Here is a 282,419-nt window from a genome sequence, read left to right as displayed (position 1 = left end):
CGATTCTGAAGCGAGTTATTAACTTTACACTGCCATTCAGAAGGCTTTCTCCTCTTTTATCAGGAAACATATGGTTTTAATCCATCGAATGTACCGTAACCGCAGATCTTCTAGTTGCTATGGTTATGTTATGTAATTTCATCTAAGGTATAATATAGAGGGACAGAAATTAGTGCATTTTGTAGGTTGTAGGGGTTGGACATATGGATTTACTGAAGAGAAAATGGAGGTTGTTATTTATCCCCCCGCCAAAGGCGAAGGGGATATTAGAAATGCCCTCCATCCGTCCGTCCGTCCGTGCGTCCGCAACGATCTTTGTCCGGAGCATAACTCCAAAAGTACTGGAGGGATTTTCTTCAAACTTCATACACTGATAGAACACATTGGGAGGAAGTGCAGTGTGCAAGAACAATAACTCTACCTTGCCTATTTTTTGAGTTATTCCCCTTTATCATATTTTCTTAAAAAATTTTGTCCGGAGCATAACTCCAAAAGTACTGGAGGGATTTTCTTCATACTTCATACACTGATAGAAGACATTGGGAGGAAGTGCAGTGTGCAAGAACAATAACTCTACCTTGCCTATTTTTTGAGTTATTCCCCTTTATCATATTTTCTTAAAAAAATTTGTCCGGAGCATAACTTCAAAAGTACTGGAGCATGGGCGTAGGAGCGAGTTTAACTTTGGGGGGGCCAAACCTTTTCGACCGGCGGCAGTGAGGGGGTGGGGGGGACGGGGTGTGGCAAGGTATCCTCGGTGCATTATTCATGACAAAGCCTCAAAGCCTTGTACAGGGGCCAAATGGGCCATAGGCCCCCTCAAGCCTCTATGTTTTAGCAATCATTGAGTTATTCTGATGATACTACTAGGCACTGAACTGTCTTAATCAGTCATATTATGTATTGTTCTAATTAAGTGTGCCATTTTTTTTACATTCTTCCGTCGAAGCCTTGGACATACAATCAATTAGCGCTGCATTTGTCTAATTTTGATATAACGTTGTGGAAATATCATTTCCCTTTAATGGACAATGAAAAACAAAATAAAATACATAACGTTTATAAACATGCATAAACAGGCTTAAAAGTTACACAGATTTTTCAGACGCTCAAACCGGAACTGTAGTTATTGCGCTCAATGATATAGTTTTTATAAAATGTAATCAAAAAATCCTTGGCGTGGCACGTACAGATTTCAGTACTCACACTACGGAAAGAGACAAGTCAGAATACAAGGGAAGGCCAAATGCAAATCAGAAATCAGGTTGAAAAGAATTATATGATGCTAAGCAAATGTTATATTAGACTCTCTTTTCCAAAATATTTGGGGGGCCAATCTATAGTTTGGCCCCCCCTCTCCTAGCTTTGGGGGGGCCTGGCCCCCGCTGGCCCCCCCTGCTCCTACGCCTATGTGGAGGGATTTTCTTCAAACTTCATACACTGATAGAACACATTGGGAGGAAGTGCAGTGTGCAAGAACAATAACTCTACCTTGCCTATTTTTTGAGTTATTCCCCTTTATCATATTTTCTTTAAAAATTTTGTCCAGAGCATAACTCCAAAAGTACTGGAGGGATTTTCTTCAAACTTCATACACTGATAGAACACATTAGGAGGAAGTGCAGTGTGCAAGAACAATAACTTTACCTTGCCTACTTTTTGAGTTATTCCCCTTTATCATATTTTCTTAAAAAAAATTGTCTGCAGCATATCTTTTTCATGCATGGAGGGATTTTGATATATCTTGGCACAAATGTTCACCACCGCAAGACAGAGTGTCATGCACAAGATCCAGGTCCCTAGGTCTAAGGTCAAGGTCACACTTAGAGGCCAAAGGTCAGATACAAGAATGACTTTGTCCGAAGCATTTCTTCTTCATGCATGGAGGGATTTTGATGTAACTTGGCACAATTATACACCATCATGAGACGAAGTGTCATGCGCAGTTCCCTTCTTTAGAATTACTTCCCTTTGTTGTTACTTTAAATAGCTTTTATTGTAACTTTTTCATTACTAGTCGTAGGGAAAAATCGAGACCACTTTTCAGTAGTACAACATGCATGCTACATCCAATTTTGAGGTGTATTTTGACCAATCTCTACCTAGTAAAGATTTTTGTGTGGACTTACAATTTTTTTTTTTTAAGATTAACTTCCATTAGTTGTTACTATAAATAACTTATGTTGTAACATTTTTATAACTGACCACAGGGAAAAAACAAGACCACTTTTCTGTGGTACAACCTGGATGTTACTTTCCAATTTTAGGTGTATTTTAAGACATCTCTACCTGGTAAGGAGTTTTTTTGTGGACTTAGAAAAACAAAAGACTTACAATGATTACTAAACAACCACAAAATTAAAATTCCATTTGCAAATACAGCTGCTAGAGTAAAGAAATTTGCTGTGACGGGCATATATTGTGACATTCTGGCACTCTTTTTCCCTGTTAGCTTTCCATTCCTTCTTTTTACAGTAGCCATATAGAAAAACATCATACAGCTATACTGTTCATGAAAATTAATAAAATTTAGCAGTAAACCACTTCACCACTGAATAATTCTTTCCTCCACATCTTTAAAACCCGTGATGTGGACCACAACTAAACGGTTTTTCAAAGCTTCTCCAAAAAAAAAATACTTTCAGACACTAACTTACCAGGAACTTTAGCCTTCAATTATAATATGCCCGGCGGGGGGATTGGCCATGTCTAACATGGCTCTTGTTTCATTTAATTTCTATGATTTACAACTAAAGGTATTTTCTTAATACATGTACTTACAATTCAGTATAAATAAATGCATGTTAACAGGTTAACATTGTGATTCTTTATAGATTTCATTGTATGTTAGAATTCAAAGATTTATCAAATGCATGACACAATAGTTTTTGAAATGCTTATTCAAATGACCTGTATATTACTTTCTTATATTGAAACTAGTTAATAAATATATATGTTTCTCTTTGTCTATCTATATTTCACAAAATTTAGGCTGGAATTTCTGTTTGCTGCATGGTTTATCAAATGATTTGTATAAAACTGCATCCAAATGATCATGAAAATATTGAATGATTGCTATATACATTATTTAACAAATTAATATTTGAATAACTTTAACAGTTCTAAAAACCTTTTCAACAGTTACTGCACATCTCTGCATATCCAGGCTATATTATATATCCAGTCACATAAACGATTTGCCAACACTGAATGCATCAGGTTTCAATTAAATACAGCCTGTAGTTAGGAATTTATCAGTTTGATGAAATGCATTCATTAAGCGATCTATTATATATGCGTTCCATTAAGCGATCCATTATACGATCTATTATGCGTTCCATTGAGCGATCTATTGTGCGCTCCATTAGCGTGTTGTTAAATGACACATTTATGTTAATTAGCGATCCATTAGCACATCTGCATGTGAAATTGGAACACGGTTTTGATGGTGTTTATTGGATTAACAACTCGCTTGCGGATCATGGTTTTAGTGGTGTTTATTGACAGTGTTTATTGGGCCTTTTTTTTTGTTTGGGGGCCAGATAAGGTCACGAAACTCAAAGGCAAAATTTGGATTGCCGGAGACTTCAATTTCCCCAAACTGTCCTGGGACTCCGAGGGCACACCAACTCTGAAACCTGGCTGCTCTCACAGTAGAATTTATGAAGAATTCCTCTCTGTCATAAATGATTTCTCCCTCCAACAAATAGTTAGTCTCCCTACACGGTTAAACAACACTTTAATAAGACCTCTTCCTCACCTCAAACCCAACTCTGGTCAAACATGTAAACACTATGGCGGGATTGTCCGATCATGATATAGTACAAGTACACTCGGATGTTAAGCCAAGGTTCAATAAAATGAAACCCCGCCTATAGTTCACTTATATAAAAAACCAGATTGGTCAAAATTTCAGCAGTTCATAAAGTCAAAATCCTCTTCCCTGTTTAAAGGTTTTAACACACGGTCTGTTGAAGACCTATGGTCAGAATTCAAAGAGGTTCGTACCTTCAATTCATTCCAACCAAGAGAATAGGCTCAAAACCCCAACTACCATGGATTACCCAAAGCATTAAACGTCAGATTAGGAAACAAAATAAGATGTTACAAAAGGTCAAAAATAACACAAACCCAAAGGTCAAACAACATTACATAAATTTTAAAAATCTTGTCAGGAAAAATATCAAACAAGCCCATGATAGTTACATAGATTATGTCCTGGAATGTCAAGATGATCCGGATAACCCACAAACAGGTCAAAATTTCTCTCGTAAGAAACTTTTCTCCCTTGCCAAAAATGCCAAGCAAGACTCCCAAGGCATTTCCCCACTCCTAGAAAATGGTCAAATTCATACGGATGATAAAAAGAAGGCCAATATCCTCAATCATCAATTCCAGTCCATGTTCACCCCAGTGCCACCTCTCAAATTGGGCCAACTCTGTAAAATTAAAGTGCAGTCTCTACTCTCCATACCAACTGATTACCAACCAAAATATCCCCAAATGCCAAAGGTCACTATAGGCATAAATGGTGTTCAGAACTCCTTTCATCCCTAAAAATAAATAAAGCATGTGGTCTTGATGGTCTAAAGCCAATCCTTCTTAAAATTCTTAGTGAACAAATCTCACCACTAGTCACTAAGCTCTTTCAAAGGTCCCTTGACACGGGCTCTATCCCAGCTGACTGGGCCAAGGCCAATGTCACTCCCAAAAGCAATCCTGCAAATTACCGGCCTATTTCCCTAACTTGTATTCTCTGTAAGTTACTGGAACACATCATAGCCTCTAATATTACCAAGCACTTCCAGGTTAACAATGTCCTCTATGACCTACAGCATGGGTTCAGAGAGAAAAGGTCATGCGAAACGCAGTTACTCGAACTTGTAGAAGATCTATCCCAAAACTTGATTCAAGGCCACCAGACAGACTTGATCCTTCTGGACTTCTCTAAAGCATTTGATAAGGTTAACCATCTGAAACTTCTGTACAAACTTCATCAACATGGCGTTCAAGGCACCACGTTGCAATGGGTCAAGTCTTTCTTGATTGGCAGGCACCAGTCTGTCCTTGTGAATGGTGAAACATCAGAAGAAGTTCCAGTAACGTCCGGAGTCCCACAGGGCTCCGTCCTAGGCCCCCTTCTATTCTTACTCTACATTAATGACCTGCCTGAAAATCTGATTTCACAGGTTCGTTTATTCGCCGATGACACTGCTGTCTATACTGTAAATAGTTCTGCCCAAGAAAACATCCTCCAGCAAGACTTAAATAGGTTACAGCTATGGGAAAGTGGGACATGGAGTTCAACCCCTCAAAATGCACTGTTATGAACATAACAAGGTCAAAAAACTTTTTCAAATCAAAGTACACATTCCATGGCCAAGTTTTGGAAACAGTTCCTGATGCAAAGTACCTTCAACCTTGGGGTCACTATATCCTCGGATCTGAATTGGAATAAACACATCAATTTAGTCACGTCCAAAGCTACCCGAACACTAAACTTCATCAAGCGAAATATCCCATGCAAGAACCCAAAAGTTCGAGAAGTAGCTTATAAAGCCCTAGTCAGGCCACAGCTAGAATATGCTAGCTGTGTTTGGAACCCTTACACCCGACAAAACATCCACCAGATCGAAATGATTCAGCGGAGGGCAGCGCGATGGGTAAATCATGACTACTCCCCTTACAGCAGTGTCACAAACATGATATGTGTGGTGAGATGCCATACCCTTGAAGATAGGAGATCTGATTCACGCCTCCTTATGTTCTACAAGATAGTGAATGGTTTGGTTGCTGTGCCACTCCCCCCCTATGTCAGCCCCTCATCCCGTCTAACAAGACATATGCATCCCCACTCCTATACTCAGATCCTCACTCCCTGTAATTACTATAAGTACTCTTTCTTTCCAACCACCATAGTGCTTTGGAATTTCCTTCCAGTACAACTTCAAACTGGCCATAGCTTTCGCAGAAGCGGTGGCTCCAACACCGCGGCGGTGGAGGATTTGTCGCAGAAGCGGTGGAGAAATATGGCCGACTGACTATATTTACGCTCTCTTCGGTACTTTTTCTAATGAGTGTTTCACGTTTGACTGAAAACAACCAGTGAGACAGGAGTCCACATGTGTATTCTCCCAGCCACAAACTCTTGTTCAGTGCAATTCTTTGTCATTAATGTAAACACTTCTGTACAGTTTGACGAGGGACTTCCGTTTTTGTAGAATTTCTATCAGAAATGGTAAAATCTTGTACAAAACGACCCCTGAGCACGTTCGCTTCAAAATGTAAGTCTGACAATGTCAAGCAGAAACTTTTTCTCCGTAATCAGTGATTTTTCATTGCAAGCATACAAAATGATCAATCAAAAATCATTCCAAGGCAGTGTACGGTGGGTACAGTTGCAACGCATTACGGTGGTTCTTGTAATGTTTCTTTAACGTTCGCTGTTGACTTTAAATTGGAGTAAACAATATTTTCTCAAAATTTTGATTGGGTAGGGCCATGAAATCACTATGACATTAGATAGCAACAGAAACTGAAAGTTTAGAATAAATATGACATTGATTTGCACATCCGTAAATACATAATATCAAGTGACACTATTAATTTTCTGATTTTACCACATGCTACTTCTGCATCGTATGATAAACCAACTTGACTAAAGTACAATACAATTACTACACACTGTGCATGGAATTTTTATCTTAATAATCTCTAGATCAAGTTCGAAACTTTGTCATGTGGGGTCAAAAACTAGGAAACCAGGTCAAATCAAAGGACCTATACACGCCACATTCATGACCATATCTTCAGTAATGTTTATCTTGATGATTCTAAGGCTAAGTTTAATATTGAAAGATAAACAGAGAAACAGAGTACATGTACAAACAATTAACAACAGACAAGCAGAAAGAAATGTTACAATAAATGATAGACAAAAATATCATTCTCCTGTGAAAACTGTCACAGCGCCAATCAAACATATTATAAGAGACCTTTAACTCCTTGTTCTATTGCCAAGAGGACGACAAGGAATCAACTCATTTCAGTTATTCTTATTATAACAACTGAAGAGAAATTACAGCTGGGAACATATTTAAATATGCTAAAACATAATTAAAAAACCTATAAAAATGACAAATGGTTGCAGCATGTGCAGTGTGTTGGAGAATACTCCCCCGCCCTCACCCCAATGCGAACCCGACTTCGATATTATGTCACCAAAACAAAAAAAAGGACAGCGGAAACCCTGTCAGTTTGTATATTAGATAAGTTGATCTGTTTTATGATGTAAAACTCGCATGTGGTAAGCATTTAATCAAACAATCGGTATTGTCAGTTGATATTTTGTATATAATAAGGGAAAAGGAAAATGAAGAAAACCTTCATGCTTTAATATCAATAATCATATCTGAAGTGTATTTAGTACGAAAGAACATGCCGTTATTATTTAGCAGTTGGTTTAGTAAAATAATTGTGGTTTAAAATAAAGCTTTTCTTGTGCGCATCCAACAGAACGGAACAGCAAATCAACAGTATATTATTACTAAACATTAAGTTTCTGTTGCTGTCTGATGTCAAAAGTGATTTCATGGACCTACCCCAATTAAAATCCCAGGAAATGCTGTTTACTTAAGTTAAAAGTCCATAACGAACATTAAAGAAACAAGATCCACCGTAATGCGTTGCAATTGTACCCACGGCACACTGCGTTGGAATGATTTTTGGTCGATTTTTTCTTATGCCTGTAATGAAATATCACCCTTACAGAAGAAAAAGGCCTGCTGCGTACTCTTGCTGTGTACATACAGTGTATATGATGCGTACATGATGTGTACTGAAATCAAGGGCTTTAAATAGTACGCAGGATATACACCGCACATACACCGATAGTACGTTTGTAGTACACTTTTGACATGCAAATGAGCTCTGCCGCGTACTACTTGCTGCGTACATGCTGTGGACTACATAGTACACAGGCTGTACGCTGGAGGAATTTAGTATGCGGGAAATAGTACGCAGCATGTACGCGGCACATACACTTTTCACATGCAAATGAGCCTGCGGTGTACTACCCCTGCGGCGTACATGCTGTGTACTCCTGCGGCGTACATGCTGTGTACTCCTGCGGCATACATTCTGTGTACTCCTGGCCCATTCCTGCGGCGTACATGCTGTGTACTCCTGCTGCATACATGCTGTGTACTCTTGTGGTGAAACTGCTGTGATAATGTAAATTCCTTACCCCACCAACTTTCTTATGCAAATGCTGATCATTTGGACAGAAAAAAAAACAGAAAAAAGATAAGTGACATGCATCAATAAGTATTTACCCTTACCAAAATAATGTAGATTGATGTTATCAAATAAATTAGTATGCTTTTCTTCATCCACTTTTCAATGAAATAAATCAATTTTTGTAGCATGTAATTTGGTAAACATCTGAAGAAAATGGCGTAACTGCATCAAGGGGAAACAACTTTAATGCAACTAAATATAAGTGTTATAAATTTCGAAGTATCTGCGGTGTACATGCAGTGTACTATTTTCTTGTACAAGTCCCTCCTGCGTACATGCAGTGTACTCCTTAAATTTTCAGAGTCTGTCCTGCGTACTTGAAGTGTACTAGTGACCTCCTGCGTACATGCTGTGTACTCGTCGAAATAGTATGCGGCATGTACGCGGCATGCGGTGTATGTAAAATGTACTCCTCTGGCGTACTACTGTGTTCGCGGCATATACACAGCAAATACGCAGCATGTACGCCACAGAGGCTTGCTTCTGTAAGGGCACCTATTACGAAGAAATAGTTTTTGCTTGACATGGCCGTACTTACGATTTGCTGCAAACGTGCTCATGGGTGGTTTTGTACAAGATTTTACCATTTTTAATGAGAATTCTACAAAAACGGAAGTCCCTCGTCAAACTGTACAGAAGTGTTTACATTAATGACAAAAAATTGCACTGAACAAGTGTTTCTGGTTGGAAGAGTACACATATGGGCTCCTGTCTCACTGGTTGTTTTCAGTCAAACGTGAAAAGGACATTAGAAAACGAACCGATGGCAGCATAAATGTAGTCGGTCTGCCATATTTCTCCATTGCTTCTGCGACGAAATCTCCACCGCTTCGGCGTTGGAACCACCGCTTCTGCGAAAGCTATGGCCAGTGTGAACTTGTGCAAGCCCCCACTCTGAATCAGTTTAAGCAGGGTGTGACCAAACTTGTACACAATGCTTAACATGATAGACCTGTTTTTAAACTGCTTTTATCTGTGAATCATTCTTGTTTTTAACACTATCAACTGTATTCATACTTGCAATACACACCGTGTATTACTTTTATCCTCCTATCCAATCTACTTTTAACTTCTTGTACAGGCGCGCAGCTGCACAAAATACTCGCAGAGAGGAGTGTTGCAGTATAAATAGATAGATAGATAATTATCGTGGAATTACTATCCTAACCCAGGAGTACAGTAGAATGCCTACTGGAGTACAGTAGGCAAGTTCTAAATAATACTGTAGCGTGCACGGTCTAGCTCAGTATATTAAATATAATATAATTTTCCTATGGGCTTCCTTGCCGAATGATTGGAAAACAAATGATTCTTAAAATGATTGGTGAAATATAAAATAATTAATGCTAATCAATCTATCTCAATTTAACTGATGACGAGCACTCAAAATTAGTGGATGGGATCTCTTGTAGTATGGCGATTCACAACAAACTATGCCTGAGGTGAATACCATACATTAAGATTTTACCTAAATACTACCAGATGTCGAGTTCCTATCGTCGTGGAACTTAAACGGAACGCAATGTTCTGAGTAAGAACCCAGACTATGACAGGAGGTCAAGAACCCAATAGTATTTGGCAATTTATTATATTATTTATTATTCAGCGATGTTATTCGGTCGGTAGCTTGGCAGATTCTGATCACTTCGTGATGCTGCCCTGGTATTTATAACCTTTTTCCCAACTGTAATTAATGAGCGCTCAATGATAATGACAAAATCAAGCTCCTTAGTACAATGATCATCTAAGTGCGTAATTTGACTAATCTTTGTATATTTTCCATTATTAACGCCTTAAATATTGGTTTTATAGTAGTAGTAGATAGAACTTTCTCTCTTCTATGTTTTCATGAAAGATTAATGTTTACTTAATTAAGTCTACGGAATTATGACGACTCATCGGTGGGTCGAAAACGTGGTGCGAATATTTTAGGTACGAATCTTAAGGTATGTGACTACTAAATCAAATCAACATAGGTATCTCGCCACATTACTCCCTCCTCCAAATTCATGCGTCCCGCATGATATATATATATATACAAATATAACAATCGTCACACTAAACTTGATTAACATTTATAGAACAAAGTACACCACTATAAATATGAGACCATTATTTTAATGTTTCAACCTGGAACACAAACATAAACTGAAGCATTTATAGTAACTGTATTCAGAAAAGTTCATTTTTGTATTATCATTGTAACATTTCTTATAAGTCAAACCTGGCTAACAAAGCCATTTCATATATCTATTTTTAAGACTTTCTTCAAATACTGTTTTTTTTTTTTTTTTACTACAAATTACTTCTCTACCAGCATTTTTATGGTCATCTCACCATTCTGATTGATAGCAATATTTATATCTGAAGGCCTTACATGACCCTCGTCAACATAATCTCCTAGATTAAGATCCACACCAGCTAATGATTGCTTTGCTGGGCATAGAAGGTTTGATTCGTAATTAACCTCTCCTTCTTCAATTATAACAATCTTCTGTCTCTTCATACTTCCTTCATCACTTCGACAGATACTAACTTCAACCTCCCTTTTTCCTGAATTTTCATCTTCATTATCTGTATTCTCATCCACTGATTTACTTTATCTACTTTCTCCGTATCTTCGGGAGCACTCACCGTATAACATTTGCTTCCGTTCTCGGTATTATAATTTGCATCACATTTTTCTTCATTCTCACTTTCACTGTCCTTAAAATCCAATTCTATATCTGGGTTCTTATCCCAGTCCTTTTTGTCACCATGCCTCTTCTCTATATATCCGGATCCATCTACTTTGTGTACTAACTTCATATGTTTCTTAAGATACGCATACTTCATCATAACTTTGTTACAGACTTTACATGTCCTTTCTAGTTCGTCCATTCTATTACATTTTTCAACATGAGCTTCAATCTTCTCACTTTTCTGTATGCTTGTCTTACATACAGGACATATGGGCAAAAGTGGATTTGTACGAACTGTAGTCTTTATCTTTGGCATCTTAGACCTTAAATAAGAAAAGACATAGTCTTTAGCCCAAACCGGTTTCCTACGAGTTCTAGTGTTACTCTGGATGTCTGTCAAATCGTCATTTTTATCAATATCATCTGTACCCGGTAAATCTACATCTGAGTTTCTGCCAGTACTACCTTCATCATCACTATTTCTATCAAAATTGATCTCTGTTTCATCAAGTAAGACTTGGTTCTTACATTTTCTAACTCTATCACAATGAATGACTTGTGGAGCCCGATTTCGTCCACAGTCAATATTATACAGAACTTGGGATAACTTCCCAAGCACTGTATAAGGACCTCGCCAGAAGGATGTGAACTTAGATGAAGTTCCAACCTTCTTTACTGGGAAATAAACATATACCTTATCCCCTATCTGAAACTGTTCAAATGAATTTCGTTTGTCATGCAATTGTTTCTGCCTATTTATTGCTTTTTCGGTGTTCTGTCTTACAATGTTATGTGCAGTTTCTAACCTTTCGCGCAATTCCCAGACCCATTCATGATCTGGTATTGGTTTGATACCTGATGGCATTTCAAATATCAAATCTAGTGGTGTAGATACTTCACGACCAAGCATAAGCATATTTGGACTCATCCCAGTTGTTTCGTGTTCAGCACTTCTATACGCCATCATCACATATGGTATTTGCTCATCCCAATTTCGATGATTCTCATTTACAAATGCACTTAACATCGTCGTTAATGTTCTATTAAACCTCTCTACCATTCCATCTGACTGAGGATGATATGGCGTTGTTCGTGTCTTTACTATACCTAAAACCTCACACATCTCCTTAAATAACTTTCCCTCAAACTGTCTGCCTTGATCTGAGTGTATCTGTGATGGTATTCCGAACCTAGCTATAACTTCTTCTACTAAAATTCTGGCAACAGTAGCAGCTTCCATGTTTCGCATTGGAAAGCATTCTGTCCATTTAGTGAAGTAGTCAGCTATCACTAAAATATAACGATTTCCTTGTTCTGTCTCGGGCAACTCTCCAAGGATATCAATAGCTATCCTCTCCATAGGATAGCCACTCCTTACAACCTGCATTGGGGCTTGCTTGGTTTTATTAGGTCCCTTGCGTTTCATGCATATCTCACATCCTGCAACGTACAACCGAACATCATTTTGCATGCCTGGCCAATAAAAGTTCTGTCTAATCTTTGAAAGAGTTTTTCTGATCCCTAAATGTCCGGCCGACCTTATGTCATGTGCGCAGGTGAGCACTTTTCTTCTGTGACATCTTGGCACTAATGACTGGTATCTTGATTGTTTAGTTTCTGTATCTTCCATATGTCTCACCAAAAGACCATCTTTCATTTCAAGTCTGTCAAACTGGTTCCACAAGGATTTTACAGTGTAGCCCTCTGCTCCGATTTCCTTGAAAAGAGGCTTTTTCTTTGAAGAGACCCATTCAATAACTGTACTTAAGTCTTTATCCTGTTTCTGTAATATTTCTAGTGTATCTTTGTTTTGGTTTATCTTGCCAATGAAAGCCACCTGATTTACAGTGATAGGAACTGTATTTGAAATTTGCATTTTCTCTGGATCAGTTAAACCACACTGCCGACATGGTATCCTACTAACGCCATCTGCGTTTCCATGCAGTCTTCCAGGTCTATGTTCTACCTTCATTTGATATGATGACAAAATCTCCATCCAGCGAGCTACCTGACCCTCGGGATTCTTGAAATTCATCAGCCATCGTAACGATCCGTGATCTGTTCTGACCAGAAATTCACGACCATAAAGGTAGTGGCGGAAATATTTGATAAAATATACTACAGCTAACATCTCTTTCCTGGTCACACAATATTTTCGTTCCGACTTGTTAAGTGTTCTACTAGCATAGGCTATGACTCTTTCTTGTCCATCAATTTTCTGTGAAAGCACTGCTCCGATAGAATTATCACAAGCATCCGTGTCTAAGATGAATGGCAAAGAGAAGTCTGGATGCGCCAATATCGGAGCTGTGATCAACTTATTTTTTAGAGTTTTGAAACTTTCTTCGCAATCTGTATCCCAAGAAAAACGAGTATTTTTCTCTGTCAATCTTACAAGAGGTCTAGCTATCTGTGAGTATCCCAAGATGAATTTCCGATAGTATCCACAAAGTCCAAGAAACGAGCGAACTTCTGTAACATTGTGAGGTGTTGGCCACTGTTTGATGCATTCGATTTTCTTTGGGTCTGTTCCTACCCCATTTTCATTAATAATGTGTCCTAGAAACTCGACTTCCTTTTTAAAAAGATGACATTTCTTGGGTTTCATTTTAAGTCCAGCTTCTTCAAACCTTTCAAAAACTTGCTGTAAATTTTTGATCATATCTTGAAAGGTTTTACCAACTACAATAATGTCATCCAGGTAAACGAGGCATATTTCCAATGAAGACCAGCCAACACATATTCCATCAAACGCTCAAAGGTGGCAGGCGAGTTGCAGAGACCAAAAGGCATCTTGTTAAACTCGAAAAGACCCTGTCTTGATGCAAACGCCGTCTTGTGTTTATCTTCATCCGCCATCTCCACTTGCCAGTACCCAGAAGCTAGATCTAGGCACGAAAACCACGAGGATCCAGCAAGCTGATCAAGGGACTCATCAATTCTGGGGAGTGGATACGCATCCTTGATCGTGGCTTCATTTAAACGACGATAATCAATACAAAACCTTCTAGATCCGTCCTTCTTCTTTACAAGAACTATCCCACTGGCCCATGGACTAGTTGAAGGTTGTATCACATCATCTTTTAGCATTTGGTCAATTTGTTTTTCAACCTCATCCTGCAAATGTACTGGTATCCTCCGAATTGGTTGTTTGATGGGCTGGACATTGGCTGTTGGGATGTGATGCTTTATAATTCCTGTCCTACCTAAATCACTGTCAGATTTCGAAAAGATATGTGAATACCTTGTTAAAAGTTCCTTGACCTTTTGTTTATTTTCGGTGGCCATCCCAGAAGTTGAACGTTCATATAGATTTTGAAGGTGCTCAGGAAGAATGTTGTTTTTATTATTGTGTGTCCCTTCTCCTTCTACCCTATCAATTTTGCATATAGTTGCGACATTAGTCCCAGGATAGAAAGTTTGTGGCTGCTTCGAAAAATTAGCAATTCTTACAGGAACCATTTTATCTGCTCGAACTAGAGTTCTTGCGACCATCCCCTGTCCTAGCTCCCTGAATGTATCACTTGCTTCAATAAGACCCCATCCTATCCTTTTAATACCTGATTCAGTCACCATCCCTTTGGTTATCATCTCAGTTTCAGCAGGTATCACAACTTGTTCTGATAAGACTATCCTAAAACATCCTATCTTGCCAGAACAGAAGATATTAAATGTTTGATCATGAAGTTTCATGGTATTGCTGACAACGTCTATGCTTACATCGTGATTCTGCATGAAATCTAGGCCAAGTACTATATCTATGTCGATTTCTGCAATGATAACATCAACTTTGCAATATTTATCACCAAACAAAATGGAAATCTCCGTTTTTCCTTTGATATTCAAGTAGTTTCCACTGGCGGATACAATCCGGGAGTCAAATGGTTGAACTGGACATTGTTGATCAATTACACTCCACAACTTCTCAGAAATGATTGTCAACGTGGCCCCTGTATCGATCAGACAATCAACTGACATCCCATTAATGCTAGCTGTTACGTATAAACCAGAAGATCGCACGCTCGTCCTCTTACAACTGTGTTCGGTATTCTTATCCTTCTTTTTATCTGTCTCAGATCTTGTTTCTGAGATGCCTGACTTAGATTGATTATATGGGTCATGTCTCATATCCTTTGGAGGAGGGTTTCTAACTGTTGGATTCGAAGGATAGTATCTTCTTGATCTATCATCATATCTGTATGGCCGAGGAGGTGGATGTCGGTATTGTCCTCGTTGAGCATTTCGTCGATCATAACCATAAGGTCTATGCATAGGCCTATTTTCAGGCTTATTATATTGTCCTTGGCGTTTCAGACTATCTACACTATCTTTCAGATTTGAAACTAACTGTTTGAGATTTTCAATATCTTTTGACTGTCCTTCATTTACTGCAGTTCTAAGAATTCCTTGTTGCTTCTTCTCTGCACGATAGAATGCCTCCAGCTCCACCGCATGTCTGACGGCATCGTTTAGATCCGTAGGCCTGGCCTGCTTAATCCTGAGACGCATTTCTGAACTCACAAGGGCGTCGATGAATTGTTCCTTAGCCAGGGTCTCACGAACATCGGCTGGGGCATTAGGATAAGCCAAGTTAGCTAGACGTCGGATATCCTGTCCCAGTTCGGCCATAGACTCTGTAGCTTTCTGTTGTCTGTCTCTCAACTGAACCCTATATAACTCGGTTTGATTTCTCGGTGAAAACCTATCTTCTAAAGCTCTTATCAATTCATGGTAATCGGTAGTCTTTGAATTAAGGTTGCCAAAAACTCCCTGGGCTTGTCCACGTAGTGATACGGATAGATATAAGCCTTTCTTGTCATCATCCCAGCCATTTAAAGTAGCACATGCATCAAAGTGTGCCTTATAATCTGTCCATGCACTTGTCCCGTCGTATGTGGCTGGCTTCACCAAAGTCGTCTTACTGGAGCTTGATATTTTTGTTCCATCACTTGAATCTGAAGTTTCCTTATCTTCGATTTTTGGTGGATGGGAAATTTTTTCTATGCGCTCAGTCACAAATCTATCTGGTTTTAATGACTCTTCTTTATCTTCTGATGTAGGTGTTTCTGGTAACAGACGTCTAGGTTTCAAGGGTCCTTTATGTATCGTAGATAACCCTTCATCAGGTCTACCTGGTGGTATCATTTCAAAGACATACTTTTTATCACTCTGTATTGGGGTCGAGGTGCCAATATCACTCAAGGTCTTATCTATTTCTTGTTGTAACTTTGAAATCTCTCGTTCAAGTATCAAAATCCTATTTTGTCTCCTCAACCTCTCAACCTCTTCAACCATGGTTTCGTCGTGATGAGGTAACCCAAAAGTGTGCTCAGCCATCTTTTAGCGTGGATAAGATAGCCTATATGAAGCTATGAATGGCCCCACGTTGGGCGCCAAATTTTGTAGCGTGCACGGTCTAGCTCAGTATATTAAATATAATATAATTTTCCTATGGGCTTCCTTGCCGAATGATTGGAAAACAAATGATTCTTAAAATGATTGGTGAAATATAAAATAATTAATGCTAATCAATCTATCTCAATTTAACTGATGACGAGCACTCAAAATTAGTGGATGGGATCTCTTGTAGTATGGCGATTCACAACAAACTATGCCTGAGGTGAATACCATACATTAAGATTTTACCTAAATACTACCAGATGTCGAGTTCCTATCGTCGTGGAACTTAAACGGAACGCAATGTTCTGAGTAAGAACCCAGACTATGACAGGAGGTCAAGAACCCAATAGTATTTGGCAATTTATTATATTATTTATTATTCAGCGATGTTATTCGGTCGGTAGCTTGGCAGATTCTGATCACTTCGTGATGCTGCCCTGGTATTTATAACCTTTTTCCCAACTGTAATTAATGAGCGCTCAATGATAATGACAAAATCAAGCTCCTTAGTACAATGATCATCTAAGTGCGTAATTTGACTAATCTTTGTATATTTTCCATTATTAACGCCTTAAATATTGGTTTTATAGTAGTAGTAGATAGAACTTTCTCTCTTCTATGTTTTCATGAAAGATTAATGTTTACTTAATTAAGTCTACGGAATTATGACGACTCATCGGTGGGTCGAAAACGTGGTGCGAATATTTTAGGTACGAATCTTAAGGTATGTGACTACTAAATCAAATCAACATAGGTATCTCGCCACAATACGTTACTGTAATAAACAATTTCTTTGAATCAGTGGGGCTACTTTGTGAGGAACAAGCAGGTTTCCGAAAAAGATATGGCACTATTGACCATATTTTCTCCCTAAAATTGTTAATTGATTTCTATTTAAGTAAAAACTACCGCCTGTATTGTGCTTTTATAGACTTTAATAAAGCGTTTGTTTCTGTTAATCGAGTTTGCTTATGGAAGAAGCCACTTCAACATAACATTGATGGAAAAAAAAAAAGTTATTTAGATCTCCTCAATTTATGATAGAGCAAAATCTTGTGTTAAAAGCAGTCAAGGTCTCTCAAACCTTTTCATTAGTGCATCTGGTGTTTGACAGGTGGACAATTTGTCACCAATACCTTTTTCTATTTTTCTGAAAGATTTATGACACATTTTTACAAAGGTCTAAGGACTTTATCAAATGCTGTTAAAGAGGTTTTAAGTGATAAAACTATTTAAGTGTTTTTCAAATTATTTTTCTTACTCTATGCAAATGACACTGTAGCCTACTTTTTGTTGAGACAGCAGATGAATTACAAACATCTTTAAACACAATGTCAGAATATTGTGATATGTGGAAACTGACTGTTAACTCTAATAAAACTAAAGTTTTTGTTTTTCTCAAGGTAAAATAAGAATAAAGCCAGTTTTCTACTATAATGGCAAAGTACTTGATATTGTTGATAATTTTAGTTATCTAGATGTAAAGTTTAATTATAATGGCAAATTCTATGAAACAAAAAACATTTAGTAGACCAAGCTGCTAAAACTATATATTCAGTCTAAGGGATCTTGGTCAGATACAGAAAATATCTGTGGTTTGCTGCCCAGCATGTTGTCTCATTATCACTGACAAGCTAACTGACCACTGTGAATTATGGCCCAACACTGGAGGCTGACTAGTATAATGTTGAACATCTTGGTAAACTGTAATCTAAAAATCTGTAACACATAAACTTTCTTTGTTTTTTTCTGGATCAAAACTTGAAACCCTTTGTCTGAAGAAAAATTAAAATGGTGATGTGCACGACTTCAGTCCAGATGCACATTTTACAATATCAGTGAACTTCCAAGCATGTCTAAAAAGCATAAAAACACAGCATTCATTAGAGCACCACACAAAAATGTCTCACACAGAAGCAATCTCTGAATTAACCCCTAAGTCTATCAAATATTACGTAAATTGATTATGGAAGTGCATGTTACACTGACACTACAGTTTATGTGCAAATATAGTAAATGTATCATTTATTGGACAAACTAGACAGAGGGAAGGGGAGTAGGGCATCAGACATAGGGCATAGTGTGTAGTTTGCCCCCACCTCCAACAAGTTTAGTGTTGATATGATGTAAGCTCAGGATCTAAACTGCTTATCCTTATTTCATGTGGATATATTTTATTTTATTATAAGTTTGAACCCATACTTCCAGACTCATATTTGTGTCCTCCCTGATCCCCATGATAATAGGTCCCTCGTCCTCCTTGTTGATATGGCTTCTACGTGGGTATGTATGTAATTAACATATTACATATTTATACATGTACAAATTGTATACATGTAATTGTTAGGTTTTATTAATGTATTTTAGCTCGACTGTGAAGAAAGCTTGTAACTAAATTATTGTTCAAGCAAGGTCAAAAGTTCAAAAGGTACATAGTAAGAGTTAAAGCTTCAAAAGGTTCGAATTAAGACATACTTTTAATTATCATTGTTACTTATTTTTACTTTTTTGTTCTAAAAACATGAAAAGCTGTTTTTTTTTATTGTAAAAGCATAAAAATGTTTGAGGTCAGGATGTTTAAATTAATGTCGACCAGGAGACTCAAGAGCACCAAATTCATTCTTGTCTGACGTTATACATGTAATAAGACATTATAAGACATGTACATCCTTCTTATTATGCCTATTCAAATGTCAGGCTGGTCTGGATCCATGATGGTCGCAAAGCCACTATGTTGGTTTTCTCATGGCGCGGCTCATATTTTGTTTCATTTTCATAAAATGTTACTATTTGTTAACAATATATATTTTGTTACAGAGACTCTACATATTATAATTAAAAACTATAACTATTTAGGGCCTTTGATTGTTAGCAATGTTTTACCTATATTTGACATTGAAAAAAAACCCAAAAAACTGAAATTAAAATATAACAGAATTTAGAATGATAATTTAAAATTATACTTTAATTTTGACACCCTTTTTTTAAGCAGCAAAATCATTTATTAACAATAACTGTATATACAAAAGCAATCTTCAAATAAAGAAACCTTGAGATAATTGTTGCTATACTGATGTATAAATTATGTCCATAGGTCTTCTTTAATATTGTTTAGCTTCGGCTGTGTGCTTGTAATTCTTATCAGCCCCACTCTATCCCTTTGATTGCTGACCACCAGCTAACTGTCACGGTATGTTAGATCAAAGGGTCTGTAGAGTAATTATAACTGTATTCCTGTTGAGGTGTTACTGCTCAGAGCTGAGCAGTTTTTTGCCAAGATTCCTTAGACTGTATTCTCCATTGAGAAAAGCAAGAAACTTCAACTCAGTATTGATTTACAATTGCATTTATTTGAACAGCGCCGTAGCCACACTGAGGCAAACCGAGGCAGTTGCCTCGGTTAAATTTTGAGAGGCCAGAAAAAAGAGAGTAAAAAGAAGGCCACTGATAAAATTCAGTTATAAAAGTTCAAAAAATATATTAATATCATTAGAATACATCAGAATATCATTTGCCTCATGACATCATTGAGGCAAGGTGAGGCAGAAATCCTAGCGGTCATATTGATAGCCGGATCAAGGCCAGACCGAGGGGGTCCATGCCTATACTCATCAAAGCTGCACCAAATTATTTATTACTATTATCAAATTTAAACCCAAAAACGCACCAGAAGCCAGTATTTCATACCATTATTTCAAAATTTTCGAGGGGAAGAGTCCCCTGACCCCATTTAAATGAGGGTGGAACCCATATAGTACCTCAAAAAATAGACCAAAAAATCACCAGAAGCCACCGTTTCGTATCTGTATTTCAAAAATTTCCAGGAAGACAGCCCCCCTGACCCAACTAAAATGATGGGGAACCCCCCAATACCTTAAAATTCAGACCAAAAAATGCACCAGAGGTCACCATTTCATACCTGTATTTCATTTTTTTTTTCGAGTGCGAGAGTCCCCTGACCCCCTAAAATGAAGGGCTTTCCCCTACAGTGCCTCAAAATTTAGACCAAAAAATGCACCATAGGCTACCATTTCGTATCTGTATTTCAAAGTTTTCCAGGAAGAGAGCCCCTGACCCCACTTAAATGAGGGGTAACTCCTTCCCATACCTAAAACTTTAGACCAAAAAAAAGCACCAGGGGCCACCATTTTCTACCTGTATTTCATTTTTTCCAAGGGTGAGAGCCCCCTAACCCCCATAAAATGAGGTGGTTCTCATACAATTCCTCAAAACATAGACCAAAAATGCACCATAGGCCACCATTTCGTATCTGTATTCAAAATTTCCTGGGAACAGAGCCCCCTGACCCCTACCCCCCACCCCCACTACCACCCCCAAGACCCTAAGAATGAGGAGGTTATCCCCTTCAGTACCTCAAATATAAAAAAAGCATCAGAGGCCACCATTTTATACCTGTATTTCAATATTTTCTAGGGGGACAACCCTGATTCCTCCCACCCCACCCCTAACACGGACAGAGCCCCCTCCCGTACCTACCCACTCTCAGGCTATAAACTAATAAACTACTAGTAAACTGATAAATAGCATGTTGTTGTATGTCTTTACTGATGTGTGTCTGATTTTATTGCCTTTCAATTACAAAAATGATCGTATCCGACCATATTAGACTAGGATAAATGCAGAATTATCCTTGTTACCAATCAGTGTCCGACAAATCCAATGCTCGGAGCCCGCGGGCTACCATAAATTTTCGTCGGGCTACCAAAAAAATCCTGACGTAAACCCGCCGGGCAATATATTTTTTCTTAAAATATGAAAGTAACTGTGATAAATAGGGCTAAAAGGATGATTTTTACTGTGATATAATACAGTCTGAGAGTGCTCCAGAACGCACCAGAGACGTCCTGGGGAAAACAAATTCCGGGGGGGGCATGTCCCTGGACCCCCTAAATTGCCTCGGTTAAAATTTGTGTCTGGCTACGGCACTGTTGAATCAATGATAATGCCTATATTTTTGTATGGATCGAAGTTGTGGGGTAGTGGTGATATTAGTTTAACATAAATTGTTGCCCTTGGATTTCATATGTTAAGGATGCATTAGAACAGCTTGGACTTCCAGAATATTAGATTAACCAGTCAATATCATTGCCCTTTCATTTTTGTAAGAGTATTAAGCTTAGATTAAAGGATCAGTATATAAATCTGGACTAGCACGGTTCAAAATTCAAGAAAATATGAGCGTTATAAAGTATTTAAAACAGTATTTAAGTTTGAAGACTATTTCAAATTATTACCATCAAGTCTTGTATTATCATTATGCCATTTCAGGTGCTGTAATAATAAGTTGTCTATTGAAAAGGGTATATTATTGAATATTGTACATGATGAGAGGACATGTCACTTGTGTAATAATGCTGCCTTAATTGGGTGATGAATATCATTATAATTTCGATTGCTCATTTTTTTAATCTTGTTATACAGAAATACATTCCAATTCATTGCCAGATTTCAAATGATAACAATTTTCAATGTTTGTTTCAAGGTTCTGATGAAACTCTTCTTCTGAAGCTGGCATTATTTATACAAAAAGTTATGTATGTTATTCTGTGACAAAAAAATTAAGAGAAGACAACAAAAAAAACCAATCACATCTTGACTCAAAAAAAAAGAAAGAAAGAAAAAATGCCAAACAAGAAATGGAGTTCCTGTAATATGTCCTACTTAATCTTAATTAAGCATACTGAAAGTGATCGTCCTCGTCGTACTGTATCGGATAATATAAATACAAATACAAATACATGGCATTTATATAGCGCAAAAGTTATAAAATATTCTATTGCGCTTTACAATTACATAACACACATTTAAAATATATACATACGAAATATGGACAGGATTCTAGAACTTAGATTTAGAGATTTGGACATGTATAAATACCATTTTTCACCACTTCTGATATTTTATATTTTAACAAGACTTCACTCATTGTTCATGAAACTGCCTAAATAAATGTGTTTTCAGTTTTGATCCAAAGCTGGCTTCAGACTGAATGTTTTTCAGATTCCTAGGGCCAGAGTTCTTTGATTTTTCGTTACTCAGACCCACCGACCCTATTTTCCGTCATTTTCGAAAAAAATAAAAATTGAAATTTCAAAAATTTCAAAATTATTTTCAGGCGACGATCGATGTTTTGCTGCATTCTGACAACGACGACAACGTCGATATTCGTCAGCGCATTATCCGTCAGTGTCATATAGACGCAATTTCCGCTCAAATGGAAGCGTCTCCCGTACGTAAACAAAAACTTGAGTGAAATTTCAGATTGTCTTTGAACGATTTATGCGCGATGGAAAAGTGGAATATTTGGTTTGTGATCTAGTATACAGACAATAAAACAACGAAAAACAAGTTCTGTAAAGTTACGGTCAGTAACGGTGTCTCAAAATGTTAGGAAAACATAGATTTACCCGACGTAAATAACAACGGCAACATTGAATGTGAATTTGATGCGCCTTTGGCAGTTATATATTTACATGAGGATGACGTATAGGAGCAACAAAGTGCTGCCAAAGGAGTCATCCGTTTCAGATGTTGGGGTTTTTTTTTAACCAGGAGGGAAAGGGGCCCAGGCCTGTGATCTGGAGCAAAAACAGCTCGGTGTTTTGGCAAAGGGGAATAAAAAACGTTATGTAAAGTCAGTTTTTGGGGAAAACTGCATAATTTAAAAGATATTTTCTGAGGGAAGGACCCTATTATGAAGGGGATAAAACCCTATAATATGCTTATGAAGACATATACATATATATTACAAGTTGCCTGATTGGAGGTATTTATCTATATATTCTATTGCATACAAATCCTTTTCAGGGACCTATCTAGCTACTTATGCTTTCAGTCATTTTCTGGCCATCGAATACAAAATAAAGAGTGGCCCGACTTTGAATCACTTGCCCCTGACCACTGTGGGATCGAGCCCCACTCAGGTCATCATGTGAAAAAGATATCCAGCTGGCTGACAGAAGGTAGGCCATTCTACCAAGATGCCAATTCTTGCCTGAGATGATGCCCAGAGGAGTACCTGGGATCTTCCAGCACCATTTAAGTCTGGAAAGTCACCATATGACCTATAAAATTGTGTCAGTGTGACATAACACAACAAATAAATATTAAAATGTATTAAATAAAGATCTTGGTCAGAAAAGTTTAGGAATTAAAAATAAAAGTATGCACATGCTAAAAATGAAACCAGCCGATCAGACCATTGAAAATTGCTATTCAATCATCAATTTAATACTCGCCGGAGATGTTATGACCAATGGCAAATAGTACCCATGCCCAAAGAGTGATTTTGTTAAAGTTTTTGAAATAATCAATTTTATGTCCAAGATAATAAAAAAGTTAAACACAGAATGGTAATTTTCTTTGTATTACATGTTAAATGCGTATTAAAGTAGTGTTAAAATCCTTTCAGGCAACACATTTGAAGTGATCACTTATCGTCTGTTGTTTTAGTAATTTTACTGCCTTTTTATTTTTATTTTTTTCCCTCCTCCTGTCAACATTTTTCTGCCCAAAATCCGAGTAACAAAAAATAAAAAAACTCTGGCCTTACTTAAGAAGTAATATATCTCATCCAGTGATATGTCATTGAATAAATCATTGTTTGGAGTTCAGATGCGAAGGAATTATATCACGAGGACGCAGCCCGAGTGATATAATAATACGCATCTGAACGACAAACAATGATTTATTCAAGAGCAAATCACTAAATGAGATATATTATTTCGATTCTAACACGTTACCAAGGATTTTTAAGTACATCCTTGATGACATTCATTAAATATTTGCCCGTTTTCAATCGGTTTCTTTTCCAGCGCGCCGCTATGCCGTTTGACGCCATGACGTAATAATTGTGACATCAGAACAGTGATTTGTTTAAGAAATAATATATCTCATTTAGTGATTTGTCGCTGAATAAATCATTGTTTGGAGTTCAGATGCGAAGGAATTATATCACAAGGGCACAGCCCTCATGCGAATAGCATGGATCTTGACCAGGATGCGTGCATGCGCAGGCTGGTCTGTATCCATGCTGGCTATATACCAATAAAAGAAATTGTTCTTGTGTTTCATATAAAATTCAGCTACTTCAGAACAATTTGTTACAGTTTCTAGATTTTCACTCAGTCGTTGACCTATTTTCCACAATATATCCATACATTTGCCTCAAGAAAAGAAAAAGAAAAAGGAGTATTGAAAAGTATGCAGTGAAATACAAGTCAACTTAAGTCAGGTACCCTCATGTTTCCGCATTTCTGAAAGCGGTTCGCAGAATAAACACCCTACACAAGAAACAACTCGAAAACATGCGAATATTAGCATGAAAGTGTCCTATTTTATGTCAATTCATTCCATGAGTGAAATAATGCCCATTTGGCCCCCGATTTACGCGCAAATGCGTGAAAAATGGAAAAATAAGGATCTATTTACTAAGGACTTTTTTCGAGTACACCACGAAAGCACATTTTTGACAGAATAACTGCAGTATAACCTGCTGATCGCAAAGCCACTATGTTGGTTTTCATGGCGCGACTCAAATCTACAATAGAAAACAATTAAAATTCGTAAAAAATGTTACATGTACGTGAAATAATCTTAGAATAAAATCAATGCCGATAAAATGGTCCACGCCGGTAATTTGGAACCCATGGTATCAAGCGTAGACACCACTACCCCATCGTGTAATGTGTTTTCTACATAATTATGTAAATACTTTCAGGATACGATTCTTTCGTAAGCTAATGTAAACGCCCGAAAATATTGGCGAAGATTAATGAGTGCCAGGTAAATGCTTATTGACAACTGACTGAAAATTATGAAAATGTAGCTCTACAAACACAGTAATTTCATATATTAATTGAGTCAAGTTTATTTGATAACATTTGATATTAAAATTAATATTTTAAAACAGACTATTTGCTAGGAATTTATCATTGTACGCAGTGGTGGGGTTTATGTATCTTTCCCGGAAATTCCTTACAATAATGATAGTAACTGTTGCATTTGAGATAAAGATAACGGCCTTTTTATGTGGCGTACTTCTGTAGACGCGCCGTTTTATAGGGCGTACATCGCTAATTTTGGCATAAAGCTCCCCTAAAACAGGAATTTACGCCATGATATATATTTTTATTTGTAACTTGTTATACTATTCTCGCGTATAGAATGATTTAAAGAGACAGAAAATGAACCTGAAAGTGAGTTCGAAACTGACATCGCACGTCAGTTTACTCGAATGTTTGAAGTAACTGGAGAATTACTGGCCAAAACCACATTACCATGGGGAGCGTGAATGATCTACAGCTCGTACTGAATATATCGCTTCTTTAAACACGCCCTTACAGAAGCAAGCCTCTGTGGCGTACATGCTGCGTATTTGCTGTGTATATGCCGCAAACGCAGTAGTACGCCAGAGGAGTACATTTTACATACACCGCATGCCGCGTACATGCCGCGTACTTTTTCGACGAGTACACAGCATGTACGCAGGAGGTCACTAGTACACTTCAAGTACGCAGGACAGACTCTGAAAATTTAAGGAGTACACTGCATGTACGCAGGAGGGACTTGTACAAGAAAATAGTACACTGCATGTACACCGCAGATACTTCGAAATTTATAACACTTATATTTAGTTGCATTAAAGTTGTTTCCCCTTGATGCAGTTACGCCATTTTCTTCAGATGTTTACCAAATTACATGCTACAAAAATTGATTAATTTCATTGAAAAGTGGATGAAGAAAAGCATACTTATTTATTTGATAACATCAATCTACATAATTTTGGTAAGGGTAAATACTTATTGATGCATGTCACTTATCTTTTTTCAGTTTTTTTTTCTGTCCAAATGATCAGCATTTGCATAAGAAAGTTGGTGGGGTAAGGAATTTACATTATCACAGCAGTTTCGCCACAAGAGTACACAGCATGTATACAGCAGGAGTACACAGCATGTACGCCGCAGGAATGGGCCAGGAGTACACAGAATGTACGCCGCAGGAGTACACAGCATGTACGCCGCAGGAGTACACAGCATGTACGCCGCAGGGGTAGTACACCGCAGGCTCATTTGCATGTGAAAAGTGTATGTGCCGCGTACATGCTGCGTACTATTTCCCGCATACTAAATTCCTCCAGCGTACATCCTGTGTACTATGTAGTCCACAGCATGTACGCAGCAAGTAGTACGCGGCAGAGCTCATTTGCATGTCAAAAGTGTACTACAAACGTACTATCGGTGTATGTGCGGTGTATATCCTGCGTACTATTTAAAGCCCTTGATTTCAGTACAAATCATGTACGCATCATATACGCTGTATGTACACAGCAAGAGTACGCAGCAGGCCTTTTTCTTCTGTAAGGGCGTTGAACTTCAATGAAAATAAGTAGTTTTTCTTACCTCACCATACAGAATGTTGACAAAATCAACAGGAAATACCGGTAATGGAGCGTACAATATACCATTTATGTAGCGTACCCGCCGTAAATGCGACGTTTACGTTGGACACGGTGTATACCATCAAAGATATAACACTTGTTTAAAATCCCCCACCCCACAAATTTTTTTTTTCATTTTGTGACCGCTGGGCAGAATTACACCAAACTTCACAAGAATGATCCTTGGATGGCCCCCTTTCAAAATTGTTTAAAGAATTAAATTCCATGAAGAACTCTGGTTGTCATGGCAACCAAAAGGAAAAACTTTAAAAATCGTCTTGTCCAAAACCACAAGGCTTAGAGCCTTGATATTTGGCATGTGACATTATCTAATGGTCCTCTATGAAGTTTGTTCAAATTATGCCCCTGGGGTGAAAAGAGGGGCGGGGGCAGGCGGTCCCAAGTTTTACATAGACTTATATAGGAAAAAAAACTTGAAAAATCTTCTTGCTTGAAACTGCAAGGCCTTTGCTTTTGATATTTGGTATGTTTCATTGCCTTGTGGTTCTCTACCAAAATTGTTCAAAATTGCCCCTGGGCTGAAAAGAGGCCCTGCCCTGGGGGTTCCAAATTTAACATAGACTTGTATAGGGAAAAACAAAAAATCTTCTTTTCTGAAAGTTGAAGTCCTAGGCCTTTGATATTTAGTGTGTAGCATTGCCTAGTGGATCTCTAACAAGATTGTTCGAATTATGCCCCTGGGATGAAAAGAGGCCCCACCCTGTTATTTGAGTTATATAGGAATAAATACTTAAAAGATTATCAAATTATATTTCCTAGACAGTTTAATTATAATTACCTGATGACCCAAAGTGATTAGGAGCCACTTGACTGTGACCTTGACCTACTGACCTACTTTCTTGTTTTTTAGCTCACCTGAGCACAAAGTGCTCAAAGGTGAGCTTTTGTGATCGCCCTGTATCTGTCGTCGTCTGTCTATCGTCCGTCTGTCCTTCGTCAACAATTTGACTGTTAACACTCTAGAGGTCATAATTTTGGCCCAATCTTAATGAAACTTGGTCAGAATGTTACTCTGAATAAAATCTTGGATGAGTTAGATATTGGGTCATCTGGGGTCAAAAACTAGGTCACAAGGTCAAATCAAAGGAAAAGCTTGTTAACATTCTAGAGGTCACAATTTTGGCCCAAATTTAATGAAACTTTGTCAGAATGTTGCCCTTAATAAAATCTTGGAAAAGTTTGATATTGGGTCATCTGGGGTTAAAAACTAGGTCACCAGGTCAAATCAAAGGAAAAGCTTGTTAACAATCTAGAGGTCACAATTTTGGCCTAATCTTAAGAAACTTGGTCAGAATGTGACCCTCAATAAAATTATGGACAAGTTTGGTACTGGATCATCTGAGGTCAAAAACTAGGTCACCAGGTCAAATCAAAGGAAAAGCTTGTTAACACTTTAGAGGCCACATTTATGACTGTATCTTCATGAAACCTGGTCAGAATGTTGATCTTGATGACCTCAAGGTCAAACTTGAATCTAGTTAATTTAGGGTCAAAAACTAGGTCACCAGGTCAAATCAAAGGAAAAGCTAGTTAACACTGTAGAGGCCACATTTATGACTGTATCTTCATGAAACCTGGTCAGAATGTTAATCATGATGATCTCAAGGTCCAGTTTGAATCTGGGTCATGTGCTAGGTCACCGGGTCAAATCAAAGGAAAAGCTAGTTAACACTGTAGAGGCCACATATATGACCATATCTTAATGAAACTTAGTCAGAATGTTAATCTCAATAATCTATAGTGCATGTTCAAATCTGGGTCATTTAGGATCAAAAACTAGGTCACTAGGTCAAATCAAAGGGAAAGCTTGTTAACAGTCTAGAGGCCACATTTATGACTGTATCTTCATGAAACTTAGTCAGAATGTTGATCTTGATGATCTTTAGGTCAAGTTCGAATCTGGGTTATGTGGGTAAAAACTAGGTCACCAGGTCAAATCAAAGGAAAAGCTAGTTAACACTTTAGAGGCCACATTTATGACTGTATCTTCATGGAACTTGGTTAGAATGTTAATCTTGATGATCTTTAGGTCAATTGGTCAGGTGAGTGATACAGGGCCTTCATGGCCCTCTTGTTAAGATACAGCCTTGAAATTTGGATGACATGTACAGTTTTGCACACCAATCTTAAAACTGACTTTCAGTGACCATGAATTTGACCTACTGACCTACTTTCTAATATCTTAGCATCAGTTTACCATTTGAAACATGTGGCTCATATTACTCAGGTGAGCGATTCAGGGTCATCACGAACGTCCTGTTTCTTTTTTTAGCTCACCTGAGCACAAAGTGCTCATGGTGAGGTATTGTAATCATGCTGTGTCAGTTGTCCATGCTTGCGTCTGTCCGTAGGTGTGTGCGTCAAGTGGTCCGTCGTCAACATTTGTGTTTAAACGACATCTCCTCCAAAACCACTGTATGGATTTTGATGAAACTTGGCCATGATGTTTCTTGGGTGGTCCTCTACCAAAGTTGTTCAAACGGTTCCGCTGGGTTGCATTGCACATAGGGGCTGCCAGAGCTAAAAATAGAAAAAATTCAAACAACATCTCCTCCTAAACTGATGGTCCAATTTTGAAATAATTTCAAACAAATGGTCCTTATGTCACCCTCTACCAAGATTGTTCAAATCATACCGATTCCTCAAAAAACATGGCCACTAGAGGGCGTGATCACTTTTCCCTATATGTATATAGTGGAAACTTTAAAAATCTTCTTGTATGAAACTGCTTGCCCAACTTTAGAATAATTTTACACAAATGGTCCTTGTGTGACCCTCTACCAAGAGTGTTCAAATTATTTTGATTCGTCAAAAAAACATGGCCATCAGAGGGCTTGGTCACTTTTCCCTATATGTATATAGTGGAAACTTTAAAAAACTTCTTGTGTGAAACTGCTGGCCCGATTTTAGAATAACTTTACACAAATGGTCCTTGTGTGACACTCTACCAAGATTGTTCAAATTATTTTGATTTGTCATAAAACATGGCTGTCAGGGGGTGTGGTCACTTTCTTCTCTGAATCAATAATAACTAGAGCCTTGATATTTGGCGTGTGATATCAGATTTGTAATGTCTACCATAATTGTTCAAATCTTTGCCCTAGGTTCAAAAGTGTGTGTGTGACATGTATAATATAGGCTAACATAGAAGAAACCTAACTCTGTACTTATACAAACACACTTGAAGCCTTGTACACAGGTGAGCGCTTTAAGGTCAATGACCCTCATGTTTTAAACTTTAAACCTTCCATGAATATTCATTAACATGCAAAGTTATACTCTCCCTCCACCTCTCTCTCCCCCACCAGTCCCCCCCCCCCCCCCCCCAAAAAAATATAAAAAAAAATTCTTTTTTTTTTTTTAGCTCACCTGGGTAAGCTTTTGTGATCACATTTTGTCGGTCGTCGGTTCACAATTACCTGTGAACACGATAGAGAGACCACATTTTGCAATCAATTTTAATCAGAATTGCACACAACTTGTATTGGAATAAAATCTCGGATTCTTTCAAAAACTGGCCAGATCCCGTAATGGGTTCCAGAGTTATGGGCCCTTAAAGGACCAAAATTTGCTATTTTTGGCTTGTGAACATGATAGAGACCACATTTTGCAATCAACTTTAATCAAACTTGCACACAACTTGTATTGGCATAATATTTCAGTTCCTTTCGAAAACTGGCCATATGCCTTTATGGGTTCTAGAGTTATGGCCCCTTAAAAGGCCAAAATTTGCTGTTTTGGCTTTTGCAGCCATATAGAGACTTCATTTATGGTTTGATTTGATACAAACTTGCAAAATATCTTCAACAACAATAAATCTTGGATTCCATGATGAATCTGTCAGATCCAATCATAGGTTCCAGAGTTATGGCCCCTGACTGACCCCTGAAAGAGCCAAAATTTGGTAATTTTTACCTTGTGAACATGATAGAAGTGACATTTTATATTTGATTTTAACCACACTTATACACAACTTAAGTCACAAAAAGATCTCAGTTCCTTTCGAAAACTGGCTATATTCCATCATGGGTTCTGGAGTTACTGCCCCAGAAAGGGGCAAAATTTTCTAGTTTGGTCCTTTCAGCCATACAGAGGTTTCGTTTATGCTTTGATTTGATACAGACTTGCACAGAATGATATCTTGATGATTTCTAGACCTGGATTTAAACTGTCTGGTCAAAAACTAGGTCATCAGGTCAAATCAAAGGAAAAGCTTGTTAACAACCTAGAGACCACATTTATGACCCTATCTTCATGAAACTTGGTCAGAATGTTTATCTTGATGATTTGTTGGTCAAATTCGAAACTTGATGGGGTCAAAAACTAGGTCGCCCGGTCAAATCAAAGGAAAAGCTTATTAACACCCTTTTGAGGTCACATTTATGAACTTTGTTCATGAAACTTGGTCAGAATGTTTATCTTGATGATTTGTTGGTCAAATTCGAAACCTGATGGGGTCAAAAACTAGGTCGCCCGGTCAAATCAAAGGAAAAGCTTATTAACACCCTTTTGAGGTCACATTTATGACCTTTGTTCATGAAACTTGGTCAGAATGTTTATCTTGATGATTCCTAGGCTAATTTTGAAACTGGGTCTTATGGGGTCAAAAACTAGGTCACCTGGTCAAATCAAAGGAAAAGCTTGTTAACACTCTTGTTCATTTGATGTGCATGAAGTAAAGTCAGAATGTTTGTGTGCATGAAATATCGTATGAATTTTTATCTGAGTCATGTAGGGTCAAAAACTAGGTCACCAGGTCAAATCAAAGAATAAGCTTGTTTACATTCGAGAGGCCATGTTTTTTGGTCCAATCTTAATGAAAATTGGTCAGATTATTTGTCTCCATGAAATCACTAGGTAAAACATGTTTACACTGTTACTGTGTGTTACTCAGGTGAGCGACTTAGGGCCTGTGGCCCTCTTGTTTCATTCACATTCCTTTTTTAGCTAGACTTTTCGAAGAAAATGTAGAGCTATTGCAGTGTTGTTGTTGGTTAAAATTTTTGATAAAGTCAAACATATCTAGCAAAGCTTTTGACTTGAAAATTAAAATAGTTACTATCAAAGTCTTCATCATGAGAAACAGTCCCCATAACACTGATTTGAATTTTGACAGAGTTTTGCCCCTTTTTAACTTAGAATTTTTTTGGTTAAAGTTTTCGATAAAGATTTTACTTGCAAAGCTCTAATTCAGAGTCAAGTACTGAGAAAAGTCGAGCGTGTTGTCTTTTGGACAGCTCCTGTTTTTTTAAAATTTTTTTAAACCTTCCATAAATATTTGTCAACATGTGAAGTTGTAACCCCCTCCCGTCCCCACCCATGTTCAATTTTTTTTACTTGATTGTGCTCTCTTAAGGACATCTGTCCTTTAAATTTAAGTTCAAATATACATGTTAAACAGCGACACCCAGTTGGCACAGGATACCAATTCATCGAATTTGCTTGTTGTACATAGAAAATTTGAGTTTCTTGGTCCACCTTTTCTCAAAAGCTATAAAAGTGACAGCTTTGAAACTTTGCACACTTGTTTATCATCATTGGATGACTATATAGGATAGGCCAAGAACACTAACTCGAACTTGTATTTTGTCAGAATTTTGGCCGTTTTTGTGCTCCCCCATGTGTGGTGGGGTCTTGTCCATCCGTCCGTCCGAAGTTCGTGATGCACCTAGCTCGAAAATTATTTGATATAAATTGATGAAACCTTGCATGAGTCTTTATTATGATATGAACTTGCACACCTATTTTTCGTCTGGCTCTGCCCCCTATTTTCAGAGTTATGGCCCCTGAAATAGTCAAAAATGCACATTTTCACCTTGTGACATGCCTAGCTCAAAAAGTATTTGATATAGATTCATGTAACCTTGCATGAGTCTTAATCATGATATGAACTTGTGCACCTCTTATTCTTATACCCCCACAAAACGAAGTTTGGTGGGGGGGTGGTATATAGGAGTGAGCTTGGCAGTCGGTCGGTCCTTGGTTTTTATGGTTTCTGGATAATGACTCTTGAAAGGCTTGACCGATTAAATAATTTGTGGTACACAGGTGCAACATCAGAAAATACAGGTCAAGTTCGACTTTGGGGCCAGTAGGTCAAAGGTCAAGGTCACAGTGACCCAGAATAGTAAAACGGTTTCTGGATGATAACTCATGAAAGACTTGACCGATTTAAATAATTTTTGGTACACAGGTGTAACATCATAAAATACAGGTCAAGTTCAACTTTGAGGACTGTAGGTCAAAGGTCAAGGTCACAGTGACTCAGAACAGTTAATTGGTTTCCGGATGATAACTTGAGAACGCTTGGGCCTAGGATCATAAATTTAAGTACACAGGTGTAACATTATGAAATACAGGTCAGATTCTACTTTGAGGTCAGTAGGTCAAAGGTCAAGGTCACAGTGAATTGGAACAGTTTAACAGTTTCCGGATGATAACCTAAGAATGCTTGGGTCTAGAATCATAAATTTTTGGACACAGGTGTAACATGATTGAATACAGGTCACATTTGACTTTAAGGTTAGTAGGTCAAAGGACAAGGTCACAATAATACAAAACAGTTAAACAGTTTCCGGATGATAACTTGAGAATGCTTGGGCCTAGGATCATGAAAATTGATAGGGAGGTTGGTTAGCACCAGCAGATGACCCCTATTGATTTTGAGGTCAGTAGGTCAAAGGTCAAGGACACAGTGACTCAGAAGATTTAAACTGTTTCCGGACAATAACTTCAGAAGGCTTGGGACTAGGATCACGAAACTTAATAGGGAGGTTGGTCATGACCAGCAGATGACCTTTAATGATTTTGAGTTCCAAAGGTCAGAGAGACCTGGAACATTTAAATCTTTTTAGGACAATAACTTGAGAACGCTTGGGCTGAGGATCTTGAAACTTCATAGGGAGGTTGATCATGACCAGCAGATGACCTCTATTGATTTTGAGGTCAGTAGGTCAAAGGTCAAGTAAGTTCAGCTTTGACATTGGCTTAGTTCTGTGACAAGGCCATATTGTGGGGCTATAATTCGTCACTCCTGTGACAACTCTAGTTCATTTGGGTCCGCCCCCTATTTTCAGAGTTATGGCCTCTGAAATAGTCAAAAATGCACATTTTCACCTTGTGACGCACCTAGCTCAAAAAATATTTAATATAAATGGTTGAAAACTTGCGTAAGTCTTTATCATGACATAAACTTGCACACCTCTTATTTTTTTGTCTGGCTCTACCCCCTATTTTTAAAGTTCTGGCCCCTGAAATAGTAAAGAAATGCACATTTTCACCTAATTATGTGCCTAGCTCAAGAAGTGTTTGATATAAATTCATGAAACCTTGCTTGAGTCTTTATCATAATGTGACCATGCACACTTGGCATTCTTCTTGAGAATCATAGTGCTTATTACAGAGTTATGGCCCTTGAAATAGCCAAAATAGTGGATTTTTTGTTTGTGATGCTAATAGCTCAAAAAGTATATGGCCTAGAATAATGAAACCTTTTCATAAAATGTTTGTTGAGGCTATATACCCCATTAAGACCGCAAACATTTGAATTACTGCTCCTTATTTGTGACAAATGTACCAGTGGGGGGCACACCCTGTGTCCTACAGACACATTCTAGTTGTATTTAGAAAATCTGAACTATAACTGTTTTCATAGATATTGCCCAGCACTAGCATATGTGCGATGGCACCCGTAGGCAGTGCTCTTGTTATAACCTGTTTTGGAAAAAAGGGTGTATTAAGTGATATCACATGAGTCTGTCTGTCTGTCATATTTTGTATCCGGAGTATAACTCAATAACCATTCAAGGTATTGACTTTAAAGAGCACATGAACCATTATATTTGTTTTAAAACAATATTTTGGACATGTTTCCTACACTGTTTTAACAGATACTACTCTTCAAGCTTGTTCTCGGCAGAGTGTGAAGAATCATTTGGGTGTCCATGGACTTGATCATCATACTAACACGTTTGAGATTTAATAACGGAATAAATGGAAATAAAAAAGATTTTGGGTCAGCTTTTTTGCACCAGTGGAATTTTTTTTGGGGTAAAGGGCAAACAAACCTTTTCTATTCCCAAAAATGTCAGTATTCTTGCTATCTGACAAAACTAAATGTTTCTGAGAAGTGCTTAGACATGGGAATCAGCAAATATTCCACAATGATGATTTTATACACTGTGTGTTTGTTCTTTTGTTTTTGTAGAAACTCACTGAAAGCCAAGATCATGGTCTATAGACATCTCCCACAAGACTTCTGTCAATAGAGGAAGCTGGAGTGACGGCACTGCTAGCTGGATGATTGGTACATGGATTTCGATGGTGGACCAGTCTCCTAGCCCAATACCATACTGTTCTAGATCTACTGTAAAATCATTTAATTTCGTGGGCATAAAACTTCATGGTTTTGGTCAAAAAGCCAATTTCTTGGGGATATGAATTCATGGATTTCAAATTTTGAACATAAAATGAATGGGAATTTTACTTGTTTGTTGGGATAAAATTTCGTGAAACCACGAAATCCACGTAAATTAGTCGCCAACAAATATTAATGATTTCACAGAACCTGAATACATGTAATTTATCATACTGATTGTTGATGCTGTAAAATCAGATCCCAATAGATATCCAAATTCCCATAAATGCTTAACATGAAATTCAAAATTTCCAAATTCATGGCCTTGCAAAGTAAGTTTTGCCAAACCCTCTAAAATTTCATGGCCATGAAATGTTCACCATTCAGGTGAGTTTTAAGGTGATCAATCATCCATCATCCTGGTCAACATTTTTAGCTCTACTATACGAAGTTAATGGAGAGCTGCATTGCATCCTACTCATTCAAGATCTTCCAAGTCCACACCTTGGTTGAAGTTTTAATGCACTTTCACTTTATCGCTGTTATTACAAGATGGATTTGCTTCAAACTTAAGATAGTTATTCATTATCATCCCCAACATCATATGACCAAAGGGCCATAACTCTTGCACCAATATTTCATTAATTATCCCACCTTTTTACTTAGAAATCTGGTTTCCTGCAAGTGCATCATGCCCAAATAAGAATTCTAACACGATCTGCAGCAACTGGTATATAAATATATAGCCAAATCGCCTATACATGAATCTACGATAAAATATGGTTGGCTGTTACATTTCACCCCCTATGACTGTGGCATAAGAGATTCTACTTCAGTTCCATTACATACAAATTATTTCAGGGCCAAACGGTTGAAAACAGCATCTCAAAAACACAAATATGATAAAATGTCATACTGACTTATGTGTAGGACCGTAAAACACGTTTCGATCTCTACAAGTGAATTCAATTAGCTTTAGATTCAGCGGTGACTTCATAAATGTATGACATAAAGTATGACGTCATAATGATGTGACGTCAAATAAGTTAAGCTCGTAACTTGTAACACAGGGTCAACTCGCCTAATTTGATGATTCTCTTCATAATTAGTTTGCGAGCTGTTAGACTACTAAATTATAAATATTTCTGTAAATTCTGATAAAAAGAAACAAATATCTATACGTTCCATTGGCTATGCAACTCTTTCTAACTATAGGGGGTAAATTGTAACAGCATATGACCCAAATGACGTATTACGCTGAAAATGCAGTACTGTAAAATGCGAATTTTTTGCGTTGTTAGAATCGAAATAATGAGTATGTTCCAATAATTTTATCAATTAATAAAACATGGGCAGTCGTTTGGATGCGAATAATCAAATTACTCGTGCTACACACTCGTGATTTAATTATTACGCATCCAAACTCCTGCGCATATTTTATTAACTGATAAAATATAGGAACAGATTTATTATTTCTTAAACAAATGCAGTAGCTTAAACAATTTATTCATAAATCATCTACTTTATAATGCACAATGTACATGGGGCATTTTGTGTGAAGATTCTAAACATTTCCTCTTTCACTGTCCATTATACACAAACCAAAGATTTCAATTAATTACCAATACTAGACAAAATTGCCCTCTTAAGAAATTACTGTTTGGTATTGATTATTTATCTGATGAAGAAAATTCTACTCTTTTCAAAGAAGTCCAGTGATTTATTAATTCCATACTGGTTGAAAACAAGGATTGTGCTTTTTCGACTGACCGCAGTTTCATGTCTGGTTCATATTTATTTATTTATTTGGGTTTTACGGCGCACCAACACAGTATAGGTTATATAGCGCCAAACAGGACTACAAATTTTGGTTTCACATCTCATTTACATCAAAATGAAAACATGAGGTATGGAATCAAAATTTGCATACCTGCTGGAATCACAGAGTTATAGCAAAACCAAGTGTTAAGACCCTATTAGTCGCCTCATAACTCTTGCCATTCATCAAGGGATTTTAATATTACATGGTACAAATTTTCACCATGATGCGACAATCACCATGATGCGACAATGTGTCATAGCAAAACCCAGACCACTAGCTCAAAGGTTAAGGTCACACTTGGAGGTCAAAGGTCAATAAGGCTTTTCTTGTCCGGTCCATAACTCCATGAAGGGATTTTAATATTTTTGGGCACAAATGTACCCCATAATAAGATAATGTGTCTTGCACATTTTTCAGACCCCTAGCTCAAAGATCAAGGTCACACTTGGCAGGCAAATGAACAGGGTCTGTATCAGGTCTGGTCCATCTAGGGATTACAATATTAGTTGGTATAAATATTCCCCATAATCAGACAATGTGTCATGCGCAACACCAAGAAACCTAGCTTAAAGGTCAAGGTCACACTTGGAGATCAAAGGTCAATAGGGTTTGTCATGCAAAACAGGATTTAAATATCAGTTGGCACAAATATTCTCCTGTATGTGACAAAATATCATGCACAAAACCCGGACCCATAGCTGAAAGGTCAAGGTGTCCCACTTGGAAGTCAAAGCCAACATGGCTTTTTTTCTGTCCAGTTTGTAGCTCAACAACCCTTAAAGGGATTATAATATTACTTGGCACAAATGTACCCCATGATAAGAAGACATGTCATGCACAACACTTGGAGGTCTAAGGTTGATAGTTTTTGTATATTTCATTGTATGATCAATAACTCTGTCATTCATGAAGGGATTTTACTTAGCACAAGTGTTTTCATTTTCACAAACATGTCGTAAGCAACCCCTTATACCTAACTCAAAGGTCAAGGTCACTGTCATAGGTCAAAGGTCAGTAGATTTATTTTTCCTTTCTGGTCCATAACTCATCAGTTGAGGGATTTTAATATTACTTGACACAAATGTTCCCATGATATATGCAAAACCCAGTCCACTAGTGCAAAGGTCAAGATTACACTTAAAGGTCAAAATTCAACATTGATCTCTGTAAAATATTTTGATATAAGATCAGGATATGGAACTAACTGAAAAAAATTGTTGGTATATTTTCTTCAGAATTACTTCCCTTTAATATGATGATTTCTTACATTTTTATTTCCCCGAAGGTGGGCATATTAAAATTGCACTGTCCTTCGTGTGTGCGTACGTCCATGTAAATTCTTGTCTGGGATGTAACATTCCTAGGGGGATTTGAAAATAATTTGACACGACCGTTAACCATATTGAGAAAGTGTGTCGCACTTATTACCCATGTCTCTTGGGTCAAGGTCACGAAATGATGTGTGATTTTTTTTTTTGTGTCCAGTCCATATCTTTTTGGCACATGAAAGGATTTTGAAGAAAGTCTGTACAAATGTTCATCTAATCCCAAGGGTGTGTCATGTCAAAGACCTGGATCTCTTGTGTCAAGGTCAAGATCATAGCTTGACAAATCATGGTCACCACTCAAATCAAAGGAAAAGCTTGTTAATACTGTAGAGACCACATTTCTGATCCTGTCTTCATGAAACTTGGTTTGAATTTTTGTCTTGATGATTCCAAGGCCAAATTTAACAGGTGAGAGGTATAGGGTCATCATGACCCTCTTGTTAAGTGTCATACTTATAGCTTAAAATTTACACCTAAACTATTCTGGCATATTTTGCAAAGACAACTGTAGCATTCTTGGGCAAGCTTCATGGGCATTTGTTACTAAATTGACAGCTCTTGTTGCTCATATTTTCCCACCAATTTCAAAATGAAATGTTATCAAACTTCTATGTATTATAGATGTTATGAAATAATGAACAGTTGTTTTTAGCTGGACTATACAAAGTATGGAGAGCTGTCCAACTCAACCCGGCATCGCCATCCTTTCGCGTCCGCACTTTGGTTAAAGTTTTGATCAAATGGCACAAGGGCCATAACTCTTGCACCAATATTTCATGAACTATCCCCTCTTTTGACTTAGAATTTCAGGTTAAAGTTTTGGTGCACTTTCACTCTATGGATTTAATTCAAATTTAAAATAGTTGTTTCACATCATCACCCAGATTATATGACACAAGGTCCATAACTCTGGAACCAATTTTCCATGAAGTATGCCACCTTTTTACTTAGAATTTCAGGTTAAAGTTTTGGTGCACTTTCACTCTATCTCTGTTATTACAAAATGGATTTTATTCAAACTTAAAAAATAGTTGTTCCACATCATCACTCACATCATATGACAAAAGGGCTATAACTCTTGCACCAATATCTTATGAATAATCCCCCTTTTTACTTAGAATTTCACGTTAAAGTTTAAGTGTAGTTTCACTCTATCTGAGTTGTAACTAAAATTTGATTCAATCTTAAAATAGTTGTTCCACCTTATCACCCACATCATATGACACAAGGTTCATAACTCTGGCACCAATATTTCACGAATAATGCCATCTTTTACTTTAATAGAATTTAAAGTTAATTTTGATGCCTTTTCCCAATATCTCTGTTACTTTATGAACTATCCCCCCTTTTGACTTAGAATTTCAGGTTAAAGTTTTGATGCACTTTCTCTTTATCTCTGTAATTACTTGATGGATTTGTTCCAAACTTATAATATCATCATCATCCACGTCAGATGGCCCAAAGGCCATAACTCTTGCACCAATATTTCATGAAATATCCCCCTTTTTACTTAGAATATCACGTTAAAGTTTTGGTCTCAGTTATAACTAAAATAATTTGATTAAGACTTAAAATAGTTGTTCCACCTTATCACCCACATCATATGACACAAGGTCCATAACTCTGGCACAAATTTTTCATGATTAATGCCATCTTTTGCTTAGAATTTAAGGTTAATTTTGATGGCTTTTCCCAATATCTCTGTTATTGAGGATTTGATTCAAACTTAAAATAGTTGTTCAGCATCATCATTCACATGACATAACACAAGGACCATAACTCTAGAACCAGGATTTCATGAATTATCTCCCCTTTTACTTAGAATTTCAGATTAAAGTTTTGGTGCACTTTCACTCTATCTCAGTTATTTCTAAATGGATTTGATTCAAACTTAAAGTAGTTGTTACACATCATCACCCACATTATATTACATAATGTGCATAACTCTTGCACCAATATTTCATGAATTATGCCCCCTTTTTGCTTAGAATTATACTTATTTAATGTTTTGATAACTTCATCTTTATATCTCTTATTACTTAATTCTTTTGACACAAACAGAAAGTTATTGTCTAGTACCTTCATCCGCATTTGAGTCATCAAGGTTTAGCAGTATATCACAAAACAACAGAAATTATTAGTCCCCTACTGGTTGAAAACCAGTTTCGGGGATTATAGGAATGCGCTTTTCTGTTGATCTGTCATTCCGTCCGTCTTTCCATCCATCTTCAATTTCGTGTCTGCTCCATAACTCTGTCATCCATGAAGAGATTTTTAGCTCGACTATACAAAGTATGGAGAGCTATCCCACTCAACCCAGCATTGGCGTCCTTCCGCGTCCACACTTTGGTTGAAGTTTTGATGCACTTTCTCTTTATCTTTGTTATTACTTAAAATGGACCTACTTCAAACTTAAAATAGTTGTTCCTCATCATCATCCACATCATATGGCACAAGGGTCATAACTCTGGCACCAATATTTCATGAATTATCCTCCCTTTTTACTTAGAATTTCAGGTTAAAGTTTTGATGCACTTTCACTCTAACTCAGTGGTGTGGGAGACATATTGATTTACTCCAGTCTGTGTGTGTGTGTGTGTGTGTGTGTCTGTCTGTGTGTCTGTCACAAACCTAAGTCAAACATTTCTCATCCGATCTTCAAACTTTTACAAAATGTGTTTGACCATAAGACCTCGGCCAAGTTCGATGACTAGCCAAATCAGTCCAGGCACTTCGGAATTGTAGCCCTTGAATTACTGAAATATGCTCAGGTCTTGGGAGCCTAAACGGCCCATATACTACTAATCATTAGTAGTATAGGAGTCCCTTTGGGGCACTTTATGTGCGTTTTAAGTGCAAGCTTCACCAAACTTGAACAAAATGTGTTTTACTATAAGACCTAGGCCAAGCTCGATATCTAGCCAAATTGGCCCAGGCACTTCGGAATTATGGCCCTTGAATTACCGAAATGGCGTTTTTGCTCTTGTCCGCACTCTAAGTCGAACATTTCTCATCCGATCTTCACCAAATTTGAACAAAATGTGTTTGACCATAAGACCTCGGACAAGTTCGATAATGAGCCAAATCGGTCTAGGCATTTTGGAGTTCTGGCCCTTGAATAGTAGTGAGTAAACAGTATATAAAGACTGACTTGCTATTTAGATGATTAGGCAGTTGTGGGAGACATTCGCTTTTCTCAAAAGCAGCTCTAGTTACTGAATGGATTTGATTCAAACTTAAAATAGTTGTTCCACCTTATCACCCACATCATATGATGCAAGGTCCATAACTCTGGCACCAATTTTTATTATTCCCCCACTTTTGGGGGGGCATATAGATTTGCCCTTGTCCATCTGTCCCTCCCTCCTTTCGAGAATGTTGTGTCGCGCCTAGCTCCAAAAGTATTTGACGTAGGGTCACAAAACTTTACAGAAATGTTGGTCAGCATGTGTAGTTGTGCACCTGGGGTTTGGCGTCCGGATTCATTCAGTCGTGTAGGAGTTATGGCCCCTGACTCAGTAAAAAATTGGTCATTTTAATGTTGTGTCGCACGTAGCTCCAAAAGAAATTTGACCTAGAGTCACCAAAGTTTACAGGAATGTTGGTCAGCATGTGCAGTTGTGCACCTGGCATTTCACATCTGGATTCATTCAGTCTTGTAGGAGTTATGGCCCCTGACTTAGTTAAAGATTGGTCATTTTGATGTTGTGTCGCGCCTAACTCCAAAAGTATTTGACCTAGAGTCACCAAAGTTTACAAGAATGTTGGTCAGCATGTGCAGTTGTGCACCTGGGGTTTGGCGTCCGGATTCATTCAGTCATGTAGGAGTTATGGCCCCTGACTTAGTTAAAAATTTGTCATTTTAATGTTGTGAAGCGCGTAGCTCCAAAAGTATTTGACCTAGAGTCACCAAAGTTTACAGGAATGTTGGTCAGCATGTGCATTTGTGCACCTGGCATTTCACATCCGGATTCATTCAGTCTTGTAGGAGTTACGGCCCCTGACTTAGTTAAAAATTGGTCATTTTGATGTTGTGTCGCACCTAGCTCCGAAAGTATTTGACCTAGAGTCACCAAAGTTTACAAGAATGTTAGTCAGCATGTGCAGTTGTGCACCTGGGGTTTGGCGTCCGGATTCATTCAGTCATGTAGGAGTTATGGCCCCTGACTTTGTTAAAAATTTGTCATTTTAATGTTGTGTAGCGCGTAGCTCCAAAAGTATTTGACCTAGATCGAGTCACCAAAGTTTACAGGAATGTTGGTCAGTATGTGCAGATGTGCACCTGGAGTTTCACGTCCAGATTCATTCAGTATTGTAGGAGTTATGGCCCCTGACCTAGGAAAATATTTGTGTCCTTTGTCATGTAGTGGGGGCATCTGTGTCCCATGGACACATTTCTAGTTCATGAATTATGCCCCTTTTACTTAGTATTTATATAAGCATTTTCACTATATCTCAAGTTATTACAAAATGTATTTGATTCAATATGATACAAGGTGCATCACTGTTGCTCCAATATTTCATAAATTATGCCCCCTTTTTGCTAAGAATTATACTTAATATTTAATGTTTTGATACACTTGATGTTTATCTCTCTTCCCTTACAGAAGCAAGCCTCTGTGGCGTACATGCTGCGTATTTGCTGTGTATATGCCGCGAACGCAGTAGTACGCCAGAGGAGTACATTTTACATACACCGCATGCCGCGTACTATTTCGACGAGTACACAGCATGTACGCAGGAGGTCACTAGTACACTTCAAGTACGCAGGACAGACTCTGAAAATTTAAGGAGTACACTGCATGTACGCAGGAGGGACTTGTACAAGAAAATAGTACACTGCATGTACACCGCAGATACTTCGAAATTTATAACACTTATATTTAGTTGCATTAAAGTTGTTTCCCCTTGATGCAGTTACGCCATTTTCTTCAGATGTTTACCAAATTACATGCTACAAAAATTGATTAATTTCATTGAAAAGTGGATGAAGAAAAGCATACTAATTTATTTGATAACATCAATCTACATTATTTGGTAAGGGTAAATACTTATTGATGCATGTCACTTATCTTTTTTCTGTTTTTTTTTCTGTCCAAATGATCAGCATTTGCATAAGAAAGTTGGTGGGGTAAGGAATTTACATTATCACAGCAGTTTCGCCACAAGAGTACACAGCATGTATGCAGCAGGAGTACACAGCATGTACGCCGCAGGAATGGGCCAGGAGTACACAGAATGTACGCCGCAGGAGTACACAGCATGTACGCCGCAGGGGTAGTACACCGCAGGCTCATTTGCATGTGAAAAGTGTATGTGCCGCGTACATGCTGCGTACTATTTCCCGCATACTAAATTCCTCCAGCGTACATCCTGTGTACTATGTAGTCCACAGCATGTACGCAGCAAGTAGTACGCGGCAGAGCTCATTTGCATGTCAAAAGTGTACTACAAACGTACTATCGGCGTATGTGCAGTGTATATCCTGCATACTATTTAAAGCCCTTGATTTCAGTACACATCATGTACGCATCATATACGCTGTATGTACACAGCAAGAGTACGCAGCAGGCCTTTTTCTTCTGTAAGGGTTATTACTTAATACTTTTGACACAGACTCAAGCTATTATCCAATATTTCATCCACGTCATTAAACGCTCCAGTGACACCTCCAGCTTCGTCAAATGTGCCCAGTTTCACTATCCAGCATTGAAATAGTCGAGCACGCTGTCTCCTGTGATAGCTCTTGTTGGCGATCTGTAGATCTGTGCTCTCCCTGTTGAGCTAAGTTGCCAAGTCATAGATTTTTGTACATGCAAATTTTAATCTAAATGTTGTGTTATAACATATTCTATATATAGTGTTGCAGGGTCAAGTTATACGCTGCCCTTAGTTTATGTTTTCTGTATATTTATTTTATATTCTGTATTGTCCTCCATAGTTATATTATTGTATTTAGTTCGTTAATGTCTTCTGTAGTGTAGTTGTTGTATTTAGTCATGTTTAGGCATTATTCTTCATCCAATACACCTCATATAGACCATTTCCAATAGTCCAGTCTTTACCCATATTACTTATTCGTAATTCATTAACTATAACTAACCACTTGGATGGGCCTCTCTTCTAATGTTAAGAATTCACAGCTAATTTGCACAATGCATGCACACTTTGAATGAAATGTTGATGGTATAGGCAACAGTTTGTGTTGCGGACAATAAAAATATTTATATAGGGACATATTTGTGTATTTCCAGACCCGCTATCACTTGACCTGAGTCTGGAACTGATATGAGCAGGACTAAACTAATAAGCCAGGGCCTGTAATTTTGGACTGCGACATAGTACAGTATTGTTTAAACATCATTGATAAGTATCAGTTCATTATGTCATACTGCAGTAGAGAAAATTAGGTGCCTTCCATTAGTGGACTTTGTATTGCATGGCAATACTTCATTTACTTGTTAAGTTAACCAGACGCTTTGAAACAGCATGCAGTATGTGTTGTAAAAATGTCTGTAGGCAGGGGTGTTGCTACCATATGTTGTGTTATACTATGAATAAAATATTCTTTTCATAAATCCCCTACTGGTTGAAAACCAGTTTCGGGGACTATAGGAATACGCTTTTCCGTCAATCTGTCATTCCGTCATTCTGTCCGTCCGTCGGCAATTTCATGTTCGGTCCATAACTCTGTCATCCATGAAGGGATTTTAATATTACTTGGCATAAATGTTCCCCATGATGAGATGATGTGTCATGCACAAAACACGGACCCCTAGCTCAAAGGTCAAGGTCACAATTGGAGGTCAACAGGGCTTTTTTCCTGTCCGGTCCATAACTCTCCCATCCATTTAGGGATTTTAATATCACTTGGCACAAAAGTACCTCATAATAAGACAATGTGTCATGCACAACTTTCAGACCCCTAGCTCAAAAGGTCAAGGTCACACTTAGCAGTCAGATGTTAACATGGCATTAACAGGGTCTGTTTCGTGTCCGATTCGTAACTCTCATTCATTAAGGGATTTTAATATCACTTGGCACAAATGTTTCCCATGATGAGTCAAATTGTCATGCAAAAATCCCATACCCCTTGCTCAATAGATCAAGGTCACATTTGGGGGTCAAAGGTCAGCAGGGCTTTTTTCCTGTCTGGTCCATAACTCTGCCATCCATGGAGAGATTTTGATATTAATTGGCACAAATGTTTCCCATGAGGAGACAATTAACGTGTCATGCACAAAACCCGGACACCTAGCTCAAAGGTCAAGGTCACAATTGGAGGTCAAATATCAACAGGGTTTTTTTCCTGTCCGGTCCAGAACTCTGTAATGCATCAAGGGATTACAATATTACTTGGCATAAATGTTCCCCATGATGAGACCATGTGTCAAGTGCAACACCCAGAACCCTAGCTTAAAGGTCAAGGTCATACTTCGAGATCAAAGGTCAATAGGAATTTTTTCCTGGCCGGTCTATAACTTTGTCATGCAAAACAGGATTTAAATATCAGTTGGCACAAATGGCAAAATGCGCAAAACCCGGGCCCTAGGTCTAAGGTCAAGGTTATACTTTAAGAGGTCAAAGGTCAAATTCAAGAATGACTGTCCGGAGCATTTCTTCTTTATGCAGGGAGGGATTTTGATGTAACTTGGCACAAATGTTCACCACCATGAGACAGATTGTCATGCCCAAGAACCAGGTCCCTAGGTCTAAGGTCAAGGTCACACTGAGAGGTCAAAGGTCAAATACAAGAATGACTGTCCGGAATCTTTGGTTTCATTTAAAATCATTTTTCCCATTTTAGGTCACAATAGCCTAAATAGTTTTCCCTATATATTCTATATAAAACTGACCTTTTTCAAAGAGCTACCAAACATAGCTAGACCCATTTCAGAGAACAAATCCTTACCTCATTTTAAAGAGTTATGATAAAACTGATATAAAATGAAGAGAAAAGTAGGGGTCATGTATCTTCTAAGAGAGATTTCTCTGGTCACATTTGCTTACTGTAAACTGACCTCAAAATCACACTGCCATGACCTGGAAGTACTACTCATACTAAAATTGAGCTTGACTTCACCAAATACAACATACTCTCCCAACAAAATGTCAAAAATACATCCACAATGAAATTTAAACAGAAACTAGCCTCAATTTAGACCTCTGTTGCCATGGAAGAAAATGCATAGAAATTTTCGGGGTAAGTATTTGGTACCGTAAGTCTCTCAATATATACAATATATATGTTCTTCAATCAAGGATATGTCAGTGTAAATGAGCTGAGCGTTAGTTTTCTAAGAAAACGTTGTTAAACTGTATTACACGAATCACACTTGCACCGCTCTTTTACAAAAATATGTCTGCCATGTTTTCTTCAGTGAACGAAATAAAAGGAGTATTTTACCTTAGATTTCCTTATTGTATAGTACGATTGACTTTCTAATCTAAATAAAGCATCACTTTTTTATAACATCCCACTGTCCGATCTTTCTGATCACTTAACGATCACTCACAATTAAAAAATAAACGTGTCATCAAAATTATCACTTTACACGGCTTCATGGACATCACGGCCTACTAACATTAAATTTGTAATGATGCGCCAACCAAACAAATGATGAAATATCGGTACTTTTTCATAGATATGTTTTATTTCCTGTAATTTTCTGATATTCTAACCTTTAAACAACCGAATTGTATACACAGAAATAACGAAAAATTTATGCAATATAGCTTTTAGTTTAAATTTTGGACCTATCTTTTTCCAGCCCAACTACAGACATGTATATGTCACAAACTCGGCTTGTCCTCGAAATCATTGTCAAAGGTTACTAGAACATAAATACAATAAATAAACAACCGCTTACAATGTTTTTGTAAGTCCTGTAAGATGAAACGGCTCATTTTTATACATTTATATATATTCTGTATCGGGAACATTGACAATCACAAGTCGATCCTTACCACGAACATGAAAACAGTTACTTTTATGCCTTTGTTTACATTTCAAACATAACTATTCACATATACGTTCAAGAACGTAAATTTTGTGCTTTCCGACCCACATGGTGTGTAAACTTTTGTATTTAAAAGTATGGTGTATTCGGCAAACCATTTGTAATTTCCGACGTGGTAAATGTCATCGAATGAAATTTAATTGATTATTTATGTTTTACAAAAGAAAAACTTGATAGTCATGGTCGCTGGCTTCGAATTCCTCGCCCATCACCGATGTGGGATCAAAGTTCATTGTGTCGTTTCGGTGTTACTCTCAATCAAACAAAATAAACATTGTTCCCGTTTTTGTTTGTTTGTTTGTTTATATTTTTATATAAATGAATGCAAAAAGGGTTTGTTTGTTTGTTTGTTTCAGTGTAACGTCATAATATAATATTACAATTATATATCAACATGCCACATGCATTATATTTTCACGAGGGGTTAATGCTTTAATCTTACAGGTAAAACAAACATATTCCTAATGTATAAAAGGTAAAGGTAAATATATATGTATATCGTACGTCGCACGCTATTTTGCACAAATGCGTAACGTCATTTTGACATCAGTTTGACGTACAAATTACTAATTGAGAAAATAAATAGCAAAACATGCGTTGAGATAAATCTGCATATATTCTTTAATGGTATCGTAATTTACAGTTATTGCTTTGAACACACTGTTATTGTTATTTATCTTTTTTTTTTGTTATTTATGTTTTTTATCATAAATTATTACCGCCCGTTTCTTCAAATTAAATATATATGCATTTTAAACTGCAATTAATTTTATCATGTTGTACCGTGTTGATCGCAAACATAAATATCAACTTCCGGACGTTAACAAACCTAGCATCAACAGTGATCAGGATGATTACAACCGACAAAGAGGCAGTGCTGTCGCACGAAAATATTTAAAAAAAATATTTTCATTAAACCGTAAAGCAGTTAATTTTAGAAAATTTTTATGCATTTAAGAATATAACAGGTCCTGTGGATTTAAAACTTTTTTCATGCTTAATTCAGTTTTGTACTCTGACTTTTGTTTAAAAAACACCAAAAATTTAATTCTAACACGACCAACAAATAACCCTACAAATAGAAGAAAATCAGACAACTGTTATTTTGTGATAATCCTGTGCGTGCAGTGACGTCATCCGATCCAGGTGCGTAGCACAGTCGTAAAACGTAGTTACCTTTTTTTCTAACACTGTTAATACTAGTATGTCTTGTTAGAATCGAAATAACAAATTCTCAAGTGTGATTTATCATAGGATAACCTGAGTTTTTCTTTCTTATACGAAACAATATATCACTTAGTATGAACTGTGCCACGAGAAAACCAGCATAGTGCGTTTGCGACCAGCATGAATCCAGACCAACCTGCAGCTCCGCTCAGTCTGGTCGGTTTCCATACTTTTTGCTTTCAAAGCCTATTGGAATTAGAGAAACTGTTAGCGAACAGAATGGATCCTAATGCGCAGGCTGGTCTGGATTCATGCTGGTTGCAACCGCACTATGTTTGTTTTTCTCGTGGCGCGGCTCATATATTCGTTTGCATAAGAAATCAAAAGACGTGTTATCTTACGTTAAACAACGATTGGGAAGTTATTACTTCATTAAGAAATTATTTAGGCCCTATAACCAGTTCTGAACCAGCTTAAGTACCGTTTAAATAACACCTTTTTTATTCACATCATGTGCGACACTACAAATGAAAAATGTTTCGTGCTCAAAATGAAATAAACTGTTAAAAAAAAGTTTAATAATCTCAGTGCTTTGGACAAACTTACATAGATCTATAGACATTGTGTGCACTATCATAATAAATTAATAAATAACGGCGTTATCGATTAAATTTTGTTTATTGTCTTTATCAAAGACCGTGTATTATAAGCAGTAAAAAACATAGTCCGGTATCTAAGTTTGATGATTTCTTTATATCTATTCAAAATACATGTAAAGCATCAAAATGTCAAATCAGCTTTTTATATTTCATATTTGTGCGGAAAACCTTGAATCTTCACATCCGATACTAGTCACAGTTCTGCATCTAGCATTCACGTTTCTGTTCAAGTGGCCGTTTTTTTTTCTTTTGGCGGTACCACTCTCGCTTCTCCGCAATGCTCAGACAAGGGTGGGGTGGCGGATGTGGGGAGGGGGTATCACACTTCATTTGTGTAATATCAATAAGATAGAGTAATCATTGACAAAATTCATAACATTTGTATATCAACTACGTATAGAAACTGACCGACATAATATCTAGTAAGACAGACAGATAAACGGACATACTGAACAAATCTTTCAGGCTGACTAAATGAATGATCAAGTAAATAATTACCAACTGGTCATGAATTCGTGCATACTCATCGGCTATTTGACTGCCAAAAGACACGCGGATGGATTGAATGGTCGATTGAATGTTGCATTTCATTATTTGTTATGTATATTCATTTATATTGTCCGTAAGTATTGACTTGGCACTCATGAATATTCCGTATGTTTCTGTAAATTAATTTTCGGTTTCCGGACCCAAACAACGATATAACTATTGAAAAGCCGTCAAGTATCATGTGCAGATATAGCTGTGCGGACAAAGCGTTTTGCCAGTAAACTCAGGGTTGAGTGTTTGAGCCCTCTGTCCATTTTTTTATCTGTAAAAGACGGGACCTTGTCACACTGATCATGATTTATCAACAAAATACTCTACTGTTGATTACCGTTCTTCTACATACATAAAACAGTTATACAAAATGTCGTTTAAAATCTTCAGGACCTGACAAGCATTCATTCATTCATTCAACGGACAATTCAAGGAATTTTTGTTAGTGACACAAAATGCAATGTTTCAAGAAAAATATATAATCATAGATTCAAATACAAACACAAGGAATCATATTTCGAAAAATGGTTAGAAAAGAATTCGAACCCATAGTAACGTGTTTCCAAGTTGGAGAGCTTACCACTACACCACTGTGCCGTTGGTTCTCTAAAATGATTATTTTGATAAATCTAGATATTTTCAGGACACGAATATCACGTAAAATAAAGAAAACACCCGAAAATATTGGCGAAGATTAATGAGTGCCAGGTCAATACTTACGGACAATACCTACTATTATTACCGCAGTAAATAATACACAATTTGCACATTTATTCGGGAAAAATAGAGCGAAAAAAAAACGAAACACTAAAAATTGGACGGCTATAGTTAAATTCGGACACTAAGCTGTGTACGAACTTTTTCGAATTTTATATTAGCAAACGAAATATACAACAGTGGAATGATATATAAAGATAAGTATGTCAAAACATACATTAATCTAGGTTATATGCTTATGAAAGAAATTTAATATACAATTTAGCTGCTTCAGGTCCTTTTTGATACAGGTTCTAGTCACAGTTTTCACTCCGTTATAGACCTATTTCCAAAAAGACATTTATGAATATGCTTTAAGAAAACGAAAAAGAAAAAAGGGTGTTGATAAGTTTGCAGTGGAATACAAGTCAACTGAAGATAAGTATACCTCATATTGCAGCATAGCAGAAAGCGATCCACAGAATAAACACCGTACTTTCGTTTTTGGGGTAATAAAAAATTAAAAAGAAATAAAAAACAATAATGAAAGGTATCCTCTTTTTTTGTTCCCGGGATTACGCGCAAATGCGCTAAAATGAAAAAACAAAAAACAAAAAAAAAAACTCCATTTATGAAAGATCTTTACGACTACGCTACACTGCGGAAGCATATTTTTGACCGAATTACTACTGTATAACATAAAAAAAAAACCCCAGCAAAATGACCTACGCGAGGGAGCAGTTATTATGTGACTATGTGCGTGAGGGACTGCGGACGAAGCAGCCTTCATTTGAAATTTATCAGTTAAGACACCATGACTGTGCCTAATGATTTTTATTCTTTTTGTGTGCTCATTAGAACATAAAAGTATATTTTACCCTCTTTGATTTATTATATTAGAAAAGTATCCAAGAGTGAATGTTCTACTTTTGAAAGCTGTATAATTATGATACATACATGCATATGCGTATATGATATGATAAAAATCATGTAAAATCGACTCCGAGCAAAAATGCAAAATGAAATTGTCTTAACTGAAGTGTAGATAAAAAGTATTACTTTTATTTATTTAAACTTTGTAGGCTAACTGATCGCCTTAATTCTATCACGGTATTACAGTTCCTCGAATGTAATGCATTCATACAGACCTGTAAATTACCACTTACAACACTATTTTTTATGAAAAACTAAACGGGAAACAGAACATTTGATTAGTTCATAGGTGGTAGGTCTGTAGGAATATGTAATATAAATTCGTTGAGAAAGTAATTTAAAAATACTTCCATTTTCGTGGCACATCAAATAAAATGACGCTTGCCATGCAATTTTCTCTTTCTTTATAGGTTCAGTACAATTTTCTTACAGAACATTATTATTTGTTTTTGGACTGGACCTTAGATTTAAATGTAAAAGTGATTTGTTCAAATTATCATAGATGAGACGTTCATACTTTAAGTTTACTTCTAGGCACAATGTTCAGAATAAATTATTTCGAAGATACTGAAAATATAGAAGAAAGATGAAAAGATCTATAATATGCGTCACAGATTTGTAAAATGAACCAAATACTTTAAAGTTATTTAATGGAAATCAAGCTAATAAAATTGTCAAAAACGTTGCGTTTTTATGTACAGCAAAGTGAAATTATACGACGTAACGTTATTTGAAGCTTTACTGTAAACGATGTAATTTTTTTCACATAATGATGGTTCATGAAAGTTTTATACTAACAAGATAAGTCAGATATCTTTAGAAAGTTCATAGAATGCACTTTTAGCCATCTATAAAGATCAATGCCAACTTTCAATAATAACTCCCATAAAATGGGGAAACTCACTTTTGAAATGGACTTTTTGACGTAAAATTTTCAGTATGTAATTTTTTAAAATATGCCGTAGTCGTTTAATACTTGTTAATGACTATTGATTTAAACATGTACATAATTGTTAATGTATGCATTTTATGATAGTATAAGTTTTGGTATTTTTTCCGATAAATTATTACGATATAATTGAATCAATACGCACCAGGATGACGAGCGTAACACTTGTAGGAAAAGCCGTCAAGGTTTTGTTAAAGCGAATAAATACAGAAATGCCGTGAAATAAATGCAATGAATGATGCGCAGCAAAATTCAATGTTGTCTGCTGGTTATTTTGTCCAGATATCTTTAAAATTGACAGATTTATCGTCAAAAAACTGACTGCCGTACTAACATCTTGTTACGCGTAACGTTACATTTTTCGTCATTTTTGTTGATGATAATTCGATTTTTTATGTATTTTAGGATTATAAATTCTCTAAAAATTAAACGGGGAAAATTGTAATTTAAATTTTTTAATCACTGTAGTAAAAATATACACGGACGTCAGTTACTCACAATTTAAATAGCTGCATACACTTCAACATGTATCTCGAAATCGCCTATGTGTAAAATAGCGTGCGACGTACGATAAGTGTGTGTACTCGTGGAATTAAATGTTAAGTGTAAAAAGTATATATTCACAGTGCAAATCATCCATGCTAAATAATACGTACGATATGTTTGCTTTCTCACTGTCTAACATGTCCGAAATGATTTATTCGATTTTTGTCATAGAGTTCTAGTTTATTTTTAACCTTAAATTTAGCAAACGTGTCCAATATAATTTTAAACAAACTTTGAAGTTTAGTAGGTTGTAGCATTCTCTAGGTCAAGGGTATTTTTATTACCTTCTATAGTCAGTCATTATCTATTGTAAAAACTCTTTTTTAACCAAAGTGGAAAATTTCAGGTACTTGAAAATGCAGCTTTCTAAAGTTAGAATTCTCGATGTCATTTGTCCGACATACCTTGTAAATAAATAATATTATTACAAAATTAATACTGCTATTTCTTTTGCTGCACTTTGGGGACTTATGATATATATATCTGAGCAGTACAATTCCTGTAAATGAGCACTACGTAAGCGCTCAGGCCCTTCTCGCACACCATACCTATAGTTCGGACTTCTTTCATGTGTAAAGGCATGTGCACAAAAATGACAAGTTTTGCCAACACCTGGTAAATTGCAATGTGTTTTTTAGAAAAGTAATAATCGGAAATAGAAAAATAGCTCTCAGCTCATTTACACGGATAGGTTAGCTTCATAGGCGTAGGAGCAGGGGGGGCCAGCGGGGGCCAGGCCCCCCCAAAGCTAGGAGAGGGGGGGCCAAACTATAGATTGGCCCCCCCAATATTTTGGAAAAGAGAGTCTAATATAACATTTGCTTAGCATCATATAATTCTTTTCAACCTGATTTCTGATTTGCATTTGGCCTTCCCTTGTATTCTGACTCGTCTCTTTCCGTAGTGTGAGTACTGAAATCTGTACGCGCCACGCCAAGGATTTTTTGATTACATTTTATAAAAACTATATCATTGAGCGCAATAACTACAGTTCCGGTTTGAGCGTCTGAAAAATCTGTGTAACTTTTAAGCCTGTTTATGCATGTTTATAAACGTTATGTATTTTATTTTGTTTTTCATTGTCCATTAAAGGGAAATGATATTTCCACAACGTTATATCAAAATTAGACAAATGCAGCGCTAATTGATTGTATGTCCAAGGCTTCGACGGAAGAATGTAAAAAAAATGGCACACTTAATTAGAACAATACATAATATGACTGATTAAGACAGTTCAGTGCCTAGTAGTATCATCAGAATAACTCAATGATTGCTAAAACATAGAGGCTTGAGGGGGCCTATGGCCCATTTGGCCCCTGTACAAGGCTTTGAGGCTTTGTCATGAATAATGCACCGAGGATACCTTGCCACACCCCGTCCCCCCCACCCCCTCACTGCCGCCGGTCGAAAAGGTTTGGCCCCCCCAAAGTTAAACTCGCTCCTACGCCCATGAGCTTTATTATGTATGTTATAGTTTTTCGCAGTTATGCACAATGACATAGAATATACTTACCCCGAAAATTGTGACACGAACGTACTGATAACTTTTCCCACTTTACTTTTTGAATTAAAGTAAGAGTTCAGCACTCCATGGTTTTGATGTATTGTCACATTGGAATAACGTTTGTTTTACAGTAACTTTGAAATTCCTCAGAAATAATATCATGTACCCCACCCACCTAATTCATATTTTCAAAATAGCATAGGCCTTAAGTCTGTTATTTAAAAGTATGTGTTAAATTTAACCCATTTGAAGTTTCTGCATGAATATTGATACATGTATTTGATTTAATTGAGCAAGTAAGTCTGAATTTTATGACCTTTTTTTATTGTTTACGCCAGTTAACAAGGAACAACGGTAACAATGCAAATCAACGTTTATTGGCAGAGAAACGTAAATCAACTCTTTATGATTACAAATGGAGGAGATAGACAAAAGGGCCACAACCCTTGCAACATAAAGCTAACAGCTGTATGTCGTACTAATACCGTACAACTGTGTATACAGTGCACAACCTCTTCTTCTATCTTTAAAGAAAAACTATTCTCAATTATTAAAATAGTTAAGCATTCCAATTATTAAAAAATTACAAGTACGGTAGTTCAGAACATGAATTTATGTCTCAAGCTGATAAAGGAAAAATACGTAACATGTGCCGCATAAAAATTAACCATAAGTAACTGCTAAACAAAAAGTATGTCAGTATTCAAATATGTAGGTTATTAAACACTTGTTTAGTAAATATACCTATTTTATACTTAATGAGATTTCCATAAAACAGAAAAGCATAGTACAAAGAAATGTTAAAAAAATACACTGTCACATGGAAACATACGGATTCTAGTCCTATAACATGAAAAACATTTCTCAACCAAACTCTTAAGCTATCATAGATTAATTATCAATATTCCAATGAATGTACACTAGTGTGTACTAGTGGTAAATATACCAGGTTTACAAATACTGGTATGTAGTTTATAGTCATGAATTGTTTATGTCTCATAATCCTCCAAGTACTTTGGAGGTTTACGACATCTTTGTGGCCTAGACTGTGGAGTTTCATCTATATCTTCATCAGAATGCCCCTTTTCCAAAGGGGGGCTTTCATCAAGTTTGCCGATTAACATTTTAGGTTCAGAAGGCTCACGAAGGACATTATCATTTAGTAATGGTATAGTTAAAGTCGGAGGCACTGGAACCATATCAGAAATGCACGTGTTTGATTCAGTGTCCTCATTATCACTCTCATTTTCAAAATCTTTCAGACTTGAGGAATAATTAGAATGAATCTCACTCTCAACGCGGTAACATTCAGACAGTTTTATTTTGTAAGATGTAGCGCGTAACTGATTTCCAGTGAACTTTTTTATAAAGCACCATTCATTGTCAATAGAAACAACAAGGTATCTGTCCCTCGCACGAGATTTCTGCTTGTCTGAATACAAATATACTAAATCTCCTACACTGACCTGGTTTGAACTGTGTGTAACATTAGGACATTTAGATTTCTCACTGTGTTTATGATTACTTTCACGTAAACTATGCTGATTCAAAATGATGTCATGATCTATAAATGGGATCTGTTCATGTGTGAACTGATCTCTATGAGTCCATAGTTCACGTGCTGACAAGCCCTGATTGCGAATATGTGAATTAAGTCGTGAAACACAGATTGAGAGATCTAAACTAGACACTGGACCCCCTCTTGGTTCAAAACGCAATAGTTCAGTTTCTAGCTCTGCAATGGCTTTTTCAGCCACAGGGTTCTTGTTGTGATTTTTAACCCGTCCAATCTGAAGTGAAATGTTATACTGTTCAAGAAGTTTGTTATCCTTCAACGAAGTGAATCCTGGAGCAGGATCTACACGGACGACCGCGTTTGGGCCATTTAATGGATGCATTCCAACCATTAGGCTGACTAAGTTATCGCGTAATGTGTCGCGTTTCTCATCTGCAATAATGCAAGCTGACGTGTAAGATGTGACTGTTTCACGAACGACAAGTACAAGTTGGCGGTTTCGCTTTAAGACATCAGCCGCAAAGTTGATACCGACACGTTCAGGTGGTTCCTCTGAGGATTGTTTCACAAGACTTTCAGGAAATTGCTTAAGTGAAGCACACGTCGTATGACAACTCTCACACACTCAGTCAATAGCTTTTGAGAGATCCAATGCATAAAACTGACGCTTAAGAACTAATTGTAACTGGTGTTTGGTGGGATGACAAAGTTTTAGGTGCAAAGCGGTTACCAAACCATCCAATACACTGCGCGGTACGATATTTAAGTCAGCTGGAGGTAACAATGGATCACTACGTCGTAACAATGAGTAAACCATCATTATATAGTAATGGAAGCTACACTGAGGTATCTTTTTACGTCTTTCACTTTAGTTTGTTTCTTGGACGGACGCGTGCCTTGCTTCAAATGAGCCATAGTGCGGCGTAAATCAGGGCACTCTGTCTGGAGGTCTTTCCAGGCTGATCTTGATGTGAACGGTAAGCGACTGTTAATTTCAATAATGTCCTGAATGCTAACTGATCTGACTACTGAATCCTCAAGACAACTTATAAATGAACACACTTGATACCGTGGTTCCAAGCATTCGGCAGCATTTCTACTCGCGAAATCTGAAGGAAAGTTAGCTGACCCAGCAACATGTTGCACACTCACTTGATACCGACTAACCACAGAAAGAAATGAGGTAACACGGGGACTTGCAGAAAATTCACCGCGACCAAGTTTCAGTATAGCCTGTACACAAGGTTTACTATCAGTTAGTACACACGGCTTATGTTTAGACTGAATTATGAAAGGAGCAAAATGCTTAATCGCGGCCGCTATGCTCAAGGCTTCGATCTCGCACTGTAACCATGAGACTTGATGTTTCTTAAGTTTGGCACTAAAGAATCCTGCCAGTAACAATTTGTTGCCACGATTGACATACAAAGTAGCACCAATACCATTTTTTGAAACGGATCCATCAGTTACAATCCATAACTGATCATCGGTCTTGGGAAGCGTTATAGATTTGTGTGTGCTCAAGGCATGTTGTGCAGAACTGAAGTCAGAACGTAAGCTATCTGTCCACACTAGTTTATCACGTGATTCTTTTCCAGATGAAGCCGCTTCCAATGACGCTAAGTATTCTGCACACCCTGGTAAGACTCTTGCGAGCATCTTATAAGCACCTATGAATGCACGAAGATCACGAACAGAAGATGGCGGTGAACATGTTGACAAGACCGCAACCTTATGTGGACTGGCGGAGATTTGGCCATCCGTCCAAACCCAACCAAGTATGGTAGTTGAACGCGGACAGATGATTGTTTTTGACGGAGATAGCTTAAGGTTGCACTTCTGAAGTGCTTTTAGGACTCTGGTCCAGTTACGAATAAGTTCTTCAGGGCTGTTCCCCCCCACAGTATAAATCATCAGCTAACTTTGCGACACAGCCATCTTGTAAACAGTCACCTAGTAAGCGACACATTAATTCCTCTAGAGCCGTTTCAGAACCAGGCATTCCCATGGCACTTTTAGTGTACACTCGAACCCTGCGGAATGGTGTAGCAACACCGCAATATTTCATCGATGAACGCGATAATGGTATCTGATAAAAGGCACTTGTAAGATCAGCAACAATGACATATTTCCACTGACCAACAGTTCTCAAAACAGAGTCTACATCGGGCATTGACTAAGGTTGTGGTTTACTGTACTGTCCAACTTCAGCAAAAGCAGTTACTAAACGAAATCCACCAGATGACCTCTTGACCAGAAAGGAGGGATTTAGATACTCAACTGAGACACCAACATCCTCTGGTTGCTTGAATACACCCTGACCTTCTAATTCATCAAATTTTTCTTGTAGCTCTACTAGCTTATCGCGACCATACTGAGGAAGGCGACCTTTGCGTTGTGGGGGTTGAGTTGGTCCCATATTAACAACTGCTTCAAACGATCCTTCCGCCCCATTATAACCCTGCAGGTCAGTACTGAAAACTTCATCATGTTCCCTTAACAGTTCTTGAAATTGATTACGAGTTTCACTAGGAAGGATTTCATCAGGATCAAGCTTGACAGTATCAGAGTAATACTTAGGAGAACTTGCTGCAGATACTTGTGAACTGTTACTAGCATCATCATTGACAGAAGGAACACATGTATTCAAAATTTGACAGACATGATCATTTTTTCGTAACTGTTGTGGTTGGGATGTATCGTCGCACAAACAAATTTTTCCCGCGATCGATTCAGTAATATGAGGTCTCGGCCAATCAACAGTTCCATTGGGGCATTGTCATTCAATAGCTATGATACAATCCTCCGCAAAATCTGATGGAAAATCAAGTTCAACATAGTCCCCTGGCCAGATGGTACTGACTTTAGCTCGTAGGATGCTAGCTTGAGCTCGTCTCACGCGATTTTCGTTTTTGTCACTAACGCAAGCACCGTAGTTAAAAACATTGCAACCATCAATTGTAATTTGCTGTTTAGCCGGTCCGACAGAAATGTCATTACGCGTCATGAAAGGAATTCCGGCAAGTATGTCACTGTCAAGATCGCCCACAACGAGAGCTTCCAAATACATGTCTTTATTTTGTCTAGATAGAGTTAGTCTTGTTTCTCCAATTACCTCTAAGGGTGTGAACCCGTCAGCCTGACAAGCGCTTTGATTACTCTTAGTAACAACCCTTACAGAAGCAAGCCTCTGTGGCGTACATGCTGCTTATTTGCTGTGTATATGCCGCGAACACAGGAGTACGCCAGAGGAGTACATTTTACATACACCGCATGCCGCGTACATGCCGCGTACTATTTCGACGAGTACACAGCATGTACGCAGGAGGTCACTAGTGCACTTCAAGTACCCAGGACAGACTCTGAAAATTTAAGGAGTACACTGCATGTACGCAGGAGGGACTTGTACAAGAAAATAGTACACTGCATGTACACGCAGATACTTCGAAATTTATAACCCTTATATTTAGTTGCATTAAAGTTGTTTCCCCTTGATGCAGTTACGCCATTTTCTTCAGATGTTTACCAAATTACATGCTACAAAAATTGATTTATTTCATTGAAAAGTGGATGAAGAAAAGCATACTAATTTATTTGATAACATCAATCTACATTATTTTGGTAAGGGTAAATACTTATTGATGCATGTCACTTATCTTTTTTCTGTTTTTTTTCTGTCCAAATGATCAGCATTTGCATAAGAAAGTTGGTGGGGTAAGGAATTTACATTATCACAGCAGTTTCGCCACAAGAGTACACAGCATGTATGCAGCAGGAGTACACAGCATGTACGCCGCAGGAATGGGCCAGGAGTACACAGAATGTACGCCGCAGGAGTACACAGCATGTACGCCGCAGGAGTACACAGCATGTACGCGGCAGGGGTAGTACACCGCAGGCTCATTTGCATGTGAAAAGTGTATGTGCCGCGTACATGCTGCGTACTATTTCCCGCATACTAAATTCCTCCAGCGTACATCCTGTGTACTATGTAGTCCACAGCATGTACGCAGCAAGTAGTACGCGGCAGAGCTCATTTGCATGTCAAAAGTGTACTACAAACGTACTATCGGTGTATGTGCGGTGTATATCCTGCGTACTATTTAAAGCCCTTGATTTCAGTACACATCATGTACGCATCATATACGCTGTATGTACACAGCAAGAGTACGCAGCAGGCCTTTTTCTTCTGTAAGGGAATGGCACCGATACGTGCAACAGTTGAAGCCTTAATCATAGATATTTGAGCCCCAGTATCAAGCGTAAGATGTAATGGGAAGTGCTTATAAAATGCTTTGAAATATGGCGATTGCTTAGTGCTAACGCGTCGCGACATAGCGGCTACCCTAGAATTACTAGTGTCATCTGTGACTTGAGGTGTATCGTCATCACTAACCTCCGACGAGGAGTCGTAAGAAACAGTCTGCCGTGCTTTACTTATATATAACCGATCTTCCTCAGGTAGGTAGATACATGCACTCAGATAGTGTTGAGCAGGCCGCCCTGCTTGTTTGCACAGTACACATGTTTTAGATTGTCTTTTGGATTTAGAGCTGGGAATTTTATTCTTGCCCTTATATGATGCTCTTTATACTTTAACCTCTGCGACAGAATGAATTTCATCTAACAATGTGTCAAGAGCCAGAGATATTTCCGGCTTCAGAGAAGCAAGTGTCTGCGACCGCAGTTCTGTACCATATCTCTGTTTCACAAGCGCAGGAAGTTCTGGGTGAATAAGCCTCAGCCAGGTAAGTACAATTAAATTTTCAATGGTAGGTGAAATATCCTCGTCACTGTCCGGAACCTCACCATGATGTTTTATTGACCCGTCAGCACGAAGAAGATTGTCTTCTATAAAACTGGTGAGTCGTTGAAATAAATCTTCCGGTCGTTCACCTGGTTCTAGTTTCAAGTTATTAAAGTTCATGAATTGCCCACCAGATGTCTGGAACCCGAAATGTAAGCGAATCGCTTGCCAGATACTGTTTATTGAAGTGGAATTTTTAACAATGGTGTTCCTAGAAATTACTGGGCAATAATTGGCTATTTGTCCCAACATTAGCTCAAGATGGGTACACTTCTGTGCCGCAGTGCGTCTTTTACCCTAAGGAACACCCTCACCATCGTCATCAAAACCTCTAAGTGGATGAGCTGCAGTCTTCTTTGCCCAGGTGAAACCATCAACAAGAAAACTTGCAAAATTTGGATCGAGGGATAGTGTGTAATGAAGATTTTGTTTCCACCCTTCAAAAGTTGTTATTGTTTCATTTTTGGTCAGGGACCACTGTTTCGGCGCCCTTACACCAGCCATAATTGTCAATTTGCGTTGAACAGTCAAAGAACAAGAGCTGTCCGTAAGACAGCCAGTGCTCGACTATTCGAATTGCTGTCCCAGAAGCAGGAATATTACAGTAAATCAAAAAAGAACTGTTAGTTTCAATGCAATATGTACATTAGTTCTGGAGACTTTTTACTTCTAAACCAAGATAATGCGTAAGGAAATCATATTATGGATGTTCACAATGATGAACAAGAGCAATTATACTTCAATATAAATTAATGATTGTATATTAAGATAAATTTATACAGGTATTTCATTATTATAGTGTTTAAAGTTGAGACCTGATACAATAAAAGGAGTTATAAAGGACAGATCATTTGGTATATGGGGAAACAGTTTATTTAGTACAAAAATGCCACTATCAAACTATAGAAACAAAATAAAGTAGAAAGGCCATAAATGCTTTTGTCATAGAAGACTGTAAAAAATTAGTAAAACATACCATTTTATTAAAGTAGAAGTCTGCACTCCTTTACCATAATGTAATGACACATGAGGAAATGGAGTTCTTGAATAGTCCACAAAAGATCAGTGTGGTGTTTTGATATACTGAGATAATCAGATGTAAAATGTATCTGATATTGCAAAGGTAGTGTAGTTCTGGCATTTTCATAATGTCACACACTTGCATCTTAAGTTGGTTAGTTTCTTGACATGATGAATATTCCTTTATTCGATATAGTCACTTTCTTCAGAATTAAGTTGTATCAAAATGCACAAAGTCTGTTCTGTAGGAAGTAGTATAAATAAATAAAGAGCGCAAAGAAACAAATGTAACAATGAGCAGTATATGCTGATTATAAAATATTAAAACAGTTCTTAGACTACTGGTACTCCTTTGGTATGGAATGTCACACAATAATAAATATATATACACATGATACTTATATATGTATGTATATATACTGTCACAGATATTTAGTTAATTATGTCTCTTCGTTTTGTTTAAAAGAAATATATATTGCCTTGTGGTCTGAGAAGTGGCTTTCTATCACACTACATTCATATGGTATTGTCATGTTTAAACTGACATATATGTGATCCAGAACTGATCCAAAATCTGTAGTAGGAACTTTGATACACCGAGTGCAGTGGAGTATTTCCTCAATGAAATTGGTTTCTTGGCTTAAGATATTTAAATTAATATCACCAAGGACAATGAATGGTTGATCCTTTTCGCATAAAGTGTGGTAAAGCTTCCAAAGAAAATCCTTCAAGAAGGAGGTAGTTGTTTTTGGCGACACATACATAGCAACTATGGTTAGCAGTGGCATCTGTTGTATATCATAATTTACCACAATGTTAACCATTTCCACATAACTGTTCTGTGAACATTCATGTCCATTTTGCATAGAAATATCCAGAGAATTTTCTGAATAAACAGCTAATCCATAGCTTCTGTTGACAGGACTGTCAAACCTTTGCAGTTTGAAGTTTGAAATGGAGTAAGTTTGTGATTTATCTTGAGTGCAAAGTTTAGTTTCAGCAAAAATAGTAATATTAGATGAATTGTAGCATTCACCAGCTAGAATGTCTTGGAAATGTTTCCTGAGTGATCTCACATTTTGGTATACAATACTGAAGTAACCAACTGTCTGAATAGGACAAGTAAGTGAAAGTGAGGACAATCTTAGACGTTCCATTTCTTTGACTACATCATTATCAACTTTGAATGCTTTCATATTTAGATCTCTGATTTTGAGGTTTTCTAGTTTCGTAACTCTTGATAAGCCTACATAATGGGAATGTGGGAAATGTTTTCCTGAAAAATCCACAACAAGTGACTCCATAGTGTCTCCTTGACATCTGTGGCAAGTTTTAGCAGCTGCACAACGTAAAGGAAATTGCTCCCTCAAAACCTTAGCAGCCTTATACTTTCCTACAGAAAATTGCCTTTTGATACGATGTAATGGTGTCCAAGTCAGACTGATGCCTTTTGTGTACAGATTCTTGTGCTGAAGTCGACACTGTTTACCCATTTCAGTATTTTCAAACTGCACCCATAAATATTTGTAACGTCCTGATTTATCCAATGGCCCACATGCAGTTAGAATACAAGGTGCTCCATTAGCAAGGCCGTCTTCAACATCAAAATTTGTTGAAAGTTCATTTCTAAGACCTATAGCAGTGTTGAGATTTTCTTCCAGGTTCATGGTTTTAGAAGGGTCTTTTGGGATTTTCAGAAGTATTCTTTGTTTTACTTCATGTGTTACATCTCCAAGAACCACATCTATTGACTTGTTTCTTATCTTCTGTGCTTGATGGGTTTCACATACCACTTCATTGTGTGTCTGGACTTTTGCCTTTGTTAGATATATATGTGGAATATGGATAGGATAATCTGGATGATGTAAATCTGTCTGGATGCTATGTTTCTGAAGAACTGTAATATCAGATTTAGTTTGTTTGTTTTCTCTAAGTCTGTTAAGAAGTTCAGCAAATTGTTTACTGTCTTTTTGACGCATTATCTGTAGCAATTCATACATACGGAAATTTTCTTTCCAAAGATTTACTGCAAGAGGACCGTATTCATCTTTTAGGTTTGAAAATATCCAACCATCAAAGACTGGTTTCAGCTGGAAGAGGTCTCCCACTGCAAGAATGGATATTCCACCAAATATTTTTGTGGATCCCATTATCTGTTGGAGACGCTGGTTGATAAATGAAAACATTCTGTTTCCAACCATTGAGATTTCATCAATGATGAGTAATTTTACTTTGGCAAATTTACATCTAAGTGTATTTAGTTTGTCACTTGTAAGGCTCTGGTATGAAAATCCTTGGCTAGCTGGTATTGAAAAAAGTGAATGTAGCGTATTTCCTTTAATCAAATAAGCAGCCTTTCCTGTTGGAGCAGCAAGTAAAACCTTTGGCTGATCTGGATTGGAACCTGGCTTAAAGTTGAACCAGCGAATAAGAGCCTGGTAGATCAATTTTACCACTACGGTTTTTCCAACACCAGCTCCTCCGCTGAGGAACACATACAATGGTTCATTCGTTGTTTTGAAGTGATGAAGTAAGTACAGAAAAAATCTGCGTTGGTCTGTGTTTAGGGATGCCACTTGTTTGTAATATTCTTCATCTGGAATTGCATTCTGTATGATTTCAAGTTTCTGAGAAGTGCTGTCACACATGAATTCAGAATATACTTCTAATTCTTCTGAAGTTGCTGCTAATGGCCCATACTCAGCACTTTCTCTGTGACCTTCTTGTTCGTCCATCTCTTCCTCAGCTTGAGTTTGAGGAGCAATGTTACACCAACCTGCTTGAATTTGTTCTTTGAGTAAAGTACTGGCAGTTTACACTGCTTGCTCAATTTCAACAGAATTGTGGTTGTATTCTTTTATCTTCTCCTCAATGACACTTTTATTTTTTATTGCAAAATAGTAATCAGTAAATGTTAGACAGTCACCAATGATTGATTTTTCTGATGTCCATGGATGAAACAGTAATAAAATTTCTCGAAAGTAATTTTCCTGGTCCACTGACTGTTGGTATCGAACATACCTGATGATGACAGGTCTTTTTATTTTTTTCAGAATGTTCTTATCAGGTGGAATAAATGTATCATGGTTTTCCTCATCAGCGTCATCAGCATCTTCATCACTTTCTGTTTCATTTCTGTCAATTTTCTTTTTGTAGACAATTTTGTATTTTGCTACAAAGTCAGCGAGACACAGATTTTGAAGTTTCTTTGGTCTTTCTGCATATCTGTCAATAATACTTTTAGCATGTACATCATGTGAATCATCAGGTAAGCTTTGTATTATAGACAAATTTTTCAACATCATAACACGTTCTTGTGGTGGTGAAGTGTTGATGAAGACAACATCTCTTGAAGACTGTTTTAACGGCATTTGAAGAATAAAGTATACTGCCTCCTGTGCTGAAACTTCAACATGATTTAAAAATTTGTGTCCTATCGAGCGGACCTGTTGTCTAAGATCAGTGTTCCCTTCTTTGGCTTCGTTGACTGCATGGTAAAGTAAGTTGGACATGCCACGCTGAGACTTTGCAATGTATGTAACAACATATACTGCACAGGCATAAGCATCCAGAACATACTGGATATCTAAATTGGCACTCCAGCCCTGCAGCAAGGTTTCATTGTAAGAATTAAGTCGTGTTTCATGAACACCTCTTTTTAAAAAGATTTTCTTTGTAGTGACTGAAGACCTAATGGCATTTATGTAATCTTCTTTTGTCATTTCCATGGTTTTAAGGAAGTCTGTAAAATTGTAAATTTCTGTAGTTTGTTTTCTCAAATCTTCCATCTTTTTTGCTATCTTTTTCCAGTTCTCTGTATGTTTCTGTCTATCTTCTGAAGTTGTGCATTCGTCTAAAGGGTCAAGAATACAGGTTTCCTCCACTGGTGGTAATGGATAATTAAACCTACAGATGCACTCGCCCTTCTTCTTGCAAGATCTACTATGGTTGTGCTCTTGTAATGGTATAAGATTGTCCAAGTGTGTGTTTCTCTTACATGTCACGTATGTGTCCACAAAGTGAAGAACAGCCTTTTTACTTTCTTCATCTTCATGTAGCTTTGGGGCTCCATCTATCCATACCAACATCATGGATCTTTTCTTATAAGTGCAGATTTTTGAAAGAAAGTCAGATTAGCAATTTCTTCTGATGAAAGTATTTTCCCATTGACTGTTTGTGAAAGAATTTGTAGCAAATGTGACCACTTTGTCTCAGCTGAGGAAAATGACATGAACCAAGTCGGAATTCCAAGTACTCGAAGCATAGCGAAAAGATCCTTTTTTGTCTTTTCCCAATATGGTGGAGAGCCTCTAAGATCTTTAAAAATTTTGTAACCTTCATTGAGTCTACATAACTTTGCTAAATTCTCTACTGATCTCAAATCAGCTGCAGTTTTATTTGAATTGCCTTTTGTTTTTCTAAGGACTAAGTTTGATTTTTCATATATGTGTTTAGCTTGTAATTTTTTCAATTTGAAAAATATATTTGGAATGTTTTCAGCAACTCTCCTGTCTGATCTTCTTAATTCAGATTTACAAATGTCATTGTATGAAAGACTGCTGCTATTTTGTCTTTTTTGACCACAAAAAATTGTTGGAAATGCTAATTCTTCAGCATATTTATCTAAAAAAACACTCAGTGGCCTATTACCTTCAGCTGGTGCAAATGAAAATATTTGTGTTTCTTCTTCAGAAAATAAATCTGCTGGCTGCAACATTGTATCTAATGTCCCAGCAGGTTGCTGTTCTAATGTTGTTTCTTCCCACCCATCATCTTCTTGTTGCACTTCTGTAAAATGATCTCCAGGGTCCTCAGTTGGAACATCCCAATCCTCATCTATAGTAATTCCTTCTTCCTTGTATAATTCACTTGTTTTCACAAGGTAAGACAAGGCTTGACGAACATTGTTTGGCCGTATGCTCTGAAACTGAATGTGATGTTTGTTGGAAATTTTCCTTTTAAGCTTTAGAGGTATGCAGGCATTTTCATCAGTCTTTCGCGGCAGGTGTGTCACTGTTGTATTTATGTTGGCTGGTACTTTTACAACATTACCAGTCAAACTTTTCTGACCCCCTCTTGGCAATTCATGTAGTTGCATAAAAGCAATTCTTGGTGCTATAAGTCTCTCTTCAAGATGGGTAATATTCAAAATTTCAGGTTTAACAGGAAAGCTAACATTGATCGCCGACAATGGAGGCAATTTGTTCTTCTTGGCGTATAAATAACATGTAGAACAGATCCATTGCTTTCCATGTACACTTTGTCTACCAACAAATATGTTCTCTTTTAGTTCAGAGTTCAAGCTTACATTTTCTTTTTGTTTTACACTTTCATGATACCACAACTGGTCACAACATGCACAAATATAAGATGGGCCGGACTGTACTAAATCATGGAATGTGTGAATGAGAGATTCCACTGTTTCAGAGGTTGTTGAGTTATGTTTTCTTTGCTTTTCAATTTTCCTGTATGTATTGTCTGCCCTTTTCATTTGTTTGTGTTCTTTCTCTTTGTATCTATTAGACACATTTTTTTCTTATTATCATTTTCCAAGGCTCTAAATTCCTCTGAGCATCTTTTTTGACATTTTATTTCCTTTTCCACAAACCTGCTTCTGGGATTTTCTCTCTTCCTTTTATTCTCCTGAAATCTGATTTCTTCTGAAGCTCTGTTTTTTCTTTTTATTTTCATTTCTACAACTCTGCTTCTGATATTACATCTTTTCTTCTCATTTTCTTTATCTCTCATTTCTTGAGATGCTCTTTTTCTTCTTTTTATGTCCTTTTCAATGTCTCTACTTGTTGAACTGTTTCTTTTCCTTCTGTTTTCTTTATCTCTCATTTCTTGAGATGCTCTTTTTCTTCTTTTTATGTCCTTTTCCATGTCTCTACTTGTTGAACTGTTTCTTTTCCGTCTGCTTTCTTCATTTCTAAAATCTTCTGATTTTCTACTTGTCTGCTTTAATTTCTTCTCTACAGTTCTGCTGTTGATACTTTCTCTTTTCCTTCTGTTTTCCTCATTCCGTATTTCTTTTAAGGCTCTCACTTCCCTCTTATGAAGCATTTCCTTTGTTCTGTTTGTAAGACTTTGTCTCTTGTAGGCATTTTCTGAATGTCAATTGTTTGATACACTTCTCCATCTCATTTTTCTCAGGTTGTTTTTTTTGCTTTTTGGACAGGTTACTGTTGTTATCATTGTTTTGAATGCATTCATTAGATTTGTTTGGCTGTTCATCCACTTCAGTATGAATTTCTTTTTTCTTTTGAGACATTTGAAACTGATTTTGAATTTCTTTGTATATTTGACTTTCATGTCTGAAATATTCCGGAATATCCAATGTTGTTGTTTGTACATCTAATACAACTTCATAATGATTTCTGTTTTTATGATTGAGGTAAATACTGTGATGGTGTGGTTGAAAATTTTTGTACACAAAATTTGCAGAGTGGAGCAGCCAGTTGTATGAATTACTTCTTTCTGGTTGTGAATACACAAAGATATTCGTTTTCAGTAAATGGGCCATGGCAAAGATTTCAACTTGTGTTGCCCAAGTTTTATCACAGTCCATTTTGGTAGTTCTTAAATACTCTTGTGTTGTTTGATTGCCATCAAATAAAGATTTGCCTAATTGTGGATTTTTTTTCAGATGTTTCGCCACTGCTGATCGAAAAAATGTGTAATTTTCTTCAGTTCCAGTCACAACATAGGATATGCTTCTGAAAAAGCAAAATCCATCACCTTTTATAGTTTTAATATTTGTTGGGATGCCAATGACTTTCCTAACATGATCAGATTCAAATGTAGTATGTCCTGACAGATTTAACATTTTACACTGTTGCCTCTGCCATGAAGATCTGACAGGTTCAAAAAACAGAGCAGTTCTTTCTTCATCGATGACACTATTAATTTCTACCAAATCCTGTGTAAATATGTCTTCATCACTTAACTGATTGCTTGCAGGAATTTTATTATTAGTAGTAGAGACTAATTTTTCCTGCCTATGTGCAGAATCCAGGCTCAAGTGATTGTGGTTTTAAAACTTGGACTGTAGATGTCTATGCTTTGCTTCAACACACTTATGAGATTTTTTTTTTGAAATGATGAAAAAATCCTTTCACATAGTAAACAATATGTACATTTATGTTTCTCTAAATTACTTTTGGACTTGTACAGTTTTTTACACTGTTGGCAGGTGAATGTGGTAGCTGTGGAGCAATGGTGATTGACAAAGTTAAACTTCCTTGTGAATGTTTTTCTACATGCAGAACAAATATAGCATTCATGCTCAATGAATTTCTGATTTGTTTTAAATGTTCTATGACACTGTGGACAATTTTTATTTCCAAAGTAAGCATGTGCTCCTCTGTTAGATAGAAGGAAGTGTCTGTGAGCTGAAAAGGAAATAAGCAATTATAAATAAAGTTTTAATATCAGTGTACTTACCGTAGATACCCATGTATTATGCGCAGTTTTCTGACCCCCGGGACCACCCCCGAATCGTGGGTGCGCATAATACACAGGTATAGACAATTTTCCAACTTCAAAACAAGTTTGTTACCGATGTTCGCCATTTTGGTAAAGGGAAACTACTCCCCGCGCTTACTGTCTCCGCTAAAATCTAAGATTGCCGTTACGTTCCGTAAGAGATCGAATTGTTTATTTTCTTTCAAACAAAATTAATTTCATATAAATTTAAAAGTATTTTGACGAAAGAAATGTTTATAAATCACAAAAATTATGTTACTAATTAAAGATCGAGAATTATCTTTAACCGAGATCAAACTGTGAACAACATAATTGACACGAGGTGACACGTTGATTGCCGGTAATTACTGGCTTTATGATCGTGACAAAAAGACTATCACACCTTTTGTTATCAATTTAAATTGAGAAGCTCATGTCATTTTGAAAGATACCATTCCGAAATATTGAATCAGCTGCTATTTATTTATTCAAAATAGTGAATTAAAAAAGGTAAAACAACAAATATAACAATAATTTACTGGTTTTATTTTCGAGAAAACAAAAATCGATAGTACCGTGAGACCGATGCTGCTCTCCGCCGTGGAGATAAAATTTATTACCGGTGTCGATGTAAACTCTACTTTCGTTTTCCATCCACCTCAAAATTGACCAAATTTTTTTTTTTTTTTTTTTTTCCCAGGATTTTGGACTAAGATCGGGGGTGCGCATTATACACGGGTGCGCATTATACACGGGTATCTACGGTATGTATAATGTATCAAATAAGGAGATCATTCAGACACACTTAAGTCAAAACAAACTGTGAAAATAGCAGACTTAGTTAAAGACCACTTACATAAAGGAGTTTTATATAAATCAGACAGCTTAACACTAAATGTGTAAATCAGAAAATAATTACTTTTTAATATGTTTAACAACTGATGATGATTGTTTATAAGATATTAATTGTCCATAAATATTTGATGTTCTGTTGCCATCCAAAGTTCAAGACATTTATTTGAAGTATAACAAACATAAGAATATCAGTACCTGAACATCTGACATGTATAAGGTAATCAATTTTTTTTCTACCCTGCTACCTGAAATTAGGGTAAGTAAATGAATTATCATGAACGAAGTGATTTGTTAAAGTGCCTCATAGTTTGGACATCTGACAGTCAGTTGAAGATGAAGTAAACATAATTTTCACCAGAACCTCTAAAAGTGATTATTAGACTGCAAACTATTTCTTCTGAAAAATAAAAAATTTAAGGTTATTAGAATAAGTAAGTCATTTAGAAGTGATAAGTTTAAAACAAGTAAGCTAGAAAACTATCAAGTGTGTGTATCCTCTTCATTTCTGATAGTGTACTAGCAAACAAGTTAAATATGTAAGAAAGTAAACAAAACAATTGTCCAAAACACATTTTGGCTTTAATTTCATTTAAATTGAAGTATAAGTTAAGTATAAAAAAGAAATTAAATTATGTGCAAACAGTAGATAAATGTATGTTTACTTAAAAATAACACTGTTTATGCTTTTTGCCAAAATGTATTTTGGTAATGACAATCCATCACCTCTAAAATGTTGACTTACTTACGTACTTCCATGACATAACATCTGAAATTTATTTAATTCTATTAGTGATAATTCATGTCACAAATACAAAAGACGTTTAGGACTAGTAGGAATGTGTCCATTGGACACAAATTACCATGCCAAGTTTTATAAATATAGCAACTATAGTATTAAAGAAACATATGTAGTTCATTTTTGAAATGCATATATATATAGTAAGAAAATCGAACCAGGTATTGTGTACAGATAATTTGTACTATTATTCAAAGTGAAGTTTTGTCCAAAAAGAGACATGATTACACAATTCACATGAAATGTCTCATCAGATGTGTGCACTTAAAGCTCTATAGTTTTTTTAAGTTTTCAGTTTTTTCTGAGGTGGTTCATTCCTGTTTTCATCCTCCCCAATTTTTGCATGAACATTGTTTACATCCACATTGCTCACATCACTATTGTTATTTTGGTTATTATTGTTGATTTCATCCTGATTTTTGTTCACATCTTCATTATTTACATCAGCATTGTTCAGTTTATTTTCCTTGCTACCTTCATCATCACTACTTTCATCACTATTACTGATGTTTTCATCCTCTTCATCTTGATCCAGTTCTCTAAACAAGTCTTGAGATGCCTGGATTTCAATCTGGGTTTGGAGATGGGTAATCTTTTCTTGAATTTTTTATTTTCTTCTTCAAGTTGGCTATTTCTATAGCTTTTTTTTCTTGTAACTGCTTGTATTCCCTTTCTATGTTTGCTAACTTGAATAGCAGCTTTCCATTTTCACCCAATAATTTAGATTTTTCACGAGCAGTGGTATTAAGTTTTTCCTTCAAGTTGTTTACTTCACTCCTAAGGGCATGTAGTTCTTCTAATGCCTTTTGATTTCTAATGTTTAGAGACATAGAATTACATTGACTCTTCTGGCTAGAGTTTCTAGAGCATGTTTGCCTCAGGAACACTTTATTCTGCTTCAGTTTATAAGCAATCCCAAGAATTTGAAGCTCTAGATCCGTTTATATTGTCTAATATTTTTTTGTCTTCCATTGTGCATTTAATCTGAAAATAGAAATGGATAGTTTTAAGAAAACATCAACAGTTACTTTATTGTCACTCTGGAGGCAAGAGGTGTGACATGTCTCTTTCAGCATGTAACATATTTCCACACAGATTTAAAGGGATGGTTATATCAGAAATGTGTGTAGCGGAAATTTGCTGCAAGCTGCCATTGCGAAAAAAGTGTTTAATGGACAAAGAGGAAAAAATATTTATTTTGTTGCCATTAATATGCACTGTGTTTGAAATTCTGAGAGCACTAATATTTCTTAGACTGCAGTGCACTTCTGGGATAGAATAAAGAATGCAATTACAAATGTACTATTTTTGAGCTTTTAAGAATTTTGTATCAATATTATAGATGTACTCATCTGAAAAGCTGTTTTATCAATGAAAGTGAACATCCCGTATCTGAAAATCTCCGTAAAACATGATTCAACAAAATTTTTAAATTCCTAACCGGGACTTTATTTGGCTAAAATGCACGTCAGTTATTGTACTTTATGCTTCTATCTTCTAGTATAATCCTGGAAGCATATAATGTGATGTTTCAATTCAATATCTGCATTAGTTTTGGAGATAGTAACCTGCATGTAAAACTTTAACCAGGATTTTCTAAGTCCAAAAGGGGGCATAATTTGGCCAAAATAATGTTCAGAGTTATGGGACTTGACCCAGTCAGGTTGGTAATTGATGTAGAAAAAGAAAAAATAAGTTTCAAAACTATATGCCTTTTAGTATTAGCTGTATGTACTTGCACGCAAAACTTTAACCAGGATTTTCTAAGTCCAAACGGGGGCATAATTTGGCCAAAATAAGGTTCAGAGTTATGAGACTTGACCCAGTCAGGTTGGTAATTGATGAAGAAAAAGAAAAAATAAGTTTCAAAACTATATGCCTTTTAGTATTAGCTGTATGTACTTGCACGCAAAACTTTAACCAGGATTTTCTAAGTCCAAAAGGGGGCTTAATTTGCCCAAAATAAGGTTCAGAGTTATGGGACTTGCTGCTATCAACTACTTTTATAACCCCGAAGACACATGTGAAGTTTCAATTTAATATCTGTAGTAATTTTGGAGATAGTAACTTGCATGTAAAACTTTAACCAGGATTTTCTAAGTCCAAAAGGGGGCATAATTTGGCCAAAATAAGGTTCAGAGTTATGGGACTTGACCCAGTCAGGTTGGTAATTGATGTAGAAAAAGAAAAAATAAGTTTCAAAACTATATGCCTTTTAGTATTAGCTGTATGTACTTGCACGCAAAACTTTAACCAGGATTTTCTAAGTCCAAAAGGGGGCATAATTTGCCCAAAATAAGGTTCAGAGTTATAGGACTTGCTGCTATCAACTACTTTTATAACCCCGAAGACACATGTGAAGTTTCAATTCAATATCTGCATTAGTTTTGGAGATAGTAACTTGCATACAAAACTTTAACCAGAATTTTCTAAGTCAAAAAGGGGGCATAATTTGCTCAAAATACATGTTAGAGTTATGGAACTTGACCCAGTGAGGTTGGTAATTGACCTAGAAAAAGAATAAATAAGTTTCAAAGCTATATGCCTTTAAATGACAGCTGTATGTACTTGCATGCAAAAACTTAACCAAGGTGTGATGCCGACGCGGACGCCGACGCCAGGGTGAGTAGAATAGCTAGACTATTCTTCGAATAGTCGAGCTAAAAACTGCCTCGTCACTGCCTTTGTTATAGCAAGTTGTTTTGTGCACTGGTTTATTGTTCAAATGTCCATGAACTCGCTCGTCCTCGGTGTGTAGGAGAAGAACGTGGGTTTGTTTAAGCGCTACCACCATGCCAGTTATCAAGGAACAACGGTAACAATGCAAATCAACGTTTATAGGCAGAGAAACGTAAATCAACTCTTTATGATTACAAATGGAGGAGATAGACAAAAGGGCGACAACCCTTGCAACATAAAGCTAACAACTGTATGTCGTACTAATACCGTACAACTGTGTATACAGTGGCGTTAATGTTTCTAACAGTAAAATGCAGATATGGGTAAAGCTTTTAAACTACTATAAAATATCAGATCATCAAATAAGTCATCCAGATAAGCCAAATGAGTAAGGCTACGATATGACATGACCCAAATTATGTATGAACAATAATCAGTGTGACCTTGATCTTACAGCTAGGGGTCCGGATCTTGTGCTTGACACGTCATCTCATTATGAGGAACGTTTATGCCAAGTTATTTCAAAATTCCTTGATGAATGGCAGAGTTATGGACAGGACACGAAACAGACTTTGTTAACCTTTGACTTCTAAGTGTGACCTTGACCCTAGAGCTAGGGCTCTGGGTCTCGTGCATGACACGTCATCTCATTGTGGTAAACATTTATGCCAGGTTATTTCAAAATCCCTTGTTATGGACCCTAGACACAAAATAGACCATGTTAACCTTTGACTTCTAAGGTTGACCTTGGCCTTGGAGCTAGGGATCTGGCATCCGGTAAATTCGATTTTAATATGCCCACCTTCGGGGGCACAAAAATTTAACATAGTTTAGAATCGTAAATAGATATCAAGTTGTTTTCAAAACACTAATTGCAAGATTTAAGTGCGTTAGTTTGAGTAAGTGTTAACGCAATACTTCTGCTTGAAATAGACTATCCAACAGTCTAAAAATAAATTTGTTTGCATGTCCCTTACAGAAGCAAGCCTCTGTGGCGTACATGCTGCGTATTTACTGTGTATATGCCGCGAACGCAGTAGTACGCCAGAGGAGTACATTTTACATACACCGCATGCCGCGTACATGCCGCGTACTATTTCGACGAGTACACAGCATGTACGCAGGAGGTCACTAGTACACTTCAAGTATGCAGGACAGACTCTGAAAATTTAAGGAGTACACTGCATGTACGCAGGAGGGACTTGTACAAGAAAATAGTACACTGCATGTACACCGCAGATACTTCGAAATTTATAACACTTATATTTAGTTGCATTAAAGTTGTTTCCCTTGATGCAGTTACGCCATTTTCTTCAGATGTTTACCAAATTACATGCTACAAAAATTGATTAATTTCATTGAAAAGTGGATGAAGAAAAGCATACTAATTTATTTGATAACATCAATCTACATTATTTTGGTAAGGGTAAATACTTATTGATGCATGTCACTTATCTTTTTTCTGTTTTTTTTTTCTGTCCAAATGATCAGCATTTGCATAAGAAAGTTGGTGGGGTAAGGAATTTACATTATCACAGCAGTTTCGCCACAAGAGTACACAGCATGTATGCAGCAGGAGTACACAGCATGTACGCCGCAGGAATGGGCCAGGAGTACACAGAATGTACGCCGCAGGAGTACACAGCATGTACGCCGCAGGGGTAGTACACCGCAGGCTCATTTGCATGTGAAAAGTGTATGTGCCGCGTACATGCTGCGTACTATTTCCCGCATACTAAATTCCTCCAGCGTACATCCTGTGTACTATGTAGTCCACAGCATGTACGCAGCAAGTAGTACGCGGCAGAGCTCATTTGCATTTCAAAAGTGTACTACAAACGTACTATCGGTGTATGTGCGGTGTATATCCTGTGTACTATTTAAAGCCCTTGATTTCAGTACACATCATGTATGCATCATATACGCTGTATGTACACAGCAAGAGTATGCAGCAGGCCTTTTTCTTCTGTAAGGGGTGTAATATAAAAGTGAATGAACAAGAAGAGTGACATCATGCCAGGGTAATAAAGAAACGGGCAGTAAGTTTGAATATGTAACAAGAGCTCGTAGAACATGCAATGCCCCCCTTGATGCATTCAGTAATTGCACAAGGAACAGAAATTATTTGGTCACTGTACACAAAAAATCTACTGTTCTTGGTCATATCGACCTTGACCTTTGACCTCAAAATCAATAGGGGTTATCTGCTGGTCATGATAAACCTCCCTTTAAGTTTCGTGATCCTAGGCCAAGCGTTCTCAAATTATCGTCCGGAAACTATTTTACTGTTCCTGGTCCCTGTGTTCTTGACCTTTGGCCTACTGATCTTAAAATCTGTAGGGGTCATCTGCTGGTCATGACCAACCTCCCTATCAACTTTCGTGGTCCTAGGCCAAAGCGTTCTTGAGTTATCATCCGGAAACCGCTAAACTGTTCCTAGTCACTGTGACCTTGACCTTTGACCTACTGACCTCAAAATCAATAGGGATCATCTGCTGGTTATGACCAAACTCCCTATCAACTTTCATGATCCTAGGCCCAAGCATTCTGAGTTATCATCCGGAAACAGTTTAACTGTTCTGGGTCACTGTGACCTTGACCTTTAACCTACTGATCTAAAAATCAATAGGGGTCATCTCTTTCAAAGCAAAACATAATTATAAAATGGTTGAAAAAATAGATTTATAGAACCAGGTAAGTCTTGTTGACAATCTTTAAAACAAATCCATGGTAAAACTGATAAACCTTGACGGAACTGTTTGAATTTTGCATGAAATAATTTTGTATCGTCAGTCTCAGCACCTGACTGAGCTTCGTGACTTTCTGTTTATGATAGTAATAGTCTAGTGAACAATTCACCAGCCTAACAATTGACATTAATATGGTTGCTGATCGTAAGCTTCTATGATGGTATAAAGTACCATTACTTTCAAAATAGCTCCCTGTCGCAGCATCTTTTATTTTAATTCTTTTAATAGTCTACCGTATAACCCCGTTTAAACGCCCCCGGGGGCGATGCATTTTACGAAAAATTTGATCCAAACAATGTCAGTAACTCGTATAAACGCCCCCCTATTCGTCCCAATTCATGCACTGACATAACCCGATATGTAATCATACTGGGAATCTGTGTAAAGTCGCGCACTGAGTGACATCATCTGAGTTAAATTCGATCAATACTGTAGCGTTTATAGCGTGGCATATTCAGTACTTACACACAGTAGATTTATTTGTGCCATGCCTGTTGACGTGTTTAAAAGTTTGTGTTAATAAAGTGTGTTTTTTTTAAATTCATTTGTATTGTTATGGAATTGTTATTATCTAGATATTATTGTGTTGGATCTAGGACCAATTTTTGAAGGTAAGATTTTTTTATTTTCCCCAAAAAACGTGGGGGGGGGGGGGGGGGGTTAATTAGAGGGGGGGCGTTAATACAGAGTTATACGGTATTCTTTGAAAAGTCAAGCTAAAAATGTGTTGGTTTTTTTTTTTGGTGGGGGGGATGTGGGGTGACTGAGTGAGGGTACAAAACTTCACATGTTGATAATAAATATTGATGGAAAATAAAAAAATGAAGAAAAGAAATTGGGGGGGGAGGTGGGGGGGGGGGGGGGGGAGGGATGATGCATGATTGGGGTTATGGGGGTGACTTGGTGGAGGTGCCAGATGGGGGAAGGATTACATATTCATGGAACACTGGAATAATTTTAAAATAAGGAATAAAAAAAAAGGAGCTGTGTTCAATAAACGCTTGATGTCCCCGGTGGCATCCTTGTCAATACAAAGCAACCTAAGTCCAAAAGGAGGTCAAGTTCAAGGTCAAACTGAGGTCAGGTGATGTCTAAAGATGAGGAATGGTCACAGGTTACATATGCATTAGTATCAAGTCATTCTAGTAAGGGGTATTGATGATAGACGAAACGGTCCCATTTGGTTAACCTCATATGGACAGACAAACGGACAGGACAACCACTATATGCCTCCTGCATCAGTAGATGCCGGGGGCATAAAAATATATCACAGTCAAAGACTCAAAATTAAAAGAAATATTTACAATGAAGCCAAAGATTTTAAAGGGACACAAAGATTCAAAAGAAAGATTTTTAATGAAACCAAAGAAATTTAAGTGTACTAAAGATTTAAAATTAGAATGAAACACAAGAATTCAAATGAAGCCAAAGATACAAAATGAGAAAAGATTTAAACTTTTATTTTGTATTAGACTGGCCATTGCATTCATGTATACATGGACCATTTAAATTTCTTTAAAACGCGTTATTTGCACTAAAATAACGAAATTTTAAGAAAGTGCCGTGACCTGAAGCTAGTAAAAAGATGCTGCGATAGGGAGCTATTTTGAAAGTAATGGTACTTTATACCATCATAGAAGCTTACCATCGGCAACCAAAAACATATATTAATGTCAATTGTTAGGCTGGTGAATTGTTCACTAGACTATTACTATCATAAACAGAAAGTCACGAAGATCAGTCAGGTGCTGAGACTGATCAATTCCCAGCCGCACTGGGTCAAGTCCCATAACTCTGACATGCATTTTGGCCAAATTATGTCCCCTTTGAACTTAAAACTTGTGTTTAAAGTTTTGCATGCAAGTTACTATCGCCAAAACTAATGCAAATACTGAATTGAAACTCTATAGATATGTTAACATTTAGGGTAATATTCCTGCTTCTGGGACAACAATTCAAATAATCAAGCACAGTGGCCGTCTTATGGACAACTCTTGTTTTTTTCATTCCTTTTTGTTTAAATTTTTTAAACCTTCCATGAATATTTATCATCATGTGAAGTTGTAACCACAGAAACCCACCCACCCCTCAGCCCCGCCACCACTCACATTCCAGATCTGTTCGACACTTGGTGCCAAACTACTCGAATACAATATTTTGTTCTAGTTACACTTCAAGCTCACATTTCAAGTAATAACTCCATATAATTCTCAAGCTAAGCTTATTAATACAATAAACATATTCCATTTAAAATAATTTCATTAGTCAGGATCAAAACGTAACATACATGTATTATGTACACTTAAAAAATTAGTTTTCTGTTAAATTGATCCTAATGAAATTTTTTGCTTCTTAGTAACATCCTTAACTTTTTTCTGATATATTTCTTTGCCATTCCTCACCACAAACCTGTTTGGCAGGGAATTATTACCAATTCATTGAAATTGCTTGTTTTAAAAATTAAAGTTGTAACCTCACCCCTCACCCCAGCACCACCCATGTACCAGATTTCTTACTTAATTGTGCTCTCTTAAGGACATCTATTCTTTTAAGTTTAAATGTACATGACAAACAGTGACACTTGGTGCCAAACTACTTTAATACAATATTTCGTTCTAGTAACACTTCAAGCTCATATTTCAAATAGCTCCATATAATTCTAAAAGCTAAACTTATTACAGCAAACATATTCCATTCAAAATAATTTCATTGGTCAGGATCAATGTAACATACAGTTATTATGTAGACTTTACATTCGTCTTCTGTTTAACTGATCCCGACTAATGAAACTTTTTGCTTCTGGGTAATATCTTTAACTTTTTGTTGCATATATTTTTCTTTGCCATTCCTCACCACAAACCCATTCGCAGGGGATACCAATTCATAGAATTTGCTTGTTCAAATTATTTCGATACGTCAAAAAACATGGCTGCCTGAGGGCATTGTCACTTTTCCCTGTTGCGTATATAGTGAGACATCACACCCTATATACTCCCCCTCTTCCTGTTGCGACCAATCAAAACAATAAGCCGACTGTTAGAAGTTGGAAAAAAACTTTTTTTGAAGTGATCAATGTGCTTTGTTGGTGTGTATATTTATATTTTATTGGAAGTTGAACATGATTTGCTTTTTTATATAATATGTTAGTCTGATTACAGGTAAAAGTAGCAAAAAACTCGATTGATCACGGACGGATTTTGTCCAGAAATTGTACATTATTGGTGTCAAAAATACATATTTTCTTGCTTGAAGAATGGTCTACATATAAATCCAACTGTTTTGTTAATTGGTAAAATTAAATAAAATCATTGCTGAAACCTCAAATTGTTTATAACTGTCGGTGAAAGAGGATTCGTTGTGATGTCCTGACTGTATGCATGTTTGCCTGCAGTACTGTTCAAATATTTGTGACTTTCGTAAAAAAGACTGTATGCCTGTTAGCAATTGACTTATTTATTAAATATCAGCTTTTCCCTTGCTCCTGTACTATATCTTCATAATTATAACTCGTAGAGGGATATATAGGAGTCACCATGCTGTCTGTCCGGTCTGTTTGTGTGTCGTCATAAACTTGGTCCTGCAATTACTATTACACCTACCTCTCTCAAACTTCACACACACAGGCAATCTTCTTTTTCTTTTCCCTTTAAAGTCAGTGTAACTTCTTTATGCATTAAGGGATTCTAAAATGACTTGGCACAAATGTTCATCATCATGAGATGATGTGTCACGCACAAGACACAGTTCCCTAGCTCCATGGTCAAGGTCACAATTTAGGGTTGGTTCATTTTTCTTGTCTTTATGCATGAAGGGATTCTGAAATAACTTGTTACAAAATATTCACCATCATGAGTCGACGTGTGGCGCATAAGACACAGGGGCCCGTCTAATCAAACACAGTACAACTAAAATCAATCGTAGGTCAAAACTGTGATATCTGTTTTCTTGGAATATGGACACACTATACAGAAAACATGTACCTGCCTTTAGGCCTACACATAAAATCTTGAACACATGAAATGGATAACATGTATTGTTACTGGTATCAGCAAGAGTGTTTAGACAAAAATACGACAAGATGTTTGATAAGACTGGCCCCAGCTGGTCCCTTGCTCCAAGGTTAAGATCACAAAATAAGAATAAAGGGTTGATTTTTCGTATCTGTACCATAACTTATGTTATTTGTTACTTTAATTGATCCAGGATGGCAGAGGCGGGGTTGTTAGGCAACAGCTCTAGCTTCTAGTAACATAGAAATAGTTTATAGACGTGCTTTTTCTACATTTATTAAACATAAAAAATGGAGAGTGCACATTAATAATATCTGTCATGTGTTTACGAATCGGATAGAAATATCCATCCCGAGGGCACCTACGCATTGGGTGGTAATGAGGCTTGCCGAATTACCGCCAATGCGGAGGTGGCCGAGGGACGGATATTTCCATCCGATTCGTAAACACATGACTGATATTTTTTCTTGCATATCGTATACATGTTAGCATTTTATTCTGGCAGATTATTTTTCTTGCATACCGTATTTTACAAATAACAGGTAGTTCTAAATGCTTTCTTTGCAGCACTCTTTCTTATAGTAGAGCGCGGGAAATTAACGTCCGTAAACAGAAGTGACGTCATGATGTTTTGCGTTACCCACAATAACAAAGTTCCATTTTAGTTTTATCGTTTGTAGCGTAACATTATGTTCTTACGGTAAACTAACGTATTTTGAATTGAGAAATATACTATAAGAAACAGAGAGAAACTATCAAGGTACCTACTTTTTTCGTATTTTTACATAAACAATATATTATCAGTGCATGAACCACTAGTTGTCATTAACAGAACGAGAGTCATCTGGCATAGGGGGTGCCAGATGGGTTTTGCCGGCATGGGTAAAATCACCGGAAACGCCAGTCCGGTGTGCAAGAAAATTGTAGTGTGTGTGTGTGTGTGTGTGTTCGGGTTTTAATAACGTCGTTCTCAACAGTTTTTCAGTCATATGAACGATGATGTCTACTTGTAGCAGTGAGCACCATGCCCATCTTTATAGTGCTGCCTCACTGGAATATCACGCTGTAGACACATGACATGATACCCCACCCAGTCATATTATACTGACACCGGGCTGACCAGTACTAGTACTATCCTCTTAATGCTGAGCGCCAAGCGAGGAAGCTACTAGTATCATTTTTTACATCTTTGGTATGATGCGGCCAGGGATCGAACCCACGACCTCCCGCACTCGAAGCAGACACTCTACCACTAGACTACCCATATATCATTGCAAGCTGTCAAAATATGAAAAGAAAAGGGGGCGTTAAGACGATTTTGCAGACGGACGTGCCACCAAAATGAAGGAGGGGGCCACTTCTTTTGTTGTATAGAGAGCCCTGGCCCTATAATCTATTGTTAACGGATTGAAGCTATTGTTCTCTTTTGTTAGCTCACCAGAGCCAAAGGCTCAGGGTGAGCTATTAGGATCACTCACCGTCTGTCGTCCGTCCGTAAACTTTTACTTTAAATGACATCTCCTCATAAACCGCTACGCCAATTTCATCCAAACTTCAAAGGAATGTTCCTTGGGTGAAGCTCTACAAAAATTGTTCAAAGAATTGAATTTCATGCAGAACTCTGGTTGCCATGGCAACCGAAAGGAAAAACTTTAAAAATCTTCTTCTCAAAAACCAGAAGGCCTACAGCTTAGATATTTGGTGTGAAGCATTGCCTAGTGGACCTCTACCAAATTTGTTCAAATCATGACCCCGGGGTCAAAATTGACCCCGCCCCAGGGGTCACTTGATTTTACATAGGAAAGTCTTAAAAAATCTTCTTCTCAAAAACCAGAAGCCCTAGAGCTTCGGTATTTGACACGTAGCATTGCCTAATGGACATCTACTAAAGTTGTTCAAATCATGACCCCGGGTTCCAAGGGGTCACTTGATTTACATAGATTCTATCGGAAAATCTTCAAATTTTTAAAAAAAATAAACCAGAAAGCCTAGAGCTTAGATATTTGACATGTAGCATTGCCTAGTGGACCTCTACAAAATTTGTTCAAATCATGACCCCCGGGGTCAAAATTGACCCCGCCCCAGGGGTTACTTGATTATACCCCCACCAAACATGTTTGAGGGGGGTATATAGGAGTCAGTTTTGTCGCGTCCCGTCGCGTCCCGTCCCGTCCCGTCGCGTCTAGAAATCTATTATCTAAGTTATTACCAAATGAATTTGATTCAAACTTAAAATACATGTTCCACCTTATCACCCACATCATGTGACACAAGGTGCATAACTCTTGACACCAAGTTTTCATGAATTATGTCCCCTTTTACTTAGAATTTAAGGTTAATTTTGTTGTATTTTCACTATATCTCAGTTATTACTAAATGGATTTGATTCAAACTTAAAATAGATGTTCCACCTCATCACCCACATCATGTGACACAAGGTGCATAACTCTGACACCATTTTTTATGAATTATGTCCCTTTTTACTTAGAATTTAAGGTTGATTTTGATGTATTTTCACTATATCTCAGTTACTACTGAATGGATTTGATTCAAACTTAAAATAGATGTTCCACCTCATCACCCACATCATGTGACACAAGGTGCATAACTCTGACACCAAGTTTTCATGAATTATGTCCCTTTTTACTTAGAATTTAAGGTTAATTTTGTTGTATTTTCACTATATCTCAGTTATTACTAAATGGATTTGATTAAAACTTAAAATAGTTGTTCCACCTCATCACCCAGATGATGTGACATAAGGTGCTTAACTCTGACATAATTTTTTTATGAATTATGTCCCCTTTTACTTTAAATTTAAGGTTGATTTTGATGTATTTTCACTATATCTCAATTATTACAAAATGGATTTGATTCAAACTAAAAATAGATGTTCCACCTCATCACCCACATCATGTGACACAAGGTGCATAACTCTGACACCAATTTTTCATGAATTATGTCCCTTTTTACTTAGAATTTAAGGTTAATTTTGATGTATTTTCACTATATCTCAGTTACTACTGAATGGATTTGATTCAGACTTAAAATAGATGTTCCACCTCATCACCCACATCATGTGACACAAGGTGCATAACTCTGACACTAATTTTTCTTGAATTGTGTCCCCTTTTACCTGGAATTTAAGGTTAATTTTGATGTATTTTCACTATATCTCATTCTGATTGGCTTAGAGCCAAAGGGAAGTAACCTTTTTTTAACTTTTGTACTGAGTTTCTTCCCCTTAAATTCCAGGAATTAGTCTATTTTTAGAAATCCTATTTTTAGATTTTCAATATTTTAGGTATTTTTCTAACTTTTTTATTATAAGTCCTATGTAAAAAGTAAAAACATTTTTCTGTGGTAACATGGGTCGGTAAGACACTTTTTTTAAATTCACTTTTAGTGTATCTCTAATATTAGAGATTTAATATATTTACTAGTATTACTTTACTAGTATTATACTAGTATTACTTATATGTGGAAGCCCAGGATGAAGTACTCCAAAGTATTTTTAAGATTTCTTATGGTTGCCATTCTTCTGTGACAAGACCGTATGGTGGGGGTATGAGTCACTCCTGTGACAGTTCTAGTTGTACATAGAAAAAATCTCCAAAATTTTCTAAAAATAAACCAGAAGGCCTTGAGCTTAAATATTTGACATGTAGCAGTGCCTAGTGGACCTCTACAAAATTTGTTCAAATCATGACCCCGAGGTCAAAATTGAACCTGCCCGAGGGGTCACTTTACTTTACATAGGAAAATCTACTAAATTTTTCAAAAAATAAACCAGAAGGCCTAAAGCTTAGATATTTCACATGTAGCATTGCCTAGTGGACCTTTACAAAATTTGTTCAAATCTTGACCCCGCCCCAGGAGTTACTTGATTGTACATAGGGAAATCTTAATAAATTTTCTAAAATTAAACCAAAAGGCCTAGATCTTAGATATTTGATATGTAACATTGCCTAGAAGACTTCTACAAACTTTGTTCAAATCATGACCCCCCGGGTAAAATTGGTCCCGCCCCAGGGGTCACTTGATTTTACATAGGAAAATCTTCAAAAATTTTCTAAAAATAAACCATAAGGCCTAGAGCTTAGATATTTCACATGTAGCATTGCCTATTAGACCTCTACAAAATTTGTTCAAATCATGACCCCTGGGGTCAAATTGACCCCGCCACATGGGGTTACTTGATTGTACATAGAAAAATCTTCAAAATTTTCTAAAAATAAACCAGAAGGCCTAGAGCTTAGATATTTGACATGTAGCATTGCCTAGTGGACCTCTACAAAATTTATTTAAATCTTGACCCCCCAGGGTCAAATTGACCCAGCCCCAGGGGTTACTTGATTGTACATAGGGAAAAGTTCATAAATTTGCTAAAAATAAACCAGAAGGCCTAGATCTTAGATATTTGATATGTAACATTGCCTAGTAGACTTCTACAAACTTTGTTCAAATCATGACCCCCGGGGTAAAATTGGCCCCGCCCCAGGGGTTACTTGATTCTTCCAAAAAATTTCTAAAAATCATAGTTTGACATTTGAAACATGTAGCTCATATTTCTCAGGTGAGCGATCCAGGGTCATCATGACCTTCTTGTTCTCTTTAAAGTTAGATGGCCCGCTCTTTCTCTTAAGTTGCTTAGACATATGGCAGTAAAACTATAGTCCCCTATTATCTCACCTCATCGACTTTGAAGTCGTTCGGAAACATTTTTCAGCGCGACATACTAGGGACGCTGTGTATACATTCGGTTTCCAATTCTGTATTTTATGAGAGTATATGTCATAGCAAATTTCATTACACTAGCACCTGTATTTTCGTATTGAATTTTTTTGGCCAATTATAAAAAAGTAATAATATAAATTATTTATAGTAACAACAAAAGGAAGTTAATCCTTAAAAAAAAAAAAAAAAAAAAAAAAAAAAAAAAAGATATATATATATAAGTCCACACAAAAGATATAGATCAAAATACTAAACAAGAGGGTCATGATGACCCTGGATCGCTCACCTGAGTAATATGAGCTAAATGTTTCAAATATCAAACTGATGCTAAATATTAAGAAAGTAGGTCAGTAGGTCATATTCACAGTCAATGAAAGTCAGTTTCAGATCGGTGTGCAAAACTGTACTTGTCATCCAAATTTCAAGGCTCTATCTTAAAAAACAAACTAGTTTATTTCTAGACAATTTTTGGAAGATTTTCCTATGTACAATCAAGTAACCCCTGGGGCCGGGCCAATTTGATACCGAGATCATGATTTAAAAAAAAAATTGTAGAGGTCCTCTAGGCAATGCTACATGTCAAATATCTAAGCTCTAGGCCTTCTGGTTTATTTTTAGAAATTTTTTGAAGATTTTCCGATGTACAATTAAGTTACTGCAAGGGCGGGGTCAATATTATCCCTGGGGTCATGATTTGAACAAAGTTTGTAGAAGTCTACTAGGCAATGTTACATATCAAATATCTAAGATCTAGGCCTTCTGGTTTATTTTTAGCAAAGGACGGGATATGATAAGATATGCGAAATGGCCCCCTAAATAATTAGAATATGAAAACTCCATAATTGAAATTTTAACTGTCTAAAACAAAAAAGAAGATCATAATTGTTAAAACTATGACTTTTAAAAACTTCAAAACCAAGTTATTTGTACGATTCAGACCTTTAAAATACTCGAGGTCCGTGACTTTTACCGTTTTTACGCACTACATGCTCGAATTTCATTGTGAGCCGGAGCTGGTGTCAAGCTGAAGTTTTGCTGAGAAAATAAGGTTACTAAAATATACATTTTCAGAAAATATCAGCTTGACACTCAGTCCGGCTCATATTGAATTTCCACTTTTTTCGCAATTTTTAGCCTCATTTTTCTTTGAAGGAAACAAGATAACGTGCTCATCTCTAAGCAACCGAGCATCAAACAGATACACTGGAGTTTTGTTCTTATCATGAAACTGATAACCAAGAGTTGTTTTTAAGACGAGTTTATGCAAAAGTGAAACTGAAAGTAGATCTAGACATTTTAATGATCAGTTACATGTTTTAGATCTACTTGAACTGTATTTCGGGATTATATTCAAGTTGATTTTGTTTAAGCGGCATTTTAAAAGAAAGAATAAAGTGTAATTAAAAAGAAAATTGTTATTGTTTACATAAATGTTATAGAGACAAGAAAGATAACTCATGCACACCGCAACTAGTAGACACATGTAGTTCTTTTATGTAAAAATTATGACGTAGTCTGTATACAAGTCTCAGTGACGCAATCGGTACGCACGACGGTTGAAATGAAATTTTATACCTAGTGTCAGTAGTATGCCTAGTGTCAGTAGTATGCGAGATCGATTCCCAACAAATCCTGTAAAACTTTTTTTTCTGTCAAAAGTGACAGAAAGTACTATTCTTTGATGGTGAGTTGCAAACCATATTTAGATTTTATATTTTTAGCCGTGAGTTAAAATATTTTAAACTATTTAACCGCGTTATTTCTATAATTAGTCAATTATTCTTTTACTGTATGTCTGTGATAAAAGTTATAAACGTGTGTTTTTATACTTCTTTTTTTATGACGTATGAAAAATAGTAAGTCAACAACTCAGAATTGTTTCATCAATTTTAAAATACTCCGTTACATCGCCGTATGAAGTTTCATAAATAAATGTATGTTGAGTCAATTAATGTCACTGACATGTCATTTCCGGTGTCAAATATTTTATTTTATGAATAAAAGATAAAATCTCTATAAAACCATTTTTAAAACACAATAGCTAAGCTATATTTGTGTTTAAAAATATCTAAAATATCGAAAGTGGCGTCATCTTATAATTGTTTTTAATAGTTTATTGTAGGTTGATTGTGATTTGTTTTGTTTTGCATTTTAACGCCTTTTTTCAACAGTACTTAATGGAAAATTAACTTAACCAGAGTTCCTGGATTCCATACCAGTAAAAACGTGTTCTCCGCAAGTAGTTGTCAACTTCCCCACATGATTATGAGATGGAGGACGGATGATTATAGTCACAATACCCCCATCAAATCGTCAGGGAGAAGAAAAGCCTCGTCTGGGGATCGCACTCGCAATCCTGCGATCCGCAAATTGCTGTGTCCTTATTGAGCTTGCGAAGCAAGTTCTTCAACTTATATAAATGAATTTCGACATTTCATTCCTGATGAATCCATTCATCGAAGCGGGCCCAGACTAGCTAGGCTCTCTGCACTGTTAATGAATACGCTTCTGAAATGAAGGCACATATAGAAGGTGTTGTGTTTTTTCTCTTTCTTTTCTAGAATAACAGTAATGATTTAAACAAGAGGGCCAAGATGGCCGTAGGTCGCTCACCTAAGAAACACACCATAACAGTGTAAAACATGTTTGACCTAGTGATTTCATGGAAACAAATATTCTGACCAATTTTCATTAAGATTGGACCAAAAAATTGGTCTCTTGTGATTATGATATGACCTAGTTTTTGACCCTAGATGACCCATGTTCAAACTCGACCTAGATTTTATCAAGGCAATCATTCTGATCAAAATTCATGAAGATCAATTGAAAAATACAGCCTCTATCACATACACAAGTTTTTTCTTTGATTTGACCAAGTGACCTAGTTTTTGACCTCAGATGACCCATATTCAAATTCGACCTAGATTTCATCAAGGCAATCACTCTGACCAAATTTCATGAAGATCAATTGAAAACTACATCCTCTATCGCATACACAATGTTTTTCTTCGATTTGACCTAGTGACCTAGTTTTTGACCCGAGATGACCCATTTTCGAACTCGGCCTAGATTTCATCAAGGTTATCATTTTGACCAATATTCATGAAGATTAGTTGAAAAATACAGCCTCTATCGCATACACAAGGTTTTTCTTTGATTTGACCTAGTGACCTAGTTTTTGACCCGAGATGACCCATTTTCGAACTCGGCCTAGATTTCATCAAGGTTATCACTCTGACCAATATTCATGAAGATTAATTGAAAAATACAGCCTCTATCGCATACACAAGCTAAATGTTGACGGACGACGGACACCGGACATTGAGCGATCAGAAAAACTCAGGTAAGCTAAAAAAAAACCCCAAGGAATGTATATACATGTAGTTAAGGTATCACAGAGGGGGACATGGATGTTTTTGTCATGCTAAAACGTGCACACGTATTAGTTACTTCGTGCTCACGTAATATCTATTACTTGCGCACGTAATAAGAATTACGTTACGTGCGCACGTAGTTGTATTAAACATCTGCGCACGTATTAATATCAAAAATACCTCTGCGCATATATCACTCGGCATGATGGAAAGCTTACTATAGACATCACTCATTAGCTTATACGTGGGGACGTGCCCAGATGTTTCTTAGACTAACAAGTGCGTACTGAGCAACTATGCCGGTTCTTTATTGCTGCAGCCGTTTCGTCTCGAATCTGTCTGTCTTTCTATTCAAGGAAAGGAAATCCAGAGGAAAGCCGGGTCATCTGCTTCTCATTGTTCAACCATGACCTATTGTTATTTTGTAAACAATTTATACCTACCGCTCTAATGAATTCAGTGTTCAATACCATTAGAATAAAATCAAATGTCTTTATGCGCGCATACAAATGTCACTGCTTGGATATATCCCAGGTCGTCTTGTAAACTGATTTTAATATAAACGCAATATATAACATAAATGCAACAATTGTAATTGGAATATAACAAAATGGACTAAATTAAATAATTTTCTTTCATCTATAATCCGAAATCTTTTGCAGGAAATCGTAAGCATTTTACGTTACATATATAAGGGCATTTTGGCGGGAAACTGCACATGCCTTTCATGCCACTCCTTCGTAATGATCTTACATATGCTAATGTATATTTCATGCTTCTCATATCGATACTATAGTTTCGTGTCAAAGGAAATGTTTTTGATTTAATCCAAGAAATTAATTTGAATAAACTACATAGATATGCTTCCATAGTTTTAATACCCATCTAACTCTTTTCCGGCGACATTTCTACGGGTACGTGTTTTAATTATGTGGTAGGGATTTAATAATATTTAACTGTATATTATTTATTCAAGTAAAATGAACACTGTCGTTTTTTCAACTTACTTGATGAAAATACTTCATTACATATTTAAATAAAAAATCACCGAAAATATGAAAAATATAAACTTGTAAGACAAAGTCCTGCCTCCTGATTTATTCGACGAAGGTTTTGTTTTATACGAATGTCGCACAAGAACATTCCGTATACAAAACAAAACAAAAACAAAACAAGAGCTGTCACTAATGGTGACAAATGCCCCCGCAGCACCTTGACCTTTGACCTGGTGATCTTGACCTTTGACCTGGCGACCCCAAAGTCAGTAGGGGTGGTGTACTCAATAAGTACCATCAGCATGTGAAGTTTGAAGGTCCTGGGTGCAGTGGTTCGCATGTAAAGTGCCTTCATGCAAAATGTTAACATTGGCCCCTGTGACCTTGACCTTTGACCTTGTGATCCCAAAGTCAGTAAGGGTGGTGTACTCAATAAGTACTATCAGCATGTGAAGTTTGAAGGTCCTGGGTGCAGTGGTTCCCCAGTAAAGTGCCTTCATGCAAAAAGTTAATGTTGGCCCCTGTGACCTTGACCTTTGACCTGATGAGCCCAAAGTCAGTAGGGGTGGTGTACTCAATAAGTACTATCAGCCTGTGAAGTTTGAAGGTCCTGGGTGCAGTGGTTCGCATGTAAAATGCCTTCATGCAAAATGTTAACATTGGCCCCTGTGACCTTGACCTTTGACCTTGTGATCCCAAAGTCAGTAAGGGTGGTGTACTCAATAAGTACTATCAGCACGTGAAGTTTGAAGGTCCTGGGTGCAGTGGTTTCCCAGTAAAGTGCCTTCATGCAAAAAGTTAACGTTGTGACCTTGACCTTTGACCTGGTGACCCCAAAGTCAGTAGGGTAGTGTACTCAACAAGTACTATCAGCAAGTGAAGTTTGAAGGTCCTGGGTGCAGTGGTTCGCGAGTAAAGTGCCTTCATGCAAAAAGTTAACGTTGGCCCCTGTGACCTTGACCTTTGACCTGGTAACCCCAATGTCAGTAAGGATGGTGTACTCAATAAGTACTATCAGCATGTGAAGTTTGAAGGTCCTGGGTGCAGTGGTTCGCGAGTAAAAGGCCTTCATGCAAAAAATTAGCGTTGGCCCGTGACCTTGACCTTTGACCTGGTGAACCCAAAGTCAGTGGAGGTGGTGTACTCAATAAGTACTATCAGCTTGTGAAGTTTGAAGGTACTAGGTGCAGTGGTTCACGAGTAAATTGCCTTCATGCAAAAAGTTAACATTGTGACGAATGAAGTAACGAACGAATGGACAGACAGTTGAAAAATAATATGCCTCCCTTCGGGGGCATAAAAACACTAAATATGTAAGGAGATATAGAAGCAAAAATGTTTTTTAAAAGTTAATATTTCATCAAGTATGTGAAATAACTCGCTAAATTACTATAAATAAAAAAAATGCAAAACTGTTTCTATGTTGCTATGGTAACGAATATGAAATGAAAGTTTTGGATTTTAGTTTTAGAAATTTTCTTGATACGAAATAAAAAGAAACAGACATAATAAGAAGAGAATACGCCTATGTAGACGTATAAAATATAAAAAAAAAATCTTATTTCTTAAAAGAGTTTTCGGTCGTCCTGACATGAAAGAGTTATCTCCCTTGTTTTCCTTGTTTTTGCATGATCATTCTGTCTTAGAATACAAAATAAAAATTCGTTTCAAGAAGTTGGATCACTGTGTATTGTGACGACATACAATTTATAGGGTTCAGCAATATAAAATAAAATATATTGCAAAATAGTTTTCTATACCCCCATTCTAAATGATTAAATATCTTTTCAGAGTAAGTCTTAGATAGGTGTAATAATCAATTATTTTTGGGTTATTACCGACGTCTGGTCATTATATCTTAATGGATTTTGAAAAATATAGTTAATTACCAATGGAATGATGTTGTTTTAAATGCATATTTAGTGGGGGCCATTTTTGGTCCTTATCATATCCCGTCCTTTATGAAGATTTCCCTATGTACAATCAAATAACCCCTGGGGCTGGGTCAATTTGACCCTGGGGGAGGGGGTCATGATTTGGACAAAATTTGTAGAGGTCCACTAGGCAATGTTACATGTGAAATATCTAAGCTCTAGGCCTTCTGGTTTATTTTTTGAAGATTTTCCTATGTAAAATCAAGTAACTCCTGGGGCGGGGTCATGAGTTGAAAATTTTTTGTAGAGGTCCACTAGGCAATGCTTCATGTCAAATATCTAAACTCTAGGCCTTCTGGTTTATTTTTAGGAAATTTTTAAAGATTTTCCTATGTAAAATCAAGTGACCCCTCGGTCAGGGTCAATTTTGACCCCGGGGGTCATGATTTGAACAAATTTTTTAGAGGTCCACTAGGCAGTGCTACATGTGAAATATCTAAGCTCTAGGCCTTCTGGTTTATTTTTAGAAAAGTTTTGAAGATTTTCCTATGTCAAATCAAGTGACCCCTCGGGCAGGGTCAATTTTGACCCCGGGGTCATGAGTTGAACAAATTTTGTAGAGGTCCACTAGGTACTGCTACATGTCAAATATTTAAGCTCAAGGCCTTCTGGTTTATTTTTAGAAAATTTTGGAGATTTTTTTCTATGTACAATCAAGTAACCCCATGGGGCAGGGTCAATTTGACCCCGGAGCGGGAAGGGGGGAGGGGGGTCATGATTTGAACAAATTGTGTTGAAGTCTACTAGATAATCCTACATGTCAAATATCTAAGATCTAGGCCTTCTGGTTTATTTTTAGAAATTTTTTGAAGGTTTTCTAATGTAAAATCAAATGACCCCTGGGGCACGTCAATTTTGACCCCGGGGGTCATGATTTGAACAAATTTTGTAGAGGTCCACTAGGCAATGCTACATGTGAAATATCTAAGCTCTAGGCCTTCTGGTTTATTTTTAGAAAAATTTTGAAGATTTTCCTATGTAAAGTAAAGTGACCCCTGGGGCGGGGTCAATTTTGACCCTGGGGTCATGATTTGAATAATTTAAGTAGAGGTCAACTAGGCAATGCTACATGTCAAATATCTAAGCTCTAGGGCTTCTGGTTTTTGAGAAGAAGATTTTTAAAGATTTTCCTACGTAAAATCAAGTGACCCCTGGGGTGGGAACAATTTTGACCCTGGGGTCATGATTTGAACAATTTAAGTAGAGGTCTACTAGGCAATGCTACATGTCAAATATCTAAGCTCTAGGGCTTCTGGTTTTTGAGAAGAAGATTTTTAAAGATTTTCCTACGTAAAATCAAGTGACCCCTGGGGTGGGGTCAATTTTGACCCTGGGGTCATGATTTGAACAATTTAAGTAGAGGTCTACTAGGCAATGCTACATGTCAAATATCTAAGCTCAAGGGCTTTCTGGTTTTTGAGAAGAAGATTTTTAAAGATTTTCCTACGTAAAATCAAGTGACCCCTGGGGTGGGGTCAATTTTGACCCAGGGGTCAAGATTTGAACAAATTTGGTAGAGGTCCATTAGGCAATGCTTCACACCAAATATCTAAGCTCTAGTTTTTGAGAAGAAGATTTTTAAAGTTTTTCCTTTCGGTTGCCATGGCAACCAGAGTTCTGCATGGAATCCAATTCTTTGAACAATTTTGAAAGGGGGCCACACAAGGATCATTCCTATGAAGTTTGGTGTAATTCTGCCTAGTGGTTTTCAAGAAGATTTTTTTTTGAAAATGTTGACGGACGGATGACACACGACTGATGACATTGAGCGGTCACAAAAGCTCACCATGAGCCTTTGGCTCAGGTGAGCTAAAAATGGATGTAACATGCATGTTGTACCACAGAAAAATGGTCTCGATTTTTCCTTACGGCCAGTAATGAAAAAGTTACAATATACTGTGAAATCATAAATATTCATGGGGGACTAATTTTCGTGGATTTCATGGTTGAGTAAATCCACAAAATTTAATCCCAACGAACAATTTAATTCCCATTCATTTTATGTTCAAAAGTTGAAATCCATGAATTCATATCCCAACGAAATTGCCGTTTTGACCATAACCACGAAATTTCATGCCCACAAAATTAAATGATTTCACAGTAAGCTATTTATAGTAAAAACAAAAGGAAGTAGATGCCTCATAGCTTCAGGTCACAGCACTTTTTTTAAGTTTTGTTATTTTAGTGCAAATAATGCGTTTTAAAGAAATTTAAATGGTCCATGTATACATGAATGCAATAGCCAGTCTAATATAGTATGCCTGTGGCATGCAGTAATGCTGTGGCATATACAATTATGGAAAATTGGATTGTGCTTCACTGCTGTAGCCTCGCCAAATAAAACTGAAAATACGACTGTCACTCAAAAGCTTGAAAATGAGACAATTGTTGAAAATGGTTATAAGTACTAGGAATAGTGCCATTTAAGCACCTTTGCCTCGAGCAAGTCCAATACAGTTTGGTACAGGAACAAATGAATTACCTGGATTTATAGATTTGTTGATTTTTTTCGCTGCCTGTCATAGCAAAACAAGAGGACCATGATGGTCCTGAATCGCTCACCTGTCCCCACATGAACTGAGTATGACGTCGTTTTTTTTCTATTATTTGACATAGTGACCTAGTTTTTGAGCTCAGTTCCGAACTTGACCTAGATATCATCAAGATAAAAATTCTGACCAATTTTCATGGAGATCCATTGAAAAATATGGCCTCTAGAGAGGACACAAGGTTTTTCTATTATCTGACATAATGACCTAGTTTTTGAAGGCATGTGCCCCAGTTTTGTACTTGACCTAGATATCATCAAGGTGAACATACTCACCAATTTTTGTGAAGATGAAAAATATGGCCTCCAGAGAGGTCACAAGGTTTTTCTATTTTTAGACCCACTGACCTAGTTTTTGATCGCACATGACCCAGTTTCAAACTTGACCTAGATTTCATCAAGGTAAACATTCTCACTAATTTTCATGAAGATCCATTGAAAAATATGGCCTCTAGAGAGGTCAAAAGGTTTTTCTATGTTTAGACCTAATGACCTAGTTTTTGACCGCAGTTGACCCGGTTTCAAACCTGACCTAGATATCATCAAGATGAACATTCAGACCAACTTTCATACATATCCCATGAAAAATATGGCCTCTAGAGAGGTCACAAGGTTTTTCTATTATTTGACCTACTGACCTAGTTTTTGACCGCATGTGACCCAGTTTCAACCTTGACCTAGATATCATCAAGATGAACATTCCGACCAATTTTCATGCAGATCCCATGAAAAATATGGCCTCTACAGCGGTCACAAGGTTTTTCTATTATTTGACCTACTGACCTAGTTTTGGACCACACGTGACCGAGTTTCAAACATGACCTAGATATCATCAAGTTGAACATTCTGACCAATTTTCATGCAGATCCATTGAAAAATATGGCCTCTAGGGAGGTCACAAGGATTTTCTATTTTTAGACCTACTGGCCTAGTTTTGGACGGCACATGAACCAGTTTCGAACTTGACCTAGATATCAAGATGAACATTCTGATCAATCTTCATGCAGATAGCCTGAAAAATATGGCCTCTAGAGAGGTCACAAGGTTTTTCTATTATTTGACCTACTGACCTAGTTTTGGATCGGACGTGACCCAGTTTCAAAGTTGACCTAGATATCATCAAGATGAACCTTCTGACCAATTTTCATGCAGATTCCATGAAAAATATGACCTCTAGAGAGGTCACAAGGATTTTCTATTATTTGACCTACTGACCTAGTTTTTGACCACAGTTGACCCAGTTTCGAACTTCACCTAGATATCATCAAGATGAACAGTCTGACCAATTTTCATGCAGATCCCATGAAAAATACGGCCTCTACAGAGGTCATAAGGTTTTTCTATTATTTGCCCTACTGACCTAGTTTTGGACCAGACTTCATCCAGTTTCGAACTTGACCTAGATATCATCAAGATGAACATTCTGTCCAATTTTCATGCAGATCCCATGAAAAATATGACCTCTAGAGAGGTCACAAGGATTATCTTTTATTGACCTACTGACCTAGTTTTTGACCGCAGTTGACCCTGTTTTGAACTTGACCTAGATATCATCAAGGTGAACATTCTCACCAATTTTCATGAAGATCCATTGAAAAATATGGCCTCTAGAGAGGTCACAAGGTTTTTCTATTTTTAGACCTACTGACCTAGTTTTTGAAGGCATGTGACCCAGTTTCGAATTTGGCCTAGATATCATCAAGGTAAACATTCTGACCAATTTTCATAAAGATCCCATGAAAAATGTGTCCTCTAGAGAGGTCACAAGCAAAAGTTTACGCACGCATGGACGACCGACGCTGCGCAATCACAAAAGCTCACCTTGTCACTTTGTAACAGGTGAGCTAAAAAAACATGTGACTGGTGACTTAGTATAGCCACACTGCTGTATGTAATCAAAAGATTATTAGCCCACCCGTGCTTAGCGCTGATTTACAGATCGCAGAGTCGAGAGTTCGATCCCTGGGCCAGGTGTATGTTCTCTGCCATCACTTGAGAAAAGACATTGTGTCTAAAATCATTCTTTCTCCATCTCTGATTCTTGTGGAGGAGATGGCAGTACTTGCGGAAAGTAGGTTAGTACTGGTATCAGGAGCACTGGCTAGGTTAACTGCCTGCTGTTACAAAACTGAAATACTTTTGAAAACGAAGCTAACCCTAAAACAAACAGAGATGTACATAGAGAACAAGAGGGTCATGATGACCCTGGATCGCTCACCAGAGTAATATGAGCTACATGTTTTAAATGTCAAACTGATGATTTTTAGAAATTTTTTGGAAAATTTTCCTCTGTACAATCAAGTAACCCCTGGGGCGGGGCCAATTTTACCCCGGGGGTCATGATTTGAACAAAGTTTGTAGAAGTCTACTAGGCAATGTTACATATCAAATATCTAAAATCTAAGCCTTCTGGTTTATTTTTAGCAAATTTATGAAGATTTCCCTATGTACAATCAAGTAACTCCTGCAGCTGGGTCAATTTGACCCTGGGGGGGGGGGGGGGGGGGGTCAAGATTTGAACAAATTTTGTAGAGGTCCACTAGGCAATCCTACATGTCAAATATCTAAGCTCTAGGCCTTCTGGATGGATTATTTTTAGAAAATTTTGAAGATTTTTCTATGTATAATCAAGTAACCCCATGGGGCGGGGTCAATTTGACCCCGGGGGTTATGATTTGAAATTTTTTTGTAGAAGCCTACTAGGCAATGCTGCATGTCAAATATCTTAGATCTAGGCCTTCTGGTTTATTTTTAGAAATTTTTTGAAGATTTTCCTATGTAAAATCAAGTGACACCTCGCGCGGGGTCAATTTTGTCCCTGGGGGTCATGATTTGAATAAATTTTGTAGAGGTCCACTAGGAAATGCTACATGTCAAATATCTAAGCTCTACGCTTTCTGGTTTATTTTTAGAAAATTTTTGAAGATTTCCCTATGTAAAATCAAGTGACCCCTTGGGCGGGGTCAATATTGACCCCGGGGGTCATGATTTGAACAAATTTTGTAGAGGTCCTCTAGGCAATGCTACATGTCAAATATCTAAGCTCTAGGCCTTCTGGTTTATTTTTAGAAAATTTTGAAGATTTTTCTATGTACAATCAAGTAACCCCATGGGGCGGGGTCAATTTGACCCTGGGGGTTATGATTTGAAATTTTTTTGTAGATCTACTAGGCAATGCTACATGTCAAATATCTTAGATCTAGGCCTTCTGGTTTATCTTTAGAAAATTTTTGAAGATTTTCCTATGTAAAATGAAGTGACCCCTCGGGCGGGGTCAATTTTGACCCCGGGGGTCATGATTTGAACAAATTTTGTAGAGGTCCACTAGGAAATGCTACATGTCAAATATCTAAGCTCTATGCCTTCTAGTTTATTTTTAGAAATTTTTTGAAGATTTTTCTATGTAAAATCAAGTGACCCCTTGGGCGGGGACAATATTGACCCCGGGGATCATGATTTGAACAAATTTTGTAGAGGTCCACTAGGCAATGCTACATGTCAAATATCTAAGCTCTAGGCCTTCTGGTTTATTTTTAGAAAATTTTGAAGGTTTTTCTATGTACAATCAAGTAACTCCATGGGGCGGGGTCAATTTGACCAAATTTTATAGAGGTCCACTAGGAAATGCTACATGTCAAATATCTAAGCTCTACGCCTTCTAGTTTATTTTTAGAAATTTTTTGAAGATTTTCCTATGTAAAATCAAGTGACCCCTTGGGCGGGGATAATATTGACCCCGGGGATCATGATTTGAACAAATTTTGTAGAGGCCCACTAGGCAATGCTACATGTCAAATATCTCAGCTCTAGGCCTTCTGGTTTATTTTTAGAAAATTTTGAAGATTTTTCTATTTTCCTATGTAAAATCAAGTGACCCCTGTGGCGGGGTCAATTTTGACCCTGGGGTCATGATTTGAACAAATTGCTAGAGGTTCACTAGGCAATGCTTCATACCAAATATCTAAGCTCTTGGGCTTCTGGTTTTTGAGAAGAAGATTTTTAAAGTTTTTCCTTTCGGTTGCCATGGCAACGAGAGTTCTGCATGGAATTCAATTCTTTGAAGAATTTTGAAAGGGGGCCACCCAAGAATCATTCCTGTGAAGTTTGGTGTAATTCTGCCCAGTGGTTTTCAAGAAGAAGATTTTTTTAGAAAATGTTGACGGACACACGACACACATTGAGCGGTCACAATAGCTCATCATGAGCCTTTGGCTCAGGTGAGCTAAAAATACTCTTTATAAACCTAATGTGAGTTAAGTATTTCAATAAGATGTCAGAAATCTAAGGTTTTTACAAAATTTATTCTTCCCATCCATATGCCAATATTTTAGTAAAACATTTTTTGTTCCTCTCATAATCTGATATAAGAATTTTCAAAAACTATTCAATAAATAACACAATTCTGCAATGATTGGTGATATTTCAATGTATCAAATAAATACATGATATAGATTAACACTATTCCATCTTAAAACATGTAAATACAATGAACAGATGTAAAGCATGAAAAGCAATGACACCAGGCACATAGCTGGGACCTTATTCATAGTACGCAGGGTGGGGTACGGGGCTATCCTCCCCTGTAATTTTTTTAAGTGAGATTGGCAAATGACACATTTTGGTATATATTTGAAGTAAATACAGTGCACTTAAGCTTGTTCTTTTTTAATAAATTTCATATAAAATGTATTATTTTAGTAGACTTACACACATGTGAAAAAATATGCAGCAGATCTGCATGTAGACTTAAGAGACATTTTTTTATTATAGAAAAGTTATAGATAGCCTATGTTAACTCTAAACAACAGAGAGAATCTTCTATATCCTTTTTCTATGCAAACTGACCGATCATTTAAACAAAGTAAATGGTCTCGTCTCTAAATACATTGGTTGTTTAAAAATATAGACTTTTTTCATAATTTCAAAATAAATCAACGAAGACATATCGAGGAGATATTGAAAATGTTCATAGTGTTTCTTTATTTATATTCACTTAGATTACTTGCGCCCTGACCCTTTGAGTTTTAGAAAATACTGTATTCGCTGTGTTCTGCTGAACCAAAGCTGACACACTGATATATTTAATGGTTTAAAACATATTCCAGCCCAACGACTAAAACATGATTAGTCTGCAATATTATTGAAAACATACCTTTTAAAAAATCAGAATTTTAATTTTCAGTAAGCTATTCGAGTCTGTTAACGCAAAAATATATTTAATTCATGACTATAAACTTAGAGTTTTAGCTCTTGAAATCGTAAAAAAAAATCATATTCATTGTTGTATATAGCCTTATCATATTATCGGTATTATTGCTAATAAATGGTTATGTTCAATTTCACTACAGATCTACAATAACTCGCTGTTTTCAGTTGTTTGAAAACTATACATCATTTAATGGTTTGCTCAGATTTCTACAGATATTCTTATGAAAACGATACTGTAAATCCGGTATTATTCGCGGTGTTTTAATTTTTGCTATTTTTCGCGTACATCGCAAAATCATGAATCCGCGTAAATATCCTTCCATAACATACCGACATAACCGAAAATATGTCCAAAATACGGTCAAGTTCAGCAATGAATACTAGCCGCCTAAACATCGATGTTTATTGAATTAATTTCAATTCATTTCACATTTCAATACATGATGAATAGTTCATGTAGAATATACTGCTTGAGGTTACATTTACATGCAGCTGGCAGTTTTTAACGGAGAGCATCTTCTGGATGCACTTCGGATGTGTCAAACAAGCAGAGCACGTGTTGCCCAAGGAGAAGATCTATATCATCCCTTATCTTCTCAACAAACCTTATTTTTTTACACATTTTGTTTAGACAACAATGGGGATAAGCGGTCAATTTATCACACCATTGTATTATATACTTGTACGTTGATTATTTATGAAATGGCTGTAACAAACATTTTATCAGCTATAAAGTGTAATAAGAATAATCCCCAGTAAATTGAATAAAGGATTTAAAGGCTCAAATATTTCAGTCTGTATGAATAAAGTAACCGATTGCTAAAACGAAATAAACGTTACGGATCATGTGTTTGACCAGTCTTTGGCATGCATAAATTCGGTACGGTACTGAAAAATTGGCATTGATATAATCACTACTTCCGGAACTGAAATTTCGCTAACATGAGATAAGAACCTTCGTGAATTTAAATTTCTGACCCGTCGCGAATTCATAAATCTGCGAAATAATTCAGGGTGCCCGAATTCGCGAAATAAAGATCACGCTAATATAAAGTGATTTACAGTATTAAAGAACGAACGAGTTGAATATTCTAAAATAGATTTGCAGAGTTGTTGTGATATCCTGTTGCATATATTGTGATTTGTTCTAATTCAAGATGACGGTGAATTACTATGGTTATTAGGTTACTCCTAATTTTTGAACAACCCAAATTTAATGTGCTTGTGCTCGTGTGACCACAATGCCAGATGATGGACATTACAGCCCAGAGACAAGCCTTCACATAGCGCATAGTCCTGAAGAATCTCTTGGCAGAACCCTCGACACTGGCATACATACAAAGACGCATAATAGCTAGATGAAAATCCTGAAACATCCAGACACTTGATAGATTGATGCGTACAACATTCTCCGTTAAATGATATAACCAAATAGCAGGGTTCCCACTCTTTTCAAGGACTAATAGACTAATAGGTGCTAGAACTTTAAGAAAATAAGCTAGAACTATCCCTAAAGTGGATGAATACTTCTGCCTCGCTCACTGTCACTTGGTTAAAGTAGTACTGTTTAAGAGACATAATGGAAAATATTTAGGTCCGAGTTATCTCCCCTTTGCTAGATTATCTTGTAATATGAACAGCCTCATGACATATACTACCTGTCTCTTAAGTTTCAACAAACCCCTTCAAATAGTTTAGAGTTAGGTTCACAAGAATCATGGACAGACATAAATGGACAGATGGACAGACTCCAATATACCCCCTTTGAACTTCATGGGCGGGGGTATACATGTAAATTTAATCAAACTAAAAAAACAGGACTGATATTACCATTTTATTAATTCAACTAACTTATTCCCAGAACATTTAAGTAATAAACTGCAACTAAAAACTTATTTACAAGGAAATGTTTAACCATAACTAAAAGTTATTTGCTCAAAATAAGTTTAAAGAATTCAATTTATGAAATCTTGTGGACAATGCAGTCATCTGGCAATACCGATTTATTGTCAATTTTCAGACTTTTGAGGTCGTATTTTACACTAGCTTTGCCAATTTCTCTTGTTTGTAGGAAAGAAATCATTTTTCAAAGTGTGTCACGTTTTTCTTTCATCTTAATCACCAGACGCTAATACAAAGAAAGACAACTCGATATAGACTCAGTAGGTGTAACACCACTAAAATCTCAACTGATGTGAAGAGTTGAAGACGCAAATTTTTCAAGAACAGGGATAGCAATGCCGGTGTTTCTCTATTTCCATACATGTGATCTCCCGCGCGGGAGGGTCAAAATCCCGATTTTTTCACCTTGCCTCCCGTCTCCCGACCAAAACCTTAATTCTCCCGCTTTTCAAAAAGAAAAAAAAAAATCAGTATTATGACTGGGTTGATAATTATCGAGGAGTGCCAGACATGTTTACACAGTAAATCAAAGTGTCACTAACAGTTGTGTATTATACATGTTTGAATGTTTGACACACATGTAGCTGGAGGAAAGGGTTGTTTTTCACAGGTGAATTTTGATAACATGATTAATTGTTTGTTTTGATAAGGGATTAGACAAGCAGGGCCTTTTCCACCTGTCTCAAGGGGCCGAATATCGGCCCATTCTCAATGCTAATTAGGCTCCATTTTTTACCAATTTGAAGCAAAAATCTCCCAGTCATAAGAAATAATTCCCAGCTGAAATGAATTTTTGATTATTTAAAGTAATAAAATCACATAAATAATTGTTGGAAAAACCAACCCATTACTATTTTTAGAACATGAATGTTACTTCCCCTTATGCAGTTACGCCATTTTCTTCCAATATTTACCAAATTAATTTGCTAATAAAATCGGACTTGTATTTCATTGAAAATTGGATGAAAACACACACTCATTAATTTGATAACATCAATCTACATTATTTTGGTAAGGGTAAATACATGTTGATGCATTTCTGTTTTCTGTTTTTCATGTCAAAATCAGTGTTTTTATACGAGTGGGTGGGGTAAGGAATTGACATAATTTATGAGTTGTGATCAGACCAGTTTAGAGCTTCGTTTTTTTTTCAGTCCTAAAGTAGACTGAAAATGTTAATGCAATGTTCACCACCATTTCAGACCTAAATTGAGACTTTGTTTTTACAAATTTAATCTGTTAAGAAAGTTTTAAGTTAAAACAAGAGGGAGCTTCTGTAAGACAGCATGCTCGTCTTTTCTCAGTGATTGACTCTGAATTAAAGCTTTGCCAGTAAAGGCATAATAGTCAATAGCTTTGAATGTAACAGAGATATTGGACATTATATAAAACTTTAACAAAAAAATGTAAGTTAAAAAGTGGCATAACTCTGTCAAAATTCAAATCAAGAGTTATGAGGATTGTTTCTTCTGGTGTAGACTTACGCGTTATTGTGTGGCCTAAAATGTTGGATTTTGTCTTTAAGATTTGTGTCCGCGCGCTTAATTTCTGTCGATAAAAAACCTCCAGTTTTGAGACCCCAACTCCAGCTGAAAAATGACAAACCTCCAGTTTTGGGATTCTGAACTTATCACATGTATGCTATTTCAATATGTTTGCTTTTTATATACATTAGCAATACTGTGAGCATACAGAAAGAACAAATTTCCCGACTTTTTCCAGGTTTTTTGTTCTTTCTTTAAAATTCAAGTACTTTCAAGGCCTTGAAAATGAAATGAAAAATTCAAGGACTTTTCCAGTTTTCCAGGAAGCGTGGGAACCCTGCAAATAGATATAATGCTCCAGATCAGCCAATTTAATTGTGCATGCTTGCCAGATTTTCATTATGCAGCTATGCGCCTGGACACATTCTACTTGCCAGAAAAAAAATGAAATAGTTTCAGTCACCCAAAATTATCTCATAACCTGGAAGTACAATCATCACTGTTTTAATAACTTTACAACAACCACATACAAGTACTGTTTTCTCCCTGCTTGATAGTGTCTCAACATAATGCAGGTCAAAAGTCAGGTAAAAGTGCAATCAAGACTATTTTTGTGGTTTCTTGTCCTAGTCCTACACCACAAGCCAATCAGTTACATTCATTTTGCTGGTAGCAAAGAAAGGGAGACTGGGACATGATCTAAAAGATCAGATTTAGAGCATGTGTAAAATATAGCACATCATTTATTTCTACAATAGCACACATTGTAGCTCTAAAATAGTTTGTGCAGCACATTCAGTATGATCTACTTAAGAAATAATAAATATGTGCCTATATTTTATCATTTAATAAAATATGGGCAGGAGTTCGGATGCGTAATAATTAAATCACGAGTGCATAGCACGAGTGATTTAATATTCCCATCTGAACGACTGCCCATATTTTATTAACTGATAAAATTATTGGAACATATTTATTATTTCGATTCTAACCACACAAATTCTTCGCATTTAACAGCACTACATTTTAGCTTGATATGTCATTTGGCTGGCCATATGCTATTGTAAAAACCTCCCCACGAATGGAAAGCATTGCATAAAACGGAATTTTCCAATATTCAGCAAATTTTAATTAAAGTATTAAGTAGTTACTGCTGTAAAAATGTTATTTTCAATAACATCTAAGGTCGGATATAGAGATCAGAAGTATATACTTCATTCAAAGTTTATATATGCAGTTTCTAAAAATAGTGCACGTCACCTACATGATGGCACTGAAACATACACGCCAGAACATTGCGGCGGCATATAAACACGTAAATACTTGAGTCTGGAAGACTGGAACATGAATTATGATTTATTTACTGTCAAAGAAGAATCTAGTTGACATTTGTGATGCCTACAACGCAGAAATTGTAAACTACACACACGACCAGACACTGGTGTTGAAACTTACCGGGCTGAAACATTTTCTTACGGTAAAAATATCAACAAATAAAATCATCAGTTAGAAATTGTTTGTTTCAGAAAATTTGATGTACTTTTTATTACTACTACATAGCACTGAAAAAGTCGAGTATTTAGACGGTATATAACAGAAGCAGAGTAGAATCTCACAGTCATGTTACAATCGTAGGGTGGAATGGAAGAGCTATATTTTATCGTAGATTCATGTATAGGCGATTTCGCTATATGTTTATATAGCAACTGCTGCAGATCATGTTAGAAATACCAATATTAAATATTTATATATATCGTATTTGGATTAAATCCATTAAAGATAATACACAAAAGCACTCTTCATCTTGATTCACTGACAAAACCTCAGAACTGAGTTGAGTGTTTCACTGTTAAAGTGTAGCTGCACATCAAACATATTACCACTTTTCATTCAGGCTTGTCAGTTTCTTTTGTTTCATTCTCGCTCTGGTCCATATTTTGTTTACTTGATAAATTCCATCCTAGGCATGCTTTTACATCCATGTATGTATTATAAACTAGTTACCAATTAACTTTTCGAATTTCATATGTAACGTCTTTGAAAGTAGATCAGTCTTTGATTTTATCCAACCAAAACAAATTAAATATTCCTGTCTAATGTTCTAATTTGATTACTTGATTTTCTAACTTGGTTCCTGCTTAATTTCCTTTTTCAAAGCTGCGACAGCCTTGTTTTTGATTTTTGGAGGATAAACACTTTTGTGGAATAATCCTGAAAAATTAGAGAATAAAATCTTGATACATGGCAAATCATATTTACTACATACAGTAAATTCCAATATTATAACAAATGACCTGGTATTGCAGTGGCAATACAGAAAGCCCCTGCCAGTAGTTTGTTAGTGTTCGACCCTTGTGGTTGTTGGCAACAGTGACACAAACAACGCTTCAAGGCATTTAAAAGCTAAGAAACAAAAACTATTTTTCAATAGTGACCTTGAACTACAGGCATAGCATGTACATGCAAAACTGTTCCATCATGGGGAAAAAAATTGTGTTCAGTATTAGGATAATCCATCAATGCACATAAAAGTTATGGAGCGAAAACTAATTGATTTTTACTTGACCTTCAATAGTGACCTTGACCTTTGACCGACAACCATGGGTCATGTGCACGACAAGTAGTCTAATCATGGGAAACATTTCTGTGTAGTAATAAAAAAATCCTTCAATGCAATTAAAAGTTATGGGGCAGAAACACATTTTCACTTTACCTTAAACAGTGACCCTGACCTTTAACCGACAAGCATAGGTCATGTGTTGCACTCAACATGGGGAATGTTTGTATGAACCACTAAGATAATCCATCAATGCATGTAAAAGTTGTGGAGCAAAAGCAATTTTCACTTGACCTTCAATAATGACCTTGACCTTTGACCTATAAGCATAAGTCATGTACGAGCATTATCTACATATTGCCCTCTATATACATACCAAGTTTTATGAACCTAGCTTGAACAAAGTAATTGCAGGATCCAAATATGCTGACAGACAGATGGACAGACGGAGGGCATTCCTATAGTCCCCGCTGGTGAACCAGTAGGGGACTAACAAGAGCTCAATCCTCGACTAAACGAATTGTTATCCCAGCAGCCTAAATGTTAAAATATCTACAGAGTTTCAATCCAGTATCTGCATTAGTTTTGGAGATACAGTACAATCGCGATCCTACGAAAAGCCAAGGGACCGGTCGTTTTTTTCGTAATATCGCATTTTCGTTCGAGCGTAGCATAGGAAATTTCGCTATACAGCACCTTAATATCTACACGTCGTAACCCGTGATATTTAAACATTGGATTTTTGTGTAGGAGTACATGTATACCAATTTTATATGTACATCTAGGTTTACTACAAATCTTATACATATCTGAACTCGGATGGTATCTGGAATGTAAAACTTTTTTTTTTTTCTTCACCTTTTATTCACTGTACATTAAACATATATAGGGTACATTGTTGACGAGCACAAAAATCGCAATTGCATATTCCGATACCCTCAGCTATCCTTTACTGAATTGTTTGGAATAATAAAACGACAACAAACAGACGATGATGACTTAAATATTTTTTTTTAATTTCTTTATGCAGTGATTGTTTGAGACGTATAGATATTGAAGCAAGAGTGACTGGTATGCCATCCGATCTGATAGTTAAAGGAGAAAAAATTAACCACTAACTTGTGTCATAGTGTACATCATAATTATGTGTTTAGAATTTAATTACTACGTTTTCACACTTTAATTACCGTTTACTCCCAGCTAAATTATAGTGACACTTTCCACTCTAAAGTGTTTTCACGCCGTTATGGAAGGTGTGAAAATTTGGACAATACAGGTATTCGTAAAATCGCAACTTAAACAAGTTGAAAACATGCTTTAAGGACATAACAATACATTCGTAGGAGCGTATTTTTCGTAAAATTGCATTTTCGTAAAACCGCGACTTTGTAACATAGAAATAAGAAGGAAAGCAGCCAGGACCACTAAACCTTTTCGTAGTATACCAGTATTTCGTTAAATTGCGACTCGTAGCATCGCGAATGCACTGTAGTACCTTGCATGCAAAACTGTAAGCAGAACATTTTATGTTTGAATGAGGACATAATTTTGCAAAATCATGTCAGAGTGATAGGACTTGAAGTTATGACATAGTCTTATAAACTCAAAGAAACGTGTAAAGTTTCAATTCAATACTTGCATTAGTGTTGGAGATAGAAACTTGCATGCAAACTAACTTTAACTAGGATTTTTTAAGTCCAAACAGGTGCATAATTTAGCCAAAATACATGTCAGAGTTATGGGACTGGATGCTATCACCTAGTTTCAGAACCCTGAAGAGGTGTGAAGTTTCAATTCAATATCTGCGTTAGATTTGGAGATAGTAACTTGCATGCAAAACTTTAACCAAGACAAGTCCAAAAGGGGGCAAAATTTGCCAAAATACAGTGACCCCACATGACCCAATTTTAAACTTGGCATGGGAATCATGATGATAAACATTCTGACCAAGTTTCAAGAAAATATGGTCATAAATGTGGCCTCTAGAATGTTAACAAGCTCATCCTTTGATTTGATCAGGTGAACTAGTTTTTGACCCCACATGATCTTTATATATCTTTTATATATATTGTTTATATATATATGCACCAACTTTATATATACACTCGAAACCCGTTATAATGCTTCTCGATATACCGCGGTCCTCGGTATAACGCTGTATGGCCTTGGCGCCCAAATTTTAGAGGGTAGAAAAATTAAAAAAAAAAAAAAAAAAATCCGCGGATGTTACTTAATTTGATCATTACCAGCGTTAAAACTACAAGTACCTTTGTACTTTAACACCTTTCCATGACAACTGTCACAAAAATCAATAATCGTCTGCTAGCTTACTTGTTTGCATATCGCCTTTGTTTAAGTTTCAATACATGTAGACATGTGACAATTATGCAATCAGTACCGTGTCAAAATTAGATTGTTTGCATAACAAGCGTGTAACATTGGTCAGTCAACTATCAAACCGTTTAAGTTTGCACCAATTAAGCAGATGACATGATCACTTGAGTGAATAAAAAATCGAATTTTAAAAAATTGTAATAAACTGCAGCCATTTTTCGTAATCATCACACTCAATGCATCGGAAATAAGGAAGATTCGACGCATTGAAAGCCTTACTGAGAATGTGCTTCCTTTTTAATATCGTATATCAACAACGCTGATTTAAAAATTTTCTATCTTATTTATCGATTTCCTTCATGTAAATCTATTCAAAATTATTTTTTTTAAGACTGTCCGCGTTTTTTCTCTTTTAGTTACATAAACCCCCAGTGCAATTGCTGTGCATATGTAATTCTCATGACCGCGCACTCCTCACACAGCATTATATATGTTTACTTCCGGGATACACAAATCCAATTTTCTTTTATAATCACGACAAAATGAGAAGATGACACAGCGTTGTAATTCTTTTAATATATTTTTCAGTAGCATTTAAGGTAAATAAATGTCCCGTTTATACGATTCTTATTTCTTATTAACATAAAACAGCGTACGTTACCGGTGGGTGGGGTATTGCATATACCGCTGATACGATCAACCCGCGTTATAAATTTAACCCTGCTAGATCCGCGGGTCTCGAACCTTGGACCCCGACGACAGCGTTATAACGGGGTCCCAGTGTATACACCGACTTTAAATAAAATTTGTATTGTATTGTATTGTATGATCAAGATAAACATTCTCACAAAGTCTCTCATGAAGATACGGTCATAAATATGGCCTCTAGAGTGTTAACAATCTTTTCCTTTGATTTGATCAGGTGACCACATGACACAGATTTTAACTTTACCTAGATATCATCAAGACAAACATTCTGACAAATTCTCATGAGCTTCAAACTTAAAACGTTGTCTCTAGAGTGTTAATAAAATTTTCCTTTGATCTGGCCAAGTGGCCTAGTTTTTGACCCCACAGGGCCCAGATTAGAACTTGAACTAGAGATCATCAGGACAAACATTCTGCCCAAGATTCATAAAGATTGAGTCACAACTGTGGCCTCTAGAGTGTCCACAAGCTTTTTCTTTATGATCGCACATGACCCAGTTTCAAACTTGACCTAGAGAGCATCAAGAAAAACATTCTGTCCAACTTTTATGAAAATTGAGTCACAACTGTGGCCTCTAGAGTGCTCATAAGCTTTTTCTTTGATTTGACCAGGTGACCTAGTTTTTGACCCCACATGACCTAGATTCGAACTTGACATCAAGACAAACATTCTAACTAAGATTCATAAAAATTGAGTCACAACTGTGGCCTCTATAGTGTTTACAAGCATTTCCTTTGATTTGACCGTGTGACCTAGCTTTTAATCCTATATGATTCAGATTTGAATCTGACCTCAAGGTCATCAAGAGAAACATTCTGACCAATTCTCATGAGTTTCGAATTTAAATTGTGGTCTCTAGAGTGTTAACAAAATTTTCCATTAATCTAACCTAGTGACCTAGTTTTTGACCCAACATGACCCAGTTTCGAACATGTATTCTGACCAAGTTTCATAAAGATTGAATCACAACTGTGGCCTCTAGAGTGCTCACAAGCTTTTCCTTTGATTTATATACATAATTTATTTTAGGTCGATTGTGAAGGAAGTTCTACAACTTATATGAGAGAAGAGGCCAGTTTCCCTTTTAATGCTGAGCGCCAAGCAAGGGAGCTACTGGTACCATTTTTCACGTCTTTGGTATGACGCGGCCGGGGATCGAACCCACGACCTCCCGCACTCGAAGCGGATGCTCTACCACTAGGCTATCGAGGTGGTTAAAAGCATTCAAGTTCCTATGATTTGACCGGGTGACCTAGTTTTTGACCCAACATGACCCAGATTAGAACATGACTTAGAGATCATCAAGACAAACATTCTGACCAAGTTTCATAAAGGTTAAGTCAAAACTGTGGCCTCTAAAGTGTTCATAAGCTTTTTCTTTCATCTGGTCTAGTGTACACTGGGACCCCGTTATAACACTGTTGTCGGGGTCCAAGGTTAGAGACCCGCGGATCTAGCGGGGTTAAATTTATAACGTGGGTTGATCATATAAGCAGTATATGCAATACCCCACTCACCGGTAATGTATTAGACGTATTTTGAACGCTGTTTTATGTTACATAAGAAATTCTAATGTATAAATGGGACATTTATTTACCTTAAACCCTACTGAAAAATACATTAAAAGAATTATAACGTTGTGTCAGCTTCTCATTTCATCATGATTCTAAAAGAAAGTTGGAATTGTGTATCCCAGAAGTAAACATATAACGCTGTCTAAGAAGTGCGCGGTCATGAAAATTACATATGAAATGCAATTGCAATGGGGGTTCATGTAACTAAAAGAGAAAAAGCGCAGACGGTCTTAAAAATTTAATTTCGAATACATGAAGAAAATCGATAAATAAGATAGAAAATTGTTAAATCACCGTTGTTAATATACGATATTAAAAAGGGAGAACAATCTCAAAATGGCTTGCAGTGCGTCGAATCTTCGTTAATTCCGATGAATTGAATGTGATGATTACGAAAAACGGCTGCATTTTATTAGAGTTTTTCTGATCGCTCGATGTCCGTCGTCCGTCGTTTGTCTGTCTGTCGTCCATCAACATTTAGCTTGTGTATGCGATAGAGGCTGTATTTTTCAACTGATCTTCATGAAATTTGGTCCGAATGATTACCTTGATGAAATCTAGGCAGAGTTCGAAAATGGGTCATCTGGGGTCAAAAACTAGGTCACTAGGTCAAATCAATGAAAACCTTGTGTATGTGATAGAGGCTGTATTTTTCAATTGATCTTCATGAATTTTGGTAAGAATGATTATTACCTTGATGAAATCTAGGCCGAGTTCGAAAATGGGTCACCTAGGGTCAAAAACTAGGTCACTAGGTCAAATCAAAGAAAAACCTTGTGTATGCGATAGAGGCTGTATTTTTCAAATGATCTTCATGAAATTTGGTCAGCATGATTACCTTGATAAAATCTGGACCGAGTTTGAAAATAGGTCATCTAGGGTCAAAAAGTAGGTCACTAGGTCAAATCAAAGAAAACCCTTGTGTATTATATAGAGGCTGTATTTTTATGCCCCCGAAGGGAGGCATATTAGTTTTCAACTGTCCGTTCATTAGTTCGTTCGTCACAATGTAAACTTTTTGCATTAAGGCACTTCACTCGCGAACCACTGCACCCAGAACCTTCAAACTTCACATGCTGATAGTACTTATTGAGTACACCAACCCTACTGACTTTGGGGTCACCAGGTCAAAGGTCAAGGTCACAGGGGCCAACGTTAACATTTTGCATGAAGGCACTTTACTCGCGAACCACTGTACCCAGGACCTTCAAACTTCACATGCTGATAGTACTTATTGAGTACACCACCCCTACTGACTTTGGGGTCACCAGGTCAAAGCTCAAGGTCAAAGGGGCCTATTTTAACTTTTGCATGAAGGCACTTTACTCGCGAACCACTGCACCCAGGACCTTCAAACTTCACATGCTGATAGTACTTACTGAGTACACCACCCCTACTGAGTTTGGGGTCAACAGGTCAAAGGTCACGGTCACAAGGGCCAATGTTAACTTTTTGCATGAAGGCACTTTACTCGCGAACCACTTCACCCAGGACCTTCAAACTTCACATGCTGATAGTACTTATTGAGTACACCACACCTACTGACTTTGGGGTCAACAGGTCAAAGGTCAAGGTCACCAGGTCAAAGGTCAAGGTGCTGCGGGGGCATTTGTCACCATTAGTGACAGCTCTTGTTTCAATTGATCTTCATGAAATTTTGTCAGAATGATTTATCTTAATAAAATTTAGGCCGAATTTGAAAATGGGTCATTTGGGGTCAAAAACTAGGTCACTAGGTCAAAATCAAAGAAAAACCTTGTGTATGCGATACAGCTGTATTTTTCAATTGATCTTCATTAAATATGGTCAGAATGATTGCCTTGGTGAAATTTAGGCCTGTTACGAATATGGGTCATCTGGGGTCAAAAGCTAGGTCACTAGGTCAAATCAAAGAAAAACCTTGTGTATGCAATAGGGGCTGCATTTTGCACCGGATCTTCATGAAATTTGATCAGAATGTTTGTCTGGATGACACCTAGGTCAATTTGAATATGGGTCATCTACGTCAAAAACTAGGTCACCCGGTCAAATTAAAGAAAAACCTTGTGTACGCAATAGGGGCTGCATTTTACACTGGATATATATAAAATTTAGTCAGAATGATTGCCTTAATGAAATCTAGGTCAGGCTAGAATATGGGTCATCTGTGGTTAAAATCTAGGTCACTAGGTCAAATCAAAGAAGAACCTTGTGTATGCAACAGAGACTGTATTTTTCAATTGATCTTCATGGAATTTGGTCAAAATGATTACCTTGATGAGAGAAAGGTCATGTTTGAATATGGGTCATCAGGGATCAAAAACTAGGTCGCTAGGACAAATCAAAGAAAAACATTTTCAATGCGATAGAGGTTGTATTTTTCGAGGTTCATGAAATTTTGTCAGAATGATTGCCTTGATCAAGTTCGAATGTTGGTTACCTTGGCTTAAAAACTAGGTCACTAGGTCAAATTTAAGAAAATGCTTGCACTTCAAGATACCACATTTTTGGTCCAATCTTAATGAAAATTGGTCAGAATATTTGTTTCCATGAAACCACTATGTCAAACATGTTTACACTGTTATGGTGTGTTTCTCAGGTGAGCGACCTAGGGCCATCTTGGTACAAAATTGGGCCTGTTGTTTGATTTTTTATTCACTCAAATGTTCATGTCATCCGCTTAACTGGTGCAAACTTAAACGGTTTGACAGTTGACTGACCAATGCTACACGCTTGTTATGCAAACAATCTAATTTTGACACGGTACTGATTGCCTAATTGTCACATGTCTACATGTATTTAAACTTTAACAAAGTAAGCTAGCAGGACAATTATTGATTTTTGTACAGTTGTCATGGCAAAGGTGTTAAGGTACTTGTAGTTTTAATGCTGGTTATGATCAAATTAAATAACATCCGCGGACTCGTCTTGTTTTTTTTTAACCCCGAAAATTCGGGAGCCAAGAGCATACCGCGTTATAACGAATACCGCGGTATATCGAATAGCATTATAACGGGTTTCGAGTGTACTAGTTTTTGACCCCACATGACCAGTTTCGAACTTGACTTAGAGATCTTCAAGACCAAACATTTTAACCAAGTTTCATAAAGATTGGGTCACAACTGTGGCCTCTAAGTGTTCACAAGGCAAATCTTGACGGACGACGCATGACGGACGCCGATGGATGGTCACAATACCTTACCTTCCTGCTCAGGTGAGCTAAAACAATGTTTGGATCTCAGTGGGATTTGAACTGACTCCCTTTCGTTCCGCTGACCAAAAAGTAGCTTTTGGCCCAATGCTCTAGACCACTGCGCCACCATGGAATTTTATAAGTGTAAAGATTCAATAAGTTATCCTGACCTTGACCCCATATACAATCCTAACCTTAGTTTTTCTATAAGCTACCCATAGGGAAAGTTTAATTCCAATACATCAATGCAAACTTAAGTTATTGAGCAGAAACCATTTTTTCTATTTTTAGCAACAGTGATCTTGACCTTGAACCTAGTGACCTCATATCCAATCCCAAACTTCGTCTCTGTGCAAGCTATCTATATACTAAGTTTCATTTGAATCAGCAAACCAACTGACATGAGCAAAACAATATACCCCTTCATCTTCAAAGACAGAGCATAAATATTGTAAGACTATTTCTCAGCACATGTATGGCGCAAAATAATAAGCTGAGGTGATGCAAATACTGCCATATTTAAATGAAAATCAAACTTTCAAATCACTTTTTGTATCACAATAATACATAATTTGTCATTACCAAACAGCCAAAACAGGGTACTTTACATGAGATTTATAAAAGTATTTCTATTCATCTATATACAGATAAATGTTTTTGATATAACTGTCTACTTTCCATAGACAATTCAATTACACAAGCATTATCACCTAAATACATATAATTCCAGCTGCCTTACTCACCTTGTGACTGTTTTAGTGCTGCTTCCGCTGCTACCATCTCTGCCTGCTGTTTACTGCCAGCTACACCAACTGCAAGTCTCTTCTCCCGGAAGTAAACTGCCACCATATACTTACGTAGATTTGTTGGTCCGTATTTTCTTATTACCCTGTTTTATACAGTAAATATTCATACTAAGACACATAGATATTTCTTAGCAATGAATAATTTTTTGAAACTTGTGTTTTCATCAACTGCTCATTATTTCATAATTTAGAGACACCTTGTAAAATGTTTTTCTAAAAATTATTTACAATTAATGAAAAAATTAAAACTTTCCACTCATTAAAGCTGTGGAGAAAATATTTCACAACTTAAGAAATAAGAAGAAAAAGATCATTAAAAATTTTCAACAGCTGATAGGAGATTCAACTTCAAACAAAATACAATGTATAAAAGTTTGTGAAAGTAAGCTGATAAAGGGGTAAGTTAGGCACAATATATATAAAGCATATACTACAATGGAAGTCATACTTATAAACAGGTATATCAGGACTGTCATCATTCATTTCCCGGAGTGTGAGACAACACTGTTGTAACTGAGACTTGGGATCATTCCATTCTTGGTCTGCGATAAAGTCCTGAAAATATTAAGGTCTCATTTTAGATCCGGTAAAAATAACTGACTGGCAACATTTTGATTAATTACCAACTGACACAAATTCTCTCTAGTAAAGTCAGCAGAATTTTCAATGGGATAACAGTATCAATTACTTCAGTACAGTGAAACGCAGCTCTCTCGAGCAGAAACGCAGCTCGCTCAGAAACGCAACTCACTCAAGCAGTATACACTTAGGCACCAGGTCAGAACAGTGAAACGCAGCTCGCTCAAGCAGTATACACTAAGGCACCAGGTCAGAACAGTGTAATGCAACTCGCTCAAGCAGTACACACTAAGGCACCAGGTCAGAACAGTGAAACGCAGCTCGCTCAAGCAGTACACATTTAGGCACTAGGTCAGAACAGTGTAATGCAACTCGCTCAAGCAGTATACACTTAGGCACCAGGTCAGAACAGTGTAATGCAACTCGCTCAAGCAGTACACACTTAGGCACCAGGTCAGAACAGTGTAATGCAACTCGCTCAAGCAGTATACACTTAGGCACCAGGTCAGAACAGTGAAACGCAACTCGCTCAAGCAGTACACACTTAGGCACCAGGTCAGAACAGTGAAATGCAACTCGCTCAAGCAGTACACACTTAGGCACCAGGTCAGAACAGTGAAACGCAGCTCGCTCAAGCAGTACACACTTAGGCACCAGGTCAGAACAGTGAAACGCAGCTCGCTCAAGCAGTACACACTTAGGCACCAGGTCAGAACAGTGAAACGCAGCTCGCTCAAGCAGTACACACTTAGGCACCAGGTCAGAACAGTGAAACGCAGCTCGCTCAAGCAGTACACACTTAGGCACCAGGTCAGAACAGTGAAACGCAACTCGCTCAAGCAGTACACATTTAGGCACTAGGTCAGAACAGTGTCATGCAACTCGCTCAAGCAGTACACACTAAGGCACCAGGTCAGAACAGTGTAATGCAACTCGCTCAAGCAGTACACACATAGGCACCAGGTCAGAACAGTGAAACGCAACTCGCTCAAGCAGTACACACTTAGGCACTAGGTCAGAACAGTGAAACGCAGCTCCCTCAAGCAGAAACGTAACTTGCTCAAGCAGTACACACTTAGGCACCAGGTCAGAACAGTGAAACGCAGCTCGCTCAAGCAGTACACACTTAGGCACCAGGTCAGAACAGTGAAACGCAGCTCGCTCAAGCAGTACACACTTAGGCACTAGGTCAGAACAGTGAAATGCAGCTCCCTCAAGCAGAAACGTAACTCACTTAAGCAGTACACACTTAGGCACCAGGTCAGAACAGTGAAATGCAGCTCGCTCAAGCAGTACACACTTAGGCACCAGGTCAGAACAATGAAACGCAGCTCCCTTAAGCAGTACACATTTAGGCACTAGGTCAGAACAGTGAAACGCAGCTCCCTCATGCAGAAACGCAGCTCGCTCAAGCAGTACACACTTAGGCACTAGGTCAGAACAGTGAAACGCAGCTCCCTCAAGCAGAAACATAACGCACTCAAGCAGTACACACTCACCAGGTCAGAACAGTGAAACACAGCTCCCTCAAGAAGAAACAGAACTCGCTCAAGCAGTACACACTTAGGCACTAGGTCAGAACAGTGAAACGCAGCTTGCTCAAGCAGAAACGAAACTCGCTCAAGCAGTACACTCTTAGGCACCAGGTCAGAACAGTGAAACGCAGTTTGCTCGAGCAGAAACGCAACTCGCTCAAGCAGTACACACTCAGGCACCAGGTCAGAACAGTGAAACGCAGCTCCCTCAAGCAGAAACGCAACTCGCTCAAGCAGTATACACTCAGGCACCAGGTCAGAACAGTGAAATGCAGTTTGCTCAAGCAGAAACGCAACTCGCTCAAGCAGTACACACTTAGGCACCAGGTCAGAACAGTGAAACGCAGCTCCCTCAAGCAGAAATGCAACTCGCTCAAGCAGTTCACACCTTGGCACCAGGTCAGAACAGTGAAACACAGTTCGCTCAAGCAGAAACGCAACTCCTCAAGCAGTACACACTTGGGCACCAGGTCAGAACAGTGAAACGCAGCTCCCTCAAGCAGAAATGCAACTCGCTCAAGCAGTACACACTCAGGCACCAGGTCAGAACAGTGAAACGCAGCTCCCTCAAGCAGAAACGCAATTCGCTCAAGCAGTACACACTCAGGCACCAGGTCAGAACAGTGAAACGCAGCTCCCTCAAGTAGAAACACAACTCGCTCAAGCAGTACACACTTAGGCACTAGGTCAAACAGTGAAACGCAGTTTGCTCAAGCAGAAACGTAACTCACTCAAGCAGTACACACTTGGGCACCAGGTCAGAACAGTGAAAAGCAGCTCGCTCAAGCAGTACACACTCAGGCACCAGGTCAGAACAGTGAAACGCAGCTCCCTCATGCAGAAACGCAGCTCGCTCAAGCAGTACACACTTAGGCACTAGGTCAGAACAGTGAAACGCAGCTCCCTCAAGCAGAAACACAACTCGCTCAAGCAGTACACACTTAGGCACTAGGTCAAACAGTGAAACGCAGTTTGCTCAAGCAGAAACACAACTCGCTCAAGCAGTACACACTTAGGCACTAGGTCAAACAGTGAAACGCAGCTTGCTCAAGCAGAAACAAAACTCGCTCAAGCAGTACACACTCAGGCACCAGGTCAGAACAGTGAAACGTAGCTCCCTCAAGCAGAAACGCAACTCGCTCAAGCAGTGCACACTCAGGCACCAGGATGTACAGTGAAATGCAGCTTGCTCATGCAGTGCACACTCAGGCACCAGGCAGTGCAGTGAAACACAGCTCGCTCAAGCAGTGCAAACTCAGGCACCAGGGCTGAAGTGAGCAATTCAGGTGGTCTCTGGATGTTTTCCTTACATTTTTTTTGTTTGGACCACTCTAAACACTGAATGACTTGACTAAAACTGCATATCCTCTGGCAACTTTCAGTAACTGGTGTTTTCCTTATATCATATTCCTCGATAGTGTTCATGTGTTTTAAGCTCGCCTGTTGACAGGGTGAGCTTTTGTGATCGCCCTTTGTCCCTCCCTTCACAATTTCCTTGTGAACATGATAGAGATCACATTTTGTATTTGATTTTAATCAAACTTGCAATCAACTTGTATGGGCATAGTATCTCAGTTCCTTTCGAAAACTGGCCAAATCCCATCATGGGCTCCATAGTAATGGCACCTTAAAGGGCCAAAATTTGCCATTTTTGTCTTGTGAACATGATAGAGACCACATTTTGCAATCAACTTTAATAAAACCTGCACACAACTTGTACTGGCATAATATCTTGGTTCCTTTCGAAAACTGGCCAGATCCCATCATGGGTTCAAGAGTTATGGCCCTTTAAAGGGCCAAAATTTGCTATTTTTGGCTTGTGAACATGATAGAGACAACATTTTGCAATCACTTTATATCAAACTTGCACGAAACTTGTATTGGCAAAATATCTCGGTTCTTTTCAAAAACTGACCAGATCCCATCATGGGTTCCAGATGGACTTGGACAATCAGTGAAGATACATATTGACTGAATTTATGACAAATTACCTCCTTTTGTTTTTTATGTAAATAAATATACCTAGCTAAGCAGCTTCTAATGAGATTGGTTTAAACGTTATTTATGTCTTCCACGGTAAGAAATTTCTACTTTTATTTACTTTTCTAATATATTGTTGTAAAGGCTTGTACTCTGTATCTTCTACATGCATATACCAATGCATGATTACCTCACCTGATTTTAATAAAAATGGATTTATCTCAGTAAGTATTTATAGGACTCATTTGAAATTTCATTATTGTCATTAGTTGGACTGAGACAATCAGGGTAGAGGACTATGGACTGATTTTATGTCTAATTACCTCCCTTTGTTTCAAATTAAAATGGGTATATCTCCGTAACTAATGAAAATACTGATCTGAAATTTCATTTATGCCATCACATGGACTTAGACTATCAGTTTAGATACATACTTACTGAATTTATGACAAATTACCTCCCTTTATTTTTTATGTAAATGAATATACGTTAGCAGCTTCTAATGAGATGGGTTTTAAATGTTATTTAAGTCTTCCAGGGTAAGGAATAGTCATGCTAGTACAAAAATGCAGCATTTGAGCCTAGGACCGTCAAACTTGGTATGGAGATTGGTCCCAACTAGTACGTGACCCATAGGTCAAAAGGGACAGTTACAAGAAAATATTTATCCTGATGATATTTAATGTGTATGCCTATGTGATCCATGTCAAAACTTGATCTTATCATTAAGAGCAATGGTACTCAGGTGAGCTATATAGGGCCATCATGTCCCTCTTGTTGATATTAACATATATAATATAGCAAGTTAAAAATGTTTTACTGATGTGCAAAGCAGGGTCTCTGTGGCCAAGTGGTTAAGGCCACTAACTCTGTACCTTTTGCCCCAAACCGCTATGCGGATGAAACCTCGTTATGGGTGTAGTATTCTTTCATGTGAGGAAACTATCTAGCTGGCTTAAAGAAAGTTGGTGGTTCTACTAAGGTCCCTAACTGTCCCTGAAATAATGCTAAGAGGGTAGCTGGGATCTTCCTTCACCTTTAAAAGCTGGAAAGTCACCATATGACCTATAACTGTGGATGCAATGCTAAAACATAACAATATAAGATAAATGACTGACGTGAAAATGGTTGTAAATATGAACACTGACATCAGAGGGAGGCCAAATTACCTTAATTACTTAACCAATGATTCCTCTATTATCTTTAGTTAATTTATTGTAAATATGTCACACTTGAAAAATAGCATTAAGGGTCAAGGAAAAGGTGAAAATGCAACAAGGTCTTTATTAGCTTGATGAATACAAATCTGACAGATTATGCCAACTGTAAAGAAACAGCATGACATTTACAATTATGCAGATAGAACATGAATGAATGAATGAGTTGGGTTTTATGACGAATCGACACAAAAAGGTCATATATCGCCAAAGATAGAACATGAAAATAACAAAAATATACAAGAGGGTCATGATGACCCTGTATCGCTCACCTGAGTAATATGAGCAATATGTTTCAAATATCAAACGATGCTAAAATATTAAGAAAACAGGTCAGTAGGTCACATTCATGGCCACTGAAAGTCAGTTTTAAGACCGGTGTGCAGAATTGTATACTGTAAGTGTATCAATATTAGCGGAGTACTAATTTTTGCGCTATTAGCGGGATCGGGTTTGCGCTAATTCATGTCTAGCGCTAATATTAGACTGAAATGAAAGGCTTTTCTAATAAAAAAGTAACATTTATCGCATCTAAAATACCGTTATTACAATACAACAGAACACAGAGAAATACATATGATATCTATTGTGTAAATATGACAATAACTGCATTCTTAACTGATATCCTGCAGAAAGTTTTAAATAAAATGAGTAAACATGTTTAAACATTAGTGCAGAACTCAAATAATTTTGTAAATTAAGTTGCATTTTTTATCCTGGCCATTGTCCGTAAACATCGTATATAACACCTTCGGAGTAGATCGCCAGTTTGTCTGGTCGAGTTATTTTCTAGTGTCATCATAACATTTTACTGCTTTGAAAGCCAAGTGTGAATTTGAAAACAAACAATTATCAACATTCTGCACTGTATTCATGTATAAAGTTACAGTACACAGATTAACACTGATCTAAATGAATGTACATTTATTTGCGTGCCTGGTCGATTTAATAACGTTATCAATATGAGATTTTTCCATAGTAAGAAAAGAAAGAAAAAGAAAACAGATCAACATGCACAATCTATACTGCTTTTTATTTAAAAAAAAAGACGTAATTCAAATGCAAATAATATTAGGTAATATTTTTAAAGAAAAAAAAAAAGAGCATAATATCTATATTCAATGGCAAAACAGTTTGACACAACGGTTCGGGCCATTGCTTATTTTTCGGAAATTGGTGTTTCAGACTGGCTATTTTAGCGCTGCTGATACTGCGCTAATACAAGTACGCGCTAATAAGTCGAAACGACTCAATTTAAGGCATTTGCCCTAAAATTTAGCTGTGCTAATACAAGTACACTTACAGTATGTCATTCAAATTTCAAAGCTTATCTTAAACAAGAGGGCCATGATGGCCCTATATTGCTCACCTGTTATCATTGCACTTGAGGACAAGAAGGTCCTCAGAAAAAATATCTAAGTCCAAAGGACAGGAACAACAAAGGAAAGAAATTTAACCAAAAGGAAAAAAAATTCTTACAAGGTACAGATATGTCAATATACACCCAAAAATTGGCGGTACCATCCATGTTGTACCACAGAAAAGTGGTCTCGGTTTTTCCCTAAGGCCAATAATAAAAAAGTTACTAAAAATAAGCTATTTATATTAACGTAAAAGGGAAGTAATTAAAAAGAAAATTATTGTAAGTGTACAAAAGAAGGATCTGCCAAATAAATCTGTTGACAAAAATGAAATTTCAGATCAGTATCTTCATTAGTTACCGAGATATACCCATTTTAATTTGAAATAAAGGGAGGTAATTTGACATAAAATTAGTCCATAGTTATCTACCCTGATTGACTCAGTCCAACTAATGATAATAATGAAATTTCAAATAAGTCCTATAAGTCCTTACTGACATAAATCCATTTTGACTACAATCAGGGGAGGTAATCAGATATAAAATAACTCTGGAACCTACCATTGGATCTGATTTGTCATGGAATCCAAGATTTATTGTTGTTGAAGATATTTTGGAAGTTTGTATCAAATAAAACCATAAATGAAGTCTCTATATGGCTGCAAAATCCAAAATAGCCAATTCTGGACCTTCAAGGGGCCATAACTCTGGAACCCATGATGGAGTCTGGCCAGTTCAAGAAAGGAACCAAGATCTTGTGGTGATACAAGTTGTGTGCAAGTTTGGTTAAAATCAAATCATAAATGAAGTTGCTATTGTGCAGACAAGGTCAAAATAGCTAACTTTGGCCCTTTCAGGGGCCATAACTCTGGAACCCATTATGGGATCTGGCCGGTTCAACAAAGGAACTGAGATCTTATGGCAACACAAGTTTTGTGCAAGTTTGGTTAAATTCAAATCATAAATGAAGCTGCTATTTTGCAGACAAGGTCAAAATAGCTAATTCTGGCCCTTTCAGGGGCCATAACTCTGGAACCCATAAAGGAATCTAGCCAGTTCAAGAAAGGAACCAAGATCTTATAGTGATGCAAGTTGTGTGCAAGTTTGGTTAAAATCAAAAATGGCTGCAAAATCCAAAATAGCCAATTTTGGACCTTCAAGGGGCCATAACTCTGGAACCCATGATGGAATCTGGCCAGTCCAAGAAAGGAACCAAGATCTTGTGGTGATACAAGTTGTGTGCAAGTTTGGTTAAAATCAAATCTTAAATAAAGTTGCTATTGTGCAGACAAGGTCAAAATAGCTAATTCTGGCCCTTTCAGGGGCCATAACTCTGGAACCCATTATGGGATCTGGCCGGTTCAACAAAGGAACTGAGATCTTATGGCAACACAAGTTTTGTGCAAGTTTGGTTAAATTCAAATCATAAATGAAGCTGCTTTTTTGCAGACAAGGTCAAAATAGCTAATTCTGGCCCTTTCAGGGGCCATAACTCTGGAACCTATAAAGGAATCTAGCCAGTTCAAGAAAGGAACCAAGATCTTATAGTGATACAAGTTGTGTGCAAGTTTGGTTAAAATCAAATCATAAATGAAGCTGCTATTGTGTAGACAAGGTCAAGATAGCTAATTCTGGCCCTTTCAGGGGCCATAACTCTGGAACCCATAATGGAATCTGGCCAGTTCAAGAAAGGAACCAAGATCTTATGGTGATACAAGTTGTGTGCAAGTTTGGTTAAAATAAAATCATAAATGAAACCACTATTGGCAGACAAGAAATTGTTGACGGACGGACGGACGCACGACGGACGAAGGGTGATCACAAAAGCTCACCTTGTCACTATGTGACAGGTGAGCTAAAAACAAGAAAGTAGGTCAAGGTCACAGTCAAGTGACCACTACTTGGGGTCATCAGGTAATTATAATTAAACAGTCTAGGAAATATGATTAGATAACTTTTCAATTTTTTTTTTCACTATACATGTACCTTATATAACAAGTGGCCCCAAGGGCGGGCCTCTTTTCAACCCAGGGGCATAATTTGAACAAACTTGTTAGAGAACCACTAGGCAATGCTACCGGTACATACCAAATATCAATGGCCTAGGCTTTGCAGTTTTTGGACAAGAGATTTTTAAAGTTTTTTCCCATATAAGGCTATGTAAACCATGTGACCCCCAGGGCAGGGCCATATTTCACCCTAGAGGGATAATTTGAACAATCTTAGTAGAGGACCACTAGATGATATCCAAGCCCTTGGCCCTGTGGTTTTGGACAAGAGATTTTCAAAGTTTTCCCTATATAAGTCTATGTAAACCATTCGACCCCCAGGGCGGGGCCATATTTCACCCTAGAGGGATAATTTGAACAATCTTAGTAGAGGACCACTAGAATGATGATGCTACATAAATATCAAAGCCTGAAGACCCACGGTTTTGGACAAGAAGATTTTCAGTTTTCCCTTTGTAAGTCTATATAAACCATGTGACCCCCCGGGCAGGGCCATTTTTGATCCTAGGTAGATAATTAGAACAACTTTGGTAGCAGACCACTAGATGATGCTACAAACCAAATATCAAAGCCCTAGGACCTGTGGTTTTGGACAAGAAGTTTTTCCTTTTGGTTGCCATGGCAACCAGAGTTCTGTATGGAATTCAATTATTTGGACAGGGAGAGGACAAACTTAAGCTTATAAAGCTTCCTGTCCAATCCTTTATTGTATATTTGTAATCATGTTGTAAAAATATTGCAAAATAAAATGTTTAAACCAATTCTTTGAACAATTTTTAAAGAAGACTATCAAAGGAACATCCCTGTGAAGTGTCATCAAAATTGGCCTGGTGGTTTAGGACGAGATGTTCTTTAAAGGAAAATGTGGACGGACGATGGATGCTGGACAACTCCGGACAGTGAGCGATGGCAATAGTTCACCCTGAGCTAAAAACTCTAGAAATGTATTCATACCTCTAATCTAGGGAAAAAGCAAACATCTGTAAGTATCTGACATGGTTCCAAGCCTCCATCAACATACAGAGCACCATATAGTGCTGAAATATAGCAAATAAAGGTCTAGTGTAAACTTATATATTTCCCGTTGGTTGCACAGCAAATTTTAGTGTCTTATGTTAAATGCGCTCCAGGACTGCAACCTGACCTCCTGACCAACACTTGTGCCTTGGTAACAGGTATTGGACATGGTAATGATGCTCAGAAATTTCTGTGTGATTACATTATCCATGAATTCTACTTTGTATTCTTTGACTGTAACTGAAATTCTAAGAAACACATGGCATCCATACAAGCAGGGAAATGCTAGAATCATGAACAGAGAGTAAGTAATGGGATGGAATTGCCAATTATGATTACGGGTCCATTACTTTAACAAAAAAAAAAACTAGACTAATAAAAATTCAGTTTTCTTGAAAACTTTTCACAAAATAAAACAAGAATGTATCTCTTCAGGCAGTGACAGGTTAAAGAAATTAACAAATATTCCCAAATACAGGTACTAAGAAAACTGAAATTAAATTATAGGGAAACTTACATTCTAACAAATCTGCTTTTTCTTTAGTTTTCAGATCAGAGTAATTCAGAGGTCTTTCATCAACCTTGGTCATGTTTGCTTTTATGACAAAATCTGGCATTCCAAGCTCTGTGGCTACAGTTGACTGAGTTTTATTGTTCACAAGGGAACTCCGCAACAACTGAAATGTAAATCTGATGATATTAAATTTTTTTATTTGCAACACCATTTTTTAATAGCTGATTTGTTTCTGGAAATGATTGGTGGTGAATTTTAACAAGATCTGATTTGTAGCTAATTTACAGATATGAGATGCATATTAAACTTACAGTAAGATGTCCTTCATGATGATCAGGGAAATGTTTGAAGAGATATTCTGTACAGATCAACTGCATTATAGTATCTCCAAGAAACTCAAGCCGTTGATTGTGCCCACTGAAAGAAAATGGTGTTGTATTCAATAATAGTAATAATAATAATAATGATAACGACTTTATTTATAGTGGATAACATATTTGGCTAAGCCAATTTACAATATGGTCCATATGCATGGATATTGCAGTTGCATTAACTACAAAATTAAATTCCTATGAAATTACCATGATATGATTAGATAAAATTGCCTTTCTTTTTATCCTCTACAGTTGAAAAAGCTATTGTTTGGCTAAGTGAAATATTTCAATAATTTATTTTACAAGTATACTTACTAAGTAAGATTATTATATCCAACATTCCTTTGAGTGAATGCTCTTGCCAGCAAGCGAATGTGTCTAAAGTCATAACCGATGTCTTCTTCAAACTGAACTAGTTTCTGCAAGCAGAATATGACAAAACTCATAAAAACATACCATTTTATTTGTATTCTTACAATACATTAGAAGAAACTAGAAGATGCTTTTGTAGAAAAACACATATCTCGCCCAATGCATAGTCGTATAGGCAAGAAGTCAATAGGGGACAGAAGCGAAAGTCAAAAAGACACTGATGGCTGGCTGCAATAGGGATCATCTACTTGGCATGTCCAATCATCCCACCAAGTTTCAACATTCTGGGCCTAGTGGTTCTCAAGTTATGAACTGGAAATGGTTTTCCATGTTCAGGCCCCTGTGACCTTGACCTCTGATTGAGTGACCCCCAAAATGAATAGGGGTCATCTACTCTGCATGTCCAATAATCCTATTAAGTTTCAACATTCTGGGTCAAGTGGTTCTCAAGTTATTGATTGGATGAATTTTCTATGTTCAGGCCCCTGTGACCTTGACCTTAGCTCAACTGACCCCAAAAACGATAAGGGTCATCTACACTTTAAGTCCTATCATCCTATGAAGTTTGAGGGTTCTGGGTCAAATGGTTCTCAAGTTATTGATCCAAAACCGTTTTCCATGTTCTGGTCCCTGTGACCTTTACTTTTGATCAAGTGACCCAAAAAGCAATAGGGGTCATCTACTCTACATATCCAATCATCCTACGAAGTTTTAACATTCAGGGTCAAGTGGTTTTCAAGTTATTGATCAGAAACGGTTTTCCATGTTGTGGCCCCTGCAACCTTGACCTTTGATCTAGTAAACACAAAAATAATAGGGGCCATCTTCTCTGTAAGCCCTATCACCCTATGAAGTTTGAAGGCTGTAGGTCAAATGGTTCTCAAGTTATTGATCGAAAGTGAAAAGTGATGGACAGATGGCCCCTGTGACCTTGACCTTTGATGATGTGACCCCAAAAACAATAGGAGTCATCTTCCCTGTAAGTCCTATCATCCTATGAAGTTTGAAGATTCTAGGTCAAATAGTTCTCAAGTTATTGACCGGAAATGGATTTCCATGTTCTGTCTGCTGCGACCTTTAATAGAGTGACCCCAAAATCAACAGGGGTCATCTACTCTGCATGTCGAATCATCCTATAAAGTTTCAACATTCTGGGTTAAGTGGTTCTCAAATTATTGACCGGAAATGGTTTTCCATGTTCAGGCCCCTTTGACTTTGACCTTTGATGGAGTGACCCCAAAAACAATAGAGGTCATCTATTCTACTCCAGCAGCCCTGCCACCCTATTAAGTTTGAAGGTTCTAGGTCAAATGGTTCTCCAGTTATTGATCGGAAATGAAGTGTGACGGATGGATGGACAGACTGGGCAAAAACAATAGGTCTCCCACAGTGGGGGTTGGGGAGACATAAATATTGAATAATAATATATGTCTTCATAATATGCAATAAAAGGTATAATTCTTTATACATAAATATTGTGATTTGATTATTCTGCAAGACATTGGTAAACAAGAGGACCATGATGGTCCTGAATCGCTCACCTCTTCCCACATGACCCAGTTTTGACTATGACGTCGTTTTTTCTATTATTTGACATAGTGACTTAGTTTTGAACTTGACCTAGGTATTATCAAGATAAAAATTCTGACCAATTTTCATGAAGATCCATTGAAAAATATGGTCTCTAGAGAGGTAACAAGGTTTTTCTAATATGAATTAAGGCACTGCCTAGCATTGGGGATTTATCTTTTATATATCCGCTTAGAAAGAAATATTCAACGCTCAAGAAAGTGAAACTTTGCTCTAAACTGTAGTTTACATTTAGTGTCATAATACCTCTTACAGCGAATATCATACTTTGCAAAATTTACGGAAGCCATGCCGGTGACGTCATTCAGCGTTCTCGCACTAGCTTTTAGAATTTTGTTTTGTTTGTTTGCACTCCACGCAGAAACTTGACGGTCTTTACACTTCCTTACTGTTTTAAAAGTGTTTTTCAGTTGCATGTACAGTTTTCATTACAAAAAAGAAGTAAAATAATCATGTTAGCGCGGTTTACGAGTTTCTATGACTGATTCGGGGTGCATGGATGTTCATAAAGACAACCAGTCAGCGGATTTTACATAAACCGGAACCGGAAAACATCGAAAAAATTGCCTCAGTATATGAAAACAGCAAAGACAAATATCTATATACGGACGTTACCGTCTCGGGGATTTTCATCCCCTATTATTTGACCTATTGACCTAGTTTTCGAAGGTACGTGACCCTGTTTTGAACTTTACCTAAATATCATCAAGGTGAACATTCTCACTAATTTTCATGAAGATCTCATGAAAAATATGGCCTCTAGAGTGGTCACAAGGTTTTTCTAGTTTTATACCTACTGGCCTAGTTTTTGACCGCACGTGACCCGGTTTCGAAACTGACCTAGATATCATCAAGGTGAACATTCAGATCAATTTTCATGGAGATCCATTGAAAAATATGGCCTCTAGAGAGGTCAAAAGATTATAATAATTTTAGACCTACTGACCTAGTTTTTACCGCACGTGACTCAGTTTCAAACTTTACCTAGATATCATCAAGATAAACATTCAGACCAACTTTCATACAGATCCCATGAAAAGTATCGTCTCTAGAGAGGTCATAAGGTTTTTTATATTATTTGACCTACTGACCTAGTTTTTTAAAGCGCGTGACCCAGTTTCAAACTTGACCTAGAAATCATCAAGGTGAACATTCTGACCAATTTTCATGAAGATCCATTCACAAGTATGGCCTCTAAAGAGGTCACAAGGTTTTTCTATTTTTAGACCTACTGACCTAGTTTTTGACCACAGTTGACCCACTTTCGAACTTCACCTAGATATCATCAAGATGAACATTCAGACCAACTTTCATACAGATCCCATGAAAAAATATGGCCTCTAGAGAGGTCACAAGGTTTTTTTATTATTTGACCTACCGATCTAGTTTTTGAAGGCACGTGACCCACTTTCGAACTTGACCTAGATATCATCAAGATGAACATTCTGACCAATTTTCATGAAGATCTCATGAAATATATGGCCTCTAGAGAGGTCACAAGGTTTTTCTATTTTTAGATCTACTGACCTAGTTTTTGACCGCATGTGACCCAGTTTCGAACTTGACCTAGATATCATCAAGATGAACACTCAGACTAACTTTCATACAGATCCCATGAAAAATATGGCCTTTAGAGAGGTCACAAGGTTTTTCTATTATTTGGCTTACTGACCTAGTTTTTGAAGGCACATGACCCAGTTTCGAACTTGACCTAGATATCATCAAGGTGAACGTTCTGACCAATTTTCATGAAGATCTTGTGAAATATATGACCTCTAGAGAGGTCACAAGGTTTTTCTATTTTTAGACCTACTGACCTAGTTTTTGAACGCATGTGACCCAGTTTCGAACTTGATCTAGATATCATCAAGGTGAACATTCTGACCAATTTTCATGAACATCTTGTGAAATATATGGCCTCTAGAGAGGTCACAAGGTTTTTCTATTTTTAGACCTACTGACCTAGTTTTTGATGGAACGTGACCCAGTTTCGAACTTGACCTAGATATCATCAAGATGAACAGTCTGACCAACTTTCATAAAGATCCCATGAAAAATGTGACCTCTAGAGTGGTCACAAGCAAAAGTTTACGGACGCACGGACGACGGACACCGCGCGATCACAAAAGCTCACCTTTTCACTTTGTGACAGGTGAGCTAAAAATTGTCAAAGTGATAATTCTGAAAAAGAGGCACATCAATAAAGGTCAAAGGTCATCATATTTTTGAAATTGGAAACTCCTTAACTGCCGTAAACTTGACTTAGGCAGCTTGTTTCTTTTCCCAGTGATTAAAACTGAAAGCAGTACATGTAGTTAAAAGATTTTCAGGAATGGCTTATTTCAGGTGTGTATGTAACAATTTCAACAGATACAATGTGAATTATGTTATTATAACTCCTCCTAAAATTTGATTAAAAGTAACAAACATTCTCCCATTTGCTGTACGAAAATGCTTTTTCATACCAAAACAGTACCGCTACTTGCCTAAAATTTGTTATGTTGATTAAAATAAGATACATGATAACCATATTAATCTTCTGCAAAATAAAGCATTACCTGTAAAACATGACTTTGTTCTATCCAGTGTCTGTCTCCGTTTGGCTCGTCAGAAATCAGTGGATGTTTTGGAGTGTTTACCCATGTATCAAAGAGATCTTCCTCTTGAAAACAGGTCTTAGAAAATACCCTGTCTGCTAATTCTATACCACCATCAAGAAATAATGCACCTATGTTGTAAAAGTAGCAAAGTAAAGTGCAGTTGCAAACAAGAGCAGATGGAGGACAGCAACGCTTGACTATTCAACAGCCTTGTCAACTGAATGAAAATAAAAGTTGAAAAAGGGGAATAATTTTGAAAACTGACTTTCAGTGACCATGAATGTGACCTACTGACCTACTTTCTTGTTTTTTAAGATACAGCCTTGAAATTTGGATGACATATACAGTTTTGCACACTTATCTTAGAACTGACTTTAAGTGACCATGAATATGACCTACTGACCTACTTTCTTGTTTTTGAAGCTTTAGCAAAGAAATTTGTTCAAGCAAGCAACTTAACTCAGGTGAAGGATATAGGGCCTTTTTTGACCCTAGGGGGATAATTTGAATAATCTTGGTAGAGACCACTAGATGATGCTACTTTACAAATATCAAAGCCCTAGGCCTTGCGGTTTTGGACAAGAAGATTTTTTAAGTTTTTCCTTTTGGTTGCCATGGCAACCAGAGTTCTGTACGAAATTCAATTCTTTGAATAATTTTTAAAGAAGACCATCCAAGGATCATGCCTGTGAAGTTTCATCAAAATTGGCCTATGGTTTAGGAGGAGATGTTGTTTAAAGGAAAGTGTGGACGGACGGATGACGGACGGACGCCGGACGGTGAGCGATCACAATAGCTCACTCTGAGCCCTTGGCTCAGGTGAGCTAAAAACTGCTAAGTCGAAAAAGGGAAATAATTTCGTAAAATATTAATTATAATTAAACAGTCTAGGAAATATGATCAGATAATTTTTGAAGTATTTTTTCCTATGTAACTCTTTTCACCCCAGGGGCATAATTTGAACAATTTTGTTAGAGAGCCTCTAGGCAATGTTACATATTGAATATCAAAAGCGTAGGCCTTGAACTTTCAGTCAAGATGATTTTTTAAATTTTGTTTCCTATGTAAAACATGGGACCCCAAGGGCAGGGCCTCTTTTTATCCCAGATGCATAATTTGAACAATCTTGGTAAAGAACCATCAGGCAATGCAAGATACCAAATATCAAAGGCCTAGGTCTTTTGGTTTCAGACAAGATTTTTTATTTTTTTTCCTATATAAGTCTATGTAAAACTTGGGACCCCCAGGAGGAGGCCTCTTTTCACCCAAGGGGCATAATCTGAACAATTTTTATAGAGGACCGTTAGATGATGTCACATGCCAAATATTGAGGCTCTGTGGTTTTGGACAAGAAGATTTTCAAAGATTCCCCTATATAAGTCTATGTAAACCATGTGACCCCCAGGGCACGGCCATATTTGACCCTAGGGGAATATTTTGAACAACTTTGGTAGAGGACCACTAGATGATGCTATATAGCAAATACAAGAGGGCCATGATGGCCCTATATCGCTCACCTGTTATCATTGCACTTAAGGACAAGTCTTCAAGGTCAAAAGATCATAATAGAAATCAATCAAAAGAATTATGAGAAAATATAGTTGAAATTTTCTTTAAGTAACTTTAAAAACAAGATCTGAAAACTTTTTGTAGAGGTCCACTAGGCAATGCTACATGTCAAATATCTAAGCTCTTCTGGTTTATTTTTAGAAAATTTTGAAGATTTTTCTATGTACAATCAAGTAACCTCATGGGGCAGGGTCAATTTGACCCCAGGAGTCATGATTTGAATAAACTTTGTAAAAGTCTAATAGGCAATGCTGCATGTCAAATATCTAAGATCTAGGCCTTCTGGTTTATTTTTAGAATTTTTTTTTTAAGATTTTCCTATGTAAAATCAAGTGACCCCTAGGACGGAGTCAATTTTGACCCCGGAGGACAAGGTTTGAACAAATTTTGTAGAGGTCCACTAGGCAATGCTACATGTCAAATATCTAGTCTCTAGGCCTTCTAGTTTATTTTTAGAAAATTTTTGAAGATTTTCCTATGCAAAATCAAGTGACCCCTGGGACGGGGTCAATTTTGACCCAGGGGGTCATGATATGAAAATTTTTTGTAGAGGTCCACTAGGTAATGCTACATGTGAAATATCTAAGCTCTAGGCCTTCTGGTTAATTTTTAGAAAACTTTTGAAGATTTTCCTATGTAAAGTCAAGTGACCCCTAGAGCGGGGTCAATTTTGACCCCTGGGTCATAATTTGTATAATTTTAGTAGAGGTCCACTAGGCAATGCTACATGTCAAATATCTAAGCTCTAGAGCTTCTGGTTTTACAGAAGAAGATTTTTTAAATATTTTCATATGTAAAATCAAGTGACCCCTGGGGCAGGGTCAATTTTGACCCCGGGGGCCATGATTTGAACAAATTTTGTAGAGGTCCACTAGGCGATGCTACATGTCAAATATCTAAGCTCTAGGCCTTCTGGTTTATTTTTAGAAATTTTTTGAAGATTTTCCTATGTAAAATCAAGTGCCCCCTGGGGCGGGGTCAATTTTGACCCCGGGGTCATGATTTGAATAATTTTAGTAAAGGCCCACTAGGCAATGCTACATGTCAAATATCTAAGCTCTAAGGCTTCTGGTTTTTGAAAAGAAGATTTTTTAAGATTTTCTTATGTAAAATCAAGTGACCCCTGGGGCGGCGTCAATTTTGACCCAGGGGTCATGATTTGAACAAACTTGGTAGAGGTCCACTAGGCAATGCTTCACACCAAATATCTAAGCTCTAAGGCTTCTGGTTTTTGAGAAGAAGATTTTTTAAGTTTTTCCTTTCGGTTGCCATGGCAACCAGTGTTCTGCATGGAATTCAATTCTTTGAACAATTTTGAAAGATGGCCATCCAAGGAACATCCCTGTGAAGTTTCATCAAAATTGGCCTGTTGGTTTAGGAGGAGATGTTGTTTAAAGGAAAGTGTGGACGGATGTACAACGGACGGGTGGATGGCCGGACGCCGGGCGATCACAATACCTCACCCTGAGCACTTTGTGCTCAGGTGAGCTAATAAAAGCCCTATGACCTGTGGTTTTGGCCAAGAAGATTTTTAAAGTTTTTCCTTTCGGCTGCCATGGCAACCAGTTTTACTTGGAATTCAATTCTTTACAGACAATTTTTAAAGACCATCCAATTTTTTTTTTTTTTTTGTTTGTTTGTTTTTTTTTTTGGTTTAACGCCATTTTTCAACAGTATTTCAGTCATATAATGGCGGGCAGTTAACCTAACCAGTGTTCCTGGATTCTGTACCAGTACAAACTTGTTCTCTGCAAGTAACTGCCAACTTCCCCACATGAATCAGAGTGAAGGACTAATGATTTCAGACACAATGTTGTTTATCAAATAGTCACGGAGAACATACGCCCCGCCCGAGGATCAAACACACGACCCCGCAGTCCGTAGACCAATGCTCTACCTACTGAGCTAAGCGGGCGGGTTCGAAGACCATCCAAGGAACACCCCTGTAAAGTTTCATCAAAATTGGCCTGGTGGTTTAGGAGGAGATATTGTTTAAAGGAAAGTGTGGCCGGACGCCGGACGGTGAGCAATCACTATAGCTCACCCTGAGCCTTTGGCTAAAGTAAGCTAAAAAAATGCAAAGTAGAGTTATGGGACCTGCACAGTGCATGTCAGATCATGACAGTGAACAAGTGTGTGAAGTTTCAATCCATTCCCTTTATGGAAACTGAGATACCAGCTTACATACAAAACCTTATCCAAAACTGCTAAGTGGAAAAAGGGACATAATTTTAAAAAAAGTAGAGTTATGGGACCTGCTTAGTGCATGTCAGATGATGACAGTGAACATGTGTGTGAAGTTTCAATCCATTCCCATTAGTGGGTACTGAGATACCAGCTTACATACAAAACCTTAACCAAAAATTTCTAAGTCGAAAAAGGGGCTTAATTTTGTAACAAGAGGGCCTAGATGGCCCTAGGTCGCTCACCTAAGAAACACACCATAACAGTGTAAAACATGTTTGACCTAGTGATTTCATGGAAACAAATATTCTGACCAATTTTCTTTAAGACTGGACCAAAAAATTGGTCTCTTGTGATAAAACAAGCATTTTCTTAGATTATGATATGACCTAGTTTTTGACCCTAGATGACCCATGTTCAAACTCGACCTAGATTTTATCAAGGCAATCATTCTGACCAAAATTCATGAAGATCAATTGAAAAATACAGCCTCTTTCACATATACAAGTTTTTTCTTTGATTTGACCAAGTGACCTAGTTTTTGACCTCAGATGACCCATATTCAAATTCGACCTAGATTTCATTAAGACAATCATCCTGACCAAATTTCATAAAAATCAATTGAAAAAAAACAGTCTCTATCGCATACAAAAGATTTTTCTTTAATTTGACCTAGTGACCTAGTTTTTGACCTCAGATAACCCATATTCAAACTCGACCTAGATTTCATCAAGGCAATCACTCTGACCAAGTTTCATGAAGATCAATTGAAAACTACATCCTCTATTGCATACACAATGTTTTTCTTCGATTTGACCTAGTGACCTAGTTTTTGACCCCAGATGACCCATTTTCGAACTCGGTCTAGATTTTATCAAGGTAATCATTCTGGCTAAATTTCATGAAGATCAGTTGAAAAATACAGCCTCTATCGCATACACAAGGTTTTTCCTTGATTTGACCTAGTGACCTAGTTTTTAATCCCAGATGACCCATTTTCGAACTCGGCCTAGATTTCATCAAGGTAATCATTCTGACCAAAATTCATGAAGAATAATTGAAAAATACTGCCTCTATCGCATACACAAGGTTTTTCTTTGATTTGACCTAGTGACCTAGTTTTTGACCCGAGATGACCCATTATCGAACTCGGCCTAGATTTCATCAAGGCAATCATTCTGACCAATATTCATGAAGATCAATTGAAAAATACAGCCTCTATCGCATACACAAGGTTTTTCTTTGATTTGACCTAGTGACCTAGTTTTTGACCCGAGATGACCCATTTTCAAACTCGGCCTAGATTTCATCAAGGTACGGACGCCGGACATTGAGCGATCAGAAAAACTCACCTGAGCATTGCTCAGGTGAGCTAAAAAAGCAAAATAGAGTTATGAATCCTGTGCAACGCAAGTCAGTTTATCACAATGAATAAGTGTGTGAAGTTTCAATCCATTCCAACAAGAGGTTACTGAGATACCAGCTTACATACAAAAACTCAACCAAATCGTGACGCCGATGCTGACGCCGACGCACGGGCGAGTCCAATAGCTCTACTATTCTTTGAATAGCCAAGCTAAAAATGGCAACAAAAATTAAGTGTTTATACTACTAAAATTTATCTTAGGTTGATTGTGAAGCCAGTTCTATTACTTCTATTAACCACTCTTGACACCTCATTCCTGATGGAATCAATCTCCAGCAGGGTATGAGGGAAGAGAAGCCAGTTTCCCTTTCTATCATGCTGAGAGCCAAACACGGAAGCTACCAATGTCATTTTTCATGTCCTTGTTTTGACTCAGTAAGTGATCCAACCCATGACCTCCATACTTGAAGCAGACACTCTATCACTAGGCCATCAAGGCTTTTATCAGAAAGGAATTGCAGTGACCCTGGGTTCAGGTAGTAAGTTATATGTTCTTAAAACTAATTTGCCATTCTATCACCTTATCTTAAACAGCTGCAAAGAAGGCTTTTTGAAAGTAATAAATTATATGCATTTAAATTAATGATACTTCACTGGTATACCAGCTTACCCATAAGAGCCTCAAAACAGTTGGCCATTGCATGCTTCAAATTACTGTCATGACAAAGGTCTGGTCCATGAGCATATAAAAGGAACTCTTGCAGTCGAAGTTTCTGAAAGACAGAATTAACTTATATCTGGTTCTTTCGGCTATATGTTTACTTCATAATAATGCAATTGCTCTTTAAGGAGTTCTTTAAATTCAGACTTTTTAAAAACTGCAGAATATACTAAACACATTCAGCAGATAAAAAGGTAGGGTTGTGTGCTTAACTTTTTGCTCACTGACTTGAAAACTTAGGACCTCTTGTAACTTTCCAAATGAAAGTCCACGCAAAATCACTATTTCTATGATATTTTTTGTGAACAGAATTTCTTGTACAATGTAGATTTTAATAAAACTGTTCACAATTTAAGGTCGGTGTCCGTGTAATATCTTTTCGTCGAAACATGTTTGGTCTAACAGAAAAATGGACGAAAAGACATTTAATTTATGCCTAATGGACATTATGCAGAATGCGACAATTAGCCGATAAAATTTACAGACCACGACACTTGGTCGAAAATAAATTATTATCATTGATAATTACTCAAATTAAACGATCAGTAAACGCCTAAAGGTGTTGCTTGTTGTTAATTCCCTAAAGTGTTGTTTTGGTTCTTTTGATTAGAAAGAATATTAGACGAATTATGTTCACAAACGAGAAATCATAATCCGGCCTACCGACAACAATAGTTATAGACTAACTGAACAATCTCTTTTCATGATTTATATTATATATCATTATGTATTTCATTATTATATTAGGCCAGAGTTTTTTAATAACTTGGGTTACGGGAGATTTTCCAAAAATGAGCATTAGGAGGAGGGAATAAAAATAAAAATAAAGTAGGAAAATGTTAGCATCGGAAAAAAAAATATAAAAAAAAATGAAAAAAAAACACACAAAAATTTATTTTGTAAAAAGTGCCACTGGGTTAAAAAAATTGTTGTTTCAGGCAAATGTAGATTCACAACACAGTCTAGATAAATCAGAATGTTGCTTGCCTGCTTTAAACATATATATAGCTTGCTAATAAATAGAGACTAAACACGTCTGGCATTGTATTCTGTTTCTGGTGTTTGGTGTGATTATATATAGTGTTGTGTAGTATTGTTGTCACATCCTATGCATATTGTGTTTCTGACCTTTTAACCCTTAGCACCTAAGTTTCTAAAATGTACAGGTGCATCATTCAATTTGGGTAATACCATTTATCATTCGAAGGGGTGTTCACTCAAAATGTACTGACTGAATAGTGAACAGTGCAGACTATGATCAGTCTGCACGGATGTGCAGGCTGATCTAGGTCTGCACTGGGCGCAAAGGCAAAACCAATCGGTTGTACCATTGTAAGGGTTAAGGAAGACGAAAATACTTTTCACTTTTTTCTTTTATGATTTCTCCATTTTTCATTTATGCACCGACATGGGCCGTTTTACACAATACATGCCAGGCAGTCCCAAGCCTGTTAAGTGTGAGGGGGCTGTTAAAAGTTACTGGACTCCATTATTATCTGGCTACAACTTTGAAAGTAATTTGAGGTAGACTTTAAAATTTAAATTGCGAATTTTAAAAACAATCAGCAAAGGTACTACATTCAAACTTACACATACTTTTTCTTTAATAGTTCAAGATTTTGTAATATTACTCAGTTTCAAATGTTTTAAAATATTAAAAGTAATTGGTCCATACATAGAGTTCAGTACCCTTGCAGGGCTTCCATTATGATTCAGTTTCATGGAGTCAGGACTGCCTAACATTCAGATTTTGGAGTCCCTCTTAAATTTTCTTGGGAGTCCTACATATTTTCACTTTCTACAGTTACCTTCAATACCATCAACATCATCATCACCATCACCATCATCATCATAATCATAACTATCATCATCATACTAATTGGTTCAGAACAGTGCATAAAGTAATAGAATTGAGAGAAAAGGGCCACTAGATTGATTAGAAAACATCTTAATTAACAAAAAATATTTTATTGTTTTTTAAATTTATAGCAACAGTCAGCATTTTATTAAAATCACCAGATTTACTGTTGTTCAGCTACAAAACGAAAATCCACTTAAAAAAATCTGAAGTACATTTTACTTGGAGTAGAACTAGAAAATGCTTTTGTAAAAAAGCGCATGTCTCCCCCAATGCAAAGTCCTATAGGCAAGAAGTCAATAGGGGTCAGGAGCGAAAGTCAAAGAGACACTGATGGTTGGCTGCAATAGGGATCATCTACTTGGCATGTCCAGTCATCCCGCTAAATTTCAACACTCTTGGCCTAGTGGTTCTCAAGTCACTGTTCAGGCTCCTGTGACCTTGACCTTTGATCAAGTGACCTCAAAATAAATAGGGGTCATCTACTCTGCATGTCCAATCATCCTATTAAGTTTCAACATTGAAGGTCAAGTGGTTCTCAAGTTATTTCCAAACAAGAGCACCGCCTTGCGGGTGCTGACGCTCATCTGATTTTTTTTGTGTAATAGAAATATTGTCCTACCCATGATTTTCTAAGTCTAAAAAGGGCCATAATTCTTGCAAAAAGCAGGATAGAGTTATGTTTCTTGATGTACAGTGTCCACTTATGATGGTGAAAAACTGTTGCAAGTTTTAAAGCAATAGCTTTGATAGTTTATGAGAAAAGTTGACTTAAACATAATACTCAACCAAGAAAATGATTTTCTAAGTCCAAAAGGGGCAATAATTATTGCAAAAAGCAGGATGGAGTTATGTTGCTTGCTGTACAGGGTCAGCTTATGATGGTGAACAAGAGTTGCAAGTTTCAAAGCAATAGCTTTGATAGTTTAAGAGAAAAGTTGACCTAAACATAAAACTTAACCAAGAAATCTGATATTTTCTAAGTCCAAAAGGGGCCATAAATCTTGCAAAAAGCAGGACGGAGTTATGTTTCTTGCTATACAGGGTCAACTTATGATGGTGAACAAGTGTTGCAAGTTTTAAAGCAATAGCTTTGATAGTTTAGGATAAAAGCTGACCTAAACATAAAACTTAACCAAGAAAACTGATTTTCCAAGTCCAAAAGGGGCAATAAATCTTGCAAAAAGCAAGATGGAGTTATGTTTCTTGATGTACAGGGTCTGCTTATGATGGTGAACAAGTATTCCAAGTTTCAAAGCAATAGCTTTGATAGTTTAGGAGAAAAGTTGACCTAAACATAAAACTTAACCAAGAAATCTGATATTTTCTAAGTACAAAAGGGGCCATAAATCTTGCAAAAAGCAAGATGGAGTTATGTTTCTTGCTATACAGGGTCAGCTTATGATGGTGAACAAGTATTCCAAGTTTCAAAGCAATAGCTTTGATAGTTTAGGAGAAAAGCTGACCTAAACATAAAACTTAACCAGGCAACGCCGACGCCGACAACCGCTCAAGTGATGACAATAACTCATCATTTTTTTTCAAAAAATCAGATGAGCTAAAAATGATTTTACATGAACAGGCCACTGTGACCTTGACCTTTAATAGACTGACCCCAAAATCAATAGGGGTCATCTACTCAGCATGTTCAATCATCCTATAAAGTTTCAACATTCTGGGTCAAGTGGTTCTCAAGTTATTGATCGGAACTGGTTATCAATGTTCAGGCCCCTGTGACCTTGACCTTTAACGGAGTGACCCCAAAAACAATAGGGGTCATTTACTCTGCATGAACAATCATCCTATGAAGTTTCAACATTCTGGGTCGAGAGGTTCTCGAGCTATTGATTGGAAATGGTTTTCCATGTTCAGGCCCCTGTGGCCTTGACCTTTAACAGAGTGAGCCTAAAATCGTTAGGGGTCATCTACTCTGCATGACCAATCATCCTATGAAGTTTCATCATTCTGGGTCAAGTGGTTCTCAAGTTACTGACTGGAAATGGTTTTCAATGTTCAGGCCCCTGTGACCTTGACCTTTCACAGAGTGACACCAAAATCATTAGGGGTCATCTACTCTGCATGACCAATCATCCTATTAAGTTTCAACATTCTGGGTCAAGTGGTTCTCAAGTTACTGACCAGAAATGGTTTTCAATGTTCAGGCCCCTGTGACCTTGACCTTTAATGGAGTGACCCCAAAATCGATAGGGGTCATCTACTTTGCATGTACAATCATCCTATGAAGTTTCAACATTCTGGGTCAAGTGGTTCTCTAGTTATTGATCGGAAATGGTTTTCCATGTTCAGGCCCCTGTGACCTTGACCTTTGACAGAGTGACCCCAAAATCAATAGGGGTCATCTAATCTAGACATAGTACTAGATCCGTTTTACGCAATCGAATACCGCCGGAAGTAGAACATTTATGTCAACACCGGTTTCGTATTTCACGTGAAAACGGCCTAAAACTGAGAGGTTATCAACAAATTATAAAGTTACGGGTACCATGAGGATTTGTCATGCATTTAAACAGTAAGTATAATGTTTATGGATTATTCAATACAGTATGAAAGTAAAGTATTACGCTTTAAATGGAAATTATGAAAGAAAAGTCGATAAGAAAATATTGACTTTCTACTTTCACTTTCATTGTCGCTTTTTTAAATGCCCAAATATGTTCTTTCTATTATTTTGTTTTTTCTTGTTTTTTGTTTGTAGATACATAATCCTATAGCAAATTATTGTGTGAAATGACAGCTTATTTAAAGCATCTGTGATTAACTGGGCCTAAGTTTACCGATTTTTCCATTTAGAATGACCTTTGACCTTATAATAGCTTATAGTCTGTTCTATGTATTTTAGCTGTAGTCAGACCAGAATGTAATTGAATTATAATTAATTAAAAAAAACCTGTTGCAAAGTGTACGAATAGAATAACATGATATATATATTTATTATTAGTTATTGAAGTATTATAAATACCCCATTTCAGACAGAAGTATAAGCGAACAAATGACACATTACATTGGCTGCAGAAGCTTGAAAAGTTACATAGAGCAAGGACGGTCAAAACAATGGGATAATGCTTCTATGTAATTTCTTTTTAAAGGCAATTTATACAGGATGGAAGGCTATCACATACAATGTTTTACAATTCATATGTAGTTTTATCTCTCTTTATGATGTTGAGAATAGACAAGTCAGTGACATCTAATTAACACAAGCTATTGACAGTTGATCTATGTAAGGCAGCATTTGATAAAATGCAATTATTGAATGGCTTGCCTATCAGTATTCAAAAGAGCAAACAGTTGACAATTAACAGGCAGGCCATTCTTTTAAATGACACAATAAATAAACTTTCACAATTTATTTTTCTTCAGCTTATGGATTTAGGCTGGAAGCCATTCTAAACTATGAACTGGTAAATTACATAAGGAGTCATGTAATAATTATGGATGGGATACATTATACTTTTATGGACAATAATAATTTGAAATAATAATATTTTTTAAGATCAAGGTGTTAAAGTGATTTTATAAAGATGGTGTTACGGTTTTTGCATGATGAGTCTTTTCACAGATTTTATTACTTATATATTTCAGGGTGTCCTACATGTCTAGTCAGGTTGACAGAAGTGGAAGATGGTCTAGTGGTACAATGATGTACAAATGATACTCTATAATAGGTTTAACATTTAAAAGGTAATTTAATGCCAGTTATTAAAATAGCATTCCCTTAACAGATACACAGTGTAAATTTAATTAAAATGATATTATGTAAGTTTCATGTAGGATGGTACAGCCAACCATTTTGAATTAAGAAATTTTGACTTAGGTAAAGATATCTATTCAGAGTTCTTAAATCATAGCCCTTCAAATGATACAGGGATAAAAGAACTACTATTGTCAGCCACTCAATCATGTTTCAAAGTTTTAAACACACTATATAAATAACCATTTTGTTAAAATATCTTGTTAATGCAATGTTTTCTTGATATCTGTCACTTGATGTTTTCAGTGGATTAGAGTCCTAATTTAATGTAAAGTCTGTATTTTTCTGTAATGGAAGTACAAAATTTGTAGGAAGTTGTTTCTTTATTTCAGTGTAAAATGTTCTGTGGATTCATATGATGGGAATGCCAGTGTTATTCTGTATGGTTTAATTAAACACAGATATTGATACCTTCAGGTAATTGTTTACAATATTCAAAGTGTTACAATGTAATTCAGTTATTGATTTGGTATATATCACTTCAAGAGGCTTGTGTAAAGTTTGTTTAACATGAGACCAATGGTTAAGTATGATATAAACTTTACACTTGCAGTAAGAAATTATACAGTACCAAATATTTACAGACTTATGAATGTAACTTTCCAAATATCTTACAATTTTCTCCTGAAATTAATTAAAAGGGTAAACACAATTTTATTGTTGTAAGCTTAAAAAGGTAAATGTAAGATATAAAATATGAAGTGTCAAATATAAGGTGTGTTATTTTCAAAGGAATTTAAGATATAGTATAAAATGTAGCCTGACATCATAATATTCCAAAATACAAAATATATGCAGACTATATTGGAGTCACACATGTCTATCTGTCCACTTTATATCTTCTACAATTTTTGAAGGATTTTCATAAAATTAACACCAGTTGTTAAAATGCAGAGTGCATACTGCATGTCACTAGTTCAAAGGGAACTGGTAACAAAAGAAACAAATATAGGAAAGCCATTTGAGAAAGAAATTAGAAAAATTGTATTATCGTTTGATAAGTCTGAATATTGGCCTGATAAATATCCCATGGGTTTTCTCTGCAGTTTTTCATTGGTAAACATTTAGTTAGATGTATACCGTTGTGAAAATCTAGGGCAACCTTCTTCTTTCTATAAAAAAAGGACTTGAATGTTCCAGTATTGCTTTCATGTAGATCTATAATTAGAAATATATCTATATGACTTTTCCTCTTTAATTGCTTGGCGGATCTTTATTAAACTTGGCCCAAAGGTCTTAATTCAAATTTGTTAAAATGGGGGCACTTTAACTGTTGTATTTTATATATCAAACACTAATGTTACTATTTATCTTTCAGTGTGTCATACATATATTTTAGGTCAAATAGTAAAGGTCAGTTTAGTGACTTAGGGTCAGTAATCGCCTCTTGATATATTCTACTAAAATGGGTCTTATGCATAAGATATATTTAGGTTTTATTTTACAAGTAACAGTTTGACTTTTATTCTACCTTATATTGAGAAATATACATATTTTGAATATTAAATGCTGCAGATATGTCGAATACAGAGTTACTACATTATGCATTTGTTTCTTCAGGTATGTCTATGAAATCTTCAGTGTCACCATTCAGCAGGGCTTCGGAAATTTGCCGGTTTGTCGGTTTTGGACCGATTTTTGACTTTTCAGACCGATTCATGAAGTGAAAAAACGAAAAAAATCGGTCCCGTAAAAATGGAGAAAAGTATAAATTTCGGTCTGATATCTCAATACACCATCTACTGCCAAGCAGGAAATTGTTGATCGCACCCTCAGATAATCAATAAACGTGTCAAACGGTCTGATTGTCACCTTGATAATCGGTCCGTAATTAGCACGTGACGCAATCAGTGCTCGCGCGGCACATCCTTTAATGTTTGCAGACAGCCAACTGCAATGGATTAAACATTTTTGACTGGTTTCCAAATATGTCTGACTGGATCCAAATCATTTCGACGGGGACCCACTTCTTTTATTTAGAATCCGACGGATGGTTTATTTCAAAAGGCTATGTTTGATCACGGTAAAAAACAAATGGTCACTGCATTTAATCAAAGAGCTATAATTGTCCATTCTTTGATTTAATGAGACATCACACGGAAAACCGATCAAAATATTTTTTATAATTACTTGATTTGAAAAAATTACATGATTCATTTGTTGGGGCTCCAGTTGAAACAAGTGCAGAAAATCGTCTTTGCAAACTGACTGTGAAAAAAGGAAAAAGAAAAAAAAATGGACTGGCAAACACGAATGATAAAGAAAACTGGAGTGGCGCTGTTTATCAAATCGGTCTTTTAAAAAACGTTTCAAAATGAAATTTTGTTTACATCAGAAGAGAACATATAAATTTATAAAATGTAGTTGCTTATTGAAGTACAACATAAGTGAAATGAAATATCCGTGGCCAACACGCGTGACCTTTTGGTACTAGAATCTATACATGCGGGAAATTCGATCTCAGCGTTCGGCTACACATTCGGTCCGCGGCAGAGTATTCTTAAAATACTGAGACTGTTTAGCAGAGAATATGTGTCGTGTAATTCACTTTAACGCATTGTATTTTATAGAACTCCGTCAAAGAATGAGGAAACATCACAAAGTATCTGCCGTGTATACGGTACCGGTCACGTGCGTTGGCTTTTAGACTAGTTACGCACACGGTAATTTTATCCTTACAAGTATTTTCTCGGAAAAACATCGAAATTTAAACAAAGTAACGATCACACATAATACTGAATAACTGTCTTCATTGTATGGAAACACGCGGTGACCGGTAACTCAGTTTTAATGCATAACATGCTTATTTCTTTACTCTATCACGTTTTACAAAATATGTAATATTGGGAATGCGGTGGGTGGGGTAGCGCCGATGTCAGGATTTTCGTTTCGGACCGATTGAGTTATCAAAATTTCCGGAGCCCTGCCATTCAGCTATGGTTCAAGATCAGTGTCAGCAACTTGCACAGTTTAGTATAGAGGAGCCTACTGAATCAATTTTGTTACATATTTGCTGTTATTGTAGGCCAGACATGTAGAGAGCAGCAAGTCCTGTCCAGCCGTGCATGTAAATGTGATTCAGAAACTGAGAATATGTGAACATTACACTGTTATAATTTTCAAAATATTGTGTCTTGTTTTTAAAGTTGTAAGTTTAAGGTTGGCATAAATTGTTTTTCTCTTTTATAAATCTAAAAAGTGACGGGTCATTATGATTGCAATATCATATTAGTATGACAAAGTTTATATTGAACTAAAACACCACTGAAATTTTTGAAATAATCAATGCATTTTCTTCAGTCTTAAAACATTTGTTTATCGTAAGTGCCATGGTCTATAACTCCTCCGGATCCATATTACTCGTGTTTGGTCCTTTTTAGTTTCACTGAAGTATGGGTGTTTTAGCATCCCGATTTTGTAAAGTGTTGTATGTAAGCTTTTATCTCAGAATTATGTCTCATCCAAAGGTGGGGAGACGTATTGTTTTTGCCTTCTCGTCTGTCCGTATTAAGCCTGTCCTGCTTTTACAGGACAAACTGCTGGCCAGATTTCGATGAAACTTCACAGGACTGATCAGTACCAAGCGTAGAGTTGTGCATATCGCTTGCATGTTCCGTTTCGCTGCACTAAATTACAGCCAGAGCAAAAAATAGAAAAATATTATTGGCTTTCACAGGTCAAACTACTGAACAGATTTTGATGAAACTTCACAGGAGTGATCAGTACCAAGCATATTTTTGCATATTGCCGTCACTTTCCGTTTTGCTGCACAAAATAGCCCCATAGCTAAAGGGATACATAGATAGGAAACATGTTTGGTCATAAAAATACCTAAAACACCTTCCCGTTTGCTAATGAAAAATGTATCAAACTTCTTACACTTGCAAACTGTAATAATTTGACATTAAATTCACTGGTTCCATAACTGCATTTGGCTTTTTTACAAAATTATTGCCCTTGTTACCTCATTAAGCATCATAAAAGCAGAAAGTTCTATGAAATGTTTGCCCTTGTCATGTATATGTCTTCAGTGTTTTATATTGTTGTTACTTTTTGTTGTGCCAGTTTGCGGAAGTGAAGACTTAGTTGTCCAAATGGTGTGCATGTGTCCATCCTGATTTGTTTGTCTGGGCAATATATTATTGATTAGTCTTCACGAAACTTTGCAGGTTTATTCCCATAAGTTCCCTGTCAACTTTGATAGTGGCATGGTTACTTTAGAAACCACTGTACTAGTCGAACGTTTCATATTTTAGATTTTTATCACAATACAGGCTACTGGTTCAAACATTAAGAAGTATAGTACTATAAGGCATTATTTGAACTCTTGTCCAGTACTTTTTGATTTTCTCTGTTACTATGAAATTGCCTTTTCCTAGAAATTGGTTGGCTTATTTTTGGTGAACTTATGTTTTTTTATGAATTGTAGTTATGTTCTTTATCTCATGAAAATGTCCATTTTTATAAAAGTTATATTTTTTACTGTCAACAAAGTGCAGTACCACATATTTATCACTTTCATTAACATACTTGTACTATATTCATAAAACATTATATAAATCATTATATTTCATATAAACAGAATTAAATAAATATTTAAGAACATAGTGTTTTCTTATTGCTAGATGAAACAGACCATAGGTCAAGTTAGGGTCAATTCTGACACCTTATATGCAAATTGATAAGGGAGATAACTAGTACTGTCTTAAGTAACCAATATTTAGTTACACAGTTACCTTCCCTTTACACAAGTAGGACTATTTGTTGTTGATCATCTTTTGAACATTATTCCCTTTCTGAAGACAGAACATTGAAAACAAAAGTTGTTGTATCATGCAATTAGATCATATATAACAATATATACATTTTTATTCCATTTTTTAAATGTTCTTTAAATTAGGTACTATGCCTATCTAATCTTCATGACCAATCATCCTATGAAGTTTCAACATTCTGGGTCAAGTGGTTCTCTAGTTATTGATCGGAAATGGTTTTCAATGTTCAGGCCCCTGTGACCTTGACCTCTGACGGAGTGACCCCAAAATCAATAGGTGTCATCTACTCTTCATGACCAATCATCCTATGAAGTTTCAACATTCTGGGTCAAGTGGTTCTCTAGTTATAGATCGGAAATGGTTTTCAATGTTCAGGCCCCTGTGACCTTGACCTTCGACGGAGTGACCCCAAAATCAATAGGGGTCATCTACTCTTTATAGCCAATCATCCTATGAAGTTTCAACATTCTGGGTCAAGTGGTTCTCTAGTTATTGATCGGAAATGGTTTTCAATGTTCAGGCCCCTGTGACCTTGACCTTGACCTTTGACAGAGTGACCCCAAAAACAATAGGGGTCGTCTACTCCAGCAGCCCTACAACCCTATGAAGTTTGAAGGTTCTAGGTCAAATGGTTCTCCAGTTATTGCTCGGAAATGAAGTGTGATGTACGGACGGACGGACGGACAGGGCAAAAACAATATGTCTCCTAGGGGAGACATAATTATGTCAAATTACGTCATTCACCTTGCAATACCCAACCAGTTAACTTTTATCCCACATCAAAGAAAATCAATAAAGGAAAATTTTGCCGACACTCCTTTTGATGTCAGCTGCCATGTGTCAAAGATATCAGTTTTTAATAGGTCAGGAGACAAAGGTCAGTCACTTGCTGAGGTTTTTGTGCTGAAATTATCGATATATTTTCCACAATTAAGTTACTTTGTCTTCCGACTTGGGAGCTTGTTTCACCAATTTAATCCAAGCCTTTTGTTGTCTGCAATTAACGCCTTCTAAACATGTCAGCTGAAGTCCTTTGTACGCGCTGTGATATTTATTGTAGGTTAATAGACACTGTTTTATTTTCCACCACGGAAAGTAGATGCAAGCGTCGGGGAAAATAAAAATAAAATCGCAATTTTGAATTTTATTTTTATTTGGATTTTTTGAGAATTAGGACCAGCGCTCCCGTAACCCAAGTTATTAAAAAACTCTGGCCTTATATAAGAGCGATAAATATAGAAATATCAGTGAGTGAACTACAATTTACCGTTAAATAAAAAAGAATCTTGTACGTTGTCAAGTTTTTCAATAAGGTATATCATGGAAGAAAAAAAACAATGGTTTTTATCAGTTCTAGAGGTGGAAGGAAACTTTCCTTCTAAGGATTTTCCTACAATAAGGATAACAGCGATCCCAAGAGTGGGAAAATCTATTGGAGGTGTGAGAATCGTTCACGTAAAGGTAAATGATTAACTTTTATTCTTAGAAGAGTTAAATTGTAGCCTTGACATAAAATCGCAAGAATCGTTCATGTAAAGGAAAAAGATTTAGCTATATTCTTAGAAAAGTTAAATTGTAGCCTTTCTGATTTGTTTTAAAACTATATTTTCGGCTTTGAATATTTTTCAGGACGATTAGTCACAAGCGCCGACGACCGGATTTTGAAAGAGAAACCACATGATGTCCACGGTCCTGATTTGCCAGCCACCGAGGTCACTCGAAGCCTTGCTCGGGCCCCAGAAGCAGCAACTAACAGCCAAGATTCGCTGTCAGAAATTGTCAACGCTGAGGTTAAGTTATGATGAATAAATGGGATCTGGACAAAATCCTCTCGCTCATTTTTGCATAGGCGGACAAAACCCCCTTCATGTTTTTTACAAGGAGGACAAAACCTCCTTCGCTTAATTTTACAAGGAGGACAAAACCCCCTTCGCACTTTTTACAAGGAGGACAAAACCCCCTTTGCTTTTTTTTTTAAGGAATCAAAAGGGCAAACAAAAAGAGATGTCTTGAAGATAACTATAATTAATGTTTATAATATTGATTATTGATGTACTTGTTCTATTATATACAATTATTTCAGTTGGTTCCATAATAACTTTGAAATTAATCAGATTCTATACATATACAATTATTATAGTTTGTTGAAAAAAAAAGTGTTGAATATTTCTTAATTAATTGACCTGATAATTTGTTAATTGTATTTTTTTCTCACCGAACTGTTCATTAAAGTAATTTCAGGCCCTTCCCCAGAAATTTTTTAAGGCGCTGGGGTAAAGTTTGCGGGGTGGGATAAGGGGTGGGTGCGTGAGGGGTATCCCCTCCCGTGTTCATTTTTTTTTTTTTTTTAAAAATCGAACCCAAATGGTGCTTTTTTAAGTATACCAAATGCAAAAAAACACAACAACATGTATTTCATTACTTCTACATTATCACATACCGTATTTTGGTGTGTATAGGTCGCACTTTTTCTACCCATTTTGCTGCCTGAAAAAGTTTCTGCGACCTATACGACAGAACATTGCCAGCAGAGTTTTTTTTCGAGCCAATTTTCTGACTGTAGCTCTCGCAAAATTACGTGCATCTGTCACGAACGAACAAAATGGATAAAAAATATCAATATCGGCGGCCTTTCAACCAATAGCGGTTACTTTCAATAAAATATATCGTAAATAACCCATACAGACTATTAAAATTACGAATTACTTTAATTCAAAGATGTTTTTGCAATTTCAATTACGTTTGTTTCTACTTTCGTTTTACTGGACGCCATTGACATGTACTCCGGGTTGGATAAAATCCGGACAGATCCGTCATCCATTCCAAACATTGTTTATACTAATTCTTAGCGTATTAAAAAACTTAAAAGATAATTTTTTACTTTTGATCTTTAAATAAAAGAAAAAAATCCAAAAAGAGATATTTTGTTAATCTCAGAATCAAAAGAACGCGATTAATTACATGACGCGGAAAGGTGTTATAATTGCTGTGCAAACAATTCACATTTAAACTTGCATAATTACAGAATGTAAATGCAAACTGTCTGCTGCCAATTAGTGTCAAAAAGCCGCTTTTCTTTGATGTAGTCTGTTACCGATACTACTGTTGGTACGAAACGGTTGGGATCGAAAATAACACAGTCCGATTTCCACCAATCAGGTTCTGATAATAATTCAGTCCGCGGCATCAATATGGCCGCCGCCATAACTTTTTTGCCGGTAAATATTAAATATTGCTGGGTAAAAAATCCGAAACTTAACTGCGACTAATACGCTAGAACTTAAATTTTCCGACCATTTCCAGAGCAAAAATTAGATGCGGACTATACATTACCGCGACCTATACACCCCAAAATATGGTAATCATATAACCATCAATATATCATATACACTACACAGATGTCCACTTCTTTTGTAAGTATTTTTGAACAACACATATGTCCTTCCACTTCTTTTGTACTAACACTAACAACACATAGGCATTTTTTTTCCATATAAGTGTTTGTCTTTGGCACTGTGCCATTCCTTTACTGCATCACTGAAATTAAGTCAATCATTTTTTGTCCCTGCATGGACACCATGAGTAAATCATTTGGTCCGAGAGCTCATGGACTTTTATTGCAACAAAAGAGGCCAAAAGAAGTTTATACTTTTTTGGAAACAATATTTCATATCCTCCATGAAAACCCATTTCTTAAGTGTCAAAGCCGTGCCTATCTATATTTTGTTCACTTATGTTTGTGATAGGGGAGGTAAAACTCACTTGTTAAAATTTAGGGGGTAGGGTAAAGTTTACGTCTACCAGTTTTTTCACTGTTTAATTACAGTAGCTATCTGATTGTCAGTAAATGTATATATGTCAACCAATGTCAGCAAAAAGAAATTCATCAAAAAGGAATGAAGGGCAAACTTGATATTTAAGGTCAAAGGTCAAATTTATGTACAAATCATAAAAATTGGCATATTTGAAATTTATTTTTATTCTTAAAAATTAGCTTGTTATCATAAGTCACTAAGCTTTGTATATGTAATGTGTATATATCAGTCAAAGTCAGAAATGCAAATCTTATTGCTGAACGTCAAGGTCCACGCTGATAATTGAAGGTCCAAGTTCATTTTTATGCAAAAATGTGAAAAATGTTACCTTTACGTTTTCTAATTTTTTGAATATGTATTCACATTGTTAGTCACTGAAATTCATTCGTTTTAATGTCTGTATGTCAGGCGAAGTCAGCAGTGCAGATGTAACCCTAAAACTGCCAAGGCTAAAGCATATATCAATGGTCAAAGGTCAAATTTGTGTGAAAAATTGCATGAATAGCTTCCTGTTTGAAATATAACAGCTATTTCTGATCATTATTTGTAATTGCTCGTGATTTATTTTAATGTATATATGTCCCAAATGTCAGTAATAAAGATATCGTCTAAAATCAGACAAGTTCAAATGTGATATTAAGGGTCAAAGGTCATTTTCAAGTAAAAGAATGAAAAAATAGCTCTTTAACTTTCTTCTTGTTAATAATATTTTGTCGATATTAATCAACGATATCAGTTCATTTTAATGTATAAATGTTAGGCGATGTCTAGTATGCACATATAATTTCAAAACATTCAAGGTCAATTATAATATCAAAGGTCAAAGGTCAAAAAAGTGAGTAAAATGTTGCAATAATATCACCTATTTGTAATAATTTTTATTATTTAAAAGTATTTGTTTTGTCATTTTAGTAACTGACCGTTGTTCATTTTACTGTATATATGTCAGACGATGTCATGGAAAGTAAATAACTCAAGGTCAAATTTCACTGCGGAAAATGGTTCCGTATACGGGAGTGTACGCATTCCGTATACTCCTAATATACGGGCGTATACGGAAACATTTTCCCCGTATATGGAACATTCCATATGGGGAATCCCGTATTCTTTAATTGGACATTCATGTTTTTCTCACATGGATCCGTTCATTCATACTTAGCATAAATACGTTTCAACAGTTTATGACGGTATTCAAAGTTAGGGATTGTCAAGGTCCAAAAGTATATTTAAGGCGTAGGTTTTGATCATACTTTCAGGAAATATACCTTTTATATGATATTCGTATATTAGACATATACGGGACCGTATACTCCCGTATATGCACATATTTTTCGCAGTGAAACCTGGTATTGGAGTTCAGGGGTCACTTTTGTATAAAAAAAACACAAATTGAAGCATACTTACTCATTACTTAGTTCAAAAATAGCTTGTTGTTATAATTCACTGTTAGCAATTTACTTTAATGTATACATGTCAAGCAAGGTCTGCAATGTAGTTCTTGTCCCTATAAGTAAAAGGCAAACCTATTATCAAAGGTCAAAGGTCAAATTTGTGTAAGAATTCGCAAAAAACAGCAATTTTGCAATGATTTTTCTTTATTGTGTAGGTTATTTTTGTCACTACAAGTAAAACTGATCATTATTCATTTTAAAGTATGTATAACAGACAATATCACTGTTGAAATAATAATGAAAAATTAGTCAAGGTCAAACCTGACATTAAAGGTCAAAGGTCATTTTCATGTAAAAATTTAAAATATAGCATTTTTAATTTCTTCTTCGTTAAAAATTATCTTGTCATGTTCTTAATTGAAAATAATTCTGTCTTACGTTTATTTCCAAGACAATTTCAGCAATGCAGATCTTATTTCAAAAACAGTGATTGGTAAAGCTTATATCAAAGGTAAAAGGTGAAATTTGAGCGAAAGATTGCAAAAATAGCATTTTGCAATACTTTTCATTGTTTAAAGGTATTTTGTCATTATTAGTATCTTATGGTTATTCCTTGAAGTTTCATACATGTATATATATGGGTCAATGTCAACAATGAAGATATAATAAGAAATGAGTCTAGATCAGCCCTGATGTTAAAGTTTAAAATTCATTTTCGGGAAATAAATTCAAAAGATAGCACTGTTTTTTTTATTTCTTTGTTCAAATATATCTTGTTATAACTTGATGTTAATTCATTTTAATGTTAACCTTGACTTACTTACTTCCTTACTGCGTTCCATCTTCTTATGACCGTTTTATATCTTATGATTAGATGCGGCAATGAACTGCATCGTATTCTGCAGGTCGCTGGCATCTCTCCACAGCTTGGTCTCAGATGGGATGTCTGTTGGCCAAACTTTCTTGCGTGCTTCTTCCAGATAGGAACAGCTCTGCAGAATGTGAAACTGTATTTGTTCCTCTGATCCGCACTGACATTTAGCTTTCTTTGAAACACCCAGCTTCTTCATATGTTTTCTTAGGCCACAGTCTTCAGTGCCTAGACGGAAGACAGTTAATTGGCTGTGCCTGTTTAGCTTGTGTAGACTGTCCTGATTTGGCAGGTAGCCTCCATTTATGGTCTTCCAGTCTGACGCAAAGCTGTTCTTCCACAGAGTCTGCGTTTCTCTGTATGAAGTTGGAGGTTAGGGCTGTATTTGCCTGGATGCTTCCTTTGCAAGTTTGTGCGCAGCTTCATTTCCAGCTATGCCCACATGTGCAGGAATCCATCGAAAAGATACATTGTTGTTCTCAGACAGCAGATTGATGTTTTTCAACAGCTATCTGATTAAGTTGTCTGATGGACCTGCTGAGAGAGTCTGAAGAGCTGACTTGGAGTCTGTTAGGAATATATTGTCCCTTTTCTCCTCGCTCATACTGTTCGAGTATCGCCGATGTGAGGGCTTGCATCTGGATCTGTAGTTGGAGCATTTCTTGCCGACTGGATGAGAGAGAGAGTGTGAGAGAGGAGCTGTCTGAAAATTTGATGTAGGCACCACTCCCATGTACTAGATAGCGGTTGTTGATCATTTCTAGCGTAAAAGATTGTTGGTAAGCCTGATGTTGCTTTCCCTTTTCTTCTACTCCTGGCACCTCCAATTTGATCTTGGGAGCACATTGTCTGGGAACCCATTCATTGGGCTCGAGCGGCTCTGCCTCTGTGTCCAGTGCTGCTGCTTTCCCTTTTTGCAGTTCTTTGACGATGTGGTTGAGACTCGGTCTTTTCAGTCTGTTCTTGGTTCTGCTCTCGAATTGTGAGAGGAGTGGGTGGGATGGTAGTCTCTTTGCCTTCTCTGCATGCACAGAAGCTTTGTACTCTCGTCTAGACTTGCATTTGATCCCCAACTTGTTCCAGCCTGTTTTTTCATAATGGCGAGTTTTTTGAAGGCCCTCTCCTTTGATCTTTAATGTCAGATTTTACCTTGACTAATTTTTCATTTTTATTTCAAGAATGATATATCTGTTATATATACTTTAAAATGAATAATTATTATTTAATAGTTTTGAAATACCCTCAAAAAATAAAGAAAAATCATTGCAAAAATACTGTGTTTTTTTTTTTTTTTTTTTTTTTGCTAATTTTCAAGCAAATTTGACCTTTGACCTTTGATAATAGGCTTGGCTTTGCCTTATTTGGATCAGACCTACAGTCCTGACCTTGCTTGACATGTATACATTAAAATGAATTGCTAACAGAAAATTATAACAAGCTCTTTTTTAACAAAGTAATGAGTAATGAGTAAGTATGCTACAATTTGTGATTTTTTATACAAAAGTGACCCCTGAATTCGAATACCAGGTTTGACCTTGACTTATTTTCTTTCCATGACATCGTCTGACATATATACAGTAAAATGAACAACGATCAGTTACTAAAATGACAAAACAAATACTTTTAAACAATAAAAATTATTACAAATAGGTGATATTACTCACTTGTTTGACCTTTGACCTTTAATATTATGGTTGACCTTGAATGTTTTGAAATTATATGTGCATACAAAACAACGCCTAACATTTATACATTAAAATGAACTGATATCGTTGATTAATATCGACAAAATATTATTAACAAGAAGAAAGTTAAAGAGCTATTTTTACATTCTTTTACTTGAAAATGACCTTTGACCCTTAATATCACATTTGAACTTGTCTGATTTTAGACGATATCTTTATTACTGACATTTTGGGACAAATTTACATTAAAACAAATCACGAGCAATTACAAATAATGATCAGAAATAGCTGGTATATTTCAAAAAGGAAGCTATTCATGCAATTTTTCACACAAATTTGACCTTTGACCTTTGATATACCGTAGATACCCATGTATAATGCGCACCCGTGTATAATGCGCACCCCCGATCTTAGTCCAAAATCCTGGGGGAAAAAAAAAAAAAAAAAAAATTTGGTCAATTTTGAGGTGGATGGAAAACGAAAGTAGAGTTTACATCGACACCGGTAATAAATTTTATCTCCACGGCGGAGAGCAGCATCGGTCTCACGGTACTATCGATTTTTGTTTTCTCGAAAATAAAACCAGTAAATTATTGTTATATTTGTTGTTTTACCTTTTTTAATTCACTATTTTGAATAAATAAATAGCAGCTGATTCAATATTTCGGAATGGTATCTTTCAAAATGACATGAGCTTCTCAATTTAAACTGATAACAAAAGGTGTGATAGTCTTTTTGTCACGATCATAAAGCCAGTAATTACCGGCAATCAACGTGTCACCTCGTGTCAATTATGTTGTTCACAGTTTGATCTCGGTTAAAGATAATTCTCGATCTTTAATTAGTAACATAATTTTTGTGATTTATAAACATTTCTTTCGTCAAAATACTTTTAAATTTATATGAAATTAATTTTGTTTGAAAGAAAAATAAACAATTCGATCTTTTACGGAACGTAACGGCAATCTTAGATTTTAGCGGAGACAGTAAGCGCGGGGAGTAGTTTCCCTTTACCAAAATGGCGGACATCGGTAACAAACTTGTTTTGAAGTTGGAAAATTGTCTGTACCTGTGTATTATGCGCACCCACGATTCGGGGGTGGTCCCGGGGGTCAAAAAACTGCGCATTATACATGGGTATCTACGGTATGCTTTAGCCTTGGCAGTTTTAGGATTACATCTGCACTGCTGACTTTGCCTGACATACAGACATTATAACAAATTATTTCAGTGACTAACAATGTGAATACGTATTAAAATCGTTAGAAAAACTAAAGGTAACATTTTTCACATTTTCGCATGAAAATGAACTTTGACCTTCAATTATCAGCGTGGACCTTGACGTTCAGCAATAAGATTTGCATTTCTGACTTTGACTGATATATACATATACATATATAAAGCTGAGTGACTTATGATACAAACTAATTTTTAAGAATAAAAATAAATTTCAGATATGCCAATTTTTGTGATTTGTACATAAATCTGACCTTTGACCTTAAATATAGAGTTTGCCCTTCATTCCTTTTTGATGAATTTCTTTTTGCTGACATTGGTTGACATATATACATTTACTGACAATCAGATAGCTACTGTAATTAAACAGTGGAAAAACTGGTAGACGTAAACTTTACCCTACCCCCTAAATTTTAACAAGTGAGTTTTATCTCCCCTATCACAAACATAAGTGGACAAAATATAGATAGGCACGGCTTTGACACTTAAGAAATGGGTTTTCATGGAGGATATGAAATATTGTTTCCAAAAAAGTATAAACTTCTTTTGGCCTCTATTGTTGCAATAAAAGTCCGTGAGCTCTCGGACCAATTAAGCACTTTCATGCTCACTGGTGAATAGTGGGTGGTCTTTACACATTCAACTGCTGAAACCTCTCTCACAATCTGAAAGTACAAAAAAAAGTATCTGTTATTTTCCCAGAGCAAGGATAACCAAGGATGGATTTATATTGTAAAAGTTCCTAAGATTTGACATTCTTCTGCACAATGAATTGCAATGTCAGTATTTCTGTTAAATATTTGTGGGTGTTAACAACACCATTGCAGCTTTTTTACATACAGAAGCAGGTTCTGTATTTCAAGTTTAACTATGTATTTTACTGCAAGCAGCAAGTTTCAGAAAGAACATGTATACACACCAGCTGTGGAAGTTGGTAGAAGCAGTCCCACTGTAGCGACTTTGCACAGGTTTGGGTGAGACTTGGACAGATTACCAATAATCCACTCCATTGTGCTCAAAGTGTTCATCTGTGGTGGCTTTCGCCTGTGCCAATTCAATAACCGCCCAGTCTTCTTCAAGGGAGAAGTGTGATGAAAGAGCCTGAAATGAAACATAAGTTACAATGACATGTTTCAATGACTTGACAAAATGAATCATAACTTTTTTGTTGTTGATAAGTTTCTTGTTGTTTTTTTTTTCTAAAATTCTTTGGACCATACATGATGCTGTAAATATATTCAGTAAATGGAGATTCTAAATAAATCAATGTTTAAATCATAGTAGATAAAGTTTAATATTTAGAAATTACTAGCACCTTAAACAATAGTAATTAAACATCCTCGAAAAAGTTTGCTTCAGTTCATCGGGAACAATGATTTCAAACTTCAAACAGTCAAAGAATCACTGGTCATTTTAATACAGTTGCCTTTCTCTGCTAATTATTACTTGATAACAATCAACTTACCCATGCATGCCGCCACCAACTGTTATCCCATTTCTTTGCATAGACTAATTATAATCCTTAACTAATTATCTTCCAATCACTCCAAACTTGTGAAAACACAGACTTTCATCAACACGTGTCGTATTTAAACCCTTATCAGTACACGGTAAACAGCTAGCTACACTGTGTATTCATATAAACTACCCCGATCGATTTTACCTGAGGTATCTCACGGGGATGAAATCGCTGACTGATTTAAGACGCTGCGCTAATAATTGAGGCACCGCGCGGGATATTTAAGCGCTGCGGGAAGCTATATTTCGTGTTTTAAGCGCCGCGGTAGCGCGGCGCCTTATGCGGCTGGGGAAGGGCCTGAATTTGTTAAATAACTCTCAGATACTTTGATTAATTATATATATTATTATGTAATTTGCCCTTTTGATTCTAGGATGAAGGGGGTTTTGTCCTCCCTGTAAAAAACGCGAAGGGGGTTTTGTCCTCCTTGAAAAATGTGCAGAGGGATTTTTGTCCTCCTTGTAAAAAACATGAAGGGGGTTTTGTCCGCAGGTGATTTTGTCCTACACTCTGAATAAATATTTGATGATGAATCAAGTTGAGTCTACTTTAATCGGGTTGAAAACTGTAAACTGTAAACATACCGGCAAAGTGGGTAAGCTAAATTCGACCAAATTTGACAAAAATTCTGTTAAATATACATTCGACATAAAGTCCTATGAGACCAATTGTACACTCGACTAATTGTCCTTTCTGTCTAATGTCTTTTCGACCAAATGTCTTTCGACGAATAGTCATGGAAGCCTATCCATCACCCCATAGATACTCGTTTTAACACATCTATCCATTACCCCATATATACTCATTTTAACACACTTAAATAAACTGATAGTTTAAATGCAAAATACCAATAAAATATATCAGGAATGAAGCCAACAAAAGTATATTTGTGATGTTTAAACTATTAATAAAAGATAAATTTCAGAAAAACTTGTGGTTATAATTAAAATTTATTGGTAATTTTCAGTTTAAATTCAGGTGGCATTTTTGGAAAATCATATTGACTTTATATATAATAAGGGGGCTATTGGTGAATGGAAAAGTACACAGGTTACCCAAAAGCATGTTAATGTTTGGATTCTAACATTCAATTATGGCAAATTATGTAAAAGTGAGACATTAGATTGGAGTTTAGGTCAGTGTAATAAAAGCTGTGGTTACCATAACAACCATTAAAATCCATAGGTCACTAATGCTAATTGACCTGGACCCCTAGGAAGTCTGTTTATTGGGCACAGTTGTCAAAACAAAGCAATTTTTTAAAGTGTTGTTTGCATCATTTTTGAATATATGGACCAAAAACATTTTATAGAAAGTGTCTTTGAACAATGCTTCTTATCAAAACATTATGTAATTAATTAATTGTATGATTTTACCTATGAAGTTCTGTAAGTTTGGTCCAAGTGTAGATTTAATGACTGGATTAGATGAGCTTGTTGATTTTGAAATTCACTTAATATAATCCTTTCTAGACATATATTACTTTCAATTAATAAAATTGTGTATTTGTAGAAGTAAAAATATTTCTTTTCTGTAGTATCACATGCTGAAAACAGCTAAATTATAATAATTTTCTAAGGTCTTAGGTTTGTAGCTTTTTATCTTGAAAACTATTTATCACAAAAGTATGAAAAATATGCCATCAGAAAGAAAATTTAATTCTGAAAATAAATTATATTGGATACTAAATGGTTAAAATAAGTATTCATAGACTAATTTTGACCTGAGTAACACAGGTATAAATTTTGCAATTTTTCTCAAATAACCTGTATTGGGATGGTGTACAGATAGGACGATTGTAGGACATTTGCCCCCCAGGACATTTGCCCCCCCCCCCCCAATGAAAAAATGAACTCCTGGACATTTGCCCCCCAGTTGAAATGGCAGATAGGACATTTGCCCCCCATTGCTTATTTTTGGAATGGACATTTGCCCCCCAATATTTTTGTCCTATATGCCAGTATATATAACTGTATTTTTGGTTGTTTTATTATCAAAATTACTCTAAAAGGCAATATTCAGTAAAAAAAAGTGTTTTATTAATAATAATTTGATAAATATGTAAATTACTTTCAGGTGTTAAGGTAAATAATAGCCTATTATTGAGTAATAAAAGTGTTCATAACAGTGATATAATTTCTTAATTAGTGCAATGTTTTTAACACTCAAACTTGTTAATTTGGCAATTATCTACTACAAAATTGTATAAAACAAAGCCATTGTCCCCTAAAATATGACGAATGTCTTGTATCAAGTTCCCAAAAAATCACTGGGGGACAAAACTATTGGGGGGCAAATGTCCGTTTCAGAAATAAGCACTGGGGGGCAAATGTCCTATCTACCATTTCAACTGGGGGGCAAATGTCCAGCAGTCCACTTTTTCATTGGGGGGCAAATGTCCGGATCCCAGATAGGACTTGTACAGATAACGCTACAGAGTGTATTGGTTATCAATAATCAATACTGTTGTATCTATATGGGGTAAAGGGTTAAAATGTATGTCTGTGAGCTGATTTCTGAGATATCTGCCCATAATTAAAGATCTTGAGATCCATAAATTTCAAGCGGATTGCTAGGCATTACTAAGAATTACTTCACATGTCAACATTTGTCTATTATTTTGTTTGAAGTAATAATAAATAGAATGACATTTGTATGTAGGAGGATTTTCATTTCTGTATGCCGCCAGCCACCTGTTTATACAGTATTGCAGTCTGAAAGATTATTGTTTTCAAAATTTAATTCTACAAATACTAATACTAAACAAGAGGGCCAAGATGGCCCTAGGTCGCTCACCTGAGAAACACACCATAACAGTGTAAACATGTTTGACCTTGTGGGAACAAATATTCTGGCCAATTTTCATTAGGATGGACCAAAAATGTGGTCTCTTAAGTTTAAACAAGTATTTTCTTTGATATGACCTAGTGACCTAGATTTTGACCCCAGATGACCCATATTCGAACTCCACGTAGACTTCATCAAGGCAGTCATTCTGACCAAATTTCATGAATATCAGTTGAAAAATACAGCCTCCATCGCATACACAAGGTTTTTCTTTGATTTGACCTAGTGACCTAGTTTTTTACCCTAGATGATCCATACTCGAACTCCATCTAGATTTCATGAAGGCAATCATTCTGACCAAATTTCATAAAGATCAACTGAAAAATACAGCCTCTATTGCATACACTTTTTTCTTTGATTTGACCTAGTGATCTAGTTTTTGATCCCAGATGATCCACATTAAAATGCGACCTAGATTTTATCAAGGCAATCGTTCTGACCAAATTTCATGAAGATCAATTGAAAAATGCAGCCTCTATCGCATACACAAGATTTTTCTTTGATTTGACCTAGTGACCTAGTTTTTGACCCAAGATGACCCATATTCGAACTCCACCTAGATTTCATCAAGGCAATCATTTTGGCCAAATTTCATGAAGATCAACTGAAAAATACAGCCTCTATTGCACACACGGTTTTTCCTTGATTTGACCTAGTGATCTAGTTTTTGACCCCAGAATGACCCATTTTCGAACTCGTCCTAGATTTCATCAAGCTAATCATTCTGACAAAAATTCATGAAGACCAATTGAAAAATACAGCCTCCATCGCATACACAAGGTTTTTCTTTGATTTGACCTAGTGACCTAGTTTTTTACCCTAGATGATCCATACTCGAACTCCATCTAGATTTCATGAAGGCAATCATTCTGACCAAATTTCATAAAGATCAACTGCAAAATACAGCCTCTATTGCATACACTTTTTTCTTTGATTTGACCTAGTGACCTAGTTTTTGATCCCAGATGATCCACATTAAAATGCGACCTAGATTTTATCAAGGCAATCGTTCTGACCAAATTTCATGAAGATCAATTGAAAAATGCAGCCTCTATCGCATACACAAGGTTTTTCTTTGATTTGACCTAGTGACCTAGTTTTTGACCCAAGATGACCCATATTCGAACTCCACCTAGATTTCATCAAGGCAATCATTTTGACCAAACTTCATGAAGATCAACTGAAAAATACAGCCTCTATTGCATACACAAGGTTTTTCCTTGATTTGACCTAGTGATCTAGTTTTTGACCCCAGAATGACCCATTTTCGAAATCGGCCTAGATTTCATCAAGCTAATCATTCTGACAAAAATTCATGAAGACCAATGGAAAAATACAGCCTCTATCGCATACACAAGGTTTTTCCTTAATTTGACCTAATGACCTTGTTTCTGACCCCAGATGACCCATTTTTGAACTTGGCCTAGATTTCATCAAGGTAATCATTCTGACCAAATTTCATGAAGATCAGTTGAAAAATACAGCCTCTATCGCATACACAAGCTAAATGTTGACGGACGACAGACAGACGCCGGACATCTAGCGATCAGAAAAACTCACCTGGTGAGCTAATAATAATACAAATGTCAGAAGAAAACTATCAAATAACACATTTGGCAAAATATATCTGAAGACAATTATTGATTATATAAAAACTTACATCAGCAAGTATAGACAGGTGGGCATTATTGACTAGAGAACCACGATACAAGGTAAGTTCACCTTCAGACGCTTGTGGAAACATGTTGTACAGGTGGGTACTGAAATGAAAACACAACATAGAATCCAACTGTTATCTCTTCTAACTTTTTATGTATAACATTATCAAATTACATTTGATAAGAAAAACTGATGAAAATGCAATAATTTCATGAAGTTGAAACTTTTCACTTTGGTTAACAACTTACATTAACTCATTCTGCCTTATCTCCACTTTTGCTCTGCTGATATTTATCATTCAACCACCTAGGAGGCTGATAAGCCAATCTACCCATGAATACGTAGAGATGTTTTGAGAGATAACATTGGGGGTTTACAACTTCACATGTTGATAAATATTCATGAAAGGTTTGAAAATTTAAAAAAAGAAATGAATTTTTTATATTGTTTTGTTTTGGGTGGTGGTGGTTGGGGGGTACAACTCTGCATGTTGATGAATATTCATGGAAGGTTTAAGATTTTTAAAAACAAGGAAACAAGAGAGTCATTGACCCTAAAGTGCTCACCAAGGCTTCAAATGCGTTTGTATAAGTACAGAGTTAGGTTTCTTCTATGTTAGCCTATATTATATACATGTCAAATACATTTTTGAACCCAGGGCAATAATTTGAACAATTACGGTAGAAATTACAAATCCGATATCACACCCAAAATATCAAGGCTCTAGCTATTATTGATTTTCAAAGTTTTTTATATATAAGCCTATAGTAAGACATGTCAGACACAGGGGTGTGGCCATTTTTTTACCTTATGGCAATAATTTGGACAAGTATGGTAGAGAAACCCTTATATTACATGCCAAATATCAAAGCTCCAGAATAAAGGATTTTTAAAGCCTGATAGCTGAAAACCTATTTTTAACTAAAATGACCCATATGTGCATTGAACAAGGAGATATTGTTTAAAGAAATTGTTGATGAAAAGTGACCACGCCCTCTGGCGGCCATGTTTTTTTATGAATCAGAAAAATTTGAACAATATTTGTAGAAGGTCATGTTTTTTGACAATTGGTATAATCTGAACAAACTTGGTAGAGGGTCATACAAGGACTGTTTGAGTAAAATTATTCTAAAATTGGGCCAGCAGTTTCACATAAGAAGATTTTTAAAGTTTCCAATATATAAATATAGGGAAAAGTGACCACGCCCTCTGGCAGCCATGCTATTTGACGAATCAAAATAATTTGAACAAATTGGTAGAGGGTCACACAAGGACCAACTGCATAAGATTATTTCAAAATTTGGCCAGCAGTTTCACACAAGAAGATTTGTTTAATTTCCACTATATACATATAGGGAAAAGTGACCACACCCCCTGGCGGCCATGTTTTTTGAGGAATCGGAATAATCTGAACAATCTTGGTAGAGGGCCACACAAGGGCCATTTGTGTAAAATCATTCTAAAATCGGGCCAGCAGTTTCACACAAGAAGATTTTTAAAGTTTCCACTATATACATATAGGGAAAAGTGGCCAAGCCCTCTGGCGGCCATGTTTTTTTGACAAATCAAAATAATCTGAATAATCTTGGTCAAGGGCCACACAAGGACCATTTGCATAAAATTATTTTAAAATTGGGATAGCAGTTTCACACAAGAAGATTTTTGACCAGGGCCATGGGGGTGACTGGGTGTGGGTACACAACTTCACAAGTTGATAATAAATGTTCATGGAAAAAAATGAAATAAGTTTAATGAAATTCTACCAATTGGTTAGTTTGTTATGTACAAATATGTGGATTGTTAAACAATTAAAGGGTAATAACTCTGAAGTACTAAAGAGATCCTGACAAAATTGAGTGTGCACTACCACATTATGGTGATCTAAACTCAATTAAAGTTCCATAGTTCAAGGTCAAATATATCACAAGTTATGAAGCAGAAATTGCCATATCTATAAAACCCTATATAGTTAACATTAGAAACTTCTAAGGGCCATTACTCTGGTGTTACTTGGGCAATCTGACTGAAACTTGACATGCCACATTTCCCTATAGTTGTGAACATGTACATGAAGTGTTATTAAAATTTTCCATACTAATTCCTAGATATGGCTCATGAGGGACGCCGTCAAAACTATGTATCCCTCCGCCTTCGGCTGGGGATAACAAAAAAATATATAGATGAATAAATAAATAAAGAAAACAAGAGTTGTCACTAATGGTGACAAATGCCCCCGCAGCACCTTGACCTTTGACCTGGTGACCCCAAAGTCAGTAGGGGTAGTGTACTCAATAAGTACTATCAGCATGTGAAGTTTGATCCTGGGTGAAGTGGTTCGTATGTTAAGTGCCTTCATGCAAAAAGTTAACGTTGGCCCCTGTGACCTTGACCTTTGACCTGGTGACCCCAAAGTCAGTAGGGTTGGTGTACTCATAAAGTACTATCAGCATGTAAAGTTTGAAGGTCCTGAGTGAAGTGGTTCGCGAGTAAAGTGCCTTCATGCAAAAAGTTAATGTTGGCCCCTGTGACCTTGACCTTTGACCTGGTGACCCAAAAGTCAGTAGGAGTGGTGTACTCAATAAGTACTATTAGCATGTGAAGTTTGAAGGTCCTGGGTGCAGTGGTTCGCGAGTAAAGTGCCTTCATGCAAAAGGTTAATGTTGGCCCCTGTGACCTTGACCTTTGACCTGGTGACCCCAAAGTCAGTAGGGGTGGTGTACTCAATAAGTACTATCAGCATGTGAAGTTTGAAGGTCCTGGGTGCAGTGGTTCGCGAGTAAAGTGCCTTCATGCAAAAAGTTAACGTTGTGACGAACGAACTAACGAACGAATGAACAGTTTTAAACTAATATGCTTCCCTTCGGGGGCATAAAAATAAACAGATACCAACAAAGATGATTGTACTTTATGAACATTATCATATCGTATAGGTGAAAATGAAAGGACTGGTGTGCATGAGTGAAAGTTTAATCTTACATGTAAAAGAAATTATTTTAATTCTTGTATTTTCAATGACATAATCTGCAATTCTACCAGTTTTGTCAAGGTAATATTGTGTGCATCATCACAATGTAAATATAACACTTGTATAATAATGAATGATAAGCATCCATGATTAAAAAATTCCAACAAACCCTCCAGTTCACATTCAGTGTTAAGTAAAAAAAAAATCACAAACAATGCCACAGTGTAGAGATTTCTGCATTTACAAAAAGTCTGTATTATTTTAGACCCATACAGACTGCTGGATAGAGCCACCAACCTTTCTTCAGCTAGCTTGATAGAGCCACCAACCTGGATACCTTCCTCACACCCTTGAGGTTCTGCAACCCTAATGGGGTTGCCAACAAACATCATTGAGGGGCAATTATTCAAATTCAGCAACGTTAAACTCTCGGCCAAAAAGGCCCTTATTTACATTATGTGCAGTCTGTAAATAATTTACTCCTTCTCAAACTAGAACTGTCACAGGAGTGATGAATAATACCCCCACAATATGGCCTTGGCACAGAAGTATGGCAAATTTCAAGTTGGAAAGGGGCCATAACTACGTCAAACAAGAGTGCCAGAATGTCACAATATACGCCCATCATAGCAAATTTCTTTACACTAGCACCTGTATTTGCAAATGGAATTTTAATTCAGTGGTTGTGTAGTAATTATTGTAATTCTTTTGTTTTTCTAAGTCCACAAAAAAACCCAACTCTTTACCAGGTAAAATACCTTAAAATACACCTAATATTTGAATGTAACATCTATGTTGTACCACAGAAAAGTGGTCTTGATTTTTCCCTACAGACAATTATAAGAAAGTTTCAATATGTCATTTATAATAACAACTAAGGGAAGTTAATCTTAAAAAAATAAATAAAAAAAATAAAAAATCCTCCCCCCAAAAATCTAAGTCCACACAAAAATCCTTACCAGGTAGAGATAGGTCAAAATACACCACAAACCTCAAAACTGGATGTAACATGCATGTTGTACTACAGAAAAGTGGTCTTGATTTTTCCCTACGACTAGCAACGAAAAAGTGACAATATAAGCTATTTATAGTAACAACAAAGGGAAGTAATTCTAAAGAAGGGACCTGCGCATGACACTCCGTCTCATGGTGGTGAAGATTTGTGCAAAGTTATATCAAAATCCCTCTATGCATGAAGAAGAAATGCTCTGGACAAAGTCATTCTTGTATCTGATCTTTGGCTATGAAGATGAAATGCTCTGGACAAAGTTTTCATTCTTGTATCCTTTGACCTCTTAAGAGTGACCTTGACCTTATATCTAGGGACCTGATTCTTGTGCAAGACACTCCGTCTCATGATGGTGAACAATTGTGCCAAATTACATCACAAGAGCTGTCAGTGGACAGCGCGCTCGACTATTCTCAGTGCTTGATAGTATAATATAAGCAATAAGTAAAACTTTAACATTACAATAAGCATATTCTAAGTCGAAAAGAGGCCATAATTCAGTCAAAATGCTTATTAGAGTTGCCTCCTCCTTTTTACAGACTGGGGTCATGATGGTAAACAAGTATGCAAAATATGAAAGCAATATCTAAATGGACTTTGAAAATATTTGGGGTGGTACGCAAACTTTAACATTTATTCTAAGTCGAAAAGGGGCCATAATTCAGTCAAAATGCTTGATAGAATTGCCTCCTCCGTTTTACAGACTGGGGTCATGTTGGTAAACAAGTATGCAAAATATGAAAGCAATATCTCAATGGACTTTGAAAATACTTGGGGTGGTACGCAAACTTTAACACTTATTCTAAGTCGAAAAGGGGCCATAATTCAGTCAAAATGCTTGATAGAGTTGCCTCCTCCTTTTTATAAACTGCGATCATGATGGTAAACAAGTATGCAAAATATGAAAGCAATATCTCAATGGACTTTGAAAATATTTGGTGTGGTACGCAAACTTTAACATTTATTCTAAGTCGAAAAAGGGCCATAATTCAGTCAAAATGCTTGATAGAGTTGCCTCCTCCTTTTTACAGACTGGGGTCATGATGGTAAACAAGTATGCAAATATGAAAGCAATATCTCAATGGACTTTGAAAATATTTTGGGCGGTATGCAAACTTTAACATTTGTGTGACGCTCACGTTAACGTTCATGCCGACGCCGGAGCGAGTAGGATAGCTCCCCTATTCTTTGAATAGTTGAGCTAAAAATCTCTCCATGCATGAAGAAGATATGCTCCGGACAAAGTCATTTTTGAATTTGACCTTTGATTTCTAAGAGTGACCTTGACCTTAAGATCTAGGGACCTGGTTCTTGCGCATGACACTCCGTCTCATGATGGTGAATAATTGTGCCATGTTTCATCAAAATCTCTCCATGCATGAAGATATGATCCGGACAAAGTCTGTGGACGCCACCTGCTCAGCCCCCATCTGCCCGGCTGCCCATCCGCCCGGGGTGTTCCCATAATACAACCCGTTTTTCAAACGGGCGTATAAAAATTGTTGGTTTGTAGCCAAAGTCAAACTTGACCTGTATTTTATGATTTTATGACACCTGTGTACCAAAAATTATTTAATTTGCCAAGCCTTTCATGAGCTATTGTTCGGAAACCATCAGTTTGGCAAATTTTAAGTTGGAAAGGGGCCATAACTACGTCAAACAAGAGCACCGCCTTGCGGGTGCTGACGCTCATCTGATTTTTTTTGTGTAATAGAAATATTGTCCTACCCATGATTTTCTAAGTCTGAAAAGGGTCATCATTCTTTCAAAAAGCAGGATAGAGTTATGTTTCTTGATGTTCAGTGTTCACTTATGATGGTGAAAAACTGTTGCAAGTTTTAAAGCAATAGCTTTGATAGTTTATGAGAAAAGTTGACTTAAACATAATACTCAACCAAGAAAATGATTTTCTAAGTCCAAAAGGGGCAATAATTATTGCAAAATGCAGGATGGAGTTACGTTGCTTGCTGTACAGGGTCAGATTATGATGGTCAACAAGTGTTGCAAGTTTCAAAGCAATAGCTTTGATAGTTTAAGAGAAAAAGTTGACCTAAACATAAAACTTAACCAAGAAATCTGATATTTTCTAAGTCCAAAAGGGGCCATAAATCTTGCAAAAAGTAGGATGGAGTTATGTTTCTTGCTGTACAGGGTCAACTTATGATGGTGAACAAGTGTTGCAAGTTTTAAAGCAATAGCTTTGATAGTTTAGGATAAAAGCTGACCTAAACATAAAACTTAACCAAGAAAACTGATTTTCTAAGTCCAAAAGGGGCAATAAATCTTGCAAAAAGCAAGATGGAGTTATGTCTCTTGATGTACAGGGTCTGCTTATGATGGTGAACAACTATTCCAAGTTTCAAAGCAATAGCTTTGATAGTTTAGGAGAAAAGTTGACCTAAACATAAAACTTAACCAAGAAATCTGATATTTTCTAAGTACAAAAGGGGCCATTAATCTTGCAAAAAGCAAGATGGAGTTATGTTTCTTGCTATACAGGGTCAGCTTATGATGGTGAACAAGTATTCCAAGTTTCAAAGCAATAGCTTTGATAGTTTAGGAGAAAAGCTGACCTAAACATAAAACTTAACCAGGCAACGCCGACGCAGACACCGACGCCGATGCCGACGCCGACAACCGCTCAAGTGATGACAATAACTCATCATTTTTTTTCAAAAAATCAGATGAGCTAAAAATGGTGGTTTGTAGCGAAATTTTTATGATGTTACATCTGTGTACCAAAATTTATTAAATCTATCAAGCCTATCATGAGTTATTGTCAGGAAATCATGAAAACCAACAAACTGACCGACAAGCTCACTCATATACCCCCCTCAAACTTCGTTTTGTGGGGTATAATAATGTTCACAAAACCTGCCATTTTCTTCAGAACGAGAACTAGGAAGTTTATACCTGGTTACAAATTCAACAACAGCATCACCAAGAAATTCCAGTCTTTCATTATGTGGTATCTCTGATCGTTTCTCTTCCTTGTGTCCCATTTTAGCCATGATCCTCAACAGTATGTTCAATCCTAGTTTAATAAAAACTGAAAACTAGAAATGTGTCAAGACACGGATGCCCCTGCAACATGAGAAAGTTAATCTTAATTTTTTTTTTTTTAAATTTTAAGTCTCCACAAAAATCCTTACCAGGTAGAGATAGGTCAAAATACATCTCAAAATTGGATGTAACATGCATGTTGTACTACAGAAAAGTGGTCTTGGTTTTTCCTTACTACCAGTAACAAAAAAGTTACAATATAAGCTATTTATAGTAACAACAAAGGGAAGTAATTCTAAACTAGGGACCTGGTTCTTGCGCACAACATTCTGTCTCATGATGGTGTACAATTGAGCAAAGTTACATCAAAATCCCTCCATGCATGAAGAAGAAATGCTCAGGACAAAGTCGTTCTTGTATGTGACCTTTGGCCTCTAAGTGTGACCTTGACCTTAGACCTAGGGACCTGTTTTTTGCGCAAGACACATCATCTATCCATGCTTATTACTTGTGTCAAATTATTTTGAAATCGGACCACTCATGTCAAAGTTATAGACCGGACACGAAGACCACATTATCAGTATATATGTAGTGAAAATTGGCTAAGTTCAACCAAAGACTGTGAACTTGACCTTTGAGCTAGTGAAATGGTTATTGCGCATGACACATCGTCTATCCATGCATATCATTTGTGTGAAATTATTCTGAATCAATCGGACCATGCAGGTCAAAGTTATGGCCCGGACACAAACACCACCCTTTCCCGAACACACACACACGGACAGGGGTAACACTATATGCCACCCTCGCCCCCATTTTATGGCGGGGGCATAAAAATAAATAAATAATTACAAATATTCTGACAATATTTCTGACAAAAAAGGTACAAGAATACCAGAACACAATGTAGTAATACAAGCTGAAATTCAACAGATAAATAACTATTGTATGGAAACAGAAACAATACATTTTTCAACATATCAAATCATATCAGAATTTCAGTCAATGAATTAGTGATCTGAGCGATGGCTGCCTGCGTTTTTTTCTTGCTAGGTTTTAATTGGCAACAATATTGACTTTCTAGCTTTTAATATTGGATGATGATGCAAGATACCCCTTTGGACAATATTTCACATAATTATATGATCCAAGATACCCCTTTGGACAATATTTCACATAATTATATGCAGGCAAATGGACAGAACAATCAACCTTCTGCAACCTAACCTGACTTTGTCCTCACATGACCGGAGCAGGGCTCAAACCCTAGAAGATGAGGGGCACGTGATTCAGCCATCTTAACCACTCTGCCGCACCACCCCAATGACTGTATTAACATGCAAGGTAATTACAACATATCTGACATTAAACTTAATAAGCACATAGCAGTGTTTTGAACATACCTCTTTTTCTCATATGTTGTGTAACAACCTTATGATCTCCAAACACAAGCTGTCTGAATCCACAATTAGACAACGAGTTCCTGCCATGGTCTGGATTTGTTCCATAATTTATCTTGTATGAACTGTGTGTCATGGCCAACTATATAAATAAAGGAAAATTGCCCTAAAATTTTAACACAGAAAACTGATGATATAAATATAGGTTATACATCATTTATTGGCCATCTAATTATATAAATTTTGCAGTAACAGAGCATAGGAAAGTGAAAGCAATAGTTAGAAGGTCAACAAGTGATCTATAATCTATTTATAGTTTAACAATTAAAACTGCAGATAACCCTCACAAACCCATATCTCTGCCAGATAAATGATCTACCTAATGGATTCACTTAATATGTACTGTGTAAGAGAGCCCACGTGGTCCAGTGGTAACACTGTCTGTGTGTACTGTGTAAGAGAGCCCACGTGGTCCAGTGTTAACTATGTCTGTGTGTACTGTGTAAGAGAGCCCACGTGGTCCAGTGGTAACACTGTCTGTGTGTACTGTGTAAGAGAGCCCATGTGGTCCAGTGGTAACACTGTCTGTGTGTACTGTGTAAGAGAGCCCACGTGGTCCAGTGGTAACACTGTCTGTGTGTACTGTGTAAGAGAGCCCACGTGGTCCAGTGGTAACACTGTCTGTGTGTACTGTGTAAGATAGCCCACGTGGTCCAGTGGTAACACTGTGAAACAAGGGGTTGTGAGTTTGAGCCCAGGTTCCTCCAACTAACATTGGGATAAGAGTCCCGTGTATTGGTGCTTTACACCTCACATGCTAAAGAACCAGGGAAGCTTCTCGAATTGGAGCATCTTCTGTATCTTGCACTATCCTCCCTCTAACATAACTAACAGTCTTCTGGAGAAGTCACCCATATGGGTAACCAGTGGCAACTATATATAGGCTTACAAATAAACTAAGACAGGAGGGCCATGATGGCCCTATATTACTCACCTGAGTCTTGTTGCTTGCTTAAACCATGTGCCCCCACCCCCTACAACAAGCGGGGCCAGTTTCAACCCCAGGGGGATATCTGAACAATCTTGGTAAGGAACTACAACACAATGCTACATACAAACTAGAAGACATTTTTTTAGAAAAGCGCATGTCTCTAGTAGTAATGGGCAAGAAGTCAATAGTGGACAGGAGCGAAAATCAAAGAGACACTGATAGTTGGCTGCAATATGGATCATCTACTTGGCATGTCCAGAATCATCCCACAAAGTTTCAATATTCTGGGCCTATTGGTTCTCAAGTAATGGATAGGAAATGGTTTTCCATGTTCTGGCTCCAGTGGCCTTGACCACTGATCAAGTGACCCCAATTTGATTAGGGATCATCTACACTGCCAGTCAAATAATCCTATGACGTTTCAACATTCTGGGTCAAGTGGTTCTCCAGTTATTGATGGGAATGAGTTTTCCATGTTCAGGCCCCTGTGACCTTGACCTTTGCTCCAGTGGCCCCAAAAACAATAAGGGTCATCCACTTTTTAAGTCCTATCATCCTATAAAATTTGAAGGCTCTGGGTCAAATGGTTCTCACGTTATTGATTGGAAACCATTTTCCATGTTCTGGTCCCTGTGACCTTCACCTTTGATCAAGTGACCAAAAATATCAATAGGGGCCATCTACTCTACATGTCCAATTATCCTACGAAGTTTTAACATTCAGGGTCAAGTGGTTTTGAAGTTATTGATCAGATATGGTTTTCCATGTTCGGGCCCCTGTGACCTTGACCTTTGATCTAGTTATCCTAAAAATAATCAGTCATCTACTCTGTAAGCCCTATCAATCTATGAAGTTTGAAGGTTCTAGGACATATGGTTCTCCAGTTATTGATAAAAAATAATGGACAGATGGTCCCTGTGACCTTGACCTTTGATAGAGTGACCCTAAAATCAATAGGAGTCAACTATTCTGCATGTACAATCATCCTAAGAAGTTTCAACTGGTTTTCAAGTTACTGATCAGCAATAGTTTTCCCTATACAAGTCTATATAAACCATGTGACCTCCAGGGCGTGGCCATATTTTACCCCAGGGGGATAATTTGAATACTCTTGGTAGAGGACCACTAGATGATGCTACATACCAAATATCAAAGCTCTAAGCCATGTTGTTTTAGACAAGAAGATTTTCAAAGTTTCCCTATATAAGTCTATGTAAACCATGTGACCCCAGGGAGTGGCCATATTTGACCCTAGGGGGATAATTTGAACAATCTTGGTAGAGGAACACTAGATGATGCTACATACCAAATATAAAAGCACTATGACCTGTGGTTTTGGACAAGAACATGTTTAAAGCTTTTCCTTTCGGCTGCCATGGCAGCTAGTGTTCTTTAAACAATTTTAAAGAAGACCATCCAAGGAACATCCCTGTGAAGTTTCATCAAAATTGGCCTGGTGGTTTAGGAGGAGATAGTTTAAAGGAAAGTGTGGATGGACCGACGATGGCTGGACGCCAGACGTTCACAACAGCTCACCCTGAAAAAAGATACTGTGTAGCTGTAATTATTGTGCCCCCTCTTCGAAGAGGGAGGGGTATACTGTTTTGCAGATGTCTGTAGGTCTCAAGAACGCTTGTGCCTAAGATCACGAAAGTTGATAGGGAGGTTGATCATGACCAGCAGATGGCCCCTATCGATTCTGAGATCAGTAGGTCAAAGGTCCAGTGCACAGTGACCAAATAATTTCTTTCCTTGTGCAGCTAATTACCACACATGACCCAGATTAGAACAAATCCTAGATTCATAAAACCAACAATCTGACAAAGTTGCCTCTGACCAAGTTTTATGAAGATAAAATCAAAGATGTGGTCCCTACAGTGAAAACAAGCTTTTTCTTTGATCTGACCTGCTGATCTAGTTTTTTTGACCCAGATAAAAATTCATGCGAGATTTCATGGAGACATTCTGACCAAGTTTCATGCACAGCAAATGAAAAATGCAGCCCCTATTGCATACACAAGGTTTTTCTTTGATTTGACCAGGTAACCTAGTTTTTGACCCCAGATGACCCAGATTCAAACTTTATCTAGATTTCATCAAGAAAATTATTCTGATAAAATTTCACCAATATCCAGTCAAAAATGCAGCCCTTATTGCACACACAGTTTTTCTTTGATTTGACTGGGTGACCTAGTTTTTGACCTCTGATGACCCATATTCAAACTTGACATAGACATAGATTTGCATCGAAAGCAATATATCAAACAGTCTAAATAAAATATGGAATGGTATGCAAAGCTTAACTTATTTCTATGTCAAAAAAGGGCCATAACTGAGCCAAAACTCTTGTCCTAGTTATGTACTCTTGCTTACATGCGGAGACTGATAATAAACGAGTGGTCAAAGTTTCAAAGCCATATGTCAAACAGTTTAGATAAAATATGGACTGGTACAAAAAACTTAACTGATTTCCAAGTTTAACAAGGGCCAAAATTCAGCCAAATATCTTTGCTATACTTACATACCCCTGACTACAGATGGAGGTTATGACAATGAACAAGTGTTCTAAGTTTCAAAGCCACATGTCAAATAATTTTGACAAATCCTGAACTTGTACAAAAACTGAACCAATTTCCAAGTGCAAAAAGGGCCATAATTCAGCCAAAATACTTGACAGAGTATCTTGCTGTTATAATAGAAATAAGTTTTCAAAGTTTAAAAGCCACATGTAAAATACTTTTGACAAAACATGGACTTTTATGAAAACTGAACCAATTTCAAAGGCCAAAGAGGGCCATATTTCAGTCAAAATATTTGACAGATTGTGGCCCACATGGTAGATGGGGAAACCCGATGTGTAGCCTCTAGAAATAAAGTCGTTACTTACTTACATTCTTTACAGAGTTATGTACTCTTGCCTACCGATACAGACTGTTAACAAGTGATAAAATTTTGAAAGCCATATGTCAAACTGTTTACACAAAATATGGTACAAACAAGAGCTGTCTCCATAGGATGACACATGCCCCCGACGGCACTTTGAATGAATAGTTATGGCCGATGTTAGAGTTTAGGACCTTTGAGCTACGGACCTGGGTCTTGCGCGCGACACGTCGTCTTACTGTGGTACACATTCATGCCAAGTTATTTGAAAATCCATCCATCGATGACAAAGATATGGACCGGACACGCCCATCAATGCACTATCCTTTAACATCTAAGTGTGAACTTGACCTTTGAGCTACGGACCTGGGTCTTGTGCGCGACACGTCGTCTTACTGTGGTACACATTCATGCCAAGTTATTTGAAAATCCATCCATCGATGACAAAGATATGGACCGGACACGCCCATCAATGCACTATCCTTTAACATCTAAGTGTGACCTTGACCTTTGAGCTACGGACCTGGGTCTTGCGCGCGACACGTCGTCTTACTGTGGTACACATTCATGCCAAGTTATTTGAAAATCCATCCATCGATGACAAAGATATGGACCGGACAAGAAAATTGCGGACAGACTGACAGACCGACAGACTGACAGACGGTTCAAAAACTATATGCCTCCCTTCGTGGGCATAAAAACTTAACAGAGATTTTAAAGTTAAAAGGGGCTATAATTCAGTTAAAATCCTTGACAGAGTTATGTACTCTTGCCTAAAACTGGACATGGTGATGGTAAACATGTGTTGAAAGTTTCAAAGCTGTAAGACAAAATGTTTTGTCAAAATGTGGACCGATACGAAAAACTTAACCAAGGTGTGATGTGGACACCGATGCCGACACCGTGGTGAGTAGGATAGCTCTCCCTTTTCTTCAAATAGTCAAGTTAAAAATGTAAAGTACTGCACCTGAAAAAGGCTAAAACCTTATTTGTATTTTTTTTACTTTAGATATAACACAATTGTGACTGACCTGGAGAAGAGATCTGTCTTTGAACTGGTAATCAATGGATTTCTCAAGAACTGACAGACATTCATGGAATCTGAGATGTTCAAATAATACTGGCAACAGCATAGCATGCTGAAAAAAAGTTACTTGATACAATATGGTATGAAGTATAAGTGGCATTTACTTAACATTACAGATCTGAGTATCATGAATGAAAATAGAATTGTGCTGAATATTTTCATGAGGGACTAATATGTGTGGATTTCATGATTGCACAAGTCCAAGAAATTTAATCCCAATGAACAAATAATCTCATCACTAAATCTTTAACATATAAAATCTACAAATTCATGCCCCAATGAAATAGCCACATTAATTTTGCCGAAACCACAAAACTTTATGCCCACGACTTGAAATAATTTCACACTAAACCGTTCAAAATGTATAATAGCAGGCACTTCCTAACAACAGTACACTTTGTTGGTGTATACAAATGTCTTATGAAAGATTTAAATTGAATTTCATTTTAAATCTTTTTTTTTAATTTTGCAAACAGCCAATACATAAACAATATAATAAAATATCAGCACTGAATTGCAATGAAGCACATAAAAATTTCTAAACACTATCATTATAGTTAGCACCTTTATTTAACAGGGTGGAGGAGGGGGATTCCTCAAGTGCCAAGTAGTACAGGGCTAGACACTAACTTTTTCCCAGTGGTGGTCCGAAGGACCAGCAGCTTTTGCAAACTGATGGTCCGACAGAATTTCAGGTGGTCCTACCTAGATGGATGCTTTTTTTTTTTTTTAAGTTAACGCAACCAGTAACATATGAGACCCACTCTTCTTCCATGGAGTACTTTTTACAAACACTCAAAACGTGACTTTTATATTATTATTTTGAAAAACATCTGCCGTTCAATTAATGAAAATAATTTGAAAATCAAAATTTAAAATAAAGATGTCAATAAAGAAGATTTTTTTCAGCAATTCATATTTTAAGTTGTCTTATTTTGCACATTGCAGGCCATATATGAAAAGTGGGTGGGGTCTGGTGCCTTTTCTCGAAAAATGCTTCAAAATAAAAGCTTTTTTTGCAACAGTTGTAATTTTTTCTTAAATGCAGAGTTTTATTGACTTTTTATTAAGATTGCACTAGAAAATCTCGTTAAAAATGTCCAAAAATCACGGCCGTGAAAACGGGTGACAAATTATGGAAAACGAAACTAACATTAAATTCTAGTTAAAATACGTGTTATAAAATCCTTTTTTTTTCCATTATACCTATTGAATGCTTATAATTTCTGCTTATTTAAAGCATTTTTAATTGTTTTGGCCCAAACAAAGCCTCGGTAATGATAATAAATGAAATAAAATGCTATAGATCGTAACTGCCGACCGGCTCATATAAACGTGTCAAGCACATAAAATAAATGATTTTAGTTTTCAGTAATGATCGGCAAGACACATAACAATACAGCATAAGCTGTATACTGCTAATTAACAAGTTTTACAAACACGATAATAGACTGTTTTTCGCATTGTTTATCAATTAACTTTAAACAATAAACGCTTATGATAATGACAGGCATTATAATTGTACTGAATACAAACCACAAGATGACAATGTGTCAGTCGGCTCGTAGCGTGATTGACATATTACAGTTGCTAGTTAATATACGACGCTCCGCCTACTGTCATACTTCCGCTTATGGTGACAAACAATATTTAAATTCATCGGGATTTTGATTGGCACAGGGGCAGAACTTTCAAACTCGAGACAATTTCCACGGGTCAAGCTAACGCAAGGGGCATTTTCTGTGCGGGTCAGATACAAGTTTTTCTCGATATTTGCATTACATCCGGGCATTCCAAATTTCAAGAAAAAACACACAGGGAAATCCAAATTCTATTTTTAAACTGCTGTACTTTGGTACCGTGAACAATTCAATGTTTATTAATTTATTTTAAAAATGACTTGCTTGTAATTTTCGGTGGTCCATCGGACCACAGAGATACGAGTAGTTGATGGTCCTACCAGAAAAGCACTGGTCTCGGACCAGCGGACCAGCGTTAGTGTCGAGCCCTGTAGTAATTGTGACTCACTTTGATTCACAGCCCTTCACCACCAAATATTCCAAATCTCACTTGTGATATAGAAAGGCTGCATGTGAAAAAGCTATAGAGATTTCATGTGGAAGAGTAAAAGTTCTACCAAGCTGCCCACCGCCCAACCCTAGAATACCATTAATGCCTGAACCAAGCTGCCCACCGCCAAACCCTAGAATACCATTAATGCCTGAACCAAGCTGCCCACCGCCCAACCCTGGAATACCATTAATGCCCGGACCAAGCTGCCCAACGCCCAACCCTAGAATACCATTAATGCCTGAACCAAGCTGCCCACTGCCCTACCCTAGAATACCATTAATGCCTGAAGAATTCTTCTTTCACTATTTCAAAGGCATAGAGTCCCCATATAATCTCAACTATTTCAGTGTAACTTACAAAACAAACAAAAACAACAATAAATATTCTTCAAATTACAGCTTCTAGCAGCTCTAACTCCACATTCACTTTACCTGACAAATGTCTGCCCTAATACCAGTCTTCAGAAACCCTTCACTACATACTGCAATAGTTACTTCCCTTTTCATAGTGCTGAAATATATATTTAACAAGAGCTCGTCGAACACGAAATGACCCCCTTGATGCAATTAGTAATTGCACAAGGAACAGAAATTATATGCTCACTGTAAACAAAAGTACTATCATTCTGGTTTAATCTGACCTTGACCTTTAACCTATTTACCTAACAAGAGATTACAGATTGATCTTGGCGCCATCCACTGAGCCATTTTTGAATGTTCCAAATTTCAAGACTAGCTCAAGGTCAAAATCAAGGTCGAATTTCATTTAGGTACAAAACAATGTGTATGTGGTCCAAATTTGAAAGCGGTGGCTTGAGAAATGTGAAAGCAGGTCACTAGATCAATTTCAAGGTAAAGTTCATTTCGGTAAACAGAACTATGCATGTGCTTCAAATTTGGAGGCTGTAGCTTGAGAAATGTGATAGCAGGTAATAGATAAAAATCAATGTAAAATTTCAATTCAGAACACAAAAATATGCATGCAGTCCAAATTTGAAGCCTGTACCTTAAAAAATGTGAAAGTAGGTCACTAGGTCAATCTTAAGATCAAAGTTCATTTCAGTACACAAAACTATGCATGTGGTTCAAATTTGAAGGCTGTAGCTTGAGAAATGTGAAAGTAGGTCACTAGGTCAAAATCAAGGTCAAATTTTATTTCGGAACATAAAACTATGCAAGTGGTCCAAATTTGAAGCCTGTACCTTCAGAAATGTGAAAGTAGGTCACTAGGTCAATCTCAAGATCAAAGTTCATTTCAGTACACAAATGTACGCTTGTGGTTCAAATTTGAAGGCTGTAGCTTGAGAAATGTGAAACTAGGTCACTAGGTCAAATTTTATTTTGGAACAAAAAACTATGCATGTGGTCCAAATTTGAAACCTGTACCTTCAAAAATGTGAAAGTAGGTCACTAGGTCAATAACAAGGTCAAAGTTTTTTCAGTACACAAACCTATGCATGTGGTCCAAATTTGAAGGCTGTAGCTACAGAAATGTGAAAGTAGGTCACTAGGTCAAGATCAAGGTCAACTCATGTCAAGGTTCATCTTGCCACTCAAAACTATACATGTGGTCCAAATCTGAATGATGTAAGTTATGGACATGAAGATTCTAAGTTTTTCCCTATATAAGTCTATATGAACCATTTGATCTCTGAGGCAGGGCCATATTTGACCCGAGAGGGATAACTTGAACAAACTTGGTAGAGAACCACTAAATGACGCTACATTACAAAATACCAAAGCCATAGACTTTGCAGTTTGGAGTAGTAGATTTTCGAAGTTTTTCCCTATAGACGTATATGTAAACCATGTGACCCCCAGGGCGGAGCCATAAATGACCCTTGGGGAATAATTTGAATAATCTTAGTAGAAGATCACTAGATGATGTCATATACAAAATATCAAAGCCCTAGGCCCTGTGGTTTTGGACAAGAGGTTTTTCAAAGTTTTTTCCTATATAAGTCTATATAAACCATGCGACCCTAGGGGTGGGGCCATATTTGACCCCAGGGAAATAATCTGAACAATCCTGGTAGAGGACAACTAGATTTTGCTACATACCAAATATCAAAGCCCTAGGCCCTATGGTTTTGGACAAGAAGATCAGAAACCATTTAACTGTTCCTGGCCAATGTGACCTTGACCTTTGACCTAATGACCTCAAAATCAATAGGGGTCATTTGCTGGTCATGGCCAACCTAACTATCAATTTTCCTGACACTAGGCCTAAGCGTTCTTGAGGTATTGCCTGGAAACCATTTTACTGTTCCTGGTCACTGTGACCTTGACCTTTGACATACTGACCTCAAAATCAATAGGGGTCACCTGCTGGTCATGACCAACCTCCCTATCAACTTTCGTGACCCTAGGCCTAAGCGTTCTTGAGTTATCATCCGGAAACTGTTTTACTGTTCAGGATCACTGTGACCTTGAACTTTAACATACTGACCTCAAAATCAATAGGGGTCATCTGCTGGTCATTACCAACCTCCCTATCAACTTTCATGATCCTAGGCCCAAGTGTTCTTGAGTTATCATCCGGAAACTGTTTTACTGTTCAGGGTCACTGTGACCTTGACCTTTAACATACTGACCTCAAAATCAATAGGGGTCATCTGCTGGTCATTATCAACCTCCCTATAAACTTTCATGATCCTAGGCCCAAGTGTTCTTGAGTTATGATCCTGAAACCGTTTTACTATTCAGGGTTACTGTGACCTTGACCTTTGACATACAGACCTCAAAATCAATAGGGGTCATCTACTGGTAATGACCAACCTCCCTATCAACTTTCATGATCCTAGGCCCAAGCGTTCTTGAGTTATCATCCCGAAACGGATAGGTCTACATTCCGACCGACCGACCGACCTACCGACCAACATCTGCAAAACAATATACCCCTCCTTTTTCAAAGGGGGGCATAAAAATCTCAGTCTATTCCCAAATGAACCAAAATTCCACACCAAATACAATTTTGAAGTACTAGGAAACAATACTTGTACTGTACTGAAAAATCAAATTCTGTCTTATATTATATTCTTACTTTCTATGACAATAATTAAGATGAACTGGACCTATATGATATCATAACCTTATATATCATATATTGGTAAACCTTCTTTCTTTATTTTTGCTATACAGCACTCAGTAGGGATCTTATGAATGATAGTGTAAGTGTTGTTTTTTTCTCTTACATCAACATAATATCTGTATAAAACATTGAGTTTTAGAATATGAGGAATTCTTTACCACTTCATTCTTATTTTCTCAAGCTCACTTTCAAGTTCATTTAACTTCTGTCTTTCATTGGCAGGAACTTTAGCTCTACTCCACAACAGATGACGGAATTTCATATACTCTCTCCACTTCTTCTTATATCTGTAGCATTGATAAGACATTTTCAATAATTATAAACATGAAATTTAATAATTTTTATGCCATAATAGGGTATTTCGTGAATTGCGTCATTAATTTGCAATATCCGGATATAAACTGTATATCATTGTAGGCAGTGTGAGAGAGTGGTAGAACAATCTGTTTAACTATAAATCATTGTAGGTGGTGTGAGAGAGTGGTAGAACAATCTGTTTAACTATATATCATTGTAGGTGGTGTGAGAGAGTGGTAGAACAATCTGTTTAAATGTTTTAAATATCATAAATAATGTCAATTTCAAAAAAAATAATTTTTTTTTTAGAAATTTTACATAATTTTGAAATGGAAATATTGCTTTTAAATAACCATCCATTCACAGATATTCTAAACTGAAAATTAAATGGAATGTTTGCAGTCTTTAGGGGGTATAGCCTCAACAAACATTTTATATAAAGGATTCATTATTCTAGGCCATATACTTTTTAAGCTATGACATCTCAGTCTTTTAATCAATGCGAAAGTATCAATCTCTGAACAGGAGATATGAAAAAATAATATCACATGCGCAGAAAAACAAAATAGCGCTGTTGCGCATGTTAGAAATTATGGATCATATCACATGCGCTGAAATTGACAATAACAATTTTGCACACGAATTAAAATCACTGGGGAATATGATATATTATTCAAGTTGAACTAATGGGAAATTTGCATTGGACATTTATTTGAGGTATAATAAAACTTCTAATGTGATCACATGCAGTCTACCTATTGTTCAATGTAATCAAAATTATTAATGTGCAATAAATATGTGTACAGTCATAAAAATGTAAATAAACACTGTTATATTTACTAGTTGACAAAAACAAAACGTGAAAACTTTGTTGCTTCAGTAAAAATATTCTGGTCAAAGTCTAATAGTAAACAAGCAAATTTGATGAATTGGTATCCCCTGCCAAAAGGATTTGTGGTGAGGAATGGCAAAAAAATATATCCGGCAAAAAATTAAGGATGTTACCAAGAAGCAAATAATTTCATTAGTCAAAATCAATTTAACAGAAAACAATGTTTAATTAAAGAGTACATAATAAATGTATGATACTTTGATCCAGACTAAAGAATTTATTTTGAATGGAATATGCTTACTGTAATAAGCTTAGCTTTTAAAATTAATAAAAAATTATTTTGCCTAAAAATAATTACATTTATTTTTTCCCGAAATTAATAGCTATCTTGTTGCTAAGTGTGTTAGCTATAAACTATCGTCGTTGTCAAGTAATCCAGTTTTCTAGTTCCTTGTCTAAACATAACAGATGAATGATAAACGCCTATTCGTCAGGGAACCACTCGAGCATTATATTAAATCGAGAGCACGTGCAATCTTCTCAGTTGAACTAAAGGTGTATTGGCTAGCGCTTCAGATCGATGTTAAATTGAATAGCCATGCCACGTGGTCGATGCAGAGCCCGCCAGAAAGGTAGAGGCGAGCCAGCCTGTCGAGATGATTATGAAGAGAAGGAAATGAAAGGCGAACTAGACGGCGAATTTGCCAGAAATCCCAGGCATCGGACAAAATGCCGGTAGGTTTGTTATTGATTTCGAACAAATTTTGAAGGAGTCGCAATTAATTCTGCAGTTTGGTAATGACAGTACTTGCGTCAGTAAAAAGTTATAAACAGTTAATGTTTTCCCGTTAACATCTATGCACCGATTATGAATTTATTGTGTGTTGTATTAACTGTAAACTTAATACGGGGTGTGGCGACCCTATTTCTCATAATTTTACAGATTCGAACCAAAGCAATAATGTTGCTAGTTCAGTCAACTGTCGTAATAGTTTCTTGATTCCGATAGGCAGTGGTACTTTCAATACACGAGATTCACATAGTGCATTTCCGTTTTATTACTCGTAAGGTGCTCGCAAAGCAAGTAGTAACATCGATGACGTCACATCTCATAAGATAATGACACTGTTGTGCTCATTTACCTCCCACAATTAAAATTGCAAATTTTCGGAGTTTTTTACGTTAACGTCTCCTTTATGGGACCGTCGAATAGTTTAGTATTGCAAGGGTATAGTATACGGATTAAGATCGGATGGGTTATGGAAACCAGAAAGATTGTAAGGAAAAATATTTATACAAGGACGCAACTGTAAGATATTAAAGTAGGTTTTCTCAAGCACTATTAATTACGACCCTCACTTTGCGATAAGTTTTACATGACCAGGACAATCTGTCGGCATGCAAACGCAGGCATCAGCACCTGTTAACGTTGGATCAGGTTAGGTCATTTAACTCTTTCGATATCATAAACAAATATCACTAACAAATTCACTGGTTCAATATTAGACTTAGATGTACTTACATTTTCTTCCGACTGGTTTCGGTATTGATCTTCAAATGCACGGCACGGGAACACGTGCATCCATAGAATCGAAAAATTAAGATCCACAGTATTTAATCCAAAATAAATAAAGATGTTGAACTTGCTAGGTTGTATATATACAGGTATAATATGTATGTCAGGTGGATAATTTAGGCCCTTTCTTTGATAAATGTGTTTTCGCAACATTATCTGAAGACTTATTTATTCAGTCTCTTTTCAGCATAGTTTGTTACGTATAGAGGAATAATTTTCTTATGCTGGGAAACAAAGTATGATTGAAATTTAACTAAACACACCGACGTACATATATATCGCTACATTAATTCATGCAATACACTTTGTCTTCGCTTAATCTGTCACCGTCAATTTTGAACTAAATTCTTGTGTGCCTCATGTATTTTTCATGCAAATCATGTAGAGTTGACGGATTACAAAGAGTACCGTTACTTTGTAGTGCATCTTTGAAATAGAGTGAGGCATGCTGTTGATAAATTTTATGTAACTCGTCCACTGTTATTTTAGGCTAAATGCTCGCAAATGTTTTACAAAAAAAAAAAAAAAAAAAAAAATCGAGTGGTCTATCATGAAAATAAGATTCAAACCTTTTTTAAACAGTATTAGTTGGGCAGTTTGTTCTTTGTTTGGTGTTCAGGATTGTTAATTGTTTCACTACTACGTTTGTTAATTTTGTGAGGAAATTCTGTTTTGTTGAAGCTCAACTTTCCGTACATTAAATTTAAAACGATTGTTACGTTTCCCGAAACACATTGTTACTTGAATTTTTCGAAGAAACAGGGTCAGAATCGTGGTGTTTGTCAATTTAGAGGCTGAAACACAATAGATATTTTGTTATTTTCCATACAGAACCGGATTCTGTTATATTATTATTATAGATTAAATAGTTACCATAGTCAAATAAGATATCACGAAAACATTGTTAATTCAAGTTGCGGCCTCAAATTTTTTTTACACCATTCTAAACTTTTAAAACTAAAGAGAAATCAAATTGAATTTATACATGTATATGTGGCTAGCTTTCCTATGATATTTTTATTGGTTGTCATTAATTCTTGATAGTATTTAGTTAGAGCTGTTCGTATTTATTTCTAAGGGCACTGGTGTCAGTTAACATGACATTTTAAAATGGCGTGACATTGCAAATAACAAAAGAGAGAACTGTTTTGCAGTTGGTTTCCCATTATATAGTGTCACGTTTTTGTTGGGTGTTACAAACTAACTAATATAAGATTAGGTCATCATAGTTGTAAATATGTAGCGTTAAGATATACGGCCAATATTTAGCCGACTCCAAATCACAGATCATATTAATGGTTCTTAAAATTGTGGAAGTCATCATACTGTATTAAAACGCTCTTGACTATTCATAATCGAGGATGATTTTATCATTGGAGTATGTTTGTATAGTGAGCAAAAACTTCAGAGCTGGTTATCATGGGAGTTGGTTGAAATCTGTAACAAACTACCAGTCGTTTGTTACGTTATGTATGAATAAAAAATTTTTGGTTGTCTTAATTTTTCTCCTGTTCCAGTAAGTGAATTCTCTTCGAATAGCTCATGTAGCACTATATCATGTTAACGAAATTCTGTAGTTTTTTTACCTTAGCCCGGAACCGGGATTTCATAAATCAGTGTTGGTTTGTTATATAAATTATTAAAGTCGGATTTTTAATATCTAAGTAAAAAATTTCTTTGACAAACCAAGCCGATATTATTTACTGAAGACAGATAATGTTAACGTCATTATGTATTAGATTTAGATTTACAAATAAGGTTGACATTGTATTTTCGTGTAAGTTGAATATCTTGACATATTTCATGCTGTATAGTGCAATCTATTTATAGAACGATTACGTATTTATAAGTAGAAAGCGATAGCGAAACATTATTGGAAAAGTCGATTATTCAGGGTCTTCATGGTTTTCTTTTAATATACGATTCGACAGAAGTACAACATTGATAAATATATCGACCTAGTTCCGCAGTAGATCTATTCATCTATAAATACATTTATAATTGCACGACAATTTTTCGGGATGTGTGAGCCATCCGCTATCTTCGGTATTTTACCGCAGTATTATTATAAATTAATAGTCCAGACATGCCTTGATGTATAAATCTCACACTGTAACTTAAACGATAAAATGTTTGATAATTATGATTTTCTTCATTAAAACGTTTCAATACAGAAAACATTTTGTATAAAACATTTCAGTATGCACTTAACTTCTTTCATTGACAATCTTCTTGAGTTCAACGATGCATGAGAACCATAACAAGCAAACGATAATACAATGTAGAAACATGCAGTCGTTTTAATTAGTATCAAGTTGATCATACAATAATACTATGTATAAATTGGTACCGTAGTGTATTGGATTGTGTTGTCATACCCGACCCGATTGAGGCCTGGTAAACTCATTGAAAAGCTAACCAAAATGCAGTAACAACATAATGCTTGCAGATAAAAGGGATAATGCTTGCGGATAAAAGGGATAATGGTCTTTCTAGATATTGATGTATAGCCTTGAAGGAGTACATATCAACATGGTTGAAATTGAATTTTAATTGGATTACATTAGGACATAAATCTTAAGATAAAACGTGTATCCAAACAAATATATTTTAGGTAAGCATTTAAGTTAGCTATTTCTTTCAAAGATAGAACTATAGATTATCATGATGATGATGAACAAATGATCCGAATCACTTAAGACGATCGATAATCCTTCTGCTCCTTGTTTCATACATTGGCAAAACGTGATCACGTGATGTTGGTGGGATTTGCTCTACTTGTCTTTCAAATAGCCTATCCGATTATGTTATAGTTATATGGATGAACCAGTTAGGTTTTAAAGAACAAATATAATTGTTGAAAAGCTGAGATAGTATGTTTAAGAATTTAAGAAATCGTTGCACAGAATTTTTGGGGGATAAATTTTGGCAAATTTATTGTGGCCTGGAAAAATTCTGTCGACCGTGGGGGTGATCGGGCGTGCTTTGGGACGTTTTGATGGTACGGATGTTACGGTGTATATTAAAGGTATTGCTCTAGTGCCTTGGCAATATCTGACTAGCCTTGCTTAAATGTATCATAGCCTTGCTGATGTCATAGCCTTGCTCATCATATAGTATTTGCCTCGCTTAGAATTACAGTACGTTGCCTTGCTCCATTGGTCCGCTAAATGTTCCTCATTACTTTGCAGGTAACGTCGAGTTATGGGGAATATTTAATTTACTGTGGTGTACTGTAGCCTTGCTCATTATAGTATTTGCCTTGCTTAGAAGTACAGTACGTTGCCTTGCTCCATTGGTCCGCTAAATATTGTGGTGTACTGTAGCCTTGCTCGTTGCTTGGAATTACAGTATGTTGCCTTGCTCCGTTGGTCCGCTAAATATTGTTGTGTACTGTAGCCTTGCTCGTTGCTTAGAACCACAGTACTTTGCCTTGCTCCGTTGGTCCGCTAAATATTCCTCATTGCTTTGCAGGTAACGTCGAGTTTTGGGGGATGTTTAATTTACTGTGGTGTACTGTGGTATCCCTTGCGTCCATGTGGCGCTGCTTGTTGCTCTACAGGTAACGTGGAGCAATGACGTGGTGCTTTACGAGTACGTCTGGTTTCCTCCCGGTCCACTGGTTTTTCGAATAGCTTTCATTGGAGTGGCCATAGTCTGCCAACATATTGATAATAACTTTTATATTGAAAGGAATATTTCATAGATTAAATTAGCACTGTTTACAGTATCTTACGCGCCGGTAATTGAAATATGTGACTGTATTCATATCTGAAATGTACAAATAAACATGTAAAAATGTGAATGTTACTTGTCTTCTGGTTATAATTTCGGGTAATAAAATAAATGCAGTTAATTGAAATGTGAGCTTGAAGTTTAACTGGAACTAAATATTGTCTTTGAGTGGTTTGGCACCAAGTGTTGTTGTTTTAAAAGAACAGATGTCCTTAAGAGAACACAATCAAGTTATCTTGAACATGGCTGGGGGCAAGGTTGGTGCAGTTACAACTTAAAGGTTTGAATATTTTTTTTTTGATTTTGGGGGGTTGGGGGTGGGGGTTAACTGGTGAGGAAACAAAACTTCACATGCTGATTATAAATATTGATGAAAAATTAAAAATGAAAAAAAAACAAGTGAATGAAGTATTGCCATGCAATGCAAAGTCCCCTACTGGAAGGCACCTAATTTTCTCTACTGCAGTATAACATAATGAACTGATATCTGTCAATGATGAATAAACAATATTGTACTATACATACAATGTGTTATAACAAAACACTTGGATTAAAATTTGCATAATGGAATTTTTTGGCCGATTATAAAAAAAGCTATCATATCAGTTATTTATAGTAACAACAAAGGGAAATCAATCCTAAAAAAAAAAAAAATCTATATAATATAAGTCCACAAGAAACTCTTTACCAGGTAGAGATAGGTAAAAATACACCTAAAAATTGGATGTAACATGCATGTTGTACGACATAAAAGTGGTCTCGATTTTTCCCTACAGCCAGTAATAAAATGTTATAATATAATCTATTTATAGTAACAACAAAGGGAGGTAATTCTAAAAACAATGCTGCCTCATGGCGGTGAACATTTGTGCCAAGTTACATCAAAATGCCTCCATGCATGAAGAAGAAATCTCTGGACAAAGTCATTCTTGAATTTGACTTTTGATCTCCAAGTGTGACCTTGACCTTTAAAGCTAGGGTTCTGGGTGTTGCGCATGACACGTCGTCTCATCATAGGGTACATTTATGCCAAGTAATATTGTAATATCTTGATGCATGACAGAGTCCTGGACCGGGCAGGAAAAAAGCCCTGTTGACCTTTGACCTCCAATTGTGACCTTGACCTTTGAGCTAGGTGTCCGGATTTTGCGCATGACATGTTGTCTCATCATGGGAAACATTTGTGCCAAGTAATATTAAAATCCCTTCACGAATGGCAGAGTTATGGACCGGACAGGAGAAAAGTCCTGTTGAGCTTTGACCCCCAATTGTGACATTGACCTTTGAGCAAGGGGTCCGGGATTTGCGCATGACACATCGTCTCATCATGGGGAACATTTGTGTCAAATAATATTAAAATCCCTTGACGAATGACAGAGTTATGGACCGGACACAAAACAGACCCTGTTCATGCCATGTTAACATTTGACTGTCAAGTGTGACCTTGACCTTTGAGCTTGGGGTCTGAAAGTTGTGCATGACATATCGTCTGATTATGAGGTACATTTGTGCTAAGTAATATTAAAATTACTTCATGGATGGCAGAGTTGTGGACCGGACAGGAAAAAAGCCCTGTTGACCTTTGACCTCCAATTGTGACCTTGACCTTTGAGCTAGGGGTCTGTGTTTTGCGCACAACACGTCGTCTCATCATGGGGAACATTTGTGCCAAGTAAGATTAAAATCCCTTCATGGATGGCAGAGTTATGGACCGGAAAGGAAAAAAGCCCTGTTGACCTTTGACTTCCAATTGTGACCTTGACCTTTGAGCTAGGGGTCCGGGGTTTGCGCACGACACGTCGTCTCATCATGGGGAACATTTGTGCTAAGTAATATTAAAATCCCTTCATGAATGACAGAGTTAGGGACCGGACACGAAATTGCGGACAGACGGACGGAAAAGCACATTCCTATAGTCCCCGAAACTGGTTTTTCAACCAGTAGGGGACTAAAAAAAAAAATTTGGGTGAAGTGGAGGGTGGGGGCGAGATGTTGATGGGTGGGGCCCAATGGGAGCGAGGGGGGAGAAGGAAACTTGCATTTTTGATAAATATTCATGAAGTTTAAAAAAATGTCAAAAATAAGGAATAAAAAGTTTTTAATTTTTTTTTTTCCGGGTTGGGGGGGGGGGGGGGGGGGGTGTGACCAAGGAAAGGGGTTGACCGGTTGGGGTGCACATGCAAAACTTCCTTTTATAATAAATTTTCAGGGTAAATAAAAGAAATTCAATGAATTCTCCCAAATGGTAAGTTTTTATGTACAAATATGTGGTTTTTTTATACAATTAAGGGGCAAAAACTCGGGGAGTTACCAAACGAAATTGTGGTCACAACTATTTTGGGGTGCCAATTTCTTTTTAAATTTTCATAGTTAAAGGGTCAAATATAAAAAGTTAGAGCAGAAATTCCAAATTTTTAAGTACCCTATATTTCACACAAAACTTCAAGGGCCAAACTCGGTGTTATTTTGGGCAATCTGACTGAAACTTAAAGGGGCCCCATTCCCATAGGGGTGAACAGTATAAAAGTTTGTTTGAAAAAAATTCAAAATAAGAATTAAAAGAAAAAATTTTTTTTTTTTGCGGGGGGGGGGGGGGGGGGGGGGTTGGGGGTGGACCAAGTGAAGGGGTTACCAGGGTACACAACTTCCATGTTTACAATAAATTTTTCAGGGAAAAAAATACAGAAATTTAATAAAATTCTACAATGGTAATTTTTGTTATAAAATTTTGGGGTTTTTTTATAAAATTTAAAAAGGGCCAAAAACTAAAGTTACAAAAAAAAATCCAACGCAATTGTGTGTAACAACCACTTATGGTGATTAAATTCTGTTTAATTTATTTTTCAAGGTCAAATATATCAAAAGTTTTATCAGAAAAGCCAATTTATAGACCCTTTAGTTAACACAGAATCTTCTAAGGGGGAAAAAATTTTTCTAGTGTTACAGGGCAATCTGACAAACTTTAGGGGGATAAACTTGAGTGTGAAAATGTATATGAATTTTATATAAAAAATTCCCAACCCCCTTTAGATATGGGTCCCGACAGACAACGCCCAAAAATATTTGCCCGACTTTGGGGATAAAAACTCGTACTTACAATTTTTTTTGTTTAAAGACTTTTGTATTTTAAAAACAAAACCCGATTTTTTAAAAATCCTTTTACACATGAAATTTGGGTTGTTAAAGAGAAAAAAGTAACCTTCACAAGAAGTATATAACGCAGAAATGTGCGGATATATAATCAAATGTGAACGAGTTAAAATGCAAATGTGCTGGTATATAATGCGAATGTGCACAAGTATTAAGCAAAATGTGCGGGGTAAAATGCAGAATTACTGGAGTAAAAAAGGGGGAGTATATAATGCGAATGTCGGAGTATAAATGCAAAATGTGCTGGGAAAAAATGCGAATGTGCTGGGTATTTTAAATGGAAATGTAATGGAGAATAAAATGAGGATAAAAACAGAATGTAATGGAGTAATAATGCAGGAGAAAATAATGCAGGAGCAAAATGCAGAATGGCTGGAGTATATATGCGAATGTGCTGGAGTAAATAATGCAAAAAGTCTGGAGTAATAATGCAGAATGTGCGGGTAAAAGAAAAATGAAGGGGGTTATAATGCAGGAGTTATAATGAAAAAGAGCATATAAGGGAAAATGTGCGGGTATAAAATGCGAATGTGCTAGAGTATATAATCAAATGTAATGGAGTATATAATGCAGGAGTATATAATGCAGGAGCATATAATGCAGAATGTGCTGGAGTATATAATGCAGAATGTAATGGAGTATATAATGCAGGGTATATAAGCGGGAGATTAAGCAAAATGTGTGGAGTAATAATGCAAAATGGTGGAGTATAAATGCAAATGAAATGGATAAATAATGCAGGGTATAAAAGCAGGAGAATAATGCAGAATGTGCGGGTATATAATGCAGAATGTGTAGATATAAAATGAGAATTAATGGGTATAAATGAAGGACTATAATGCAGAATGTGCGGGTATATAATGGGAGCGATAATCAGAGTGCAGGAGTATATAAGCAGAAATGGCGGTATATAATGCAAATGGGTGGATATAATGCGGAGATAAATGCAGAATGGCGGGGGTAAAATGCAGAAGTGTGGGTAATAATGCGAACGTGTGGAGTATATAATGCAGGAGTATATAAGCAGAATGTGCTGGGCATATAATAAATTGCGGGGTAATAATGCGGGGTATAAAATCGAATGTGCGGGAGTAAAAAAATCAGGGTTTATAATGCAGAAGTGCTGGAGTATATAATGCGGAGCTTATAGGAAGTAAGGGAGTATTAATCAGGAGTATAATGCAGAATGTTTTGGGAGTATATAATGCAGAGTGCGGGAAAAATTTAATGCGACGTGCTGGAGTATTAATGCAAAATTGTGGAGAAATTAAATGCAAAATGTGCTGGAGTTTTATGCAGGAGTAAAAATTCAGGAGCTATAAGCAGAAGTGCTGGAGATTAAAATGCGGGAGTATATAATGCAAAATGTTTTGGAGTTATGAGCAGGAGAAATTAATGCAAAGGGCTGGAGTATATAAGCGGAGTATAAACAGAAGTGTTGGAGTAAAAAATGCAAAATGTGCTGGGTATTAATGCAAAAAGGCTGGAATATAATGCGAATTGCTGGAGTAATAATGCAGAAGTATATAATGCAGGAGTATAAAAAATGTGTGGAAAATTTTTAACAGGAGTTTAATGCAGAAGTTTTTGGAGTAGAAATGCGGGAATGTGCGGGAGTAATAAGCAGACGTGTAGAGATATAATGCAGAAGGGGCTGAGTATATAATGCGAATGGCGGGAGTATAAAAGCAGGAGTATATAATGCAGAATGTGCTGGGTATAAAAAGCAGGGATATAATGCGAATGTAATGGAGAAAATTAATGGGGAGTAAAAATGCGGGAGTATATAATGCAAAGTGTTGGAGTATAAAAGCGAATGTGCGGGAGATTAATGCAGAACGTGCTGGGTATAAAATGAGAATGTGCTGGATTTTTAATGCAAATGTCTGGAGTAATAATGCAGGAGATAAATGCGGAGTAAAAAATGCAAAAAGGTGGATTATATAATGGGGAGTAATAAGCAGAATGGTTGGAGATATAATGCGGAGAATAATCAAAATGGCTGGATATATAATGCAGGGAGTTATAATGCGAAGGGTTTTGGGAGTATATAAGCGAATGTGCGGGTATAAAAATGCCGAACTGCGGATTTTAAATGCAGAATGGCGGGAGTTTTAAAATGCGAATGTGCGGAGTTTAAATTTTGCAGGATTTTAATAAGCAAATGTCGGATTAAAGGGGAATTTAAAAATGCAAATGTGTTGGATAGATAATCCGAATGTTGGAGTATATAATCAAAACGGCTGGAGTATAAAATGCAAAATGTCTGGGTATAAAATGCAAATGTGTGAGTATATAAGCAAAATGTGCTGGAGTATATAATCAAATGTGAGGAGTATATAATGCAGAATGTGTGGAGTTATAAGCAAAATGTAATGCAAAAATGTGTGAAGTATATAATGCAAAGTGCTGGAGTATATAATGCAAATGTCTGGAGTATATAAGCAAATGTGTGGGTATATAATGCAGGTATATAATGCAAATGTTGGAGTATATAAGCAAAAGTACTGGAAACATCATTTGAATGGAAATCAGCAAAAGGAATGGCTCTTTTTGAGGTTACAATAACATACTTGTACAATATTGTACAAACTATATGTAATGTCTCATAATACCAAGGAATGGTGTTATAAAAAATCTACTTACACAGGGTCCCAGCATAGCTGGGGTTGGGTGGTCGTACACCCATGATGTTGAAAAAAATCTCTTACACAGGGCCCCCAGCATAGGAGTTGGGTGTCTACACCGAGTAGATAAAAAAAGCTTTTTAACTCGCCATCTCAGGGTGTTTTACACCCAGATCTATCCAGTGGTCAATTTGATGAAACTTGGTCTCGTAGTGAAATGTATGGTAATTATTATTTTTTTTAGAAAAAAACCCAAACAACCAGGGTTGAATTTTTAAAGAAGAATGCTCTGTATCTAGAAAACGGGGCTAAAAAGATACCAATAAAAAAACTAGATTAAAACCCAATGAAATAAAGTAATGTAAAATATAAAAAGGTGATTAAAAAGTACAATGCATCAATATTTTTACTAAGACTGCATATTGTTGCAAAATTTTTGTTCTAAAAAATGAATACTGTAATCACTTTGTTTTTAATTAAATCATATCAAGTAATTGCGGGTTTAAAAAACAAAGTTTTCTGTAACTATTTTAAAATCATAATAGAATGCCTATACCTTTCCGGGAAAAGTTACAACCTATGCGAAAGCTATCTACTTATTTTTTTCCAGTTTTTGTCTATTATACATGTTTAAACAACTCGAGGGTTCCCAACAGGGGTTGGGAAATTTTTAGTAAATCAGTAACACATCATTCATGGTAAAACTCCTTTCCATTTTCAAAAAAAAAAAACCTATCATTTTATTGTGAACGTCATTGCAATTTAAATTGGACCTTTTCCTTTTCAAACATTGGTTCCCATTTTAAAAATTAAACAGGGTTTATATTTCCCTTAAAGTTCAACTTGACAAATAACTAGCCCAATCATTGATGCAATCATTTTTATTTCATTTCAGTCTGATATTATGGAAGAATGAATTCCCTCAATTAGGCCAATTTTAATTAGCAATTGCTTGTGACTCTGTGGACAGACTGTCAAGGGAGGTAACTGGAGTGAGTTATGGATTGAGAACTAGGCTGCAGTTAAATTGAAAATTAACCTTTAATGCGTGAAAAACGATATTCGAGCCCCCAGTCTCACTCAGAGATTCACATGGTCCACGCGCTTTTTTTTTTTTTAATATTTCCTTGGTTGGATTCCAAAACCCTTTGTGCCTAAAGCATTTTGCAAGTTTTCAGGTTTTTTATTTTAATTTACAACAATTCACTAAAAAACTTCATCATGATTAATACCATTCTGTAAACAATTGAAAATAATCTATCTGAAATATAATAACAAACCAAGGAAACTAAAAACTTATAATGCAACTATTTTACATAGAGGCCTCTGCAGCTGAGTGGTTAAGGTCCCTGACTTAGAATCCCCTGCTTCTCACCTACATCGGGTGTCATCAGTGTCATCCAGTTGCTTGCAGAGACATGGTTTTTCCTTGGGGGGTTTCACTCCTCCCTGAAATCTCCCCCGAGGCGCGTAAGCTGGAAAGGAACCATGAAATCTAACTGTGCCAAAGGACTTAAAAAACCCAAAACCCAAAATTTTGTAAGGGACATGTCTGTATAACATGTAAAATAAACTACAGGAAGAAACCTACCAGGAAAGGTCAAACATAAATTTCAGGAACTGACCCCTCCCGGGAAAAATGGCCAAAAAACATAACTAACGAACTGAACTACGGGGAAAATAGTCTATAAAAACATAAACAAGGGAACGACCCTACAGGAAATGGTCTATAACTAAATTTTCAGGAACTGAACCTCCCAGGAATGGTGAAAACTAAAGTCAGGAACGAACCTCCCGGAAATGGTCTATAACACAAAAATACCGAACTGAACCCCTACGGGAATGTTCAAAGGTTTCTGGACAAATTTCTCTAAAAAAGTTAAAAAAAGAATTTTTTACTTTTTTTGATTTTCTCAAAATTATCTTATTGAATTGTTTTTTAAAAAAATCAAATTTTTTTACAACTTATTATTACCCTCTTAAAAGATTTCAAAATTTAATTTACAGAATTTTTTTAACCTGGCCCTAATATTTTTTAGTTTAAATTTTATTGGTTAAAAAAAATGATATTATCTCATTATAATGTTGATTGGTATAATGATTATGTTTGATTAACTTTAAAAACAAACTAAAATTTTATCTTAACTAATTCTCACTGAAGAGTCTATATTGTTTAATTTGTTTAGAAATGTTTTTTTGGCTTTTTCCCCTTCCCAACATAATATGCTAATAAAGCTGGTTTTGAATGAAGAAAAAAAAAGAAAAAAATGGGACTCAAAGTAAGAACAAAGACAATCTCTGCGAGTTAAAAATTTATTCAGGAAAACCTGTAGTTGTGTAAAAAAAAAAATTTTATACGGAAAACCGTTTGGACTTTAAATTTTTGAAGTAAAGATTTAATTGTCAAAAGGAACTCGTTTTTTATTTTTATCTTATTTGTGTTGATTTCAATAAAAGACATTTAAAAACAGACTTGGACTTATTCATCATTCTCTGATTCCCCTCAGCACATCAAAACGTCATTGGCATTTAGCTCTATAAAAAATGGTCTAAAAACCAAAAACCTCAGGAATGACCCTCCCCAAAAAATGGTCTAAAACAAAACTCACAAATGCCCCTAAAAACAAAACTCAGGAACTGCCTACCGGGAAAATGGTCTAAAAAACCAAACTACACGCCTGCCCTACCAAAAGGGTCTATAACCAAAAACTACACACCTGCCCCTACCGGAAATGGTCTATAACAAAAAACTCGGAAAACTGACCCCCCGGGAAAAATGGTCTATAACACAAACCACAGGAACTGACCCTACCAGGAAGTGGTCTATAACCAAACTAAGGAATACCCTCCCAGGAAGTGGTTAAAAACACAAACCAAACTGACCCTACCGGAAAAGGGGTCAAAAACAAAAACTACGGGAAAATGAACCTACCAGGAAGGGGTCTAAAATAAAACTACGGAACTGACCCTACCGGGAAAATGGCAAACATAAAGCGGAACTAAACCACAGGAAATGGTCTAGCAAATCGGGGCATGAAGGGAATTTCGCATTTACCCCCCCCTGGTCCTCTCCAATCAATATCAACCAGCTCAAGAATTTCATCAAATAAATACTCTGTTAACATGTCCAGACTTTGTACAGAAAAATTCTGTGGAAAAAAAATCAATTTAATTAATCCTTTATAATGTTCTTTTTTAAAGATGCACTCTATTCTGCCACCTTATTTCTTTTAAGAAAAAAAGCTGTGTGGTAGCTAATTCACCGTTAGCCACATAAATTTCCCCTAACTTTTAACAAATAGGGGTAACTTTGAACATAAATAGCTTTTTTTGTTTTTTTGTTCCCTGTTATGTCCCCAAAAAACTTAAGAAAATCCACCTCTTAGTGTTTAAATTCATCCCCTGGGAAAAAAAAGTCATCAGGGAAAAGGAAAGTAAAAAGGTTCAAATTTTGGGGGAACTTTTCCAGGGTAATTGTGAGCTCGCTATTTTAAAAAATAGTTACCAACTGTCTTCCTTTCAGATGTCTGACACTAAAGGATAGGTTTTGACAGATACATGTGTACAAGTCAAAAGAATGACACTTTAATGAACAAACAAGTTACCTTTATGTAATTGATTAACTGTACATCATTAATAATGTTAAAACTTGTACTCACTTACCTCAGGTACTTGTTCTTCTACAACATGTATAGTATAGATAAGTTAAACCTTATATTGACATTCTGGCCACTGAAATAAAAAAACATTCAGCTTTTGGAAAAAATCCACAATAATTGGGATATCAAACAGCTTTGTTAATGTACTTCACATTTTATAATTAAGTTTCCTTAATTTTTTAATTTTTGGGAGGGTAAAGGAAAATTTTTCAATATTAAATGGGGAATAAATTTTTTTGGGGTCTTCACTGACATTTCTAACAAAAAAAGGGCCCTGATATAAAAAATAAAAATTTTTCCGGGAAATCAATCAATAACACCGGGTTTGACTGGAGTAAGCATTTTTGATAAAACAAAAAAGTAAAAACGAAAGAGTAGTTGTCATGGTTTTTTCTATTTTTTTAAATTTGGAGTAAAGACTAAAATCTAAAACTCAGTTTTATATACCCTATTTGGGGAAATTACTAGTTTTGTAATTCTCTATTATTTTAAGTTTCTATCATAAATTTTTATCAATTGAGATCATTTTTGTATGCAATAGAGAGAAACATCAGTCCCTGACTTGAGCATTAACCCTCAATTAAACAACTCATGTGACCCCTGACTTGAGCTTTAAACCTCAGTTAAAACAACTCTGTGACCCCCTGATTTTAGTTAAAGCCCATTCAAACAACTCTGTGACCCCACTGAGCTTTAAGCCTCAGTTTCAAACAACCCCCTGTGACCCCTGACTTGAGCATTAAGCCTCAATTAAACAATATGTGACCCCTATGTCTTCGAAATTCCTTGTTTGGTTTGCTAAAATTTTTGATAATTTGTGCATTTGCAAATGGCCTAGCAACTAGAGCAATTGGGTTTTAAACCTGATTAATATAAACTAACTTTTCAAACGTAAAACGGGTGTTAAAATATTAAGAAAGTAGGCAGTAGGTCAATTCAGGTCACTAAAAGTCATTTTTAAAGTCGGGTGCAAAAATGTTTTTGTCATCAAATTTTTAAAGGCTGTTATTCAAACACAAGAAAGTGGGTCAGTAGGTAAGGTCACGTCAATGCCCCTACGGGGACATCGGGCTTTTATAATTAAAAGTTGGGAAAATTAGATCAGATAATTTTTTTTATGTATTTTTCCTATTAATATAAAACAGGACCCCCAGGCCCTTTTTCCCCCCAGGGCATAATTTGAACAACCGATAAAGGCCATATGCACTGTACATAAAAATATCGAAGGGCCTAGGCCTTGAACTTTAGACAAAAATTTTTCCCTAAATTTTTTAAAAAACATGTGCCCCCCAGGGTGGGGTCAATTTTTAAACCTAGGTGAAAATTTGAAAAACTTGGTAGAGGACCACTGATGATGAATACCCAAATATCAAGCCCCCGGGGCCCTTGGTATTGGAGAAGAAAATTTTTCCCATTAAAATTATGTAATGATGTGACACCCCGGGTGGGGCCTATTTTACCCCAGGAATAATTTGAACAAACTTGGTGATGACCATTGATGATGCTACATATAATATTTTAAACCCTATGACCTTGTTTCAGAAAGAAGATTTTTTAAATTTTTCTTTTTTGGGTTTCTATGGAACCAGAGTTTTGTATGGCCCGGCGCCGTACGGTGGTGATCACAATAGCCACCCGAGATTCGGCTAGGTGGCTAAAAAGTGGGGATGTGGGGTTTTCGAAAAAAGTAGGGGAAAAATAGAGCCTTTCAAAAAAAAGCTGTCAATTGACAGCGCCCTGATATTCAAAAAATTTATAGAAAGGGATAGGGTCAAAAAAAAAACCAGAGATTTTTAGGGAAAAGAAAAAAAATATTAAGTAAACAAAGACCCGCATTTGTGGATTTGAATAAATCTTGCTCTATAGTCAAACTCGCTTTATCCGGACCTGGGAAATATGTTCGTATCAAATGAAATTCGCATTTATGAATGTATGACTCACTGGATAATCTGTCTAGCAGGTTTGGGCAGATCACGGAAACTGTGTGAGCAGGTTGGGCAGTATCACCCGGATCATCGGTGAATAGATTCCGATAATAGAATATTAATAGTTTTAAACTGATTAAGTTAAATTTTTAGATAACATTGAAATTACTCACAAAACATACTTAAAAAACGTAAAACTGTTAATTTAAATTTTAATTCGATCGAGGTCAGAGCGCCAATTATATCCACCGCCAAATTTTTTATTATAAAGCTTGTACTATATAATCATTTTTAGAGGGGTAAAAGTTTTAAATTTTTTAAGAAACCGGGCCCACCCGTATAGCAAAAGAACACAAAAATGTGTTTAAAAAAAATTTACACCTCTTTAAATCTGACCTGTCAAAATTTTTTTTATTTACGATACACAAAAAGGGCTGGTATTTGTTTTTGAAAAAGGGAACTACTCCATTGCCAATTTCACCAGCACAAGGTTTATAATATTATTATTTTTCAACACATTTTTATTTACTTGATTTAAAATCAGCACTGTACAGTTTCAAACTATTAAATAGTAAGTGTAAAAGGGGTAAAAGGGCCCCCAACTTTTAGAATTAATTTTTTATCAAAAGATGGAAAATTTTTGCTTTTACCAAATTGGGGCTTCCAAAATGGTTTGTATCATATTTTTCGTATGATGCGAGTTTGTATTACCCAAAAATTTTTCAAAGGAATAAAAAACTCGGCGGGGAACCGGTTTTTTTTCGTTTTTTCAGAAAAAATTTGTATAAAACAGTTCTTTAAATGGATCGATGTATATCAATGTGTGACATGATGGGGGAACATGTGTTTTAAAATTTTTAAAGCCCTGGACCCTTTCCCCTCTACCCAAAAAAGGGCCAAAAAATCCCAAAACTGCCAAATTTATGAGAGGACCTTTATTTTTGCCACAGACCCGGTTTTTTGAAAATCCCCTGAGGGTTCGCGAAATACAGGGTGAAAGTATGGAAAAATCTAAAATCCTGAAAATTGCTGGGGGTGGGGGCCGCAGGGTCCCCGGGTGGGTCCCGGCAAAACCCTGGTAGGGGACCAGGGGGGGAAAGCCCCCGGGAACTTTGAGAAATTTGTGTTTTGAATGTTGAACACCCATTCTCCCTTTGATTTTGCCAAAAAAATTTTAAATTAAAATGCACAAAAAGCTGATTTTCAAATAGTCATTTAAAAATTTTTTTAGTTTTGCCCTGCAACCCCCAAAAAGAAACTGCCCCCCTTTGAACAAGGCAGTCTGAAAGACACAATCCCCCGCCATGTTATGGATAGGAAAGGGTAAACCTTTGACCTTTAGCTGTGACCCCGACCTTTAAGACATGGGCTGACTCTAAATTCTGCACATCGTTTGATGAGGTGATCATTTGACCCCGGTTTCTAAAAATCTTCAAAGGGGGTTTGGAATACAGAGCGGACAAAAAATGGAAGGCTCAAACCTTTGACCAGGTTGTATCTTGACCTTGGCCAACATGGTGGCCCTGATTCGCACATCGTCTTCAAGAGGTGATCATTTTATCAAGTTATGAAAAAACCTTTAAAAGGGGTTTTGGAAAAAAAAGCAACACAAAATGGAGGCTCAAACTTTTGATCCTAAGTTGTGACCTTGACTTGAGCCCGGGATGGCTGACTCAGAGTTCTGCATATCATCTTGATGAGGTGTCATTAGACCTAAATTTTATAAAAAACCTTCAGGGGGGTTTGGAGATACAAGCAACCGAAATGGAAGGGGAAACCTTTGACCCTTTAGTTGTGACCCTTTACCTTTTACCGACATGGCTGCCAAGTTTGCACTCGTCTGATAGGTATATTTGACCCCTTTTTTATATAAACCTGCAAAGGGGTTTGGAGATAGGAGCGGGCAGGAAAGTGTTAGGGTGGGGTGGACGGACGGACCATTCCCATAACCCCCCTTTAAATCGTGGCGGGGGATTTAAAAAATTTTAGAGAGGACCTTATAATGATCCTACAAACAAGTTGATGGAAATCCCTCAAGCCTTTATTAGAAAAAGTTTTTTAAAGGATTTCTGTTTTAAACTCTAGCAGCCTTTAAAAAGGGGGAAGGTGTCCCCCTAAAGGGCCTTATAATAATGCTACAAATCAAGTCGACGAAGATCCATCAAGCAGTCCATTTGAATAAACTTGTGACAGGACCTTATAATGATGTAACAGACCATGTTTTTATGAAGATTTATCAGGTGGTTTGGGAAAAAGGTTTTTTTAAAGGGTTTTAAAAGGGGGGCCAAAGGGAAACCCTTTGAAAAACTTGATAGAGGGCCATGCCAGGTTGCTACTGACCAAGTTGGGTGTAATTCTGACCAGTAGTTTCAAAGGAGAAGATATTTAAGTGAAAATGTGGATGACAGACCACAGGCCAACCCTAACCAACAATGCTCACCTGAACCTTATGTTCAGGGGGGGGGGGGGGGGGGGGGGGGGGGTTTTTGGGAAAAAAAAAAAAGGGGGGAAAAAAAAGGAAGGGGGAAAGGGGGGTGGGGGGGGGGGGGGGGGGGGGGAGAAAAAAATATAAACCCCATATTTACCTTTTAATTTTTTGGAAAAAAATATTTTACCAAATCATTTTAAAATTTGGACAAAAACCCGAGTATAAATAATATTTTCTTTAAAATTACCCAGTTGGACCCTACCCCCTTTTTGATCCCCAAAAGGCCCTATTCAAACTTGAAACATTTTATAACAATATTTGACTTAAAATTTAGGAAATCAATCAAAATTAGCCCTTTTATAAAATGTTTTTCTTTTTTTTTGCCCCCGTGACCTAATTTTTTACCCCGATGACCCATATTCAAATTTTCCAATTTTATCAAGGCAACATTCTGACAAAAATTTTTAAGATAAAGAAAATAAGCCTTATGGGGATACCAAGGGTTTTTTTTGATTTTTACCTATGACCCCTTTTTTTTCCCAGATGCCCATTTCAAATTCAGCCTAATTTCATTAAGGTTATTATTTTCTTAATTTCAGGGAAACAATTTAAAAACACATCTTTGATTTGACCTAGTGATATTTTTGACCCCCGATGGACCCGTTTTCGCACTCGGCCTAGATTTTATCAAGATAATATTTTGACCAAAATTCATGAAGATTTAAATTTAAACATACGCCTCTATCGCGTACACAAGCTTTCTGTTTGATTTGACCTAGGACCTAGTTTTTGCCCCCGATGACCTGTTTTCGAACTCACCCCCACTATCGCATACACCCTTTTTTTGATTTGCCCCGGCCTAGTTTTTTGACCCCCGTGACCCCTTTTCGAACCGGCCTAGATTTTTTCAAAGGAAAATCTTCTAACCAAAATTTTATGAAGATCATCAAAAAAAACAGCCTCTATCCAAACACAACTAAATGTTGACAGACAGCGACAGACAGACGCCGGCACAGCGATAAAAAAAAACTCCCTGAGTATTGCTCAGGTGAGCTAAAAAAAGCAAAAAATCAATCTGCAATGGAATGAGGACCTGGGCCCCACAATCTGCAACGGAATGATGGACCCGGGTCAAAAAAAACAAACATGTCTGCACTGAATGACGGCCTGGCCTCAAAAATAGCAAACATCATCTGCAACGAAAGACGGCCCGGCCCCAAAAAAAAGAAAAAATCTTCTCACAGAAAGACGGACCTGGCCCAAAATAGCAACATATTCTGCAACGGAATGATGGGGCCCGGGTCAAAAATAGCAAACATCAATCTGAACAGAAGAGGAACCCCGGCCTCAAAAATAGCAAAAATCAATCTGCAAGGAATGCGGCCTGGGCCCCAAAAATAGCAAAAAATCTATCTAACGAATGTGGCCTGGCCCCAAATAGCAAAAAATTTTCTGCAAGAATGATGGACTGGCCTCAAAAATAGCAAAAATCATTCTGCAACGGAAAAGATGGACCTGCCTCAAAATAGAAACACGATCTGCAAAAGAATAGGGCCTGGCCTAAAAATAGCAAACACATCTGCAACAGAAAGATGGACCGGGCCCCAAAAAAGCAAACATCATTCTGCAACGGGAAAGATGGACCCGGCCTCAAAAATAGCAAACATCAATCTGCAACAGAATGATGGACCTGGCCTAAAAAATAGCAAACATCAATCTGCAACGGAATGATGGACCTGGCCTCAAAAATAGCAAACATCAATCTGCAACGGAATGATGGACCTGGCCTCAAAAATAGCACAACATGTCATAATGCTCTCATCCATTTGCCCCTTACCTTTGAAAGGCATTTATAATTACACAGGGGTGGATTTAGAGTTTCTGTTCTTGATCTTCTTTTTCCAAAGCAATTTTTGGTTGTTTAAAAAAGGTTCCCTGTACACCTTTTGGGATGGGGTTTTTGGAAAAAAATGAGAAGCCTTCAAACAAAAACTCTGCCCGTCAAAAATGACATGAGGCTGACTGATCTGTAAGTAATTGGCAACTGTCACTTGAAAGTTTTCTGTTTGTTCTAGCAAATAGTAAATACAACAAATACCAGTCCAGAAGGTCCCAAAAACGGGAGGAAATGCTATGTTACCAGGATTTCAATACCCTAAATTCTCTCTACTAATAATGATTTTAATGGAATTGAAACCCAGCGGACTCATGTATGGGGAAAATCAAAATGTTCTGAATAAAATTATATCCCAAAAAGCAAACTATCTCTATATTTTAAGTATCCCCGAGATCCATTTAAATTTTGGGGGGAAAAAATATAGCTTCTTGGTCCCAATCAGTTTAAAAGACTAAATGCACACATTTTGAGATTTAAAACAGAGATTTGAGATTATATGCAAATGTTGAACCAGTACAAATGTGTAGTAAATTCAGGCTCGTAATAAAACGCATTGAAATAATTTATTGGGTTAGGGGGTTGCTGTGGCATGTGCGGTTCATTTGTATGCTAGGCGCTTTGCCCTAAAATTTGGGTTTGGGAATTGTGGTGGTGATTTTTTTCGTATAAATTCTCTCTATTATAATAATATATATATATATATGTATTTTATTTTTTTTGGGGGGGGGGGGGGGGGGGGGGGGGGGGGTGTTGAGGTGGGGTAAGTCAATGGGGAAATGATGTTGGCAATGCTTTTTGATGAAACAGAATAATTTCTACAATCTTCATAAACAGTCACCCAATAAACATTTGTGTAATTGTGTAATACTATTTTAAAATTGGGCCTGCTATTTATGACAAGTAAATTTTTAAAGTTTCCAATATAACATACTGGAAAAGTGCCAAACCTCTGGAGGCCATGTTTTTACGAAAAAAAATAATTGAACATTTGGGGAAAGGGCATCAAGGGCCATTTGTGTGAAATTATTTCAAAAAACTGGCAGCAGTTTCATCAAGAATAGTTTTTTGTTTTCAAATCAGGGGTTTTTTTTGGGCCCCTTTTATAGCCTTTTTTTTGGTTTTTATTCCCAATGCCAAAAAGTATATTTTTCCCAAAAAAAATGCAAAAATTCCCCAAACTACTTCTGAAAAAAATTTTACAAAATAACAATTATTTACCAAAATTGGCAATTTTGTAAAGGAAGTATGTTAAAGAGGTTGTACATGTGAAAAAGTGTAGAGAAAATGCTTAAAAATCCTTACTTATCCCCTTGGGGCAAAAATTTCCCAATTTGGAAAAATTTATTTGTCAAAAATTCCCCAAATTTTGGGGATTGGGGTATGTTCCCAAAAAAGCTAGAAAAAACCCCCCAATATTCATATACGAAAAGTGACCCAAACCCCATTGCAGCCATGTTTTTTGACAAATCGTATAATTGAAAAATCTTGGTAAGGGGGGACAAAGGACCATTTGTAAGAAAATTTTTTCAAAATCGGGCCATCGTTTAAGAGATGTCATTTTAAGTTTTTTCAAATTTTAGTTCTGGGAGCCCCCATGTGCAAACAAACAGAACCGTTTGAATAATTTTTTTAGGGACACCCCAAGGAACACATGACCATTTTTTCAAAACCATTCAGGGGGTTTTGGAGGAGTGTTTTTTAAACAAAATGTTTACTACGGAGGACGACATGACCCCAAGTTCACCATTTGAATAAAATGGGGACTGAACCTTATAATGATTAAGACCAAGTATAGAAAATCCCTCAAGTGTTTCATGAGGTTTTTTAAAGGGTTTTTTTTTTTTAGCTTGGTACCAAGGGAACCATTTGAAAAAAACTTATAGAGGTCCTGTCAGTGCACTGACCCAAATTTTTTGTAATTCTGACCAGTAGTTTCGAGGAGTAGATGTTTGAGTAAACAAGAAGCGCTTCAATAAAAAGTTTATGCCCCCCCTGGCATCCTTTTCAAATAAAGCAACCAAAGTCCAAAAAAGGCAAGGTCAAGGGGCAAACTGAGGTCAGGTGATTTTGAAAATGGGAATGTCCAGTTTTCATCTGCCCTTGTAAAAAGTCATTTAGTAAGGGTATTACTGACCCCCGGTCCCCTTTTGGGTTACCAAGAGATGGCCCATACAAAGCAACCTAATCCAAAAACGAGGGGCGAGGGGCAAGGTCAAAAGAGGGCAGGGGATGTTTGAAGTGAGGGAAAGGTCACAGGTTTTTCTCTGCATTAGTATCAAGTCTTCTATAAGGGGTATTTATGCTAGACGAAACAGTCCCCTTTGGTTAACCCAAAAGATGGGGCCCCTACAAAGAACCTAAGTCCAAAACGAGGGCAAGCAAAATGAGGTCGGTGAGTTTGAAGATGAGGAATGGTCCGGTTACTCTGCTTAGTATCAAGTCATTTGTAAGGGGGATTGAGCAGAAAAAACATTCCATTTGGTTAACCTGTATGGAGGACGACGGGGACAATGGAAGGAGGCAGGGCATCACTATATGCCTCCCGCTCAGTGATGCCGGGGGATAAAAAAGTTGACGCAGAAAATGGAAAAAAGGTGGGGCTGATGCCGGAGTTCCACCCTAACTAAAAGATCCCCTAAACACAAAACAAGTGAGCTAAAATGGGGCATAATTTTGTAACAAGGTCGTCAAACAAAATGCCCCCTCATGCATTCAGTTATTGCACAAGGAACGAAATTTTTAAAGCTCACGTAACAAAGTTCTACCATTTTGGTTTTAATCTGACCTTGACCTTTAAACCCATTAAAATAACAAGAGATTACAGAGAGATCTTCACCCCTCCCCTGGCCCCCGAAATTTCCCCCAAAATTCAAGACTAGCTCAAGGTCAAAATCAAGGTCAAATTTCATTTCGGTACAAAACAAAGCGTATGTGGTCCAAATTTGAAAGCTGAGGCTTGAAAAATGTGAAAGTAGGTCACTAGATCAATTTCAAGGTCAAAGTTCATTTCGGTAGACAGAACTATGCATGTGCTTCAAATTTGGAGGCTGTAGCTTGAGAAATGTGAAAGTAGGTAATAGGTAAAAATCAATGTCAAATTTCAGTTTTATGTAGGCCTACAAGTCTAACCCTCTAATGATCATTTCCAGACTTTTTTATTAGCGCAGGGCCGATATCCCGCGCAGGATACAGATGTAACAAAATATTCATTTGGCAAAAGCTACAATTTCAGCATATAATCACAAAACAATGATAAAGTTAGCATGGTTTATGAAAGATATCCAAGTTATCAGGATTATTTCCAGATTTTTTAATAGCGCAGGGCAAACACATCTTGCGCAGATAACAAATGTAATATTTCGTTCTCAATTCAGAACACAAAAATAAATATGAATGCAGTCCAAATTTGGAGCCTGTAGCTTCAGAAATGTGAAAGTAGGTCACTAGGTCAATCTCAAGATCAAAGTTCATTTCGGTAAACAAAACTATGCATGTGGTTCAAATTTGAAGGCTGTAGCTTGAGAAATGTGAAAGTAGGTCACTAGGTCAAAATCAAGGTCAAATTTTATTTCGGAACACAAAACTATGCAAGTGGTCCAAATTTGAAGCTTGTACCTTGAGAAATGTGAAAGTAGGTCACTAGCTCAATCTCAAGATCAAAGTTCATTTCGGTACACAAAACTATGCATGTGGTTCAAATTTGAAGGCTGAAGCTTGAGAAATGTGGAAGTAGGTCACTAGGTTAAAATCAAGGTCAAATTTTATTTTGGAACTAAAACTATGCATGTGGTCCAAATTTGAAGCATGTACCTTCAAAAATGTGAAAGTAGGTCACTAGGTCAATAACAAGGTCAAAGTTTTTTTCGGTACACAAACCTATGCATGTGGTCCAAATTTGAAGGCTGTAGCTACAGAAATGTGAAAGTAGGTCACTAGGTCAATAACAAGGTCAACTCATGTCAAGGTTCATCTTGCCACTCAAAACTATACATGTGGTCCAAATTTGAATGATGTAAGTTATGGACATGAGGATTCTAAGTTTTTCCCTATATAAGTCTATATGAACCATGTGACCCCTGGGGCGGGGCCATATTTGACCCTAGAGGGATAATTTGAACAAACTTGGTAGAGAACCACTAGATGATGCTACATTACAAAATATCAAAGCCATAGTCTTTGTGGTTTCAACAAGAGGATTTTCAAAGTTTCTCCCTATATAAGTCTATGTAAACCATGTGACCCCCAGGGCGGAGCCATATTTGACCCTAGGGGAATAATTTGAAAAATCTTAGTAGAGGACCACTAGATGATTTTATATACAAAATATCAAAGCCCTAGGCCCTGTGGTTTTGGACAAGAGGTTTTTCAAAGTTTTTTTCCTATATAAGTCTATATAAACCATGTAACCCCGTGGTGGGGCCATATTTGACCCCAGGGAAATAATCTGAACAATCTTGCTAGAGGACCACTAGATTGTGCTTCATACCAAATATTAAAGCCCTAGGCCCTATGGTTTTGGACAAGAAGATCAGAAACCGTTTAACTCTTCCTGGCCAATGTGACCTTGACCTTTGACCTAATGACCTCAAAATCAATAGGGGTCATCTGCTGGTCATGGCCAACCTATCTATCAATTTTTCTGATACTAGGCCCAAGCGTTCTTGAGTTATTGCCCGGAAACCATTTTACTCTTCCTGGTCACTGTGACCTTGACCTTTGACATACTGACCTCAAAATCGATAGGGGTCATCTGCTGGTCATGACCAATCTCCCTATCAACTTTTGTGACCCTAAGCCTAAGCGTTCTTGAGTTATCATCCGGAAACCGTTTAACTGTTCAGGGTCACTGTGACCTTGACCTTAAACATACTGACCTCAAAATCAATAGGGGTCATCTGCTGGTCATGATCAACCGCACTATCAACTTTCATGATCCTAGGCCCAAAGGTTCTTGAGTTATCATCCGGAAACTGTTTTACTATTCAGGGTCTCTGTGACCTTGACCTTTGACATACAGACCTCAAAATCAATAGAAGTCATCTGCTGGTGATGACCAACCTCCCTAGCAACTTTCATGATCCTAGGCCCAAGAGTTCTTGAGTTTTCATCCGGAAACGGATTGGTCTACATTCCGACCGACCGACATCTGCAAAACAATATACCTATCCTTCTTCGAAGGGGGGCATAAAAATGCGAAGTAAAGTTATGAACCCTGTGCAATGCATGTCAGACCATCACAGTGAGGTTTCAATCCATTCCCATAAATTAGTGGGTACTGAGATACCAGCTTACATACAAAAACTTAACCAAAAACTGCTATTAAATTCGAACCAGAGGGCCATGAAGGCCTTGTATCGCTCACCTGATCAATTGACCTAAAGATCATCAAGATTAACTTTCTGACCAAGTTTCATTAAGATATGGTCATAAATGTGGCCTCTAGGGTGTTAACTAGCTTTTCCTTTGATTTGACCTGGTGACCTAGTTTTTGACTCCACATGACCCAGATTCAAACTGGACCTAAAGATCATCAAGGTTAACATTCTGACCAAGTTTCATGAAGATACTGTCATAAATGTGGCCGCTACAGTGTTAACAAGCTTTTCTTTTGATTTGACCTGGTGACCTAGTTTTTGACCCCGGATGACCCAATATCAAACTCGTCCAAAATTTAATTGAGGGTAACATTCTGACCAAGTTTCATTAAGATTCAGTCAAAAATATGGCCTCTAAAGTGCTAACTAACTTTTCCTTTGATTTGACCCGGTGACCTTGTTTTTGACACCACAAAACCCAGATTCGAACTTGACCTAAAGATTATCAAGATTAACATTCTGACTAAGTTCCATGAAAATAAAGTCATAAATGTGGCCTCTAGAGTGTTAACAAGCTTTTCCTTCGATTTGACCAAGTGACCTAGTTTTTGACCCCGCCTGACCCGGATTTGATCTTGACCTAAAGATCATCAAGATTAACATTCTGACCAAGCTTTATTAAGATATGGTCATAAATGAGACCTCTAGAGTGTTATCTAACTTTTCCTTTGATTTGACCTGGTGACCTAGTTTTTGACCCTACATGACCCACATTCAAACTGGACCTAAAGATCATCGCGGTTAACATTCTGACCAAGTTTCATGAAGATACTGTCATTAATGTGGCTTCTACAGTGTTAACAAGCTTTTCCTTTGGTTTGACCTGGTGACCTAGTTTTTGACCCCAATATCAAAATAGTCTCAGATTTTATTGAGGGTAACATTCTGACCAAGTTTCATTAAGATTGGGCCAAAATTGTGACCTCCAGAGTGTTAACAAGCTTTTCCTTTGGTTTGACCTGGTGACCTAGTTTTTGACCCCAGATGACCCAATATCGAATTCGTCCAAGATTTTATTGAGGGTAACATTCTGACCAAGTTTCATTAAGATTGGGCCGAAATTGTGACTTTTAACAGTCAAATTGTTGACGCCGACGGACGCCGGACGCCGACGGACGACTCCCGACAGACGACGGACACAGGGCGATCACAAAAGCTCACCTTGAGCACTTCGTGCTCAGGTGAGCTAAAAATGAAAATATTTTCTTCAAATGTGAAGTAGAGTTATGGAACCTGTGCACTACATGTCTGATTATCAAAGTGAACAAGTGTGTGAAGTTTCAACCCATTCCTGTTAGTGGGTACTGAGATACTAGCTTATATAAAAAAAAACTTTCGTTTCTAAAAAAGCAACACAGAGTTATGGAACCTGTGCAATGAAAATCAGTTTATCCAAAGAGCTATAAAAATAAATAGATCGGCAACTTGAAAGGCATATAGAGCAAATCTCGCCAACATCACGTGGGAACTGAATGAAATCTTGTTTTACCGGTGTATGAAACAGACAGCTGAAGGATAACAAGAGCTGTCTGTAAGACAGCGCGCTCCACTATTCGGCGATTTGACAGTAAAATGAATTTATATCTCAATAAGAGATCTCTGCTTAGAAGGAAGATACATCAAGATATAAAAAGACCCTACTACTCAGAGGTCAAGTATGGAAGGGGTAATGATGATGATGGTAAAGATGTATTTTGGGTTTTAAGTCATTATCTTATACAGTACCAAAGTTATGTCCAGAAAACTAAGTTTATCAAAAAATTTAAGTATGAAAGGGCATAATTTAGTCAAAAATACAAATAAGAGTTATGGGGACTGTTACCACACATGCAAATGATGATGATAAAGATACATTTTAAGTGTCAAGTCATTATCTTATATTGTACTAAAGTTATATCCAGAAAGCAAAGCTTGCCAAAACACTTTAAGTATGAAAGGTGCATAATTCTGTCAAAAATATAATTAGAGTTACGGGGATTGTAACCACACATGCAGATGATGATTATAAAGAAATATTTTTAATTTCCAGTACCAAAGACATGTCTATAAACAAAGCTTTCAAAAAAATTAACATGAAAATAATTCTAAATATAACACCTTGGTGACCTTGACCTTGGGTATAATATATATGTATGCTGGACAATGTTTATGTAAAGTTACAGTAAGAAATAAGCAATAGTAACAAAGAAATGACAGAAAAATAAAGGTTGCCGAAAAACTTTAACCTTAAAAATAACCTAATGTTTGTTTGTTTTGGGTTTAATGCCATTTTCCAACAGTATTTCAGTCATATAATGGCAGGCAGTTAACCTAACCAGTTTTCCTGGATTCTGTACCAGTACAAACCTGTTCTCCGTAAGTAACTGCCAACTTCCCCACATGAATCAGAGGTGGAGGACTAATGATTTCAGACACAATGTCATTTATCAAATTGTCATGGAGAACATATGCCCAGCCCGAGGATCGAACTCACAACCCCGCGATCGGTAGACCGACGCTCTACCTACTGAGCTAAGTGGGCGGGTTAAAAATAACCTAAGTATAACACCTTGGTGACCTTGACCTTGGGTATAATGGGCCCAGCCCCTGCACATACTTTGTATGCTGGACAATGTTTATATGAAATTACAGTAAGATATCAGCAAAAGTTACAAAGGAATAAAAAAAAACAAAGGTTGCCGAGAAACTTTAACCTTAAAAATAACCTAAGTATAACACCTTGGTGACCCTGACCTAGGGTATAATGGATCCAGCCCCTGCACATACTTTGTATGCTGGACAATGTTTATATGAAATTACAGTAAGATATCAGCAAAAGTAACAAAGGTATTATAGAAAAACAAAGGTTGCCGAGAAACTTTAACCTTAAAAATAACCTAAGTATAACACCTTGGTGACCTTGACCTAGGGTATAATGGGCCCAGCCCCTGCACATACTTTGTATGCTGGACAATGTTTATATGAAATTACAGTAAGATATCAGCAAAAGTAACAAAGGTATTATAGAAAAACAAAGGTTGCCGAGAAACTTTAACCTTAAAAATAACCTAAGTATAACACCTTGGTGACCCTGACCTAGGGTATAATGGATCCAGCCCCTGCACATACTTTGTTTGTATGCTGGACAATGTTTATATGAAATTACAGTAAGATATCAGCAAAAGTAACAAAGGTATTATAGAAAAACAAAGGTTGCCGAGAAACTTTAACCTTAAAAATAACCTAAGTATAACACCTTGGTGACCCTGACCTAGGGTATAATGGATCCAGCCCCTGCACATACTTTGTTTGTATTCTGGACAATATTTATCTGAAGTTACAGTAAGATATAAGCAATAGTAACAAAGATATGACAGAAAAACAAAGATTGCCGAGAAACTTTAATCTTAAAATTAACCTAAGTATAACACCTTGGTGACCTTGACCTTGGGTATAATGGGCCCAGCCTCCGCACATACTTTGCTTGTATGCTGGACAATGTTTATGTAAAGTTACAGTAAGATATAAGCAATAGTAACAAAGATATGACAGAAAAACAAAGGTTGCCGAAAAACTTTAACCTTAAAAATAACCTAAGTATAAAACCTTGGTGACCTTGACCTTGGGTATAATGGGCCCAGCCCCTGCACATACGTTGTTTGTATGCTAGACAATGTTTATGTGAAGTTACAGTAAGATATAAGCAATAGTAACAAAGAAAACAAAGGTTGCCGAAAAACTTTAACCAAGAAAGCTCACGCCAACGCCAACACCGACGCCGGGGCGAGTAGAATAGCCCCCATGTTCTCCGAATAGTGGAGCTAAAAATTTGTGTCGTGAAAAACTTTCTATCAAATCGTTTGTTTATAATGATAATGGTGTCTTTTTAATGTTATTAGTATTTTCTACATGGGGAAGGAATGACTGAATTTATGATTGGAAGTCTGAGAAATGAACAGTTGTCGTTTGAAAATTGGACCCAATTCGGTTTATTACGTCCCGGCCATATCACCAGTGTAATACTTTAATAAGCATCTGTTGATTTGATCACGAGTGATCAAGTCAGCAAAAACTTCAATATAACGCGTTGACATGAGCTTACGCGAGATTATCTCCTGTTGCCATTCTGTGGATTTTATACTTCTTTGGTTTATCACAGTGAATATATATGTTAAGTTTCAATGCATCCCCACTGAGATACCAACTAACATACAAAAACTTAACCAAATCTGGATGTGTACCCTGACAAGAACGCATGGGGGAGTCTGACAGCTATACTTATTCTTCAAATAGTCAAGCTCAAAATCAGAAAAGATATTAAAATCGATTACTTACAATAAAGTTTTTGGCAGGAGACACTGTTACACGATAATGATACAGTTTGTCCAAGTTGTTACTGTTAAGGTCACACTGAGGTAGTGGCTGAAATAATTGGTAAATATAAATATAGCTGAATATTATCAATGAAATCAGGAGAGCTTCATTTTCAAAATTATGTTTCGGAATTTTTTTGTTTGTTCTGTTTTGCTTTAATCTGACTTAAGTTATTGAACAACAGAATTTACATAAAGACAGAAATATAACAAGAGCACCACCTAGGAGTGCCACTGCTCGTCTGTAAGTGCTCAACAGTATGTAAGAAATGAGATACAATTCAGAATAAGGGCCATAATTCTGACAAAATCATATCAGAGTCATGGTTCTTGGCCTACACAGTCACATAATGATGAACAAATGTGCAAAGTTTCAAAGCTCTTATTGTTTTTGCGAAAAGGTGGACCTAAAAAAAATTCTAACAAAGAAAACCAAAACAAAAATTTTAACCAAGAAATCCAAATTTTCTTAGTACAAAAAGTGCCATAATTTTAACAAAATGCGTAGCAGAGTTATGGTTCTTGGTCTACACAATAATCTAGCTCTAGATCTTGAAGTTTTTGTGAAAAGGTGGATCTAAATAAAAATTTTAACCAATGCAAACAATACCTCTGAAAAAATCAGACTAGCTAAAAATAATAATGTAATTTATTTGATGCAGATAATATGCCTTTACATAACATTCATAGTGTAACCTGTCCTTTGTTTGTTTTAGGTTAAGTGCTGTTCTTGCTTTCTGCACCAGTATTAACCTGTTCTCTGCAAGTAACTGCCAACTTCTCCACATGAATCAGATGTGGAGAAAGAAAAATTTCAGACACAGTGTCTTTTATCAAATCTCCACACAGAATATAAGCTTCGCGGAGATATCAAACTCAAGAAACCCACTCTCCCTATTGAGCTAGGCAGCTGGATGTGATATTTTGACCCTCTGTCAAACGAGGATAATTTATAAAATCCTCTGTATGTTGTTTTCTTTCCATGGATATTTCAGTTATGTGATGATCCAAACCCAGCACTAACTTGTTCTACACAATTAAGTTACAACTTCCAACTATGAATCAAATGTGGGGACTTCAATATCAGATGCACAGTCTTTTACAAAATCAGTTTAGAGAAAATTTGCCATGCCCGTGAATCGAACTTGTACCCCTCTAGATTCGTGGGTTTGACTTTCCTCTATCTAGCTAGCCAGGGCCCCTCCATCAACTGTGACACAATCTTGTGAAACAAAAATTTCCTTAGCTATACCAAAGCACATAATAAATTATAAACAAACAGTATAAATTTGATGTGCATTCACCTGTTCACCAGGATATATACTGTGACGTATCCCAAACTTCCTGGCTTTGTTACTACAGCGACACAATGGTCCATAGTTCAACTGGAGAGATCAAAGTGATAAAACTGACAAAATAATCAATGCTACATACGAGGGCAGTTCAAAAATAACGTAGACTTTTGCTGTCAAATGTTGCATATTGTGTAAATAATAATGTGACATATATCATTGTAATTCGGAATCTTTCTGTGATTTGGTCATGCATTTTTTGTAACATTTTTGCTGATAGGCGAAGCTCGTCAAACGTTTTTATTACCACAGCTACGCATAACCGGCACAGTCGCTTTTTGATCTGTGGTGATTTGAATTTGATCACTAATGTTCGAACTAATAATACTCTCTTTTTGCCCAAAAATATTCAAAACTGCAGCAACACACCAGGACGACATGTACCTAGAGTAGGGCGTCATTCCGATGTGGGAGGCGGAAGAAAGCAACGTTTAAACAAAGCGAGTGTTACTGTTTTTAATGCATGTAATGTCGTCATCGACTCGCACGGATACTAAGACAATTGCTCAGTAATGGAGAATTTTTTTGCTAACTGCAACTGAAATTCATAAAATAATGAAACAGATGTCAAAACAATGTTCAGTCTTTATCTTCAAATGGTACAAACGATTCTCAAATGGTCCAGAATTCCTTAAAGACAGCGAAGATAGAGGAAGAAAACGGAAATACTGCGAATGGATGTTAATGCCAATGTGTGACCCAAGTTCTCACGTTGAGTCCCCTGTCCGAGATGCGTGTCATAAATGTTCATAAAATTTAAGTATTCTAACCAAACAAATTCTTAGTTCTTAAATATTTCTCATGAAAATTTATAAAATAAATTTACAAATATGAAATAATGCGAACTTAAAGAAAGCGTCATCATGAAGGCACGACGTCGTTAATGTCGTTTAAATATCATCGCCGTGCACCGGGTCAGTGTAAGTGACTGTTTTCGAGGCGGCGTATCTCCTAAATGGATGGCCATAATCACGTCAAATTTGCAGTGCAGTAAGAAGAAAGATTGCAAGTTATGATGGTATATTTTTTGTTTGGCTTCATTGAAGTATATAAAAGCCAGAATAAAAGTCTACGTTAGTTTTGAAGAGCCCTCGTATATACTCAAACATCTATAAGGCTCCAACATTGCTACAAGCATACATGTTGCGTAACAGATGTTACAATACAAAGAATTTCAACAATGTAACTTAAAGAAACTGACATATAATTTGTCCAGTTCACCTACTAGACCAAATAACAAGAGCTGTCTGATGACAGTGCGCTCAACTATTCGAAGAACTGACTGAAGAATGGGGTCAAAATATTTCCACAGATATTCAGACAAAAGAAATAAATAGATTAGACAAACAATGTTCCTGTATTTCTTGGATTTTGATAAGTCTTGCACTAAATGGCAATGTATGAACCAATTTCAAAGTCCAAAAAGGGCCATAATTCAGTCAAAATAGTTATGTACTCTTGCCTACAGATGGAAATCATGATGATAAATAAGTGTTCAAAGTTTAAAAGCCATATGTCAAATAGTTTTGACAAAATGTGGACTTGTCTGAAAACAGAACCAATTTCAAAGTCCAAAATGGGCCATAATTCAGCCAAAATAGATGACAGAGTTACGTACTCTTTCCTACAGATAGAGACTATTATACTAAACCATTGAGAAAAGTTTCAATGCCATATGTCAAACACTTTACAAAAAATATGAACTGGTACAAAAAACTTAACCAAGATTTCTAAGTCAAAAAGGGGCCATAATTCAGCCAAAATCCTTGATGGAGTTATGTACTCTTACCTATAACTGGACAAGGTGATGGTAAACAAGTGTTGAAAGTTTCAAAGCTTTATCTCAAAAGACTTTGTAAAAATATGAACTGGTACGAAAAACTTAACCATGATTTCTAAGTCAAAAGGGGCCATAATTCAGCCAAAATCCTTGATGGAGTTATGTGCTCTTGCCTATAACTGGCCATGGTGATGGTAAACAAGTGTTGAAAGTTTCAAAGCTTTATCTCAAAAGACTTTGTCAAAATGTGGACTGGTACTACGAAAAACTTAATGTGTGTCGCCGACGCCGTGCTGAGTAGGATAGCTCTACTTATTCTTCGCATAGTCGAGCTAAAAATCCCTCTGAAAATGTTAATGTAATTATACATTAAGTTAAACGCCATTTTTTCAACAGTATTTTCGTTGTACATATAACATGACAACCCAATAACCTAACCAAAGGTTATCCTGAATTTTTTTTAATTGTTTTTGTTTCAGGTTTAACACCATTTTTCAACAGTATTTCAGTCATGTAACAGCAGGCAGTTAACCTAACCAGCGTTGCTGGATTCTGTACCAGTACAAACCTGTCCTCCGCAAGTAACTGCCAACTTCCCCACATGAATTATTAGAGGTGGAGGATGAATGATTTCAGACACAACGTCTTTTATCAAGTCGTCACGGAGAACATACGCCCTGCCCGGGGATCAAACTCGCGACCCCACGATCCGTAGACCAACGCCCTCCCTACTGAGCTAAGCGGGCGAGCTCAAAGTTCCAATAAAGACTTCTTATTATATGAAAATCTAGACATGAACAAGAGTCTGATATTGAATTACTTCAAACAAAATGTCTTCTGTCAAACAGTCACGAAAATTATTTCCGCATCCTGATAGAACTTGCCGCATTTCCATTCATAGTTATGGTCTACTTAATTCGTCATCTCAATATTACGATGCTCTAACTCCATTTTTATGAAAATTGAGTATGATATACCGTTGGATTCGGGATTTCAAGTCCTATCTCCAGCTTTATTCCATTCATTGACAATTCTACTTGACATAATAGCATGGAATTCCTTTTTTGTTTTCTAAAACTGAAGTTGAACTTAGTATTACAAGGTCTTATGTCCATTATTACATGGACACAGACCAATGTAATTCTAAGAAATGTTAAATTATAGTGGAGATAGAGCAGTGTTATAATAAGAAATATTGCATTTCAGTGGAGATAATGTGACAATCTTTTGCAATATTCTTGAAAAATACTGTAACATTATCCACTTACTTTTCTCTCTTACATAGTGCTAAGTCCTGTTGCATCATAATACTGAACAAACATAGCTATCATTTGTTATCTTAAGATGTCCTATATTCAAAAGCAATGTAATACTGAACTTTTGAAATGCTGGAATTTGGAAAAAGTTCTATCTCCAAATGAAAAGTTTAATTTTCCAAAAATTCGAGATACCGGTAGATATCATGGAAATGGGGCACCTGAAGTTGTTACCAAAGCAATGTCCAGCCAAAAAATCTAGATATTTTTCCATTTTTATCACAGAAAATAAGAGAACCAAATTTTCAAAGTCAATTTCCCACAAATTACCAAAATGGAGTTAGAGCATCATAATAATGACATGACGAAATTATTAATAGGCTTAGTGGCAATCATGTTGTCTCCAAATATAACATCAGGATGAAAGATTATGATACTAGGATTGCAGACCAGTCCAAGAATGCTGCGTTGCCATTGGTCAATTTCAAAAATGTGCTCAGAAACAGCCAATCAGATGCTGGAAATTTTTGAGACTGGTTACCAAACTAAGGTTTTGTAACATTGGTCACTGTACTTGTTTATTTCATCAAACAATACTATATAGTGCTTAAAATAAGCATTAAGCTATCTTCATACCACAGCCTACAAAAGTTTTTGTTTTACTACGTTTAACATCACATTGACATAATTATAGCTGATATGGAAACTTTCCAGTTTTTCATGGTGGAGGAAGACCTCCCAGCATCATTTCAGGCATCTTGGTCGACCTTCCATTAGCTAGCTGGATGGCTTCCTCCACAACCAAAGGAAAGTTTCAAACCTTCAGCAGTGAGGGGCAAGTGATTTCAATTGACGACCTTAACCACTTGGCCACTAAGACCCTTAAACTAAACAAGAAGTAAGATCATTTGTACCTCATTAGGATCATTATACCAGATCTCACTATGAAGTCTGTAGGGATTTTGCTGTTTAAACTTCATTTCTTCCATCCACCATTCTTCCGAATCTGATTCTGAATCCGACGATGATGACGATGATGAACTGCAATCACTTTCTTCTCCTGGTGAAATATAAAATGCAATACACTTTTGTATATACCCTATAATGATTATTTCATCAACTCTACCATGAATATTTATAAACACATGAATATGTTGAAACAAAATATCATATTTTATCCTGTGGAAGCCCATCAATCTAAGAAGTTTTCATTTATATTTCAGTTAAGTAACAGCATACAACAAAGCAACACACGATTGTAGCATTTTGAACCAATAACAATAAGAGAAATGTTATTCAAAATCAAAACCCTTCATCACTCAGCCAAGGAGGCCCCTTATACACAAGAAATAGAAAAAAGATCAAAATATCCTTATGTTTCCTTCGGTTTGTGGATCAAAGTTGCAAAATAACCCTATGAAGAACAAAGAGTTGACTAAAAACTCTTAGTATTTCAATCAATGATGATGTACAGATACTGTGTATGCCATGTACAGATACTGCACTATGCTATCAGTGTATGCCATGTACAGATACTGCACTATGCTATCAGAGTATGCCATGTACAGAATCTGATACTGCACTATGCTATCAGTGTATGCCATGTACAGATACTGCACTATGCTATCAGTGTATGCCATGTACAGATACTGCACTATGCTATCAGTGTATGCCATGTACAGATACTGCACTATGCTATCAGTGTATGCCATGTACAGATACTGCACTATGCTATCAGTGTATGCCATGTACAGATACTGCACTATGCTATCAGTGTATGCCATGTACAGATACTGCACTATGCTATCAGTGTATGCCATGTACAGATACTGCACTATACTATCAGTGTATGCCATGTACAGATACTGCACTATACTATCAGTGCATGCCATGTACAGATACAGCACTATACTATCAGTGTATGCACAAAGATAATATTACAACTATTTATATATTATAAGAGACCCAAAGGAACCACAGTGGTGCAGTATTAGTGTGTGCAGGTTCTATTTCCTATAAGAGAAAATTGTGACTGCATTCTAAACAACAGCTTGTAGAACAGGAAATGCTCCCTTGATGCATTCAGTAATTGCTCAAGGAACAGAAATTATTTGGTCACTGTGCACTGGACGTTTGACATACTAACCTCAAATCAATAATTATGGGTCATTTACCAGTCATAAGTAAACTCCCTATCAAATGTGATCTTGTACCGAAGCATTCTCTGGTTATTTGGCAAAAAAATTCCACTGTTCTGGGTCAATTTGACCTTGACCTTTGGCCTACTGACCTCAAAATCAATTGGGGTCATCTGCTGGTAATGACCAACCTCCCTAGCAACTTTCATGGTCCTTTGGCACAAGAGTTCTCAAGTTATTGTCCAGAAACTGTTTAACTGTTCCAGGTCATTGTTACTTTGACCTTTGACCTACTGACCTCAAAATCAATAGGGGTCATCTGCTGGTCATAACCAACCTCTCTATCAACTTCCATGATCCTTGGCCCAAGCTTCTCCAGTTATCGTCCAGAAACTGTTTTACTGTTCCAGATCACTGTGACCTTGACCTTTGACCTACTGACCTTAAAATCAAAAGGGGTCATCTGCTGGTCATGACAAACCTCCCTATAAACTTTCATGATCCTAGGCCTAAGCATTCTTGAGTTATCATCCGGAAATGGATTGGTGTACAGACAGACAGACCGACCGACATACTGACATCTGCAAAACAATATACCCCACCTACTTCGAAGGGGGTGCATAATAATTCCTTACCAAAGCATGAGTACATCAGGGGTCAAAGAAGTTGTCATTGAACATAATTAACGTAAGTTCTTAGAACATTCTCTCTTGCTTAATTGGGTTTATAGTCACTATGACACATTTAAGATCATATGGCAATGTTTCCAGCTTTTGATGGAAGACCAAGAACCCAAGTGCCCCTCTGGGCATAAGTTTAAAACAGGCAGACACCTAGGTGGAACCACCAGCCTTCCATAAGCCAGCTGGATGGCTTCCTCACAAGAAGAATTCTACAGCCCAAGCAAGGTTTCAAACCCACAACATTGAGAGGCGAGTGATTTAGGGTCAGCAACCTTAACCACTCTCCCACAAAGACCCCTCAGTGATTCTGGGTCAGTGACCTAACCACTCTCCAACAAAGACCCCTCAGTGATTTAGGGTCAGCAACCTTAACCACTCTCCCACAAAGACCCCTGAGTGATTCAGGGTCAGCGACCTTAACCACTCTCCCACAAAGACCCCTCAGTGATTCAGGGTCAGCGACCTTAACCACTCTCCCACAAAGGCCCCTGAGTGATTCAGGGTCTGCGACCTTAACCACTCTCCCACAAAGGCCCCTGAGTGATTCAGGGTCAGTGACCTTAACCACTCTCCCACAAAGACCCCTGAGTGATTCAGGGTCAGCGACCTTAACCACTCTCCCACAAAGACCCTGAGTGATTCAGGGTCAGCGACCTAACCCACTCTCCCACAAAGGCCCCCGAGTGATTCAGGGACAGCGACCTTAACCACTCTCCCACAAAGGCCCCTCAGTGATTCAGGGTCAGTGACCTTAACCACTCTCCCACAAAGACCCCTGAGTGATTCAGGGTCAGCGACCTTAACCACTCTCCCACAAGGCCCCTGAGTGATTCAGGGTCAGCGACCTAACCCACTCTCCACAAAGGCCCCCGAGTGATTCAGGGACAGCGACCTTAACCACTCTCCCACAAAGGCCCTCAGTGATTCAGGGTCTGTGACCTTAACCACTCTCCCACAAAGCCCCCCCCACCCCAGTGATTCAGGGTCAGCGACCTTAACCACTCTCCCACAAAGGCCCCTGAGTGATTCAGGGTCAGCGACCTTAACCACTCTCCCACAAAGGCCCCCCCCCACCCCCGAGTGATTCAGGGTCAGCGACCTTAACCACTCTCCCACAAAGGCCTCTCAGTGATTCAGGGTCAGCGACCTTAACCACTCTCCCACAAAAACCCCTCAGTGATTCAGGGTCAGCGACCTTAACCACTCTCCCACAAAGGCCCCTGAGTGATTCAGGGTCAGCAACCTAAACCACTCTCCCACAAAGGCCCCTGAGTGATTCAGGGTCAGCGACCTTAACCACTCTCCCACAAAGGCCCCTCAGTGATTCAGGGTCTGTGACCTTAACCACTCTCCCACAAATGCCCCTGAGTGATTCAGGGTCAGTGACCTTAACCACTCTCCCACAAAGACCCCTGAGTGATTCAGGGTCAGCGACCTTAACCACTCTCCCACAAAGGCCCCTGAGTGATTCAGGGTCAGCGACCTAACCCACTCTCCCACAAAGACCCCCCCCCCGAGTGATTCAGGGACAGCGACCTTAACCACTCTCCCACAAAGGCCCCTCAGTGATTCAGGGTCTGTGACCTTAACCACTCTCCCACAAAGGCCCCTCAGTGATTCAGGGTCAGTGACCTAACCACTCTCCCACAAAGACCCCTGAGTGATTCAGGGTCAGCGACCTTAACCACTCTCCCACAAAGGCCCCTGAGTGATTCAGGGTCAGCGACCTAAACCACTCTCCCACAAATGCCCCTGAGTGATTCAGGGTCAGCGACCTTAACCACTCTCCCACAAAGGCCCCCCGAGTGATTCAGGGTCAGCGACCTAAACCACTCTCCCACAAAGGCCCCTCAGTGATTCAGGGTCAGCAACCTTAACCACTCTCCCACAAAGGCCCCTCAGTGATTCAGGGTCAGCAACCTTAACCACTCTCCCACAAAGGCCCCCCGAGTGATTCAGGGTCAGCAACCTTAACCACTCTCCCACAAAGGCCCCCGAGTGATTCAGGGTCAGCGACCTTAACCACTCTCCCACAAAGGCCCCCCGAGTGATTCAGGGTCAGCGACCTAAACCACTCTCCCACAAAGGCCCCTCAGTGATTCAGGGTCAGCAACCTTAACCACTCTCCCACAAAGGCCCCTGAGTGATTCAGGGTCAGCGACCTTAACCACTCTCCCACAAAGGCCCCCCCCCTACCCCCGAGTGATTCAGGGTCAGCGACCTTAACCACTCTCCCACAAAGGCCCCTCAGTGATTCAGGGTCAGCGACCTTAACCACTCTCCCACAAAGACCCCTCAGTGATTCAGGGTCAGCGACCTTAACCACTCTCCCACAAAGGCCCCTGAGTGATTCAGGGTCAGCGACCTAAACCACTCTCCCACAAAGGCCCCTGAGTGATTCAGGGTCAGCGACCTTAACCACTCTCCCACAAAGGCCCCTCAGTGATTCAGGGTCTGTGACCTTAACCACTCTCCCACAAAGGCCCCTGAGTGATTCAGGGTCAGTGACCTTAACCACTCTCCCACAAAGACCCCTGAGTGATTCAGGGTCAGCGACCTTAACCACTCTCCAACAAAGGCCCCTGAGTGATTCAGGGTCAGCGACCTAAACCACTCTCCCACAAAGGCCCCCCGAGTGATTCAGGGTCAGCGACCTTAACCACTCTCCCACAAAGGCCCCTCAGTGATTCAGGGTCTGTGACCTTAACCACTCTCCCACAAAGGCCCCTCAGTGATTCAGGGTCAGTGACCTAACCACTCTCCCACAAAGACCCCTGAGTGATTCAGGGTCAGCGACCTTAACCACTCTCCCACAAAGGCCCCTGAGTGATTCAGGGTCAGCGACCTAAACCACTCTCCCACAAAGGCCCCTGAGTGATTCAGGGTCAGCGACCTTAACCACTCTCCCACAAAGGCCCCCCGAGTGATTCAGGGTCAGCGACCTAAACCACTCTCCCACAAAGGCCCCCGAGTGATTCAGGGTCAGCGACCTTAACCACTCTCCCACAAAGGCCCCCGAGTGATTCAGGGTCAGCAACCTTAACCACTCTCCCACAAAGGCCCCCCGAGTGATTCAGGGTCAGCAACCTTAACCACTCTCCCACAAAGGCCCCCGAGTGATTCAGGGTCAGCGACCTTAACCACTCTCCCACAAAGGCCCCCGAGTGATTCAGGGTCAGTGACCTAAACCACTCTCCCACAAAGGCCCCTCAGTGATTCAGGGTCAGCAACCTGAACCACTCTCCCACAAAGGCCCCTGAGAACATTCTGTACAACTGACGTTAACTTAAAGGTCCAATACTAAGGAAAGTGAACATTTTAATTTCTTTTAAAAAGCACAGAAACTATTTCATTTTATTGGAAAATGAAAGTTGGTATGTAGAAATTCGAAATAAATCGCAGTATATGTACACTTATTTTTCTATGAAGTATGAAGAAAGTTAAAAAGACCTGGGGGGTCATTTTGTCGATTCATTGAAATTTCAACATAATACACATACATTTCTTTGAGTTCCAAAGACCTTCTGTAAATTTTGACCTGCCAGTCTTCATTATTTAGTGTCTTGCAGAAGTCTATGCACTGGCTATGAAAAAAATTGCCAACTCACTTTCCCTTAGTAATGGACCTTTAATTCACATCAATTAATAAACTACTTGTTGCCTTTAAGGCTCTAATATCAATAACTAACCACAGTGGCCACAATGATGGGTATGGCCTTTACATTGGTTTTTCCAGTTTGGTTTTGGCAATTCCCGCTCATAAGGTTCCTGTAATGCTCTCACCATAGCTGCCCTCTGGACAAGTTCATGATCAAAACGCTCTTCAAGGTCACGCATGCGTTTGGTGGTTACCATATTTCCAGTCTGACAGAAAGACAAAACAGGTTTATATTTTTCTTTATCTCTCTGTTGGCAAAACTCACAGCAGAAGATACCACAGCCAATGACATAAATACACTGCAGATTATTTCTATTGTCAACAATTAACAACACAACAAGTCTTACAGAATTCTTAAAAGCTTTAAGCATTATTTTCATAATAATACTCAAATTATATGAAAAACTCAAAATAATTAAGAAAATTTCCAGGTATAAAGAGCAAGCACTTACAATAACAAACTAGAGCTGCTTTTGAGAAAAGTGCATGTCTCCCATAACTGCCTAATCATCTGAATAGTAGTATATGAGTCAAACATGCCTAATCAACTGCCTAGTCATCTGAAATGATCAAATCTTGCGGACATAAAGGACCCATATACTACTATTCACTTTATGTCCCCAAGACCTGAGCGGCTTTTGGTAATTCAAGGGCCATAATTCTGAAGTGCCTTGGCCAATTTGGCTATTTATCGAACTTGGCCAAGGACTTATTGGCAAACACATTTTTGTTCAAGTTTGGTGAAGATCAGATGAGAAATGTTCAACTTAGAGTGCGGACAAGATTTATCACACACACACACACAGACAGACAGACATTCAGGAGTAAATCAATATGTATCCCACCACACAGTGGTGTGGGAAACATAATTCTTGTATATTCTAGTCTTAAAAGACACATTAATGAATTAAATTTTTGTTTTGTTTTAGGTTTAACACCTTTTTTTTCAGCAGTATTTCAGTTTTATGTAATGGTGGGCAGTTAACCAGCTGCACCAGGACAAACCTATTCTCCACAAGTAACTGCCAACTCCACATGAATCAGAGGTGGAGCATGAATGATTTCATACTCAAGGTATATTATCAAATCGTCAAAAAGAACAAACACCCTGCCCGGGATCGAACTCACAACCCCATCCACCACCTGTTTCATAGATCTGGGCTCTGCCTATTGAGCTTATAAGCGGGCGTGCTATTAATGTTATTTACCCAACTTAACTTATCATTTTTCATTCTGACCTTACCACTGTACTGATGGCATGAGATATTGTAAAATCATTAAATTTTGAGGGCATTTTATTTTGTACTTTCGTCAAAAGCAACTATTTTGTGGGGACAAGAGTCTGTGCTTTCAAATTGTAAAGATAAGATAAATAAAAACATTGCCTACTTGTTGGAATTTTATTTTGTGGACTGACACAACCATGAAATCCACAAATATCATCCCCCTCTAATATTAATAATTTCACAGTATATGACAGAGCAAAAACATCTGTATTTTCATATAGCTGGGCATGCAAGTTTCATAAGGTATAGCCTGTGAGACAAAATATTGTTGTGGAGGTAAGAACTGACAAGACTAACACTGAACAAAAACATATACACAAAAGGCAAGATACCTTAGGATCCTTTGTGAAGTATAGATCTGCTGGGGAACATCTGACCCAGGCCGCTATTGGCTCAACATCCAAATCATTGTCATCTGGAACCACTGGACTTCCACTTCTTATACATTTAGTTACACTAAAAATGAAGCATGTTTGGTATAAAACAAGCAAATTCGATGAATTCCTCCGCGAAAGGGTTTGTGGTAAGGAATGGCAAAAAAATATATCCTGCAAAAAGTTAAGGATGTTACTAAGAAGCAAATAATTTCAATAATCAAAATCAATTTAACAGAAAATGAATGCTTTTTTTGGGGGGAGGGCGCGGGGTGATGCATGATCGGGGTGGTGGGCATGACTCAGTGGGGTGGAGGAGTGAGGTGGGGAAACAGTACAACTTTGCATGTTGATAAATAGAATGAATTTTTTTGTTTTTTTTTTTTGGTGGGGGGGGGGGGGGGGGGGGGGGGGGGGGGGGGGGGGGAGGTTGGGAGGGGGAGGGGCTGTGACCAAGGCAAGGTGGTGACCAGGTGTGGGTACACAACTTCACATATTTATAGCAAATTTTCCTGGAAAACAATGAAAGAAGTTTAATGAAATTCTACCAATTGGTTGGTTTTTTATGTACAAATCTGTAGATTTTTAAACAATTAAAGGGCAATAACTCTAAGGAAAATTGACCAATCAAAAAAAAAATGACAGGCATCATCAAAGTATGTTGGTTCATATTTATTTCAAGTTTCATGAAATTCTACCTGCTAGTTACTGAGATATGGCTGTGGACGGACGGACGGACGCATGCACGCACTGACGGACGGACAACGCCATTTCAATACTCCCCTCTCGATTTCATCGGCGGGGGATAACAATTGTACAGATTTTTTTTTCAAGAAAAAGATTAATTTGACTTGATGACCTAGTTTCTGATCCCATACGACCCAGTTTCAAACTCGGCCTAGAAATCATCAAGATAAACATTCTGACCAAGTTTCATGAAGATAGGGTCATAAATGGGGCCTCTAGGTTGTTAACAAGCCTTTCCTTTGATCTGACCTGATGACCTAGTTTTTGACCCGACATGATCCAGTTTCAATCCAGGCCTAGAGATCATCAAGATAATCATTCTGTGCAAGTTTTATCAAATCAAAGCATAAATGAAACCTCTATATGGCTGAAATGGCTAAAATAGAAAATTTTACCCCTTTCAGGGGCAGTAACTCTAGAACCCATGAGGGAATCTAGCCGGTTTTTGAAAGGAACCAAGATCTTATTGTGACTTAAGTTGTGTGTAAGTGGGGTTAAAATCAAATATAAAATGTCACTTCTATTGTTTTGACAAGGTAAAAATTACCAAATTTTGGCTCTTTTAGGGGTCAATCAGGGGCCTTAACTCCGGAACCTATGATTGGATGTGAAAAATTCATCAAGGAATCCAAGATATTTTGCAAGTTTGTATCAAATCAAACCATAAATGAAGTCTCTATATGGCTGCAAAAGCCAAAATATCAAATTTTGGCCCTTTAATGGCGCCATAACTCTGGAACCGATGATGGGATCTGGCCAGTTTTCGAAAGGAACTGAGATATTATGCCAATACAAGTTGTGTGCAAGTTTGATTAAAGTTGATTGCAAAATGTTGTCTCTATCATGTTCACAAGCCAAAAATAGCAAATTTTGGCCCTTTAAGGGGCCATAACTCTGCAACCCATGATGGGATCTGGCCAGTTTTCCAAAGGAACCAAGATATTATGCCAATACAAGTTGTGTGCAAGTTTGATTAAAGTTGATTGCAAAATGAGGTCTCTATCATGTTCACAAGCCAAAAATGGCAAATTTTGGCCCTTTAAGGGGCCATAACTCTGGAACCCATGATGGTATCTGGCCAGTTTTCGAAAGGGAGAGGGATACTACTCCAATACAAGTTGTGTGCAAGTTTGATTAAAGTTGATTGCAAAATGTGATCTCTATCCTGTTCACAAGCCAAAATTAGCAAAGGGCTTGGTACGCTTTACTATACAAAATGGCCTAAAATTTCATGAAAAATTAAAAGTTTTTTATTTTATGAAAAAAATGTATCAGATTATAGCCAATTATACAAGGAACGTAAACGCGAACATTACGTCACCTACGCAACCACTGATGACGTCATAAGTGACGTCATACGGACGTCGTAAATCATAAAAGTAACGAAAACGTGTGTTTTTTTCAACAAACGCTCAAAATAAATGATATCCGCAAGTAATAAACTTTAGATTTTTTACATGGTTAATAAGAACAGGATGTAACCTTTCACGTGACAGAGGAGTTCTGAAGTTTATCGTTTGCGGATGGTGAGTATTTTGCAGAAATTGTTCGAAGGTGTACATGATTATTCTGTTCTGGACCAGTATACAACTTTATAAGCAAGAAGTAGATGTCGTTTAGGAAACGATTATAATCATACCGGCAAATTATTACAATTTAGATATGTTTTAGCTTATTTTTCATTACAGCTTTCCAAGAATGTCAATTCTTTATTTGATTTGATATGATTTTATTTAATCTTGTTTACAAAATGATGGACAGAAAGAATGAACATGCGCACTGGATACATTGTAGTTAAGCGACGATAAATATAATTATAATATCAATTATAATTGTCTTTAACGAAAAGCGAATTGACATCATGCAACTGTTCGGACAAATCGTCTGCAAATTTAAAAGCACATGAGCAGGAAACTTGTCACTTATGTTGTGAATTTTCATGGTTAATTTATCGAAAATCAACATTATCCCATGTTCATATCATTATAAAAATGAATCACGTAATTAACTGTATATGTTAGTTAGATCTACTTTAATTTATAAGTACTTACAGCGTAAAATATAAACACAATTGCAAACAAATATTTTCCACACTATCCAACTGTCTATAAGCTAAATACACACCTAGAGTGTGAGATTACCTTCGTACTTGTGTCAACAATACCAAATAGACATACGCATAGCTACATCGTTATGTCTGATCTCTGTCTGAGAGAGGCCTACAGGCATTTTTCATAACGAAAAACGAAGATTTTATTACATTTAACGGAAATATAACTGTATATATTCAAGACGTTCAAACACAAACCGAATGGTTTTACATTATTTCAAAATTCTTCCAGATTTTCTCGTTTTATTTATTTTTGTAAAAGTAAACAGGTTTTGATTAGTTTAATTTTTTTTACAATAGTATATAATAAAAACATATTAGAATTATAAAAGAAATTACCTCCCTTTATTAAATACAACATTTTTTCTGACACATTTTAAATGTTAATCAAAAAAATGTGCGATTTCGTATGTGTCCGCGCATGTGTAGTAATCTATATACATGAAGAAACGTCTGCAAAAGAAGTCAGATAGAGATCTATATAGTAACCCTTTAGTCGATAAATCTACAAGTTTTTAGGTTTTATACACAGATCTAATGTGTTCATGTACGTCATATAAAAATTGTGATGTTTTTATTTTTTAAAGAGCCTTAACACTTTTAAACATAAAGAATATCTCTACACGTACGCGTACCTGTATGTGTTTAATACTGTTTAGTCGGAACATCTGTACCAACTCCCTTATAGCCACAATGTGACAAGATTTGAATCATATTTTTTACAACCCATACTCTCCATCAGATTGGATGTAATTTTTAAAAGTATTTTGATGTACTTTCATCACATAATGTGGTTCGGATATGAAAAGTAATGAGCTAAAATAACAAAGGCATAAGTATCGGACCTAGAATAAAACAAAAATATGACCAGACAGATAAGAAAAAAAAACAAAAAACGTTTTCATCCGAAATTCATCCAAACTGAAAATTATGTAGAGAAATATTTGCCCCTTTCAAATACCATAGTGGATTTATATTTCACCATTTTTTTTTTCAGTTAAAAATATTTGATGTTGAAAACCTTTTTTTTTACTTGTCTGGTCATATTTTTTACCCGTGCTAAAAACCTAGAATGATAAAGGAATCTTATATCTTTTTTCTAGCGCGACTCAAACAATGGATTACTATAGACGATGTTTACTTTGCAATAAGAGGTGCAAACCCAAGGACCGTATTCCGATAAATGGAGAATCAAATACAGATTTCAGAAAGTTCTTGGAAAAAACATTCCTTATTTATCTCCAATCTTACACAACAGATGTTACATGCAGAAAATGCAGACAGAAATTCTACTTCAAACGCCGCAACAATGTTAAGCAGACCCCAAGTCCAACACCACTTGAATCGGTTGATGCCATCAATACTATGGAGAATAATCCGTCAAAAATGGCACGAATTGAATCTGAAAATGACACTATTTCACTTCCATTAAAGAGCACTGGGTACACACATTCCAGGTGTTTTATTTGCGAAAAGCCAGGCCCAAAACTTATGAGAGTGAAAAGTTTTGCTAGGAATCAATTATTTGTTGAAACAGGGGTGCTTCTTTCAAATGGCGCAAGATGCTGTCCACGTCATTTAATTGAAAACATGTTTACTGCAAGTAGTATCACGACTGTAAAAGGAAATGGAAATGTTCGAAACAGAACTAATCTATCGAGTTCAGAACTGATTGATTTGATTGAAAATATACGCAAAATCGCAGAGGAAAATAAAGAAAAAAGACTCTGCTTTGATGACGACTCATTATCGAGTGATGAATATCTCAATCTAACAGGTCTTAACAAATCTGATTTCGATGAAATGGTCCAGTACGTAAATAAAAGTAAGGTTTCTGGGAAAAAAAGTATTCGCACCTCCCTTGCTATCTTTCTCACCAAAATAAGGACTGGTCTTTCCAACAGAATAATAAGTACTCTATACAACCTGTCAAAATCACAAATACGTAGGTCTGTAACCTCAATCCGGAAGCAACTGGCTAAAAACTTTGCCCCTTTGTACATCGGGTTTTCACACATTAGCAGGAGTGATGTAATTGAAAAGCACACACGACCATTAGCAGTTTCTTTATTAGGTCAAAATGAATGTAGCCCGCCGGCGATCCTTGTTTTAGACGGAACGTACGTGTATATACACAAAAGTTCTAATTTCAAATTCCAGCGCAAAACATACAGTGTACACAAGAAAAGACCACTTGTCAAACCAATGATGGTAGTAACAACATCTGGATACATAGTATCAGTACTTGGTCCATATTTGGCGAATGGTAAAAATAATGATGCGAACATTCTGAACAGTATGTTAGAGCAAAATGTTGAAGAAATGAAAACATGGGTTAGGCGTGGCGATGTTTTCGTCGTTGACAGAGGTTTTAGAGATTCTTTAGGAGTGCTTAAAGACATCGGATTTGAAGCTAAAATGCCTTCTTTTTTAGAGAAAGGAAAAACACAACACACAACAGAAGACGCTAACGAAAGTAGACTTGTGACAAAAATACGTTGGGTTGTAGAATCTGCCAATGCTAGAATCAAACAATGGCAGATTCTAAATAATGTACTACCAACAAGTCAATTACCGTATTTAACGGATTATGTCCGCATCATATGTGCAATCTGTAACAAGTTTTAAGCCTCCACTTTCTCAAACAAAGGATCGCCTCGCAGATATCGAACTTGGCACTAAAATGTTCGAACTTGCTAAAAGGAAAAACGAATTACAAAACACAGTAGAAGAAAAACTTCAAAGCCGGACGAAACAAAAGTGGCGAGAAGTAACAGAATCAGCAGTTATTGACTTTCCTAAATTGTGAGAAGATCAAGTGCGCGGAATTACATTAGGGGTGTATACTGTAAAATTGGCTAAATCGTACACAGCTGAACATATCAGTGACGACACGTATGCATTATCTGTATGTAGCGATGTTCCTGGTATTTTGCAAGCTAGACTACAAAGCAGGCATACATCAGCTGTTAAGTATAAATGTTGGATAGGGTATGACAGTAAAAATATCACATCTTGGTATTGCAAGTGTAAGGCCGGCGCACGTGTTGTCGGGTCATGTGCCCATGTAGCGAGTGTGGTATGGTATCTGGGAACCGGTCGTTACCGTTCAAACAAATGACCGACTGGCTGGGATAACTTCGTGTCTGATGCTAGTAAGCAAGAGGAATAATGTTTTAATCCAAAATGTGTTGATGTTTATCAAATTGGTGGGTGACATGTACGTCGCTAACCGATATGATAGTTAAAAATACCAGTCATTTGTCATATCTATAATGACAGTCGATGACTAATTAAGACCTGCTGTATGAACACTAGTTCGGCGAAACTCTGTTATATTTTTATCGTTTTACAAAGTCGAATGATATGCATGTTAGCTTTTCTATGAAAATGATTTTATACTACTGTCTTTTCATTCATTCATTCATTCATTCCGATTCATTCATTCATCCATTGATTCACTCAAATGCGTTTGTTTAAAGAATGATTATTGATCCGATGCGGCTAAGTCAGCTTAAAGGCTTACAGACCGCTCAATGAACTCGTAAATCAAGGGACGAAATATTTCCCTATTGATTTATTTTGAGACATTTCTTTAAATCTAACTTCAGAAAATGTTAATAGAATACTTAGAATTGTTATTTTTGCATTCCACAATAGAGACTTACAGTTTATAGGAATAGATACCTTAGAACTGTATTTGAACATTAGCAATGGACACATGTATATTAATCAGTGTTTTATATATACATGTACGTATGTGTTAATTGTTCATTATCATCAAACTTATATTTAATTCATCATTTTGTATCAATCGCTTCAGATATATAAAATGCATAAACTTATCACTAAGCCTTTCTATCTGCGTCAGTCATTATTTCTCCATAACAGAGAGTATGCAACAAACGATAATACAAAATGTTAGTTAGTTTGTTACTTGCGTATAACAGATTAAAAATTATAGGGAGAGCGGCAGCGGTGAATTGTATTACAAGTATGAAAACACATATTGAAATGCGGTTCCGGTTTTTATTTATTTATTTTAACCACATATGAAATATAAATATACACTCATAGACATTTATAATCAGTCATCTATGATTTTCATAATTTCGTGAAGACTACTAAAAATAAAATAATAAAGTACACCACGCATGGTTAATTTGAGCCATTTCAACGGGAAATTACCCTCACGAATAAATGGTATAATGTTATGGGAACAAGGTGATCGAGAAAATATCAATTGAGTAATTTAAATATTATCAAAGTTATCGCTATAACGACAGTGACCGATTATAAAAGTCCATGAGTGTAGATTATTGTTTTATTTATCGCGGTCAGCATCTTGATAAAGTCAGCACGATATGAGGTTAATGCGGATCTGTTTCTTTTGTCGTTTTATACTTATTCGCTACATTTAAATTACAGTAACAGTATAAATAGTCGACGACTGCTTAATGTCCGTAGCACCGAATTAAACTAGCGGATACTGAGAAAATGATAAGCGGGAAATGAAGAATTCCGCGCGACGTCAAAATGAATTGAGCAGACGACATTCTCCATCGAACAGTCGGGTCGGTAAATATCTTGTAGAAAGGTGAGTTTTTGATGTATCTGAATATTTTTTTCAGTTTCTTGTTGTTAAAAGTTTGCAATCTTTGCATGACAAATATTAGCAATTTTTGTGATGGGCCATTTTTCAATGTAAAGCGTACCGAGCCCTTTTGGCCCTTTCAGGGGCCATAACTCTGGAACCCATGATGGGATCTGGCCAGTTTTCGAAAGGAACCAAGATATTTTGCCAATACAAGTTGTGTGCAAGTTTGATTAAAATTAATTGCAAAATGTGGCCTCTATTGTTCACAAGAAATTGTGGACAGACAGACTACGGACAAAGGGCAATCACAAAAGCTCACCCTGTCACTACGTGACAGATGAGCTAAAAATGGAATCAAACCCTCATAGACTGTTTGAATTTTAACAACAATGTCTCGTATGAAGGATGCGATACCTTAATTCTTGCATAAAAACTACTTTTTTCACTGGATCCGCCCATGTATAAACAGGAGAAAAATCGTGTGCAAACAAGGCAATTCACATGCTGTTAATACACGATTTTTATTTTTGAAATGCTTTGCCAGGGATGTATGTATGTATTTCTGCGCAGACTGATATTTGGCATCTGCGTCTTGTTTCTTCAATAATAACCTCTTCTTGTAGCATTAAAGATACAACGTAATCCATAGTATGTTTAGCTGTATCAGTTTCCAACCCCAAACGTAATGCCCCCATTAATGTACGCACTAGCTTCTCTTAGAGTTTACTTCCTTTACAAAGCATCTGTTCAGTTATTGTAAATAACTGTGAATAAATAAGTACCGCTTGTAACTTGTGCTATTGCTCCTTTTTAGGTATAATATAAATGATTTTTGTTAGTATCAGTCGATATGTTTTTACCTGATTTTTTGCAGAATTCATATAACAAACCTCGAAAGCTAGTCACTACCTTCGTACTCACCTGTACTCTAAATGTGTTCGTACTCAAAATAATTCGAATGTAAAGTTATTATTTTTAAAATTGTGTTCCTGTTAATCAAATTTTTAAGTAATATGCAAAATTATGGGTAATGTAACGTTTGTAATAACTAGAAATAACAAGAGCTGTCACTAATGGTGACAAATGCCCCCGCAGTGCCATGACCTTTGACCTGGTGACCTTGACCTTTGACGTGATGACCCAAAAGTCAATAGGGGTCGTGTGCTCAATAAGTACTATTAGCATGTGAAGTTTGAAGGTCCTGGGTGCAGTGGTTCGCGAGTAAAGTGCCTTCATGCAAAAAGTTAACGTTGGCCCCTGTGACCTTGACCTTTGACCTGGTGACCCCAAAGTCAGTAGGGGTGGTGTACTCAATAAGTACTATCAGCATGTGAAGTTTGAAGGTCCTGGATGCAGTGGTTCGCGAGTAAAGTGCCTTCATGCAAAAAGTTAACGTTGGCCCCTGTGACCTTGACCTTTGACCTGGTGACCCCAAAGTTAGTAGTGGTTGTGTACTCAATGAGTACTATCAGCATGTGAAATTTGAAGGTCCTGGGTGCAGTGGTTTGCGAGTAAAGTGCCTTCATGCAAAAAGTTAACATTGGCCCCTGTGAACTTGACCTTTGACCTGGTGATCCCAAAGTTAGTAGGGGTCATGTACTCAATAAGTACTATCAGCAAGTGAAGTTTGAAGGTCCTGGGTGCAGTGGTTCGCGAGTAAAGTGCCTTCATGCAAAAAGTTAACGTTGGCCCTTGTGACCTTGACCTTTGACCTGGTGACCCCAAAGTCAGTAGGGGCCGTGTACTCGATGAGTACTATCAGCAAGTGAAGTTTGAAGGTCCTGGGTGCAGTGGTTCGCGAGTAAAGTGCCTTCATGCAAAAAGTTAACGTTGGCCCCTGTGACCTTGACCTTTGACCTGGTGACCCCAAAGTCAGTAGGGGTCGTGTACTCAATGAGTACTATCAGCATGTGAAGTTTGAAGGTCCTGGGTGCAGTGGTTCGTGAGTAAAGTGCCTTCATGCAAAAAGTTAACGTTGTGACTAACGAACGGACAGTTGAAAACTAATATGCCTCCCTTCGGGGTCATAAAAATAAGATGCTCAAAAACCTTCAAATCACGCTTTTGGTAGTGTTGTTGATATGTGTGCCCCGGTTATGGGCATTTAAAACATGTTTACAGTTTCCAAGAACAACCGAATGGTAACTAAAAAATGTACCGGAATCGTAAAGTCATCACATATGAAAACAATGCATTTAGTCGTCGTGTAATTTTTTTATGCAAGAATAGCGACAATACATGTTTGTTTTGTGTATTAACGTCTGCAGAAACCTTTGGAATATGTTGGAACAATCCCGCAGGCTTCTGCAGACGTTAATACACAAAAACACGTGTATTATCCCTACATTGTCTGTCTTAAAACGGTGGGGTTCTTGTTTTTGTTCAGACCACCACTTTTGTATAAACAAGGTTTAGCTCTTTAATTCATTTAAAAATCTACATAATATGCACATTACATCTTAAAAGATGATTGTCTACAAGAAATTATATATGCGCATAATACTTTATAGTTGTTTTCTTTTTCAGATTTTTTCATGGCTATATTTGTAACAATGGGGCTTATTGTCTTGTACAATAAAGCCCAGTTTATTTTAGCAGAAATACGGTAATTGTTTGCTATCAAGGGAGGCTACTGTGTATCATTGTAATATTTTATTCCTGGTGTTGTCCTTCCTTATAACTCTTCAACAGGAAGTGTTCCTAAAGTTATCTCCTCTTGATTTCGCATGAGCTGAAAGCAATATCGAACGAAAAATGTAGAAAATTAAACCCGCCCGCCACACCCACAAGGTTAATGATATATGATTTCAATGCATCACTACATTTTCATTAAAATAACTTCATCTACATGCATGTACATGTTTAAGTGAAGCTATTACTGTTTGCTGTCTCGGAGTTTTATATATTTCAGAAAAAATGACGGTGCATCTACAGAGCCGTTCATAGTGTGCAGAACTTGAAGTCAAACCGATGATTCCATGTCAAGGCAAGACTAACAGCAGTGACTTTTAACACTTCAGCAATAGACAGTGTACATTGTATTTAAGTACATGGAAGTGATCTAAAAAGTGTACATACATAAGTAAATGGAAGTGATTTAAAACTGTTTCGTCTTTTTGAAAGGGGTGAAGTCTTGGAGCTAATGAACTAACAATTAACTATTATATATTTGAAAAGTGTACATACATAAGAAAATGGAAGTATTTCAAAACTGTACTGACTTTTCAAAATGGGTGAAGTCTTGGAGATATCGAACTAACAATCAGCTATTTTCATATTTAAAAAGTGTACATACATAAGAAAATGAAAATATTTCAAAACTGTACTGACTTTTCGAAATGGGTGAAGTCTTGGAGCTAATGAATTAACAATAAACTATTTCCATAAATCAAACTTAAGTTTAGGTGCCGCAATTTAAAAGTAAGCGGAAAATTCTAGGCTGTTGGCGATGGGATGGTGTCACTCTCAAATTTTATAAATTTATCTTCAAAATATAGGTCTGGTTGGTTTTCTTCTCTCCTTAATATGGCTCTAAGAATACCTGTATTCTTTGAGATGACCAATTTTGGAGGGATGCCATCCTCTATTTGGCACATTCTCAAATTTTCATTAATATTAAGATGCTTTCTGTCTGCTCGGAACAGGTGGACCTAAAGCGGAGATGAAGTATTTAATTAGGAACAGTATATATGGAGATATATATATACTGAGGAGTATGGTTAACATATATATAGGGAGATATATACATAGGAGTATGAACAGTATATATGGAGATATATATATACTGAGGAGTATGCTTAACATATATATGGGGAGATATATACATAGGAGTATGAACAGTATATATGGAGATATATATATATACTGAGGAGTATGCTTAACATATATATATGGGGAGATATATACATAGGAGTATGAACAGTATATATGGAGATATATATATACTGAGGAGTATGCTTAACATATATATGGGGAGATATAGTATATATGGAGATATATATATACTGACATAGGTGTATGAATAGCATATATGGAGATATACTGGCATAATAATATAATGGAGAATACATACAGATATGATATTAATTAATAGTTGAATTATGAGAGGGTGACACTGTCCTGTCGCCAGCACCATGAGTTTTCTTTGATTAATAATAAATTCCATATGGCAACAAGAGCGCCGCCAAGCGGGGCAATATACACCCGAAGGGTTACATCAGAGGATGGGAGTAAAATTTCAAGAACTTGACTGTTGAAGCCCAAAGGACAGGAACAACAAATAGAAAAAATTCCAAAAAAAGTCCAAAAAAAAATTCTTACCAGGTAAAGTTATGTCAAAATACATCTAAAAATTGGATGTACCATCCATGTTGATGGTCTCGGTTTTTCCCTACTGCCAATAATAAAAAAGTTTCAAAATAAGCTATTTATAGTAACAAAAAAGGGGAAGTAATTCAAAAAAATTTTTTGTAAGAGAACAAAAAGGGATCTGCCAAATAAAAATAAGAGCACTGCAATGCATAACAATATACACAAAGCAAAGTCATATATGACCTTTGACCCCTAAGTGTGACCTCGACCTTGAAGCGAGTCATCCAAAACATGCGCTCTGCATGTCGCCTCAGTGTGGTGAACATTTGTGCCAAGTTTCTTTGAAATCCTTCAAGCAGTTCAAGAGTTACAGAGTGGACACAGCAAAGTCATATATGACCTTTCACTCCTAAGTGTGACCTTGAACTTGAAGCTAGTCATCCGAAACAAGCGCTCTCCACGTCGTCTCAGTGTGGTGAACACTTGTGCCAAGTTTCTTTGAAATCCTTCAAGCAGTTCAAGAGTAACAGAGCGGACACGAAACACACTCATATGACCTTTGACCCCTAAGTGTGACCTTGACCTTGAAATGAGACATCCAAAACATGCGCTCTGCACGTCATCTCAGTGTGGTGAACATTTGTGTCAAGTTTCTTTGAAATCCTTCAAGGGGTTCAAGAGTTACAGAGCGGACACGAAATTGCTAACGGACGGACGGACGGACACCGAGACCATAACATAATACGTCCCTTTGGGCGTATAATTAGTTGATGACCAGTGGAATTTAAGCAAATGTACTTCTTTTTTTGCAGTCAGATTACGCCAACTTTAAGTCTGTGACATTTTGCATTGTAAAATGTATTTCAGTATTGTTTTATATCAACTTTGTATAATGTACTGAATTCATCATGGTATAATATTGAATAAACATGTCATAATTATAAACTGAATTCTTTATTTGGTTTGTTGGTATAAATTTCTGTCTTGAAATAATGGAAATATTAAACTTGTCAAATAGAAGGATAAATAACCAGCTGGGAAAGTAAATGTATATTGTGTTCCATAAAATCAAAAATATTAAAGAAGTATTATTTAAATGGACCTGTAACTATTTTAATATGCAATATTTAATACATATAGAGCAAAACCGTTTGAAAACCCTTATGAATGTACTATTTCTGTCTGTTTTTTGACTGAGTTTACTTAATTTAGTATTGTATGTTAATTTTTACAATATATCTGCATATATCTAATTTATATCTTACTATCCAGTCAGTATCAGCTTAATAACACAATATATGCTATTATTTCGTATGGAAAAGTAAATACATGCAAACCTACCTATTTTGGCGGCCATCTTGGATGCCATCTTGAATTTCGGTTATCTACCACACAAATTGTAACTGCATCAAGCAGTTCTATAACCTACAGTTCCTTGCGAACATTTTGATATACAAAAACCTTTGTTTACAGGCGTAGACCGGTTACCTCCTTAAGGAGGCAATATATTGCATACCATTTGCACTACTATTATAGCCATGTGGTCTGTTTGTAAGTGGTCTTTCGCTCTAGTTGACTGTAACTCTTGAAGATTATAATGCAAGACTAGTTACCTGACATCATCTTTTGCTGGTTCCCATACTCTTCTCCTCTTCTTTTCTGGTTCCTCTCTCTCAATGGATACTCTTTCTTTTTTCACCCTAGCGTCTTGTTTTGCCTGTGAACTTGACCTTGACCTCTTGTTACTTTGCACACCAGAATCTGATGATCTCTCTTGTGAATGCCTACACACATTTGTTCTGCTGCAAAACAAACAAAAGTTCTTTAAAAATATTCACTTGTCACTTCCCGAATAACTTGCATACATTTCTAACACAAATAAGACGGCCATGATGGCCGTATATTGCTCACCTGAGTTTAGTTGCTTGCTTGAACAGTTAAAGTTTTTACTAAATAAATACAGGCAGGTAATTTGTATGTGTGTGTGATTTTTCAATCTTTTTTTTATGGTGTGTGTGTGTGGGGGGGGGGGGGGTGTGAGGTGGTAAGACATTGGGGAAATGATGTGATATGACAATATCAAACATGAATAGTTTTAAAGTTTCCACTATAAAAATAAGGGGTGAAGTGACCACACCACCTGGTGGCAATGCTTTTTGATGAAACAGAATAATTTCTACAATCTTCGTAAAGGGTCACCGAAGAAACATTTGTGTAATATTATTTTGAAATTAAGCCTGATTGTTTCTGTCAAGAATATTTTCAAAATTTCCAATATATACATAAAGGGAACAAAAGTGCGAGAATGTCACAATATACAGTAAAATTCCTCTATGTAGGAACAGCTTTTGTTCTGGGTAAAATTGTCTGTAATTGTGGGGTGGCCTTAATTGTGGAGTTTTGACGTTTTATAAGAGGAGGGTGCAGATGCACCTTAACTGGTCAAAGTTGTTATTCGCTATTGTTCAAATGACTCCCAAAAGCTTTTCTTGAAGTGAAAAAATAATTAACAACTGCAAACTGGTTTTATATTTGTACCAATCATGGACAAAGATAAGTCAAAATTGTTAATAATGTCATTATATATACTTAGGTTTAAGAGGAGATGTTAGAAGATTTTCTATTTTTAGCTCTGGCGGACCTATGTTCAACCAAGCTGAACCATTTGAACAACTTTAAAAGAGGACCACCCAAGGAAAATCCAGGCCAAGTTTCATCAACTTTCACCCGATGGTTTCAGAGGAGATGTTGTTTGAAGAAAAGCGACAGATGGACGCCGGACTTGAGTGATCACAATAGCTCACCCCGAGCACTTTGTGCTAGGTGAGCTAAACAAGAGCTGTCACAGGAGACAGCGCGCTCAACTATTTCGACGCTGGATAGTGAAACTGGGCACGTCTGAGGAAACTGGAGCTGTCACTGGAGTGTTTAATGACTACAATGGTGGATGAAGATATTGCACAATAGCTTGAGTCTGTGTCAAAAATATTAAGTAATAAGAGAGGTAAAGATAAAGTGTATCAAAACACTATATAAGTGTAATTCTAAGCAAAAAGGGGGCGTAATTCATAAAATATTGGAGGAAGAGTTATGCACATATGATTTGGGTGATGATGTGGAACAACTGCTTCAAGTCTGGGTAATAACTGAGATATTATAGTGAAAATACATCAAAATTAACCTTAAATTCTAAGTAAAAGGGGGCCTAATTCATCAAAAATTTGTGCCAGAGTTACGCACCTTGTGTCATATGATGTAGGTGATAAGGTGGAACAATATTTTTAAGTTTAAATCAAATCCATTTAGTAATAACTCAGATAGAGTGAAAGTGTATCAAAACTTTAACCAGAAATTCTAAGTAAAAAGGGAGGATAATTCATAAAATATTGGTACCAGAGTTATGGACCTTGTGTCATATGATGTGAGTGATGATGCTGAACGACTATTTTAAGTTTGAATCAAATCCATTTAATAATAACTGAGATATAGTGAAAATGCATCAAAACTTTAACCTTAAATTCTAAGTAAAAGGGGGGATAATTCATTAAATATTAGTACCAGAGTTATGGACCTTGTTTCATATGATGTGGGAGATGATATGGAACAACTACTTTCAGTTTTAACCAAATCCATTTAGGAATAACTGAGATAGAGTGAAAGTAGGGATGGCAACGAATAGCAATTTTGGTATTCGAATATTCGGTCAACCTTCCGAATGAATATTCGAATATTCGGTCATGGAATGATCAACAAATCAACTCAAAAGCTTATGAATTTATCGTACCCTTAGCAGCGATCTGTATTAATTCTACTTTCGTTTACGCCAAAGTAATTCAGACATTGGCGAATTAGACTGACTGTTCTCATTGCTTGTTCATCTTTTTTGAATATAAAATATTTGTTATTTGCCTTCATTTACGTATAATTTATATAGGTTTTACTTACTTTTACATGGATGTAGCCCTCCCGTAAGCAAGGTTCTTTCTTGTAACGGATTTACATCAATTTGGGAACCAATAAAATTTCTAAAGGTAAGCAATTAGCGGTTCTTACTACAGGGTACGATGTCATCACCATAGCGATGTACAATCTCTGCACGCTAATATACAAAGTGACATGTCTGACAGCGACAGAAGCCATTTTCGCGCGTACATGAAAGCGAATTTTGGTAAATAAGATAGACGACCATACTGGTTTTTGCATTTGGGTTTTATTAATTGGCATGATCTTATATTTTTTCCGAATATTCGAATAGTGAAACAGTATTCAAATATTCGTGTCATGAACGAATATTCGAATATTTGTTGCCATCACTAAGTGAAAGTGCATCAAAACTTTAACCTGATATTCTGAGTAAAAAGGGGGGATAATTCATGAAATATTGATGTGAGAGTAATGGCCCTTGTGCCATATGATGTGGCTGATTATGAGGAATAACTATTTTAAGTTTAAAGCAAATCCATCAAGTAATTACAGAGATAAGGAGAAACAAGAGGGTCATGATGACCCTGGATCGCTCACCAGAGTAATATGAGCTACATGTTTCAAATGTCAAACTGATGATTTTAAGAAATTTTTTGGAAGATTTTCCTATGTACAATCAAGTAACCCCTGGGGCGGGGTCAATTTTACCCTGAGGGTCATGATTTGAACAAAGTTTGTAGCAGTCTACTAGGCAATGTTACATATCAAATATCTAAGATCTAGGCCTTCTGGTTTATTTTTAGCAAATTTTTGAAGATTTCCCTATGTACAATCAAGTAACCCCTGGGGCTGGGTCAATTTGACCCTGGGGGGGTCAAGATTTGAACAACTTTTGTAGAGGTCCCCTAGGCAATGCTTCATGTCAAATATCTAAGCTCTAGGCCTTCTGGTTTTTTTTAAAGAAAATTTTGAAGATTTTTCTATGTACAATCAAGTAACCCCATGGGGCGGGGTCAATTTGACCCTGGGGGTCATGATTAAACAAATTTTGTAGAAGTCTACTAGGAAATGCCACATGTCAAATATCTAAGATCTAGGCCTTCTGGTTTATTTTTAGAAAAATTTTGAAGATTTTCCTATGTAAAATCAAGTGACCCCTGGGGCGGGGTCAATTTTGACCCCGGGGTTCATGATTTGAACAAATTTTGTAGAGGTTCACTAGGCAATGCTAAATGTGAAATATCTAAGCTCTAGGCCTTCTGGTTTATTTTTAGAAAATTTTTGAAGATTTTCCTATGTAAAATCAAGTGACCCCTGGGGCAGGGTCAATTTTGACCCCGGGGGTCATGATTTGAACAAATTTTGTAGAGGTCCACTAGGCAAGACATGTCATATATCTAAGCTCTAGGCCTTCTGGTTTATTTTTAGAAAATATTGAAGATTTTTCTATGTACAATCAAGAAACCCCATGGGGCTGGGTCAATTTTGACCTCGGGGGTCATGTTTGAACAAATTTTGTACAAGTCTACTAGGCAATGCTACATGTCAAATATCTAAGATCTAGGCCTTCTGGTTTATTTTAAGAAAATTTTTGAAGATTTTCCTATGTAAAATCAAGTGACCCCTGGGGCGGGGTCAAATTTGACCCTGGGGGTCATGATTTGAACAAATTTTGTAGAGGTCCACTAGGCAATGCTACATGTCAAATATCTAAGCTCTAGGCCTTCTGGTTTATTTTTAGAAATTTTTTTGAAGATTTTCCTATGTAAAATCAAGTGACCCCTGGGCCGGGGTCAATTTTGATCCCGGGGTCATGATTTGAACAACTTTAGTAGAGGTCCATTAGGCAATGCTACATGTCAAATATCTAAGCTCTAAGGCTTATAGTTTTTGAGAAGAAGATTTTTTAAGATTTTCCTATGTAAAATCAAGTGACCCCTGGGGCGGGGTCAATTTTGATATCGGGGGTCATGTTTGAACAAATTTTGTACAAGTCTACTAGGCAATGCTACATGTCAAATATCTAAGATCTAGGCCTTCTGGTTTATTTTAAGAAATTTTTTGAAGATTTTCTTATGTAAAATCAAGTGACCCCTGGGGCGGGGTCAAATTTGACCCTGGGGGTCATGATTTGAACAAATTTTGTAGAGGTCCACTAGGCAATGCTACATGTCAAATATCTAAGCTCTAGGCCTTCTGGTTTATTTTTAGAATTTTTTTGAAGATTTTCCTATGTAAAATCAACTAACCCCTGGGCCGGGGTCAATTTTGACCCGGGGGTCATGATTTTAACAACTTTAGTAGAGGTCCATTAGGCAATGCTACATGTCAAATATCTAAGCTCTAGGGCTTCTGGATTTTGAGAAGAAGATTTTTTAAGATTTTCCCATGTAAAATCAAGTGACCCCTGGGGCGGGGTCAATTTTGACCCCGGGGTCATGATTTGAACAAACTTGGTAGAGGTCCACTAGGCAATGCTTCAGACCTAATATCTAAGCTCTAGCGCTTCTTGTTTTTGAGAAGAAGATTTTTAAAGTTTTTCCTTTCGGTTGCCATGGCAACCAGAGTTCTGCATGGAATTCAATTCTTTGAATAATTTTTAAAGAGGACCATCCATGGAACACCCATGTGAAGTTTCATCAAAATTGGCCTGGTGGTTTAGGAGGAGATGTTGTTTAAAGGAAAGTGTGGACGGACGGATGCCGGACGGTGAGCGATCACAATAGCTCACCCCGACACTTTGTGCTCATGGTGAGCTAAAAAGAGAAAGTGTAAAAAAAACTTTAACCAAGATGGGGACGCGGCAGGATGCTGACGCCGACGCTGGGGTGAGTATGATAGCTCTCCATATACTTCGTATAGTCAAGCTAAAAATGATAATAATGGCAGCCAAAACGTCAAAACACACAACAAGAGGATCATGATGACCCTGGATCGCTCACCTGAGTAATATGATCTACATGTTTCAAAAGCCAAACTGATGCTAAAATATTAAGAAAGTAGGTCAGGGTGTCACATTTATGGTCACTGAAAGTCAGTTTTAAGATCGGTGTGCAAAACTGTACATGTCATCTAAATTTCAAGGCTGTATCTTAAAAAGCAAGAAAGCAGGTCAGTAGGTCAAGGTCATAGTTAGGTGACCCTTATCACTTGGGGTCATCAGGTAATTATAATTAAACAGTCTAGGAAATATGATCTGATAATTTTTGAAGTATTTTTTCCTACAGTATATAACTCATAAAAAACATGGGCCCCGGGGTGGGGTCTCTACTCACCACAGGGGCATAATTTGAACAATCTTGTTAGAAATCCACTAGGCAATGCTACATACCAAATATCGAAGTCCTAGACCTTGAACTTTCAGACAAAAAGATTTTTTAAAAAAAATTCCTATATGTCTATGTAAAACTAGGAACCCCCAGAGCAGGGCCTCTTTTCACTCCAGGGGTATAATTTGAAAAATTTTGGTAGAGAACCACTAGACAATGCAACATACCAAATATTAATAGCCTAGGCCTTGCAGTTTCAGGCAAGAAGATTTTTAAAGTTTTTTCCTATATAAGTCTATGTAAAACTTGGGACCCCCGGGGCGGGGCGTCTTTTAACCCCAGTATTACAATTTGAACAATCTTGGTACAGGACCACAAGGCAATGCTACACACCAAGTATCAAAGGCCTAGTGGTTTCAGACAAGAAGATTTTTAAAGTTTTTTCCTATATATGTCTATGTAAAACTTGGGACCTCCGGGGTGGGGCCTCTTTTCACCCCAGAGGCATAATTTTAACAAATTTCATAGAGGACCATTAGATGATGTCACATGCCAAATATCAAGGCTCTATGCCTTGGAGATTTGGATAAGAACATTTTTGATGTTTTTTCCTATATAAGTCTATGTAAAACTTGGGACCCCCAGGGTGGGGCCTCTTTTCACCCCAGGGTTGTTCACCCTAAATTGAACAACTTTCATAGTGGACCATTAGATGATGTCACAGGATAAATATCAAGGCTCTATGCCTTGCAATTTTGGACAAGAAGATTTTTAAAGTTGTTCCTTTCAGTAGCCATGGCAACCAGAGTTCTGTGTGGAATTCAATTTTTTGAATAATTTTGAAAGGAGGCCACCCAAGGATCATTCCTGTGAAGTTTGGTGTAAATCTTTCCAGCGGTTTTCAAGAAGATTTTTTTAGAAAATGTTGACAGACAGACGACGCACGACGTTGAGCGGTCACAAAAGCTCACCATGAGCCTTTGGCTCAGGTGAGCTAAAAAGCCTTGATATCAAAGTCATCCATTATACACAAAACTGAAAATCTGGTTTTATGTTCATTTTAATGTGCATTTCTCTTTTCAAAGTTTTGGAAATGAAAAAAATGTAACACAATTTTTGACAAGAACTGTTTTTAAAACACAGATGCCCCACAAGATGGCCAGTTGGAGGCACTTGGGTGTATAAATTAGTACATTGTGACCATTTACTAAATCATCTCAAACTGTTTTCAGTCCAAAGGTCAATGTGACCTTGACCTTTGACTTACTGACCCCTAAAACAAAACAAGATGACCATGATGGCCCTATATCTCTCTATCACTCATCTCAGGCGGGGCCAGTTTTAACCCCGGGGGGATAATTTGAACAATCTTGGTAAAGGACTACTACACGATGCTACATACCAACTAGACGCTTTTGTAGAAAAACGCATGTCTCCCCCCAATGCATAGAAGTAATAGGCAAGAAGTCAATAGGGGACAGGAATGAAAGTCAAAGAGACACTGATGGTTGGCTGCAATAAGGATCATCTGCTTGGCAATCATCCACAAACATTCTGGGCCTATTGGTTCTCAAATAATGGATTTTATCTAGTAACACTAAAAATAACCGGGATCATCTACTCTGTAAGGTGTATCAAAAATGAAGTGTGACAGACAGATAGCCCCTGTGACCTTGACCTTTGATGGAGTGGCTCAAAAAACAATATGGGTCATCATCTACTCTGTAAGTTCCTATCACCCTATGAAGTTTGAAGGGTCTAGGTCAAATGCTTCTCAATGTTCTGGTCCCTGTGACCTTGACCCTTGATGGGGTGACCCCAAAATCAATAGGGGTCATCTACTCTGCATGTCCAATCATCCTATGAAGTTTCAACATTCTCATTGGCAATGGTTTTCCCTATATAAGTCTATATAAACCATGTGACATCCAGGACGGGGCCATATTTGACCCTAGAGGGATAATTTAAACAATCTTGGACCACTAGATGATGCCACATACCAAATATCAAAGCCCTAGCTAGGACTTGTGGTTTTTGACAAGAAGATTTTCAAAATTTCCCCTATATAAGTCTATATAAACCATGTGACCCCAGGGCGGGGCCATATTTGACCTTAGGGGTATAATTTGAAAAATCTTGGTAGAGGAACTATAGATGATGCTACATACCAAATATCAAAGCCCTAGGACCTGTGGTTTTGGACAAAAAGATTTTCAATGTTTTCCCGATATATGACATATCTGACACTTTGTGCTCAGGTGAGCTAACTAGTCATTTACAAATTTTTAAGTTATTGAGCAGAAACCAGTCTTTGTCTCAAAGTCACTGTGACCTTGACCTTTGACCTACTGACCCCAAAAACAATAGGTGTTGACCACAGACAATCATCGTAAGAAGTTTGACTATTATGAAACCACGCAGTCTCTAGCTTTTGGTTGGAGTCACCAAATGGTCTACTGACTGACCAACAATGAGCAAAATAACATACCCTCTCTTCTTTGAAACGGGGCATGATATTAACATATATTAGCTGTTTCAAAATGTGTCAAGTTACCTGTCTGCAATCGAGAATAACCTCTGACCCTGAACTCTGAATGAGGAGCCCCGACCTCTGAGACCTCTGTCTAAGGAACTGTCCTCCACTCTATCTTCTATCAACACTGCACCTGTTCTACCAACACTATTAGTATCAGGTCTTTCATCTCTACAAAGTTTAAGACATGGCAAAATAGATAAATCTGGTTGTGATAGAAAATTCCACACATACAAATATGGTGGTTATATGACAACTGTCCTAAGTTACAAAGAGTAAAACCTCACTCTGGTGCTAATCTGGACAACACTTCAAGCATGTGGGTTAAGCCACTGGCTTATTCATTCATACAGTTTGGCTTACACGTGGGAGTCACGGCCCATTAGGAGTGCCAGAGAAAACCAATGTGGAAATCACTGCCCCTTAAGTGTGCCAGAGAAATACTCCTCATAAATGCTAAGAACATGCAAAAAACAATTTAAACCACAGTTATAGCATATTTGATGTTTTACTACAATTACAGTAAACCTCACTCATAAGGAACTCGGAGTTAAGGAACAATCGGTTATAAGGAACATTTTTTCAATTCCCCGATCTAATTCCTTCTTTATTCAATGTAAAAATCCTCAGTTATAAGGAACACTTTTTCTAGTCCCAAAGCATGAAATTCAATGGAAAACCCCCTTGGTTATAGCGAATAGACATAAAGAATAAACATTACTGAAAATCCGAAATAAACAGGAGAATCGCTGATGACGTCAGAATAATGTCAGCACTTTCACACACTTTCATGCACTTGACATGCTTGAAAAATCAAATTAATTTCATTTCTATGATCTTCAGTTTGTTAATTCAAGGATACCATAGAAAGAAAATATATAATATGAGCCGCGCCATGAGAAAATCAACATAGTGGGTTTGCAACCAGCATGGATCCAGGCCAACCTGCGCGTCTGCGCAGTCTGGTCAGGATCCATGCTGTTCGCTTTCAAAGCCTATAGCAATTAGAGAAACAGCGAACAGCATGGATCCTGACCAGACTGCACGGATGCGAAGGCTGGTCTGGATCCATGCTGGTCGCAAACCCACTATGTTAGTTTTCTTATGGCGCAGGTCATATACCAAATACTATCCCCACGACTTTCGTTTTCGACGGACATATGTTTTCGACGTTGTCGATATTTCCGGTTAATTTGCATATCCCGCACATGTCAAGTGGTGATAACGTGGTATTTTGGTAGAATAAACAAAGTTCTACATGTGTCCACATTTTATAACTTAATCAAATAAAAATGGAAAGTAAAACGATAATATCAACATACCGTTTTATACATCTTTTATTTAATCCCAAAACTGGTACTTCAGTGACACTCAGAATCACTTTAAAAATAGTAGCATGAAAATAGTTTAGATGTTCGTCTGCAGACACAGCCATCTTTGTTGTTATTAGAAGTGTCATGCTTTTAAAAAACCTATACCATACAGTAACAAGGAGCTGCGTTCAATAAACGCTTGATGCCCCCGATAGCATCCTTGTCGATACAAAGCAACCTAAGTCCAAAATGACGTCAAGGTCAAACTGAGGTCAGGTAATGTTTGAAGTTGAGGAATGGTCACAGGTTACATCTGTATTTGTATCAATTCATTCTTGTAAGCGGTGTTAATGCTAGACAAAACGGTCCCATTTGGTTAACCAAGAGATGGCCCATATAAAGCAACCTAAGTCCAAAATGAGGTCAAGGTCAAGGTCAAACTGATGTTATGTGATGTTTGAAGATGAGGAATGGTCACAGGTTACATCTGTATTTGTATCAATGCATTCTTGTAAGCGGTGTTAATGCTAGACAAAACGGTCCCATTTGGTTAACCAAGAGATGGCCCATATAAAGCAACCTAAGTCCAAAATGAGGTCAAGGTCAAGGTCAAACTGATGTTATGTGATGTTTGAAGATGAGGAATGGTCACAGGTTACATCTGTATTAGTACCAATTCATTCTTGTACCAAGAGATGGCCCATATAAAGCAACCTAAGTCCAAAATGAGGTCAATGTCAAGGTCAAACTGAGGTCCAGTGACGTCTGAAGAAGAGGAATGGTCACAGGTTACATCTGCATTAGTATCAAGACATTCTAGAAAGGGGTATTGATGCTAGACGAAACAGTCCCATTTTCTTAACCTGGTACCGATGGACGAACGGACAGACGGACGGACAGGACGATCACTTGCAGAATAAACTAAGAACATTAAAGCCATTCTTTCAGATGTACTTACATTGAAAATGCTAATTGTTAACAATTCAGGCAGAAATTGATAAAACAAGAGCTGTCACAGGAGACAGCGCGCTCGACTATTTCGATGCTGGATAGTGAAACTGGGCACATCTGAGGAAACTAGAGCTGTCACTGGAGTGTTTAATGACTCCAATTGTGGATGAAGATATTACACAATAGCCTGAGTCTATGTCAAAAATATCAACTTAAAGTAATAAGAGAGGTAAAAATAAAATGTATCAAAACACTATATAAGTATATCCTAAGCAAAAAGGCGCATAATTCATTAAATATTGGTGCCAGAGTTATGCACCTTGTGTCATATGGTGTGGGTGATGATGTTGAACAAGTATTTTAAGTTTGAATCAAATCCATTCAGTAATAACAGAGACAGAGTGAAAGTGCATCAAAACTTTAACCTAAAATTCGAAGTAAAAAGAGGGAATAATTAATGAAAAATTGGTGCCAGAGTTATGTACCTTGCACCATATGGTGTGGGTGATGATGTTGAACAACTATTTTAAGTTTGAATCAAACCCATTCAGTAATAACAGAGACAGAGTGAAACTGCATCAAAACTTTAACCTACAATTCTAAGTAAAAAGGGGAAATACTTCATGAAAGATTGGTCCCAGAGTTATGCACCTTGTGTCATATGATAAGGGTAATGATGTTGAACAATTGTTTAAATTTGAATCAGATCCATTCAGTAATAACAGAGATAGAGTGAAAGTGCATAAAACGTTAACCTGAAATTCTAAGAAAAAAGGGGAATAATTCATGAAAAACTGTGCCAGAGTTATGCATCTTGTGTCATATGATGTGGGTGATGATGTTGAACAACTATTTTAAGTTTGAATCAAATCCATTCAGTAATAACAGAGATAGAGTGAAAGTGCACCAAAACTTTAACCTGAAATTCTAAGTACAAAGGGGGAATAATTCATGAAACAAGAGGGCCATGATGGCCCTATATCGCTCACCTGTTATCATTGCACTTGAGGACAAGAAGGTCCTCAGAAAAAATATCTAAGTCCAAAAGGTCAGGAACAACAAAGGAAAGAAATTTAACCAAAAAGAAAAAAAATTCTTACAAGGTACAGATATGTCAAAATACACCTAAATATTAGAGGTACCATCCATGTTGTACCACAGAAAAGTAATCTCGGTTTTTCCCTACAGCCAAAAATAAAAAAGTTACTAAAAATAAGCTATTTATAGTAATGTAAAAGGGAAGTAATTTAAAAGACAATTATTTAAGTGAGCAAAAGAAGGATCTGCCAAATAAATCTGTTGACATAAATGAAATTTCAGATCAGTATCTTCATTAGTTACGGAGATATATCCATTTTAATTTGAAATAAAGGGAGGTAATTTGACATAAAATCAATCCATAGTTATCTACCCTGATTGGCTCAGTGCAACTAATGACAATAATGAAATTTCAAATAAGTCCTATAAGTACTTATAATAATAATAATAATAATAACGACTTTATTTATAGTGGATAACATATTTGGCTAAGCCAATTTACAATATGGTCCACATATACATGGCTATATACAAACATGGATAATATTATGACAAAATACAAGAGCTGTCGGTAAGACAGCCAAGCTCGACTATTCGAAATATTGTCACAGAAGCAGGAAAATATTACCCAAAAAGGTTAAATATCAAAAGAGTTTTAAGTTCAAATGGGGGAATAATCTGACCAAAATGCATATCAGTTATGGGACTTGCTGCTATCAACTAGTTTTATTACCCCGAAGGCACATGTGAAGTTTCAATTCAATATCTGCATTAGTTTTGGAGACAGAAACTTGCATGTAAAACTTTAACCAGAATTTTCAAAGTCCAAAAGGGGGCATAATTTGCCCAAAATACATGCCAGAGTTATGGGACTTGATCCAGTGAGGTTTGTAATTGATCTAGAAAAAGAAAAACTAAGTTTCAAATCTATATGCCTTTTAGTTAAATAGCTGTATGTACTTGCACGTAAAACTTTAACCAGAATTTGCTAAGTCCAAAAGGGGGCATAATTTGGCCAAAATGAAAGTCAGAGTTATGGGACTTGCTGCTATCAACTAGTTTTATAACCCCGAAGACACATGTGAAGTTTCAAATCAATATCTGCATTAGTTTTGGAGATAGTAACTTGCATGTAAAACTTTAACCAAAATTTTCTAAGTCTAAAAGGGGGCATAATTGGCTCAAAATACATGTCAGAGTTATCGGTCTTGACCCAGTGAGGTTGGTAATTGATCTAGAAAAAGAAAAACTAAGTTTCAAATCTATATGCCTTTTAGAAATAGCTGTATGTACTTGCACGCAAAACTTTAACCAGAATTTTCTAAGTCCAAAAGGGGGCATAATTTGGCCAAAATGAAGGTCAGAGTTATGGGACTTGCTGCTATCAACTAGTTTTATAACCCCGAAGACACAAGTGAAGTTTCAAATCAATATCTGCATTAGTTTTGGAGATAGTAACTTGCATGTAAAACTTTAACCAAAATTTTCTAAGTCTAAAAGGGGGCATAATTTGCTCAAAATACATGTCAGAGTTATGGGTCTTGACCCAGTGAGGTTGGTAATTGACCTAGAAAAAGAAAAAATAAGTTTCAAAGCTATATGCCTTTAATTGATGGCTGTATGTACTTGCATGCAAAAACTTAACCAAGGTGTGACGCCGACGCCGACGCCAGGGTGAGTAGAATAGCTAGACTATTCTTCGAATAGTCGAGCTAAAAACACACAAAGTTATATGTTATCAGAAATATAATATGAGAATGAAAGATTATATACAATACAGGACACTACATTTAACAACTGAAGTAACTATTTACAATGAAAATGGAGAGAGATTTACTGATATAAATCCATTTCGACTATAATCAGGGGAGGTAATCAGATATAAAATAACTCTGAAACCTACGACTGGATCTGATTTGTCATGGAATCAAAGATTTATTGTTGTTGAAGATATTTTGGAAGTTTGTATCAAATAAAACCATAAATGAAGTCTGTATATGGCTGCAAAAGCCAAAATAGCCAATTTTTGACCTAAAAAGGGTCATAACTCTGGAACTTATGAAGGAATCTGGCCAGTCCAATAAAGGAACCAAGACCTTGTGGTGATACAAGTTGTGTGCAAGTTTGGTTAAAATCATATCATAAATGAAGTTGCTATTGTGCAGACAAGGTCAAAATAGCTAATTTTGGCCCTTTCAGGGGCCATAACTCTGGAACCCATTACAGGATCAGGCCGGTTCAACAAAGGAACTAAGATCTTATGGCAACACAAGTTTTGTGCAAGTTTGATTAAATTCAAATCATAAATGAAGCTGCTATTGTGCAGACAAGGTCAAAATAGCTAATTCTGGCCCTTTCAGGGGCCATAACTCTGGAACCCACAATGGAATCTAGCCAGTTCAAGAAAGGAACCAAGATCTTAAAGTGATACAAGTTGTGTGCAAGTTTGGTAAAAATAAAATCATAAATGAAGCTGCTATTGTGGAGACAAGGTCAAAATAGCTAATTCTGGCCCTTTCAGGGGCCATAACTCTGGAACCCATTAAGAAATCTGGCGGGTTCAACAAAGCAACCAAGATATTATGGTGATACAAATTGTGTGCCAGTTTGGTCAAAATGAAATCATAAATAAAGCTGCTATTGTGCAGACAAGGTCATAATAGCTGATTTTTGCCCTTTCAGGGGCCATAACTCTGGAACCCATAATGGGATCTGGCCAGTTCAAGAAAGGAACCTAGATCTTATGGTGATACAAGTTGTGTGCAAGTTTGGTTAAAATCAAATCATAAATGAAAGCACTATCGTGCAGACAAGAAATTGTTGACGGACGCACGGTCGCACGAGACGGACGCACTGACGACGGACGACGGACGAAGGGTGATCACAAAAGCTCACCTTGTCACTTTGTGACAGGTGAGCTAAAAATGGGGCCAGAGTTATGCACCTTGTGTCATATGATGTAGGTGATGATGTTGAACAACTATTTAAAGTTTGAATCAAATCCATTCAGTAATAACAGAGATAGAGTGAAAGTGCATCAAAACTTTAACCTGAAAATCTAAGTGAAAAGGGTGGATAATTCATGAAATATTGGTGCCAGAGTTATGGCCCTTATGTCAGATGATGTGGATGATGATGAGGAATAAGTATTTCAAGTTTGAATCAAATCCATCAAGTAATTACAGAGATAAGTTGAAAAAAGAGAAAGTACACCAAAACTTTAACCAAGGTGGGGACGCGGAAAGACGCCTACGCCGGGGCGAGTAGGATAGCTCTCCTTACACTTCTCATAGTCGAGCTAAAAATCCCATCTACATTGTTAAATGGGTGTTACTTAATAAATGTTATGGTTTGGTGCAAAGATCTACATGGGTAACACGGAGCAGAGCCGATTTATGCAAGGTTAAGAATCAATATTTAATAAATGCAAATTTGAATAGGACTTACCAATAACTCACTGAAAATATATTAAATACCGTTGAATACGGTTAAAACGTTGATAAAATGCATAACAATAGCTGTTTCTCGTGATAGGTGATGATTTTTACTAAATTCAATGTATGGTATAAATTTTTAGCGTGATTGGCAGGAACAGTCGAATACGTTTTGTCGCTTGACAAGCAGGCAATTTAATTATTCTCCTTTCCTATTTTGGCAATTGTACAATTCCTTGCGTCGTCAAAAACCGATGTCACGGGGATACATGATAGTAAACTTGGGATTATAATATTGGTCATTATTAGTATAGTTTCGTCAAGATGGAAATATTCTAATAAATGTGCTAATTATGCGTGATTAACAATGGCTAACAGTCCAGTTTACCAAATTTCCAAATGTAAAAATTATAACAGGTGCTCAAATAGACAACAGGTATAATTTACACTTTAATCTGTATGTATGGCACCGTTGTCTAGTGTCTGCTAAACAAACAAGAGCTGTCGGAGGACAGCAACACTCGACTATTGAACAGCCTTGTCTATTGAATGAATATTTAAGTCCAAAAAGGGGCATTTTGTAGAATTGCAACACAGGATTAAGGAGCCTGACAATTTATATCAGCTCATGACAATGAACAAGTGTGTGAAGTTTCAATCCATTCCCATTAGTGGATAATGAGATACCAGCTTACATACAAAACCGTAACCAAAACTGTCTAAGTCAAAAAAGGAGCATAATTTTGTAAAATTGCAAAGTAGAAATATGGAACCTGTGCAATGCATGTCAGATTATCACAGTGAACAAGTGTGTCAAGTTTCAATCATTCCCATAAGTAGATACTGAGATACCAGCTTACATATAAAACCTTAACCAAATATTTCCAAGTTGAAAAAGGGCCATCATATGTAAAAAAGCAAAATAGAGTTATGGCACCTGTGCAATGTAAGTCAATTTATCACAGTGAGTAAGTGTGTGAAGTTTAAATCCATTTACCACTTCCCACAAGTGGTAAATGAGATACCAGCTTACATACAAAAACTTAACCAAACTAAACATGTATTTTATATTAGCATTGATGCCTATTTACATAACAGGGGGTGGGGGGTGGGGGGCGCAAAATATTTTTAGAGGTCCAAAGCTGTTTCTTATAAGCGAGGTTTACTGTACATGTACAGCATCAAAGAGCTTGGCTCTTAAACATAGTGGTAAGACAAATGCCTTCCTGAAATGTGTATCATTTAAAACAAGAGCTGTCACTAATGGTGACAAATGCCCCCGCAGCACCTTAACCTTTGACCTGGTGACCCCAAAGTCAGTAGGGGTGGTGTACTCAGTAAGTACTATCAGCATGTGAAGTTTGAAGGTCCTGGGTGAAGTGGTTCGCGAGTAAAATGCCTTCATGCAAAATTTAATGTTGGCCCCTGTGTCCTTGACCTTTGACCTGGTGAACCCAAAGTCAGTAGGGGTGGTGTACTCAATAAGTACTATCAGCATGTGAAGTTTGAAGGTCATGGGTGCAGTGGTTCACGAGTAAAGTGCCTTCATGCAAAAATGTAACGTTGTGACTAACGAACGAACTAACGGACGGACAGTTGAAAACTAATATATATGCCTCCCTTCGGGGGCATAACAATAAAACCCATTCCATACCTTGACTGCTTATCCCTGTCTTCTAACAATAATGCACCTGAGCGTCCCCTCTGAGCATCACTAACTCCCTCTGGCACCCAGCCCCTACCAGCTGGACCATTACGTTTTTGTTCTTCATAGTTACTAGACGCTCTACCTTTCCCCCTACCTCTATTACCCCTTTCAATATCATCACTTCTCTTTAAAACATCATGTTCCCTCCTAAAGTCACTCTGCCCTTTTCCACTTTTTTCATCTCTTCTTGTTATCTTGTCAGGACCACTACTGAGTTTTTCAGTATTTCTAACATCAATTTGTTCTCTATTATCAATTCCTCTGCCCCTATTATGATTTTTCTTATCCCTTTCCATAATCAAATCCTTTTCAAAATTTCTATCTCTTTCAACATGTCCTCTATCTGAATGACGACCCCTACTATCCCCTCTTTCATCTAAAGATTTTGACAGAGGCTCCTCATAATCTCTTCTTTTTTCCTTTAATCTTGGATGGCCCCTATTGTCTTCTCTATCTTCCAGGAGTACAGCACTGACCCTATTTTCTCTCCTGTCATCTTTGAACTTCAGAAGCTGTCCACTATTACTTAGTTTGTCATATCTTTCATCAAATTCTTCACCATTTTCCAACAAAACAGCACCAATTCTACTAGAATACTCCCTTTCTTCTCTTAAAATTGGCCGGTTATCACGGTCTTCCCTTAAAATTGACCTATTATCACGATTTTCCCTTAAAATTAGCCTGTTATCACGATCTTCCCTTAAAACTGGCCTGATATCACGATCTTCTCTTAGAATTTGCCTGTTATCATGATCTTCCCTTAGAATTGGCCTGTTATCACGATCTTCCCTAAAAACTGGCCTGTTATCCCGATCTTCCCTTAGAACTGGCCTGTTACCACGATTTTCCCTCAAAACTGGCCTGTTACCACGATCTTCCCTTAGAACTGGCCTGTTATCCCGATCTTCCCTCAACATTGGCCTATCATCATGATCTTCCCTTAAAACTAGCCTGTCATCACGACCCCCCCTTAAAATTGGCCTGTTATCTCGATCTTCCATTAAAATTGGCCTGTCATCACGATCTTCAATCAAGATTGCCCTGACAGGACCTCTCCTACTACCACCCCTTTCAGACTGAGATCCTCTTCTATCAAACTGTTTTTCATTATCACTGTATCCAAATTCATCTACATGCCTTGAGTATTTATCCAGTCTTGAAGTACCTTTACGTCTTGAATTGCTGTCATGCATGAAATCATCTATTTCACCTGGTTCTTCATCATATCTTGAATGTCGACTCTCATGTAATACATCATCTTGTCTTAAACGATCATCTAGTCTTGAATAATCATCATAATATGTTCTACCATCTCTTGAGTAATTTCTATTTCCTCTCCCAAGGTCTTTTCTATCATCTCTGTATCGACTGCCCCTATCACCTGATAGCTGATTCCTACTATCTCTGCTTTCTTCTAATCTATCATCCCTGTATCTTTCATGTCTTTTTTCTCTTCCTCTATCTCTAGATCTGTTCCCGACCTCCCTCTCTCTGTCATATCTCTCATCTCTATCTCTACCATATCGCTCATCTTCCCTCCAGTCTCTTCTTTCCTCCTCTACATACTGATTTTCCGAGTAAGTTGTTTCATATGGATCATCGTCATAAATTTCACCATCTTCAACATCGTAATCTGGTATTTCCAACCTTTCTGTTTCTCTTTCAAAGTCACTTTCTCTGTCTTCTATAAGAACAGCACTGTGCATATTCCTTTCACTTCTTCCATCACTTCTATACTCTTCTAAGTTTTGCAGATTTCCACTTGGACTAGGAGAATGTCGCCTTCTTTTATCATGGCTCGATTTCAAACTATTTCCGTCTTGACTTTTACCACTTCTGTGCCTGAAATAAAAAATAAGACTCTTTTCTTACTTTTTTACATGCCAATGTGAATGCATTTTTTCATTTCAATACAGTAAAAAACACCAAGTTTGCAAAATGCTCCAGTTACGGAGTATTTAAAACATCCAGACATAGAAAAATATAATGAAAACTACCAGGAACCACAGTGAAATCATTAAACTTTGAGTGCATGAAAGTTTGTGGTTTTTGGCCAATACAGCCATTTGCTGGGATAAAAAGTTCATGATTTCAACCATTAAAGAGAACAAGAAAATATAAGTGAAACTGATAGATGCTCTCTGCAATATGATTACTGCATATTAAATCCACAAATTTAAAGCAGAATTCACTGACTGGGCACATACATAGTCCTAGTCTGTCAAAAGAAGTTTCTTTGAACTAAAGCAAGTAGTTGTTGAGGAAAGGAGTGCACAGAATATTTGCATCTTCTCTTGAGAGTGAAGTTTTGCTTTTGCTAAATATCAGCCAAGGGTTGCTAAGGATTAATCTAAATCAGGACACGAATGGCACAGCCACACTATAGTTTACTGGTGTTGAATAATAAGGGCAATCACTCAAAAAAACTCATCTAACCAGAACATGAAGAAAATATGCCCATCTCTACTGGGATTAAAGCTTTAAATAAATTTTTGCTGAATTCCAGCCAGTGGTTGTTGAGCAATAATACAGCCAAGAAATGGTACTACAGTATACCAATGTTGAATAATCTAAGAGCAATAACTCAGTGAAAAATCATACAACCCAAACTTTAAAATGATATGCCCATCTCCTTTTGAGAGTGAAGCTTCCTATGAAGTGTCAATGAATTCCAATGTATGGTTGCTCAGAAATACTCTGGACAAGATATATTATAGTATATTATGTGGAACAATAAAAGAGCAGTAACTCCAAATGGAACATATAGTATGCCCATCTGCTTTTGAGAGTTTCCTACGAAGTTTCACTAAATTCCAGCCAGTGGTTGCTGAGAAATACTACTGCAAGAAAAGGAACTCTACAGGAAAGAGGTTTTAGTATTTTAGTACAATCTTTTAGCTTACTCCTCAATCCTATCACATTAATATATGTTTGTATGAAATGCATATTTGGACAGAACATGTGCATCTTCTCTAGGGAGTGCAGCTTCCTATGAAGTTTGCCTAAATTCTAGCTAAAGGTTGCTGAGAAATACTCCGGACAAGAATTGCGGGATGGACGGACATACTGATAGAGGGATGGAGAGAAGGATGAAGCAAGGATTATATGCTTCACCTTCAGGGGTCATAAAAATGGGGATTTAAATTTCATTGGGTTTTAATTTTGTTGATTGAGGCAAGCAGAAATCAACAATTGTTAGTCCCCAATAAATATTCATGGAGAACTTATTTTTGGTGGATTTCCTGCTTGCATTCATCCATAAAATTCAATCCCAACTAACATAGATAATTCCAATTCATTTTATATCCAACAGTTGAAATCCATGAATACATATACAATCAGGTTATGGGAATTGTTTCTCCTGGTGTAGACTTTGATAGTAAATAATTATTTTAAGTTTCAAGTCAATAGCTTTGATAGTAACAGAGATATTTGACTCTATCAAAAACTTTAACCAAAACATTTCTAAGTTCAAAAGGGGCATAACTCTGTCAAAATTCAAATCAGAGTTATGGGGATTGTTTCTCCTGGTCTAGACTTTGATAGTAAATAACTATTTTAAGTTTCAAGTCAATAGTTTTGATAGTAACAGAGATATTTGACCCTATCAAAAACTTTAACCAACGGCGACACAAAAAGCGACACAGACGCTGAGGCAAGTGCAATAGGTCTACTTTTTCTTCAAAAAGTCGAGTATATGAATGATTTCACAGTAAAACTACTGCATGTATAACTTCTATCTGTCAAGGTTAAACTTAATACATTATGTATAAATTTTACATCTGACCACTTTTTAGCCAAGTAATAAAGCTTGTAGATAGTGTGTGTGTGTGTGTTTGGGTTTAACAGCCTTTTCAACAATTTTCCAGTCGTATAACTGATGATGTCTACTTGTAGCAGTGAACTTCAAGTGCTGCCTCATTGGAATATATCAACAGAGACATGTGGCATTATATCAACACTGTACTGAACAAGAGCTCGTCGAACACGAAATGCCCCCCTTGATGCATTCAGTAATTGCATAAGGAACAGAAATTATATGCTCACTGTAAACAAAAGTTCTACCATTCTGGTTAATCTGACCTTGACCATTAATCTATTAACCTAACAAGAGATTACAGAGTGATCTTGGCGCCATTTTTGAATGTTCAAAATTTCAAGACTAGCTCAAGGTCAAAATCAAGGTCAAATTTCATTTCGGTACAAAACAATATGTATGTGGTCCAAATTTGAAAGCTGTGGCTTGAGAAATGTGAAAGCAGGTCACTAGATGAATTTCAAGGTCAAAGTTCATTTCGGTAGACAGAACTATGCATGTGCTTCAAATTTGGAGGCTGTAGCATGAGAAATGTGAAAGTAGGTAATAGGTAAAAATCAATGTCAAATTTCAATTCAGAACACAAAAATATGCATGCGGTCCAAATTTGAAGCCTGTAGCTTCAGAAATGTGAAATAGGTCACTAGGTCATTCTCAAGATCAAAGTTCATTTCCGTACACAAAACTACGCATGTGGTTCAAATTTGAAGGCTGTAGCTTGAGAAATGTGAAAGTAGGTCACTAGGTCAAAATCAAGGTCAAATTTTATTTCGGAACACAAAACTATGCAAGTGGTCCAAATTTGAAGCCTGTACCTTCAGAAAAGTGAAAGTAGGTCACTAGGTCAATCTCAAGATCAAAGTTCATTTCAGTACACAAAACTATGCTTGTGGTTCAAATTTGAAGGCTGTAGCTTGAGAAATGTGAAAGTAAGTCACTAGGTCAAAATCAAGGTCCAATTTTTTGTTCGGTACACAAACCTATGCATGTGGTCCAAATTTGAAGGCTGTAGCTACAGAAATGTGAAAGTAGGTCACTAGGTCAAGATCAAGGTCAACTCATGTCAAGGTTCATCTTGCCACTCTAAACTATACAATTTGAAGGCTGTAGCTACAGAAATGTGAAAGAAGGTCACTAGGTCAAGATCAAGGTCAACTCATGTCAAGGTTCATCTTGCCACTCAAAACTATACATGTGGTCCAAACTGAATGATGTAAGTTATGGACATGAAGATTCTAAGCTTTTCCCTATATAAGTCTATATGAACCATATGACCCCTGGGGCGGGGCCATATTTGACCCTAGAGGGATAATTTGAACAAACTTGGTAGAGAACCACTAGATGATGCTACATTACAAAATATCAAAGCCATAGTCTTTGTGGTTTGGACAAGAAGATTTTCAGAGTTTTTCCCTATATAAGTCTATGTAAACCATGTGACCCCCAGGGTGGAGCCATATTTGACCCTAGGGGAATAATTTGAACAATCAATCTAGTAGAGGATCACTAGATGATGTCATATACAAAATATCAAAGCCCTAGGCCCTGTGGATTTGGACAAGAGGTTTTTCAAAGTTTTTTTTCTATGTAAGACTATATAAACTATGTGACCCCCGGGTGGGACCATATTTGACCCCAGGGAAATAATCTGTACAATCTTGGTAGAGGACCACTAGATTTTGCTACATACTAAATATCAAAGCCCTAGGCCCTATGGTTTTGGACAAGAAAATCAGAAACCGTTTAACTGTTCCTGGCCAATGTGACCTTGACCTTTGACCTAATGACCTCAAAATCAATAGGGGTCATCTGCTAGTCATGGCCAACCTAACTATCAATTTTCCTGACACTAGGCCCAAGCATTCTTGAGTTATTGCATGGAAACCATTTTACTTTGACATACTGACCTCAAAATCGATGGGGGTCATCTGCTGGTCATGACCAATCTCCCTATCAACTTTTGTGACCCTAGGCCTAAGCGTTCTTTAGTTATCATCCAGAAACTGTTTTACTGTTCAGGGTCACTGTGACCTTGACCTTGAACATACTGACCTCAAAATCAATAGGGGTCATCTGCTGGTCATGACCAACCTCCCTATCAACTTTTGTGACCCTAGGCCTAAGCATTCTTGAGTTATCATCCAGAAACCGGTTTACTGTTTAGGGTCACAGTGACCTTGACCTTTGACATACAGACCTCAAAATCAATAGGGGTCATCTGCTGGTCATGACCAACCTCCCTATCATCTTTCATGATCCTAGGCCTAAGCGTTCTTGAGTTATCATCCGGAAACGGATTGGTCTACACTCTACCACTATTCTACCTGCACTCGAAACGGGCACTCTACCACTATTCTACCTGCACTCGAAGCGGGCACGCTACCACTATTCTACCTGCACTCGAAGCAGGCACTCTACCACTATTCTACCTGCACTCAAAGCGGGCACTCTACCACTATTCTACCTGCACTCAAAGCAGGCACTCTACCACTATTCTACCTGCACTCAAAGCGGGCGCTCTACCACTATTCTACCAAAGCGGTCAGGACAATTAGGAACAAATTTTATTTTCAAATTAGTTTTTAAGCCTATTTTCTAGACTCTTTGTCTGGAAAGCAGTAGTAACTCAGACCACTAGGCTTTGAATGTAAACTTTAACCAGTTGTAACAAGGGTTATGTCAACTGGCATGGTAAAATTAGGAGGGCCATCATGTCATGTCACTCGCCAGAGTTTCACAGCTCAAACTGTAAACAATTTATATAAAAACTAGAATGTGTCTGTAGGACACAGGGTGTGCCCCCCACTGGTACATTTGTCACAAATAAGGGGAAATAATTCAAATATTTGTAGTCTCAGTTTGAGGGTATAGCCTCAACAAACATTTTATGAAAAGGATTCATTATTCTAGGCCATATACTTTTTGAGCTATGTGCATCACAAACAAAGAATCCACTATTTTGGCTATTTCAAGGGCCATAACTCTGTAATAAGAGCTAAGATTCTTAAGAAGAATGCCAAGTGTGCAAGGTCACATCACGATAAAGACTCCAGCAAGGTTTTCTGAATTTACATCAAATACTTTTTGAGCTAGGCACATAATTAGGTGAAAAAAGTGCTTTTTTTTTGCTATTTCAGGGGCCATAACTTTAAAAATAGGGGGTGGAGCCAGCCAAAAAATTAGAGGTGTGCAAGTTTATATCATGATTAAGACTTATGCAAGTTTTCAACCATTTATATTAAATACTTTTTGAGCTAGGTGCGTCACAAAGTGAAAATGTACATTTTTGACTATTTCAGGGACCATAACTCTAAAAATAGGGGGCGGACCCAAACGAAAAATAGGAGGTGCGCAAATTCATATCATGATTAAGACTCATGCAAGGTTTCATGAATTTATATCAAATACTTTTTGAGCTAGGCATGTCACAAGGTGAAAATGTGCATTTTTGACTATTTCAGGGGCCATAACTCTGAAAATAGGGGGCGGAGCCAGACGAAAAATAGGAGGTGCCCAAGTTCATATCATGATTAAGACTCATGCAAGATTTCATGAATCTATATCAAATACTTTTTGAGCTAGGCATGTCACAAGGTGAAAATGTGCATTTTTGACTATTTCAGGGGCCATAACTCTGAAAATAGGGGGCGGAGCCAGATGAAAAATAGGAGGTGCGCAAGTTCATATCATGATTAAGACTCATGCAAGGTTTCATGAATCTATATCAAATACTTTTTGAGTTAGGCGTGTCACAAGGTAAAAATGTGCATTTTTGACTATTTCAGGGGCCATAACTCTGAAAATAGGGGGCTGAGCCAATGAAAAATAGGAGGTGCGCAAGTTCATATCATGATTAAGACTCATGCAAGGTTTCATGAATCTATATCAAATACTTTTTGAGCTAGGCGTGTCACAAGGTAAAAATGTGCATTTTTGACTATTTCAGGGGCCATAACTCTGAAAATAGGGGGCGGAGCCAGACGAAAAATAGGATGTGCGCAAGTTCATATCATGATAAAGACTCATGCAAGGTTTCATCAATTTATATCAAATACTTTTCGAGCTAGGCGCGTCACGAACTTCGGACGGACGGACGGACGCATAGACGGACGGACAAGACCAAATCTATATGCCCCCACCACTCATGGGGGGGGGGGGGGGGGGGGGGGGCACAAAAAGTCATTGCAGGAACAAATTACTATGAAATCAGGCTAGCAATTCCTCATTAGAAGTTTCAACTCTAGCTTTGGCAACCCCTTTGTGCAACCAAGTAGAACTGTTTAAAAGGTTAGGAAGGGGACTGTGGATAAATATGCAAGCAAATTTTCATCCATTTAAACCAAATAGTTTCAGAGATGTCATCTGAAGTAAACTGTTGGATAGACAGTGAATGATCAGAGCATCTCGCCTTGAGCATGTTGTGTTCTGGTGAGCTTAAAAATGCTAAAACCATGTTAAGTACCTGGATTTAGATGATTTCTTCCTGTCATGCTCATGATGGTGACTGCTTTTTGGAGATCTTTTCTTCTCTTTGTAGTATTTTCTTTCCCGGTGTTTGTCATCACGATGGCTGCGATGACTCTCATGTTTGTGTTTACGTCTGTGCTTATGCTCATGTTTGTGTTCGTCCTCTGATAAAGTTTTCTTGGTTTCTGACTGGTCAGTCTGCTGTTCAGGAGGAATCTGATTGACTGCTGCGATCTGAAATATTACATGTACCTAATGTATAAATGACAAGGGATCAATATCACAAAACTTTGATATAAAGGGGGTTGCAAGTAGAATAAAGTTTATTTCAGCTTGTTTTTTATACAAAAGGGATAAAATGTGACTTCCTGTACATTAAAGAAATAATCTGCATTATACTTTGAAACAAGAGCTGTCATTAATGGTGACAAATGCCCCCGCAGCGCCTGTTTTTTTTATACAAAAGGGATAAAATGTGACTTCCTGTACATTAAAGAAATAATCTGCATTATACTTTGAAACAAGAGCTGTCATTAATGGTGACAAATGCCCCCGCAGCGCCTGTTTTTTTTTTATACAAAAGGGATAAAATGTGACTTCCTGTACATTAAAGAAATAATCTGTATTATACTTTGAAACAAGAGCTGTCACTAATGGTGACAAATGCCCCCGCAGAGCCTTGACCTTTGACCTGGTGACCCCAAAGTCAGTAAGGGTCGTGTACTCAATAAGTACTATCAGCATGTGAAGTTTGAAGGTCCTGGGTGCAGTGGTTCGCGAGTAAAGTGCCTTCATGCAAAAAGTTAACATTGGCCCCTGTGACCTTGACCTTTGACCTCGTGACCCCAAAGTCAGTAGGGGTCGTGTACTCAATAAGTACTATTAGCACGTGAAGTTTGAAGGTCCTGGGTGCAGTGGTTCACGAGTAAAGTGCCTTCATGCAAAAAGTTAACATTGGCCCCTGTGACCTTGACCTTTGACCTGGTGACCCCAAAGTCAATAGGGGTCGTGTACGCAATAAGTACTATCAGCATGTGAAGTTTGAAGGTCCTGGGTGCGGTGGTTCGCGAGTAAAGTGCCTTCATGCAAGAAGTTAACGTTGTGACGAACGAACAGATGGGCAGTTGAAAACAAATATGCCTCCCTTCGGGGGCATAAAAATAATTCATCTGTTTAAAGCATTAACACAATACTGAACTGTGAAAGCTAAAAAATACGAAAATTGGTCTATTTGAATAAAATACAATGTATGTATGAATATTTTATCACTGTATGCATTTTATCAGAGCTCAATTTCTTCACACTCTAAGTTCTAAGCATGTCTCAGTCTGCAAGCTCACAGTCTGCTTGCATGCTGGTAATTTTTTATTCCATTGTATTTTTGTAAATGGTCATGGCCTGTAAAGATTTTTCGAAAATTCCATGCTTTTAATAGTAAGGATGTTCTTCTTCTCTAATAAACTGACTTCCTAGAATAAACAGGAATGGCTTACCTGTCCTGGGGGTTGTACCAGACCTGTCGGAAAACAAGGGTGTGGTGGTGGAACTGTCACTGGTACCTGTCCTACTACGGGCAAGACTCCTGCACCCCATGGCAGTCCTGTCATTGCTTGAGCACCAGTAGGGAACTGCGGTACTCCTACAGGGTTGAATAGTTGCATGTGAGGCCCCGGAAATCCTGGTGGGGGAACATTTGGAATAGGTCCAACATTTGGTGGTCTGAACAAAGAAAAGTAGTAAATGTTGATCAATATACTTCTATTTTTATTTCTCTTCATTTGTTTATGAATCTGAAATGTCTTATACAAAGATTTAAGACATACAGGAAATAACATTAAAGTTTCAATGATCAGTAATGCCAACAGTGCAACTGAAAGTATGTGTACATTTTAACTAGTCCCCACACTTTAAGAACATTCGCTAACAAGAAAAACTTTTTCCATTTGAATTTTTGAGTTTAAGCCTTTCCAAGAACAGTACCATATATTATTTAAAGGGGTGTTCACTGAAAAATGACTTACTGAATAACAAACAGTGTAGACCAAGATAAGGCTGCACGGATGTGTAGGCTGATCTTGGTCTGCACTTGTCGCAAAGGCAGAATCACTTGCCGCCAGCAGGCTAAAGGTTAAGGATGCTCAGTCAGGCCGGAATTTCATTTGTTCTTCAACTTACTGTGAAAAAAGTAATTTTCATACATTTTACTGTAGTGTCAATCCATGAAATTAATGCTGATGACACCATTAAATTCCCTTTAAACTTATATCTAAAACCTGAAATCCACAAATTCAGAGAAATTACTCATCAAAAATGATTTTGGCCAAAAGCAATGGAAATGAAAATAAATTTTGACCTAAAATGCATAACAATTTTACTTGTTCCTTGGGATTCAATTCCGTGGACTGACACAACCTCCACTAATATCAATAATTTCACTGTAATTCATTTTTACTAACAGAACTGAATCTTACATAGGGCTATTAGCTCCTGCAATATTAGGACTAGAATGCCTTGGTCCAAACATCTGTCCAGATAATGGTTGTCTCAAGCCAGAGAAATCTGGACTTCCAAAGTTTGCCATCCTTTCATCTGTAACAAAGTGTGTCTGTTTTAAACATTCTACAAATGCCGGTATTATATATACATGACTTGCATTCCCTTTAAAAGACAAGATATAACATATTTTTGGGGTGGTTTACAGGGCAGTTGATAACATTTTAAGGAAATGCTGATCTGAACCAGAAAGAATTTTCATTTTACACTTTGTGGAAAGCTTCACTGAAAAAACAAAAGAGGGTCATGATGACCCTGGATCGCTCACCTGAGTAATATGAGCTACATGTTTCAAATGTCAAACTGATGCTAAGATATTAAGAAAGTAGATCAGTAGGTCAAATTTATGGTCACTGAAAGTCAGTTTTAAGATCGGTGTGCAAAACTGTATATGTCATCCAAATTTCAAGGCTGTATCTTAAAAAACAAGAAAGTAGGTCAGTAGGTCAAGGTCACAGTCAAGTGACCCCTAACTACTTGAGGTCATCAGATAATTATAATTAAACAGTCTAGGAAATATGATCAGATAATTTTTGAAGTATTTTTTCCTATATAACTCATATAACAAGTGACCCACGGGGCGGGGCCTCTTTTCACCCCAGGGGCAAAAATTGAACAGTGTTGTTAGGGAACCACTAGGCAATGCTACATACCAAATATCAAAGGCCTGGGCCTTGAATTTTCAGACAAGAAAATTTTTTAAGTTTTTTTCCTATATAAGTCTATGTAAAACTTGGGACCCCTATGGCAGGGCCTCTTTTCACCCCAGGGGCATAATTTGAATAATTTTGGTAGAGGACCACTAGGCCATGAAACATGCCAAATATCAAAAGCCTTCAGACAAGAAGATTTTTGAAGTTTTTTCCTATATATAAGTAAAACTTCACATGCCAAATATTTTGGACAAGAAGATTTTTTAAGTTTTTACTTTCGGTTGCCATGGCAACCAGAGTTCTGTGTGAAATTCAATTCTTTGAACAATTTTGAAAGGGGACACCCAAGGATCATTCATGTGAAGTTTAGTGTAAATCTGCCCAGTGGTTTTGAAGAAGAAGATTTTTTTTAGAAATTGTTGACGAACAGACGACAGCCGACAGACATCGAGTAGTCACAAAAGCTCACCATGAGCCTTTGCCCCAAGTGAGCTAAAAATGTCTTCAAACAAAAATGTCTGGGGCTGTCACCCAGCTCCACTAGGTGTTACTAATCATTCTGAGTTGATGTCATATGTTTGTAAAACCCCTTGCCCTTTTCAAAGTGAACTCCAACCCCTCTCAGGTTTAGAATTCTTACATGTGAAGAAGATAATTATATTCTGCAGACTGCTAGCTTTAAGGTCAGTTATTCTTTGAAGAATCTTCCATCTCTATTTAAGACAGAAAGTCACACCTGTCATCATGACCTAAACTGTGACTTATAACACTAACTCATTAAGCATTTTAGACTTATAGACAAACAGTTTATTAAATGCAAAGAAGTATAAAATACATTTATTTTTATAGCACTTTGTTAAATGCCATGGTCTCATCAAGTTTTGGTATGTCAATGGAAATATAATGTCACTTTAAGATCAAGATCTCTTCCATCAGATTACAAATGTATATATATGACTTATACCGTGTTCAGACTACGTTTTTAATCCTACATTAACTTGGGTTTATTTTTTAATTCGTTTGCGTCCACACTATATGTGGTGTAAAACGTGAATTTTGTAAAGGTCAAGTGGTTTCTGTAATGTAGCATTAAAACTACCTCGAGAGGTGGTTTTAATACTACATTAAAAAGTAATGCTATATTATTTTACAAATGTGAACGCAAATGTGGGTTATAACTGGTTTTACAATCCCAAATCCACAGATCTTACCTTTTGGGGGAAGAATACCATGTGTTTCTCTTTTGTATCAAACAATTGATGCTATGGCTGGCAAAAGTAATTGGACTGTTGTTGAAACAAAGACATTAAATTGCGATATGGAGTCATGCGGACGCTCAAAATGGACAATAAATGAAATGAACAGAAATTCTTAGATGAACACATAAGTTTAAATATTGATGACCCCTTCTTGTTTCTGCAAGCCTCAATTCTTTGTAACCTTGTTTGCTTATTGCAAGATATCTGTTAACTTCCAACATTGCATTATATATTTAAACCACATTTCTTTGCCTAGTATGGACGCAAACTAGATTATATTTTGATGGGTTTTAAATGTCAAATACCAATTATAGCCAATTAGTGCCTAATAAAAATAAAACCGTTTTGCTAGTGTGAACACTGTATAACTAACTGATCTTACACTGGTCATAAATGAAAATTTGTGCGTTTTATTCATAGACAGGGCATGTCTAAAGATCAGGCTTATTTAGCTTAACAGAGAAAACTGTATATTTTAACAAGAACAAAAGAGAAGAACATTTTTAATTTTATTTTTTTTCCAGGAAAAGCCAATTTACATTTTCAAATCTAACATCATTGGCTGATAAATGATAAAAAAAATATAATATACAAAATCTTTATTTAATATTTACTTGCTGAAATTACAAATTTTAAACAAACTCTAACTTTATCAAATATGCTACAGTCATCTTTAAAGTTTAAACCCCAAAGAAATGTAGGGAAAATACTTATGAGTTTATATCAAACAACTGTTCAAGACATGAAAACAGTTTAGTGATGTGATATCTTGCATATATCTAAATTAATAAAACATTTTATTAAGGAAATAAATAACAATTTTCTAAAAAAAACCCAAAGTTTCTTGTTTAATATGGGTGGAACAACTTATTTTCAGCAGAGCCTATAGATAGAAGATGTCATATCTAAATTAATAAAAAAAATTATTAAAGGGAAAGGCAATGTTGTTTTAGATGTTAAATCCATCTGCTGGGAAGTGAAAGAATTTTCAAAATCGACTTAAAACTGATAAAGTTATGAGCATTTAAATATTTGATCAAAACGGCAGCCATTTTGTTTCCATGGTAACAAACAAGAGCTGTCCGTAAGACAGCCAAGCTCGACTATTCGAAATATTGTCCCAGAGGCAGGAAAATATTACCTAAAAAGGTTAAATATCAAAAGAGTTTTAAGTTCAAAAGGGGGAATAATTTGACCAAAATGCATATCAGTTATGGGACTTGCTGCTATCAACTAGTTTTATAACCCCTAAGGCACATGTGAAGTTTCAATTCAATATCTGCATTAGTTTTGGAGATAGAAACTCGCATGTAAAACTTTAACCAGAATTTTCAAAGTCCAAAAGGGGGCATAATTTGCCCAAAATACATGACAGAGTTATGGGACTTGATCCAGTGAGGTTAGTAATTGATCTAGAAAAAGAAAAAATAAGTTTCAAATCTATATGCCTTTAAGTAATAGCTGTATGTACTTGCACGCAAAACTTTAACCAGAATTTGCTAAGTCCAAAAGGGGGCATAATTTGACCAAAATGAAGGTCAGAGTTATGGGACTTGCTGCTATCAACTAGTTTTATAACCCCGAAGACACATGTGAAGTTTCAGATCAATATCTGCATTAGTTTTGGAGATAATAACTTGCATGTAAAACTTCAACCAAAATTTTCTAAGTCTAAAAGGGGGCATAATTTGCTAAAAAAACATGTCAGAGTTATGGAACTTGACCCAGTGAGGTTGGTAATTGATCTAGAAAAAGAAAAAATAAGTTTCAAATCTATATGCCTTTTAGAAATAGCTGTATGTACTTGCACGCAAAACTTTAACCAGAATTTTCTAAGTCCAAAAGGGGGCATAATTTGGCCAAAATGAAGGTCAGAGTTATGGGACTTGCTGCTATCAACTAGTTTTATAACACCGAAGACACATGTGAAGTTTCAAATCAATATCTGCATTAGTTTTGGAGATAATAACTTGCATGCAAAACTTTAACCAAAATTTTCTAAGTCTAAAAGGGGGCATAATTTGCTCAAAATACATGTCAGAGTTATGGGTCTTGACCCAGTGAGGTTGGTAATTGATCTAGAAAAAGAAAAAATAAGTTTCAAATCTATATGCCTTTTAGAAATAGCTGTATGTACTTGCACGCAAAACTTTAACCAGAATTTTCTAAGTCCAAAAGGGGGCATAATTTGGTCAAAATGAAAGTCAGAGTTATGGGACTTGCTGCTATCAACTAGTTTTATAACCCCGAAGACACATGTGAAGTTTCAAATCAATATCTGCATTAGTTTTGGAGATAGTAACTTGCATGTAAAACTTTAACCAAAATTTTCTAAGTCCAAAAGGGGGCATAATTTGCTCAAAATACATGTCAGAGTTATGGGACTTGACCCAGAGAGGTTGGTAATTGACCTAGAAAAAGAAAAAATAAGTTTCAAAGCTATATGCCTTTAATTGATGGCTGTATGTACTTGCATGCAAAAACTTAACCAAGGTGTGACGCCGACGCCGACGCCAGGGTGAGTAGAATAGCTAGACTATTCTTCGAATAGTCGAGCTAAAAACAAAATGGCAGATTTATTAAATTTCTAGAACATATTTGAACTGTATGTACTTATTTCTGTAAAATAATTTCTTTATTTTTTCCAGCTATAATGAAAGAAATTATCATGTTTTACATCTTACACTTAAGAAACGTATAAAATTAATTTATTTAAAAGGTTATTTGTTAAATAAAGAATTTAGCAGTGTGTAAATGACGTCATAAACACACAAAATGGCTGCCTCCATGATCAGCAATTTTCTTAAATCTCTAACTTCCCTATCTTTTTCAATAGCGGTCAGATTATAAAAATTCTTTCAGCGTTTTTGAAAGGCTTGAGGGTGGCTTTCATATGAAATTAACATATTGACAGTGAATATTGTCAGGCTTTCCTTGTCCTTTAAGGAAATAAATAACAATTTTCTTTAAAAAAAAAACAACCCAAAGTGTCTTGTTTAATATGGGTAGTTGACCAAAGTTTCCACCTTGAATGGATGGAACAACTTATTTCCAGCAGAGCCTATGGAAGATGTCATATTTACCCTCTCCCCAGCATCAAGTCTTCTGTCTAGGCTGATATTTGTTTGTTTTGGGTTTAACACCGTTTTTCAACAGTATTTCAGTTATGTAACAGCGGGCAATTAACCTAACCAGTGTTCCTGGATTCTGTACCAATGCAAACCTGTTCTCCGCAAGTAACTGCCAACTTCCCCACATGAATCAGAGGTGGAGGACAAATGATTTCAGATACAATGTCTTTTATCAAATCATCACACAGAACATACGGCCCACCCGGGGATCGAACTTGCGACCCCACGATCCTTAGATCTGCACTCTCCCTAATGAGCTATGTGGGCAAGTCTCCAGGCTTATATTGCTGGAAACAATACTTATTACAGTTAATCACCAAGCAGGCTTTGACACTAACTTTTTTCATTGGTGTCCGAGAGGGCCCCCTATCTGTAGAATTTAGTGTCCCTCACCAATACATGGGATCACTCCAGTTTGAAAGGATGAAAATGTACTTAACCAAAACTGCTAAATCTTAAATCATATTTACTTCTTTTCTTGTTTCGAATTAAATTCAGCAACAGTCTTATGTTATATGCTTCATTTTGTAACAACTGATACAGGTTCTTGCTAAATTTAAATTGAAGCAAGACAAGAAATTAAAACAATTTTTTGTGAGATGAAAGCAACATCAGTTTCACATTTTTTGTTGTTGAATATTTTGTTAAAATTAAGAAATCTTTGAATGCAACTCTGTATCCTAAGTTTCTACTAAACTGTCGTTATTGAAAATAGGTATCCTGGAGAAACACCCAGCTTTGAATAATGGGTGTCTCTTGCTAGATTTTGGGGTCCTCAGGATCCCAGGACACTGTTAGTGTCAAGGCCTGAGGCCTGCCCAGCACTGAACACTTGTCAGGATATCAGTCGCTACTGGTAAATGAACCATAATTGCTGGCAATTAGTCCAACCTGCTAACCACTGTGCCACTAACCAACATATATATTTTCAAAGAAGTGTCCAGCCATCCATTATCCAGACACCTGGCAGATATCCAGACATCCTCTAGGGGTTTTCCAGGCGTCGGGTGATCAATTTTTCTAGTATGCTGTGTTCTCGTAATTTCATGGCTCTTAATTGGCAAAATTGCGCATGCGCGTTTGATGTTAGGTATTCACATGTTGTTTTTTAACCAAAAGTTGCTGCAACCTTTCAATATAAACATGCTAAGTTAAAAAATCAACAAGATATGACAGAAAATGAAAAATCTCACCTCATGTATGTTGACCTACACTTGGTCTGGATCAGCTGGCAGCTCAATCAGCCAATCAGAGCCACGGATTCAACGAGAAGCTGCCAGCTGATCCAGACCAATGTAGGTCAACATACATGAGGTGAGATTTTTCATTTTCTGTCATATCTTGTTGATTTTTTGACTTAGCATGATTATATTGAAAGGTTGCAGCAACTTTTGGTTAAAAAACAACATGTGAATACTTTAGTCTAAATAATGAGACCTCGGGTAGACCGATTTTACATTTTGATATTTTATGTTGTCTACCTAGAGGTCTCAATCAGAAACAATCAAAACTGTAGTGGAAACTGTTGGAAACTGTTGGTCCACTGAAATTACGATTTATCAGTAGTCACGATTTTTTTAGCCCTAACAGCTTACCTGTTGTTTTAAATCATAAATAGTAAATAAAAAACATAAGAACAGAACATATTTATAAAGAAATTCTGTTGTAAAAAATTTAAACCTCTAACTTTTCAATCCTCTTCATGTAATGGAGGCGTGACCAATGAAAACGTAGTAATGTGTTTACCTGTATTGGCCATTTTCCAGTATGTAGTACACGCGATTTAAACCTCTGAATTTTTTTAACTGCCAGTTTGAAAGTTTTTTAAGGAATCTAGATAATTATATATACATCATTGGAAAGGAAAAATTACAGGCTTTCTATGTATGTATTTCTTTTTTTTTGATCCGTCGCTTTATTGTAACATAATTCCCGCCCAACGGATTCCGTTGGGTGTAATTTACGCAAAGAAGGGGACAGTGCTATCACATTATTTTTCTTTTCTGGTTTGTACTCGGAGGCGGATATCGACAAGTCAAAAAATATTAACGATATTCAACTCTCAAGTACAATTATTTGGAATAGTGAATACTTAACATTAAACGCGCATGCGCAATTTTGCCAATTAAGAGCCACGCAATTACGAGAACACAGCATATTAGGCCTGGAAGTGGCTATTCTTACGGTCCCGTAGGAACAGCCTCGCAGGCTATTCTTACGGCTCTCCCGTAAGAATAGTGGAACGCCCGGAGATGTCTATTCCTACGGCAGTTTTGTATTACAAAAAATACAATACACTGTACTGAAGTAACTGATATATTTTCAAACGATTTCAGAAATGACATGTAATCACATTTGGTCATTGTGTTACAAATAAAATGTCAGGTCTGAACTGATGCAAACCTGTCAAGCTGATGTATGATAAATATGTTTAAAGTGGTTACTGTAGTGAAATATTTGCATGTATATACACAAAACATAGATCAATAATTCTCTTAACTGGTTTAGTTGAAAATAGCTCTACTTGGTCAATATTTTTAGTGTTTCAATATTAATAACGTATGTATTTACCTCTACATCTGTACAACCAACAATCGTTGTCCGATTTATCAAAGTATAAAATACACAGAATGGCAACTGGCTGTAATCTCGCGTGATCTTGTGTCAGAGCGTGAATCACCGGTATCTTAGTAAAAACAAACATCGGCGAGCATAGAGTTACAATCTGTACCTTTAAAACTACATTTAAAATACATGTTAGCTTCTAAAACAACATTAGTTTAATGTGAAATAGTCTTAAGACACAAAGTACACGTTTCTTACCATCAAAAAAAGTGTGGTAATATGGTGATAATTAATTTACCGATGAATAATTGCTTTCACATACAAAATGGCGTGTGGAGAACGCTTCACTTCCGGTAAACGAGATCTCATTCAGTTGTCAATGGATGTTGGCGAGATTTACTCTATATGCCTTTCAAGTTGCCGATCTATTTATTTTTATAGCTCTTTGGATTTATTTACAAGACAAATTTCAGTTAAGTAAGTATTTTACACTTACGATAAATTTGTTGTATTAATATTGTTTGTTTATGTAACAAATGGAAGTAATAAAATGTATTATACTTGGGGAAATCACTTCCCTTTTTGTCTTCTCTGGATTTCCTTACAGTACCGGAAAAGAAAAGAAGTTGGGTGAAATTTTAACAGTCAAATTAATTCAGCAGGCTGGTAACATTGCCCGATCGGGCTTTCGACATAAAAACTAATATTTCTTGAAAAATAAGGAAGATATTTCTTTCAAACTTCATCCATTTATTAAGCATATCATATGATACAAACTAAAACAAAAATAACTTGGTTGCCTTCAGATTTGGTAGAATTATTTCCCTTTTTCTGATTTTTATGACGCAAAATTTTTGAAGTCCAAAAACATTGTTCTAATACCAAGTTTAAAACAAATAAAGGGTTAAATGGCTTTCTAATGCTCTAAATTATTGCGCTAGTACATGAATGTATACATTTTACTGTCCTTTCACTTACAGCATTATAGAGAAATGTTAGTTCTAAAAAAAATGTTCATACATCTGCACTAGAAACAAAGTATTAACCCTAAAAATATAGAATAAAGGTATTGGCGCACAAGTTTGGAGCAACAGAAAGCCATTGAACCCTTTTCTGTTTTAAACATTGCATCAAAAAATCATTTTTTTAAACTTCAAAAATTATGCATCATAAAAATCTGAAAAAGGGAAGTAATTCTAACACAAGAGGACCATGATGGTCCTGAATCGCTCACCTCTTCCCACATGATCCAGTTTTGAGAATGACGTCGTTTTTTCTATTATTTGACATAGTGACCTAGTTTTTGAGCTCAAGTGACCCAGTTTTGAACTTGACCTAGATATTATCAAGATAAAAATTCTGACCAATTTTCATGAAGATCCATTGAAAAATATGGTCTCTAGAGAGGTCACAAGGTTTTTCTATTATTTGACCTATTGACCTAGTTTTTTAAGGCACGTGACCCAGTTTCAAACTTGACCTAGATATCATCAAGGTGAACATTCTGACCAATTTTCATAAAGATCCATTCAAGGGTATGGCCTCTAGAGAGGTCACAAGGCTTTTCTATTTCAAGACCTACTGACCTAGTTTTTGATGGCAGTTGACCCAGTTTCAAACTTGACCTAGATATCATCAAGATAAACATTCAGACCAACTTTCATACAGATCCCATGAAAAATATGGCCTCTAGAGAGGTCACAACGTTTTTTCATTATTTGACCTACTTTTTGATGGCACATGACCCACTTTCGAACTTGACCTAGATATCATCAAGATGAACATTCTGACCAATTTTTATGGAGATCCATTCATAAGTATGGCCTCTAGAGAGGTCACAAGGTTTTTCTATTTTTAGACCTACTGACCTAGTTTTTGACTGCACATGACCCTGTTTCGAACTTGACCTAGATATCATCAAGATGAACATTCAGACCAATTTTCATGAAGATCCATTGAAAAATATGGCCTTTAGAGAGGTCACAAGGTTTTTCTATTATTTGACCTACTGACCTAGTTTTTCATGGCACGTGACCTACTTTCGAACTTGACCTAGATATCATCAAGATGAACATTCAGACCAACTTTCATACAGATCCCATGGAAAATATGGCCTCTAGAGAGGTCACAAGGTTTTTCTATTATTTGACCTACTGACCTAGTTTTTGATGGCACGTGACCCACTTTCGAACTTGATTTAGATATCATCAAGGTGAACATTCTGACCAATTTTCATGAAGATTTCATGAAATATATGGCCTCTATAGAGGTCACAAGGTTTTTCTATTTTTAGACCTACTGATCTAGTTTTTGATCGCACGTGACCCAGTTTCGAACTTGGCCTAGATATCATCAAGGTGAACATTCTGACCAATTTTCATGAAGATCTTATGTAATATATGGCCTCTAGAGAGGTCACAAGGTTTTTCTATTTTTAGACCTCCTGACCTAGTTTTTGATGGCACATGACCCAGCTTCGAACTTGACCTATATATCATCAAGGTGAACATTCTGACCAATTTTCATGAAGATTTTATGAAATATATGGCCTCTAGAGAGGTAACAAGGTTTTTCTATTTTTAGACCTACTGACCTAGTTTTTGACCGCACGTGACCCAGTTTCGAACTTGACCTAGATATCATCAAGGTAAACATTCTGACCAATTTTCATGAAGATCCATTGAAAACTATGGCCTCTAGAGAGGTCACAAGGTTTTTCTATTTTTAGACCTACTGACCTAGTTTTTGAGGGCACGTGACCCAGTTTCGAACTTGACCTAGAATTTACCAAGATGAACATTCTGACCCATTTTCATAAAGATCCCATGAAAAATGTGACCTCTAGAGATGTCACAAGGAAAAGTTTACGGACGCATGGACGGACGCACGGACGACGACACCGCGCGATCACGAAAGCTCACCTTGTCACTTTGTGACAGGTGAGCTAAAAACTGAAGGCAACAAAGTTCTTTCTGTCTTAATATGCATCATGTGTTATGCTTAATAAACCGACCAAGTTTGAAAGAAATATCTTCATTATTTTTCAAGAAATATTAGTTTTTATGTTGAAAGCCCGATCGGGCAATGTTACCAGCCTGTTCAGTACGATGTGTAACACAAAACTGCCGTAGGAATAACCACCTGCGGACTTTTCATGATTCGTAAGGGAGAGCCATAGGAATAGACACCTGCGGGATTTTCACTATTCTTACGTGAGAGCCGTAAGAAATGCCTGCGAGGCTATTCCTACGGGTCCGTAAGGCCTACACTACATATCATATTTTAGATATATAGATGTTGCATTACTTAATCTGATAACATTATGTGTTAAAAACCATGCTATTCACAAAGTTACCATTGCAGGTGCAAGTCAAAACGTACCCAAACCAAAATTATGTACCCAAAAATAAAAAGTCAAAAATTTATGTAGCTGTTGAGCGCAAATAACCAATCTGCGCTATTTACCAAACGCGCAGCGCATATAACAAATATTTGTACGTTGATTATATGCGCAACAATTTACCAATCATTGCGCAGGATAAATTTAACCTGCGCGATTTACCAAATGCGCAGCGCAAATAACAAATGTAACTTTATATATCAGAAATTTGCATTTCGTGTTTGATAAATCATGCAGTTGGTCAATTTATTAATAAATATAGATGTCAAATGCTGAATATCTTGGTACTTTAATTATGTGTCATAAATTTGTTTCTACATCAGTAAATTCACGGCAATCGGTCACCAGGTTTCAATACCTCCGATCTTATACAAGATGCAATAAAACCCAAACATGCGTGAAGGTGTGATTTCCTCCAGCTTGCACAGGTCGTCCTCTGGTATGTTTTAGGCTATTTTTATAATTTTCTACTTCACCCGAGCACACACTTAGCAAAATATCGTTTTTATTATATTGAAATATCTTGAAATTTCACAATAATATTCTTTTTACCAACGGGAGCATATCTCTCAACATGTCTAAGATAAAAGATGAAATAAAAAAGTCACAGAATTAAAAGAAAATTCTTACAGATCGTATATATATTACTTTATTTATTTTATAGTACAAAATCGATTGAATAAAGAGTAGACCTAATTTTCATCAAAACGTAAACGAAATTTTATATTTTGTAGCTGCACAAGATATGTGTTCGGTGCCCTGTGCTAAATGAAAATCTGGAAATTCCTCTGATAACTTGAATATCTTTTATAAATCATATTAACTTTTACTTAGATTTATGATTACAGACTAAAACTATAGTTGTTTTTTTACAAATCTAAATGAATCTATAATGTTACACCTGTAACTTGCGTGGGAGGTCGGTCCTGCGCTAATAGCAAAGTTTGAAATTACACTGTATTTCAAATATGTTTCATTCATAAAACATACTATTTATGTAACTTTCAAATGAATACTGTAAAAAATGAATAGAAAAAGAGTGATTTCTGTCATAACGAGAACGAAATATTACATTTTTTATCTGCGCAAGATGTGTGTCTGCGCTAATGATAAATCTGGAAATTACTCTGATAACTTGAATTTCTTTTATAAATCATATCAACTTTTACTTTGATTTACAATTACAGACTAAAACTATAATTTTTCTAAATGGATCTATAATGTTACACCTGTAACTTGCGTGGGAGGTCGGTCCTGCGCTAATAGCAAAGTTTGAAATTACACTGTATTTCAAATATGTTTCATTCATAAAACATACTATTTATGTAACTTTCAAATGAATACTGTAAAAAATGAATAGAAAAAGAGTGATTTCTGTCATAACGAGAACGAAATATTACATTTTTTATCTGCGCAAGATGTGTGTCTGCGTTAAAAATAAATCTGGAAATTACTCTGATAACTTGAATATCTTTTATAAATCATATTAACTTTTACTTAGATTTATGATTACAGACTAAAACTATAGTTGTTTTTTTACAAATCTAAATGGATCTATAATGTTACACCTGTAACTTGCGTGGGAGGTAGGTCCTGCGCTAATAGCAAAGTTTGAAATTACACTATATTTCAAATATATTTCATTCATAAAACACACTATTTATGTAACTTTCAAATGAGTACTGTAAAAATGAATAGAAAAAGAGTGATTTCTGTCAAAACGAGAACGAAATTTTACATTTGTTATCTGCGCAGATGTATGTCTATGTATGTTTATGCACGACGGGCTGTTATACGTCGGGCGTAATAATATCATGAGGGTGCAATGCGAGTGATTTTTTGTACGACGTATGAACGCCTGAGTTTATAAAGAGTGTTAAAACATGGTTTTGCTATAAATTATTTCGATTCCAATACTAGTATGCCCTTAATCTAAAACAGTAGATAAATATACAAGCGCTTTTTCTTTGTCGCAACAAAATCTTTGACGTCAACGCACGTTAACGTGACGTCATTCTATCGTGAGAGTGTTTTAACAGAGGCAGGCATATTAGAATGAAACATATAAAGTGACAAAAATTTGCACAGATATCACACCCTGATATAGTACAGTTGATTTCCATGTTTACTTGTTTACTATCACTGCTTGAAAATATTAAACTTAATTACATCAGACTTAAGCATACCAGTATTGCATTTAGAAGCAACTTTCATCTGGATTGTAATGAGATGTATTATCAGTTGTACAGATTACTGAATAAATTCAACAAAACAGGAATATTTCTTTGCTATCTGGGCTAAAATAGAAAAATGTAAAAGTGATCTTTTCTAAACTTGATTCTATTTACTATCTTTCACAACTATCAAATGTATTGCTTAATACTTTAAAAGGTTAAGGAAATAAACACTATTTTCTAATACTGAACATTCACAGGAATTCGCTACAGACGATTTATCATCAAAGCAAGATAATATATACATTTTCATAGATCGCCTGTCCATATAGTTTGCGCTTTATATGATCATCCTTTTCATAATCTGTAAATTTATTATAATTTCATCATATAGTCAGACCTGATGTAATACTACATGCATATGTTATGCAAATGTCAATTCTATATTTTTGATGTATTATGTACAAAGCTAATAAAAGATATGTACTCTTCTCTTCTGTTTATCAAGAGTTTATAGCCAACAAATGTTTATTGTAGTATTACGTCACCAATTTAAAAAAAAAACAAAAAAAAAACAAGAGCTGTCACTAATGATGACAAATGCCCCCGCAGCACCTTGACCTTTGACCTGGTGACCCCAAAGTCTGTAGGGGTGGTGTATTCAATCAGTACTATCAGCATGTGAAGTTTGAAGGTCCTGGGTGAAGTGGTTCGCGAGTAAAGTGCCTTCATGCAAAAAGTTAACGTTGGCCCCTGTGACCTTGACCTTTGATCTGGTGACCCCAAAGTCAGTTGGGGTGGTGTACTCAATAAGTACTATCAGCATGTGAAGTTTGAAGGTCCTGGGTGCAGTGGTTCGCGAGTAAAGTGCCTTCATGCAAAAAGTTAACGTTGGCCCCTGTGACCTTGACCTTTGACCTGGTGACCCCAAAGTCAGTTGGAGTGGTGTAATCAATAAGTACTATAATCATGTGAAGTTTGAGGGTCCTGGGTGCAGTGGTTCACGAGTAAAGTGCCTTCATGCAAAAAGTTAACGTTGGCCCCTGTGACCTTGACCTTTGACCTGGTGACCCCAAAGTCAGTTGGGGTGGTGTACTCAATAAGTACTATCAGCATGTGAAGTTTGAAGGTCATGGGTGCAGTGGTTCGCGAGTAAAGTGCCTTCATGCAAAAAGTTAACGTTGTGACTAACGAACGAACGAACTAACGGATGGACAGTTGAAAACTAATATGTCTCCCTTCGGGGGCATAAAAAACATTGAAAATTAATTTATCCCTTAATGTGAAATATAACACTGATTGAATCACAAGTTCACGATTAATCAACTATATACGCAAAGGAAATGCCATATTTTTTCTTTCCATAATTTTAACTGTTTAACCACGTGTAGGCCGACCAACTCAACGAGTAGCAAAAGTGGAATCAATTGTGTCCAGCATGATAAGGGTTAAACTAGCTATAAGCGCAGGACTGACATCCCGCGCATGTTACAGATGTAACGTTATATTCTGCTTTGCAGAAACTATAATTTTAGTTTGGACTCGTAAAGCAAAGTTAAAGCTATCGGAGTGATATCCGGATTTTCCATTAGTGCAGGACACATATCTTGCGCAGAGAAAAAAGTAATATTTCGTACTATCCATGACAGAACTCACTCCTTTTTCTATTTATTTTCTACCACAAAAACAGTTTGTTTCTCCTTTTTTTCTTAGAAAAAAGTACATATTAAATAGAATGCTTTAGAAATGAAATTATATATTTAAAGTTTCGGCATCATTTCAGGATTTGCTATTAGCGCAGGACCGATATCCTGCGCCGGTTACAGATGTAACAAGATATTCATTTTGGCAAAAGCTAGACTGTCAGCCCGTAAAACAATGATAAAATTTACATGGTTTATGAAAGATATTCTAGTAAACAGAGTAATTTTCAGATTTTTTATTAAAACAGGACACATATTTTGCGCAGCTACAAAATGTAAACTTTGGTGCACGTTTTGATGGAATTTACTCGTTATTCTATTTATTTTGCATTATAAAAGCATGAAAAAAAAAAATCAATTAGAATTGTAAGAAATGACATATATTTGGTATATTGTTGACATTTCAGGAATTGCGATTAGTGGAGGACTGTCATCCCGCGAATTATGTAGAAGTAACTTTATATTTATATTCTAGCTACAATTTTAGTCTGTAATTGTAATTACAAAATTAAAGTTGACATAGCGTATGAAATTATCGGAGTAATGTTAAAACTTTCTATTAGCGCAGGACATACGTCTTGCACAGATAAAACATATAATTTTTCGTTTTCGTTATGACGGAAACCACTCTTGTTTCTATCTATATCTACTACATTTTTAAAAGGTACATAAATGATATGTTTTATAAATTAAATATATTTAAATTCAGGATTTGCTATTAGCGCAGATCTGACATCCCACGCGGGTTACAGAATTAAAATTACATTTGTCTTTGCAAAAGCTACAACTTTAGTCTGTAACCATAAAACAAAATTAAATTTAGCGTGGTTTATGAAAGATATTCAAGTATAAATCAGGATCATTTCCAGATTTTTTATTAGCGCAGGGCCGACATCCCGCGCAAGATACAGATGTAACAAAATATTCATTTGGCAAAAGCTACAATTACAGACAATGATAAAGTTAGCATGGTTTATGAAAGATATCCAAGTTATCAGGATTATTTCCAGACTTTTTATTAGCGCAGGGCAAACACATCTTGCGCAGATAACAAATGTAATATTTCGTTCTCGTTATGACGGAAATCATGCTTCTTTCTATTTTTTTCTACTCCGAAAACCTTTTTTATGAAGTTACATAAATAGTATCTTTTAGAATTGAAATATGTTTGAAATATCGGCGTCAGTTCAGAATTTGCTATTAGCGCAGGAACAACATCCCGCGCAGGCTACGGATGAAACATTATATTCAGATTTTCAAAAGCTACATTTTTAGACTGTAATCGAAAAATGAAGTAAAAGTTAAAATGGTTTATAAAAGATATTCAAGTTATTGGAGTAATTTTCAGAGTTCTATTAATGCAGGGCACACATCTTGCGCACCTAGAAAATGTAAAATTTCGTTCACATTTAACGAAACTTATTAGTTATTCTATCTGTCTCACTATAAAGCATTAAAAAATGATATACGTATAAAAGATCTGTAAGAATCGTCTTTTAATTCTGCTTATTTTTGTTTTACTTTTAATCTTGGCCATGTCAAGAGAGAGATTCTCACGTTGGTAAAAAAGAATTGCGCTTTTTCAATATGATGAAAAAAAAGCGATATGGTGAATTGTGGTAAGTGTGTGGCAATTCAGTCTTTTATGTAAGTCTCCTTTATGTTCTATATCCGGTATAAAATGACTGCGTGTGATCGCAAAGCAGTAAAAATACTTTAGTTATAAAAAGAATAGAGAGGACGATGTGGCTATCCGAAGGAAATCACACCTTCACGCATGTTTGAGTTTTATTGCATATTGTATCATACTGGAGATATTGAAACCTGGTGACCAACTCCCATTAATTTACTGATGTTGAAATAAATTTATGACACATTTTTAAAACCAAGATTTGCAATATCAGTCTGTAATTGTTAAACAATGTAAAAGTTAGCATGGTTTATGGCAGTTATTCATATTATCAGAGTAATTTCCAGATTTTCTATTAGCGCATGACACATCTTGCGCAGCAACAAAAATTTGTTCACGTTCTGGCGAAAATTACTCTTTTGTACTACAAAACATTAAACAAGAGGGCCAAGATGGCCCTAGGTAGCTCACCTGATAAACACTACATAACAGCGTAAACATGTTTGACATAGTGATTTCATGGAAACAAATATTCTGACCAATTTTCATTAAGATTAGATCAAAAATGTGGTCTCTTAAGTGTAAACAAGCATTTTCTTCAATTTGACCTAGTGACCTAGTTTTTGAGCTAAGATGACCTATATTCGAATTTGACCTAGATTTGATCAAGGCAATCATTCTGACTAAATTTCATCAACCTCGATTAAAAAATACAGCCTCTATCGCATACAAAACGTTTTTCTTTGATTTGACCTAGTGACCTAGTTTTCGACCCCAGATGACCCATTTTCAAAATTGGTCTAGATTTCATCAAGGTTATCATTCTGACAAAATTTCATGAAGATCAGTTGAAAAATACAGCCTCTATCGCATACACAAGGGTTTTCTTTGATTTGACCTAGTGACCTACTTTTTAACCCCAGATAACCCATTTTCAAACTCGGCCTAGATTTCAACAAGGTAATCATTCTGACCAAAACTCATGAAGATAAAAGGAAAAATACAGCCTCTATCGCATACACAAGGTTTTTCCTTGATTTGACCTAGTGACCTAGTTTTTGACCCCGGGTTACCCATTTTCGAACTTGGCCTAGATTTCATCAAGGTAATCACTCTGACAAAATTTCACGAAGATCAATTGAAAAATACAGCCTCTATCGCATACACAAGGTTTTTCCTTGATTTGACCTAGTGACCTAGTTTTTGACCCCAGATGACCCATTTTCAAACTCGGCCTAGATTTCATCAAGGTAATTATTCTGACCAAAATTCATGAAGATAAAATGAAAAATACAGCCTCTATCGCATACACAAGGTTTTTCCTTGATTTGACCTAGTGACCTAGTTTTTGAACCCGGATGACCCATTTTCGAACTCGGCCTAGATTTCATCAAGGTAATCATTCTGACAAAATTTCATGAAGATCAATTGAAAAATACAGCCTCTATCGCATACACAAGGTTTTTCCTTGATTTGACCTAGTGACCTAGTTTTTGACCCGAGATGACCCATTTTCAAACTCGGCCTAGATTTCATCAAGGTAATCATTCTGACCAAAATTCATGAAGATCAGTTGAAAAATACAGCCTCTATCGCATACACAAGCTAAATGTTGACGGACGACAGACAGACGACAGATGCTGGACATCGAGCGATCAGAAAAACTCACCTGAGCATTGCTCAGGTGAGCTAAAAATATCAATACGATCTGTAAGAAATGATCAATATATATGTGAAATATCGGTGTCATTTCAGAAATTGATATTAGCGCTGAATCGACATCCCGCACAGGCTACGGCGTTTAAAAAATTAAAAAAACAAGAGGGCCAAGATGGCCCTAGGTCGCTCACCTAAGAAACACTCCATAACAGTGTAAAACATGTTTGACCTAGTGATTTCATGGAAACAAATATTCTGACCAATTTTCATTAAGATTGGACCAAAAAATTGGTCTCTTGCGATAAAACAAGCATTTTCTTAGATATGACCTAGTTTTTGACCCTAGATGACCCATGTTCAAACTCGACCTAGATTTTATCAAGGCAATCATTCTGGCCAAAATTCATGAAGATCAACTGAAAAATACAGCCTCTATCACATACAGAAGTTTTTTCTTTGATTTGACCAAGTGACCTAGTTTTTGACCTCAGATGACCCATATTCAAATTCGACCTAGATTTCATTAAGGCAATCAACCTGACCAAATTTCATAAAAATCAATTGAAA

At 36.9% G+C, this 282,419-nt stretch overlaps 2 protein-coding genes and 1 long non-coding RNA gene across 3 annotated transcripts; 1 reads left to right on the top strand and 2 right to left on the bottom strand.

The window, feature by feature from the left end:
• Nucleotides 1–67,209: 67,209 nt before the first annotated feature.
• LOC123525596 (uncharacterized protein DDB_G0287625-like) lies at nt 67,210–84,998 on the bottom strand. Its single transcript, XM_053524237.1, has 5 exons — nt 84,969–84,998; nt 71,196–71,408; nt 68,880–69,113; nt 68,461–68,641; nt 67,210–67,829 (listed from the first exon to the last, which is right to left on the bottom strand). The coding sequence occupies exons 1-5, from the start codon at nt 84,996–84,998 to the stop codon at nt 67,210–67,212; spliced, it is 1,278 nt and encodes a 425-aa protein (XP_053380212.1).
• Nucleotides 84,999–98,146: 13,148 nt separating this feature from the next.
• LOC123563801 (ribonuclease 3-like) lies at nt 98,147–263,750 on the bottom strand. The gene is made up of 29 exons (XM_053524236.1): nt 263,597–263,750; nt 262,619–262,844; nt 261,121–261,359; nt 252,788–254,683; nt 244,419–244,568; nt 236,285–236,473; nt 222,865–222,988; nt 221,278–221,452; nt 215,682–215,827; nt 211,684–211,764; nt 210,342–210,428; nt 194,407–194,448; nt 193,799–193,892; nt 190,763–190,856; nt 178,685–178,813; nt 175,868–175,946; nt 173,308–173,415; nt 168,406–168,544; nt 166,913–167,033; nt 160,027–160,126; nt 134,547–134,649; nt 128,716–128,885; nt 124,511–124,614; nt 124,133–124,238; nt 123,825–123,984; nt 123,245–123,327; nt 114,059–114,165; nt 113,548–113,693; nt 98,147–104,669 (listed from the first exon to the last, which is right to left on the bottom strand). The coding sequence occupies exons 1-29, from the start codon at nt 263,704–263,706 to the stop codon at nt 104,581–104,583; spliced, it is 5,397 nt and encodes a 1,798-aa protein (XP_053380211.1). The 5' UTR covers nt 263,707–263,750; the 3' UTR covers nt 98,147–104,580.
• LOC128549079 (uncharacterized) lies at nt 139,438–145,118 on the top strand. The gene is made up of 4 exons (XR_008367461.1): nt 139,438–139,545; nt 140,059–140,157; nt 140,560–140,644; nt 141,788–145,118. It is a non-coding gene; the product is annotated as an uncharacterized LOC128549079 (long non-coding RNA).
• Nucleotides 263,751–282,419: the final 18,669 nt, after the last annotated feature.

The sequence above is a fragment of the Mercenaria mercenaria genome, chromosome 15 (assembly GCF_021730395.1).
Source record: "Mercenaria mercenaria strain notata chromosome 15, MADL_Memer_1, whole genome shotgun sequence".
Classification (NCBI taxonomy): domain Eukaryota; kingdom Metazoa; phylum Mollusca; class Bivalvia; order Venerida; family Veneridae; genus Mercenaria; species Mercenaria mercenaria.
The sequence above is the reverse complement of the archived record's forward strand: the minus strand, read 5'-3'. Positions and strand labels throughout refer to the sequence as shown.

Coding starts and splice junctions, on each gene's coding strand:
- LOC123525596 (XM_053524237.1), bottom strand. CDS start 84,998: ATGTTTCCGAACGACTTCAAAGTCGATGAG. Junction 71,409..84,968: donor ACGACTTCAAAGTCGATGAG/GTGAGATAATAG, acceptor CTCCAAACCCAG/ATTGAAATCCAGGCATCTCA. Junction 69,114..71,195: donor GTGATGTGAGCAATGTGGAT/GTAAACAATGTT, acceptor TTTCCTTTTCAG/CTCACAGACACTTCCTTCTA.
- LOC123563801 (XM_053524236.1), bottom strand. CDS start 263,706: ATGGCAAACTTTGGAAGTCCAGATTTCTCTGGCTTGAGACAACCATTA. Junction 175,947..178,684: donor GAGAAAATAAGAATGAAGTG/GTAAAGAATTCC, acceptor TATATATTTCAG/CACTATGAAAAGGGAAGTAA. Junction 123,985..124,132: donor ATCATGAAGGACATCTTACT/GTAAGTTTAATA, acceptor TTTACATTTCAG/TTGTTGCGGAGTTCCCTTGT.